General features: G+C 44.1%; 16 protein-coding genes across 25 annotated transcripts; 9 read left to right on the forward strand and 7 right to left on the reverse strand.

The window, feature by feature from the left end:
* Window positions 1-3890: 3890 nt before the first annotated feature.
* Window positions 3891-4736, forward strand: LOC306791186 (solute carrier family 22 member 13-like; the record flags this gene model as incomplete). Its single annotated transcript, XM_079287823.1, has 4 exons — window positions 3891-3907; window positions 4039-4196; window positions 4312-4420; window positions 4517-4736. The coding sequence occupies 4 exons, from the start codon at window positions 3891-3893 to the stop codon at window positions 4734-4736; spliced, it is 504 nt and encodes a 167-aa protein (XP_079143949.1).
* Window positions 4737-5218: 482 nt separating this feature from the next.
* LOC306791431 (digestive cysteine proteinase 2) lies at window positions 5219-10406 on the reverse strand. The gene is made up of 11 exons (XM_079288149.1): window positions 10253-10406; window positions 9493-9552; window positions 9308-9400; window positions 8381-8553; window positions 7746-8007; window positions 7464-7659; window positions 7159-7352; window positions 6983-7074; window positions 6532-6693; window positions 6115-6304; window positions 5219-6026 (listed from the first exon to the last, which is right to left on the reverse strand). The coding sequence occupies exons 1-11, from the start codon at window positions 10293-10295 to the stop codon at window positions 5839-5841; spliced, it is 1653 nt and encodes a 550-aa protein (XP_079144275.1). The 5' UTR covers window positions 10296-10406; the 3' UTR covers window positions 5219-5838.
* A 6410-nt stretch (window positions 10407-16816) lies between these two features.
* On the reverse strand, window positions 16817-27763 carry LOC306791003 (SH3 domain-binding protein 5-like). The gene is made up of 9 exons (XM_079287591.1): window positions 27440-27763; window positions 26869-26931; window positions 24239-24367; window positions 20134-20298; window positions 19821-19951; window positions 19503-19545; window positions 18900-19116; window positions 18415-18813; window positions 16817-18021 (listed from the first exon to the last, which is right to left on the reverse strand). The coding sequence occupies exons 1-9, from the start codon at window positions 27533-27535 to the stop codon at window positions 17849-17851; spliced, it is 1416 nt and encodes a 471-aa protein (XP_079143717.1). The 5' UTR covers window positions 27536-27763; the 3' UTR covers window positions 16817-17848.
* A 1663-nt stretch (window positions 27764-29426) lies between these two features.
* On the forward strand, window positions 29427-33566 carry mturn (maturin, neural progenitor differentiation regulator homolog (Xenopus)). The gene is made up of 3 exons (XM_079288516.1): window positions 29427-29846; window positions 32537-32659; window positions 32942-33566. The coding sequence occupies exons 1-3, from the start codon at window positions 29688-29690 to the stop codon at window positions 33047-33049; spliced, it is 390 nt and encodes a 129-aa protein (XP_079144642.1). The 5' UTR covers window positions 29427-29687; the 3' UTR covers window positions 33050-33566.
* Window positions 33567-35101: 1535 nt separating this feature from the next.
* On the forward strand, window positions 35102-40702 carry LOC306791748 (E3 ubiquitin-protein ligase znrf2-like). The gene is made up of 4 exons (XM_079288618.1): window positions 35102-35857; window positions 37252-37347; window positions 38464-38569; window positions 39804-40702. The coding sequence occupies exons 1-4, from the start codon at window positions 35530-35532 to the stop codon at window positions 39859-39861; spliced, it is 588 nt and encodes a 195-aa protein (XP_079144744.1). The 5' UTR covers window positions 35102-35529; the 3' UTR covers window positions 39862-40702.
* A 1059-nt stretch (window positions 40703-41761) lies between these two features.
* On the forward strand, window positions 41762-44587 carry txnl4a (thioredoxin-like 4A). The gene is made up of 4 exons (XM_079288594.1): window positions 41762-41876; window positions 42137-42317; window positions 43848-43951; window positions 44120-44587. Exons 2-4 carry the CDS (start codon window positions 42165-42167, stop codon window positions 44289-44291), a joined length of 429 nt encoding a protein of 142 aa, XP_079144720.1. The 5' UTR covers window positions 41762-41876; window positions 42137-42164; the 3' UTR covers window positions 44292-44587.
* A 12197-nt stretch (window positions 44588-56784) lies between these two features.
* Window positions 56785-86956, forward strand: fam49al (family with sequence similarity 49 member A, like). 4 transcript variants are annotated; one of them, XM_079287553.1, is made up of 12 exons: window positions 56785-57087; window positions 69745-69828; window positions 73682-73761; window positions 78459-78580; window positions 79472-79577; window positions 81882-82018; window positions 82125-82202; window positions 82425-82541; window positions 83394-83473; window positions 83812-83938; window positions 84970-85040; window positions 85146-86956. In XM_079287553.1, the coding sequence occupies exons 3-12, from the start codon at window positions 73692-73694 to the stop codon at window positions 85207-85209; spliced, it is 972 nt and encodes a 323-aa protein (XP_079143679.1). In that variant the 5' UTR covers window positions 56785-57087; window positions 69745-69828; window positions 73682-73691; the 3' UTR covers window positions 85210-86956. The 4 variants fall into 4 exon arrangements, with proteins under 4 accessions (XP_079143679.1, XP_079143677.1, XP_079143678.1 ...); XM_079287551.1 differs by lacking the exon at window positions 73682-73761 and adding an exon at window positions 75073-75152; XM_079287552.1 differs by lacking the exons at window positions 56785-57087; window positions 73682-73761 and adding exons at window positions 63238-63307; window positions 75073-75152.
* Window positions 86957-94956: 8000 nt separating this feature from the next.
* trit1 (tRNA isopentenyltransferase 1) lies at window positions 94957-129394 on the reverse strand (the record flags this gene model as incomplete). 3 transcript variants are annotated; one of them, XM_079287689.1, is made up of 11 exons in its annotated part: window positions 94957-97710; window positions 98454-98571; window positions 99295-99404; window positions 106408-106485; window positions 106628-106740; window positions 111211-111322; window positions 111473-111615; window positions 112661-112815; window positions 113374-113472; window positions 115678-115818; window positions 129224-129394. In XM_079287689.1, 11 exons carry the CDS (start codon window positions 129392-129394, stop codon window positions 97481-97483), a joined length of 1470 nt encoding a protein of 489 aa, XP_079143815.1. In that variant the 3' UTR covers window positions 94957-97480. The 3 variants fall into 3 exon arrangements, with proteins under 3 accessions (XP_079143815.1, XP_079143814.1, XP_079143816.1); XM_079287688.1 differs by having other exon boundaries at window positions 112661-112818; XM_079287690.1 differs by lacking the exon at window positions 129224-129394 and adding an exon at window positions 119113-119251 and having other exon boundaries at window positions 112661-112818.
* Window positions 129395-132180: 2786 nt separating this feature from the next.
* Window positions 132181-135628, reverse strand: myclb (MYCL proto-oncogene, bHLH transcription factor b). Its single transcript, XM_079287955.1, has 2 exons — window positions 134977-135628; window positions 132181-133338 (listed from the first exon to the last, which is right to left on the reverse strand). Exons 1-2 carry the CDS (start codon window positions 135620-135622, stop codon window positions 132587-132589), a joined length of 1398 nt encoding a protein of 465 aa, XP_079144081.1. The 5' UTR covers window positions 135623-135628; the 3' UTR covers window positions 132181-132586.
* Window positions 135629-159095: 23467 nt separating this feature from the next.
* Window positions 159096-172440, forward strand: mfsd2ab (MFSD2 lysolipid transporter A, lysophospholipid b). Its single transcript, XM_079288223.1, has 14 exons — window positions 159096-159255; window positions 161861-161986; window positions 162939-163063; window positions 166480-166603; window positions 166965-167043; window positions 167131-167300; window positions 167399-167489; window positions 167704-167822; window positions 168080-168163; window positions 169701-169784; window positions 169910-170022; window positions 170110-170253; window positions 170455-170631; window positions 170718-172440. The coding sequence occupies exons 1-14, from the start codon at window positions 159166-159168 to the stop codon at window positions 170770-170772; spliced, it is 1581 nt and encodes a 526-aa protein (XP_079144349.1). The 5' UTR covers window positions 159096-159165; the 3' UTR covers window positions 170773-172440.
* Window positions 172441-173184: 744 nt separating this feature from the next.
* Window positions 173185-178189, forward strand: yars1 (tyrosyl-tRNA synthetase 1). Its single transcript, XM_079288222.1, has 14 exons — window positions 173185-173266; window positions 173655-173722; window positions 173815-173961; window positions 174058-174233; window positions 174460-174589; window positions 174853-174933; window positions 175229-175321; window positions 175413-175548; window positions 175634-175719; window positions 176149-176284; window positions 176384-176490; window positions 176607-176800; window positions 176895-177036; window positions 177505-178189. Exons 2-14 carry the CDS (start codon window positions 173666-173668, stop codon window positions 177613-177615), a joined length of 1596 nt encoding a protein of 531 aa, XP_079144348.1. The 5' UTR covers window positions 173185-173266; window positions 173655-173665; the 3' UTR covers window positions 177616-178189.
* Window positions 178190-178356: 167 nt separating this feature from the next.
* On the reverse strand, window positions 178357-218480 carry nhsl3 (NHS like 3). 2 transcript variants are annotated; one of them, XM_079288220.1, is made up of 10 exons: window positions 218388-218480; window positions 217307-217708; window positions 185186-185344; window positions 184950-184993; window positions 184734-184872; window positions 183996-184103; window positions 183747-183907; window positions 183465-183662; window positions 179942-183344; window positions 178357-179494 (listed from the first exon to the last, which is right to left on the reverse strand). In XM_079288220.1, the coding sequence occupies exons 2-10, from the start codon at window positions 217536-217538 to the stop codon at window positions 179454-179456; spliced, it is 4485 nt and encodes a 1494-aa protein (XP_079144346.1). In that variant the 5' UTR covers window positions 217539-217708; window positions 218388-218480; the 3' UTR covers window positions 178357-179453. The 2 variants fall into 2 exon arrangements, with proteins under 2 accessions (XP_079144346.1, XP_079144347.1); XM_079288221.1 differs by lacking the exons at window positions 217307-217708; window positions 218388-218480 and adding an exon at window positions 206973-207246.
* Window positions 218481-228838: 10358 nt separating this feature from the next.
* On the forward strand, window positions 228839-233091 carry sync (syncoilin, intermediate filament protein). Its single transcript, XM_079287716.1, has 6 exons — window positions 228839-228959; window positions 229996-231538; window positions 231616-231830; window positions 232343-232550; window positions 232634-232758; window positions 232843-233091. Exons 2-6 carry the CDS (start codon window positions 230060-230062, stop codon window positions 232892-232894), a joined length of 2079 nt encoding a protein of 692 aa, XP_079143842.1. The 5' UTR covers window positions 228839-228959; window positions 229996-230059; the 3' UTR covers window positions 232895-233091.
* Window positions 233092-233394: 303 nt separating this feature from the next.
* rbbp4 (retinoblastoma binding protein 4) lies at window positions 233395-238101 on the reverse strand. Of its 3 annotated transcripts, none has more exons than XM_079287483.1 (12): window positions 237897-238101; window positions 237201-237348; window positions 236964-237109; window positions 236412-236585; window positions 236129-236247; window positions 235830-235990; window positions 235588-235714; window positions 235385-235462; window positions 235036-235112; window positions 234824-234881; window positions 234604-234714; window positions 233395-234265 (listed from the first exon to the last, which is right to left on the reverse strand). In XM_079287483.1, the coding sequence occupies exons 1-12, from the start codon at window positions 237910-237912 to the stop codon at window positions 234203-234205; spliced, it is 1278 nt and encodes a 425-aa protein (XP_079143609.1). In that variant the 5' UTR covers window positions 237913-238101; the 3' UTR covers window positions 233395-234202. The 3 variants fall into 3 exon arrangements, with proteins under 3 accessions (XP_079143609.1, XP_079143608.1, XP_079143607.1); XM_079287482.1 differs by having other exon boundaries at window positions 237201-237351; XM_079287481.1 differs by having other exon boundaries at window positions 237201-237366.
* Window positions 238102-238649: 548 nt separating this feature from the next.
* On the forward strand, window positions 238650-257171 carry slc66a2 (solute carrier family 66 member 2). Of its 2 annotated transcripts, XM_079287709.1 has the most exons (5): window positions 238650-239295; window positions 239847-239980; window positions 241710-241760; window positions 248806-249022; window positions 256798-257171. In XM_079287709.1, the coding sequence occupies exons 1-5, from the start codon at window positions 239093-239095 to the stop codon at window positions 257006-257008; spliced, it is 816 nt and encodes a 271-aa protein (XP_079143835.1). In that variant the 5' UTR covers window positions 238650-239092; the 3' UTR covers window positions 257009-257171. The 2 variants fall into 2 exon arrangements, with proteins under 2 accessions (XP_079143835.1, XP_079143836.1); XM_079287710.1 differs by lacking the exon at window positions 241710-241760.
* A 3757-nt stretch (window positions 257172-260928) lies between these two features.
* kcng2 (potassium voltage-gated channel, subfamily G, member 2) lies at window positions 260929-272741 on the reverse strand (the record flags this gene model as incomplete). Its single annotated transcript, XM_079287989.1, has 2 exons — window positions 260929-261926; window positions 271953-272741. 2 exons carry the CDS (start codon window positions 272739-272741, stop codon window positions 261099-261101), a joined length of 1617 nt encoding a protein of 538 aa, XP_079144115.1. The 3' UTR covers window positions 260929-261098.
* Between the last annotated feature and the right edge of the window lie 14308 nt (window positions 272742-287049).

Raw genomic sequence — 287049 nt, forward strand, 5'->3', positions numbered from 1 at the left:
GTATGTTTAAATATGCAAATGAGGGATTATCGAATGATAACTTTTGTAGATTTTAGGATAAATCTCCAGACGGAGATAGATAAAGCTATCAAATAAACACTGACATGTGTATTTTGGATGTTTTCTTTCCACTAGTCTGAAAGAAAAATAACCCCAAATCTCAAAACACACCAGTGCATGAAAAACAGCAGCAGGCGAAAGTCGGATATACACACCACACATCTGGTTCGTGAAATCCACCTGAGTGTCAGATCAAGCGGCTAGCGGTGTGGCTCACGGAGGAGAATATAAATAGAGACGAAGAACAGGCGTGTGCGTTTGAGTCTCCTCCAGGGATAGGTGGTTGCCTCCGCTTGTTAGAAGATGAAAGACGGGTGATGGACGAGTGCATCTGACATAAAAGGCTCCAATAACATTGGTGTTACAAGCACATGCACGACCGCACCAACACATGGAAGCTGCTCTTGTGCACATGCTCTGTTCTTCGTGTAGCAGCTCTACAACCTGAGGACGTCTTTCCCGTTGCACCAGTTGTACTCTTGTGTTCACTCTCTGTCATATTGTGTTTGAGAGGGTATTGTATTTGACCTTTCCATTGTGGCTGATTGCAGGTTCAAACTGCCAACATGCACATGCAAATGTGGGATTAAAGGCCATTCTAACACTCCCAGATCACAGTCCCTTTCACCAACACAAGCACATGTCAACTTGTAAAAACTCCTTCTCCTCACATCTTCAAAAAGAGATGAGCTCTAAGCAAGTAAAAGTTATTTAAAGGATCTCCATGGAGACAAATAAATCCAGATTTCGAAATAAATACTGATCTGTAGTTGGGAATCTGACCGTTACCGGAATAGCTCATTGGATGTCTTACAGTAAACAACTGTGACTGCTGTCCTGCAGTGAATGCTGCTGCTGCTGCTGCTGCTGATCATGCTGCTTGCAGCATCCCCACTAAACAGGCCAGGGTTCATGCATGCATGTGGCCCAAACAATGCTATTTGAATGCTGTCTGTCTGCGGGTGTGGCTTCATCGACATCAGAAGGTCGCGTCATCGGATGCGGATCTGTGTTTTCATAATTCGCGTCTCTACAGTAACACAATAAGCGTGGCAGAACATGATCAGCTGACCGATATGATGCATGACATCGCCATTTAAGATCGTCGGCACGGAGCTCTATAGGCTACTCACACTCAGTATAGTGACAGAAAATCCGAACGGGACTCTGGTGCAGTTGAGGAATCCTTCAGGGGGGAGATCGGCAGATATTGATGATTGTCTCTTTGGATGAGCAGGTAGAAAACGGTCCCTGTCAAACAGGCTGCGCGCTATTTCTCGGGTCCGGACTCTCTCCACAGCGCGGACAGATCTGGATGATCAAGGGCACCTTATGTTGGTTTCCAAAGTCGCTCTTGACCCGGTCCAGTCTTCCTTCCCTTCAGCCATCTCCCTCTCTCTCTCTGTCTCTCTCTCTCCCTCTCTCTCTCTCCCTCTCTCCGGAGCCTCCCTCACCACTGTGAAGCCAGCCAGGAGGAGATTAACACGACTTCTGGTCACCTCCTTCACAATAAAATCAGTATTGGTGAACGGATTTTAACCCCATACAAGGTAAAAAAGTATCTTGAGGGATCCGTACTAAATTAGAGATACATCTTTTTACAAAAGCACACATTCATAGCTGTGAGCATGTATTTCCAATGTGTAAATACTTTTATGGAGGTCACCGTGTCATAAGCAACCAAAACCGAGGAAAAGGAGCTTCAATGTCTATCCAGAATAAAATGTGATAATAATAATAATAATATTAATACAATTGTATTTGTATAGTTTATGTCAATGTGCTTTACAACAAGGTGAAGAAACAAGAGAATGAATAAAACGTGCAAAAACTGCATCATAAACCACTAAAACAAACCAGGAATGCATCAGAGTAACATGTAGAAGTCAGTATAAAACAAAGGTCGTCAAAGGCAATGCTGAACAAATACTTTTTTAAAGCTTCCATCTCTTATGGTCTCAGGCAGGAAATATAGTTTTCTTATCTATAACGTGCAATAATCTGCTACAGAGCGATTCACATGCTCAGATGTGAATGCGTGGGCTACCGATATGCTTATTACACCACAATATTTCTCCAGTCTTTTTGTTCATTTGGGAAATTAAGAAGAGACTTTTGTGCTTTTAATTTTAAAGGGAAGATTTCTGCTTTTGCTTCCCGGTACACTCTATCTGACTTGACAGTTTATCTCCCTGCTGCCGTCCAGACACCCAAACCAGCACCTAGCCCGGTCTGAATCGAGCATCAGTGACGTCACGAGCACCCACAACCGGAAAGGGACAGGCTTCCGTTTTTATAACACACGTGTAAAGTAGGAAGCCCACTTCTAAATCACCACAATAATAAATTGCATGTATTTTAGTAGTTCACAGTTTTTACTGGTTTAATGCAAGGTGGATTTTTATTATTATGCAGAAAAACATTCTTCCATCAACATACTATATGACCATTTTTATTTTTATTTTTTATGGAACTGTGACGTAAAGATTCAACTAATTCCAATGAATCTGCTGCAGTGATTTCCTCCCACTTGACCAGCGAGACTGAAGAGAGAGGATCCATCGTCTCCAGAGAACAATAGAATAACATGGCGGACTCATAAAATCTCTCCTTTTCCATCTGAAGCTGTTCAGGGTCAAGTCATTTTTATTCGTTAGTGCCTTCCTCGCTGACCTGACCTGACCTGTTGTGACCCTTATGTTGGTGTTTGCCAAGCTCTCCCGCTTGCATTGGATCCAGAATGATGCAGGGCGTCTTTTAACGGTAACAAGCAGACAAACCATATTTCCCATATCGGGCTACTGCTTCCCTTCAGTGGCATCTTTTAGAATTGATTTTATATACCAATCATTACCAGCGACAACCTTTATCTCCGCTCTTTTAAAACCATACATCCCATCCAGCACGGGGATCACGGGCCTTTGCAACTGTAGCCCTCAAACTCCCAAAACTGCCTGTGAGGCACATTGTCTGTTTTTAAATCTCATCTTAAAACACATTTGTATTCTCTGGCTTTGACTATGTGAGTTGCTGTATTTTCTATATTCTTATATATTGTCATTTTAACATGTATTTTGTGTTGTTTTTATGTTATTTTGATTGTACCTCATTTCCGTCGACTGATGTAATCTTTAAATGTTCTTTAGAAATAGACTTGGGAATCAATCGCACTACTCTGGATCGGACAATGTTGAAACTGACTGCATTATTTATTTGCAAAGTGTAATGTAAAGTGTTAGCCCAAGGAAAGGCTGTAACTCTAACATGGAATAAAACACTATGGTTCTGCTTCGTGAGATTACGGTGATCTTGTGCTACTTTGGGGTCCTATCGGGCTTTATTTTGTTGGTTTTGATAGATATGTATTCATCATCTGTGCTTGATGTTTCGTGTGATCAGTGGATTTACTGATTCAGACCTGAGCTCTATGCCACTTTAAACACAACTCTATACATTATGGTGAGTGATTTCAGGTGACATCATCTAACCTTTTAGCAACACAGTGTTGTCAGCGTTTTTATTGGCCTTTATACATCAATAATCAAGTAGAAGTATAGTGTACCAAGTCTGTTCAGTGTGTTCCATCAATTTACAGGTTTATGCACTGAGAAAATCACATAGGCCTCCTGAATGAGTTATCATATTACAATGTTTTCTTTTTTTTTAATAAGTCAGACTCACCTTTATTGGTCAAGTATCTGTGTGTAAATACAAAATAAATATATATAAAAGGCACCAATGACCATCAATAAAACAAAAATAAACAAGTTTATGTCCAAGTCAAGTGGTCGGTGAATTGTAAACAATACAAAGAAATGAATGCAGAATGGATGGACTGGATGATACAGTAAATACATGTAAAACTGTCTCTTGTAAAAAGTTCCCTGACTGACCCCAACTTTAAATATTACATTTGATGATATATCGTCAGGTCAAGTACATTTTATTTATGTAGCCCATAATAAAAATAAACTGTAGAACGAACCTCCACCTGACCCAGTTTGTGTTCGGGCTGCTTGAGGTCCCGGCTCGTTCTCTCGTCCTGCTCGTCCTGCCCTGCAGTCGCCGACTCTCCCAAAGCGGTTTTCTGGCTGTCGGAGGGCTCGCCTGTCTGCTGATGCTCGTTGTCCCTGCAGGTAGGATGGACGCCGTGTGTCTGTAGTGTTCTGACGGGACTGTTAACTTTCTCCAAACGTCATGAGCTGATACTCCGATGCATCACTTTGATCATTTGCCTCCCTCTGTCTGTAGATCATCCCAATGTCCTGACTGGTCTTGCTATGGTTGGGAAGTTTGGTATAACAGCTTCCTTTGCTGTCATCTACGTGTACACCGCTGAGATATTCCCCACGGTGCTCCGGTAAATCATGTCTATCTGGGCAGTTATTACTTCAATACACACATGATCCCAAAGTCTCTGTGGGTAATACCTACAACTTCCCTTGTGTACCTGCAGGCAAACAGGAATAGGTGTGTCCTGTATGTTTGCGAGGGTGGGCGGTGTGTTGGCTCCCGTTATGAACCTACTTCATGACCACAGCCCCTCCACTCCTCTGGTCATCTTTGGGGCCTTCCCGCTGCTGGGTGCTGTCCCGGCCCTGGCACTGCCCGAAACTGCCGACAGACCTCTCCCTGACACAGTGGAGGACGCAGAGAACTGGGACACAAGGTACTAGAACGTGACCTCAGATTGTTGTTTTTTTTTTACTTTTGAGCTCTTTGGTTCGTGTTTATCTAATGCAGCCTTGCAGCTCGGCCTCCATGACCCTGAGCAGGATATAAAATCTCAGTGTTTCAATGTAAAGACCCAGACGCCTGGATCTACCTGAGCCCTCTGTGTGTTATAATCACAGCTTTATCCGACTTTGTTGACATTGCCGGGCCGCCGTGCATGCTTTCAGTGCATGTTCGTGCGTTGTGTGGATATTATGGGATGCAACTCATCAGCATGTGAAGAAATATTTGATTCCAGCATCGTTTCTAGAAGTCTGTCGCCTTTTAATATGTTGAATTATACTCGGATGTAAAATGACTCACTGATGACTTGGATCAGTGAAATACTTTTTTACTTTTATGCTAAAGGTCTTTTATTGTAAATATAAACTTGTGATACATAAAAAAAACCAGGCGTGGATCAGAAGCACATCATGTAACATGCAATGTTACTCAGGCAAAAGGAACTTTATTCTTTCAAATCTATTATTCATATCGCAAAGTTATTTGAGAGCAGTGTGCTCTGAACGTATAAAATCCTAAAAACATGTTTTCCGACTGCATGACGCTAAACAGCATACCTCGCTGTTACACAACCGCATTTAAGTGCGTTCGATGAACAAGAATCACACGATGTCACTGAAGCCAGCAGACAGAACGCTTTCCTTTTTGATTTGTATTGCATTACAGTCATTTAGCAGACGCTTTTATCCAAAGCGACTTACAATTGCATTGATTCCATTCCAGTGCATTTGAATGCAATAAATTATAAAGTATAAGACAAAGTGGAAATATGTCACAAAATGCACCTTTGAAATGAAGGCACTGTAGCTTTGTGCCACCAGCAATGAACTTGTCAAAATCATGTTTGAAAAAGCAGACGTGTTCTGTTTGCAGTTTCCTCAGACACCATCCAACAGCAACATTTGACACATTATTAACACCAAGCAGCACAGTTTGACGTGATATCCTCACCTCAGCACATCCGACATTAGGTGTCGTTCATCCTCAGGCACTCAGATCGTGGCATGAACATTTAGTGCTACATAGAGGAAAGGGCCAAATCTATGCCAGTGTGACATACGTCGCATCGGTGGTGACGCCACAGTTGTTGTCCTTCATTGACATGAGGATGTAGCCGTCATTGCCCCAGTAGGTGGACCATGAGTTCTTCACCAACCAGTATGGCTCCCCGTTTAGTGTGCCGTATCCCACCGCAAGCACGGCATGATCCAAATCTTCAGCGGTGCTACCTGGAAAGCACACAAGAAGCATGCAGAGTTAGGGAGCGACAAAAAGGCCGTTGCTGCTGTGAAAAGTGGGCGTGGGAGGCAAACTTACCACATGCCGGTTCATAGTAGACACCGTGGCTGTAGAAAACAAATGAACGGTGAGCTGCGTCGATGCCGACGGCCGTCGGTCCGTTTTTAAAGAGCGCCAGCTTAAGGGCCTCCGCGTCTCCTGATGTCACGTTGGTGTAGCTCTGGATCTGCGCAGTGAGCTGCGATGTGTTCATGTGGCAAAATCCATTCTGATCAGAGAGGGAGGCAGAAAGTTAACACCGAACCCTGCAGTGCAGCAGGACTGGAAGCCATCTTTCTCTTGAAGGAAAGTAATCATCAAATGTTAAATATTTATATCTTTGTGGGTGCACATTTTACGGTCCCTATTTTTTACGTTACAAAATGGCAACCCTTACTGTCGAGCCCTGGCGTTACAGGTTAATCTGCTCCGACAGGTTTCATACTATTCTCTCACCATTCCCATATAGGCTCCGTAGGTTTCTGTTGTGGCGATGCCTCCGTGTTTCATGATCCACTCGTATCCTCTCCACTCCTCCCCTCCATCACAGCCGTTATTGCCGAATCCCCAGGAACAGTCTACAAGCACCTGCTGAGACAGAACCTGCAGGGATCCCGTCTGAAAGACAAGAGCCCAAAAAAAAAGAAGACATGATCACACTCAGATTAGTAACCGAATACAAATCCTCTAAAGTACAACTGCAGAAAAAAACAGGTGGTTTGGGACTGAACGGAGACGTTCATGATGAACATTTTTACACCAGCTGTTGTCTGCAGGTTGCTGGGCAGACGCTGTGAGATCGCGAAGAAGTATATTTAAAACTGGCCCCTGGGGAGCGGCTCTGTTTATGAACCTGCCGATGTTGGGGCAGTATCCTGCGGGTCACTTCCAAATACATCATTTTCACCTTTAGGAAGAGAGCGCCCTCTACTGCTCCAGTGGTGGCAAAGCTCCAGCAGGAGCCGCAGATGGCCTGGTCCTTCACCGGGGTCACGGCACCTGCAGGAGCAGAGTCCAGTTAAAAACCAGGATGTCCTGCCAGGAAGCTGCATCTTTGTTTGACTTTAAATTGCAAACACGTACCGTAAAGCCTCCAGTCAAGTGACTCGGGCACTTTCACCCCTTTGTAATTATTTACGGGGAAAGGGAGCCCTCTGTTTGGGGTCTTTCCTTGTTTCCTCCCCCTCATGGTGGCCAGCTCCGACATGGTTCGATCTGACAGCGAGTTCAGAGCCAGAGAGAAGGGCAGCCCTGCTCTGTTCTTGGAGTGGACATACCTGCAGGAAACCAGTCATCAGATACACATCTATGCTGAACTGCTGGAAAGCATACGTCCTTTAAGAAAAGCTGCAGCGACACAACTTATCAGTATTTAATGTTCCTCTCACCGGAGGTTATGAACAAAAGCGTATCCCCTTTTCTCATGCTCTCTTTCGTCGTCGTACTGACGCTGAAACTTGTCCTTGAAATGGTTGAAGATGCGCTCCGAGTGGCCTGATGCCGAGGTGTGGACGAGATCTTTCATTGGATTGGCCAACATGTGGTGCTCCACTCCTGGACCAGGAAACCCACCACAGCTCATCCCTGTAGGAGAAGAAAATAAAGAAGGTTTTTTCCCCTACCTTTATAAACTCTTCCAAAACGTCTCGCAACTACAGCGGAGCACAAACCTTCAGGCAGCGAGAAGACTTCGGGGTCCACCTGAGTGCTGAACTCTTTGTAGTCCACCAAGTATTTGTCATAATGTGAGCCCAGCAGCGTGTTGTAACCCAACATCTCATAATGGAGGGGCGTGGCAGGCTCGTCTCTGCCGTCTGCACCCCTCTCTGAACGGGTCACCCACAGTGTGTAGGTGTTCTTCTTGTAGCCCACAAGGGTCACATTCTGCCAAACTTCACACAGGGAACCTCCACAGTGCTCCATCCTCAGGAACTATGAGGCAGATCAACATTTTGACTTGTGAGCACACAGACAAAACATGTCAGAGCATATTTTCCCAACAGAAATAATCAAATGAAATGTGTATTTTTCGATATCACGCACAGTATTACTTCACATTTTAAGTTTCTATTCGGCACTGATGTTAGTATTACTTTTGCACTTTTTATTTGTACTCTTGTTTTGTTATGTTGTCATTTTTAATTCTTATTCATCGTGCATAGTCTGCAGTTACACTTGAATGGGTCACAGAATATGTTGCAACAGGTGAGAACAATGTTTCCTTCAGTGATTATTTTTCTATACTATAAAATATGACATGTTTTGATGTTGAAATACTTCACGGAGCGCTTTTACGCTCACAGACCTGGAAGCCTTGCACATCAGGCAGCGACGCCTGCGATGTGACCGCGTCGTCCTTCGTGCCGTTGACCTGGAAACACTTCATCACATTCTGCGTCGTCTCCGTGGTCTCGGGAGTGATTTTATAGGAAACGCCCCACGGCTGCTCCGCCCCCAAGTGGAAGGTCGACACCTGGCCTGTTGATGATCCATGTGAGAAGTTAAAAAACAGCATTAGTTCCTTTAATCTCAGTGTGCAATTTCATGAAGCACGCTTCTGCTTCCCCATTTTTGCATTACACGTTAAACATGCATTATTTTCAGTTGATGATTTTGTAAAATGAAACAGAGGCTGGTGGTCTGCTTAGGCTTCCTGAATTGAGTAGAGACACTGTTGTCATTTCTAAACAGAGCAAGCAAATGCTACAGACCACAGCCGGTTACATCAGAGCACCGACTGTGCAATACTGTGGCTATTCTCTGGTGAAGATGTTACTATTTTGTTCATAAGCATTTGCTTTGGTTATGATAAATACAGTTATATAAACCGTTACAACAAAATGAGATAAACACATCTTAAACTTGACACTAGATAAATGTAGGTACGTTTATAGCCACGGAAACAAGGTGTACGTAATCTGTGACAACTGAGAAATTAAACTTCTGACATTTTACTTCCTGAAGATGGCATCTGAACAAAAAGAATCGGCTTAAACACCTGACTTAAGAAGTCATGAGTATGTAACATGAGTCGACAATAAGTCTCCCGCAAAACGCTGATTCTTTTTCTTTCACTTCTTAGTTTGTGCACTGAGTGCTGAGCTTACGTTTCGCTCTGGGGACTTTGGTCTGACACAACACGTTCTCAGTTTCACATCAATAATCCAGCCGAGCGGGGAGAAATCCAGAGTCAGGTTTATTAAGAGGAATAGAGATTCCAGAGGTTTCTTACCATGGTAGTAGTCTATTCGGCTGGACTTCGCCGCTAGGTCTAACCAGGCCTCGAATGGCTCCTTGATCTCAGCGTAGGGCAGAGAGATCACTCCTGCAATACAAATGTGAAAACGGTCCTTCAATGAGGCTCAAAGCTGAGGAAAAATAGGTCCTAAATGTGTCATCTAATGTTGCACTGCTTACCTTTGACATGATAGCTGTTCCCAAAATTTAGAGGGGAAGGGACTGCTTTTCCCTCTGTTGCTGGAAACAAAAACAAAGTGTTGATAGATGCTTTACAAAAAAAACCCCGATCAGGATTGTTGTTGAACTTATCAATTTACTTCTCAATATCACGAACAAAGAGTCAAAGCAAACAGCTGCAAGACAGCTGTGATATAGTAAATACTTTATTATTCTTTCACTCTTATCATACTCCAGCATTTGTATATACATACATACATATACACATATTTGTACAATCTTACTGCCCACAATTCCTCAAAGAGTATATAGCTCTGTCACCACTGAAGGAATAACGACATAACAGAATTAAGGTCTTATGACAGAGTTATAGTTTAGTGTTCAGTATGGTGTGTTGAACGTACACCGAATCAAAGTCTAGTTTACATGTTTTTTCCGGCATCATAATCTATATTTTAGGATGCATGTAACTACCACGATAATCAAGTCAACTTAAAATTGACAGATTTTTGCAAAACAATCTCTTTATTCACGTATCGGAGACAGACGACGATATACTTTCCTTAATATCTGAATTCATGCAGACTTTAATATTCACTGACCACTGCCGTGAATACCTAATTATTATATTTAGCAACCTGACCGATAGTTTGCATGAAAAATACTTTGTAATAACGCCAAAATGCGGACGTCAGCTGTTTTCGTAGCACGTAACGTAGGAACGTAGGACACGATGAGTCTCATTGAACGTCTCTCTTACCTATGACCGCACACAAAAGAGCAGCTGCGACGCACCAACGCATAGTTTCTACTGTGGGATCACAAATACAGGAGATAAACGGTCAGACTAGAGCCAAACAGGAAACATAGGACTCTGAAAACTGGTAACATAACAAACCGCAAACACAGCTATTGACGTCGTCTCTCAACCAATCAGACGGTGGCGTGGTAGCGGATTGCCCAATCAGCAGCGAGGGGCGGGTTTATCATATGGGTTATCATGTGATGTGTGTCATATGACTAAATGAGCTGTGCAGTTACCCACAGAGGTTTGTGTAGCACGTAACGTAGCTATAGGAAATATATATATTGTATATATATATTGTATATACAACCTTCAGTAGCCTACTGTTGACATGGTCAACGTCGCTTTTATTGTTTGAAGTAGAAAGTAACGATAAATACATTTGCCACATACAGGACTTTGCAGAGCAGGAAAGAGATAATGGCTCATTACAGCCATTATCTGACAGAGATAATGGCTCCTTGGTTGTTGACTTGTCAAATTTTAAATCCGACATAACTTTTGAGCCTGATGTGTCAAGTTACTCAAACACATTCCAATAAAGGAGTCTTACAAATAAACCATAAACCACTACTACCCAAGAACACACATGGAATATATATATATATATATATATATATATATATATATATATATATATATATATATATATTTATGTATATATATAAATATATATATATTTATATATAAATATAAATATATATATATATATAAATAAATATATATATATAAATATATATATATATATATATATATATATATATATATATATATTTATATATTTATTAATACCACTATTATTTTTTTAAATAGACGACCCAATGCAGTCAAGTTACTGCTGCAGGGACTGAGGTACACAAACATGTTTAAAGTGTTTATCTTTCATTTCACTTCATGAATCTTGTGTATTCTAGACACTTGAAAAAATAATTCTGCAGGATTTAAAGGTTTTATTTCGATGACCAACATGCTATGTGGTTGGTTAAATGGTTATTTTAAAAATGAATGTTGATTTATTTCTGTGAGATTATGCCTTGCCACGCCACCTATTGGCTCAGCCCTGCTCCTGCATGTATGCGTATTTAATTAAGGAGATTGATGACACCTGATGAGACTGGGGGGGAGCAAACCGTTTACAGCTGTAAGAGTACACCGCTGAAACAGGAGTAGAAGTTTCTGTTGTTTTTGATATTCAAGTCGAAATCTTTCTTAAGAAAATACCTTTGTTGGCCACTTCATCAAGTCGAAAAACGTCGCCGGGACTAAGGAGAAACACGCAGTTTGCATTGGAAAAGAGTGACACGAGGGAGCTGACAGATTGGGCCCACTCGTGAGTAAATTCATTTCTTCTTACACACAGTCTGTGATTGCTTCGCTGTTAATCGAGTAACTTTATCGGATGTTTGATGATCAAACGGGAATCATACCTGTGGTTTAAAAAAAATGGAAAATGCCATGTGTACGTTTGAGCAGGCTGTGTGTGAATTAATTAGTTTGATCGGCAAAAAGGAAATACTGCTTTTGTATGACACGGAGCATAAACAATGTTTGCAAGACACAGCCTAAAACACACAAAAACAAACATGACTGACAGCCTTACGACTGCAAAGCACTCCACGGGGGAAAACTATATGATCAAGCTCATGCACAAGAACAATGAATAAGCTGTGCTGGTGGAAATGTTGATCATGTCAACCGAGGTTTGGACATATTTAATCAAAAACAGTCAATTATTTCAATGATGTCTTGTAAAAATACAACTACGTAGAACACTGAAAAAAGGACTTATGAAGCCTGTCCCCACTCACTCAACACCAAACTTCGACATGATTTGAATGCTTCAGAAGTCGAGTTTTTTTGTGTTATTGTGTGACTCTATTGGTGAGCAGTTCATTCATTGCTGCTACAAGGATAAAAGCCTGATGGCTATCGACAAAGCGGCAGAGGTGTTCTATGGTACTTGGTGTTAATTCTACTGTGTGATTGATCATTTATTGGGCTGTGTCGATGGGATGATTTGTTGCACGTTTGCGATTGTGAAATGGGAAAGATTGGAAAACTGGATGAACACAAATGAGGATTCAAACTTGCTGCCAAGGCTTTTGTGCCTTGCTCCAGAATGAGTGCAAGCAAAGGTTCACAAAAGGTGTGTAATAAAAGGCAAAGGATGACAATGCCCCACAACTGCGTCCTCAACTTCAGAAATGTATGACATGGTTGACACTCGGAGGAAACGAGACATCGATGTGCAATAAGAAAAATCACAGTTTCAGCACCAAGCAGCAGGGATGGGAGTCTCAAAATGAACAGCCTCGTTGGTTCAGCAGCTGTCTCTTACTTTCCGGTTTCTGACGGTGACCCTTTGCACTAGACTCATTTAAAGGGGCTTTTGAGCACAGCATTGAAGAGAAGACTGACGACCCCAAACACTGCTTAAACCTCCTCAAACTGTACACCAGGGGGCAGCCTTGAGCTTGTCAGAAGCTGTCTTCTTATGGCCCATGACAGAGGATATGTTGAAGCAAAAGCTTTGCTACAAGTACATTTTGGAAATGCATAGTAACTTGCTTCTGCCTATTTGGAAAGTGCACTTTCATGGCAGTCTTTCTGAGAGGATGTTGCAACGCCATGGGAGGAAGATCCTGAACTACAGCCTGACGGTGCAGAACCTTGATGAAGAGGGTCATAACAGCTGTCCCATTACCAGAGCATCCACTGATCCCAATGACTTAGAAGCACAAAGCCCTAAACTTTTGCTTCTTAAGGCCATGTCGTCGTTTCCATCAGGACGGTACCAAAAGGAGGGTAAATGCTCGAGGCAGGTGGCAACAAGTTCGACTTATTTTGGAAACGATGGATTAAGGAATACTTTGCTCTACTTCAGGAGCGTCCGTGTGTCATAAGTGGTGAAGTGTCAGGAGCAACGTCATTCCCGGAGATATGGTGCTCATGACTCAGTTGATTACTCAGCACCTCCCAACTCATGGCCGGAAGAATTGTGCAACCTATCCCTGACGGATACGTTGGGTGCGAAATCAAGACCAAGCCTGGGATTAAATATTTTCAGTTGACTGCACTCACACACCCCAGTTCATTATTTGGTAACTGGTTCCATTACACTTTGTGTGGAAGAAGAATAAACGGTCTAACACATCTTTGGAGTGGAACTGAACTATTTTTCCAGGTCGGCATGTAAAAACAGCAGCTGCTGAAGATGCTAGCCTGAGCTGCTGTATTAAAGGACAAACATGCACTGCAAGTTCAAGTGACACTAAAAACAAAACCGGAACAAATGGAGCTGGAAAATAAAAATTGCATCATCTGCTGCTAAAATAGTACTTCCCCCAAAGCCTTGAAATGAAGGATCAAAGGTTGATTCAACTCGAGATGGACTGAAGGCTTATTTGGAAGCCAGTAAAAAAAGAACTGACTTTTTGGATGCTGAGGTGTCACTTGTATAGTTTAAGTGAGTGTGGTGCCCAAAACACCACTTCAGAAACGTACGAGTCCACGCAGCAATCAACAAAAGTCTCATCCTTCCAGAATGCATTGCTGATCATATCAAGCAACAAAATCTAGCTGTCGCAGGAGATTACAGTATTGGATGGCGATCCCCTGGCAAACCAATCTTATATGCAGACATTTGAACACCTAATGGAGGAAAATAACATTCAATCATGACAGGCTCCACTTAATGTTCTGCAGGATTTACAGTGTGTGGTTGAATTTGATGTTCCCTCTAATTTGAGGTCAATTGCATCCAAACTTCCTGTTGTGGGAAAAATGGCCCACAGTTTTAAAAGTCATCCACACAATTAAGTTTGTAAAAATGTATGGTCTGTGTTTTGGATATTTAATAAAATGTCAACTGTGCAAGGACTGCAAAAACAGTGACATGTCAAACTTGTGAAAGGGGTCACCCATACTAAATATGGAGTATGGAAACCACAAAGCAGGAACTTCAATAAAAGCCTGATATAAAAGGAGCGTTTGTCAGCAATTCACTTGGCTCAGCATGTGAAGCTAACGGGGCCGGTAACGGATGTGCAGTATAGCGCCATCATCATAATGATCATAATGATCATAATGACAATACTCACCAGAGCATATTCACAACATGCATTATTCAAACTAGAACGTCATTGAGTTGATTTTGTTCGTTACGCTTGGAGGCATTGTGTTGTCTGTCTGTCCGGTACGACCATTCATCCCATTTTTGTGAACGCGATATCTCAGAAAAACCTCCAAGGAATTTTCTTTCAAACATAACGTGGACTTGGACTCGAGGATGAACTGACTGGATTCTGGTGTTCATTTGTCAAAGTCGCTGTGACCCCACGTATGTAACGTAAACACTTTTTTATTTTTATTTTGTAGCAAAACATTTAAGTTTGTGAAGACAACTCAATTGTGCTGCTACAATACTCACTTATTAATCTCTACTCACTGCAGTATATTTTATTTAGAAGGGGGGGGGGGGGTGTATTATATGTTTTGGTTATTCTCACCAGATTTGATGAATCTCTGCTAATGGATGAAGGATTTTGAAAGCATTTAACTTTTCAATGTTTTTAAGATAAGATGATTATCAATAATTAATAGTTGACTGTCTGTCACATATTTGCTACATAAATGTTTCAAAATAGTACTTCATGTAGAGACTACGGTTGGTTTTCATGCAATGTTTATTTTGTTGTCACTAGATTTTAATGAAACTGGACAGACCTTCATATTTCCAAAGATGAGAAGAATCTCTACTAATGGATGAAAGATTTTTGAAAACATTTCACTCAGTTTCTGAGATAAGAGGATTTTTAACGATGGAACGAAGCATGTAAGTTTGGGTAGACAACTCAAGTGTCCTGCGACAACACTCACACTTGACGGTCTCTACTCAGTTGTATATTTCAAACGTAATTATTCAAAATAGTACTTTATTTCGAGAAAACGGATTGTTTTATTTAGTATTTTTATGAATGCGTTTGCTTTATTGTCACCAGATATGAATAGAAGAATCTTAATTAATATATTTTGCAAACATTTAATTCTTATGTTTAATGTGCGATGAGATTATTGGAGCAAAGCCTGTACATTTGGGTAGACTCCTCCAATGTGCTGCTGTAATAGTCACTCTTGACCCTTCTCACTGCAGCATATTTGCAACATGCGTTGTTTTTTTAAATAGCACTACTTTAACAGAATAAGGTTGGTTATAGTTTATTTTTGGCAGGAGGTATTATGTTTTCTGCATGTCTGTACGGACGTCCGTCACACTCTTGTGAACGGGGTTTCTCAGGAAAGCCTGGAGGCAATTTCTTCAAACTTTGCACAAACGTCTACTTGGACTAGAGGATGGACTGATTTATATTTTGGAGGTCAAAGGTCACTTTGAATTCACATCTGTAAGGTAAGATGATTATTAATTATGACGCAAAGCCTGTAAGTTTAGGTAGAAACTCAAGTGTGCTGCTACAATACTTACACTTGACAATTCCTCTCAGTTGCATCTTTATAACGACCTTTTGTCAAAATAGTACTTTTATTTATAGGATCAGGTCGGTTGATGTTAGTTATTACATTTTCTTTTGGGGTTGTACTCTACTTTAATGAAACTGGTTTTTAACAAACTTATGACTTTTAATTATGAGGCAAAGCCTGTAAGTTTAGACACCTTAAGTGTGATGCGTCATGTTCACACTTGACGATCTCTACTCGGTTGCGTATTTGCGACATCACGTTTGTTTTTCCAAAATTGTACTTTCTTTAGAGATTAAGGTTAGTTTTCTGTATTTTCTTAAAATGTTTTCTTAAAATCACCAGATTTGAATGAACTCAAACGTTTAAGTTCGGAGAGAGAATCTGATTCGTTGTATTTATTTATGCCTCCTCGGTAGCTGTGGCTGCTGGCATTGTGTTTTTGGGTTGTATGTCTGTCCGTACCAACGTCCGTTCCATTTTTGTGAAGACAATATCTCAGAAATGCCTTGAGGGAATTTCTTCAAACTTGGCATAAAACATCTACTTGGACTCAAGTATGGGCTGATGGAGGTCAAAGGTCCCTTTGGATTCATGTCTGTGAGGTAAGATGATTTTCTATTATGAAGCAAAGATAGTAAGTTTGTGTAGAAACGTCAAATGTGCTGCTTCAATACTCGCACTTGATAATCTACTTGATTGAGTTTTTGCAACGTAACCTTTTTCAGAATAGTCCTTTCTTTCGGCATTAAGGTTAGTTTTCTGTATTTTTAAAAATGATTTTAACAGTTAGAATAAAATAAAATAGGTTTTATTCAGTGTTTTTTTATGCCTCTACGTGTCGGTATTATGTTTTTCGGTTCTGTCCGTCCGTACCGACGTCCGCTCCATTTTCGTAAACACTTTCTCAGGAGTGCCATGAGGGAATTTCTCCAAACTTGGCACAAACGTCTACTTGGACTCGAGGCTTTGATGATCAATAATTATATTTATAACCTTAAGTGCTAACAAACATTGTTGAAAACCGATATAAAAATAATCTGATAAATGTAGCACATATTTATTGCTTATTTTGTGTTAAACAATGACGATAGTAACCACAAACCACTGTTCATATACAAGAATACAGGAGTATAAATATAGAATATCTGTACTACAAGGTAGTATTTGAGCATTTCCCAAAAACACAACAGACACACGCACACAAATGTGCTCAATCACCACATCAGATGGTGATCTGCACTCAAAACATTCACTCACTCACAAATCCAAATGGAAGACCACTTGTGTTCAGTCCCGCCTGAAGAGTCTCTTCCGGTGTTCAGTGCTCGGAGTACTGCATGCACTCCTCGATAAGTACTCCCCCAAAACAGTCTCTGCATCCTACATTTCAACTTCACATTTAGGAGCTAAAAGCGGAGCTCAATAATCGAGGCAGAACAAGAAATGATCCAACGGTCGACATCTTGTTTTGTCCCATTTTGATCCTCCATGTTTAGATCCAGATCCAAAAAGAGGCTCACTGTTGACTTCTCCTAGTGGTGCCAACTATAGTATGTTTACATCAATACATGTATTGTGACATTAACTTTGACACATTACTTTAAAGCTGTAGACGGGTTACACCGTCATTGAGAAGTTTGACAGCCTCTACAATATGCCAAAAGAGAGACGATTTCCCATACTGCTGTACAACGCAAATTATTTTCCGGCACAAAATAGACGGAGCTGGTGAAGTCAGTTCAATGGCAACAAACAGCCTCTTTGCAACAGAAAGGAGATTCATGACAAATGCAATCTTTTGAAGAATGCCAGCACTAATGACACCAACACAGACCAATCCTCCCGTCCCTGCTCTGATTAGTTTACACCACGGGTTCACAATTTACTTAAATGATGTACTGATGTTCTAATACACTACTTATAGCACCTTCTAATACGACACCATCGGGTGTTAAGACAATATGGAGACGCAATGCCAGGTTGGTTTGAGCTTTGGGGGTGTGTAGGTTGTTCTCTCATATCCTCCTGCCCTGCTCCCAAGTCCTCTGCCACAGAGCCCAGACTGAAGTTTTATTAGACACTGAGTAACAGAATGGTAGTGGCTGAGCTGGGAGAGGATATTTCGGGGTTAATGACATGGGGATCTTGTTCATCCCCGGAGTCCCCTTCTTGTTTTGGAGCTACAGTTAAGGTTAGCTTGTTCAAACCAGCTTCTAGCGCTGCCTCCGCTCCCTCTGCTCTGTCACCTGCAACACACAGAAAAGGAGTGCATGCGCCTGTGAATAAATGTGCATGTTAAAGTCAACCAATGATCTACCAATTTACCTTTGCTGACTGAAACAGAACTTTACTGAAAACCTAACTCTTTCCAGTAAATGCCATCCGCCTCTAGCATGGTGAACAGGATGCCGTTTTTCACACAATAAAAACTGTTTTACTCCAGCTCTGTCCTTAATGCACTTGAAACATGAAATTGGTACTGATCTTCTAGTCAAACTTTTTAAAGTGTATCACAAAACTAAAGGTTGAACTTTTTTTTTTTTTTAAAGCTTTTAAAGCGACAAAACTTTTAACATAAAGGATGAAGCATCACATCAGAAGTCAACACACATGTACACACTGATGTGATGAACACGCACCTCTCTCCTGGTCGCAGTCTGGAGAAGAAGCTCCACTGCACTGGCTGCGAGGGCCCAGGAGAGGCGAGGCACGCCGAGAACCCCACACCGACTCTGGGTCATGAGGGCTGCAGGAGCTCGCTAACTCTTGTTCGCCAGGACAGGAGGAGGAGGGGACGGGGGGAGAGGAGGAGGAGGGGACGGGGGGAGAGGAGGAAGAGGGGACGGGGGGAGAGGAGGAGAGGCACGAGTAGGGTGAGGAGGGCTGAGAGCAGGGCATGTCCAGGGGGGTGGAGGCAGAGGTGGAGGGCTGGGAGGAGGAGGGGGAGGGCATGTCTCGGGAGGAGGAGGTGGAGTGAGTATCTGTGTCCTCCTCTGAGCTGCTACTGTGACTGTCTTCATCGATTGATACGGACACCACTGAAACACACACACACACACACGGATGCACCAACAAAACAAACTAAATGTTGATGAATAATGTGGTTGCATGTAGTTGCACTCACTTGACAGACCGTCTGACTCCATTTTGAAGTCGGCGATGTCCTCGTCGGGCCCATCTCCCTCCGCTCCGACGCCCTGTTCCCTGGTGCCCATGGCGAGGGAGCGTCGCTGGGCGTGGATCTCTTCAGAGATGCTCTCCAGGTTGCGTAATGCTGTGCGGTAGTCGGTCTTGGCAACCATAACTTTGGCCTGACGCTCATCCACATGGCGCTTGAGTTGCTACGAGGATTGAAACTGTTTTCTTTAGTAAACTCACCGTCTTGGTAAAACAGTTTACATATAAATATTTACATTTTGACAGTGTCCTAAGCTTAGTGAGCATGACATTTACACAGTCGTGCTTTCCTTCCTAAGTGAACACGACTAAGAGTCTACAGTCATGTAGCCCTGTGAGGCTGTACTATGGAATAGTGGTACACCGGTTTGTGTCAAGGGGGTTTCACCACTGCCCCGCCCCTTTTAGAGCAAGTCCTTAATGGGAGAAATAAAATGGTGGAGCTTGATGGAAAGTTATTACAAATGTTCTAAAAAATGTATTAACTCCAGTAATTTGAACTGTTTTGGCTCAAATTTTAAATTGTTTAAAAGCATGCAAACATACATACCTCAAGCTGTAGATAATACTTGGCTTTCAGTTCAAAATACGGCCTACAGGGGGAGAAAAAAGAAGAAACTGAGAGAGGGAGGGAGAAACCGTGCCGACTGTCACTGGAGAAACTACTGGCAGAATAACACTCCTCTGTGAGCAGTCACATTCCTTGGCTCTCACAAAGGGAGTACACCCCAACACAGCACAACCAGCAAATGAAACATCTGGCCTGCATCAGATGACATCAAATTAGCCCTGCTTTCACACACACAGCGAGGCCCAAGCAGGGGGAAAAAGAAAAGGGAACATTGCGAGCGGAGACAAAGGCACAGACCTGGATTTGTTGATGGAGCGTTTGACTTTCTTCTCCAACTGCCTCAAGTGGCTGATGCAGGAGTTGTAATTGGCCGCAGTTTTCTTGTGTTCGGCCTCACTGCGCGTTCTCTCCAGCTCTGCGTCCATTACCTGAAACAATCAAGTGTTTTTTATTAATTGTAGAAAAGAAGCAATATATGGGACATTTCAGCGTTGTCATAGTTTCACTGTCACTATCAGCAGCTTCAGTGTAAACCTCAACCCTCGTGCACAAACATGTAAGCGTGGAACTTTTTCCGTATTTTGCAGCCGTCTTGCATCATGTTTCGTACCCTCTGTGTGGCATGGTTGAGCATTTCCTGCCAGGCGGAGTCAAACTGGCGGCTGTCCTCCTCCAGCAGCCTCTCTTCGGCCAGGGCGATGGTCTCCTTGGCCGCCCGCAGGATCTCAACCGCCCGCTGGAACTCCTGAGTGGCCTTTTGGGCTTCGACCTGGGCCTTGAGATCAAAAGGAAGAATCGGGTATAGGCCCAATAACATCAAGTGTGAAAGCAAGGTAGCTACAGGTTTCCTGTTTAAAGACGGGGTTTGATGATGGATTGCGATTTCACTCGGTTATGAAGTGTGAAAAAGCTGACTGAGCTTAAATCACAGCGTTGTGACATTAATTTGACACTAATTTCTACCAGCAAGTTGGCCCAGTCTTTGTTCTCACATGGTACGAGTGCAGCAGTTGTCTTTGTGCTGCTTCCAGTGTGTGTCTGTGTGTATCTTATGACCTACATTTCCTCTGGAAGAACCACTGTTGATTCCTTATGACAGCCGTAGAGGCGAGGAGATCGCACACAGATGCACAGAAAGACGAGCGTGCCTTCATCCAATTGACAAACGGGAGCTTTGTCGTTAAGAACATCTGACACTCTGTTAGTGGGCTTTTCCTGCCCACAGTCCCAGTCAATAGGTGGATTCATCCCGTCATGCTGGACATATTTGGACCCACTCTCGCCACTCAGACAGGCGTGACTTAAAGGTCAATGTATTGGCTGAATACTAAGCAGTTACAGGAAAAAACTATTTGATTTCCTAGAATAAGAAACGATGAAGAAAACCTGGTTGTCTGGGTCATTTGTAAAGTTCATTGCGATCTTTTATCTTGTGAAAGCATTCAAACTTTGCACACATGGAAATGTGTTACAGCAGAGATTTATCTTGGACGATCGCCTTCACTTTCTGGTGAAAGTATTATATTAAAGCCATAGAAATAAACCAAAAAGAGTTTCATAAGAACTTGTTCCAAGACGAAGCAACAGTATTGAATTTAGCTGGGGCTGTAACACATGCATACACACACACATTAACATCATAATCTATACCGACCGCTACATGTTGAACATAAATCACAGATAAAAGAACACAACATCCTAGCCCTCCTACACATCTTGCAGATCCTCAGTTTAAGAAGGTGAAATGGTTTAAAGCAGGCAGGAAGGTTACAGCAGACGCGTCTAAGAACAACTCTATCTGGCATATCATTTTACATGCATCAGACATTATGCAACAGCAGGCCGTCCCCCTGCTACTCGTCCTCTGGTCCTTTTTTAAAAGCTTTATGGGGTTAGAGAACATTTTGTACAGAGCAACAGTTTAACGGGACACGTTTCCCTTCAAGCTGAAGGGAAACCACTTATTGTACGTGGTGTTCAACTCTCTGTCATTTTATACCACCCTGTAAGTCCCCTTTTTCTGTTTTAACTGATTTGTCTGTCTGCATTGACGCTATACTACAATGGTAACAACTCCAGTTTGTCTTTCTATCCTTGAGCATTTTGAATGGATTGTTGTATGCTATTGTTGCAGCTGAATGGCCATTTGTTAACGATGAAATAAAGCCGTCTATTCATGTTAAAACAAGACTATTTCTACAGTTTCAAACTGATTGAAGTCTAAATGTATTCTCTCAAAAGCAATAGATGACGGGAAAGAGAACTTGACCCAAGCTGCAATGAAACGGATCATACAAATAGTTATCGGTTGAGTTGTTTCCTCGACCTTAATTTGCTAATCGGTGCTTTATTTTAGAAAAGGTTTAGTAATTATACTCGGAGTACATTAGTTACGGATTTGACACCTTACCAAACCAAATGTATAAGAGTGGAACCACACTACTCTCCAATGGTCCGTCACAATTTGAGCTCTGTCCGCTGCTTTCTGCACACAACCAGACTACAGGTGTGAAAGCACCCTAAAACAGTAGATGTGTGACGTAAAACCAAAATATTGCGCTTAAACGTACTAAAATATAGAGTTGAGGGGGAATTGCAGTTCGGTGTGTTCGTCACTACGAGCGACACATTTCACGTTAAACGGCTTTAACAACTCCCAAAAGGTCGGCGTAGTTCTCTCAGCTGTTACAAGCTTTTTCTCACGGCCTCCCCTGGCTTTCTGTTACATGACCCCTGTGACATGACCCCCTGCCACTGTCGGCCCATGTTCATGATAAAGGCTCCAACAGTGACGTGAGCAAGCACAGATCTGCATCGTCTCACGCAAATTGTCCGAAAATCCGAAAGCGGGCGTCTTTCGTGTCTGTGTTGCTGCGATATCTCGATTGATTAGGTAACCTAGCGAGGTTTGACCAGGCCCCTTCGAGAAGGTGCAGAGAGAGGAAGGGAGGGAGTGAGTGGGGAAGATAAGTTGCTCTTTGCGCCTAATCAGTTAGTTTGACTGACCCGTCTGTCTTTGTCCCGCCGTCATTACTCATTTCCCAGGCTGAGAGAAGAGAGGGGGTGCAGGGAAAATAGACGATGATGGATATTTGATGAGCAGAAAACATGAGCAAGGAGCCTTTAACACCATCCATCAATGGCTTTTGTCAAGTTGGAGTCACCCAGAAGTCACCGTCCTTCACGGGACTTCCTGGACAGCGCAGCAGCACCCGTCCCTTCTCGTGCCGGTGTGGTGTTTACTCATAGTGTTGTCCGTAGCTAAGAGTCTCTGCCTCTGTGAGTAACGCGCATCAAAGGTGGCGGGACACAATTTTGCCGTTTATCTTTGTGGCACAGAAGCCTGCTGAGCATGGTGACGGCATGCAAATGAAAGGCATTGTTATCCGGTAATTAACTTGATCCCACGATATCTGACCGTCTGTGAGGGCAAACAATACGATGGTTCTGTTCTGAAATAACGCTGTCTCGTGTACGCATGACCTGGCCGCGCACGGGACTCCTTTTTATTTCACGTGCCGAACCCTGTCATCCTGTCTGACGCCTTTTATCTTGAAATTTAACCCATTTACAGTTTTTCTGGAGAGATGTGGAGAGAGGTGATGAAACAGGGAGGGAGGGGGGGTACAGACAGAGACAGACAGTGGTGCTGAAGACAATGCTGGGTGAAAAGGACAAAAGATGGGACACTAGAGGCAAATTCCTATACACCGCACCCTAGTTTGTTGGAATGTAGGAGTATAAACATGGGGGGTTGGGGGAGACTGGCTTATGGGTGGGGGTAGGTACAACTGTGTGTGTGTGTGTGTGTGTGTGTGTGTGTTGTGGTGAGGTCAGTGAGGCTAAGCATTTGACTCCCTTTAAAGTAGGTCATGTATTAACTATTAAATATTCATCCATAAATCATGACCAGACAATTCGGCTTTGCTATATAATCCCCCTGATCTCTCTCTCACACGCACGCACGCGCACACACACACACACACACACACACACACACACACAGACACAGGCAAAGCTAAGGAAGGCTTTGGATCTTTTCACATGAAAGCAGGTCTCATCAAAATTCAAAACCTCCCAGTAATCCCCGACTCTCACGTGTAACTGTTGACAGCAGATGCTCCTGGCAGGTAGTTTGTCATCTAGCAACAGAGATGAGCTCGGACACGCACACATAAGAAATCTATTTCAGTTAGAGAGCTCAGCTATGACACCAATGTCAGCCTTATGCTTCTGATCAACGAATCGTGAGCTTCTTCCTCATTGGCAGAGAAGTGGGGGGGGGGGGGCGGACTCTACATTTCTGGTGCTGCCCAATCAGATCAAAGCCTCAACAGGGCGGAGCAATTGAACAGCGAAGGACGTGACCCATCGGAGAGGGGGGGCCGCACTTCAACACCTACTTTGCATCTACCTGCAGCAGCGCGGCGAAGGACGCAACACAGATTGTGGAAAACATGGCAAGTCTAGCAGTTTGAGTGCAGCTCAACTTCTCTTCCACACACTGTTTGTGTGTATGTGACACGAGCTTAGGACACAGAGGTGTGACTGAGTTTAAAAATAGGTATCACGTGACTGTGCTCCCTTTAAGTAGATATAAGATGATCTCTTTAAACTTCTCATCTGTAATCCTCGTAAGCCTGCCCTCACACTCGCTGCCTGCTGACCTCAGTCCTTCCAGCTGTGTGTGTGTGTGTTTGTGTGTGTTTGTCTACCTGTCGTGCTATTTTGCGGGCTTCCCAGTACGGTTTGGAGTCGTCCACAGCTCGTCCGATCCTCTTCACCTGCTCGTCCAGCTTCACTGTTGCCTCAACCAGCACCGCGCGAAACCGCTGACGGCAGTCCTACACACACACACACACACACACACACACACACTGTATATATATTTTTCCCATATAATTTGACTATTGATCCCTTGATTTACTGACCACTCATCTTGTGGTCAATAATAGCTATAAAACTCAAAATAAAACAGCTAATTTATGAACGGATAGTCTGCTTAAGTGGATGGTATTTTTTAAACGTTTTCAGTTTTACAGGGAAAATAAGTTTGTTCACTACATTTAAGAAGGCGGCTGTGACATTCTAGAACACAAATATGAGGTAATTGTTTCCAAAATTTCACCAGAAATGCAAATAAATGTCACGGTCGCACCACATGACATTTTTAAAGCCAAATTCATCGAGATAAAGAAACGCTAAAATCACTTTAATTAAGAACTGTTATATGAATTCATCGGTACACAACATAGATATTCTTCGTTTTTGGACCCAGCCAAATTTGAAAAATTGTGAAAGAATAAGCGGTATTCTCTGCTCTGAAACCACACTCGCGTGAATACCACACAGCTGGCCGTCTCGCTGCTGTGAGCTACTTCTGTGGAACGTTATCGTGCATGCTCTATCGACGGAGCATGCCAGTTTAGCCCGGCGCTCACTTAAATGGAGATAAAATAATTCAGACGTGCAAATGTTATCGGATCAAATTGTTGATTGTGAAACGAGTTGTTTTGCTCAAAACAATCTATCCGACATTAACGGTCACAACTGAAGCGAGTAGGCTACGGTCCACAGTGACTTTGGTTCATCGAGCCGTCATCGTCTCACTACAATTCAGCACAATAATCAGAAACCTTTCACGTTTTCAGCAATTATTTCCCAGCATGTATAATGTGTTTCGAAACAAATTCCAGATTTCCCTTTCCAGACTTTAATGTTTTAAGCTTGAGCCACGGGTCGGGCTTTCCTTGCGCCGTGTGATGTCCTGCTGGCCGTCATCAATTTGGCCTGCCGCCTCCAAAGCGGCTCTTCTAATTCAAGTCATCACTAAACCTTAAGCCAAACACAAGCACATGCATTGAGACACAGTGCAGCTGTGTGTCACTTTTGGTTGTTGAGCGTACATTCTTTGGCGGTGAACTCGTGTTGTGAGATCTGTTATTGCGAAATTGGCAACGTGTGTGTGTGTGTGTGTGTGTGTGTGTGTGTGTGTGTGTGTGTGTGTGTGTGTGTGTGTGTACACTTCTTTGGCGTAAAGCCCAAGATGGCACAGCGACGGTAGACCTGTTATTCATGGCCGGCGCCTGTCATCTCCTACATGGCAGGGTTACCGAGGGTTACAGTGTGCGCCTACATGTGTTGCAATTCCCAGAGAGGGGAGTTTGAAACCTGCATCCTGTTGGAGAAACTGACGGAAGAATACAAGAGAGGGTAAAAGAGGGATGAGGAAGAGGGCGCTACAGGATGCACACTTCCTGTGACATCGTTACGTTTCCTGACTTCCTGTTCCTGCAATGAGATGGTGACACTGCGTGCAGGTGGGGAAGTTTATTCTGTACGCTATTGGTCATATGTGTATATATATTAGGGGATGTCACTCACTCGTCGTCTCGAACACAATCTTGCATCTCTGCCACGAGAGGTTTTACCTTTTATGCTGGCAGAGTATAGAGAGCCTCAAATACGAGCATGGCTTTAACCTCATCGCCTCGGCTTTTCCTGAATCCTCTGAATCTACTGTACGCCGTCCTTAATCAACTCCAGACTCAACAGGGAAACAGCCAGCCCATATATAACAACGGCACCAACATTGAGACATAAGTGTACAAATCCTGTCCTCTGTCTTTGTCTGTTGTTACATTTATTTGTGCAACTTGCTTGTGGCATTTGGACGTGAGTGAAGGTTTAATGAGAAACAGAGGCCTACTTTGAGGAAAAGAAAAACATGGCCTGCCTCTGGAATGTTTTGACTTTTGCTGAACAGTAACCTGTCTAGTAAGTGTTTAAATCCAAGCGAGCGCTGTAAAACAATAAAAGCTACTACCGTCCATCTTTCTGCTGTTCCTCGCTGCATTTTCTAGCTTTAAAAATGTGTTTTTAAAGAAAAGAACGAGAGCATTTGGTATTTAGATTGCTCCAAACGTGCCATTTAAATATTATATTTAACATTCAGATCACAGTTAGGCCTAAGAGTTCATACGCTGCAGTGTTATGAAGGAGGAGTGACGGCTGCTGCTTCAGTTTTTCCACATTTTCCCTCCGAAGCAGCTCCCACACTTGGAAAATGTCCATCTCTGCGAGACTTTCCGTGTAAACTGTTATATGCAATGACTTCACTGCCAGGAAAAGTCCTTAAAACCGAACTGGAAACAATATGAATAATCTCACAGCTCCAACAGGATTGCGCTCTCGTTTAGAGTGAGATTTTGAATCTGTAAGTGAGACTCCGTGGCTTCTCGAGGCGGGTGTTGGAGCTCAGCCATGACTGGGAGTGTTTACCCCAGCGGGGAGGGAGGCACTGATTATAATGACAGCCGTGCTGGTGGTCGGTGCTTCTTCTTACCTCCAGCTCGCTCTCCCAGCGGTTAATGTCGTCTGTGGACTGGTTCAACCTCTCCAGCTCTCCCTGTTTACAGGAAACAATGGCATTCATGGAGAGACACGGAGGGGAAAAACAGAGTGCGAGTCTAGAGGCCCAACTGTGTGACTTCAGTTTACCAGATTGCTGAGCATGCAGCCTTCAGTGTGTGGGTGTGGGTGTGGGTGTGTGTGTGTGTGTGTGGGGGGGGGGGGGGGGGGGTTTGTGTGTGTCGAGAAAGTGTTAAAGGGACAAATACTCTTCGTTCTATTTATTTAAGATTCTATTAAATTGCATGCACAGTTGACACATTCACGAAAATAACTCGTGTTGAGTGGAACAGTAGTTGTTGCATTCATATAATAAAGTGGTAATATTTCACATTTCCCTGGCTTTTACTGTGTATGTATGTGTGTGTGTATAGTCCACTGAATGTAAGGTTAACACATTTTAAAACAATATTCCACACAACCTGACTTTCACTGGGCTTCTTAATTCGGTCTCAATGTCACTTTCACTGGTGGCCACATCTGGATTACATTTTTAAAAATCCCACCTGGATTCTTGGATCCACTTCTTCCGTTTCTTCTTCTTCCTCGTTGGCACACTGCGAGTCCTCCTCACAATTATTCCCATTTTGTAAAGGATCCATTTTCAGGATATCTGGAGATTCTTCGGGGGGAGTGAAAGAAAATGTGGGTCTTCACTGCAAGCAAAAGCGCGACTCCGGGGTGCCGGACAGCAGGGACGTCCGTCCTCACGAACCTTTGCACAGAGTGCGTTGCATGCTTCGGGAGGTTGTTTTAAGGGGTCGGTGCTTTCAGAGGAGCAGAGGAGTCCGCTGTCTGCGGGGCGAGCAGCGCGTCTGACCGCTGGGACATCCGACACACGCACTGTGCGGGAGATCGCAACCTCGGGGATAGGCAGCAGCACAACTGTGAAAAAGAAAGTTATAAAGTCGCTATATGACTACTTCTGGTTTTGACTTTCAAAATAAAAGCCATTAAGCGTAGCAGCACTTTTATGTCAAAAAGTGGGCTCGACTATGATAGTCATCAATATGTTGATTCTATGTCAAACAACCCTTATCATACAATAAATAATTATCTTTAATATATTAAAGAATCGTGTTCTGTTTGTATGTAATGAAAAAGTTCATTAACAAATTACGATACATAAACTAATATGATACTTTCTCATTTAATCATAATTTAAAATAAGCTATTAACAACTTGTGACTAGTTGTTGTGTACTAGTATTAAAATATTAGTATTATTTAGATAATGATCTGTACATTTTTTTTGTACTTAATTCAACTTATATGACATGTTTTTTCCACGAATCCATCTACTGTCCTCCAAACTATGCCCTTTTATTGTGGCAGGACAGACGCTCATGTGTTCTGGTCTGATTGAGCCTTCTTGATGCGAGCTTGATTCAGCTCCAGTGTGGGATGCTGAGCTGGTTTCACTCGCCCTCTGGTGGCGAGGACTCCTGGGAGCAGCGAGGGTCAGACTGGCTGCATTCCTGTGAACACGGTGGTGTTTAGTTGAACCAGTGGTTTCCAGTATGACAACGGTGGGAAGTCATTAAAGTGTATATATATTTTTTTCAGAGTTTAGGTGAAGTGGTAGTTCTATAAATATTTCAGAATTAAAGTTAATGTATTTGGAAAAGGACTATATTAAAGCTGAATCTCGTGGTTTAATTTGTCATTCATAGCTGTTAATTAAGTGACGAAACATAAGAAGGTTTTTGGTCAAAATATAACAGCAGTATGATTTTTATTGATTTATTTATATATATATAGTTGTTTACTGTCTGAGCCGGAGAGTTAATTCTTGACCATGAAAATAGTAGTTTGACCAAACAAAAACAATTCTTAGCACGAGGTCTAAAGTCATCCACTTGGTAGACATTCACCAGAGCCTTCAGCCACATCCGGGTCTTGATCAGTCGAGAGTTGGCTCAGGTATTTACAGTTAGTGATTTTTTCTTTTCCAAGAAAAAACATAAATATTACCAACCAACTGGTTAGGTCTATACTCATCCATGGCAAGTAAAACCAAGCTGTACTTTATGAAGATATGGTTATGTATAACGTAAAATATATTTTTATATTTGGGATTTTGGGGAACTAGTCTTTCAGTGAGTTCCAGTCTAACATTATATAAATATATATATTTTTTTTTTAAACGTATAGTATCGGTATTTAGGCCTCATTTATTCGTTAATGACGATGCTGGTGTTCTCCATATACACAGTATATAGTGCATACATTTCTGTACACTATTCCTATGATCCTCCTTGAGCAGCTTCTACAGCACTAATGCATCATGTAAAGTTCCCAGGATGAAAGGCTGCAGGTTTAAAAACAACGACGCAGTCAGTGTCTGTTCGTCTGCCTGCAGTGTGAGACAGTTGGCAGCGGGCCTATGGGCGACAGCGCCTCAGACATGGACGGCTGCCCGGCTTCGCTGTTCGTCATCGCGTTTTTTCCCAGCGTCCTCCTGCGTATGCATGTATGCGACCGACGGGCTGGTTTCATAACGTGGGGAGGAAGAGAGGAATGGGGCTTTGAGAGCGGATGAGCACCAGACCCGGTCGGTTCTGTGCACCCAACAGTGTTATCTCTATTCCCGGGCCGTGCAGACGGTGCACTAGAGGAGATGCGGTAGTGGAGGCTGCTGATGCTGCTGTCCGATCAGCTGTTTTTTTTGTCTTGAGCATCATCGCCGCGACGGCCAGAGAGACCCGAGATCAAGCTCCGGAGCCAGGGGACACCGCAGACCGGATAACGGAGGATGGAGTTCAAGCATCTGGTGGAGGCGGCGGAGAAGTGGTGCTCCGGGAACCCGTTCGACCTCATATTCGCCGAGGAGGACGACGAGAGGCGGCTTGACTTTTACGCAGAGCCCGGCGTCTCATTCTACGTGCTGTGTCCCGGCGGCACCGACAGTTTCGTAAGTGAGCTTCCGCAGGGCCTTTAGCTCTCTCACGCTCGGTGTGTGTGTGTGTGTGTTCATGTAGGTGTGTCGAGGTGGGGTTGTCCTTCTTGGTCCCGGCTGACACGGGGGAGGGGAGGTGGGCCTTTGGGCGAAGAGTGGAGGGATGATGTCATTTCAGTTTGGGTGCACCCCCCCCCCACCCTCTGTCGATGGTGTTTTTTCCCTTCATCATAATCAACTGCGATAACCCTCTGAATCACATCACCAACAAATTGTCCAGGTTATAAAAACACGAGGCCTGTGAATTTCAAAATAAAAGCTCTGCACAACATCACGTTGCATTAGGAACACAAAGACGGCCTCTTATATTCAAATGAAGACCTTCATGTATTCGTTGGGACATATAAGTAGTTTACTTTTCTCTTGAAATGTAATTTTCTTTATAGCAATGAAGGCATCATTCTGTCAAAAAGCTGAAACTTAGTTTTTTTTACACCAAACTAGTGAGTAGATAATTACCTCGTTAATTCACTGACTGACTTATTTGTTTAGAGAGGTTCCTGTTCTGCAGACATATCGTAAATAATTAACAAGGGACACATTTCCATATCTTTATTTTGAAGGAATTATTGACAGTTCTCTGCTGAGATACATAATCCAAATAATCTCAGTGAAACTTTATAAAAAATGTTTGCCGAGACAAAAATAGAGTAAACAAATTGTAATATTTGATGCTGTTGTTTACATATGTTATCCATGGTCTAAAGTATGTTTCTAAGTGATATCAGAGTCCGCCTTAAAGAAACGCCAAAATCAATATGGAGGATATGAGCTCAGTGAAGGGCTGAGCAATGTGTGGAAAATCAAATATTACAATATTATTACCAAATACCTTGATATTGATAATGTGAGGATATAGGGTTGACCAGTGGTGCTTTCAAAACATATCTACACAATGAAACTTTTGATGAATAATTTTCAATAATGTGGTTATGATGATTAAGTGGGTAAAGGCAGATAACAGAACAACTTTTTACTGAATCCTTATAACCAGGAAAAGACGTCTGCCACATAACCGTATCCAAAATTTAACATATCTAATCTGATATTACAATACCGATGGAATATTAATATATTGCCCAGAGCTCAGTGTCTTCGCTGGCAGCAGCCCCACAGACCGTCTTGACACTGGCTACATCCTGGTCCAGTGTGGTGCAGTGGTGGTGTTGAGAGCCATAAAGCTGCCGAGGCCAGACCCGCCCTGCTCCCTCCTCCTGCCCAGTGACGGGGGCTCACAGGGCGGGGAGCAGATGGAGATGACCCAGGAGCCGAGGCGTCTGTTCAGTCAATAACACATGATGTCACACTGACCGTGCCACGGTCTCTCCCACTGACAGCAGAGCAGGGCTGCTTAACCATGGGGGCTCTCCACGGCGGGTGGTGGAAAATATACGACTGCTGCAACATCAAACTATCTTATTCAGAATATCATTACAGAAGAAAAAACACACACAGCAGAGGGTTAGATAAGTATATATATGCACCATGTGGTTAGTTCTCTCACCACCAACTTGATTTTCCACCTCCCTTCCTTTTTGTCTCACTTTATCTCCCTCACAACAATCACACACACACACACACACACACACACACACACACACACCTTCACACACACCTTCACAGTTCTCTGTCCAGAATAACTATCTTGTCTCTCGCTCGATCAATACTTCTACAGCTCTCTCTCTCTCTCTCTCTCTCTCTCTCTCTCTCTCTCTCTCTCTCTCTCTCTCTCTCGTGTGTGTGTCGTTGCCGTGTCCTTTCACTGGAGGGCGCTGTGACATCAGTTCCACCACAACAAGAGCACAGCTGTACATCATTGTTTTTTCCCACATCTGTAATTTCCCTCAAGGTGAGTTTTATTAGTTTTCAGTCATCCAGGTCGGGTGATGCAGCTGAACAACAGGAGCGGTCTGATTTGCTTTGTGAGATCTGCTGAAAGATGGCGCTTTTGCCAGAGGCACACCCTCACGTGAAAGTCCATCCGTCAGTGTCAAACAGGAACAACCAGAGCCGGAGGGCTCCATATAATCCCCGTCTGCAACACTGTGAAAACAATACTCCCCGGACTGATTGACGTGACTCTCACGTTACTTCTAAAACTCTCACTTGTTCCTTCCACACATTGTGAAACAGAAAAAACCTTAAATTTCCATCAAATACACTTTCATGAAGAAAGTGGTCAGTATGTAGATCCATGTTTAGTAGTTAGACAACAAACTATGTAGCAGTCTGGTCTCAAGAATTTATCTCTAATCCTTGTTTCTGATGTATTCATTAACTATTATTGTTATTTTCTGACACTTTTGGTCAATAATCAGAACCTTGCGTATGTTTAAGATTCCCTACTGTTCATGTTTTTGCTCTTGACCCAGCTTTACATATTTACTGGTCAATTCCTGCAAGTTGAAGCATCGCTGGTGGATGAAGCGCAACAATATCACATCACATCACAATATTTTATATTTTTGTTAGTTTAATTTACGGAGAGGAATAAGGTTTACGCTCTCTCCTTTCATGCACAAGCTGAATCCATTTATTTTTCTTTCAGTGACGCACACAAATTGGTTAACTCGTGCAATGTTTTCGCCAGGACTTTGACGTTTGAAATGAAGCCGACTTTCATCATCTTCTGTTTTTGTCTGCAGCACGTGTGGAGCGAGAGTGAGGACTGCCTTCCCTTCCTACAGTTGGCCCAGGACTACATCTCCTCCTGCGGGAAGAAGACCCTGCTGGAGGTGCTGGAGAAGGTCTTCACATCCTTCAGGCCTGTACGGGAACAAACTGTTTTCTTTTCAACACAAATCGCAGCACAGTGACCCCTGCTCACTGTTTCTTGGGTCCGTTACAATCCTGATACATTCTGTTCTCTCTGGTGCGGACAAAACACGTTGAGCTCCACCCAGAGTTATGACATCTTAATGTTGCCTTGCTTATCGGCAAATGTTACAAAACTAGAGCAGGATATAACGCATGATTCAAAGCTTTTTGTTTTTTTATGAATTCATTGAATACAGCCTGTGTAACTCAACCTTCTCCTTTTACCCCGTTAGCTGCTGGGTCTGCCGGACATAGAAGACGACAGTTTTGAGCATTACCACGCCGACATGGAGGGGGAACCGGGGCCCGACCACCAGCAGATGGGGGTCAGCCAGCAGTGATTCGCCTGCGGCTGTGGGGCCGAGCTGCTCAGAAGCTCTGTTGGCCTCATCGACCAATCGGACCAAACACTTAACAACACACACACATACTTACGGCCAACTCGCTAAAAATGCACCACCATGTTCTTGAATGTCTCAGTGGCTTTGCTTCCCAAAGAGTGCACTGTGTTGACCCCCCCAACCAAACAAACACACACACACACACACATTGGGGCTGGCTATGTGAGCCGTACCATGTGCAATGCAACAATCATAATCATTCCCCATCTGGTTATTTAAAGTTCCACAGCACAGCAATATTACATCAGCCTCAGCTGGCTTTGTTATGCAGAAAAACAGTCAGATGTTACCCCCCCCCCCCCCCCCCCCCCCGGAGATGAATGTGACGGATAACCTACTTCCTCAGCCTGTCTGTTGAAACAGATGATACATGAGAGCTAGTTTAAAGACAAATAGGTGAAAACTGACGGTTTGTGGCCGCGTGAGGCAACTGGAGTGTCGCAGAGAAGGAGGGAAGGAAGGAGGGAGGGAAGGAGGGAGGGAAGGAAGGAGGGAGAAGCGGCGTAACGTTTTCCACTTCACGGAGGGAACTGAGGGACGTGTAGCTGTGACGTATAGATTCAGATGGGGAAGCTCTCAAACTATCCAGTTTCAAACACACGGTTGAAATAGTCTAGTGGAGGTTACAATCAAAAGCATTTTACACCTCACGTGGAAATCAAAGTGTGCAGCTTTACAGCAGCATGGATCATGTCTTGAGGTGTGTCTCTTGATGTTTCGAGAGGCAGTGCACCTCAAAGAGTAAAGTCACTAAATGAGGTCGTTTTTAATCAATGTTACTATCATGTGACCATCAAAACAAAGGCCCATGCTGCAGCTTAAGCCCTTCCCGTTTTGGGTGTCTCATTGTCACATGACACCTCATTCTTCTGTCCCGTGGTCTTCCTGGTTGTTGGTGGTTCGCAGCTTTTCCTCCTTTCTCAGCACAATCTGATGAGATACCTTCCCAGAGCTAGAAAAAAGTTGATGTTTTGAATTTACCAGCGCATTTCATTGAATGAGTGCACACGCAAAATCCCTGAGTGAAATCACAGAGGGGAGAGAACATATTGACGGCCACCCTTTCGCCTGCCCTGTTATCTCTAATCTCACAGTGTGTTGTTCTATGTCACATCCAGTGCACTGCAATGCTTCATGCCTTCAACCACTCGATCCACCCACAAGCAAGACTGTTTCAGAAGTTTCTCTTCAGCCTGTTTACTTTGGCTTGTAAATGTTTGTCTTTTTATTGCCTATTTGAATGTTTCTCATGCGGTGTATCTTCTGTTTGTCCTCCGATGTGTGTGAAATTGTTCAATAAACCGTGTGAACTGAGCGTTCCTCGTGCGTTTGTCTTCTTTCTCTGAAATGGCCTGAAGTGTGACTGCAACACAAAGCGCCAAACATGGAGGGCTTTCCATATCTCAGACTGGTGACCTGCTGCCAGCAGCCCGCTGGTGCTGCTGGGATTGACGTCACGTTCCACTTGACGCGCCCACTCTGAAGCGCTCGACAAGAATTGAACTGCAGACAGGAAGCTATGTCTTGGCCTTCAAAGTAAAATCCCAAAAGATGTCTATTAATGAAGTTTTCCGTACAGATCAGAGAGAAATGTCTTGTTTTTTGTGTTACTGCTTTTGCAACTAGTTACTTTCCATATCAAGATACAAAATATATGAACAGTTTATGAAATATGAAATGTATTAAACCTTATATACAGTCTATGGATTAAACCACAGAAGTGTATGAGGCAGTTAAAATGAGCTTCACCTCTACCAATGACATCATTTAAGTACCGTTTGTTAATGCAACAATATAATGATTCAACAACACATGGCAAACACAGATAAATGCTGCTTTAGTCCAATTCTATATCACAGTAACTTCCAGTTTGTCAAGTTTTTTTCCACACTAAGTGGTGCGGTCGCCACTTTTACTTTGAAGGCAATGATATGTTATCCTGGTGAACTTTGGGTGGTTTGACGGAGCTGCCTCACAGAGAGGAGTGCAATCCCTGCTTTTATTTTTCTTTCCAGACGGCCACAGTTGAGCACAAAAACAAACTTGAACCAGACCAGCTGTGAGTCAACACTTGCGCAAATGTCCTCGTCTGAGGTGGAGAAACGCACTACTTTTATCTGAAGAGATTTGATCTTTTTATTTTTCCATTGTTGGAAAAGGGGAAGGGCTCTGCCAAGAAAAGAAAAAGCAACCATTTGGAAATGATGTTGTGCTTTCAGAAAGTGCGCACTTTACGCACAAGGCGCACCATGAAACTTTGAGATGTTGGATCACCTTGTCTTTGTTGTTGTTCGCGTGTTAGGCTTTATTTCCTTTGTTGGTGTCAGTTCTTCAGAACTCACTGTAACCATGTGTCGTGGCTAAATACTTTAAAGCGCGCACACACACACTCACTCACTCACAAAAAGACTCGAGACAGCATGGGGGCCAAACAGAGCAGCCCTGTATTTGATGGCAGAACTCGGGCTTATTCCAGCTCCGATCTCCCATCTGGAAACTCCAGCGGAGGGGGACGGATTGCGGGGTTTAGGTACACCAATGGACCAGATGGCCCCCGGATCCGTTACACAGGTGGAGGGCCAACCAGCTCCGGTCTCAATATACCGGCTGGCGTCAGATCAGGGTCACACGTACTCAATCAGAGCTTCGATGGCACGGATGGTGACGAGGAGAGCGAGCTGCCGCCTGAGGGCCACAGGTTGCTAATAGGGTCCCTACCGGCCCACCTGTCCCCTCATCTGCTGGGAGGTAAGATTGTTTACTAGAAACTAAAAACAGTTACTCCATAAAACATCTGGAAAGAAGTCCGTCACATTCATACCAGTAATATGTTATTGCTCTTTAATAACTGTTTTCATCTTCTGATTTCCTTATTCTAAGATGTATTGTGTGTTTGTTTGTTTTTAGTACACTGTATAGTTTCCTTATCTCACCCAAGGGGACTTTTTTTCATCTCATTTGGCGTTCCTGTAACATTTCTGGTCTTATTACTGTGTTTATGGCACCCAGTATGAGTTTAGAGTCAACATGCCAGTTCATGTTCAAGATATCACAAACTATATACCCATCACTGTCAAAGTTGCTTAGTATTTTTCCATTTGACACACGATACCTGGCATATGGTAATAGCAGTCTGATGACTGACTGAGCCTTTTGTTTCGCACTTCTGCACTTTTATTGTAGCCACAGGTGGCTCTGCAGTACTTCACTGTCTTCTTTTGCTTCTCTGTCTTGCAAAACATGGCCTGTTTTTCTCTTCGACTGAGAGGGAAGAGTGCATTATGTAGGTCAGCAGATAAGAGCTTCCTGCACATTGCCTGACGCACACGAACACACACAAACACACACACACTTCCTGAATGTGCAAGTCTAGATGTTTGTCAACTGGTCGGTTGTCTCCAGACGAGACCAAAACAAGACCTAAACTAATCGGACTGTCACGGCGCTCCAACATACATGTCATTAGAATACTGAATTTTACAGTGCTTCCTGAATCCTCATTGCTGTTGGAGTTCTTGTAAATGCTCCAATTTCCTCATATTGCATAACATGGTCAGTAAAAAAAACGGATTTTCACCTCCCTCTAATTTCCTCTAAATTCCCAGATGAGGAAATGTAATCATTAATTAAGAACCTCTTCAATAACCTTTGCACATCAGATCCATGTGATCGTTACCCTGCAGGCCTGACATTGTGTCCACAGGATTATCCTCGCTTACAAACACATGACACAACACAAACATGAGCTGCACACCAGACACGGAGATAATAACTGCCTGCGTGCATATATAATGCATTTGTTGTTATTCTCTCGCCCGAGGTGTTATAATGTTAGACAGAATGTAGCTTATCTCAGGTCAAGCAGCGCCTGGCTTATCAATATTTATGCAGCTGAGAAGATGCACAGAGGGGGGAACTACTACATGACTGTGTACATTTCATACATGCAGTGCATAAAGTTGTTTACAGCACACAGAGAGCTAGCAAGTGCACAGAGGTGAAACACCACGCAGGTCTATGTCAGATCAAACTCATGCTCAGTGTCCCACGCCCTCTGTTGTGTACATATCAATACAAAGTAATGAGGGAGAAGTTGGCACATCTCTGTCCTCATGTTCTTGACTTTGTGTTTTCCTCCGCAGGCTTCCACTGTCCTGTTTGCTCCACGTTTATGGCATCGGATGAAATAGAGAAGCACCTGCCCATGTGTTTCAGCAAAACGCGCCTCACCTACAACAGTAAGACATCAGGGGTGAAAGTGCAAGAGGGCACGGGATGCTCTTAAAGTTACAGGATTTGGTATTGGTGTTTGGCCACAGCTACCATGTTAATCTGTTATTCTCCATTACAAGTAAAGGAGTAGAAATCGAATCAAGTACATGCACTTGTTTACATTCAACCATTGCCTCTGTGCTCCCTTCCTCAGTCAGTGGTATGCCATGTTGTTTCTACAACTGGACCATGAGGATGATCATGAAATAATATACAAAGTCTTGCATTGAAAGATTCATAGATCGACAACTAACATGCTTTTTCAAGAACTGATTAGCCACAGAAATACACCTACATTATACAATGTAGCATGCTGATGTGCAGCTGCACATCTACACACCCACCTATATGTATTCGACTGTGTTAGCTTCCTGCTGGTAACACACACACACACACGGGAAAAGGCGAACACATTTTGTCGGTTGACATACAGCTGTCCCCATGTGTATGAAAACAAGAGTAAAGATCGCTCGTCTTTAACTGTTGATGCGTGCACGAAGGCCTGCGCACACACACCCGCGGCAGCATGCATATTACTGACAAATGTACAGCACATGCAGCTCACGGACTGCTCAGTGTGTGGTCGCTCATCAGAGGCATACGTATGTGTAAAACCTATACGATCACCGTGCAAATATTTTCATAAGCGCATTCTATCTTACCTCTCCTTCATTTTAAAATGAGCACATAAAAAGGTACAAAGAGTTCTAGTTACTGCTTCGCCTCAGGTATTGACACCTGTCATATCTTAATATCGGCTACAGGTAAACATGTGAAGCAAACGAAAAACGTCATCATGCCTGTTGTTGAAATATACCATCAAGCTATTGTACAAAGAGGATAGTAAAAACAAAACTATATTCCAAATAACACAACCTATTCCCACTGGAGACGGCATCATTTACTGAAGAGGGATACCGGTTGATACCAGTCAGGGCACAGATGATAACGGGTGTTCTGGTACAAAAGGTTAAACGGATGGTTGTGCAGGATTCAGTGACTGAACTGAACATCTGATGCATGGTTTGGTGTGCGAGGCCGCTCTTCCCTCAGTTTGTCTCAATCCGTATTGTCTTTCTCAGAGGACATCCTGTCCAGAGACTCTGGGGAATGTGCCGTCTGTTTAGATGAGCTGGAGCAGGGAGACACCATTGCCAGGCTGCCCTGCCTCTGTATCTATCATAAAGGGTAACTAACACACACACAAACACGCAATAACAAACAGATTGCGGTTGGAAATAGTTTGACAAATGCACAAAATGCACCGAGTGTAAACAGTCACGATTTCCAAAGGCAGCCTAAGCTTCATTTTTAGAACACACACATCAGAGTGGTACCAGTCTCTCACTCACAATGTCAGATGGTTCCAGTCATACAGATGTTACTAGAATGTCAATAGCAATGCAAGAACCATAGACTGCATGTTAAAAGTAGAACTCGTCACCGTTATGTAACCCACTGGTTTGTGGACCGGGGTTTTGGGGTCTTGAATTTAAGATTTTAGCCCTCCCCATCTTGGATTTTGACACAAGAGGGTGGAGCTAAGTACAACCGAATGTTGAATAAGACATTTTTAGGCAACCAAAGACAATCCAATTGACTTTCATGAACTGAAAGCACACTGTGAAAGAGTTAAACTTCTTCACTTTTTAGACCCGGAGGTTTCTGTCTTGCAAAAGAGCCAATTTGCAATGTCGTGCAAGGCACTGACCTATATATCTAATCATTTTGTAAGAATTACAAGAATGAGAAGACAGGTGGATGGAGAGGCAGTGAAACAAAGTGTTTATTGACAATTGTAAAGTTTATAATTATAAAAGAAGAAAAAAAACACTTGTTCATATGTGAAATATAAATAAATAATGTAAATACGGTTGTTCACTGTTTTGCTGAGAGTATCAAGAGAGGATCAGCACCACTCTCATGTCTTTATGCTGAATATGAAGCTACCACCAACATCTGGTAAGTTTAGCTCAGCAGAAAGGGGAAACAGCTCCGTTCATTCACAACAAAATCAGTAAAACAAGATATAACACGTTAGTTAGTAAGCTTTAAAGGTGCTGGTCCGCCTGTTGTGTTACCTTTTGGAGGGAGCCAGGCTATAGCTGTTTCCCCCTGTTTCCATTCTTTAGGCTAAGCTAAGCTAACCTGCCGCTCATGGTAAACCTTAAACAGAATGATATAAGTGTGGTATCAATCCCTCAGCAAGAGGCCACAAATATAATATCACTAATATCAGTTTGTGAATGAAACACACACATTGCCATCCGGGTAATTAGATCATTTATAAAATATGAGATCATTTGACCAAATAAATGGAGATTTCTATTGTGATTTTTCGAGCTAAATGTAATTCAGCTCATTTTTTCCAGCTCCTTTGATCACAGGGAGGTTCCCTGTTGTCTTCCTCTTCCTGTTTCAGGTGTATAGACGAGTGGTTTCAGGTGAATCGCTCGTGTCCGGAGCATCCCGCCGACTAGGAGCTGCAGGAGTACAGTTTCAGTCCGCTGTACATCACTGTGGTGGACTGTGCGCCCTGACCTCATCACAACACCGTCTGTTCCAGCCGAGCGTCAGCGCTCCTCAGGGATTGTAAGACATTGTTGTGAACAGAATTTTTCATATTGCCTCATGGAATAGTGATGTACTTTGGATATGTTTCTCTAGACGTCGTGGGATGCTCAAAGAACCACTGGTCGAGTAATTTTATCTCCAGAAAATATGTGAACGTTCCTTATGCCGCCCTCTGGCCTAAAGTGGGTTCACGAAACCTGGGATCTGAACTGTTCGACTGAACAGGGTGTGGTTTTATAGCAGAGGACATGTGTAACCAACATGGTGCGAGGATTACGGCTCTTTTCAGCAGAAAGAGACGGTTCAGACTTGATCAGAAGGCTGAAGGCTGATATTGTGCAATGTAAAAAAAAAAACTGCCATTCAGAGTTAGAAATGCCTTTTTTCAGCTTTAAGGGATGATTACAGTGTTGATCGTAGTTAGGATGTAGATCTTAATTTGATCGTGACATTGGCAAAATCACTCTTTTGTTAAACAATCATGTGTCCTCGACCAAATAGTCTAATGTGAAATAGTCTTTGTTAATCATTTGTCCGTTCAGAACCACAGTAATGTGATCGTGTACTTTAGTGGTGGAATCAGAGATAAAACATATCTAATAATGATTCATACTCTAAGGAGTGTCATAATATGCTGCTATGTCATAGACTGGAATGTTTTCCTATAACCTTTGAACCTTTGTTTATTCTTTCTATTCGTACTGTAAGGTTTTGCACAACAATAAATGTTTTGTCTTTGTGTCTCGATACTGCATACAAACTAGTACAAATGTTTATGTAAAGGCTCATTTATATATTTGTCTGAAATGGAAATGAGTCATCATCCTCCAATGAGATGCATTTTTCTCGTCTAAGATGGCTGGAGACAAGGAATAAGAAGAAGGGGAATGAGGAAGTAAATTTTTTTTTAAATAGATTAAGAAAAGAAAATGTATTCATACAATGGATGTATAATTAACACAGAGAGTCTGCAGTTTGCAGTCGTGAAACTTCCTAAAAGGCAAAAATAAATGGTATCATCGCTCAAAGAATTTCCACTCTTACGATCCAAAAACAAGACAGCTGATTACTTAAGTCCTATCAGCCGTAGACAGCAGTGAAGATAAGTAATGACTCGCTAGAAGTGGGCATGAATGGACATGGATAGAATTGATTTAGTGTTCTCTGTTTGTTGCAAAGTGAGCAGTGTGAGGGAATGCACATCTTAATTTGTTGTGTTGCAGAGATAACACCTCAGCAGTTCTTTGACTATATCACAGGTGTTTTTTTCTTATGGAAAATGATAAAGTCTGTGTATAGCCTTTGGAAATGTATGTTTACTTATTGCATTTTCTATCCAGACTGAAACCACACATGTTCGAGAGATGTAAAAGAAAGTTCACTTCACTAATGTTCTTTCGTTTATATGTGTTTTTTGGCAAATGTTAGGCCATTGTATTGATTGGAGAAGTGTTAGAAACTTAAGAATTCCACTTAAATAAGTCAAAAACAAGGAGTCCGTCTTTATAATAGTTATACAAATATGGTCTTGGTATTGTATATTTAGTATATTTTGATTGTTCTCTTAGAGGTTTTTTGTTTGCTTTTTTACAATCCAAAAATCTTTATTTGTCCAAAACAATCTTCAACATTATTAAAATCGTACACTACTACAATACTGTTCATCTGAAGGACTTTTCATCGATTAAGTTTTTGAAATGGCCCCCAACTTAAATGTTTTTACCACAAAAACAAACAACGCATACGCGTGACGTAATCACGTCGTGGACGCGGTGTCGCTCGGTTGATGACGTAATGCGCAAAAAACGTAACATTTACGGAAGAAGTACACAGCAGCCGCAGCAGTTAGCGGGGTTTTGTCTTGTTAGAGTCATCAAGCTACGTTTTAAATACGCATTATTTTTTCTTTTTTTTATCAAAGGTACGGTTTAGGTTATTATTCTCTTATTCATATCTAACGTGTAAAGTTCCATTGTTTCCCCTTTCAGACTTTTCCTTGGCTAACGTCATTTCAAGCTCGCTAGCTAGCTGTAAGCTAGCCGTAAGCTAGCGTTAGCTGTTGTTTACTGCACATTCCCACCAAACTATGAGCAGAAATCCCAATTTATCTGGATGTTAACTAGCTAATCGTCACTCTCACTGTCTTTTATATTTAGCTTAAATCCATTGTGTGTTTTTCAGCTTGGGATCTGACTGCTTGTGAATCAAGATGTCGTACATGCTACCACATCTCCACAATGGCTGGCAGGTGGACCAAGCCATCCTGTCTGAAGAGGACCGAGTCCTCGTGATCCGCTTCGGACACGACTGGGACCCCACGTGTATGAAGATGGACGAGGTCCTTTACAGCATCGCTGAAAAGGTTTGTATTCGTGTCTGATCCAGTCTACAATCCATGTGTGTGTTATAACATTAGCCACCCACTGCTATCTCAACTGAACTCTTTATTCCAGAAAGAGAGGTAACATAAAGTGGCAATCCTTAAGATTTAAGTGCTGGTTGATTTATAATGTTTTTAATGTAAATAATGGACGTGTGCTTGAGTTTAGCAGTCCGGTGATTAGTCCGGTTATAACATTTACTGGCGTAGAATGTACCGATAACAGAACTGTTAACTCCGGACCGTATTGATGCTCCGGGTATTTACTGCCGTCTTGTCGGTTCCCGTTTAGAACCGGGTATCGGGGGGGGGCATCCCTAGGTATCAGAGCTTAGAAATGCTTGCCGGTGATATTCAGCCGTTGGGACAATCAGGAGCAGTTTTGGGTTTTGACCTCGGCTGATGGATTTTGCAGGAAACAAAATCCTGCGAGGATCCTTTTCTGCAATGCTGTAGATTGTTTTTCTCTTGTGCAGATTTATACTGTCTGCTAAATGCATGTGAAGATTCATCACTATTTTCATCGGTGTTCACTGCTCCTGGCAGTTTATTGCTGATTTTACAGTCTGTTATGTTGGGGTGTGTTGCTCTGAGTCAGCAGTTTGTAGACATGCTGCCCAAAATCTATAAAGGCTGTTAAAAAGCTGAGGCATGGCAGTAACTTCTTAAAGATGTAAGTTATACTATTTCTGAAGCCCGTTTTTCACACTAGTGCACTAAAAGGTGAGGTAGGCAAACATGTATAGCACTAGTTCATATCTTACGTATTATTATAAACAGCTTTTACATCCAGTCTAATCCAAATGTGATTATGAAGCACATTTAAAAGCAACGACAGTTGGTTAAAGTGCTGTTCAATCAAAACATAAAACAACCAAATAAACAGACCAGTTGAACAGACAAAAGGACAATAAAATGATAAAAGCATTGAGGCAGCTCTCATTCTGAATTATACAGTTTAAAGAATGGGCAGTGTGCCTAACATGCAGAGGCAACATCGTTCCAGAGTTTGGGGTCTGCATCTTTAAAGCATCGATCTCCCCTCAGCTATAGCTGTGATCGAGACAAGCAGAAACAACTTGTCAGCGGACCTGAGTGACCTCGCTGGGACGTGTGGTTGTCAAAGGTCAGAGAGAGATAGAGGCTGGAGCCCATTTAATGATTAGTAGACAAACAGTAACAGCTTAAAATCAATCCTAAAGCGTAGAGGGAACCAGTGAAGGGAGGCCAGTGTGAGGGGGAGGGGGGGGAAATGTCCTCTTGCTTGTGTGTTGCTGTGAAGAGAGGAGCTAATAAACATGTGTCACGGGAATACAAATTCTGACGTGCGCGGTAGTGTGAGCTGGCAAAGCCGGGACTGTCATCAAGTCGTCCAAGAGAATTGTTTAGTTGAATCCAGAAACTAACCTTTCCCTGTTGTGTTGCTCTGCCTGTCATGCTGAATATTGTTCATGATGACACATTTATGTTTTACTAATTGTCTCAATATTCTTCTTACGTACGTCCCGACAGGTGAAGAATTTTGCAGTCATTTACCTGGTGGACATCACAGAAGTGCCCGACTTCAACAAGATGTACGAGTTGTACGACCCCTGCACCGTCATGTTCTTTTTCAGGTAAGACGCTCAAAGTCAGATTCTTAAAACATCAGCGCTAATGTTGCTTCCTGTGATTTAAATGAACCCGGTTGGTGTACGAGGAGCGTCTCTTATGAAGCCTCCTGTATGTCATTGTTGAGGAGTTACTGTTCAACTTCAGAACTTCATGTTGTTGTTTTTTTGCAGGAACAAACACATCATGATTGATTTGGGTACCGGTAACAACAACAAGATCAACTGGACAATGGAGGACAAGCAGGAGATGATAGACATTGTTGAAACGGTGTACCGGGGAGCCAGAAAGGGAAGAGGTCTGGTGGTGTCTCCGAAGGATTATTCTACAAAATACAGATATTGATTTCTTTATTCAATTTTTGTTGTGACATCACACACAGACTACAAATGACAAAAGCCATGGAAGATCTCTTTCAACACTTTTGTTTTTGCCAGTGAAACAGGACGATATTCTTCCGCGATCGTGTTACATTTGTTGTGTTTTTTTGTTTAGACTGATGTGTAATGCAGTTCTTTTTCAACAGCAAATTGTGTTTTCACAAACAAAAACTCATTTCTGGGAAACAGGTGCTCAAGAAACCAGACACGGAGTAGAAGTCCTCATACTTTAATGTAATAAACGTGGATATTTACATATTAGTCTATTGCTGTAGGTCCTTTCAGTTTCTCCAATCCGTCTCTTCAGTGTGACTCAGTGCATTTCCCTAAAACGTCCATCAGGTGGAGCCAGAGATGTTTGGGAGCGTCGCTGAAGACGTTACTTTAGGGCAGGGGTGTCCAAACTTTTTTCAAAGAGGGCCAAATTTGATAATGTGAAAATGCCCAAGGGCCAACAGTCCCTGCTGACATTATTTTAAACAATACAAGTAGCCTATACATACATTGTTATTTTATCATTTTATTTTCAATGACAGCAAATAGCAATGTAACCAAATGTAAGCATTCATGTCTGAACACATCTCAACAACTATTCTGCCTTTCTTTCACATCTTGAAAGTCAGATAACAAAGAACAAGCCATCTAAAAGCTAATTACATAGGAACCGATCAATATTCTCACCTCAAGACAATCTTAAATATGACTTAGTGAGGGTGATGAAAAGTTGTCTAACATTTAAATTCAACACACATGAAACAGGCTCACGAAAAAAATCAAGTTGTCTCTTCGTATCTGATGATAGCTCTTCAGTGTTACGAGCCAGGCAAACATTAGCAAACTGTCTTCTTCTCGGGGCAAATATTTTCTGCTATTTTCATAACACAGTCTTTGATAACCTCACATTCCATAAAAGGTTTGTCATGTTTAGCAATTACCACGGCCACTCCGCAGCTTACTTTGATGATGTTTTCATGTGAAAGGGACCGCTGCTGTGTGGCCAAGTTATCTTGGAGTTGCTTCACTTTTCTAGCACAGACGCTCTCTGATAGCTTGTTGTAGCATTAGCACGTTTGGTCTCGTAGTGTCTCTTTACATTATATTCCTTAAACAAGGCAACAGTCTCATGACAAATTAGGGAGACACAATTGTTTCGGTTTTCGGCGTAACTTTTTTTGCCAAGTAACTAAAAAAGTAACTTTTTTTGCAAAGTAACTAAAAAAGTAACTTTTTTTGCAAAGTAACTAAAAAAGTAACTTTTTTTGCAAAGTAACTAAAAACGTAATTTTTTTTGCAAAGTAACTAAAAAAGTAACTTTTTTTGCAAAGTAACTAAAAAAGTAACTTTTTTTGCAAAGTAACTAAAAAAGTAACTTTTTAAACCCAACCCTAACCCAACCCTAACCCTGCACCTAACCCCAACCCTAACCCTAGCCCTAACCCTAACCCCCTAACCCAACCCTAACCCTAACCTAACCCTAACCCCTAACCCTAACCAACCCTAACCCTAAAGTAACTAAAAAAGTTACTTTTTAAACCCTAACCCCCTAACCCTAACCCCCTAACCCCAACCCCAACCCTAACCCTAACCCCCTAACCCAACCCTAACCCTACCCCCCTAAACCCTAACCCTACCCCTACCCCTAACCCTAACCCGTCAACGGTTGAACTGATTAGAGAAAGTAGGAGGAACTTTCACAAACATATTACAGGAACCTCAACATTACAAAACTACAGTGTTATTGCTGCATTCAGGAAAAATAAGAATTTACAGGATCTCCTGGTAAAAGCGAAGATTAAACCCCTCTCGGATCCTAAATCCAGAGTACAGGGCCAGTATTTTAAACACCAAAACTGGTTCACGAATCGGTACACAAAAGAGGTCTTTCAGACAATGACCCGGGGCAGTCTGAAGTAAAAAAATTGTATATATCTCATTTCTTGTAAAAAGTGTGGTTTACAGTATGTGGGTGAAACAGGCAACACCATATCTATTCGTTTCATGCAACACAAACACAATATACTGAAGAGGAAAAAGATGGAGACACCTTTGGTGAAACACTTTTTATTACATGAATGGAAATCTGTTTTAACGACTGTCATTGAGTGTAACCCCAGGTGGAACATCGCCCAGAGGAAAAGGGCTGAAAGGATCTGGATTGCCAGACTGGATACAAATAAATAGGATAAAAATAGGAATTGCATGTTGAATTTGTATGATTTATTCATTCCGTTTTGACTGTGCTGGCGGGCCATAAATAATGCATTTTAAGACAGAAGGTGCGGGCCGTATAAAATCTGACCTCGGGCCGTGATTGGCCCGCGGGCCGGACTTTGGACATGCCTGATCTACAGCATACCTTCAGGGCTCTGAGGTCTCACATTTGTGTCATAGCCTGGAGTACTTTTGTAACAGTTGATACAGTTGAGTATCTTCAAAAAGTAACTAAAAAAGTAACTTTTTTCCCCAAAGTAACTAAAAAAGTAACTTTTTTCCCAAAGTAACTAAAAAAGTAACTTTTTTTGCAAAGTAACAAAAAAAGTAACTTTTTTTCCAAAGTAACAAAAAAAGTAACTTTTTTTGCAAAGTAACTAAAAAAGTAACTTTTTTTCCAAAGTAACTAAAAAAGTAACTTTTTTTCCAAAGTAACTAAAAAAGTAACTTTTTTTGCAAAGTAACTAAAAAAGTAACTTTTTTTGCAAAGTAACTAAAAAAGTAACTTTTTTTCCAAAGTAACTAAAAAAGTAACTTTTTTTGCAAAGTAACTAAAAAAGTACCCCTAACCCTAACCCTAGCCCTAACCCTAACCCTAACCCTGCTTTAGGGAATTCCTTCTTCAGGGACCATGTACACATACCACAAAGAGATAGTTAACCACAAAATCTAAAAGACATATTTCTACTCTTACCTGTAGTATCTATCAATAATCATTGTTTTGATGTGAGTTTTTGAGATATCTGCTGTAGAGATGTCTGCCTTCTCTCGAATATAATGGGACTATATGGCATCAAGCTTATAGTGCTCAAAGCACCAACAAATAATTGATTAAAAAAAATTCTGAATTCCTAAAAGCATGACGCAATCGTGTGTGTGTTTTATCATGAGTGGGTTAGTTTGAAAAGAAAGAAACACTCAAAGCAAAGTGGATCCTCACCACAGCAACTGTAAATGTATCACACTCATCCTGACTTGCAAAATCAGGATGAGCAACTTTGGCATTGATCCTTTAACTGGTAAAACACAGTCTACCGACTTTACTCGTGTTGGCAGATTTAGACAAAGTTCAGCAGTGTGGAACAGCAGCACAACAATTGTGTTTCACAGCACTGAACGGGGCTCGTGGTCCGTAACACTCAATACAGAGTAAAAGTACGAACTTAAAACAAAACAAGGTTACAAAACACTGACCGATCTCTGCCCAGACATCAGCCTTACTCAAGATCGCTTCGTTGCGATCAACCCTGTTCGGTGGAGCAACACACTCTTTTGGCGGGTTGAGCAGCGTACTTGAAGAACCTCCATGATCTTCCATCTGCAGGTTAAAGTGGAGGATCACGGGACCAGTTAATCATTTCTCTTCAGGATCCAAGTGTGTGAACACAAGGAAAAAGTCTGCTTAAAATGTTTCTAAATACAATATGACTTATGAAATGTTTGACATACAATACTGTGACTTTTTAATGACTTTTTTTTGACATACTATACTTTCACTTTTCATGAATTTCTTCGACATATTATAGAATTACTTTTTCATGACACATTTGTTTGACATACTATAATATGACTTTTTTGGTGAGAAGTGAGAGAAATATCAGTCTGTAAGTGGTTAATATTGAGCCACCTTACAACCAGACACCACACACTGCTTGGGTCCAATTTGTTGAGTGACAGATGAGGGAAAAGGGGAAAAATGCTGAGTCTCTCAGTCAGTATGGACCAAAGAAAGACCAGAATAAATAGCCTGACCTGACAAGGGGAAGACGGGGGACGGCTGAACAGCTGGCTGCCGAGAGGAGGTGAAGGAGAGAGGAGGCCGATAACTGCTGCAGCTGCTGCAAAAGCAAAATACCACACATGCTCTAGAGTAAAAACCACATAATCTCTAAAATGTAATTATTTTTGGGAACCAGAAAAGAACTCTGTTTTTATGTTGATTGCATTTATTTAATGAAAGCATAAAGATATAAAAGCTAGCGCACAGAGTGACCTCATTGTGCTAATGTGTGTACACTGGCAGGCATGAGTGTATCTACAGTTCAAAATAAAATAATTTCCTCATCGTTCTTTGTGTGGGCCATGTTGAGGACCTATAGACATCCCCTCCGGGCGTCCCATGTCCTTTCCACTTACATGAACCTACAGTCTGGTATGCTTTTGTCTTTGTCTGGCCCGTCCCTGCAGGGCCTTTGTACACCATTACTGTACCATTGGCCTCATATGGAGCGCAGGGCCAAAGGCCGCCTCCATTGGCCATTATGATTCATATTATCATGCATTGTTGTTCCCTATTACTGTCAATCAGCTCAGCCTCGGAGTAGAGGTCTGGACAACTAAGAGTTTCTGGGTAACTCCAGTCTCAACGCATATGGAGACGTGGCGGGATGAACGGTACGGTACAGTCAGTGTCTGTGTGAAGAGAGAAAGAAAAAGTGTTTTGTTTTTCATATAGACCATATGGGTAATATGCACACTCCCCCCTAAAGCTGTGGTAATCCCGGATCTGTTTTCAACTGATAGGGTTTAAATGGTTCTGCACAAAGAGGGTGCAGCAGACAGGCAGCGAGGATCATCTGGTGCCAGGGGGAAGACATGCTGGCATACCTCCATCTTCTGTCTTGCTTTCCTCCCTCCTCCTCTTCTAGTCTGTCACTTTCCATGTGGGTGCCCAGCGTGGGGGAAGGGTGAAGGGCAATCTCTGGGACACCCCACCCCCACCGCTGCAGCTTCCCCTATTGGCACTAATACAGACGCACAAACAATTGTGTTAACCCTTTCCTTTTGCCCGGTAACTGTAACTGGTCACTGCGCCTCACATCCAACTGCGCGTCACATCTCATTTTGAGCCAATGGCTTCTCACAGTCAACCTGTGACTCATCACCATGGGTAAGTCAATGTTGCCTTTTTGTCTTGTGATCCCTAAAACGAAGTTGTGGACCCCTTGTTGTATCTCTACACGTGGTTGCCAATTCAAATAGCACCAATTAAATACTTACTGCGTACAGAGGTGGAGTAAATAAGGGGAACAAATGAGACCTACAAATAAATGACAGTGCCAGTACTTTGGTTTAATTGCCCGGTATATTTAGTGTAAAGGAAAGGGACCAGCAGGCTTACGGAGGAGACACACCAAATCCAAAAACTCTCTCATTTCACAGCTAAGCAGTACATTTACTGTTGGTTTTTATTCAAAATGATAACAGTTGCTACTTTCACATTAAAAGAGCCTTTTGTGTTCATATGCATGTATAGAGTCATCCTGTCAGCAACTCTCTAACTTTGTCAATCTGTGAAATCTTTCCTGCATGTCCTTTAACCTGCTCATCCCATAAACTCCACTCTTGGGTTATATCTTCTCTTGAGATCTCTTTACATAACCGGCACTCCAGAAAGAGCTATCGAGACTCATCTCTCCCGCAACATTTTTCAATCCCTAATTCCTGCAAAGGGAACATGATGCAGCGATGTGAGGAGATAGTTGACATGTTATATATCCTGAGAGGAGACATGGTGAGCAAAAGGCTTATCTTCAAACTCCTTCTCGATCAAGATCCGATGTATCCATCTGGTCTATTTTCTTATAAGATCTGCTCAGGTGCGTGGGCTTTACTGTGGGTTTGGGTTTTGTCCCCCACGGGGGGGAATTACTCAGAGTAAATCAAATAGAGCCATCAGGTTGGTACAGATTAAGAGCAGATGTTTCCTTCTGATAACATGCTGAAGCAAACACACACAAACCTAACAACCCCTTGCCTGCCTCCTTTAGATGCTGACACACTTAGCAGCCGGGTGTTACGTTGGTTTAATTCCCTTCTCTTCCCCTCCTTGCGTCTGCTTTTTACTCCACTTGGGGACCTGTGACTAAATGGATTTGCATCTCTCTTCCAGCAAAGGGGTGTCATCCCTCCATCGGCGACAAAATGGGGGGTCCGTTTAACTAACCGGAGACAGATACCAGCGCACAGAGAGGAGGTGTGTTTATGCTGCCGCTGATGTACCGTACACACGCTGAACAAACACACACGGGTCACACGAGGCCCCTTGTTCTACGTGTTCACCTCCATTCATGGCAGGCGCTGCCATTCAGAAGCTTCAGGCCCAATTAGCACCTGCCAAGTCCTCACAGTCAGACCAGGCCTCCTGCTACACAGGAGGTGTGACGCTGAGAAATGCTCCAGCTGAGCCAACACGCACACGCACGCGCACGCACACACGCACACACGCACACACACACACACACACACACACACACACACACACACACACACACACACACACACACACACACACACACACACACACACACACACATTTATCAGTTTAAACCAACTCCTTTTGTTGCCTCTTTTCATTTATTAAAGTGAGATTAAAGGGTTAATCCACTGATTTTACGCTCGATTAGCAGTTGACTCGTCATTGGGAGTACCTCTGTGAAAACGATTGTATAATGTCTTCTGTGGCTGCGGAGGAGCTTTGACGTCAAACTGGGGATGCAGAGTTTGAAAGATGTAGACATTTACAAATGAAAAGACACTATCAAGTTGCATTATGGGAAGAGTAGGACCCATCATTAGGATTACATTGATTTTCACCATTTTATTTGTCTTTGTCCACCAACTTCATGTATGTAAAAAAACTAAACTGCCGGCGCAGCCCTTCGATATCTGAGGTCAGAATTGGCCTTTTACTAGAAACTGCACATGACAACATTTAATGGATGCAAAGCTTTTTGTTTAATTGCATTTTGTGTAACTGATCAATACTTTATTGATGGTGAGTGAAGCGGCGCTTAACCCGAATAGACTGTAAAGTGACATGTGATCACCCGATGGAATATATATTTGTACAGATATAGAATATGATTACAGGACATATGATCACTGTGATGATCGTGACGAGGACGAACAGGATGTCGGTGATTCAATGACGATGACAACAGTCATTGTTGTCAACACTGATGCTACTGAGTGTAGTGGAGATGGAGCTTCTGAGCACTGCTTCCAGCCAACAAGCTAATACATGTTTCTGTGTCAGCTGCTGTGGCTTGCTGACATGACCTTTGGGGATGACACATATCATCCACCAGCAATAAGGAAAAGACCAACATTTTAGAATGCAGGTTCTGGAGCCAACGCCTTGAGAGTTTCATGCAACAATATTAGCATTAGTGAACATGATGGCTGCATGCTGTTTATGCATTCATGTAGTTCATTTTATGAACGGTTAATGTAACAAGTGCTAAGATGTGTGGTCTGCATTAGCCATGCTTCTGTAAGTGCTCGGTGCATTGATCAGCTTTGGAGACATTATCATTACGTTGGATATACGATCATGATGGGTTTTGGAGGAAGGATTCGAAGTATCGCGGTCTAAATGCTGTTTTGCTGTTTTTGTCTTTCCAAAAATAACATTTAGAAATATACAGGAGATAAATCAACCATTTCTGATACAATTAACCTCGGTTTCAAAAGATAGTCCGTCCGTTTCTTTGTAGGTTTTTCACGCTTCAATGACATGAAATTCAGGGAGCAAAACTAGAACTTGAAAATCGATGCAACAAAATATGCTTCTGAACTCCTCCGTTGAAATCACACGATCCCCATCGCCCTCTCTCCCTGGCCATCTTCATCCCTCCTCCTCCCTCTTCACAGTAAACTAATCTCTGCTCCTCTGCCTCTACATCATCTCTTCTCTCCTCCTGCTGCTCGAGCCACCGTCCCCCTACCTGTCTGCCTGCGCTGGTATGGCCCCCTTTTTCTGCCTCTGTCAATGCATTTTGCCCTTATAAGGAGAGAGCACAGGCAGACTGTACTAACCGCGTGAGCTCAGCGGGGGTGTTGCCGGGGCAGGGACACCACAGCGATCTGTAACGGCAGGGTGAGATAGGACGAGGATGGAGGAGAGTGGACTGGGGGGTGGAGGTGTGGAGCGTCAACACTTCTATCAATGACTCTAAATAAGACGACGGAAATAGGCATAGGGGAGGAGAGGCTGCAGATTGGAGAGAGGCCGGCGAGGAGAGGCAAGTGAACGTATCTGTGAGTGAATGTCAGGTTGAGCCACTGTTACTAAGTGACAGAGCACTTCCCGGCAACATTTAACTTCCATGTCAAAAAGCAAAAGTCGGCCCACACTGATGATATACATTTACAAAGCTCTCATTTTCTCAACTCTGACGCCGCGTGTGGTGTGTCTGCATGATGCCAGCTCACCAGCTGCCCGCGCACTCATCGATATGGAGGGCGAACATTTAGCTGGTGAGAGTCATGGAGGGAGAGTGTGGGCTTCAGTACGGACGTCTGCGATGCAACGTGACGGGTCCAGGCTTCAGCTGTTCCGCCCTTTGATGAGACCAATAAGACGCCCTTTGACTCATGCAAAAATAATGATTGATTTAAGATGATTTTACAATGATTATCTTTAAAAGAGTGCTGCACAGATTCAGCATTGCGCTTCAACATTGTCAAACTCACAATGGACAGTTTGGAAAAAAAAGGCAACAGAATCAGAGATTTGTCTTTTTTACTCCAAAACCGAGCATCTACATTACCCACAATGCAACCCGCCTGCCAGCAGTTTGGTTGATGTATTATGTCAGAAGCGAAAAATGTAGCCTCGAGCCAGTAGGCTAAGGCTACATTCACACCAAATTAGGCATTGCTGCGAAAAACGCCAATCCTCCTCTTACTTTAATGTGAGCAGTGCGTTAAGACTGCAGCGGTGGGGATCGAAGGGGATGCTGGAAAAAAGCAAAGCGGCCTACGGCAAAAAGTTGAAACCGAATCGACTTTTGGAGAAACGTAACCCAATCAGACCGGAAGACGCCGACAGGAAGAAGAGAAGCATCGATGAACGCAACACGGTGGAGTGTAACGTTATGTTTCATGTGTAGTCACTCAATTCGGCCTCGTGCACCAGTTTAAAAACCGTCGTTTTGATCGGCCTCGCATCCTGTTCAGCTGTTGAAAGCAAATGGATTTTTGTAATCTGTTGATGCAGACAGACGATCACTCGTAAGACCCGACACACTCGCAGCACAGGGTCACGTAAATAGGCCTTTTAGGTGACGCACCTTGACTGTGGAGGTCAAAGATCACCGGGATGGATTGTGACTGCTGGTTTTTACATTTGTGTCTTCGGCCAAGAGGAAGTTAAAGTGAGACTATTTTCATATTTAGAGAGGAAATCACCTCTTCTTCCTCTAACAAATGAAAATCAAACATAAGAAGCAACAAAACGCAGATTTTTGTGTTGAAGTTATTCATTTCCAATGGCGCTAAAACATGACGTTTAAAATAGTTCAAATATGACGATGGATGAAATCTGCAATAAGTCTCCTCAGCTTTGATTTTCTCACCCCTGGGTGCTTTCACTGTGTCTCACCTTAATGCTACTGGTGCACTTTACTTCTCCTTATCATTGATAAAGCCAGCCTTCAGAGAGACTGAACTCATCTGGGGACAGGCTGACACACCACAGGCCGCCTCTGCCGTTCATGCAACGGCAAGCGGGATGGGACAACTGACCCAAAAAAGAATAATCCATTGTACAAATAATCCAAGGTGCTGGTTGGCAATACTGCTCAGGTATTAACATTTCAGCAAAAAAATAAAAGACTGTCTTGCACTTTCACATATTGCAGACTGGGTCCTGAAGAGACAGCTTGTCCTCTTTTTCACCTGATAATCAATACGGACAATCTAACAGCTAATATGATGTTAAAGGAGAACTCAGAGTGTGATTGTTATCAGATAAAGATCATGAAACAGAGACCTCTGTGCAACTAATCAAGTTAATGAGCGGCTCAGCAATCATTAATTCATATTTATGGCCTGTTTAAGGGACTGTGTACACGATACAGTAGGTTTCTCTGGAGGCGAACTTTCCCCAGAAGCTTATGCAAATTGACTTACTCACCATCCTCCCTCAGTATCCTTGGATACCAGCTATTTATTCATTTTGGTCTCCTTCACTGCAGATCTGCTGTCTTTCAGAGCAGGTGATGATCATGTGTCTCTGCCGGGGTCTGCGGTATCTGCTTTTCAATCTGGCACACACACACACACACACACACACACACACAAACACACACACACACACACACACAGACAAAGACACTGGTGTGAGTCTACCCTTAACAGCGTACAGAACTGAATTTCACGGTGTGGTGAGATGTGAACAGTTTATCTGTTAGAATGAGTTCAGTTGGTCAGAGGGAACCAACACAAGGCCTCACATCAAAGACGATGTTTATTCACAGACAACAGGCACAGCTCCCGGCCCTCTTTGTTGTTTCAAAGAGAACATCTGGTCCCGTGCGTTTCTGAGTCATTGGGGGGTGGCCGAGCTTGCTACAAACTGTGACACTGGAGTATTTGATTGCTTGAAAGCCTTCCAGATTCGGATGCACTGATTATAAATAAATGAACTTAGTCTCTGTTTGAGTCGAAATGCTGAAATTAGAAATGGCATCATTGTTGGTGTTGGTAAAACAAGACAGTGGGGTCACACAGTCAAAAACGCCCCGCAGACGCCTCAGGAGATCTGTTCACTCAACAGATGGGTGTTTAACGTTTGCACGTGGTTACAAGCTGCCTATGTATTTTTGTAGTTGTGAAAGTAGCAGTCAGAAGATTCACCACAAAAACAGGAAGACCCATATTTATTGTTGGTCATTAAAACCTCTGGTTTTCATTTTTGGTTTAGCAGACAGCACAGAGCCTGAATGATTAGCAAGCTTTGTTATCGCTGAACTGACTTAAGAAATGAATGTCTTTTAAGACAAACTAGTAACACTCAGCTTTTTTTCTGCTATTATTAGCTACTAGCATGCTCGATGGTCTTTCAGATGCCAACAAACAGCTTTTCTTTTGACAGACCACATCAGAGATCGGTGCACACAAACTCTGTGTGAGCCTTGAATTAAATTGTTTCAAAGTGTTCTTTTCTAATGAACTTTTCTTGTGGTTTGCAAAAAAAGTGCAAACAACAATTTTGGAGTCCGATTGCATCTTCAAGCTTGTCATCTTTAAGGCTCGTCTCCTGGTGCTCATTTGACCCAAACAACCTGTTTAAATATGAATGTAGTCTGCAGTGGGAAGAGTTCCTCAACTGGACTCCTCTCACTGTCCCCAAATACACGCCAACGTAACCTGATTGTAAAAGGGACACCAGGTCTTTGTTACAGGGCAGCATGTGGCCTTCAGCTACATGCTGCAACTGTTCCAGTCCCCCGGGTGGTCAGGACTGGTCTGGGTACAAGACCACCAGACAATAGACACTCTGCCCCCCCCCCCCCCCTCACACACACACAGACACCTACAACAATGTACGTCCATACTTGTGAGGACCCTCATTGCATTATATAGCCCCTAACCTTACCCATCCCAACTTTACACCCAAGCCTTACCTAACCCTTAACCTCAGCCTAACCTAAACTGAACCTCACAAGTCTGAAGCCTCAAACTGTCCGAAGATGAGGACGAGCCCAAATGTCCTCACACACACACACAGCAGTTACTTGACCTGTAAGTGAACGGTTCATAAATGTGAGTTAATTTATGCCCATGTTGATCTGTGCTGTTTTCTCCCACAGTAAATACAAACACCTTCACACTCTCGCTGCCTCTAACCACAAATGAAGTGAATTTCCTTCCCCTCTCTGCAGCACAGCAGAGAGCGATGCTCACCCACACAGTTTGCAAAAATACCCTGCTGCACATCCTTACTCACCATGATTCACTTTCACACCATATGGACAGAAAAAGTCACTCTGCTACTGAAACAATGTCAAACACGATACAACTCTGCACCACACACACACACACACACACACACACACACACACACACACACACACACACACACACACACACACACACACACACACACACACACACACACACACACACACACACACACACACACACACACACACACACACACACACACACACACACAGGTGGTGCCCCCTCCTCTTATTGCCAGCAGGCTATAGTGGTAGACGTTAGTCAAAGGGGGAGGGGGTGTTGTGAGGACATGCTGTGTGTGTGTGTGTGTGTGTGTGTGTGTGTGTGTGTGTGTGTGTGTGTGTGTGGTGGGGGTCTTTGTGAGTGAGCGTGGTAGGAGGAGAAGGGGAGAGGGAGGGGGACATGGTGTTCTATTTATCATCGACCAACAGCTGCTGTCTTTAGTGCAGAGAGCGAGCGAGAGGAAGAGGGAGGGCTGTGTGGCGTGAGGCAGTGCGTGTGCTCAGTGTTTAGGTGAATCCACAGCCCTCTGGCTCACAAGGATAAAGGAGTCTCTCCAAGGAAGACAGAGAAAAAGCAACGCAGGGACCTGTTTCCTCTTTTTTTCCTGCATCCTCGGTCTTCTTTCGTCTCGCTTCATTCTCTGACGAGCCACCAGCGGCCGGTGTCTGCGTCTTGTCTCCTTTTTGCCCTTCTCTTTTGTTCCCTGCATCCATCTGTGTTTCACCCTCGGTCCAGAGAGACGGAAGGAAGAGCAGAGTCCGAGGCATCATCCTCCCCTCCTGCACGCCCAGCCGGTAAGCTGAGCCAGCGCTCTCTTCCTTTTTTCTCCTCATCTCACTCCATCTATTTAGCTCTGGGCCGTACAGTCCCACCCTGCACCTAAAAGAGAGGCCGCGAGCTGGCTCTTCCTGGAGAAGGAGGCTGAGCCTGGAGGATGGATGTGGGTTAGACTCTAGACTGGGGCTGGTGGCTGACTGGTGCTTGGTTTAAGAGAGGGTGAGGGGGTTGGCTGAGGGACGGCGCTAGTGCCTGTGGGAGAGAGGACTGGATGTGGAGAACTAGCGTGGGTCAGGATCCCGAGGGAAGGGAAGAAGCTTCGAATTTGGCCCGACCGTATCAAACCCGCGGGGCTGGTCAACTGGGGCTTGTCCTCTTTCACTGCAGTGCTTATAGCCAGAGCGGCACGGTCACTGCCACAGTCACACTGACATACACACACCTCAGCAAATATAGATTTCCTGTGTATTAGCAGGACTCCATCAGGAGAATATGGCGTCTGCTTTAATGTGTGTGTATAATCAGCGATGGATGAGGGTTTGGTCACAGGAAATAATGTGACCTAGAAGCATCACAGCACATGCATCATAAACCACATTGATGCACTGGAGTGTTCTAAAAACAATGTGGGTAAATTGCATGTCAAGCATGCCTTCTCAGCTCCATTATCACACACGCATTACCGAATATCAGCATCACTACAAAATGTGTCTAATTTCATACAGTAAGGTGTTTGAGGTGTGTGTGTGTGTGTGTGCATCTCTGCAAAGAGCCTGCTAAAAACAATAGCCCCAGATTGCACTGCTGATCAGAAGAGGTGGGTTCATGCGACTAGAGAGGAAAACAGGGAGGAGGGAAGGAAGGAAAGGGAAGGAAGGAGGGAGGAAACAAACTGAATGGAGGAATGAATGAATGATGGCTAAGGCTTTTCAGGGGTGTTTTGTTCCTTCAAATGTGCCAAATGTCAGGTCGGAGGCAAAACGGTGTACATGAGGTTGTTGGACGGAGCGGGAGAGCAGAGCGGGTTCGAAGTTATATCCGGTGACTCTGCAGGTCTTCTTTGTGTGTGCGGGGGAATGTGTGAGGGAGAGCGATGCTGTGGCTGGAGAGATGGACATACAGTCGGGTGGAAAGAGAAAGCATGATGAAGAACTGTGGGTGTTAGAGTGCGGATGGGCGGGTGGAGGGGGAGAAACCGACAGGAGAGGTGTGTAATTGAAAGATCTGGTCCCTGCCTATCGCTCTGTAATCGACTGACTGGTTATAATCCGTGCGAGTCGAATTAAATGATGATTTACTGTCATGTTGACTTTGACGACACACACACACACTAATTTGGTTTAGAAGTCATGTTGTCGTACATTTCTGTACGTAGCTATACATACACTTATTCGTCCATGTGTGTGTGTGTATGTACATATCATTAGTACTGAATATCATACATTGTCTATGTCAATAAATACAGAAAATATATGCTTTATGTCTGTCATAATTTACTGTTGTTGGAAATGTGCTGACATACAGTAAGTGATATATAGGTTTCGCTGTATGAACTGTATGAACATGAATCAAAATATGCAGATTTTAACCCATTTACTTGTATGAATAAGCAGCACGGTGCACTGAAACAGCTAGTGTGTGTGTGCTGCAAGAACGCAAGTGTGTTAATCAATGTGTGTCTGTGTGTGTATCGGGTTTTTTTTTCAGGTCTAAAATGGAATGGTGGCTGCGATGGTATTTACTCTGCTGTTGCTAGGACACTCCCTTTGAACATTGTAACCGAGCCTTCTCATTGGCCTGCCGCGATGATGCAAGACTCCCTCATCCCAAATCTTTCCTGAGCGCCCATAGAAACATGCCCGTCTGCATTTCCTCCTCTCTTCTCACTCCTTCTCTGTCACTCTTTGTCTCACACCCCCTCTCTCTCTCTTTCATGTCAGTCATGCACCATCTCCCTTTATTCATCGCTCTCGCTCCGTCATTAACTCATTCATTGCTCCCTGCTCCCACTATTTATTTCCTTCCAAGCCGCTCCGTTCAGTCTTCATCAACCCGGTACATTCCGTCACTTCCTTCACCCCCATCGAGTCAAAAGATGCTCAGCGCAAAATGGTGTTGGCAGCATGTGGCGGTGCCATTCATTCTGTCCTGCTGTCCTCCAGAGGATTAGCGCTCTGTGTGTCTCACAATGTACCATTTCCTCTGTCCATATGAGGTGCAGGATCTGATTAGGTTGCCTTAGCATGTGTCAGGATTATCAGGTTTGACAAGGCGGAAGACAGGAATGGGGGTTGGGGTGTCAAGGTGGTGGATGCTCTCTTTATATTTCTCTTAATGCACGTCACCTTGTGTATTTCAAGCTTTTCTCCTCAACAATATGCACAGATAATTAATGTCGTGACTGCAATTACCCCAAGTTCACAGCTACACAACACGTCCCATGATGACATGTGTTTCACGCTCCAGATGTGTTTAATCTTATGGCTCCCGCATGTTGGGTATTTCACGTTGAGGGACTGGGAATAGAGAATGGGTGTTATGTAAGGGTGTAAGAGGATGGGTAGTGGTTGCCTTGTTTGCTGCTTCTCGCAGTATTTGTCGCCTTTAAAGCACGAGTCAACACAGCCCATCAGGTGTAATGATGTGTGCTGATCTCTCCCAGCCTTCACAGAACTAGACATGGCTGAGGTCGCATCATAATCCTCACCGGCAGTCTATGAATAAGGCACGAGTGACACGTCAATGACACGGAAATGTTTGCAGCTACTCCAAAGTGTCACGGTTCACGCCTGAAAACGTGTTTTTGTCAAAACATTTTGACACCGAAGAGACGCTGATCGGACAGCCTGAAGGAGCAGCTCGAAGAAAGCGTAGCATCAAAAGGAAAGTTAGAGGCACGAGGACATTTGTTGCTACCTGCATCGTTTGATGAAGCAGGGATGTTAATAATATCTTACAGCATTTTAAAGTTGTACTTGCGAATTTTGCCATTAAAATGTGTGATTTTTAAAACCCAAACCCTGAACATCCTTTTCATGATTCAATGGTGGATTATTGCTCTTTTTGCTGGCAACCATGTTGCTTTCAATCCTTTGATTAAAGTACAACATCATCCGTTTGTCCATGTGGCCAAACTGATTTCCTCAAAAATGCCCGACAATCCACATTTAATCCAAACACTCGTAATCTTGTTGACTGGCTGACCCGTCTGTCTTTCAAACATCTGTCACTTGAGCTCTGATCCTTGCTGTTGATGATCCTTTGTGCTTTCACTGAAGTTCAGAGGTCGGATCACACTGGAGCAGCAGAACAGGGTTGAGATAAGTTTGGAATTTGAGATGTGATCCGTCTCCACCTGGTAATCTTGTGGTTTTTAAACCAGTATTGTCAGAAATCTGGGATTACTCCCTCGGAGCAGAGATGATCCTGTTAAAAGGGGACGGGGCGGCGTGAGGGAGGGTGCAGGCTGGTTATATCTATGCAAGAAGAATATTTAGTATACTGTACAACTTTGTCAGAGAGTTGCAGACCAAAGAGAATTTGGAGATGCTGCCAGCATGTGGACACATATATATGCAGTCGTACAATATTTCTTTAAACAACAGCGCAACATTTTCGGAAATGTGCTTTTCTGCTTTCTTTGCTGAGAGTTCGATCAATACCACTCTCATGTCTGTCTGATAGATGGAAGGCTCCAGTCAGCAGCTGCTTAGCTTAACTGAGCATGAAGACTGCAGGAAACTGGGGGAAACGGCAAACCTGGCTCCGTCCAAATGGACCAAAATCCACCTGCCAGCACCTGTAAAGCTCAAAAACACTTTGTGTCTCGTCTCGTTGTGGTTTTAGAGTGGGCTTGAATGTTCTCGGCCAGGAACTGTAACTTACTGAAGTCTCTGTTGGTTGCCTGGCAACTTCAAGGTAACGACACTTTGAGTTTTGTACAGAACAAACAACAACAATATAATGTATGAACTGCATAGCTTTCGAGGTGCTGGTCGATAGGTTTCGTTAGTTTTGTATCGAGCCAGGCTTGCTGCTTCCCCTGCTTCCTGTCTTTATGCTAAGCTAAGCTAACCAGCTACCAGCTTTACAGACATGCGAGCGGCATCGCGGTATGACATGCAACGAAGGCCCAGAGCCTAAACTTAAACCTTGGCGGTTATAAGGCACGCGCTGAAAACACTCGGCTACCGAAGCGAGTGTCTAGAAACAAAAAGGACGGAAGTTGACAATAAAATACTTAAGTTTAACAAAGATTGATTTGAAGGAAAACCTTTTTTTTCTAATTAACTCAATACTTGCCTTACAAGTTTCGAAATGAGCAATTCTTTAATTTCCCACACGCCTATGAAGTAACTCAGTGAGGAAATAGATTTCGGCAGACAGTGAGATTAAATTCGCAGTGACAAGGGAGCAAAGATCTGATAACTCTTTGATCATACCACCCAACTCTCGATGCTGACTGGCACTTGTGGAGACTACTGAAAAGTCTTATTAACACCATCCTTGTTACGGGTGTCCTGCTGAAACTCCTTGAAATATATGTGACATTACATCCAGTAAGATACGGAGACAGGCCACAGTCAATGCTCTCCTGCCTCTGGGAGTCTACGTCTAACCAGACATGACTTGGCTTGTCAAACTCTCTCTTTCGATGGCAATAAAAGAGGAGATGGTGAATTTCTGGATGTAATCGGATTACTTCAGATCTGCTCTCCGAGGACTTCCTACAGTATCGTGGGCCTGTTGTCTGTTGATCAGATCAATTGCTGTCCACTAACGTCAATAAACAGCACAAACGCCCGCCCTCTGGTCATATTTAAGATCAATAACCCCAATTCAATGGGAAGGTGAAGCCAATTAAAGCCGATGGATGGCTAAAGAAAGCAGAGCGGGAAGAGAGGAAGCGAGACAGTATTGCAATTAGCGCGCAATAAGTGAAGAGGCAAAATATCTACTTAGCGATGGTATCTCAATCGAGGCTCCAGCTCTGTTCATAAATTCTGCCGGATAATATAACTGACTGTTTGGTTGCTGAGGCTTGAGATAAATACACTAAAATAAGAGTGGAACCCTTTGACTATCTCGTATTAAAAACAGAGTGCATTTAGTGTAACAGACATGATATTTGTTTGGTATCTGTTCTTCAGTTGGCCTTTGGTTAACAGCCCGAACAGCGATTCTCCAATCACAGCTCAGCAATCGTAACCAGGCACAAAGTCCACCTGGCAGAGGTATATAAAGGTGAAACCAACAAAGCATAAATGAAACCACCATAACCTCTGTGTTGCTCGACCAAGTATATCTCTCTATAAAATGAACTGATGAATACTGTCCGATCTTAAAATGATCACATTGTCCTGTTATCCTCAGGCCAACCAGCTCTACCCTGCAGTACAAAAACATGGACCACCAACTGACGAACAACCTGCTTTTGTCTACGTGTGAAATCACGAATCAATTGTTGATAAAATTACCAAAGATTTGGAGTGACAGACTCATCGTTATCATTGTAAATGTGTTGTGCAAGAACGTGAAGCTTGACAACAGAATCAAAGGAGGGGGTTGGGCTTCGTGAACGGTTAATTCTCATTTCAGTATCATCTCTGTATGTCTTTGTATGTTGATATCTTTGTGTGTGTGTGTGCTTCTCCACATGTGTGTATGCCAGATCGGCCGTGGGCACACTGAGGCGCTGGCAACCATGCTTGTGTCCAGTGTTTGATCAGGCTTGTGAGACGAGATACACAAACACTCTATATCTTTGGTTTTTTTTACCTTTCTGTGCACACAAACACACACTTGCTCACGAATTAGTTCAGCTTGAGCCAGGGCGCATTCATGTTCTCTATATATCGTTCTTTTTGCACCAAACAAAGAAAGAATCGGTATTTAACTCAAAAATAACTCACTGGACAGAAATAAACCACAATAACAGCCAAGATCTCAAACCTTCACACTGGGGATCCACCAGAACGTCACAAGTCGACTTTTCTTTTCGTTCATTCTCATCCTGTGTCATCTTTTTTTCATTTTTTTTCTCAGCGTCATCTTGAGCCCGTACGTTACATCGCAGCCAATTTCCTACATTTGAAAGCTGCTGCTGCTGCTGCTGCTATTCTGCCCCTCCCAGTGGGACCAGGAATAGTGTAACACTGCATCCTCTGCCATGCGAGACACACTGCAGCACAGTGTGATGGAGCATCGTCTCCTCCAAGGACATGCCGTCTCATCCCGGTATGTAGAGGGTGGACGACTTCGACGCACCGAGCTGGATATAGTTTCTTCACTTCATTCATTCATCATTCAGTTTTTCACTTCATTCATTCAGTCATGTGCTGCTGCGTCCCAATTCCAACGACACAAGAAGAAATAGTCCTTTCATTTTCATTCCATTATTCTCTCCGTCGTCAATTTTGTTTCTGGTCTTTCTTTAGTTTCTGTCAGCAGCTTTCGGGTGAGGTTTTTATTTTGTAAGTGACGTTTCTATCACGCCAACAGGCTTTTCAGTCAGCTGTGATATTCCTTTCTAAGAGCATTTAACTTAAAGTTTGTCACATTGTGGAACTAAGCTTGGTTGTTGTGAGTCGGTTTACAACATGTACCTGCTGCGTTGGTTTTCCTCTCATCATTTTCTCGCTCTGGAAAACGACGTCGTCGTTCTTGGTCCCACCTACAAGACTCTGATTGGATCAGTTATTCTTTTCAACCAGGGGAACAGCCATCAAAGTGCACAAAACTCAGAAAACCACCAGATGAGGAAATGAGTCAGGTCTACTTTTCTGTTTTGTGCAGGAGAAAGTAAAATGCTTTTCCAATACCACTCTGAAGATTTCCTGCTATTCCTATTATTATCTATTCCCATTGTGATATATTAGTGTACTGGCATTTTTTTCTCGTGTGTACACATTATAGACTTACTAAGAATATATCATAAATTGTCTGACAATAATCTTGGTGTCTGTAGTGAAGTAAAATATCTTGGTCATTTTTTAACAGAACACATGTCTGATGATAACGACATTTCCAGGCAATGTGGTATGATGTCTGCACAAGCAAACAGTCTCTCACGCAAGTTTGGTGTGTGTACAGATGGAGTGAAGATGTCTCTGTCCAGAGCATATTGTACTCCACTCTACACTGCACACTTGTGGTCAAACTACAAAAAAAAGAGTCTACAGAGACTTCAAGTAGCGTACAATGACGCCATGAGAATACTTTTAAAGAGACCGAGATGGAGTAGTGCCAGTGAAATGTTTGTGGCTGCACGAGTCAACACTTTCCAAACAGTTTTAAGAAATTTCATGTACAAATTCATCTGTAGACTGATCTATCTATCTATCTATATCAGAATGGGAGTTTGGTACCTTAGATACAAACAACAACATCTCCGGTCTGATCCTGACTGGGCTTCTTCGTTGCATGTCACTCCGTTCTCTCTCGTGCCATGTTGTCAGTTTGTGGCAGTACGATCAGCAACCGTCCAATGAAGGCAAAGAAAGACAAAGAAAATAATCTTTAAAAATAAAAATACAGTCGGAACACCCCAGAATGAGAGAGAAGGAATTTAGATGTCTGACTGCCACACAAACCGGTCATATAACTGTGTTAAAGAAGAGAACAACGGCTGACGTATAGGAGGGGAAGTGAACAGACAGAGAGACACTGAGCTGAGAGAGTGAAGGAGAGTTGAAGGAGAGAGGAGAATCACCACGAGGCAGCAGGTAGTTAAGTTCAAACTGCCTTCATACTGTTTTATGGAAGTCCTTGTCGCTCACTCTCTGTTTTGCACACAGACACAGATGTTTAGCTGTCTCCACAAGAGGGATCATGCGACCCTCTTGTGCATGTGTGCACCTCTGTGTCTGTCCACGGCTAATCTCGCATTCTTCTGCAGCAAACCGCCTTATATATTCTGCATGTCCAGTTATGGCTGCATGCTCAAGGACCTCTGGTGGTTGCGGGGACTCACACTTTCTCAAAACATCTTTTGTTGCCTGTTTTATACTGCCATTGACTGCCTGCTGACTCATCACCCACGACTCTTAACAGGCCCTCGGCCGATAGGGACACGAGTGATAACACAGCTGAGTGCATCACCGCTACTCTGCACCCACCGACAGAGTGCTTTAGATGGTGTTTGACTAGAACAACTACGGATAACCACACTGCTGAGCACATCGCTGCTATGTGGGCAAACAGCTTGGCGAGTTTCATTTAGTTTGGATCAAATGTCTTGTAGGACGACTACGTCGCCGCTTGTTTTTGAGTTTGAACTTTGTGTGTTTTACGACACCTTACAGCCCACTCGTGTATAGACTGGGAGTTAGCCAATTGTGGGATGTATTTATTCAATCACACGCTGCAGCACTGGTCATTGCAGACACACCTGGCGGAGATCTGCATTCTACTGAGTCTACCTTTCCAGTTCAATTTGATTCAAGTCAAACCAGTTCAGCGCAAATTAATTCAATTCAATGTGGACATACACGCACACAAACAGAAACACATACTGTACCTACAGGTCTCTGCTCTCACACACACACACACACACACACACACTGCCCTGACCCACATGAAGCAGTGTGTAAGCAGTCCGTCAGGGACAAAGAGTTTCTGGCTGTACAGACGTATATCGCTTCCCTCTTTGTTTACAGATAGCAGGGGGTCAGGGAAGGACAAGGAAAGGGGGGGGGGTGCAACCACAGCCTCAGCAATGACAGTAACACGAGGGTATGCACGCACACACATCACGAGCCCCCCTGCGAGTGTGTGTGTAGAGCCCTAAAAGCCTATAGCGCTTCCTTTGATAGCAGCTAATTGGCATCCCACATCACAAATAAGGACAACAAGAGCTGACTGTACATTCACTCATCCTCTGACAGCCAAAGCTCTGAGAGGAAACTGTTGTTAAAAATGCAACTCAAAGCTGATTTTTTTACAACTCGGCTTTTCCAAGGTTCAAAACGCCCAAGAGCCAAATTGTGGTATTCAAATATTAATGGCTGCATTAAATATAATTCATCTCTGTGGCAATGAAAAGAAAGAAAACTGAGCATTAAAATGGAATTGTACTCCCAATCCCTCGTGCTGGACCCTCTGACAAACAGGATACTGCAAATACACATAATGCATATAAACCTTCATACTATTTACATGATAGAGACATTAGAGCTCGGTTTTTATCCACCGCTGAGCAAATAAGCCTTGAAATCCATCAGTTGCTGCCTCATTTCTTTATTTCAACTGAAAGAATGATCAAACTGAAGCTTGTTCACAATGAAAACGGATTTAAGTTCCAGCCTAAACATGCGATACCCTCTCTCCCTCTCTCCCGCTGACATTTCTTTCTGTCTCTCACTCTATCCACCTCTTTCTCTTTGTCAGCCTCGCAGCACAGAATCACAATGCTCATTTGCAATCGCCCTTTCATAAGGCACTGTGCACTGCTCTGGACTCAGCTGTGTGTGTGTGTGTGAGGGAGAGAGAGAAAGAGAGAGAGAGGGGAGGGGTGAGGCTGAAGAATCGTAACATCTTCATTCCATTTTCCGCTCTTTTTTGCTATTTGGCGCTTCATCCTTTGCTCTCACGCTCAGCCAATCTCCCCTTTTATTCTCCTTTGCTCACCTCAGGGACGGCAGTATCTAATTGTGTGTGAGAGAGTGTGTGTGTGTGTGTGTGTGTGTGTGTGTCTAGGCCTGAGGCAAATTGGCTGTAGCACTCCATCGGCGGTCAATCTTTACCGTTGGTCTAGTTGGGTTTGACACTGCCACCTCCCATTAGACTCCTCATACTAGCTCTTTGTCTCCTCATCTCTTCTCTCATCTCATCTCCTCCCACAGATCTGTCCTCCAGTATGTAATCATCCATTTTCCTTCCCACCTACCACCAGCATCCGCATGATGCATACTTACATCGATATACAGTAAAGTAACACTGCGCATTCTATATTTCACATTTTGGTTTGGACTCTCAACTAAACGGGCAGATGTCTGCAGACAATGATTCTGTGATCTCTTACTTTCTCCCTTTCCTCCCCCCCAGACTCTCTCGCCATCTCTTTCTGAGATCGCGGTAAAAGCAGCTATATATTGAAAGGCTTGTCCCTCTGACTGGTCAGACTTCTCTCTCAGTGTCTGCTCACTGGAGGCTGCAGAGTAGTCGAATATTTGATTAGCGGGACACTGATTCATGACGGGCTCATTAAGTGACAGCTCCGATATCAAAGTCTTCCAGGAATCTGAACGCATTAGTTTTGACTTTAAATACTTCAAAACAAAAAAAATTGTATTCACACAGACTAAATCTGTGGAGAAAGAAGAAATCCATATGCAACTGGACAGGGCAGTGTCCACCGAATGTGTCGTAGAGATGATATGAATGAATCTTATGTTGTGGCCTTTAGAGCCACCAGATCAGCTGATCAGCTATGAGAGAGTTGGGAACGACGTGTCATCGTCTCCCATTATCAAAAACCCCAAATGAGGGGATACTGTTGGGAGGAATCAATGCTCAGTCAGCTCTACGTACCCCTGTAGCGTCGGTTTTAGACATGTCAGTGACGCCGTGTTAATATTCACTCGCTACATGCAAAGTGCGTTTTAAGAATAATTAAATTCAAACAAAACCACTCGGTTAGATTTAGGGAAAGAGTGTGGTTGACGTTATCTTGACTCACGGGACAAAATGTCAACGCTTGCCGGTGTTTTATAAAATGTGAAAATTTGAATCAAAGTTTAAACATGACTCAGGTAAACTAAATCGAATTAAAGTGTATGCAGTTGCATCTCAAAGCCTCATATAGCAAGTACAGAGACGGAAGTTGAAGTTTGTGTATAGATCCGTTTCAACAGCAGTGCTGAGAAAGCAAACAAGTGGCAGGGAGCTCCAATGGCAAATTAACGCACTCAACTAATTAACAGAATTGAAAATGGTAATCCATCAAACTGTGTAGTCAGGGCCCTGAAGCAGGAGTAAAATGATATGTCTGCTTTCAATTTGATGTGAAAAATCCATTGATATTCACGACAACAGCTGCTGGCCTTCCGTTAATGATAGCCTCTACCTTAAACAACTTCTTCTCCGTGGTTCCAAACATGAGGGAATGCACATGATGGGAGTTTTCTGAGGGGCTTTCACTTTTGACTCATTGCAGACACAGTTTTTACCAATTCACGTCAGTTTTAAAGTGCAACGGGTAGAAAACTTTAACTCTGTGCACACGCGTTAACATCAGTGTCACAGTTCAGGTCTTCACCTCTCTTGACCTCAGCATCCTGTGCAGTACTTGATCTTTGCCCTTTCACTGAGAGGAGAGGTCAATAAGCGTTAAGGTAAAAGACATGTAATTACAGGAGTGGATGGTCTGGTTTACAACCTTTTAGAGGAGGAGAGTATAGTCCATCCATCCATCCATCCGGCCATCCAATCCACCTGATTGCGAACACCGAACGGTACCCGACTGTGTTTCCATGAGAATAAGAGGCTGTGTTTCCCTGGCAACTATTCTTCAAAGGCCCGCACCTCTCTGCTGTCTGCACTCTCTCTTGATGAGATTCGATGATGCAAGAGCAGCAGCAGTTGTGTTAATAGTTACACCAGGCAGCGGGTAAGGCGGCGCTGGAGTTGTGAGAGCCGCACAATGACTGAGATAAGCTTAATGAGCTCGATCCATTATCGAACTGTAGAAAAAGGGAGAGAAAGAAACACCTTCTAGGTTCTCCGATAGACTGATGTAGCTTTTGGAAGCGAAATACTGATCATTGTGGTTTGACATCTTTTGTTTCTGACCAGGATCCACAAGTGCTTTAATGCTGGGTAGAAACTTTATAGCTCAAATTATCACCTGAATCTGCAGTTCCTCTAAGCGCTGCCGAGCTTTGAGCTCGTTTCAGCGAACTGTTTCAGTGTTCTGGTCACCAAAAGGACCAAAAAGCCATTTTGGTTTTTACTGTTTTGTTCACTCCCCTCATCAGTCAGCTGTTTTCAGTGAAAGAAGAAGCTCGAAAGAACCAGCTCTATAGCACCAAATGGCAGAAAGAGTTAGCGGCTAACTAGCTACTGTAGCGAACATAATGTAGCATTTAGCAGCTAAGAGTCAGATATTTATCACAGGAGTTAGCAGAGACCAAAACAAAGGGTGAATATTGGATTTACATTCATTGGGCGGACACAAAAACAACTTTAAATATATGCTTATGTTGCTCTATCTTCTAGATATGTAGACTAGTTACACAACAGTACGCTAACGTGTTTACTCAGTTAAGAGATTATATGTTGGTGCTATGATAACTGCTTGTTTTTGCCACCCCCAATTGGACAAAAACAGCTATTGCAGGTTTGAACTCCAGCTTGTTTAGACGTAGTAGCAGGTTAAATATGTGTCTGAAGTTTCACTGTTAAGCTAGCTAACGTTAGGTAAAATCATATTCTCACCTGAAGGCAAACTAGCACTAGCCTGATTACATAATTATTGTATAATCTTTTGTTGTTATGTTAATTTGCCCTTCATAGCCCTTTCTTTGCCCATGCTTTTCTTTGTCACGGCTGACTCAATGCTTCTTAAAACTAAAAACGTCTACATTCCTGCTTTTCTCAACACTCTAGTGCACACAATGTTGAATTTTATGTTAATTTATCTTTCTGTCTTGTCCACCTGTCCGTCTCTTTGTCAGGTGCTGATGCTGTAACCACTGTGAGGAGCTGACAAGCCCTGGTTGATGCAGTGAAGTGTTCCAGAGGGATAAACACAAGCGAAGGTAGGAATGAAAAATGAGGAGCGGAAAAATGCTGAGAGAAAAAAATAATGTAAAAAAAAGAAAGAAAAGAAGAACAGCAGCTGAAAAATAAGGACACGGCAGAGAAACACCATATGGAGGAGTCGGAGAGCGGAGGGATGGATGGACAATTTAGGAATAAGGAAACTGGTGATGGGTAGAGAGGAAAGATGAGAGCTAGACAGTCGCTGCATCAGTTGTGTACAGTACAGCTGCTGCATGGGTTTGATTCACAGGCCACTGAATACCCATCAGCCAGTGTGTGACAGAAAGAGAGATCATTGTGCTTTCCAGGCAGAGAGAAAGACACACAGATGGAGAAAGGGAGTGCAGATGGTATTGATGGTGAGTTAATAGTGGTTCGGACTTGGCAAAGACGAGCAGTGCTGTTTCTGTGCTCAGTAAATCCACACTGGTGAGGCTCCTGGGCTGTAACAGGAGGAATCTTTCAATAAGAGCTGAAAGGGAAGCTGGGAGGCCTCGCTGCAACGCTTTGGCTTCCAGTCTGGACCAGGTTTGCTTTTCAGCCGCCGTGCGGGAGCCGAGCCGTGTCTTTATTAAGACTTGAGGAGCCCCTTCGGTTTGGTTTCCCTTGGACTACAGATGAGAGCTGTGTGCTGCGCAGTTGCATAAGACGAGCACTTTGCTCCACTTTCACGCCGGCTGACTGCAAACGTTGTGTGTCGAAGAGAAATTGAAACCAGCGGCCAACAAACACACTTCCTAATTCGCAGAATGCCATGTCTTAATGCTCAGACAGTGAGCATGTGATACATCTAACGGCTTCTTTTTTTTATGTCCATTATGGACACCAGTTCAAGAGGGAAAGGTGTGTTTTTGCCGTTTCCGTTCTGCCACTTAGGTTTGTTTGCACCTTAGGGCCACCAGTGAGACTGAACGGCACCGCGACATAGACGTTGTGTGACAAGACAAGGGCAGAGGAGCCGGGAGAGTGCTGCTGAGTGGTGAAATGGAGAAGTGAGGCAGAGAGGAGAGCTGGAGGGGATATTTTTGAGGAACCCATTCTGACGTCAGAGCCGAAAAGAGAGAAGAACTTTTCTCTGTTTGTGCAAGTGTTGAAAAAAGATACCGACACACAACAAGGACGATACAGCCAGAGGGGGGAATAAAATAAGGCAGAAATGCAAATAACATATCTTATTCTCTTAATACAACTCACCCAGCAGAGTATCTTCTTCTACAAACAACTTGAAATAAAGAGCGGCATCAAGCACACGCAGACCAAATAGAGCAAACCACAAGCCTTTAAATAGATGGCTGAAAAAGAGAAGTGTGAAGTGGACGGAGATACACAGAGGCAGGGGAAGAAAGAGCGAGAGCAGAAGTTTACATCAGTCTCTACGCAGAGTGGCAACCAGTGGCACCGTGGGACCGCAGTGGTCGCTCAGAGCCGGGCTAACCTGGGATTTAACAACAGCAACGCCTTCACAAAGCAAGAGGACAAGGACCGCAGGAGGACAGGACGGGGGGAGACGAACCTAGAGATAAAAGGAAGAGGTATATCACGCGAATAACAGAGGGTAAGAAGAGAGACGGTTCGTTTCTGGATTTCCTGTTTTAAGGTTGAGTGAGTTTTTGTGTTCTGTAATTAATACAGAGACTGATTGCTGGTTGCCCACTAAAGATTGGTGCATCAGACCACCGTTGTAAGCAACTGACCCAGTGTGTGCGGCAGAGCTGGATGCTTTTTCATTTTTTATTTTTTTTTATCTTCTGCTGAGACGTGCAGACGATATCACCAGGCCAACAGTATCCTGGCAACCATCAGCCGAGCGCTGCTCTCAGGATGGGCCACATGCTGCTCCAGACTCAGTGTGTGTGTGTGTGTGTGAACGCTGTACCTCTAACACACACACACACACACACTCACCTGCTCACATGAGAGCTTTCATTGCTTCATATGAGGCTCCGATTTGAATCTCAGCCTGATTCCCTTTATTTATTTTTTCATTCTTGCCTTTGCAATCACCTCGTCAGGCTGAGGATGTGAATCGGTTATTCATATATTCATAGCGTCAGTTCAGCGTGCATCTCGGAGCAGGTGAGGAGATGGAGTGTGTTTGAGCGCGTCTGGACTGATGCTCACAGGCTAAAGCAGTGACTCAGCATCTCTCTCTCTCGCTGATTTGTAAACGTATCACAAAGTGGACGTTACTTTGGAGAATGTCAGCAGGCTGTCTCAGCGACAGGAGGGTGTAACTCCATCCCTCCGTCTGTACCTCAGTGCTGCATTGCAACACCCGTTCTTGCTGAGTTACAGTGGAAAAGGCCGGGCCTTCGAGGGACGGTGGCATCTCGTAACGCTGGCCATTAATCACTCTTGCAGAGGTGGGGGGGGGGGGGGGGGGCTCGGCTATGTGCTCACATAGCACATAAACACTGAGGATACGACAGAGGAAGTGAAACTTGGCAGCAGCTCACCTTCTGCTACCGAAGGCCCTTTATGATCGAGAAGGAAAGGGAACGAGGGGGGATGAAGGGGGGAGGCTTTCGCACTCACACGGCTGAGAGTCGTCTCTGAATATTGCATTCCACTTGGTTTTTGTGTTCTTTTTATGCGACACATGTGGCCTCTAAATCCTCTTCCTCTTTGATCCCTGAACAATCATTTTTCACAAATGTCCTCTTTAAGTAGCTGTTAGTTTGTTAAAAGCATGTTATAATTCCACACTGTCTGACAATATCACGTTTATACCCTGCGTCAGCTTGTTCCTCTTTATTGAAGCCGTCTGATGTTTACAAGTGTGACGTTAACGAGTGAGACTACGTGTTCCTTATGGCTGCAACACTCAATCAAATGGTCATAACGACATATTTGGTATCTGTAGAACGTATCTTTGACGTCCCCATTAGCAGATTACACTCTACTAAACTGTGGGTTCAAACTTGGGGTTAGATACCTTCAGTATAGATACGGCTAATCTGCTAATCTCTGTTTTGAGAATAGATACTAACGGCAATATTTAGTGGTAATGAAAATGTGTTCAAGAGGATCCTATTAATGATGCATCCTTATATATTATGACACATAGCTCTCCTTTACATGTTAGAACATATACGCTGCTTTTCATTTTTAAGTGCTGGCTCTGGCCTTTTACTTGGTACCAGAACAAAATCTAATTTTGTGGGGCGACCCACCCCAATTTTGAATAATATTTAGCTCCACAGCGCGAGTTTACACTGTCTGGCCCCCGGGGGACTGAAGAGGTTGAGAGCAGGGACAACATGGTCTTGAATTTTTAAAAAGCCCGACATATGTTGTTATGAACAAACAAGCATGTCTTCCTGTAGCTCCTGCCCGTCTGACCCAAAGTTTAATCTAATAACGCTTGCATCATCGGCTTCATAAAGTTCTGGCATCTGGCGTCTGGGTATATGAAGTATGAAGAGCTCGTCATAAAGTATCCATATAGGCTGCTGTACTTGAAGCGCATTAGGAGAAAGTAGTCTGTACATACAGGCTTTTATTAGGTTACTGTGGTGTAACTGGATTAAAACCACTGCTCAGCTCTATGACTCTCCATGAGTGACCTTAATGATTCACTCCTGGATTTCGGCCCCCCTCTAATGGAATACAGCATACGCCGCTGTGGGATGTGATCAGTGTCATTTGTAACTGGAATGTCTGACTTCGCTCTGGACATATTGCTAAGACAGAAGGATGGAGGAGGAGAGGAAGAGGCGATAATTAGAAAAGTGCAGATGGGTAAAAAAAATAAACCTGCTGTGCTCTCTCTCTTTGCATGCTGTGTATTGTCGTGCGGGTTGCCAGGTTCTGCGTACTGTATGCATTTTGTTGTTTCCTCCCGTCCAGGTCGCCAGCCATGGGGAACCTCATTAAGGTCCTTGGCAAGGATTTAGAGAACTGTCCACATTTTTTCCTGGACTTTGAAAGTAAGTGAGCGCCGGGGGCTGTGTGCACGTGTCCGTGTGCTTGAAACGTGTGTGCACACGTGTGCAGCGGAGGTGTTCAGTGGGAGGTGGCCGGGGGGTCACGGGAGGTGTATTTGGATGTGGGCTGCTGGGTTGCTGATGGTGGGATGGAGTGTTGTTGTGGGTGTGGTTTGTCATTATCAGACGCTCTCTAGTCCCACTCTGTGCTTTCCGACGCTGAAAGCTGTTCTTTCCGATGATGGTTGAAATATGTGGTGCGTAGGTATTTATAAATGGTGCTCAGGTAGGGGAGGGGTAGGCACAGGGAGGCGAACGTTTCCTCTTAAACAACACTGTTCCGAAATAAAAATATTACATCATCTGACATTTATACAGTATATCCGGATTTGACTCCACATGTAAGGGTGCATTTTCATAGACAGTGATTTGATGGGATTAGATTTAGATCAATATTATGCAACAAATTCTCTTAAACATTGAAAAAAATGAAATGGTGACACTTTCTATGATGCTCATTTCTTTAACAATGCATAATAAAACATACATGCGTCATTATAGCGCTATAATCAGAGCACTCATGAATATTATCCCGTTATAAAGCATTGTATAATGACTTCTAAGGTCAAGTATCATAATACTTTGAATAAATATATGCTACACATATAAAGTTTAAAGTAAACAACGGGCTTGTTGTGTTTCAAACTATTTTTTATTCTCTCAATTACATATTTTTGGAATATTTTGCTCAGTTCGTTTTAGAACAAATGTAATCCCACATAATGCACGATGTAAAATGAGGAATAAATTATTGGATTTTTTTGTTCTTCAATAATTTTCGTTCTTGGGATAATTTGCTCAACCGAAAAAATATATAATCCCAAATCTTTTAAGATTTGTGTCATAAAATGTGGACTGAATTTGCACATTTGAATATTTTTTTTACATTTAAATCTGCAAATGAAAATTTTGATTTAGATTGGACCTTCTCTCTTCCATGTCCCATTCACTGTAACATTTGACCTTTAAACTTAAGGATCACCATCAACACCAAATCAATGACTTTGTGCGACTCGAAGCGAGCTGTAAATAAAACCAAGAGTGGGATTAAAGAAGCTCTGTGTCCATGTTGCCATGCTTCACCCGGGACATACTTCCACCATGCCATTCCAACGACCCCCCTCTCATCCAGTCCCTCACCCCGACACCTTCACCTCTCACACACACACACACACAACTCACACATGTACACGCGCACAACCCCGACACCCGTCCCCTCATCACCCACAGACTTCTCCCCTCTCTCTGTTCCAGGGGGCTCATGGGAAACCTCCTGAAAGTGCTGGCTTGCGCCGAACTTGAGCATGGCCCAATAATTTTCCTTGACTTTGAACGTGAGACCATCCGCTTCTTATTTTTTTGAGTTATCCCTTTCTCTTCGTTGCCTTTGCTTTCTTTTCCTCATTCCATCGATCTTAGCCGGCCATTGTGTCATCGTTACATCCTGTTTTACACCTTTCTCCCTCCTCAGCTCCTCTCCTCCTCGCCCAATGGTTTATCTTTTGATTTCTGCTCCAGGGACTGGCATTTAAAAAGGCATTTGGCTTCTTTCTAAAGGGTCTTATTCACACGTGCCACATCTTATTACGCAGACAGATGCACGATGGCGTAGTGGCGCTGTTGCAAAATGACAACAATAACGCTTTGATCTCGACTACAAAGCTACAAAAACTGAGGGGAAATAAATAGTAAATGCCAATCCTGTGTGGGTTCCTGACGATAGCTAACAAAAAGTTTGTCGTCATCCCGCCACCTCCTCATCCCTTATTGTGCGACCTGTTGTATGTCTGACCTGTCTGTGCACTAAATAGTGTGCGAGTGAGAGAGTGAGACTGATAAAGAGAAACTGAAAGAGAGAGAGAAAGAGGTTGGTGAATAAAACCACCTCTATCTTCCCCCTTTTTTCAATTTATCAGTCAGTTAATTCTAAACTTTGCAGTGTGAAAAAAACCCATCTCAACAATTCATTTTTGTACTTAAAATCTTCTGTAGTTGTGCAACACAAAGCCTAAAACATTTGGTAATGAAAAAAGAAGAAGTCTACAGCCATGTTAGCAGCTCTGTGAGGCTCTACGTGTTGAGCCAGATGCTAACATGCTAGCATGCTAGCGTGCACACAGTGACTACATTTACATGCACCAAATATTCCGGCTATTGCTCTTATTCTGAAAAAGACAATATTCCTAATAAGCTGTTTACATGGCCAATAGAAAATGGTATTCCACTGGTATTGCTGTTTACGTGCAGCTGTGCATATTCGGATTAAGATATTCTCGGCTGTGTTTGACAGGAGTCGAAGCCCTAACACGTCGGTTATCACGTCAAACTAGGGAAAAGTGAAACAGCCTCCCTCTTTCATAACTTAAATCACCTTTTTGAAAAGGTTGTTGCAACATTTGTGCGTATCTAAAAACCTGTTGATGTCCAAGTCCTTCATAATGCCTAAAAGTAGGTGTGTTTCTCCTTCCGACCGGAAATGTGGGCTTGTCGTAAACAGGAACACAAAGTGCCGTAAAAACCCTTGTTGAGACGCATATTCCGAATGCGCTGTGTACATGTCCAAAGAATGCTCCTAAAACCAGAATAAAATCAGCACGTCTCACGTGTCTTAATCGGAAAATGCTCCATTTGGAATAAAGCCTTATTCAGAATATCCAAACGCAATGAGCCATATCAAATTCGGAACATTGTCAAATTTGCAATAACAGTGGAATATAAATGTGCATGTAAACGTAGCCAGTGACAAAACTAGCATGCTCATGTGTAGCAGATGTACTGCAATGTTGTTCACCATCTTAGTTTAGCGTGTTAGCATCCTTGCTAACTGGCACCGACATGTCGTTGTCGCGACTAAAAATCCAAACCAAATTTTTCAAATCAAATCTTTTGTGAACAAGATTTTAAGACCGATTGTGAGACGAAATGAATCGTTAAGATGGGGGGTGTTTTGTAGTGTATCCCGATATATTCTGCTCCTCCTCAACCACTTTCCCCCTTTAACAGCTGGCTTCCTCCTCCTCCTCCTCCTCCTCCTCCTCCTCCTTAACTGACTATGTTACAGTGGGAGAGCTCACTGCTGGCAAGAGACGTCAGCTGTCAAACAGGCTGAATTTCCCCTTCATTTGCTGTGCCTGTGATTCACTTTACTTCAAAAGCAAGTGGAATGAGTCAGATTCGGGCATGGCAGCTTTAGACGCCCCCCCCCCCCCCAGTGCCATCTGTGAGCTCTCCTCAACCCAGAGACACAGTCAACTCTGTCACACGGCTCAACGTTTGGTTTAGACTCTAATCTGAGCTCTCGTTAAACTATTTATGGCTGAATGCTAATTATTATACAGTGTTAAAACCTTTTGAAGGATCAAATCTGACGACAACAATGTGGGTAATTCCTCATTTGGAGTTTCCATCTCACACATGAAAACATGGAATCCTCCGCCATGTCCAACATCAAAAGTAACAATGAGCATATGCTCTGTCCATTTAATTGTTACTGTGGCTAGTAAACAAAATATGTTGTTTACGAGAGAAATGCACGTTAAAGAGAAGTCCTTAAATGAAATAGCTTGTGCTCGTTATGCCAGCCAGTGTGCACGCAGCATAGCAAATACTCATGATTACTATTTCTCTGCAGGGAGGCAATGCCTTCGTGGTGCAAAAAGAATCAGTGGTGCTGGGCAAACTCCCACTCTGGCTTTATACCCGAGTCACACATTAAGACGGAGTGTTGGAGGAAAAAGGAAACCAAACACGGCGGTGACTCAAGGGGCCACATCCTAAATTGTGTCCCTCAAAACACTTCACTCCTGTATGTGTGCAGCACGCCACGTGGGCAAACAAAGCAGAAGTGTGACTGGGAGGCGCCCTGCGGCATCAAACACGGAGTTTACAGCACGCACACTGCTCAGCGTGTAACAGAGACAGATAACGAGGGAACCTGCTGCTCGTTTATTTCAACATTTCTCACAATTAAACCTCAAGGTAAAAAAAAAAAGTCTCTATTTGTAGACATGAAGGGGGAAATAGAGAGTGAGAAAAAGAAGGATAAGACTATGATATTAATCTAACAGGACTATTACTCCGACCGGTATCCGGGACCGTGTAACATGAATCTCCACTGAATGAACGGCTGAAACGATTACAGTTTAGGAGTCGGACACATTGTTTACGTGGCGCTCTCACAGTTACATCCTCATCCAAATAGTTCCGCGAGGTGCAACTGACTTGTCATCTTCTGGTCCGTATTATACACACGCACCGTAATCAAACCTCACTGTGTGACAGAGCGCGGCTTCAGGTCTCTCGTTATAACTCCATGGTGGGTAAATTGGATCATTCATTTAAGTGGCAGTTTTTTTTTTACCTCAGACGGCTGCAATGTGAAATGCAGTAATGTTGCTTTTATTGTGACCACTTATTTATCTCAGGATTTGATCTGGCCTCCTAGGATATCATCTTTTCAGCTCCTCCTCCCTTCACTAATCTTCTCTCCTCAAATTGTCTCATTTTCTCTCGGCCATCTTTCCTTCCCTCTTTCCTGCCACCTCCCCTCAACGTGTTCCAACCGTGCCTTACATCACACTTTCACTTCCCACTCCCCCCCTCCTTCCCTCTTCACTTTCCTTCCTTCCTTCCCCTCACAGATGCTCAGCCCACGGAGGCAGAGACAGCCGTGTGGAACCAGGTCAGCGCTGTGCTGGAGGAGGCTCATGGGATCCTAGCCGAGCTGCAGTCCTATAATGGCGCGGGCCAGGAGATACGAGAAGTGTGTGTGTGTGTGTGTGTGTGTGTGTGTGTGTGTGTGTGTGATACACATGACATGCCAGGGTGAAATTCTGACACAAAGTGTACCATGCAGCATGCACGAGGCACAAATGTGTGAAAGTATTTCTTCAAAACAAACATTGAATGCAATATGTCGGGGTTTTTTTGGCCAATGCTCTGGTAGAAAACTAGTCTCGATGAACATGAGCTGTTGTGCTCGGATTAAGCAGCAAACCAGTTCATTCTGCAGCGGGAACGTTGCTGCTGATGGCATTGTTCTACTTATTCACAAAAGGTTTCCTCTCCTCGCTTCCTAACCTTGAGGACTTGGAGGCCTTTTTTGAAGACACTGAGGAAAGACTGAAAATAGTCCCCAACAAATGCTCCATTCACTCCTGTTTGAGAGAAATATTGCTGTTAGTGAGCCATTTTTTAGAGGTGAAACTAGATTTTTGTAAACTATTATTTCCCATTTATTTCAATGGGACACATGGGCGCTGAGTGCCACAGAAGTGGCAGAGAAACGAATATCGTGTTGATTTTAGTCTATTCGTGGGATTAGTTGACAATAGGAAACATAATGAATAATCTCTTCCTGAGGAGGAATTGTGCTCCCATTTCGTTGTCCGTCTGGTGGATAGTTTGGTTAATTATGTTGAATAATTCATTACAATAACCAAATAATACAGAGATATGTTCCATGTCAATGAAGCTAAATTAGGTTTGGTTGGCAAATGACATTTGATACTCAGTCAATTATTGACGAACTGAAATTGCCATAAAATGGAAGTATTATAAAAGTTGAAAGTGAAAATGTTTTACTGAAGTTTAATCTTTTAAATGGTTTTTGGAGAGTTTCATCTGTGCTTCTGTCTGTGTTCATCGCGTGCAGGCCATCCAGAACCCAGGCGACCTAGCGCTGCAGGAGAAGGCCTGGAACGCAGTCTGCCCCCTGGTGGCCAAACTGAAGCGCTTCTACGAGTTTTCCCTCCGACTGGGTGAGCATAATATTACGTACAGTCTATATAGGTATTTAAGGTGATGCAACACACGTTGTGACGGTCATATTGAAGGTCTGATAAGAACTGTAACCTAAATCTAAATTTAGAAAGAGTCAGCCAGTCAGAATCTAAGAAGCAAGGCCTTGACTGTGGCTCTAAAAGAGGACATTACTTCACCTTAGTGGGTGAGAGGGTTGTACGGGTAGAGACAGAGGAAGACGATTACAAGAAATGAAACAGCAGAAGAAGATGAAGGGTGCACACAGAAAGAAGAGCGTCACTCGCACTCCTACAGGCTTTAATGAGCTTTTCTTGCACTGTGGCAAAACCGTTCTTTGGTCTCCGTTTGTCACATTTTGTGACAGAAATGTGTGTGAAAAGGCCGTTTGGAGTGTCACTTAGCATTCGCAGTGCATACGAGTGCACAGGCACGCTGAAATGTTCAACAGATGGTCTCACAGATACTGAGTGGTAACGCCAGCTGTTGATTTAGTCTTTTTGACAACTACTCAACAGTTGCAGGGTTGTGAGACGCGTGACATGTATCGTACGTGACAGACAGTCGCTGTGAAACACTGTGACCCCGACACATTGTGTGCGTTTCTCTGAAGCTGAAATGAGGCAGATTAACGTTAAGGTGACGAACAGAGGGACTGTTGTTGTTCCTTACAATAGAGATGACATCACGACAGGGACAAAGCCAACATCACAGCTCAGGAGAAGAGCATTCATGAGACAATAGAAATATGAAGGTAATGGTGATATATGTCATCCCATATAAGGTGGGTTCCCTGCTGAATGCAGGGCATCAATTGTTTTCATGTTATTTTGTGTGGTGAATAATGTATGAGGTGTTTCAAGTGTCGTTCTCGTATAAGCACTGTTTGCATCCATCAAAGTGATGCTTCTATGTTTGAGGACATGAAGAGAAAAGAAAAAATCAAATTACCAGAAAATGGGGGAAGATGCTCATCTTGTTCTGTCAGTGCTGCTTCACAGCTCCACTCCATGTTGCCAATGAACCACCATTGAGGTTTTACATGCAATTTCAGTTCGGAAGCATTCCTTAACACACACACACACACACACACACACACTGATGTCCTCTCAGCCATCTCTGCAGCATCCTGACCTAGCAGCAAGGCAGCCGTTGCTTGGAAACAGTGGTACATGGTGGTCCAGCACAGAGAGAGAGAGAGAGAGAGAGAGAGAGAGAGAGAGAGAGAGAGAGAGAGAGAGAGAGAGAGGAGGAATAGAGTTGGGCTGCCTGCCTTCCAATAATAAGACTTCGATCTCGTGGACATCGTGTACTCAGCTTACCGTGAAGAGGGATAACTAATAATTAATGATAATGTATCTGCGCTAATGTATCCATGAGTAATGGTGCAACAGATATCTTGTCGCCCTCCTCATGGAGAGAACGCGATCACATATTAATGAGTAGGAGGGTTGTTTATTTCACCAAAGGGGACAAGAAGAGGTGAAGAGGTCACATGTGCAGCCAACAAACAGCTGCAGGGTCTCTCCATCCAAACCGTCAGTGTTTATACACCCTCAGGAATCAGCGGATAGGGGCCGTGTGCTCTGTGCTAACAGCAGGAGGGCCCAGGCCCTTCAGATGAAACACTTCATTGCTGTATTTATAGAAGGCCCTTGTAAATCTTTAACGCAGAGGAAGGGATGGGGCCTCGGGGGACTTTGCTTCTGAGGCATTACTACAGAGAGGTCCAGCTCTGCTGGTGTCTGATTTGTTAAGAGGCAGCAAAGCAGTGAAAGGGCTTAGGTTCAGTAGCATGTGTGACACAGGGGACGGTCACGGGCCTCTATGGAGCATCATGCAGGCTCTGTTTAGTTCGTCTTGTGTGATGACTGTTTACGCAAAAAGAGAGCTGCTGAACTGCAGAACCGCTGCAACCCGCTCCTCATCGCTGCTCGCGGCTACAGTAGCACAACACACAAAATTTATATTTTCTGGACCAAAGTGGTGGACCGATGGCTCGACAGACCAACGTCGCCATCCTTCAAGTCATGCCGACACATTTAGAATTAACCAGGCATGCTGTCCCAAAGCTTCAGGGCTCTGATGCTAAATGTCTGGTCACATTTAATGTTAAACCTCAGCCAGAAGGACCCTGTTTGAGGACCCGAGTCCTGTCTTGAAACATGAAAGACATGAAAGACAATTCCGATCAAGATCAATTAGAGAGAATTACAGCGGTCTGTACGTCAGGAGATAAAAGTCTGTGCATCAGCAGAATGTCATGATTCCAGCTTGTTTCTGATGTCGAAGTGTGTTTGCAGAGAACGCGCTGCGCAGCCTGCTGGAGGCGCTGACCAGCCCGCCGTACGCTCCCATGCAGCACCTGGAGAGGGAGCAGGCTCTGGCCAAACAGTTCGCCGAGATCCTTCATTTCACACTCAGCTTTGATGAACTAAAGGTGACGGGAGTCTTTTTTTCCCGGTTTTATTACAGCCCCTCAGAGACTGACCTTTACTGAGGTGGAAAATCAATATCATGAATCTCACTCTCCTCTCACCATGCAGATGACAAATCCAGCCATTCAGAATGACTTCAGCTACTACAGGAGGACTATCAGTAGGAACAGGCTGAACAACCAGCAGGTGAGGCCTCGGAGACGTAACATGTGTTGCACGGCTTCCCTTTCTTTCGCTCTTCAATCATTAATGACCCGAGGTGTTCCCAGAGATGTACGTGCAATACTCCTTTTCCCATTCCAGTGTCGCAGATTAGAGCCACTCTCATTTCACCGTCTGGATGACTTGATTGTTGGACTGGCTGTGACCGGTGCTGGTTAAAGATATCCCTTTTGTTTTGGCACACAGCTGGAGGCGGAGAACGAGGTCAACAACGAGATGGCGAATCGGATGTCCCTGTTCTACGCTGAAGCAACGCCAATGCTGAAGACTCTGAGTAACGCCACCACCAAGTTTGTTTCAGAGGTAACATCTTGTTCCTCAGTCAGATCTTTAGATACGTCGACGGTAACAACGCTTGGTTAAGGAGAGACGGCATTTTTCATGCACTCGTCAACTTTGGGCTTTTTTTTGCTTCCATAACGTGTCTTCTTTCAGACCAGTGGAAGGAAAACGTCCAAAATACACATTCAGGTGTATATTTTACAACTTTGTCAATTTGCGTCGGTAGATTTCTCCTAAATTCACCAAAAGTTACCATTATATAATGCCTCATTTGCATCATTAAATTAATTTCAGGAAACTTGTAATACAAAAAAATGTTTTTCTTAATGTAACACATCAACTGGGGGAAGTTTCATGTTGATATCTATTAGTTAAAATGTTTTACTCATTCAACTGTCTTCAAAATTGATGTTTTCCAAAAAATATCGTTAAAGGCCGTTTTCTCAAAATTAGTTTTTCTCACTCTGAGCCAGAAATCTCCACTTCAGTTGCTCTTACATTCACCAAACTTTACAGTTTCATTATCTTCTATATTATTAAGGTTTCCTCAGAGGGGTTTGTTCATATATCGTTCATAGCCTGATTTATACAATTATAGTGCATTGGAAGCAGTCTGTTTCCAACTTCATTGCATCTCCACGAAACTGACATTTGAGACTTTTGCAAAATCTCCAGGACATTCGGGTTTTTTTGTATTGAACTCTGCACATGTGCTCAGTCTCCCCCTTGTGGTAGAACGTTGTGTTCAATCAGCTACAGACGACAGTGTCCTTGCATTTGTTCGTGAGGGAAAGGATGAAAGTTTAATTTCCAAACATTCAAATCAACGTTGTGGTTTTCTTTTAATGCAGAGAGGCTTTTTTTCCCCTCCAGAACAAGACCTTGCCCATCGAGGACACCACGGACTGTCTGAGCACCATGGCCTGTGTGTGCCGCGTCATGCTGGAGACTCCGTGAGTACTTTCCCTTTTCGCTCCATCAATCCCGTCCCCGCTTCTCCTCTCCAAAGGTCAGAAGTCGATAGATTTTAATTCATAACGAGCCCTTTCAAAGTGAACACAAAAGAGGTCGTCTCAAGTTTGAGCCACGAATTCAACAGAGTCAGAGTGTCTTTCACGCTCCGTTTAAAATCTTTAATCTTTATTGTATTTGATGTCTTTATGCGAACAGAAAGTCATCAGCAATTTGTCTCGGCAGTCACACAGTGCTTCAGTATTCTGACCCTGACTCCATGTCCTCTCCTGTCCTCATTTCTCTTCGTGAACCTCCTCCTCCTCCTCCTCTGCCTCAGGGAGTACCGCTGTCGGTTCACCAACACAGACACCATGCTGTTCTGCATGAGGGTGATGGTGGGCGTCATCATCCTCTATGACCACGTTCACCCTGTAGGGGCCTTTGCCAAGACCTCCAAAATCGATGTGAGTACGCACACGCCGTCTGTGTTCAGAAACAGACGCACGTCTTGGTGATTTCTGCCCTGCCACACCGCGAAGCACTTCCTTTAAGATTTCTATTTGATTACGTTGGAGACTCTTCACCATTTAGCGCCTTCGTTGGGTTCGGAGAGGTACTTTTGCTAATTAACTAAACTGGGACATTTTAAAAGGAGTGTTTACGCTGCAAGTCCTTGGGAGGCAGAGACACACTTACTTCTGATAATACATCATCGCAGCGTGCTGCCAGATGAGACTTTGCCGCTAATAAAACCGGCAGTAAAAGCTGCCGAGCTCTGCCTTTAGAAGCCTGCCAAGAATTGTTTTTTAGTCGTTAAATACTGTTTAAGATACATAATCATGAGGAACTCACTTCTTCAGTGCGTGTGCACATACGTTTGGGTATCTGGAGTGCCGACCAACCCACAAACTGTGAAATGAGACAACCCAGTCAGGTTTCTGTGGGCTGTTCAGAGCAGAAAACATGTGGTTCAACAAATGTAAACATGTTCTCGCAGAAACTCAAAATACAAGTACGAACCTGAAAATGAGCATGTGTTCTCTTTAAGAAATTAAAATTTGTTCGGAAAACAAATGCATTTGTAAAGAGCATTAAAAGCCAGAAAATCAACCGAAAAACAACCCTCGCTATGAGCCTCGATGATGATCCAGTGGTCTGGGTCAATCTGAGCGGAAGATGATTCAAGAAAGAGACAAAAGGTTCTTGTAAAACACTGAATATTTTTACCTTTTCCAGAAGTAGAAATCCTTTGAATCAAACAGCCCAGGATGCAAAATCACAAAGGCCTGTGCAGACAAATAGACAATGCTTTATGTTAAACAACAAACAAGAAGGTCTAACCTTATAAAGAGATGTTTGCTCGTGTTTGATACATACTGAACATAAACACTTTTATAAAGGCGTGTTTGAGTCAGCTGCTGAAGCAGCAGCAGGACATTATATCGTTGGCTGCTGACCTTTCTCTAACACCCTGTGTTGTCTTTGTGCCGGGCAGATGAAGGGCTGCATCAAGGTGCTGAAAGAGCAGCCGTCCAACAGCGTGGAGGGACTCCTCAACGCACTGAGGTGTGTATGAACGTGTGTGTGTGTGTGTCTCTGCGACAGAGAAAGACGTGACCGACAAAAGGATCTCCAAGAACTTTCTCATTTCAACACGTCTCCCTTCTTCAGGTATACGACACGGCATCTAAATGATGACAGCACCTCCAAACAAATCAGGGCCCTGCTGCAATGAGGAGGACAGAGGGAGGAAAGAGGGAGTGCACTTGAAGGAGGAGCAAAATGAAGAAGCGGCGGCGGAAACAAACGCCAGTGGCCGATAAACCCGTTTGTTTACAACGAACAAAGGAAGAGAAACCTGATGATATTAAGAAGAGGAAAAATAATTATATATATTGTCAGCTGTCCATCATTCTGTCTCTCATTTTGTAAAGTAAGAAAAGAGAAAAAAAAGCCAGAAAATAAAATATAGATATATATTAAAAACAAGTGAAACACACGCAGCAGATGAAAAGGAAGTAGGATTAAAGAGGAAGCTATATTGCAAACATTTAAGGTCAGAACCGAAGCAAGCTGAAAATGTACCAAAAAAAAAAAAGGTTCATGTTCCAGCAGTCTGACAAGTATTTTTGCACACAAACAACGGCATCATCTCCCGTTCCCCTCAGATCTGATCCCAAACTGACTTCCTCGTGCTTCCTCTCATGCAGTTTGACCGGAGGAGGCTTTAAGCTCTTGAGGTTGCAGAGTCTCCCTCAGCTGCACTGATCTCCACCTGCAGGTGATTCATGAAGCAATGTGATGGCGGCACTCCGGAGATTTGCTTCTACCCGTTTTGTTTATTTGCTGCATCGGTGCAGCTGAAGGAAAGGAGGCAAGGAGGCGGGAAGTCTTTTTTAGGATGCTTCCATTTATTCGCCTTGATTTCTCCCTCATTGCCCATCCTCCTCACCCCTATTCTCCCCCATCCATCCATCCATCCATGGGATATGTGTTTTTTCCTTGGCACAAAACAAAATGCCATCCAATGTTGTGTGCCCTTAAGCTCAATATGTTCCAGCACAAAACATCATGAGAGTAGTCCGGCTTTACTTGAACAATGTCTCTCTCTCTCGCTCTCTCCATGGTGCTAATGTGGGCTAGATATCACAGTACTTCACAGCTTGTAAGATATCAGTTACTTCATCCCTCTTTATTTGCACGAATATGGTGAATCTCAAACTCAGAGAACTGCTTTCAGTTATGCACATTAGTGCACAAACGGGGACGAATCAGATTTTACAAACACAAAAGTCATTCCAGCAAACCACAGCACACTTACTTCTTCACGCAGTGCCAAAGCTGATTGGTTTTTTGCTTTTCTTCCATCATGAAGCCCGGCTCGAGGAGGAGGAGGGGGGTCTTTAAACATCACTGATCATTGTAAGTAAGAGGATATGAAAGAGCCAGGTCAATGACGCTCACTCAGTCAGAAGGCGGTCAAATTGACATTTTACGGGAGAGGTCAGAGCGCTCCAGTGTAAATATGTCAGCAGGCATCTGTGTGGTCAGCTTGGGTCCTCGAGGGAAAAACAGAACATACATGGAAATCTGCATCGCTAGAGTTCTGTCTTTTAGTACGAGGTTGTCAAAGAACTGAACTGTTGAACACGTGGGAAATGGAAAAATAAAAAAAATTCAAAGGGAGTAAAAAGAAGCGCTGTACTTTGGATGTCTATAGCCCTTAGTCTAATTTAATTTGATCTTATAATATATTTTCCATACAGGGGTATGTGAACAAGCATAGTCTGTATAAATATATAGATGGCATGTTGTAAAAGTTCTGACAGAAATGTGTAAATAAGGTGTTTTTATTCATTTTTAATTGTTCAGTGACGCTGAAATTGGGTGTGTTGTCTCTCAGAATTACCATGCGTTTGGCTTGGACCATCGGACTTGCCGTAGTCATGGGTTTCAGAAATTCAGCTTCATTAATGCAGATGAACCGGAGGGAGGGGAGGGACGCTTAGAGAGGGGGGGGGGGGGGGGGTTAGGGGCCGTCCATTTGCTTGTTATTTTGTACATTTTGTGCAACAATAAACTTGTCATTTATTACATTCAACAATTGATGGTGTGCGTCTGTAGAGCTCCGTCCATGACATTAGTCAATGTAACTAATGCAGATGTGCTATATGTGTCACACAGCTGGAACAAAAGTGTATTTAAAAGCTTTTCTGGGATCACCGCAGCTCAACAAGGAATCGAGCCTCATGCAGCTAAATTCTTAGATTTCTCTTCCATATAAGAAATATTAGGGAAGTACCACTCCAGATGCACTAAACATTCCGAACCATCCAAATGTGTTCTGACCCAGCTGTGCTGACTGATGAATACTTGACCACAAATTACAGGTGCGTGACAGATTGTTTTTTATTATTAATTGGAGAGAGGCCACGAGAAAAAAGGCTGAGAGAAGAACATCAGCAAGAGTGAAATCAAGGTACTGTTCAACAGAAAACGTTCAAATGTGTTTCTCCAGAGCGTTGGTGCTAAAGTTAGAGGAAAATCAAAAAGCATCGAAGAGCAGAAGTCATTCAGAAGCTGGACGCGTGCAGCAGCATCCGAGGGGATTGATTAAGACAAACGGACCGATAGTCCAATTATTATAAATACTTTAAAATATAAAGTCATCTAATTTGATTATATGACATTCAACGTGTTTTTCTTAAACGTTTTTAAATGTTTTCTTGCGCTGGAACAACAGTTTGTGGACTGTGAGAACAAGAAGACTCTTCTCATCTTGGTAAGAGTGATCTCGGCCTCAAGTCAAATCTTCTCTTACCGGAGAGAAGATTCCCAGAAATGAATGGGAACGAACAAAATAGGGAATAAACTGAAGAAATATAGATGGGGAACATTTGTATTCGTTTCCTGCATGAGGCCACTGTTTGTAAAACACAAAAGGGTATACATTTGATTTATATCTCCTAGATTTGACAAACAATGGCAGCATTGGGAAGTTGTCTCTCAATGGCCAGTAACAACCAGAATTCATCAGCAGAAACAATAAGCTGCAACAAAGAGAGAAAAAAAGTCCTTTCTAGTACTGCTACTGTAATATTGCATAGTTTCACTAATCTCTAAATAATATCCAGTTGAAACAATATAAATAGCATTCTTTGGTCAAACCGCTACATGCAAGGCACTTCAAGAAATGAAGTTGGCCATCAAACCACACACACACACACACACACACACACACACACACACACACACACACACACACACACACACACACACACACACACACACACACACACACACACACACACACACACACACACACACACACACACACACACACACACACACACACACACACACACACAGAGTGAGTGTCAGTTGTCATGTCAGTCGTCTTCGTCATAGTACAAAGTGAATGAAGCAGCCTTCCTTACGGTGTCGGGTATAAATAAAGCAACAAGCTTCAGGACGGACTTCCATCTCTCCGACAAGAGAACTTCAATGAGATTGGGGCCGGATTGAAATGAAGCATTGAATGTTTTTAACTGTATATGTACTTTAGCCATGTCCCCTATCCTACCACAAGGGGGCAGCAACAGATCAATGATGAAAGACTGTAAAACCAACCAATTAAGATAAACGCTTTATGGGGTTCCAAACAGAAGTTTACTTCGCCCTAAAAAAGACCTGACGCTTTAATGAAATAGCAACACTATGAATGATGGAATTGATCTTTTGTTCCAAATAAGCATCAATGTTTGACAATCAAACCGCTTTAAAACATCTAATTAAACACTTAAACATCATCACTACCATTCATGGCAGCTGCCTTGAGGCCCTAAGTGGGTTTTGGTAAAAGATAACTGGCTTCACACACAAATTCCATCTGTAAGGTCCGTCTGTGCTGTACAGTGTGAGCGCTGGAAGGTGTAGGGCAGGGGGCCACAGGAGAGCCTGTCAGAAGTTATATATGGAAAAGGGAGCAGCAAGCAGATACTGTACCATCCTACAGGGCCGCATACTACCACAGCCTGCACACGGAGAAAGAAGCAGCTGCAAGAAGAGACAAGCCGGCGCTAAAAGAGATTTGGAAGTAAAATTAAATTAGATAGTATGCAAATGGCGGTTTGGAAGGCAGAGCGACTCGTTTGTGTGTGTGTGTGTGTGTGTGTGTGTTACAAACCATCCACGGGTCTGGCTTTGTGCCCTAACTGTCATGTAATAAATAAGGAACCAGTGTCTCACTTAACTTCCCTGATGGCACGCGTTCAAATTCAAACCTGCGTTACTCCTGACAAATGTAAATGATTTACTGCCTTTCAGCAGACGACTCGAAGCACAACATAACAAAGTTAGATCACATACGCAGGTGATGCAATGTGTCTTTGTGGACTGAGTGACAGAAACTGAAGGGCACTGAAGTTGCTGCAGATCTTCTTTTTTTAAGGAAATTAACTTAAAATGTTCTACTTTTGAGCCAAAACCTACATGTTACAAGTGTTTTCTCTGACCTTTATTTGTGTGAGGATGGTTTAGCAGAGCACACAGGGTCATGAGAGGGGGAATCTTATTGTCCGTTAGACTCCACCAACAGTCAAGGCTATCAGATAATCCCAAAGTTTCCCCTGAAATGTTTTGTAAATTCCCCGCTCGCATTGTTGCTTTCCCTCTTTAAGTCGCGCCACTGCAGCAGGGCTGGGCCCAAACCGATCAGCTATTAACCGTTAACTGCCCTGCGGGGGGGGGGGGGGGTGACCTTATCAGCCAAACTGTGTGGTTTCTATACACACTCAACTGTGGTTTCCCTCCGTTGGCTTCCCCTCTGGCCTTTCACTGAAGCCTTTTTTTTTTCCGCTCACACACCTATCTGATGAACACACACACACACACACACACACACACACACACACACACCTGATGTATTTCATATCTGCAGAAAGTCACTCTGCTCGCCAGCCGCAATGTAAAACAGCCCGGGTGTCGTTACGGTCAACCTGCGCTGTACAACTGTGCTGAGCAGCATCTTCTGTGTGCACGCACATGTGTGTCTGCGAGTGCATTTCTGTAGCTCTATGAGGTGGAAGTGTTTTCCAATCAATCAAAATAAAGAATTATGCAGTTATTGAGTACATTTTGGCACTTTAGTTCTTTAAATTTGGTGGCGAAAGGTGCTACATTTGAAATTACGGGCATATCTATTGCCTCCAAACGGCTCTCAACATGGTCGAAAGTTGAGCCGGCAGCTAACGGAGCAAATAACGGCAACAGTGCTGACAGAGCTCTCAGCTGTAACCGCCTTGTTACTAGAATCACACTGCTTTTCTTAGCAAGACACTCTCACATGCACTCAAAAAAAAAAAAAGCCTACGCACGGCTCCGTAAACAAAGCACAGAGAAGCTCGGATTACTACACACACACAGAGAGCGGAAACTTCAGCAGATTGTTAGAGAATCAGAAGCCTTCGATCAAATATCACAAATGTTGTACATCTGCTGTCGACTGCGTAGCTCTAATGTTTCCCATGAATCATGTGGTCATACAAATATAGTTTGCAATAGAGAAACGCACAAATGGAGAGCACAGTGAGTGAATATCTGAAATATTTGACGGAGTGTGAGGCCTTCTGCTCAGCATGTCGAAGCCCACGACGTCTTCAGATAACAGAGCCCTTTGTTTGAAATGGGGTGAAGAGAATGTGGAGCGCACATGTATGTGTACGACAGCTGCTGCTGGTCTACATGCCTTCTAATGTTACATTGGCTTGCATAACACACTTAGAACATGGGCGAGCCGTGGGCAGTTAAAAGTGGACACACACACATCTGTAAAAAGCAAATGGAGCTTCAACTTTTTTAAATATTGCATCAGGTTTTTACACTTTTTAGTGAAGTATCAGTAACTTAAGTAGTTTAAATTCAGAGCATGTTCAGGTGAGCAGCAACGTGTTTTATTCTCTTTGCAGGAACTCAAAATCGATGGCGGAAGCAAAGCCAAAAGATGATTTATCATTTCGTTTCAAAGCTACTCCATGTCATCCATTTGATCTCAATGGACTTCATCCATGAATATGTTTTTAATTCTTATCTTAACTGTCGCTCACTGTTAATGTTAGTGTCACATGAAGGGTCGATCGGTCACTGAAATAAAGAAGAAATAGTTCCAGATGAAAAACGTCTCCTCACAGCAAGACGATGAAATAAAAGAATTCATGCTGTTTTGCAGGTTGAGATATTCATATTGATGTCGTCGTATTGTACAATACCATCAATTTAAATGAATGAACGGAGGGTCAATAATGGTCAGCAGGTCATTTAATGTGGTCATGAATAAAGAACATAATGTTTGCATAATAACTGCCAAAAGATAAATCAAACTGTCCTTTTGAGAAGGAGCGCAAACACACACAGCATGGCAGTGAAGGGGTTAAACGCTGCAGTAGGAGAGGCTCCGGGCCCCGCCCACTCCACACCTATTTGCATATCGGGCGGGAAGCTCTGGCTCTTTGTTGCTGCTGAGCCCAGCCACAGCCCCTCCCACAAAACGCCGCACTGGCGGGAAAAAGCTCCAGCGCTTAAGCCACTGACAATGGAGAGGCCCAGAACCACACACACACACACACACACACCCACCACACACACTTTGTCTCACATACAGTCCACTGCAGAGAGTGTATTGCACACACATGCAATAAAATGAACACACAATGCTCACACACACAACTGGCAGTTGGGCTGCATTGTTTGTCATCTATGGACTGGCACACCCATTTCTCCTTGCCAAAGTGGACACACAGACAAATTAAAGAAGAAATTGACATCAGGACTGAAGAGAGGATGTATTATGATATGAAGGCAGATGACACACACACACACACACACACACACACACACACACACAGACAATGACATTAATGTGGCCCACCAGACACAATACATCCGGGGTAAAAAGCTTTGGCTAAAATAAGCAAATTACTTACAATACGTGACGATACGGTGTGTGTGTGTGTGTGTGTGTGTGCACGCGCCCTCCTAAGTGTTGCCCTGGGAAAAGAGTTCACTGGGTTGTTGGAAAAACAGGAAGGCATGTCATGCTCTGGATTGGGAAGGGTAGAAGAAGAAGGGAAAAAAAAGTACAGAGCGGCCCCCGCATTACATAACCGGGCAGGAAATATGCAGGGGGAGAGAGAGAGAGAGAGAGAGACTATATGAAGCCATGCATACACTGCACCTATGACACTTTCCTTTGAGGCTTTTCACATCTAATCACATCTCTTCCTCTCCGCATCCTTCTGTCGCGTTTTTCGTATACAGCGACCACCCCAGTAACCAGACAGCGAGACCAAAAGAGAAGGAGGGAGCTGCATAAACTCACTGAACCCCGAGTGTCTCTATAGAGACACACACACACACACACACATAAATAAATGATGGTCTGCACTTGGCTCCGGATGCATAGGCTACATCGGATCGCATTGAAACATCACAAAAACATCGTCTCCTGGCTGCTACACACTCATCCCTCAGTGTGCAGCTCTGGCCGTGTGTGTGTGTGTGTGTGTGTGTGTGTGTGTGTGTGTAATCCATAATGCATATAAATACAAACACACAACTATTACACTTATGCCGAGTGAACCACAAACACCCACTAGTACTAGTCAGTGCATTGCAAATATCAAACATACAACAAAAAAGCAGACTCCTCTCATGTGCACACACACACACACACAGAAAAACAATGCTCTTTTATCTGATTGAGTCACACCTGATAGTGTTGTGTTTCTCACTTTGGTTACGCAACACCCAAGTTATGAATTGTCTTTGTCCTCTTAGACAGCAAAACACTGACCCTGAACAGAGGAAGCTCTCTCTCACACACACACACACACCTTTAAAAGACAATAAACGAGGAACTAATGCTGCAGAGCACGAATAACAGCACTCTGTAGTCTCTGTACTTGAGATAAAGATCAAATAAATTCATGCCCACAACAGCTGGCATCCTGATAGTTGACCTCTTGCTCGTCACAGTCTTGTTTACGGGGACAGAAGTTACACATTCTTCACCAAGTCCTTCGCGTTCCACATACTTCTACTCTGAGATTATGAAACCGTGTGGCGTCTAGTATTCTGCCAAATATTTGTCCTTCTGTATTATCTGTAAACATGTTCAGACCACATTAGCACAGCTGATATTAAACATAAATAACGTTTTTGTTCGTGGTAGTCCAGTCAACAGCGTCTTCGACCACAGCTGCTGCTCTATCTGATTAGTCTGCCTGCGTGTGTGTGTGCGTGTGTGTGTGTGTGTGTGTGCGTGTGTCTCGCCAGGGCCATATGGCAGGGAATGTTTAGTCAATGGGATTAGAGATTAGGATTACGTGGACTTCAAATTACCTAGACGCACAGTCACTGGATGACACAACTACAGCAGAGCTCTGAGGCTCTGCAAGTTCAACAGCACAGAGTCTGATTAGCATTAGTAGCATACAAACAAACAAAAAGACCCCAAAATGTTGCATTAGAGTACATTTCAGTTGAATTAATTCTTATAAATACACCATGTAGCATTGATGGATTCCTTTAAAGAATAGGTTGACACAAATTTGCTTTCTCTTCAAGAGTTTTATAAGAAAAAAATGACATCACTGATATCTGTATGTACGGTACATATAAAGCTACTTAGCTTAGCATAAAGGCTGTAAACAGAAGGAAACAGCTGGCATGGCTCCGTCCAAAGGTAACAAAATCCTCCTACCAGCACCTCCTAAAGCTCATCAATTAACACGATATATATCTCGTTTGTTTTTACAAAAAAAAGGCTAGCTGCCCTGCCCTCTCCAGTCTTTATGCTAGGCTAAGCTAACCTAGCTGTAGCTAAACATATATTGTACACAAATGAGAATAGAGCCGAGCCTCTTATCTATCTTATCTAACCCAAAATGTGAAATTATTCCTTTAATAGCATTAACGATCAAATTAGATATGAAACTAAAGCTAATTTCCATCATTAATCTGTTGATTATGTTTCCAATTTCAACATTTAGTCTTTAAAATATAACCCAAACCAAACATCTGGGGCTATGCTAGCAGCTCTGTGGGGCGATACTTGGACACAGGGGTGCTTTGAGCTAAATGCTAATGTCAGCATGCTAACAATGACAACGCTAACTTATTTTGATGGTAAACTGTTTTCCATGTTAACAATATTAGTTTATCGTGTTAGCATGTGTCTAGTTACAGTAGCATTAAACCCAAAGTTGCTGATGGGAATGCCCTTAGTTTGGCAGGTATTTGGTCACAAACTACAGTTTTGGACAAACTTATTAGTCAGACCTGATGGTGGTGCAAGAGGAAACGTTAGAGGGTCAAATCAAAGTGAACTAAATTGTCCTCTGGGCACCATGTATACAGACCACAGCTTAATGGTATTTAACGTACAGCATTATTACACTAAATCAAAACGAACAAAGCAGCTAACGTTTGACAGTTTCTCTATTTAAAAATAAAAACAAAGAAATTCCTGTGTCAGCAGTAAATCCCCCAAACATCACAACCGTTCATCCATCATGATACAAACTGGTGATGCCTCACAAATTAATGTCAAGATGATGATTACAAAAAGTGACGTCTAGTCAAAGGCATGAATTTGCAGCACACACTGGATGCAGTATGTGCAGCGAAGCCAGTACCAGAGGGCAAAAACCCCACGGCAAACACGCCTGACACAGACAAGCATCTATAGGCTGCAGCATCTGCTCCATAAGTACGCCTGTAGTTCCCCCACCGTGGGCCTCATCCATAGGACAGAGTGTGCACTGTGAACATATACAGCTCGCCGCTGTAGGGAGGACAGAGCTGAGAGAAGGGGAGAGACAGAAATGGCGTGCTAAAACTGGGTGAATTATCGCGCGGCTCGCTGACTGATGCAGCTATACCGGTACATAAAAAAAAAAATTTAAAAAAAGAAACCAACACACTCTGCTCAGCGGCCATCAAATCAAACCTTCAAGAAAGCAAACCAAAACTGCACTTCGAGAGCACTTATTTGTGAGTGTGTGAGGGAGGCCATTGTTGCAGGTTTCCCATTTCAAAGCTGGTCTGGTGTGTTGATTCTTCGTGCTCACTGTCTGGAGCTAATGAGTTCACTCAGTGCATGCGTGTGTGTCCATAGATGATCTACCGCATCCCGGCGCGTAAATCACTAATTAGCTTGGTGACCGTGGACGCTGCCCTAGTTCTCCACTTCTGCGGGTGCGCGCGGTTCAAGAGGCCTTGTGTCATTGTTTTCTTTTCTAAATGTGGAGTGATTCAGCAGTGCCTGGAGGTGCCAGGCCGGACTCGCCCGAGGCAATCGCGATAAGAACATACCACACAAAGTGATGCTGTCGAAAATGTTTTTAAAAGGGTGTATCAGATGATAGTAGCAAGGCCTCTCTCATTGTTATTCCAGAGGTGATAGAAGTACAAAAATGAATCACAGTTGGGGAAATATAACAAAGAAGGAAAGAAAAACAAACCGGAATCCAAACACAGAAAGATGAATAAAAAACAGACACCAGTTGCACGGTGACCGTTGCTATCGGTGTTACTACATACCGTATGGTAAGCCCCCAGTAAGCTGGAGGCCTGACCCAGTTTGGAAAGAGAGAATGTGGGACACACACACACACACACACACACACACACACACACACACACACACACACACACACGCACTTCCAGCTATTATATGGCTGGAAATATTTTTAGTCATGTGGATGAGGTCAAACACTGGGAGCCTGTGAACAGAAGTCGAACTGAAAGAATACATCTAAGACTCGGAGAAACTTAAAGAAAGAGATGATGGAGTGTTAGCCGGGAATGTGAAACAATTGTCTGATTCTTTGGGGGGGGAAGTGGCAGGTGAGGAGAGGGAAAGGGAGCGCCAAAAGAGGCGTCTGGCCCGATGCCAGGTATTGTGTAAGTGGTTTAGCGGCGGGGAAGGCACACCTTGGTCTGACACGCCGCTGGATAAACAAAGACCTGCAAACAGCGCTTGTGAAAACACTCTCTCGCTCCGCTCACTGCCTGAGCCGCCGCTTCAAACTACCGCCAGAGCAGCAATGAGCTCAGCTGAGCCGCTGTGACGGACACAACAGCAGAAATCAGGTGACTGGTTGTTGTCACACAGAGAGCCAGAAAAACAGAACGCCGGTCAAGCGTGGTGGCCGCACACTTTGTGCCGTGTAAGCACGCCGCTGACGCACGTGAAGGTAGAACTGCTGCCGATGTCAAATCCTGTTTTGTGAAACACACACCGTTAATCCGCCATTGGTTAAGAAACTTTAAGGTCCTTTGGCTTATTGAACCTTTTTTTTTTTAAAGTGCATGATGGTTCAAGTTAAAGACGAGACAAATAAACTTAAACCATGAAAAGCTAACAGTCAAAACACAAGGCAGCAACAGTATGAACGTTGATTTCAAAATAAACCTTTTATAATAAAAAAAGAGAGTGAGAGCCTAATTTATCCTCTTGAGCCCAGAATCTTGAAATGTCCTGACCATCAACACCTCTACCAGGTGTGGGCGATATGACCCGTTTCATGTTTTATGTATAATTATGATGGTATTACATCGGTGTTAGAAAAATAAAAGGCATACTCCACTCAAAACATTATTATTCACCCAATTGTCACTCTATGCTAATGTCAGGAAAGATATATCTTAAGAAAACGAATTATTTTTGAAAAACAGATGTTTGTTGGCTGCAAATAAAAATGAAGTCGAGACCTACATGTGTTTTGGGGGAGGAGTCGCCTGCCTCATGTACATCTAATGTGATTCATTGGGAGCTTCTTCTTTTTTCACACATTTACTGTCGTTTTAATATTTAAACGTTTTTTTCGCCGAAGCCAAACTGGGAATCACATTCCACCGAAAAGAATATAAATCTCTGAAGAAACCGAGAAAGATGACATAACCTTCTACATTTCAACCCACAGGAGGAAAGAGTCGACGCTGTTGGACCAGTACGGTAAACAAAACAAACTCACAGGGGCCGTGAGCAGCACGGCTCATCTAAAAATTCGGCATATGTCGCCGATTTCTTCTCAGCAAAAATATACAGTGCAAACGATGCAGCAGCAGCAGCCAAAACGTGTGTGTGTGTGTGTGTGTGTGTTTGTTTGTCATGGTGAAGACTGTGTTGCAAAATCCACGTCGTGGCTGATTGTCACACAGGTGACGGTGATGAAACCAGAATAACGCCCACCTCTTATATCTACTTCAAGGATCCATACTCGGAGCAACTACCAATGAAAGTTTAAAAAAATAGTCAGTCGTTTTTCAGCGTTCTTTGCTTTTCACATTCAGTGTCATTAATTCCTAGGAAGAAGAAAAGAGGAAATACAGTTCAATTCGACTCCATTGGAAGCAACAAAAGTAGCCCTAGAAAGGGCTGGAAGGGGACAGCTGTGAGTGCAGGACAGTGGTGGAAACCTGAACGTCCAGAGTCTGCGTCACTCTTAAAATGTCACAGGTACTTCCTTGTGCGATGTCCTGATGTCTTGGGACGACTCCTGAGAGGTTTTAGTGCAGCCCGGGGCAACAGGAGCACAAGAGTCCTTTGAGACGTTTTCCACAATCCCTGCAGCAGAGGCGGGAGGTGCAGCGGTAACCTGTGATTGGTCTCCGGCTGGATCAGACTTCCTCTTCTTCCTCACATGATAGTGATGCTTTTTGGACTTCAGGTGAGCTGCAAGACAGAAAATAAACAGGAGAGGCCCCCGTTAGACATGTTTGGCACGAGATGAACCTGTTCCATCTCTGTGACTCGTGATCCAAAATGACTAATATCACATCACAGAGCCGCTCCTCAGAGGAATGCTGCGTTCCAATTCACACGCAAGGCTCGCTGCGTGAAGAGACGATCCAAACGTAGATATCAGAGAGAATGAGTAAGAAAATGCTTATTTAGAAGCACAAACACAGACCATCAACACAGCACTGAAACTGATGTATTATATAACGACTATCAATACACGACAGCTGTAAGGGTTCCTGAAAACTGTACCGAGTGCAATTAATATTAATAATAATATATGCCTGCTTCAGGCGGGGAGAGCCATTGTGCTAAGGCGGGAGCGCTCGGACGGCCCTTCACCTGCAATGTGGTGACGGGAAACGGCGTCCTGCTTTTTTTTGGCCAGAGGGAAATCAAATTAATTCTGAGGAAATATGGTGATCAGACTGAAATGTATGAGTAAAACGGTAAATGCAATCACAAGCACCTATAAAAAGATAACTTAGCTCCTAGAATATATATATATATATATATATATATATATATATATATATATATATATATATATATATATATATAGTGTAAAAATATTCACAGAAAACAGCGCATATACGTATTCAGCGTATAGACTTTGATGTCTGAATACAAACTGTGATGAAACTGTTCACTGAGTGTTGTGTGTTCGACAGCCTCACCTGTCCACTCCAGGTCCCCGATGATCACTTTGTCACACAGGTCACATGCGTGGCGGCTCCGCTTGTTCCTCTGCTGCTCCCCCTCGACTCTGATTGGCTGAAGATCTGGCTCCTCCCTCTAATTGATTGTGAAAATGTTTTTATTTTTAGTTTTGTTTTAGGGTTAGACGTGCCCTGTATCATTGAGGTCTGACAAACTTATTTCAAACATTGTTGACGTGCATGTTTGCTAGCTAGCGGTCTTCTTCAACGCTGCCTTTGTTGGCGTCTGGCTGGGTTTGCTGCCACAAACAAACTGCCACAAACAATACAAACATAACAGAAACCAAATTGCAAACACCTCGCTCCTACTAGAGGTCAATAACTCCACGGGGTTCCTGTAATCGAGCGTTTATGTAATACTGTGTTCACCGATTTAGTCATAGCAACGGAGCAGGAAGGCTGGAAGAGTTGGATAAGGTGGAGTGAGGCTGAGATGGAAATGGAAGGAAAAATATTGAACGCGAAAGGAAGAAAGTGATGTAATAAAAAGAGGGAATGTTTAAAATAAAAAGTGACAGTACAGAAAAGGAAGGAGGATAAACAAGGAAGGACAGCATGTTTCAAGTAATCAAGCAAACTATGAGGTAAACAAATTAGGATGTAGGACGAAGGGAACAAATAGAGGTAAAACAGGCAAATAAAGTGGTGGAAATACAGAAGAAAGGAAAACAAAAGCAAGGGTAAATAAAATAAAAGTAACAGCAACAAACGTCAGTGAAGAAGGAAGTAGAGTAATGCCTTTCATCCCGACTGCAGATGAAGGACAGACGGATGCTGGTTCAGACTATCGAGGCCCCACCTTGCTGAGACTGTCCAGTATCTGCAGTGCAGGGTTCAGCACCGTCTCCTCCCACCTCGACACGTCCGTCACATCCAGGCCATACACCGCTGGCACGTTGTCTCCTGGTCCTAAAGGCACACACACACACACACACGCACACACACACACACAGGTCAAACACACACACACACAGTTTGCACACTTGTATTTTACAAGGCCAACATGAGCTGCCAAAAATGTTTCTTCAACGCCATCAAACCGCTCCCTACCACCGCTAAGTGTTGCGTCTTTACAATGTGTTTGAGTTGAGGTTTTCTCACAGGCAGCCAGCGTACTTCACTTTCACGCTCGTCAACAACACTGCGGCATCACTCGCATCAAACGGAGGTTGACTTGCTAATTATGTAGCTGATTATTTGACAGCTAATAAGAAACAAACATTTCATCAGAGAGGATGTCTTCAGGATGAATCCAATACAGAGAGGGAAATGTACAGTAGCAGTGATGTGCTGGAGCCGCACCCTGAAGCTCTGTCAACCTGCTGACTCACACTGGCTCGATAATGTCTCTCCCTCTCTCCTCCCACCCTGAAGCTCTTGCTCTCTCTCTCTCTCTCTCTCTTCCCCCCCCCCCTACCCCACTAACTGTTCCACCCCCGTGTTTCTATTTTGCAGCAGTCAGCCGTCTCCAGGTCAGGCCTCGGCTTTAAACAGCAGCACTCGTCCCTGCCCTGGTTGTCTGTCTCTCTGTCTGTCTCTCTGCATCAACAGCCACTGCCCTGCATTGATTGAAGACACAAGGATGCTCAGGAAATGAAAGCATGCGCAACTTGTAGAAAAAATGACTTCAAACTACTGCAACTGTGTCAACAAATATTATCCTACAAGAGTTACAAAATAATATAAAGGGAAAAGTAAATCATTTGAAGAAAACATGAATTAAAGGTCCCACATTGTGGAAAGTGAGGTTTTTTGATTATTTTGATTATTTAAAGCAAGTCTCGTTGCTATATAAATACTGTTTCAAAAAGCTTGATTTATAGAGAAATGGGTACTCCAGGTCGCCAGGACTTCTGTACGTTTGTGACGTCCCAACTATACGGTTACACTCTGTGTAGTTGACTCTCTGCGAGTACCCGGCTGCAGTTACGCTGTGAAGCTGGCGACAGCGCAGATGCAGAAGAGTGGAAACGCTGACCAATCAGAGGAGCCAATCAGAGGAGCCTGGGCTATTTGTTTCTCGAGAGGGGGCCTTAAAGAGACAGGCGCTAAAACGGAGCTCGTCAGTCAGAGGGTGAATCCAGGTATATTCAGAGAGCTTGTTTGCACTAAACAGTAAGTATGGATTTTGTCGTACACCAAAGTATTGGGGACTTAAAAATGTTGACCTGATGATCGCGCAAGTGGAAAAGCCAGGTGGTCACCAAAGTCAGTAGGATTCATCCTCTGGGGACCACGAATGTCTGTACAAATTATCTAAGAAATCCATCAAATATTTGTTGTGCCATTTAAATCGTGACCACAGCGGTGGAGCGACTCATCGACAGAGCTGCAAACATGGCTTAAAATTAAAAAAAGACACAAAGCTGAATCTAGTCAAGAGGCGGTTTTTCCTATAATATAAATGTGTTGAAGAACGCATACTGTGCAAATGAACCCCATTAACCTGTACGTCTTTTATGTCTTAATCCTTTCCACACAGAGACTGAACTGTGGAGTCGAGGGCAGCAGACGCCCAATAGACGGGAGTTACTCTGCTGGGAACCGTCTGGGACGCCAACATTACTGAGGAATACAGAGTGCTAACCGTACAACTGCTCATCTGTGCAACTTACTGCATTGACAGTGTGTGTGTGTGTGTGAACAATGAGCGTCTTCACACAGCCACGCCCGACAGCCATGAACTTAAATTTTGGCCTCGTTTTTGGCACACGCCACACTCCCTGTTGTCAAAATTTGTATATCGTTGGTTTAATGTCAGCCAAAACATGTGATGTATTTCATTCATTTTCCCTGTTGCTTTATTGAATTGCTGACAGAAGCAAAATAATCACAAATGGCAGCGTCTAAGCGCTCCTGCACCACTTTGCTTCCCAGCATGTGTTTTCTCCGTGGAACCCACTTATCCCCAAACACTGTCTGGCATGTGTGTTTATACAGTCAATTTGTTGACCGCGTGTTTTCTTAAAAACAGCACTGACTGTTAATCAAAGCCTCAGGTTTCACTGGTGTGGTTACTGTGTGTGTGTGTGTGTGTGTGTGTGTGTGTGTGTGTGTGTGTGTTTCAGAGGGGAAGTCTTTTGTGTTTGTGGCACAATAGCAGGCAGGTGGCGGCGGCGAGCGTCACCTGGCATACCTCTACCAGACGCACAGTTGGAGTCCTCTCCTTGAGGTGCCCTAATAAATACTTCACCTCGCTTGCCGCCCTCCTGTTGTCTGCTCTCTCTCTCTCTCTCCTTACTTTGTTCTTTCATCTCTTTCAACACCACTGCCCTCCCACAATTCCCTTTTGCTATCACCAACCTCCCACTGGGGCAGAGTGGTAACTAGAAGGGAGATCATGTGTGGTGGGTTGCCAGATGCTGGATGGAAACCCTTCCACCCACCTCCACCATTCTTGCTTGGGGATCTGGTGAAATTGAACCCTTCTAATCCACTCTGTGTTGAACGAGGGTTGATAAGAAATGCAGAAAGGACAAAGAGGAGGGTGGTCAACAAACACACACACAGTGAGCGTTGCCTTTCAAGCACACAAGGGAGATTGCCAACAAGAAAGAGCATCTCCTGTCGCCCGGCAGCTGCTTGCCAGAGCTGTGTGTGTGTGTGTGTGTGTGTGTTTGTGTTGAACCAGTAGTCCACCTGTTGCAACAAACGGGCCAGGAGTCATTTGCTGCGTCATCCCTGTGTTTGCTTCACTATGAAAACTCAACTACCAGCCTCTCAGCGCAGCGTCCTCCGGCCCAGCTGTGCTTCTTTGGCTGTCGTCCACACTGGAGCACAACAGCTGCCTCCGTTCGCTCAACAGCCTCCTTCCTCTTTTTTTCGTATAGTTCCTCTTCCACTTTTTGTCTCCCTTACCACCTCCATTATCTGTTGTTCCCGTTTGATATGTCAAGGATATTTTTCTGCGGATTCGGCCGAATTAATGATTTGTTTTATCCGTTGGTTTCGGTGGGCAAAGACTGAAGGAATCCCAGCATCCCATTATGGAGCTTCCTCCCCTTTACTCTACATCTATTAAAGGAATACTTCAACCATAAAATGACCATTAGTATGTGAATTACTCAACACGCGTTACCTTTTTCTTAAAAAAAGTTTGAATGAATGGAGGTAAATGGGGCTGCGTTTAACAGCGAAACTATATCGAAACATGCGTTTGCAAAATCTCACACAACTTGTGGAGTTTAATACAAGTCTAATTTATACAGTCGCATGCTCACTACTTCCCAAACACATGCATCTTCACTGAAACCGTACTATTTAAAACACCGTGGACTGTTTATATGCTGAAGATTTTAAATAGTAAGGTTTTAGCAAAGATGCGTGTGTGTGTTTGGGAAGTAGTACGACAGGATGAATGAGACTTGGATTATACTGCCCGAGTTCTGTGAGAGTTTGTAAACAGATGTTTTGACGTAGTTTTTCTGTCGTTAAATGCAGCAGCTGTTAGGCTCGTGAGATATGACGAGCGTATCGTTCAACGTGATATTGGTCCGCACGCACACGATACATTTATATTGCTGTTAGATTGCTGCTATACAAACCATTTTTCACCGCAGATGGAATGTTGTTTTTGCAAAACTAAACGCCAACAAATACGGACAGAAACTGAATTTTCCGTTTGATAACAACATGTTCATTTTGAAAATCTTTTTTCCAACAAATCCGGACTTTTGGACTCAGGACGGAGATAATTAAAGAGACGAGGTCACGGCCGCTGCGTCGCTCGCCGTTTGTGTTTGAGAGAGAGAGGGGAAGAGAAGGTGGATGCCGGTGGACGATTGTACGCAATGTTTCTGTACGTTATTAACAATTGGAATGTGAACAATATGAATAAAGTTTACACGGCCGTAGTAATTAACCATGTAACTCCAACAGGAAAGGTGTCCGCTCTCGCTGGCTAAATGAATGCAAATACAAAATTTGCCGATTATTTGGTACCAAAAGAAGAACAGATCTCCATTTTAACCCCGTGTGTCGCTCCCATCTGCTCCAGCCGTCTCTTGTCTCCCTCCAACCACCCCCCCCCCCCCCACAGGGGACGAGGTTGCATTAGTGTGTATGCGCACATGAAAGGTTCACACTTGCCAGAAAACAAGGGTGTGTAAACTCGCCTCACACCTGTTGCCCCGGCTGTATCAGATTACCTTCACTCTCCATCCACCCAGCTACCCATGTGTCGTTTCTGTCTCCCTCCCTTCATCCTTCACTCCCTCTCTCTCTCCCGGCACTGAAAGATACCTACACCCCTGTTACTTAACACTCACGAGCCCTCAGCCAAACTGCACCTGTGTATCCTGGTTACAGGCAGTGTGTGTGAGTTTGTGTGCGTGTGTGTGTGCGCGCGCATGCCTTCAAGGGAATTAAAAAAATATATATTTTAGGCGGCTGGCACCCTCCCCATAAAATGTGGCACTTATTAACATTAATATAACCTCAATTAAATTTTCTTTATGGGTAATTAAATCTACTAATTAACCATTCCCCTTTAACCACACAGACACACATGTCCTGTAAGCGTAGACCCGCATACAGATGCACTTAAAAGGCAAGACAAATGAAGCTTGATTTAATTTGCGCTGGCTGACCTGCTGCTTAAATCCCCACAGCAACCAAAGTTGAGTCCACCAAGAACCACGTATCCTGCTGAGAAGTATTTAAGACAGCGAACGCCCACCTGCACCCTCACCGACAGCCGCTGCTGAAATCTGTGAACCGTAAAACTAAGTTAAAGTTGTGCCTTCGAGGCACGCCGTCGTGTGTTCTGTATATTTACGTGCAGATTTAAGGATCGTTTCCGAGCTTCTCTGACCGACTTGTTTGCCTGACTGAGGCCCTCTGTCATGTCCAATTTGTCTTTCCCTTTGACCCACTCGTCTCTGTATGCTCGGGTTGGTCTTCGTAGCCCCCGGTGACCCTGTTGCACGAGTTTGTGTGGTCGGGGCAAATTCCCGGCAGCTCTGTAATGCTTCAAGAGATTAGCCTGCTCAGCTGAGGCCCGCTGGCGTCTGTGTGAGTGTGTGTCTGTGTCTGTGCGGGGCTCAGACGAAACAGAAAAGAGGTCAGCAGTCACAGCGAGGGAGCGAGGTGAACGCAGACAGAAAGGTGGGATGAGCGAGGAACAAACCCTTCTGAAATGGATGTCAACATGTGGAAGTGAACACAAACAAGATATTTTACAGGAAAATAGCAGCATTCTATATTTACATTTTTACTCCCCCACTCAGGTGCGGGGATTTGAAGAATAATGTCTGTTGGGGTAAAGGAGATTTTTTTTTCTCAAAAAAAACCCCTCAAATTTTGCAGAAATCATAAAAAGACGCAGACGTGTTTCCTTTGAAATAAAAGAGCATTTGATCCCTCGGTCACAGATTTGCTCCCAATTTGGAATTCAGCAGCTGGAATGCAGAGCTGACTTCTGCCTGAACGCCCACTTAAACACGGGCTGACAACAGCATTTACTTTCATCACCTCACGACCGTTGCAGGTTTTGCAAACACAGCATGACGGACATGGACACTTCCATGGTAATTTGAACGGTTTTCGAGGAGTTTCAGACTTGTCACACACTCCTGCCAGCTCTACTAACAGGAGTGATTGTTGCAAATAACAGTCGAAATGTAAAGTAGTCGCTAGCGCGGACATCCCAGCAGCTACTGCTGTGAACTGCACAGCAAAAAACTGCAATATCTACAGGTATTCCTGTTCGGGAAGCTGTCAGGAAGCCTATTCTCCTTGTCCTGATTAATGCACAGTTGTTTTTGCCAGAGTACACATTTCTTAGATCTCTACAAAAGTAAATAAAATGTATTGACTTGACAATGTTCTTGTTCTGAAAAAAAGAGCAAGACAGACGGGGACACGTTCACAGCACTTTGGGTGCTTTTTGAGGCGTGCCAGCACATATCTTATATCATCACCAGTAGTTGTGACCAGTCTTTCCTGGGACACTTGATGGGAAAGAAAGTTTCCGATTTCGAGTCGATCTCGTCGGCTGCCACCTGTCGTCTCGGGCCGGATGCTGCAGAGAACCGTCTTGCGCATTGTTCTGAATTGAGTGTCAGTGCAGACAGGTTACTGCATATGTAAAAGGTATGGGAGACATGTGATGAAGACCAGATGGTGCGTGCAGCGGGCGGTCAGAAAGAGGGGTATTGAGGTTTAGGGCCTGGCGTGGCCTAAGCCACTTGGGCCTAACAGGATTAGGAGGCTGGGTTACTGCAGGGCAGACTGCTGGTGGGACACAGAGGCCAGGTTTCCGTTTGAGACAAAGAAACACACTCGGCCTTTACATACATTTTAAAACACGTCTGACTTCAAGGGGTTGTGACCAGTGTGGGAAATCACCACCTGACAAACACTGGTGGACTTTGGCTGTGTTGGATGCATTTATCCACTCGGCAGTGCCACAACCAGCCACTATAGTTATTTTCTTCATTCAAAATCAATCCTGAAGTGATTAAAGTGGTTCATTTTAATCCACCGATGAAAAGCTTGACAAAAAATTGTGCGATGATTAACTAAAGATATACTCTTGTGATATTGCCTCCAAAAAAAATCACGGCATGTAATGGTGTTTTGCAATCCTGCTGTGCAAACAGACACATGAATATACACACACACACACACACACACACACACACACACACACACACACACACACACACACACACACACACACACACACACACACACACACACACACACACACACACACACACACACACACACACACACACACACACACACACACACACACACACAAAACTCTGTACCCTGGAACACAACACGGTGTCTGAGAGGCCTAAAGTGCATCTAATGAAGTGCATGAATCTCATCTTGTTAAAGAGAGTGCTGATTGCTAAGGAACTGTGGGCTGACACACACACACAGGTGGCTGAAGGGTACTCACGTTTAAGGAAGCGGTTACGGACCCATTTATTCTGTTTGCGGGCGAAACGTCTCGTAGCAATCTTCAAAGCTTCTATACCTGGAGAGAGTTAAAAAGGAGGTTGTCATAGATGAAGGGGAGACGGGAGAAAAATCATTGAATAGATTCTTGTGGTTGAACCAGTCAACCAACCGGTGAATCTAAATCCATCTCTCTGACTTTGATCAAGTATTTGTCTGACCTTTGTCTCGGAGCGCGTCGTTCTCCTGCTGGCTGCTGCTTTCAGGAGCGGTCAGGTAGTCATGAAACTCCTTAAAACCGATCGACTGGAAAATCCCATGTTGGTAGTTCTGACTGGAGAGGAGAGAGGAGAGAGGAGACAAGGAAATGAAACTTTATCCATCAATAAAAAAAAACGTTTCCGTCTCCAACTTGACATTTCCAGACACACGGTGGTGACTCAGTTCACCTTCTCGTCCTCTATCTCTCCTTCCGTCCCTGAACAAAGAATATCAGTCTGAGCAGATGTGAGGCCCTTCGGTGGACAAAGTGACAGGATGACATTAAAAGAAATTGGCACTGGCAGAGTGGCCCTCGGGGGCCTGGACTCAGTAGCCCCATCTCCAAAAAAAATTACGCTAAATACAACAAAACTGCATTGAGAATTACGTGTCAAACATAACCAAGTAGCCTTGTTACAACGTTAACCACGTGCTTCAAACTGTCTAAAACTGTGACCGTAATCTGGGAGGAAATACGTTTCCCCCCAAACGTAATGGAGAGTGCAGTTTAGTTGTATTAGAAGGTGATTTTGTGGGAGACAGGGCTGCAGCAACCTGACCAGAGTGACATCCGGTTGGAGCAGAAGCCAGTCAGACAGTAAAGACAGAATATTTCTGTCCACGTCAAACCACATCTCCCTGATTTGAGCATTGCTGCCTGTTCTTTTTTTGGTGCAATTGGTGTGCATGTTAATTTCAAGGAGCTGAACCATTTCTGATTTAGAGTGATTGCAAAAATAGTCGATTATTCTTTCCACTGCTATCAGACAATGTTTTTGTTCTATAGTTTTTTTCCAACGGTTGACTTGATGGATGACAGATCAAGTCTGCTCAGTGTCTGCAGAGTGTTCTGCCATGTTCCCGTAGGCCGTAATCAAAAGAATGTCACAGTTTAAAATGATAATTGAATTGCTTTTACAGTTCTACAATGATCTGCACAGTTAATGATCATTCGTAGTTCATGGGCGTGATGCACCCTTTGGCAGATGAATTGTATTCTGATAATATTCAAGTCATCACACTGAACATGTAAACTGTCAACTGCTCTTTGAACCGACTTATAGATTTACTTTCATCACATCCGTTTTAAATTCTTGCCGTCAATTATGTCTCTTCGTAGAGAGCTTTTAATGTTCTCCTAAATAATAAAAGAAAATGACCATTTTTAGTCCGCAACTTACACTTGTAACAGAAACAAGAGGAGGAAATAACAAAAATAAATCTGGCCAGACGGGCAGAGACAGAAATTTGAGAATAGCAACACAGCACAGGAAATGTGGAGTCAATGGAGGGAAAAAAAGAGAGACAGAGGAAGGGAGGGAGAGATTTGACCTTGATGTCTGGCCACAGCAGCCAGCAGCAGATGGAGACTAGAGGGTGAAGGAGAGAAAGACAGAACCAGAGGAGGGGAGGGGGGGGGGGGGGGGGGTAAAGTGCCGGGGGGATCAGATTGCTGAGAGGGCAATAGTGATGGAGGAGGAGGAGGGTGCTGGTGCAAGAGGTGGGATGGGGTGATGAAGGAAAGGAGGGACGAAAGAAGAGAATTGACGGCTTCCTTGGCTTCGTTCCAGCAATGCATCAACTCCCCCCCCCCCCCCCCGCAGCCACACCCCATCAACGTACAATATCAATATCTGCTGCTAAGACAGACCCACAGCAGTGTTCAATATCCGTTTTCAGCCATCAATAAAGACCACTTACATATTTACATGTTTAATGTCACACACTGAACAATTCTTATTCAAATAGGGCCTCTTCTGCTGCAAGTTTGGTACCGTAGTTGTATTAAATACCAGTCAAATGCTAAAGGCCGTGCATCGTGGTGATCTCCACGCACATCACCACTCACAGTGCAGGAAATGGTGATTCCAGACCACTGAAAGCACCCAGTGTGCTACTGGTAATGAGGTTACTGTTGGGGAAATGTCAGGGAGAACTTGGCAATTGTGTGAAAGACAAAATATTAACATTATCTCGAAATAGCATCTTGAACGCACAACGCACGCTGTGAGTCATTTGTTCCACCGTGACGTCCATTCAGCGAGAGGCTCTGAGGTAATTAGCGCCGATCACCAGACTCCCCTGTTGGTGCATATGTCCTATGGAGGGTGCTTATCTCTGCAATTATTAATAATCACTGGACATCCTGAAGAAATATCAGTCCCATCTGAACTAAACTCGCTACACTGTTGTCTGATTCTAAATTGGTCTGCAGGCCTTTTGGGAGACGGCAGCCAACAGAACAGAGTGACCTGTCAGAGGGGGGGGGGGGGCGGAGGAATAAATAACTGGATAGCTTGTTGACCGAGGTTCCTTTACTCTTATTGCCCCGCTTACAGACTGGATGTCTGGGTCTTTCATTTAGATGGGGACGATGAGAATGCGATATTGGACTCGTTGCACAGACACAGAGTCCTTTTAACGCTCAATAGCAATGACGACAGACAGAGACACGTTTATGGTTGACATGCACCACTTGCTATTTTATTGGCCAATTACAATTTTCTCTCTACGACCCATCACTGACAGCAAGAATCCAGACAATGCCGAAAAAGTCAGTGTAAACTGTAAAAAACTCTAAATGTTATCCTTTTACTTTGTTATCGTCATCTATAGTAGTTATTTAAACAAAAACACACAATTCAAATGATGAGGAAATAAATGATTGTGAGAAAACGTTATTTTTAGCTTTGGGTCTAAAGGACCTTCATCAGATGAAGCTATAAAAGGTCTGATGAAGGTCCCTTAGACCCAAAGCTAAAGAGGTCTGATGAAGGTCCCTTAGACCCAAAGCTAAAGAGGTCTGATGAAGGTCCCTTAGACCCAAAGTCTGATGAAGGTCCCTTAGACCTAAAGCTAAAGAGGTCTGATGAAGGTCCCTTAGACCCAAAGCTAAAGAGGTCTGATGAAGGTCCTTTAGACCCAAAGCTAAAGAGGTCTGACGAAGGTCCTTCAGACCCAAAGCTAAAGAGGTCTGATGAAGGTCCCTTAGACCCAAAGTCTGATGAAGGTCCCTTAGACCCAAAGCTAAAGAGGTCTGATGAAGGTCCCTTAGACCCAAAGTCTGATGAAGGTCCCTTAGACCTAAAGCTAAAGAGGTCTGATGAAGGTCCCTTAGACCCAAAGCTAAAGAGGTCTGATGAAGGTCCTTTAGACCCAAAGCTAAAGAGGTCTGATGAAGGTCCTTCAGACCCAAAGCTAAAGAGGTCTGATGAAGGTCCCTTAGACCCAAAGTCTGATGAAGGTCCCTTAGACCCAAAGCTAAAGAGGTCTGATGAAGGTCCTTTAGACCCAAAGCTAAAGAGGTCTGATGAAGGTCCTTTAGACCCAAAGCTAAAGAGGTCTGATGAAGGTCCTTTAGACCCAAAGCTAAAGAGGTCTGATGAAGGTCCTTTAGACCCAAAGCTAAAGAGGTCTGATGAAGGTCCTTTAGACCCAAAGCTAAAGAGGTCTGATGAAGGTCCTTTAGACCCAAAGCTAAAGAGGTCTGATGAAGGTCCTTTAGACCCAAAGCTAAAGAGGTCTGATGAAGGTCCTTTAGACCCAAAGCTAAAGAGGTCTGATGAAGGTCCTTTAGACCCAAAGCTAAAGAGGTCTGATGAAGGTCCTTTAGACCCAAAGCTAAAGAGGTCTGATGAAGGTCCTTTAGACCGAACGCTAAAGATAAAGCGTTCTCTGCATAGATTTAAGTGTGCGGGTATTTATTCTACCAGTTTGAGCTTATTTGATATTTCCAGCACCTTTTTTAAGATAAAGCCGGGTCAAGCGGTGGTTATCCTGCATAACTGCTTTCATTTAAAAAAAGTTGTAATTATGTATTATAGCCTTAGAGCTAATATTAGGACGTTAAACAGGTCATAATTCCCTCTCTATGTCTTTTATATTCCTGTGAAAACATCTCCTTCAAACAGCTGTATTTAATCAAGTTTCTCACCAAGATTACATTTGAACACATCACGATAATGTTATATTTCACCTTTGCCTAATACAGATTTCTTTTTCTGAATAGAGCTTCATAATAAAATCAACATAACCTCCGTTGACGTTAGCCGTTAGCTTCGTTATAAGCAGGGCCGCGTGGGAAGAGACTGTGTGATCGACAGACGAGTCAGTCACTGCGATCACTCCGAGCGTCACGCAAGTTGATGAACTACAATACATTGAGGGTCTGATTAAGTTAGCTGTTATACCAACGACGTAATGTGTAAACATTTAGATTGCACTTAAACCCAGCCGTGGTCATTTTCACAGGGTAGTTGGTCAGATAGTTTGGCCTTTTACACCTTTTCTTCTTCTACTCTCACAATGCGGGATAGGAGTGTAAAGTGTGTGGGGGGGGGGCACTGGGCCCTTACACCCCCTAGAAAAATCCATCTGGCTACTTGGTGTGCAGATCTTTCTGTTTTAATTCTGCTAGATATTTGATATTTGATCCAGCATCCATCGGACACTGGATTTGACAGCACCTAAAGATAATATCTCACAATCGGGTTGATTGTGTTCCTTCAGGGTTGTGGACATGTTTTCGCTGCAGATTTGTTACCTGTCGTCCTGGACTTTCTGCCGATTGTAGCGGACATGGAAGTCTCTGAGCTCCTCTACGAGTCCAGCAGACAACATCTCATCAACTCGAGCATCCAGCCGCTTGTCTAGAGCTGCAGGGGAACAGGGAGGGAGAAACAAAACACCAGCAAAATGAGACAGACACGCGTGAAAAGTTAGGTCAAGCTGCACTCAAGCTCCCGTAGCAACGTTGACATTTCTGTTGTTTTGGTAAACAGCAACAACAGTAACAGGGAAATCACCGTCCATGTCGGCGTGCAGCCAGAAGATGCAGGGGTCTGGGTATCTCAGCGGCCCCCCGAGCCCATCGCCTCCCTCCTGCCCCCTCTGCTCCTCCAGCCAGCGGCTGTGAGAGACGCCCGTCTCCTCGTGGATCTGAAGACTCCTGTGGACAACAAACACGTGAGCAGAGACGTGAAATAAAACACTGTGTGGAAACAACCAAACAAACACAAATTCCTCTGATCTCCAGTAAACTACGAGTTTACATCCCAGTCCCCGTGCGTCGGGCCTCGATGGGTAAACGGAGATCAGTTAAGTTAAACGTCCACTCATCCATTAAATCCAGTGTAAATGAAAAGTCTAGTTTGACAGCAGTCTCAATGATTAACACAGCAGCAGCAATAAATTCAAAAGGCAAGACGGGGGTATGAAACGCAGATTAAAAACAACTGGGAGTATGAATCACACCGTTGACATTCAGCGAGGGCTAAGATAACTTTCGAGACGTTAAGATTAAAATCAAGAACAGTCAGCCGTGCCTCGCTGCACTCGGAGGTTATGAAGAAAAGATGATTCCTGTCGTCTCCTGTCACCCAGGAGAACAGGGTAACCTAACCTGCTCACACAACAGACCAGAGTGCACTGGCTGCTACTCATCAAGAGTGTGTGTGTGTGTGTGTGTGTGTGTGTGTGTGTGTGTAAACAGGCTCTCGACATGTCGGTGTGGACTGGGTGGAGGCCATATGCTGTGGCTGTCAGCCTGAGACAGAGCCCCTCGAATAAAACATGAGGAAACTCAACAATATCTTGAGCTACTCCGATAAACACACTAACTGACTTCCACAAACACTATTCTATCCCAGTGGCAGAAAGAGCATTTTCCACAGAACTATGTTTCCAATGCAATGTCACTTGGACAAAGTCAAATAGCTTCAAATTGAAAGGAATAGCTCTCTCATAAACACTATGAATTGTATTTGGTATAGAAGAAGAGGACGTAGTCACCGGGACGTCAGCCATTGGTTTGTGGACTGCCGTTTTTTGGAGCCTCGAGTTCGGCATTTCGGCCGTCGCCATCTTGGTTCTTTGCAACCAGAAGCGAGTACAAACAGAACGCTGACTGAGACATTCTTATTTCATGTGGCCAACTTTTCCGACCCATGCTCGTGTTGTTTTTAGTGTAGAAGTTAGTTTACCCGCTGTATCACCTGGCTATCTTGCGTTTGTCATTGGGGTGCAACATGGCCGCCATTTTGGGGTCGACCTCTGCCAATCGTTTGTGTAACTCGGCTCCTCCCAGTTTCTCCAGCTCCAGCTTCCTGTTTGCAGCCTCATCTCCTCCGTCCACTGGCTCCTCGATCTCCTGCTGCAGCGAAACACATTATATTTAACCTCACTTTTGTTAAAAGATGAAAAGCGGCCGACGTCATCAACGTTTTTTCTCTCATGGTGATCACTTTTGCTGCTCTGTTTGATCAGGGCCTTAAACGTGTACTGTCACATCTTTAAATTAAAGGGCCAGTGTGTAGCACTGGAGATCTATTTGCATCTATTGGTGTTTTCGTTACCTTCAATTTGAGCCGTTTATACATCTACATAGGGAGCAGGTCCTCTTCACGGAGCCGGCCGCCATGTTTCTACAGTAGCCCAGAATGGACAAATCAAAACACGGCTCTGGAGAGGGCCACCGTAGATCTCCTACACACAAAGTTTCACTTCATTTCAATCTGCAACCTTACCGCCAGATGCCACCAAATCCTAAACACTGGCCCTTTAAGGTATTCAAATGGTTTTTAATACAATATCACAAAGCACCTTCCGGCAGTGGGTGAACAAAAATAAGAAATGAAAACATGAATGAGATAAACGGTGTCAGGGAGACGCGAGAGAATGAAGAGAGGTGTGTTTGAGTTGCACTCACCGCTGTGTTCAGCAGGACTCTCCACAGCAGAGACTCTATGTAATAGTTTGTTCCTCCAACAACGACCGGCAGTTTGTTTCTGCTGTGCATGTCATCAACGTTTGGAGGGCGTTAAGGAGGAAACTGATCTGGGCACATGTCATGTACACGGATCCCACGGTGGTTTCACCTGTTGCTAACACCAACAGTCTTTACATGAATGCACCACAATTAAAACCCACGTTGAAATGAGCTCCTCTATGCTGAATTGCATACAACTCCTCGAGCTATCAATTAACTGTGTCAGTTAACTGCACATTTTCAACTGCTTGTAAAAGGGATGTTAGAATCCTAATGAGACAGAAAATTGAGTCCTAATTTTCCGACCCTATTTCAGGCATCAAACCTAAAACACATAAAAAAAACAAAAACAAGATTGACATTCGAGACGAGAGAACCGGAAGTGCAGTCCGGCTTTTGGACTCATTCCTGCAGCTCTCTATGAAGAACACTGCAGCAGCAGTATTAAGATCAGCATTGACACTTCTTCTTCTTATCAGCATTTACAGTAGCTGAGTGCAGCGTGGCTGATGTGACGATACACTCTTAAAGGAGGCCGTCGGACCAATACATTGAGTCAATTACAGCTTAATCAATTAGGTGAGTCATTGGTAAGTTGAATGAAAAATAGCTCTATTGCTCTGTAGCTATTTTGATATTTGATTATGAAAGTGATTTTTGGCTCAGAGAAACTATCCTATATTTCAGAAGAAAAAGCAAAGACTTTGTTATACTATACTTTATGAATGGAACTTTGACTTCACCTGACTGGGGAAAAGGAGAAAAACAAAGAATATAAAATAGTTTGTTGTCCTCTCTGAACCCATGTGCCCTCATCCTAGCATCATATTTAACTACTGACATAGCTATTAAAGGCTTCAATTGGGTGCTTATGAATAATTTGGGATTTAAAAAGCACTAATTAAAAAAGAAACAAAACAATTATATGAAGTGAGGCTCAAATTGAGTGATAACAGTCTTTGTAATGATTCAATAAAGCACCTGTAAGAGATGACAGAAGGGACTCAGCTGGTAGGATGATTATTAACGAAGGGTTAATCATCTCATCACCCCTCTGATCTATCTGAGGCGGGAAAATCACCGTCGCACGACAGTCAACTGAATTTATTTGGGTTTTGAACAGACGTCAACATGGGCGACTGGAAGGTTTTGGTGTTCATTTTTCATAAAACAATAATTAATAATTGATGATTAATTAGTAATGAAAATGATCATTAGTTGATACTCTATGCCAGCAAAGAGTTTGGTTCACCTCCTAAATCAACACAGAATTTGAAAAGACCTTCCTGCTCACACACACACACACACACACACAGCCGGCCACACCTTAGTTCCCTTACTCTCCCCTTTCTGTCGCATCTGCTCTCATCCTGCACCTTTCCTTCTCCGTCCTCCTTCCCCGCCCACCTCCTCCACTCAGAGATAATCAAATAACTCCTCAAACAAGGTAAACGCTCATCAGCCATCATCACTCACCTCCTCTCTCTCTACACACACAGAGAGAGAGAGGGCTGCATCACTGTGCTTGCAGAGGCAATGGAGCAGGAGAGGGGGGGGGGGGGAAGACAGAGAGAGAGAGACAGAGAGAGAGAGACAGAGACAGAGACAGAGACAGAGAGAGAGAGAGAGATCGCTGACAAGCGGTGAGGAAAATTCGAGGGAGGGAAAACAGAAAGAGGGCTGCAAGATTGAGAGCAATAAAGCAGGAACAGAGGAGGGGGTTAGTTTATGTGAATGGCATGTTGAGTGAAGGATTGATAGCTGATGATGCGTCATGAGGTCCTACGTCTTTGAACTCCTCAAGCTTGTCAGCCTTCGCCAACTACCCCCCCCCTCCCACCACCACCTTCCTCTTCTCCCCCGTCCATCGTCCCTCTTTCCTGCTCTAGTTTAAAAATCCTCCACATCGCGTCTCTTTCCCACTAATCTGTATTCGTCTCTTTCCATTGCTCCCTCTTCCCACCAGCCAGCTCGCGCTGCACTGAGCCTATTCTTGGAGCTACCGCAGCCCCTCACCGCACTGGTGAGGGTGTGTGTGCGCGCACGAGAAGTGTGCGTGTGTCTTCCTAGATCTATTAATACCGCCTCTAGTTATCGCCTCCTCTCTCCACATCTGTGTGACGGCCGGTGTCTGCGGGAGGGTGTGACTGCACAAAGTGTGTGGTTCCTATACAAATATCCTCTCTCTCTCTCTCTCATATGCATTGCAATATTACATTTCACGTGTTTCCAGGCAAAGGATATTAGAGCCAGGGCTTTGTTCCTGAAGTCCACCACCGTGTAGCTGCTGACCAACGGGTCCACGAAGCTGATCATGTGATGTCTGCACTGGGCGCGCTCCTCAGCCGTCACCTTATTGGTGATGATGTCGAGGCCCTGGTACACCTGAAGGGGATGAGAAAAAAGAACCACAAAAACACCATGAAGTGAATGAGAATCATGGAAAACCAATGCTTTTATATGCAGGTTTCATTTCTATCACAAAGGAATATAGACGGATGAGCAAACTAAATGAAATTCTCAATATCAATGCACTCTTAGGACATTTTTTCATCCTCGAAAGCATGAATCCCTGGCTAACACTGAAAAATAAATAGAGTCCATAAAACAAATTGTGCAGGAGATTGAAATCCCTGCCAGCAGTAGGGTGTGTGTGTCTGTTTATCAATGTCAGAAGCTGGTTGTTATGGAGGAAGAAATGAGGAGCGCCGTTTGTCGTCCGTGTGAAATGGCTCCGGCCGTCACACCTCCTCTGTCCATTTCCATCATCACCCAGAGAGGAGGGCTCCCTCGTGGAATTTGACAGCGAGGTGTCGTATACAGTAGTCCGCCAAGATTCGCGCACACACACACACACACATTAAAAACGTGTGTGTGTGTGTGTGTGTGTATGTCTCCAGATACAGACAACTTTCTAACTTTTCCAGAGGTCTTTTTCTGTCCTTCAAAAGTATTGTTTTTTTAAGGTGAGGAAAATAATAAATACAAAGTCAGGGGGAAGAAAACGATTAAAACGATTAAAGACTGAAATTAAGAGGACTAACACAAATAAAAGACACAGGAGGAGATGTATGGCAGTGTCAGTCCATGTCAACGGATGTGTTCAAAACACTTCGATGTAATCATGCAGGTACAGCAATATTCTGACTGCTAAGACACAAAACTTATTTGTATTGATTTTGCAGTTTTACGACACCAATAACCAGGTTGTAGATGGCAAAATATCAACATCTCCTGTGACCCCGCCCTCCACACAGCATCTGTGTGTAGTGTGTGTGGCTCATAAAGTGGTGAATCAGCCTGAAGTTGCCAGGAAAACTTTGAGTCAAAAACTTCACAAACAATTTGCTCAGCAGGCTGAAACCTCTGGTTGGATTCAGTCTTGAACTGAGTAAAAGCGTAGTGAAGCAGTCTATTGTTCAGAGTAGGAAAATACAGCCTTTGATTATAAGCAGTCGCCTTTTGGCAGCTCCAAATGAACACACAAGTATCATTTGTTTTACAGCTTGAAAGAATGAAGTCAGTCTTGACCGTAACTCATTATTTCCCTTCGTGAAAATTTCCCCCACAGCGACAAGGACCGCCACGGACGGACGGACGCAGTTCAGACCCGGAGCAAAGCTGAGCCTCACTGACCCCCCCGGGAGCCAACATCAACGCCACGCTGCTGGACAACCAGGCCCCAATGATGCTGGGCCCACTGGAGGGAAGGGAGGCACGGGAGAACCAGAACCAGGGCTGAGCCGGGCCGACTGTCAGACCTCTGCAGTAAGTTGAGAGGTTTTGTAAAGGGACGCTGGTGCTCTGAAACATTACCGCCTCTGTCCACAGGGACAGAATTAAAGTTCCTCTTAGCAGCTTTAATATTAGGACTAATTAGCAGTGTTTTCAAATCAACTCATGGAGCCAACGGTAGCTAATTAGACTGACATTAATTAACTACAACTGATTTAATCTGCCAGCAACAGTTGCGGTTTTTGCCAGCTAAATCGACAGCTGCTGCTAAAGTGGAGAGAGCTGTTCTAGGCCATCTCTGTCTGAGAAGACGTAAAATTACTAAGAATTCAATCGGTAATTTTGCCACCTTTATCACTGTAAACTGCATATTTGGATGTTTGTGTTTTTATAATTTGCATCAGCTGTTTAAGTTTTAAGTTATTCATTTGGGCCAGACAGTGGCAAGACATAAGTTGGTATGAAATGTCTTTTCTAAATTTCATATTTGAGTGTAATTTCCTTTCCTGTCAGTTGTGCTGTGTTCACACGACAAGCAACAAAAGCAACAAAGCTACATTGCCGGCGAGTTGCCATTTAAGTGTTGCCCAAGCACTTCTTTGCGTAATTATGTCGTTAAATAGCACGGAGAACCGGCTAAGAGAACGCTGAAAGATGGAGCGGGACAGGGTGAAACAAAAACATACGATTGGTTCACGCGTCACCGCGTCATTGGAGAGCAGAAAGAAAAGTTAGTGTCGCCCGGAGTGTGAAAACACAGCACGAGGCAGAACGTGCGCAATCGTGAAGAAGATGAAGTATTGTATTCTGCAAGGTGAGCCCACATCCTCTTGAATACCTCCCAACTTTGTTACCGAGCACCTTCCGGTCGTCTAAATCGTATATTTCACTGTTTAACCCAACGTGCATGCGATGGGGGATCACTACAGCAGTGTGGCTTGTTGATCAGACCCTTGGTGAAAGTGTGTGCGGGTGGGTTGCGTGTACTTCACCAGTAAGGAAGGGCAGAACAACCCAGCCGGATAAATTATTCACGACGCCTCTGCACGACACCACTGTCAGCCATGGGAGGGGGGGGGGGGGGGGGGGGGGGCGCAAGGATGGATGGACAGATGAAGGAGACGGAGATCAAATGAAGGCTGGTGAGAAAAAGGCAGATAGAGATGCTCTCGGAGACAGAGAGAGGTTGGCATCTCATTCATGTGTGTGTGAGAGAGAGAGTTAGTGAGTAAGAGTCACGCGTGTCTCATTTTGAGCCACAAACCTCCCAACTTAACACACTTCCTCACATGACGACAAGAAGACAAAAGCTCTCTTTAAAAACACACACGCGCTCTTTTTTTCGTCCATCTTGACTCAAAAAGTTTCGATTCTGTGCAAACTCCATCTGCTGAAGAAGACCATGTGATGTGACAGAGAGCTATGAAACAGCTACCGAAGTACAGGAACTTTCGGGTTGAGCTTTGCAGGGACGACGGACGCAGCCGATTGGTCGACAACACACAGAGCGCCGCTGCCTCCACTTGTGTGGCGCTTCATTCATAAAACAAGGAAGAACTCTGGTACTGATCGGTTTAGGACCGTGTTAGGACGAGGGGAGAGCCTTTTTCTTTTTTTTGTTAACATTTAAAGTGAAGTCAGGCTTTGCGCTCGGCTTCCCGATTCATTTTTAAAAAGAAAGAAAGAGAGAGAGAGAGAGAGAGAGCAGTAGAAGAGAGAGAGACAGCGCAACGGTGCTGTAAAGACAGAAAAAGGTTATTTTCTGATTGTTTTACGGCGGTTAAACAAATAAATACCCATCAAACACTCAACAGATCATTTACTGTGGAGACACTTTCATTTTAGTCTTCCCACATGCATCAGTAAAACTAATAGTTCCTTGAAAAGTAGACCCGGGACTAAAATTACCAGGAACTTTTCGGTCTCCGCGCGGCTAAAACTAACCTTTTTCTTCCAACTCTCCTCCTCTCGTCTCCATCCTGTCATAAAACACTTTAGCTCCTCGATGTGCATTTATGCGTTCTTGCGCGAGAGCTTTGCAGAAACAAGATTTTGATTTTAATTTCGCTTTAACGAGGACAAGGAGACCCGAGAGTGAGAGCAGGCAGAGGAAGACCGTGGAGGGTGCATCAGAAAAATGAAAAGAGCCACTTGAGTGGAAGATATGAGGAGAAAAATGCTTTGAGGGGGGAGCTGCAAAAGAGAGGGGAAAAGAGGAAGACTTGTAGTCGAGGCGGTGGAACAACAACAAAGCTAATCGTGCTCTGGAGGAAAATAAAAGAATGAATGACTTATTGACAAAATGTGTGCCGAGTTTCAGCGGATGCTGGTCATATTTCACATCATCTAAACTAGAAAATCCACAATTTCTACGAGGATGTCGGATATTTTAACTGGAAAGAGACGAAACAATTCATCGACTGTGAAACTGTGGGGTTTTTTTTTTTTCATAAACGTTCTGATCTTATCGTGTTGTGTCATTTCATTATCAATGAAAAATACTCAAGGAAGTGTAAGGAGTGTTTTCTGAGAAGAAGAAAACTCGGTCAGCTTTTCTAATTCCACACGTCATAACTCACGGCCATAAACTTCAATGGAAAGCCAGTATAGTGTGGGTTCAGCTGTCTTCTCCTTCCTGTCTCGCTTTAAATGGACGTGAATGGATGTGACCATGTGGCCTTGTGGGTGGGTGGGTGAGAGAGCGAGCGTGTGTGTGTGTGTGTGTGTGTGAGACAATGAGCTCAGTGTTCGAGCTCTGCAGAGCCTGCAGCCGGCCTGCCTGGCCAACCTTACGCCCTGCACGAGACAGCTGTTCCTCTGCAACATAAATAAGGAGGAGGGGGAGGGGGGGGTGGCCAAATGAAAGAACGAGAGCAAGAGAGACTGCGAGGGGTGAGGAAAAAAATAAAGAGAGAAAGAGAGCGAAAACTCATGGTGACATGAAATAAAATAAGATTCAGAGAAAGCCAAAAGCAGATCAAGGGGATAAAACAGATCTTTCAGATTAGTGTTCGACCAATATTTCATGTATTTTCAAAAATGACCAGAGATTTCTCACTGAAGATGACCACAACAGACCATACAACAGACCATGTAAAAGATCTGAAACGTTATCCTGTATAATTATTTATGGGCGCCACATGCAGACACTGAGCAGACCGAGTATCGAGATGTCACTGATGCACGCACAGTTTTCTCTTCCGCTGCTCGTTCATTTTCTTGCCGAGAGTTAGCCGAGAAGATGGATACCATACATCTCATATCTGGCCGTTAGACATTAAGCTACCTCGAGCAGACGGTTAGCTTAGCTTAGCACAAAGACTGGAAGCAGGGTTTATCCCAGAAAGGGCTGAGCAACACTCGGATGAGTGGCTTTGTGACTAAAATCTGAATAGCTGGTCCACCTTAAAAGGTCAGTCCACCTTAAAAGGTCAGTCCACTTTATAAATCAATGCAACCTCTATTACCGCAAGCGGTTAGCTCCTTTATTTAGCCAATCAGGACTGTTCACAATGTAGCATTAACAAGGTGCACGTGCGAGTGTTTAACCACAGGTGTGTAGTACGAGTTTGATCACGTGCAGTAGCGATCGCACAGTATGTCGGGATCGGGTAGCGAGTGAGAAGAGTTGTTGTTGTTGTTCCTATGGTGGCCAACATGAGCTGATAAATGATAGGACGTTCGGGATATTGGATCGGTGTGCATAGGACCGCGTATTCACCGATACCAGATCCAAGCTTTGAGGCTGGATCAGAGGCGTTTACAGGTATCTGGTTAACTACAATTATTATTTATTTTGCATTAAAATGTTGAAAGGTGTGATGAAAAACAACTGCAGTCGACCAGAGAAGAAGACACTTGGTCCATATTCTGACCCCTGGACGCTTTACACATCCAAACGCCAAACTCTAAGCTGCATTGCTTTGTTTCTACCCTTCCCTCTGAATCTTTTTCTCAATTACACTCACCACAGAATACCTATCCGCCTATTTTTCTCTTTTTTTCGCCCCTTCTATCCTTCCCCCTCAAGGCACTATCCCTCAACAATTTATCCCTCCATCTTCCTCTCCCCTCTCTGTGGGGAATGGCCCAGTAATGCCAGACTAATAAATCATTCATGCCGTAGTTTCTCCCCTCCTCCTCCTGTTCCTGTTCCTCGTCCTCGTCCTCCATCCTGCCATCCTCCTCTCCCTCGCTGCTTTACTGTAGCGGCTGTGACCGCACCACCACACCCGCAGACGGAATATTAACACACACACAACAAAAATAAGAGTTAACCAGCCCTCGTTTTTGGCTCAGGCTTAGATTACTTAAAAAAGATGCATCATAAATCGGATGTGGGAGGCACAGCATCGCCTGAGTTACAATACAAACAGATACGTCAAAGCCCAGACAGGTCAGAGCCACACCAGACAGATAGAGACACACCGGGAGGAGGGAGAGAGAGAGAGATGGAGAGACATGAATATAAAGAGAGAGAGAGAGAGAGAGATGGAGGAAGAGGGATGACTGCAAACGAATTAGAGGGATGTAACACATAGCTGCACAGTATTTGAGTGTGGGATGTGTTTAATACGTAGATAAGCAGTTGGTGTTGGTGCATAACATCCTCTGGCCAATAATAAGCCTAACCTTTGAAAGAATACCCCCTCCCCTCAGCAGCGGTCAAATCAGTCGGCTACATCACCATCACATTTCCAAATTTACGACTTAAAGGCAAATCAGCCCCTTTGTACTTTTACAAGAAGACCTCCTTCACTCCGCTTTTATGGGACCGTTGTGGGTCGAGATGACACATGACAGGTTCCCTGCTGAGTCGGCCAATTTCTCACATTCAACACAAAGCCACGAGCCTTACAAATTGTCTGCCTTTGTCGCAAGATCTCCGCTGCTCATCACTCCTTTCATAAAGGCTAAAAAAGCAAGAAAAAAAGGGGTCACCGGCCACCAATGCGTCCCGCCGCCCCACCAGCTAAAGTAACGCAGCATACGTGTGCATGACCTGTTAAAGTAACGGAGCATACGTGTGCATGACCTGCTAAAGTAACGGAGCATACGTGTGCATGACCTGTTAAAGTAACGGAGCATACGTGTGCATGACCTGCTAAAGTAACGGAGCATACGTGTGCATGACCAGCTAAAGTAACGGAGCATACGTGTGCATGACCTGCTAAACTAACGGAGCATACGTGTGCATGACCTGCTAAAGTAACGGCGCACACGTGTGCATGACCTGCTAAACTAACGGAGCATACGTGTGCATGACCTGCTAAAGTAATGGAGCATACGTGTGCATGACCTGTTAAAGTAACGGCGCATACATGTGCATGACCTGCTAAAGTAACGGAGCATACGTGTGCATGACCTGCTAAAGTAACGGAGCATACGTGTGCATGACCTGCTCAAGTAACGGAGCATACGTGTGCATGACCTGTTGAAGTAACGGGAGCATACGTGTGCATGACCTGCTAAAGTAACAGAGCATACGTGTGCATGACCTGCTAAAGTAACGGAGCATACGTGTGCATGACCTGCTAAAGTAACAGAGCATACGTGTGCATGACCTGCTAAAGTAACGGAGCATACGTGTGCATGACCTGCTAAAGTAACAGAGCATACGTGTGCATGACCTGCTAAAGTAACAGAGCATACGTGTGCATGACCTGCTAAAGTAACGGAGCATACGTGTGCATGACCTGTTAAAGTAACGGCGCATACGTGTGCATGACCTGCTAAAGTAACAGAGCATACGTGTGCATGACCTGCTAAAGTAACGCGCATACGTGTGCATGACCTGCTAAAGTAACGGAGCATACGTGTGCATGACCTGCTAAAGTAACGGGAGCATACGTGTGCATGACCTGCTAAAGTAACGAAGCATACGTGTGCATGACCTGCTAAAGTAACGGGAGCATACGTGTGCATGACCTGCTAAAGTAACGGTGCATACGTGTGCATGACCTGCTAAAGTAACGGCGCATACGTGTGCATGACCTGCTAAAGTAACGGGAGCATACGTGTGCATGACCTGCTAAAGTAACGGAGCATACGTGTGCATGACCTGCTAAAGTAACGGAGCATACGTGTGCATGACCTGCTAAAGTAACGGAGCATACGTGTGCATGACCTGCTAAAGTAACAGAGCATACGTGTGCATGACCTGCTAAAGTAACGGAGCATATGTGTGCATGACCTGCTAAAGTAACGGAGCATACGTGTGCATGACCTGCTAAAGTAACAGAGCATACGTGTGCATGACCTGCTAAAGTAACAGAGCATACGTGTGCATGACCTGCTAAAGTAACGGCACATACGTGTGCATAGGGCTGGGCGATAAATCGATTTAATCGATTAATTCGAATGTGTGCTTTAAGGCGATGTGTTTTATTGAAAATCGAGAAAATCGCCCCCACCCCTTTTTCCCGTAGTAGAGTGCGCGCGCATTGTTTACAAACTAAAACAATGGCGGCCAGCAGCTTCACTGCTGCCGCCGCCACCTCACAAAAACAACCCAGCATTTTGGAGACATTCACCAACTGTACTCCGCATGAGAAGAAGAGTGCCCGGTGGAAAGCCATCACGGATGCAGTCGCGATGTATATCGCAAAAGATATGGTGCCCATATACACCGTGGAAAAGCCGGGGTTTATTCACCGTCTCAAAGCTTTGGACCCCAGGTACGTGCTACCAAGCCGTAAACATTTTTCTGACGTTGCCTTGCCTCGGCTGTACAATAGTACACGCCAAAGGATCTCTGCGGAGCTGGAGGGGATGTCATTCTACTCCGCAACAACTGACCTGTGGTCCAGCAGGTTGACCCAGACACCGATCCACTTGACTGGTGGAAGCGTCACCAACTTAACTTTCCAAGGCTAAGTACTTTAGCAAAGAAATACCTCTCTGTGCCAGCTACAAGTGCCCCCTCTGAGAGGCTTTTCAGTGTGTGGGGGGGGCATTGTTACATGCCACCGTGCATGCCTGAAGCCAGAGGTAGTAGACAGGCTTGTCTTCCTGGCAAAAAATATTTAGAAAAAACATGCACTACTGTTTAATACTGTTGGTTATGTTGTGAATGCACTTGATTTTGTTTACATGCACTTATTTACTGTGCAAAATATGTTATGTTGATGTTAGATCAGATGTTGCACTTTTGAAAATGTGAATGTTAAAGGGTCATATACATTTTATTTCATGCTGTGTTTGTATCAGTGTATTCAGTTAGAAAAGCTTACTGTAAAAAGTTACATTTGCACAGTTGTTTACAATGGAAGGCTACTATTTAATGCCATTTAATGTTATGTTTAATTTAATTTTATATTTAAATGATTCAGGCAAACAAAAGAGTGACCAAATACTTTTTGTATACTACAGGCACCTTTCTACAATGTTCAGGTTTTGTTTGCACTTTATTTTTATCAACCTACTTGGGAAAATCATCACAAAATAAAAGAAAAAATTGTTTTCAACAGCTTCTGTCATCTGCAAAAAATTTTGGGGGAAAAAAATCGATTTAAATCGTGAATCGGATTTTTTGTAAAAAAATCGGAGATTTTTTTTTTAGGCCATATCGCCCAGCCCTACGTGTGCATGACCTGTTAAATCGCCCTTTAGGACCTCGGACGGCCCTTTCGTGTGACACGCCCACGCATAACTCAAACGCACCCTCTTTTTACTCCCTGCTGTGAAACAACTCTTTTCGGGGCAACATTGTGTTGTTGGTTAACGCACTGAACAGGTGGCAGTGAGTCGGAATGAGAAATCTGTGCACAGACTTTTGTTTGGAGGGAGGAAACGTGAATAATTCAGATCTTTCATCAAGTATTCACAAAATCAAGCTGGTGGTTTTCTGTGACTTAGCCAGTTTATTCATATTCTGAGTAGACTTTGCATTACTAATGATTAGATTCATTTCCTACTTTCAGCTGCTTTCAATTCATTTTCATGTTCAATGAAAACAAACTTAACGGACGCTTGAAACTTAGAGAAACAGCTTTTAAAACCTGCCGGTGCATTCAAAGGCTCCTGAGAAACTAAAATATCTGAGACTCAAGTGCTGAAATGAATCTCATTACAAAATCTGAATATATATTCAATTTTGTCCAGATTGTGTCATTAGTGCAAGAACCAGAAGACAAGACGATGACTAGAAACATGGGCGGTCTCCAATAAGTTTGAAATGAACTCCTCGGTACGTTCCACTGATGTAATGTGCAGCAGAGCATAAACACGGCGGCGTCTGAACGACGATCGCAGCGAACTGGTCTCACGTTTCAGTCCGAGCTCTCCTCACACGAATCACCTCTGAAGTGCGCTCACTCTGTCCGCTTACCGTCTGTGTCAAATGTTCCTTATTACCAACAATGCTTTGCAAAGTGGCCGAACCCGGATGAGTAGTCTTCTCTCTCTCTCTCCCCCCCCCCTCATGAGGTGACTCGTGATTACCAACAAACGTTCATTTCTGCCCATCAAAAGCATGATTCAGACAATTTAAATCCTTCAATCTATGCATGAATCAGTGCAACTTGTGACCTAGATGTAGTATTATTATATTTATTTACATACAGTTGTCCACTATGGCTGCAGAAGTTGCATAGTCATTCATCCTAAACTTTTCCACACATATGCCCGAACTCGTTCCCGCAGTCCTACACTTATAATACTTTTTTGTCAAGTATTTAACTCGCACATTAAACAGAAGCAGACTTTACCACAGGGTTATTTCATGTAGACTTTTTATTCTTGGAATAACCAGAAAACATATAGTGATATATAAATATATACAAGTTGCCTCTATTGTGATAGAACTATTTGGACCGGCGCTCCTACTCACGCACATATTTTCCCATAATTCCAACTACTCGGGAGTGAGAAAACAGTGACTTTTTTAGCTGGAAGCCTCTGAAGGGACCCCCCCCCCCCACCGTTTACACTACTTGCCAGTGCCTCATTCACCGACAGTACAGCTGAGCTCTTGTGTGTGTGTGTGCCATAGATAGCATGTTCATTTAATGAGTGAATAATATCCCCCTGCATGTCCAATGAACTGTGGGTTGAGGGCATGGGTCAGGGGGGGGGGGGGGGGGGGGGGTGATGATAACACAATAGGAGTGTTAGGGAGTGTGGGAACCGATTCTCCACCGGGACAATAGACCACTTCCCAGTGGCCACAGCGTGCCCATTCACTATCAGCTGCAGGGCCGGCGTAGCACGGCGCTGAATAATATGCACCAGCTCAGCACAATGCTGCTTTCTCCCAAACAAGACCAGACTGTTTCCTCTCCCAAAGACAACACAGGCCAGCTCTCGCCTACACACAGCCCCATTCTCACATGAGCGGTCTCTTTCCACGTCTGTGAGCGTGTCTCTCTCTCTCTTTCTCCCTCGCTGTCACACACACCAACTGGAGGGTGGCAACAAGGCCGGGGATTGTGCTGATGGGCTGGGGCTGCCGTGCCGTAAGTAGGCCACCGTTTCTCTCCACCAGGGCTGCTGCTGCCGGTCGCTCAGATATTCTGGGCTGAAATGTTATTAGTGTAACCCAGTTTACCCAGTACCAGTTGACTGCTGGAAGAGGCACCGTCAGGGACACACACACACACACACACTCAAGGACAACGCACACCAAGAGGTGGGAAGGAGGGGGGGGGGGGGGGAGGGGGGCAAGATGGTGCTGAAACAGGAGCAAGGTGATGAGAGACGTGACCTCGATGTGATGAATTCTGCATAAAGTGGAGTTACCGTGTGTGTGTGTGTGTGTCCACTCTGGTGTGCGTGCGCCCTCCGGTTGCTGGAGCAACAGACCCTGAGAACCAAAAGAGAGAGGGGCGGGGCTAAAGGGAGAAGGCGGAGCTAAGAGGAGCAAGCCTGAGAGTGCGTTGACACACAGACAAACACACACACACCAGAGGAAGTGAGAATGTATCATCCTGTGATTTCAATAAAGCTATTTGTATCTCTAAGGTCTCACTGCTTATCATATAAAACGTATAAACAACTTCCTGTTATATATGCTTATTATATATTATTTTTCACTGCAATAAAACACAGAACCAATAAATATCTTTCCAACATATCAATGTTACAATATATATATATATATATATATATATATATATATCTCATCACTGATCTCCATTCATTTTTACTTTGCTGTGATTAGCCCAGAGCTATGCTGCTATATTACAGTATCTAAACAAAGACCTACGTATAAAAACTTAGTGTATATTTAATGATTCCGCATTTATCCACCTGGCCAAGTGCAATGTATTTAAAAGTTGCATTCAGTTATCGATCAATACACTTTGTCGGGACTACTACTGTCTATACAGTATAGTACGTTTAATTCTTATTTCTCACGCTTCTCATTGAAGTTATCTATGCTATCCATCCTTTCTATTGCTGCGGTGACATTTCAGTTTGAAGTATATTTCTCACCAAACTATCAGTAATGTTGTTTACGTGGCTCACTGCCTCACTGAACTTTAATAAAAACATGCTCCTTCTCATCAATGTGGACACCACAACGCTGCATCCTGAGATCACGTGACCACGCATGTCACCAGAAGGCCGACACATGTGGGGCTGCATCTGTTTAACATGTCTTCACATGAGACCAAGATGTGTAAGATAGGACAGAAGAGAAGACACTATTCATCATAATGTTGTCTATTGTCTGTGTATTCTGCACGACTTAAAGAAGGACTTTATTGCTGGAATGCTGTTAAGCATTCCAACTATTGTTCTTCGAATCTTTATTCAACTTCTTCTATTTCTTCCGTCGCACCTCTTCTTCTCATTCATATTTTAAGCTACAGAAACCGTTCAACTATTAAAATGTTCAGCTCTTTCACCAGAGGGGTGCTATGACTTTTCATATTTCTAACCTTTAAACTTTTTGAATTATTAAGCTTTTTATTTTCAATGGGATCTCTATGGAGAATATTTTCAAGTGGCTTCAGGCACACAGGTGTTCGCGATTGAGCCAATTAGTGATGTTGATAAACACACAGACTCACAGACACACGCGCACATACACTCCTCTCCCTCTCTCTCTCCGTGTGTCTCTCTCATACAGTCATTCAGGTCTTAGGACTCTTTAGAGGTCTTTCCCCCCCCCCAAAATTAGGCTTTTTTGTTAAAAAAATGAATGCTCTTACTAATACTGCTGCTGCTAATATAGTATTACTACTACAACTTTTGCTGTTGCTACTATTACTACTGCTATTACTGCTACCATCAAAATTATTACTACCACTACTACTATTACTTATACTACAACTGCTACTACTACTGCTATTCATGCTACTAAAAGTAGTAATACTACTACAGCTATTAGTACGACTGCTACTAGTACTACTACTACTGCTACATCTTCTACTGCCATTACTATTACTACTACTGTGATATTAAATACTACGACCAATACTACAGCTATTACTATGTCTTCTACTCCTAATTACTAATACTTCTAATAATACTTCTACTACAACTTATACTACTACTAGTAGTTATTCTAATGCTACTAATACTTCTACTAATAATACTTCTACTACAACTTATACTACTACAAACATCACCACTGATGAATTTTTTTAAGCCACAGAAACTGTTCAAATATCAAAATGTTCAGCTCTTTCAGGAGAGGTGTGATATGACTTTTCATATTTGTAATCTTTAAACTTGTTGAATCATTAAGCTTTTTGCAATTTGTTTTTGAATTGGATATCTATTTTCAGCAATGTTTTTGAGATTCATTTCAGCTTTCAAACGCATTTTCAGCAGGAAATGCATTTTCTAGTTAAATGGCGTAATGCGTTTAAACCGGACACACAGACGAGACTGCGTGTTTTTAAGAGGCAGTGTGACACGTGTCTCGGTGCCTCCAGCTGCTGTGGTGTAACGTTGGGTAACAGTTATTGCAGACCTTTTAATGTTGGTCGCATTATAGTGACACGCAGTCATTTATCTACACAGTCTGTTAGCAGTTTAGCTGATAAGCTAACAGACTAGCTAGCTATATCGTGGCTGCCATGACAAGGACTCCCGTCTCCCTTACCTGCATGGAGTCGGCGCTGATTATCTCTCCCAAAAGCCGTCTGCCGATCTCGATCGCCAACTTGGACTTCCCGGTGCCCGTAGCTCCCAAAATCACCACCAAGGACGGGACCATCGCTCTCCTAAAAAAGGCTGCACCACACTGCACGCTACCAGCAGCGGACGCCGCCATGATGCCGCTTTTCCTCGGGCGCTCGCCCAGCTGACTGCTGACGCGCATGCGCAGAGGACGCAAGCGATGAGAGGGAGGGCTCCGTTACTAGGCAACAGGCAGCCGTTACTGTGGCAACATTGATTGATGGCGAGGGGGGGGATAACGCGCTGGGCCTCTCATCTTATGAGACTGGATATATGTAAATTTAACTGATTGGTTTGCAGCTTTATTTATTAAATTATATATTTTATGTATAGATATATATATGTATATATTGTATATTTTTTATTTATTAATTTATATACATATCTTTTATTTATTTATATATATATTTATTTTATATATATATATATATATATATTTTGTTTTATTCATTTATATACATATTTTTTTAGATGTATTCATTTATATATATATATAATATATTTATTACTTTATATATATTATATATATATTATTAATTAATTTATGCATGTATTATATATATTTTATTTATTAATTTATATATAATGTATATTATTTTTTAAATTTATATATTATATATATTTATTGATTATTTCATAAGGTGACTCATCTCTACTTATAGCTGCAGGAGTGAACTACTCAGATTGTCTGAATATAAAAAGACTTTGAAGAATTACAGCATCGTTATAATTGTTTCTATGGAAACTGCCGGAGCTCTGCAGCAGTGAGCATAGATGCTTGTTGCCATGGCGAAAGATGCCAGGATCAGTTAGTTACCTTGGAGACTGCTCAGAATAAATCGCGTGTGGGGAGATGCGCGTTCAATCGTACAGGTGGTTGTAATGGACAACAAATGTGTGCAACATAATAATACCGGGTTCAAAATAAGCTTTAAATTAAATAAATATATAGCTGCAGGATAATTATTCTTGTGGCGTGAAAGAGACAAACATAAGGCAAACATGTCATTTATGGTGTCAAACCATGAATTTATTATTTTTGACTTACTCTTCATACATAGAGGCTTATGAGGTACAGAAAAAAACAAAGTGCTGAAAACAAGGCTCCAAAAATCTCCATAAACTCCCAAAGTAAGTAACAAACGTCCGCCGCTAACGTGACAGCAGCAGAGACCAGTGACCAAAACAAAAACATTTTTGCAAACCACTGCTGTGGCCGCACACTATTGAGAAATCAAAATCAGGGCTAATGGTGGTTTGTGCTGAATTCATGAGCGGAAACGTCAATTCACAAGATATAAAAGGGACATTAATGACACCGAGACGCTCTCTTCCAGTCTGTGTGGGTCTCGGGTTATGTTACAGATACAGATTATAGTGTGTGGAGTTTCCTGAGTGTTGGTAGTAAGAGCAGCGCATGCTACTCGTCGTGACCCGAGTCGTTTACAGTACTAGTTCAAAGGGCTACAGTGTTCTGTCGCATGGCTTATGGGACCAATAGGGAGCACCAGGTTTGCAACAACAAAAAGCAGTAAAGTCACTAAAGGCTACACAGCCAGAAGTGTAATCGGTAGATCCTCTTAAGTGCCCCTCCCTCCCCACCGCCCGCGCCAGATTTAAGAGAGTGCTACAGCTGTAGTGATTGGATTGAGGCATTCAGGTGCTTTTCCCACTCCAGAGAGACGAAAGCAGACCACGCACGCATAATGTTCAGCACATAACCACCAGCGAAGCCCCGACAGCTGCAATAACGAAAACAGTCATTAGCTCACACTGAAACACAACTCTGTAGGAAAATATAGTATAAAACTTTTGTCAAATCTCGACTTGTACAAATAAAATAAACCCCAGAGACAGAAGACGTAATAAACGGTAAAGAAAACAAGTATTGCCAAAAAAAAAAAAAACACATAATGTGGTGACAAAGTGTCTTAGTGTGATCAATGTTCAGTGAGTGTTTTATTTTGAGTCTTTTTTCATAATCATTTTATTAACAAAAATAGAAGCTTTGAGTTATCTTTGAAAAGCCAGCAAGCCTGGCCGCGGTTTAGGACGTAGGGCCAAACAAAGACTAGGATGAGTATAGTAGACAGCTCTGGTTTTGGTTTGGAAGGGACTGTACAGTAAGGGTACTATATACACATAACATCCAACAGGATAGTCTACGTACATTGAAAGGCTTCTACAGGCATTACATCAAATGCAAAACAATATATCAGACAGCGAGATGAAAGAAATACACTCATTGGGCTTCATCTCAAAAGCAAAAGTTGGCATTTTTGATGTCGCTTAAAAACATACTGATTTAATTTAAGCCATTCCCGAAGTTTCTTTTGGTTGATAATTTGAAGCCAACATTCACCTTTTGGCTGGTCTCCATGGCACAACAATAATAAAGAACTTTATAGTGTTTTTGCAGATAATAGGACAAAAATCTCAAACAATGCCTTTTGTGGCAACGTATTTTCAAATTTTCTCCAAACAATGCTACAAAACTGGTCGTTCCCGTGGGCGTGGTGCTGCCGTTTAAACATGCATGATGCAAGAAGGAAACACTCGAATGGGAACCTGCAGGCACACAAGTTAGGCCCTGACCTGAGCGATTCCAGAGGCGCAGAACATACTATGTCCAGTTGTAACGTCATTGTTGCATGAGTCAGTAGTCCCACTACAGCCCCCCCCCCCCATTGCATTTCCATGATCAGCGAGCAGAAGTGTGAGAAACAAGAGGAGGGATGAGAAAAGACGCTATGGAGAACACTAAAGGAGCAGAAACAAGGCACAACTCCATAATGTGTAAGCCAAGCGCTAAGGAGCAGGGGACTGTAGAGAAAATGAAATGTGAAGGAGACTATAGAGTGGGGGGGGGGGGGGGGGGGGGCTTTAGACTGAAGACAGAGGAGACATCGAGCCCCATCGCAGTGGAGGAAACGCCTGACTAGAACATGCAGCAGTTAGACAGCACAGTTGTAGCAGTTTATCAACTAGAAGTTGCCGCAGTCGCAGCGAGCCTTCCCGTAGCGAGCGTTTTTCTTTCAGCGAGGGGAAATCTAACAGTTGGGCAAATCTATATTGAGTAGCCACGGACATATTCATTTGCCCCGTACGATCAGTCCCCAGCTCGCTGTCCTGTCCGGCTTGCGGCCTTGTCAATCACTCAGAAGCTAATGTGCAAACCACAAAAAATAGAAAACAAAAACAAATCCACCCGCACTATTCCAACGTGACCAATTCAAAGTGAACATTAGTGTCTCTCCTCCTTCATGTAGTCCAGTTCTGTGAGCGCTCAGGAGCGTTTGAGCAGCGCCAGCCTCTGCAGCAGCTGCAGCTGCCTGGACTTCAGCTGCTTCCTCTCCTGAGCCTTCTGCCGCTCGCTGACGTGCAGCTGATGCAGGTACTCGGTGGCTCGCGTCAGGATCGCCACCTTCGGCGTCTTGGGGCAGTTCGCCAGGCCCGGGATCTCGTCCCGCAGCGACAGGAACCGCGAGCGCAGGTCGTTCCTCCGCTTGCGCTCGAGGAAGTTGTGCGCCTTGCGCTTGTCCGTGTCCTCGCAGTCCGAGGACTGGGGGCTGGAGAGGTGGCAGAAGGAGTGGGGCTTCGAGGGGGAGCTATGGGAGTGGGGGGTTGAGGAGGAAGAGGAGGAGGGAGGAGACGAAGGCGGCGAGGAGGAGGTAGGAGAGTAGGCGCTGAGGTCGGGCGAGGAGGACCGGGCTCCAGCAGACTTCCTGCTGTCTAAGTTCAGAGGGGCGTGGCCGGACCGGGGCTGGTGGTAGTGAGAGTTCTGGTGCAGCTGGGAGGAGGCCTCCTGCCGGACCCTCTTCCGAGGCGGCTCGACCGGCGCAGGGAGCGTGTCCGGGGAGGGGGCGGCATAGTTGTGCTGCTGCTGGTGTATAGAGATGTGGAAACGCTGCATGCCGAGGTCCAGGGGGTCCGCTCGCACCGTTATGGTCACTGGTTTGCGAGCGTTGACCAGCCGACGAGGTTTGCGTTGCTGCTTGTGCTCCACCGTCACCACATCAATCTCTTCTTCGTCATCATCTGAAAAGAGCAGGAGAGAAGCTATTAAACTACGTTTTTTTGGGGTTTTTTTTAAATGTGGTAATGACTGCAGATTGTCAGCTGAAGTTGAAAAGATGAGTCACAATAAGGAGCCACCTCCCTGGACACGCTCGCTCTGGCCTCCTGCCTCCTTGAACCAATTAAATGCTTGTGTAAAAATTAAGCCATACACCCTCATAAACCCCCCCCCCCCCCCACACACACACACACACACACACAGTGATGATTGACAGACCGAGGATGAGGGGCAGAGACGGGTGGGGAAGCCCTCAGGTGTGAAAATCGACAACCCTTCTTGTCAAAAAGAGCCGACTAATATCAGACGCTGCGCACGTTTAAAGCCACTTAGCTGCTCAGTTTACCAGAGAAGAAATGAGGCATGAGGAAAGGTCTTCATCGACTCGACCCTGGGGAGATTTTCAATACTCTTGTAAACTGAAACACACTTTTAAAGTAATTGCACCTATTCGACTGCTCAGAAAATAATAATCTCCATGTCAAATAACACAGTAAAGAGGGGACGGACGAAGGGATTTGGAGGGCGGGGCGCCGGCCTATTATGTGCAACAGCAATTACAAGACAGCAGATGTAATCTCATATTACAAGGCACACTCAAGGCCACTTGAGATTCCCTCAAGTGGCCCTACACCGGAGCTCAAAGCACACATGCATTTCCAATGATTGCGGAACGGCGTACAATGCCGCCTCGCACTCTCGTCAAAGAATTCTGCACGCCTAGCCGACCTCCTAAACGGCTAATCCCGCTCTATTCACAGCCCGGGCTGGCTCGGACCGAAATCCACCCACTGACACTATTGGCGCCGCAGCCTGTTGAGCGGAGGAATGCAGCAACAGGTTTTCCCCCTTTTGTGATATTCCACACACCGTTATGCATGGCCCGGGATCACATGGCAGCCTGCATGCCAGTCTCCATCATATGGGGTTCACCGAGTGGAAATAGAAAAAAGTGAAAAAGCTCTGGAGTCTTTGGCTAGACGTGGTGACTAAAAAACAAAATAAAAATAAAAAACAGGGTTGATGCTTTTCCCCCTCTATGTTACATAAAGTTCCAATTATAAGGAATACTCTCATTGAATGTGTGCCAAATGCGAGCAGGAGAGGATATTGTTATCATAAGTCAGACTGGAGGATCAGGGAGAGGTAGCAGCTGGTCTGCTGGAGCCCGGCCAAGCAGCAGATGTTTCAATGGGCGTGTCATGAAGCATGTGTTGCATGCACCAAGGTAACGCAATGCAGTCATCATGTGCCATTGCCAATCCTCAGCGCTAGATAATGGCCAATCAAAGAGACTTATTAACTACACGGGAGAGAGCGAAATGACGAGTAACCCTCACAAAATAAACTTCAAACAACAAAGTAGATATGCTTTTTGAAAATTGGAGGGAAATTATTAAAACACTACGAGAAAGCTCCCATACAGTGTGATTATGTTCACTTAACTACCTATCGAGTGTCTCAGACACATATTAACCTAAAAACAGGCTTTAGTTACAACCAGAAACCTCACTTCAACACAGCCGAACTATCAAAGAAAGCGTTTATTATAGCGACATGTTCCCATAAATAAAAGTACTACGTTGCATATTCTCACTGACCTGATGAGTCGGTGTGAGACTCTGAACCAGAGGACACTTCTCGCTTCTTGCAGCCACCGGTCAACGGGAAAGTGAGCACCGCAGCTGGGTCCACGCAGTCCGCCGCCAGTCCGCTGACGGCCGACGCGTCGGCGGGGGCGCACTGCGCCCTCCCCGGGGACGCGGCTGCGGACGCGGCCACGACTTTGGCGGCGGTGGCCCCCGTCGTCCCGGGACAGGGGGCGCAGCGCTCCCCTACCACTCTCTCCAGCTGCTGTCCGGCGGAGAAGCCGCTCCACATGCAGTCCTGGATGATGATCGAGCTCAGGTTCCCGAAGGAGTCATTGGCCGCGGTCAGCTTGCAGGGCAGGTCCTGCTGCTGCTGTTCGTCCTCCTGCCCCAAGAACTGAGAGACCCACTCCAGCTTGTCCCCCAGAGACGGGCACAGCAGCCCGACCCTGCCCGACCCTTCCACCGCCCGGATAGGAGACATGGGCGGGGTCGGGACCAGCTCGAATTTCTTCCATATGTCCTCGCTGGGCGCCGTGGACTTGAAGAAATCCTCGTCCGGGTCGTGGTGGTCGTCGTAGAAATAATGTTGGTAGTGGTCAAGGTGGTCCATGTCCCAGTTTTCATAACGAGGCGCGGTGTTGCTAATGCCCGGCATGGGGGCTGCAGGCAAGGGGGTGGGGGGGGGGGGGGGGGGGTGGATCACTCCCTGCTCCCTCTGTCTGCAGAGAGAGATACAGCCAACAGTGTCACAATTTAACCTACATTCTCACCGAAACGATCAGTCCGTAGACACGTTGCCCTCTGGGGGGAATGTGGCCATGCATACAGCAGCATATGGTTAAATAATGTTTTTTTTAAAGCTAAATATTGCCCTGCCCTTCAGGGAAACATCCCACTGTGGTGCAACAGTTAAACGAAATACCTGTAGCCAATCAGAGCACGGTGTGCCAATTAAGACAACAATAGTCCTTTTAAGGTCAATGGGAGCCATGGACACATTTAGGGGCTAAAATACAAATAACCCGATGCTCAGACGTGGCAAAGTTAAACTTCTCAATGTTGTTGCTGAAAAGTTTCAACAGCGTTTCATTACATAACGCTGCTTTAGTAGTAGAGAGGAGGAGCGAGTTGTTTCTGCTGACTGCGATTAAATTAGAAAGATGGAGATTAATTGGATAGACAGGTACCCGTCCTGCCTGCCCGTGATCCCGCTCCTCCGACAGCGGAGTCGTATGCAAAGTAGTTTACTGTGCTCCTTCTCGAGCTCAAACAATTCAGCTGCGCTGATCAGTTTAACTACGCAGCAGGCGCGCGCTAAATAAGAAAGGCTGCAAAAAAAAAAAAAAAAAAAAAAAACTAATTTAACCTCTATTCGCGCGCCAGCGTTGTTAAACGTCCTTGGTGAAGTTGATGTGGAATAAAAGTGAGTTTATTACCTGGTGTCGAGAGTGAGAAACCCGCCAGCGTCCTCATAGATCCACCGCGCGTAATATCAGTGTCCAAAAAAAAATTTAAATAAGCAGCGTCCACAATGATTCCTGACGTGTATTCTGCCTCAAATCTAAGCTGTTCCGGTTGGGCGTCTTCTTCCGGTTTTTAAACAGTTGTGGTGGTGGGGTAAAGAGTCCGTTTGGTCGCAGTCCCGCCGTGCAGAAGGGCTGTGCGTGCTTCGGCTGTGGTCACTTTCTTTTGCCGACTGCTGAACTAAATGGTCCGGGGGAAGGAGAGTTGGCTGTTATGCATAAAAGGCGGGTCGTAGTAGGAGAGCCACGCCCTGCGGTTTAAAGGCGCAGCACACTAAAAAAAAACCCGCGCATGGTGCTCTGCAGAGAGACACTGGTTTGATAAGATCACAAAGATTTTGCAATAATTAGCCACTTCCAACATAATAACATGTGCACACACACACACACACCTGTGTTTAATCATCACGCCGCTAAAGAAGAAAGGAAGGCATATTCTGCAGCGCGGAGAGATAAGGTGTGTGTGTGTGTGTGTGTGTGTGTGTGTGTGTGTGTGTGTGTGTGTGTGTGTGTGTGTGTGTGTGTGTGTGTGTGTGTGTGTGTGTGTGAGCGTGCATCTGTGCGGGCACTGTGATTTCATGCGGACATATGGCTGCAGTATCCGATGTCGCCCATGCATTATCACGGTCTCTGTAATCAATATCAAGCCTCTGATGTAGAGCCCCCCCCCCTCCATCCTCCCTCAGAGAGCCATTATGGAAGCAACCCTCTGTGTCTGCCACGACATTTGTGTGTATGTGTGTGTGTGCGTGTGCGTCTGTGTGTGTGTGTCACTTCGACAGCTGAACACACACGATCACAGACGCACACCAACTCTTGTTATTCTTGCCACACGAAACCCTCTCAGTTTTGCCCTTTTTTCTTCTGTTTTTTGGTGAGCTGTGAAACTATAAACTTTGGCACACTTGAGGATGGTGGTTGAGAAACATCCTTCCTATAACTGCTCCTCTAAAGCCCCCTCCCTCTCCGGCTTCGCAGACAGCGTGAAATTCTTGTCTCTCCACCTCATCTTCCCGTCAAAACTCAGACGCCTCCTCTTCTTCCTCCTCTTTCCTTCAACCCCATCTTCTGTCACTCATCCTCTATTCTTCTCTCCTCACTTTTTGCCCACTTCCCCCCCCCCAACTCTCCCAGCCCCCCTCTTGTGCTTTTATCCTCAGTCACCCCTAATCAAAAAGATCTTGACCTGACATGAAGCAGAGAGACCTCAGAGGGCTGCATCCCAGGAGAGATCCCACAAAGACACAGAACTCTTTCCCCATCTGTATCACTTTCTCTCTCTTTGGCTCCTTCCGCTCCTGATCCCTCTTTCTCTCATGCGCTTTTATCCTCGTTACATACTTTGAAATGCTTAATCTGCCTCCTCGCTTTGAATTAATCATCAAAGGTGAACGGGTGAACCGGCTCCTTCAAATGAAAAGAAAATAATGATGTAGATCAAGTGAGTTCAGCCCCCATAAGGAGCCCCTCTACTCCTTTAAATCATACAGTATGTACAAAAATGCACACACATTTCATTGATATGTAAATGTCAATATATGATTCTGGAACACGTTCTCTCCATGCAGATCCTCACATGGATGTGTGCCGCTTATCATTCCGATGGATCCTTGCATGAAAACAGTAACTTTTCATGACTTGTGAAGCATGATCAACCTCTGGTTTGTCTCCTTCCTTTTTCTTTTCTAGAATAAAACACACATGCCAGAGACGGTCTCGTAGGATTAGTGACACGTTTTCACTCATGATGAGGTACAAATGAAGTGGTATCTGCTCCCAGAGAAGCTGATGGTGTTACATTAAAGTGCTTGTGTGCAACAACGTGAAGTAAAAGTAAAACGGCAACCAACGGTGACTTAGTTCAACATTTTGGGGAATATCCTCATTCGCCTTCTTGCTGAGATTTAGAAGATTCTTACGTCTGCGCGTTAAATATAAAGCTACAGCCAGTTATCTTAGCTTAGCACAAAGACTTGAAAACAGGGGGAAACAGCTAACCTGGCTACCAGCTCCTTTAAGCAAAATAAAGTGAATGTTGCTGTTTTCCTTCCACACTTCCCAGCTGATTTTTTTTCTTTTTTTAGAACATACTGTGCATAGAATTGTGTTTCATTGTGGCGCCTCCAATCGTTACATTCGATGAGATTAAATGACGCTGCGATGATCCCGAAGGGGCAGTCGCAGCAGCAGCAAAGTGCAGTTCATGATGAATGACTTCATCGCGCAGAATATTGCAGATGATAATAAATAAATCGCAGTTATTATTCAAAGAGAGAGAAAAGTAGTGCAGCAAAGACAATGGGCTCACTTGAATAAACCTGTGTGTGAGTGTGTGTGTGTGTGTTTTGATCAGATTTACACATTGATTTGCACCAGATGTTAGTTCTCACCAGATTGTCAAAGAAAAGCAGCATATACATAGAAACATAAATGTGCAGAGGCTTGCTTTGTTCACTGTCACCTTGTAAATATAATTACAAACCTCTTCCTACAGGAACGTTAATATTTACGTAACAGGTAATCACTCAACGTGTGTAAAGAGATGATTCATTGCACTGAGGGGAAGGAACGAGAGAGGAGTGATGGGAGGGGATCGACAAGCGTCGCCCCCCTCCATCCCTCCCTCTTCCTGGGTCACCCTTCACGTCACTCCTCCAGCCGCTCCGTCTCCTCCCGACTCTGACCTTCCAGACTGCTCAATGAACACCTAGTCTGGGACCCGCCCATCAGTGTGTCTGAGGTTCACTTCATGTAATCTGGGAGGCTGGAGAGGAAAAGGGACAGCTGCTACCCACTGGATGGCGTTGACCTCCTGCTGACACACACACACACTCACACACGATAAGGAAGAGGATTGTCTTTCAGTCCAGATGCTCATTACGTGGAGCTATTGCACACTGAGCTGCACACACACACACTCTGTCTGTCTGTGGAACCCTCTACCTCGTCCCGTGTTTGTTTTTGAAAGGTTCAATTCACCCTAAATACAAAACAAACAGAACTTTCTGCTGGACGGACTTCCCGCTCTCCGACGGGAAACAGGAACCGTTTACGTAACTTTTTGTGTTTTTTGTATCAGCATCTTTCGGACACCGAAACCTATGGAGAAAAAACTCCCAAGCTTATTCTCTCAATTGTATTACATTATAATCAAATGAACACGTCGACCGTCTAACCTTAAAGTTACTGTGAGGAACTTTTAATTGGCGATGAAACAGCCTCAATACTGATGCCTCTATATGACCTACATAAGTAAACAAGACCATCAGGGAGAATGTTGGCTCCTTATATAGTTATTCTTAATGCTTGTCATCTGTGCCACCAGGTAGAGGGAAGGGGGGCCACGGGGGAACCAGGACTGAGCAGAGCGGAGTGTTGGAGTTCTGCTGAAGTAGATTGAGACGTTTTTTAAAGGGACTCTGGGGCTTCGGGAACACTGTCACTCTTGTCCGCACGGACCGCCAAAATCAACAGGAAATAAAAGTTCCTCGCAGTAGCTTTAACCATCTGACACCAATGCCGATAGCCTGAAACATCTCATGGGGGTTCTGCAAATACGGGGTGTCATCTGGATGGCCAGTCAGCTCCTGTCCGCAGCAGGCTACAGCCATGGCTCTGTCATGGCCACAGCTGTGCAAAAAAAAAACAACTGCTTTGTGTAATCAAACGAGAAATTGATTTGAATGAAACGGCAAACACGGCTAATGATTATCAGTTATAGAAAAGGCATCAAAGTGGCAGGAAATCCATTCAGCCTGTCACGGATACTACACTGAGAGCTGAGTGAGCATTCCTCATAGCCTTTCACATGTGAAGAACACACCGTCTCTGTTATGCTTAGACAGGTCAATTAAGTCTCTAACATGTGTGTGTGTGTGTGTGTGTGTGTGTGTGTGTGTGTGTGTGTGTGTGTGTGTGTGTGTGTGTGTGTGTGTGTGTGTGTGTGTGTGTGTCTATGAGCAGGCCAACCCAAATTACACATACGCCAACAGCAGTGATTGACAAGCTGATGTTACTCAGTTGATTCTCTTCTTTCTTCAGTGACTTTCATTGCATTCTGAGTAGAAATCAATTCGGGAGGAACAGGCTGTCAGCACAGACTGTACCCTGGAGAGAGAGAGCGAGAGAGAGAGAGAGAGAGAGAGAGAGAGAGAGGTAAAGAGAGAGAGAGAGGTAAAGAGAGAGGGAGAGGTAAAGAGAGAGGGTGTGCGTGTGAAAAAGAGAGGGGTATATATGTGTGTCAAAAAGCAAGGGAATAAGAAGTGTCTGCGGGAGAAGGAGGGGAAGTGGAGGGGAAAGACGCTGTGCAAAATAATGAACAAGAAGAGTGGGGGGTGTGAAGAATGTTAGACAACTGGGGAAGGGAGGGAGAAGGTATTATATAGGGAGTGAGGGGGGAAAGAGGGACAGAGACAGAAGGGTGAGAGAAAAAAAGAAACAGCATGATGGAGATTTAGGGAGGCGAAGAGATAGCAGCTCGCAAGAACAGACTTGAAGAAAACGGTACAATTACATAACCAATATTTGGCAGGGCAGCGTTATTGAGCATTCTTCAAGCATTGCACACACTGACAGATACACACACACAAAACCTCACACACACGCTCAGTCGACACAGAGTGCAGATAATCCCACGTGCATACAAACCGACGTAAATAAATACAAGCAAATAGTCCGCTCACATTCTGCCTGATGAACCGCCGGCTGTTTTGCATTCAGGTTACATAACGGAAATGCAAAAATGTCTGGGAGTGTATGCTCTTCTACTCCATACCAGCAGGCAGGACAGCTGTTTTAAAGAAGGTAGGACGTTTATAGGTTTAATTCTCATTTACTCAATACCTCGTTTTCTGGAAATGTTATGTTGAACTGCAGGAGAAGAGTTGATCATCGGGACTGCAGGCATCCTGTAATAATGCAATGCCAAATATAAAAGGTGGGTTGAACACACGTGGCCTCCAGCTGGAGACGGTGAAAAGCATTCGTTAATGTGTGTGTGATGGAAATGGACTGTCCATGTCTGCCTGTACCAGCAGCCAAATTATACGGTGAAGAAACAACAATTCAAGGTGCGTGAACTTGTGTTTCGGCCAACATGGGAGCAGTAAAAACAGGCCGTAAACACAACGTCGACACATTGTCCCCTCATGAAGGTGTTACCTATACATTGGTTGATTGTTTGAGTGCCCTGAACCATATGGTGCCATGATAAGACACCAGTGACTCTTTCCTGCCAGTACAACTTTAAATCACACTCACATCACTCTTGCTGACTCTTGCAAATATTTAGGAATCTGGCGTGACAATAAACCTGTCCTTCAATATTCATGTTTAACATTTGACGCCAGAATTAAACAATCAAACCAGGCTTCTTGTATGAAATGAAAGGATGTCTGTCAACTATCGTGCAGTCGACCTTCATGTCTGTTCTCAACTATGGAGATGTTCTGCGTGGTGCCCCATCAACACTCCAGCTGTTCATCACATTTCATACTCGTCAGTGTTCTCTGTATCACACGGTGGGATGGAGCTCCTTACAGTCAAGAAGAACTCACGGTCTTCATTTGTAAAGATCTCTACTGTTGAAGCTTAAAACTACCTTACCTCACAACCAGCAACTAAACTTAACCTCGGATGTGCCTCGTGCAACACTAATGCTGCAGAGAACTGCTAACTGCCCTCAGTTTACGTTCCAACTCAGATTTAAAGGCGAGACACGACATTACTTTTCATGCTCTGGTCAATTTTGAGATTTTGTCTCCAGACGAGTGGAAAGAAAACCTTTAATCTTCACTTCGGTGTTTATTTTACTACTTTGTCTTAATTCACCAAAAGTTATCTAATCATATATAATTATATAATGCCTCATTTTCACATTTAAACATAACATTTAAGAAAACTGGTGTTAATGTGTCATCAGCTGGGGAGGTTTCATATATCTTTCAGTTCTTTTTTTCACCTGATGTTCCGAATTATTATTATTTTAAAATTATTTTCTTTCAAGGCTGTTTTCTCTGAGCCAGAAATCTCCACTTCAGCAGAACTTACAGACACCAAGTTTCGTCTATATTCTGAAGGTTTTCATCGTGGGGTTTGTTAATCACATGTCATTTAGATCCAAAGTATTCGTGTTAATATAAGCAATCAACTAGGAAGTTTCCCGATGATATCTATTAGTTTAAATAGTTTTTTAGGATTCTTTTAATTGCTTTTAATTGCTATTTCTAGTTGTGTTGTTTCTGTTTTTTGCTGATTGCGTTCTGGTGACTCTTCCCAGACTTAATGAAAACAATGTGCACATTTACACATCCCGCAGACATAGTGTTATTTTGAATCCATGAATCAAATGGTAAAGTGATGAAAAATAATATTTACCCACCACTACATCCATAATCACATTAAAACCAAACACAGCATCTCTGTGTCCCTGTGCAGCTTCTGATCCCTTGCCTGAATCCAGCACCCACTGTGTTCCCTCTGCAGCGGACCAGAGCATCCTGTTCAGCAGTGAGACATCTAGTGGTGACAACCAACGCTCTGAGTCCCGAGCGTTTGACTCGCCGGAGAGCAAAGTGGCACCTGAAGCTGTAAACACGCAGAGACGGCAGGCCTTTTCTGTTCTGTTCACGCATTCAAATTCTCAGTGTGTTGTCAAGTGTTTTGCACATAATGTTCTCAATGGGCATAGCAACAGGGCAAATAGTTCTCAAGGCAGCAAAATATAAAATGTAACATTTCTGCACGTACATTGCTAATTTATCCAGGAATGTACAGACAAAAAAAGTACAAAAATGTAGCCACATCCTTGAATCTGCTCTCTGCCTCGTGACGAGAAAGAGCTTGGCTTGGCTTTGGAACACAGTGAAGATGTAGCCTTGACGAGCTGATACAGAACGGTCTATGTGTGTGTGTGTGTGTGTGTGTGTGTGTGTGTGTCTGTGTGTTCAGACAACAGCATCTTGGCGCTTTGATGCAGAGCAGATGTCAAAACAACAGCTGGCATCAAGAGGAACCCTCTGAAATCAAATGAGCGCCACAGATTGCCCGAGTCAAAGCCGGTGTCTCCACTGATCCGCATGCATGGACCCACAGTTGTGCAGGTGACACATTTAAAGCTGTCGTCAATAATCGCCTGGACAATGGGTCAAATGTCAACATGCGAAAGGGGTCGCTCGCAGAGTTTAAGCAGTCAACGAGCTCTTCGTAGCATGTTAGCATCTTCAAGCTTCCCTGTTTCGGTTTGTCTCATCGCTTTAGGCGGGTTTGTTTCAGCTGCAGCAAACACCTTTCCGCAGAGAAAGGGTCTCTGATGAAGTCGTTGTTTGCATAAATACCTGCTTAGCACCAAACAACAGACGACGAGGTGAACGTAGAGAGCCAGATATTTCTCTTAGGAGAATGTGAACACAGACAAGTTCAAATGAATAATGTTCCTCAGTCTGCTGGATTTAAAGCAGCTGTTTTTGGGGATAGCCGGTACGAAAGTAACAGATGAGGAAAGTAATGCAGGTATTTTCTTTGAGTCCATAGTCTGACATGTCTAACTGTGTCAGAACGTACAGAACGCAACACTGAAGAAACAAGGGGAATTCTGTTGATACGTCATGCTGTCAGGGTGTTTTAACCAGAAAACTGTTTTGGATCACAGAAAGTAAATTCACTCTTTTTTTTCTGTTTTTGTTTTTTTATGACAAGCTGTGTTTATTGTTTCATGTGTTTCAAATGAGCATTGACAGTTTATTCAGTCCTGTAATGCTGAAGTTTGCCACATCAACGTTTTTCAGTATAAAAGCATGACATATTTACATAATATGTTTGCCATCACATATTACCAAAGACATTTTCAGACATGTTGAATTAAAACAAAAAAGATAAATACAAAATTCAAGTTGATACGTGTTACTTTCATCTCAATTGAAGGAGTCCAAAGTAACAACGCGCAACGTCCGTGAAATTATACTGAAGTCGTTCCACATTTGAACAAAATAACAAGCGGTGTTGTATGTCTTCTTGTGTGTAACGTTATATTTGTAAATTCCGTTTCCCTGAAAAGTGTTACTTTCGTAGCGGCTCTCGCATACAGATGGTGAACAGGCTCAGCTTTTGTTGGTAAAACACGATGCAGGATTCAATTATGACTCATCTGTGGCATCTCAATCTGTCTTAGTCAGCTTGTACGTTCTCATTCAGGTAAATATAAATAAATACTTTTGGTATAAAAACTTCACTCTTTCAAGGACAGGTGAGGGTCCTGAATACTGGTCCTGGACTGGTCTTGTAGCCTGGAGGCAAGAGAGGCAGGGATGTGTGGTAACCTACAGATGGGCGCCCAGACACAGATGGGCACACACACACGCGCACACACACACACACACACACACACACACACACACACACACACACACACACACACACACACACACACACACACACACACACACACACACACACACAAAGAGCACTGCAAGAAGATCAAAAGAGGGAGTGTGGCTTTGGCTCGTCAGCGGTGAAGACTGATGGACGGCGGCATCTGTGTTGGTTGGAGAAAGGAGGAAGCTGAGAGAGGAAGAGGAGGTCTGCACCGTAAATTGCAATAAGTTGATTTTACTTCAAAAACAACGAGTCAGGAAAACCGATTGCCTCAGGATTTTCGAGAGAAGTAGATTACTCTTTTGTGGTTGTTAAAGCTGAATAAAACTGTGTTTAGGCAACTCAGGTTACAGCAGTTAACTTGAGTAAAGTCAAAATCATGAATTAGGTTGACTTTAAAATGTTGGTGCAGACAACTTAAAGATCTGAGTTATGTTAAGTAAGCAGTACTCGTGAAAGAATCCTATCTTTACAAGTCCAAGTGTTCAGGAAACCTGAACATTGTCAACAAGCTGAACTACAAAGGTGAAAGCTGTTGAAACAAATAGAGAGAACATTTATGAAGGAGAACTGAAAGAGGTTATCTGATCGGTAAAAGAAGAAAAACAAATAGATTTTTGAGTTTTGGTGCTATTTTCAGACATATTGTCAAACCTCAGACTTTGTACTGAAAATGCTCGACGTGCTGCCAAAATTATGATGTAAACAATTGAAATGAAAATGCATTTTGTTGCAATACAGATTATTGTTCACTGTGATGAACAAACACTATTGTTGGTCAACAATATCGGAGGAGGATAAGTGGAGATGAAAGGAACCGGGAGACAACACCTCGCCTCATAATTATTCCTAATTGAGATTAATTGCCTTTTGAAGAGCGAGGGTAATTCCTATTGGCCCTGTGGGTGTGATCTCCCACACAAGGATGATTCAAAACAAAACAAGGCTGTCGGCGCGGATCGCATCAGTTGTTGCATTGTCTCACATGTGCCCACTTTATTTAAGTACAAGGGTACATTAGTCTCAGTGCCGCTTAGCAACTAAATACTGGAAGCGTGAGTGACCAGCATTAGGTAAACCACCACCAAAAATCTTATAGTTTTGTTTTTTTATTGTTTTGGTTCACTTGCAACAGCAACGGAGAGAGTTGTGTAAGTTATAAGACGAGGACGGAGTGTACGGTAATGAAAATAGTTTACCAAATTTGTCAAACCCCAGCAGAAAAAAGAAGTCAGTGCGGAAGTGTCGTAAACTGAGGGGAGCCGTGTTATATTTTACTCTGTAAATTGCTGCTGCTACAAACGAATTTCCCCCTGGGGATAAATAAAGTTTACATCTATCTGTCTATCTATCTAAGTCAATGAGAAAATGACTCTACTTCTCACTTGATTATTAATGAACATTGTCAACATAGGTTTTTGGTCTTAATCGCTAGTTTCAAGTCTTCTTCAATACAGCATGATGTTTATTTCGTAAATGATGGTCCCATTTAGAGTCAAATAGACAATAAAGCAGGGCATGCTCTAGGGCGGGGCTACCTTGTGATTGACAAGTCGCTATACCACGGCTACTAAGATGTAGCATTGTGTTTCCCTCCCCAGCTCCACAAGCTATATAAATATGGTCACCTCCGGCTCCAAAAAACAAGATGGCGACGGACGGAAATCCTGAACTAGAGTCTTCAAAACGTCAGTCGACAAAACCAATGATGTCACGATGTCCACTTCACAGTCTATGCTCTATCATGACGTCATCGGGGTTGTTTTCTCGTGCTCTGGTTTTCATCACTTCCTCTTCTTCACTGGTGTCACAAACATTATACATGCATACTTATATACATAGTCGGACTCTTGACTACAACGTGGTCACATTTGATGGACAGGGAGGACCCAGAAGGATTGTGGGAGTTCCTCATCATTGTCCAGCATTTGCTGGTGAAGACCACATATTCATTGGGTGTCTCTGGGTCCTTCACCTCGCTACAAAGGCTTTGCTTCTCTCCCGTCGCCCCTCACAAACTCCTCACACCCCCCCCCCTCACCCTCCCCCGCAACCACAAAAAACACCCAGCGATTGTCTCCCACCGGCCCTGCTGAGGAAGATACAATGGTTAACTCTGACAATAACTCCTGCAGCTCCTCCTCAAATGTAACCAAACTGAGGCAGCCACTATGTGCATCAATGTGTGTGTGTGTGTGTGTGTGTGTGTGTGCTCTGTGGAGCATATGGCCTTCTGACATCGCAGGCAGAAGGTCACAGTCTAAAGGAATTCAAGTCACTCTGGGAATCTTTCTGCCGCCGTTCTTCTTTAACAAACTTAGTTACAACGCACTCATGCTTGAAAGTGCAGGCGCACACACACACACACACACACACTTTAAAAAACATAAAAACATATTTGCTACAATGCCTTAGATCCAGGTTTTTGTCATTAAATTCGATTCATGAGCTATTTTGGTTGGAAACACCCTGTGACGCTGATAATGGTCTTCTTAATCTTTATACAGAATATCTACATTCACCTGTACAGCGTGGAGCTGATATATTGTATCCCTGACATTTATTTGTCTTTACTTTGACTTTTACATGTCATTATATTTTGGAGCACTGAAATGTTGCGTATGTGTGGATCAATCAGTGATGATAATGTAGAAGTAATAATATGACACTATGACTTGTACTTTTTACTTTTCTATTTCAGTAAATATTGCTGATCATACTTTTGTACTCATGAAATTGGGATTACAGGGAATGCAATTCACAATTTTTGTTTTTGTTTTTACATTGTGGTATTTCTACTTTACAGCAGTGAGTAAACAAGGGATCTAAATACCTGGTCTACCTTTGATACTATATAGCTTGAGGACACCACCATATAACTTAGATCTCTAAAGAGGAGCATCATGTTTCCCTTTTGAAGAAAAGATGAAAACTTTCCTGACATTCTCATTGTTTTTTAAACAGAGACATTTTGCTCTATGTTGCCTTTAGTTCTCGTCTCTTTTTATTCACCATATGTAAATGTTTCAGCACGATTTTCAAAATAAATGGAGGGAAACATCATCTCTTGTCTTCTGCACTGTACAATAAAAACCCCACACCGAACCATGTTTTGTGGTATGTATTGAACTACGAATTTTGCATAGCATTACACCCCTTGATACGCTCGCACACACACACACACACACACACACACACACACACACACACACACACACACACACACACACACACACACACACACACACACACACACACACACACACACACAGACAATCAGACTGGCCAGATGTAATCAGGGGCAGATATCAATGAGGAGCATCTTGTTACATCTTAGCTGTGGGGATGGAGGCACACTACCCCTATTGTAATGCTACTACCTTGGGGGGAAGGGATGGGGGGTCAAAGGTGGGGGTGGGATGAAGACAGTTAAATGCAAATGTTTCTGTTATCTTGGCCCATTGTATGTCTAAGAGAACAAAAAGCAGCAGTTGAAGAGATGACAAAGGAGATAAAGAAGATCGAAGGAACGAGCAGACATTTAGACCAAAAACGGGGGTTAGATACGGTGGTGGTGCTGAGCAAAGGGATGGTGTAGGGAAGAGGGGGGTTGAAGTGATCAGACCCGAGGGAAAGCCTCTGACGGTGGGCCGTGGTCTCTCAGGTGGAGGCCTCTTGCCTCGGGGGCCCTGGCTAGTGACAGATGTCTCTCTCTCTCTGAAGAAATAGCAACAATTCACCACTAATCAGCAGATGATACTGTAACAGCAGGGGGGGGGGGTTGAAAAGACAAGTAAGGGAGAAGAAGAAGGGGGGGGGGGGAAAGGAGTGCTTGTGAATTTACTTTCCCTGAAAATATGTGATGCAGGACTCTTTCTATTCTCTCCTGTATCTGTGCGCATGTTTGCACGTGGCATTATTTAATGCAACATTGCATCTATTCACTCCACTCTCCCTCTTCCAAGATACAGTGACCGTGATGAGAACGTGTCGCTGGCATGAATACATGCTGACGATTACAATCTCTCCTGTTTGTGCGTGCGTGTGTTTGTGTGTGTGTGTGTCCCAACCATGGCTGTAAATCCATCTGTGCTAAGGCTGGTATTATCCGACCGGTGTCTGGGTGTATATCTCCCATGCTGACACGTTCTTCAAGGGGGGGAAAGCAGCACCCATGGGCGGGTAGTGCTGCGATGGCAATTTGCGGGCACTTGTCTGGTGTATTTTTCTGCATGCATGTGCACGTGTTTGCGATTTTTGCTGTATGTGTTTGTGCATGTCCATGTGCATGTGTTTGCGCCAGTGTCTGACTGCGGTGATGTAGTATCCTCCGGGGACGCTCGTCCTCAGATCAGGCTTGCAAATCTTTGTGATTGATCAGTCTTCTGCCCCCTCCCCATCCCCATCCCCATTCCAATCCGATTCCCACCTCGCCCTCTCCTCCCACCCCGAGGGCCCGCTGGTGATTAATCACTCAGCCAGTCAGACAGGTAGAGTGTGGCATCATCATCCAATACTCGGCTTAAAGGGGCACACTGAGAATTGGTGGTCAGCTAAGTGATGACAACAGAAAAGAAAGAAAAAAAAATCACCCAGTGTGTCCACCAGCAGTCCCTGAAGGAATGATATTCATTTACATTCACTTTGTGATGCGGCAGACAGAAGGTCTGCACTGGAAATGACTCCATTGCTCAGAAAAAATGAGTTAATTCATTCAGCACTACAAGCATTTTGTGAGAATTCTTCATATCGTCCCTTTCCAACCTAAAAAAGAACAGATGCAGTTCAAGGATCAGGAAAAATGTGGCCCTGAACACTGTGTGCACATCCCAAGGCCCTTTGAAAGGAGGAGGTGGGGGAGCCTTCTTTTTTTGTTACTGATTTGTAGCCACTGCTCTTGATTGTGTTGTAATTGCTTTGTGTGTATAAAACACGTGTGTCTTCAGTAGAGGTCAGGGTCCCATGTTTCATGTCATTCCACATGAGAGAAAGTATCTGGACAAAAACATTGACTGCTTGTGTAATCGGAAGAAGAAACATTTCCCAGAATATCTGCAGCACACATGAATGATCCCACCATAGAGGGAACATTGACTTTTACTGCTCCCTGCTGGGCGAGTTGTTTTCCTGCACACAAGATCAATTATTCCCATCCTCTCGGCCAACATCTCGATTAAAGGGGGCACATCATGAAAAACTGTTTAGTACCTGTGCACATACATTCAGGTATCTGGAGTGATTATCAAGCCACAAACGCTTCAGTTTTTCATGGGCCGCCATCAGAAAACACGTGATTCAAACAAGCCATTCAGATGCCATTCAGGCGCCACTGTCCATGTCACATACAGGCTCATTACAATATACCACCGAGCATCTGAGTACCTCCACCCACAGCTTGAGAAAATTAAAAAGGGACTTTTCCTGGGGGGTGGGGGGCTTAAAGAGACAAGCACTAAAAAAGAGACCGTATGAGAAAAATAATGCTTTTACATAAAGCATGTAAACATGTTACAGAAGAAAACCCAAAATACATACCTGAAATGAGCATAACATGTCCCCTTTAAGTATCATTGTGTTTTTTGGTAAGTTTCCCTTTTGAAAACACTTCACACACTCCTCTTTACCAACATGCAGCTCAGCACAACAATTAAAGGTGTTAAATTAAACATGAAAAACATTAATATAGCAGCAAACAACTATTTGCTTTTTAAAGACAAAGTGGAGTAATGTCTACCTGAGCAGAGAATTAAGAGCTTGAGAGCTTCTCCTTGCTTTGAAGCCATAGGCCGGCTGCACGTGCTTTTAGTGCATGTCAGTGCATGTGAGCGTGTCCCACTAGCTCATGGCCGCTGCTCTGCACTGCTCTAATACTAATAAAATACTAAATAAATACTAATAATAGTTTTGAGATGACAAGGGGCCTCCGGTTCCGCCACAGGGAAACACTGTAAACTCAGTTGGCGTGTTTTGACATAGTTTGTACTGTTAGCGCTGTTAGCGCTGTTAGCTGCGAGCCGCCGGCTCAGCTAACCTGTTAAGAGGCGTTGAGAGGGATTAGAAATCTCCCATTTAGCACCTTTATTGTCACATTTATGCGACCAAAACACTTCGGACGCCTCTCAGGATCAACTCGTGTCATAAATTTGGCAGCATTTTCCAACAAAAAATAAACACTGTTTGTGCACACAATTGGATATTTTATATAATATAAATAATTCTAGAAGGCCACCTCTTAATAGCACTGATTGTGCTACTTTATGGTAAATATGTCAAAGAAATGAATCAGAAATGCTGCAAAATGCTTCAATGCTTTATTATACAGTAAGATTCCCGTTATGCAATCCAAAACAAAACCAGGACAGCAACATCTCAACACAGAGATATCTTTTGCTTGTCCCGTTTCCTCATCTCAGCAACACGGATACTGTAATTCTACAAATATTCCAGAAGGCGGCAGCAGAGTTACAAAAATAAACGCTCAGAGACCAAAGGGATAGAGAAAGAGTAACTTCATAGTCACTCTATGTACATATAGCTCTATAATTGGTGGTTATCTTGTTAATGTGGTGTATAGTTGTTGACTTCTGCAGGGCATCACTTCCACCTCACCAGATCATTGCCAAAGAACAAGAAGAAGAACTTGTTAGAGAGCTACACCTTGGTACTCATGTTGATAAGAAATAGAGTCAATATGCAGGACGGGGCGACAAAGGCTGTATCTTCTGCAGAGGTTTAATGTTTCTAATATTGACAGGCCCCTAAAGGTGCTCGTCTACGGAGCCAGTAATCAGTTCTTACCTTCACACTGATTGCTGTGAAAAGAATTTCCTCTTGTGGGACGATAACGACCTTGTACTGAACTGAATATCCAGCCGATTTCAAACAGTAGCTGACAGCTTTAGGGAGGTGCTACGAGCGCTAACATTCGGAAGAGTCCTGCTCATTATGAAATTGCCCTTGTTGCCACCATATTGTCCTTGGAGTCATTCCACATTTAGGGTGCTGCCCCAGCCCTCCAGGACATACAAAAGTCGCAAATCAAACCACTCTGGAGAAGTTGACCATTGTTGACAGTTTACTATACAATCATATCGACTTTGTGAACCTTTTTTATCATCCCACAACCGATAGGCCACACTTCAAAGATGCTCTCTTCAGAGATACTACTTGAGAGGTCAGAGAGAGCAGGAAACATTAACGAGGAACCTCTCTGGAGAGGTAATAAAGATAATGGATAATGATGTTAGATGATGGTCTACTAAGGAACCCAGGAGTGTGTTTGTTGTGTCTATATTGAGAGAAATGTACACACTGACATGAATAATAGAGACACAGCAGGAACAGCAGAGATGACGCACACACACAGAGAGTTTTTACAAGTCAACAGGCAGTCAGTGAACTTGCGGACTACACTTCCCTTTGACTGTCCTTGTCTATTTTCTCCCAAGGGACAGAGGCAGACATGTCAGGGGGCTGGTGCACTCACACACTCACACACACACACACACACACACACACTCGTGCACACGTCACTGTTTCCATTCTAAACATAAATACACCTCCTGCGAGCACAACCATAAACAGTCAGCTGCATGGAGTCCATTATGACTCCCCAGCTGCTCCTCCCGTCTACACGTGCGGAGTCACATGATGAGTTTGATACCAACGCGACATCCGATGGATAACTGGAAACAGGCCAAGCTTCTGTGTTTTGCGTGACACCGACTGATGAAACAGGTGTTTATTTACTTTTTTTGTTTTTCAAAATGACCTTCGGCAGCCTGAGGTGACTGCCGGCGAAATCGTTACACGGTCATACCACAGTGACCTCCCACTGGGCACCGAGCACACGATCCACTCCGGAGAACAGGGCAGTCAAAGCATAACACAGAGCTTATCTGAAATGTCATTAACATGCTGTGGGGCATGTTTATCAAGTCGGTGTTTATAGATGCCGTAAAGGCGTCTTTTTATCGCCCGTGCTGACCGTAGAAAGGTAAAGTGATAATTGACGCTGGAATTCTGACACCTGGACTTTGGCTTATGCTTTTTATCATGCGTCCAACTAAGTACCAACTGCTTGTTAAAAAAAAGGATAATGTACACAGATAAAAGTACAACAGCGTGTGTGCACGTGTATCATAGTTGCCCTTTACTCTACTTCTTGTTTCCACATTACCTGCTGCTGTCTACGTGGTTCATACACGCTGTTCCTCATTTAAGAACATACAGTACTTTATTGATCTGGCCCTGATCTCTTTTAACTCTGCAGACAGTTTCGCGAATTCACGGCTAATCGTGATCGTCGGCAAGTTAAAGAGATGAAACATGACAGTCTTGATTTATCCTTCTCAACATTCATGCTTTCAGCATCAACTGTAGGTGCCGATGTCCAAACAGAAAGGCTAACAGTTTGTGTTCCGAGCTGAAATAGTTGAAATGTTGGCTGATCTGTTGATTTGAGGGCAAGCGAATTACACAAATGTGAGAATGCATCTTTAAAGGAAGAGTTTGATATTTTGGGAAATACACGCAGTCTTGCAGAGAGTTAGATGAGATGATTGACACCACTTTGTCTGTTCGGTAAAGCTACAGTAAGCAAGCCAGTTAGCTTAGCTTAGCACAAACACTAAAAAGAGTCGTGATAAAGGTAATAAAATCTCACTTCCAGCACTTCAGAAGTGAGTAATAAAGCTATTTTGGACTAAGTAGCCAGCCTCCATATAGTTGTACAGTATAATGTAGGCGCAACATGATTGGGTGATGCCTTTATTTGTGGCGCAAAGATCAGAAAACGGGACCTCGCTGGAGGGGAAAGTAGTCGCACACTCGTAGCCCACGATGAGAGAGATATTTAATCATTCACCAACGTTTCGACATGACCGTCTTCTTCAGGTTAAAGAGGGACACAAACAGCTCCACGGGCATTAAACAGGGATAAGACACAGGTGTGTTCAGTCACGGGGAGGCGTGTCCTCAATAATAATAATTCGGGCAGTTTGCATTTAAAGCTGCAACGATTTATCAATAAAGAATGCGTTGCCCCAACAGTGAAAAAAATGCCTCTTTTCCAGCTCCTTTATTTATTGTATTCACAACTACAAAGTTTCTCCAAAACACACATTTAGTTTATTAGCATGACATCATTTTAGTGCTGGGAGCTGAAGTCGAAAGCTGTTTGAGCCAACTAATGTGTGAATGCACCTAGCACAGTCTTTCTGACACAACTACACGCCTGACGCCTCTACGACCTGAGACACAGAAGCAGACAGACTGCTAACAAAACACAGTGACATCAGTCTGGGTGAAACATCTGTCTGTCCACCCTGATAACAGCCAGGTTCATAGTTCTGTCACTCTGAGCCACGTGCTCATGAAACATGAACTTTGAAGCAGTCACCCCAGCTGCCACAAAAGGGTAAAAGCTGGCGCGAATTTGCATTTTCGCACCTTCCTCTCTGTGGCTTTTTATTGGTGGGAGAGCAACATGCCGACCTCCAGTTTCCACTCAAGAAGAAAAAGGGCCCTTTGCTAAAAAGCACAGCATGTTCTGTGGCTGCGGAGCCCTGTCGCCTGCTGCAGTTTATTGTTGGAAATGACTGAGTGGTGACCTCCGGTGCTGAGCAATGAAGCCAATGTGGAAGTGCCAAAATCTGCAGTTCCTCTAAAGGCCACTTGAGGGCTCCACCAAAATGCAAAGTACATCACAGCAGAAATAAACACGCTTACGTCCTGGTACAAATATGGTTTTCATCTCTATTGCTAATATCTCCATTCATGACAACTGTACAGGGGGCACATATTTATATAACTTACCTGTTTAAATGATATCGCGGCTTAAAGTTAGGAATAATTAGGGGGTGGCCACTTTCAGTGACAGGTGGTAGAGTTTAGGCCACATTGATCCTGACCGACGAAGTCACCCACGCTTGAGCTTTTCAGACCTATGTGTCATGTAATAACATGATGTGACAATTCAAAAATAAGAGAGTGAAAGAAAGAATGAAGCATGGTGGGAATGTCTTTCACGCTCTGACAGCAGGTACACTATAAGTCCTCAGGGATTCTCTAAACATAGCATGGTGTGGTGCTACTTTAAAAAAAAAAGTAATTATAAAGAATAATTGACCTGGTTTAAATACAATGGTTTAGAAAGGGCCGTTCCCTTCTTCATATGGAGTTTATCGTAAAGTACTGAGATAGGAGGAAAACTCAAGCAGAAATACAAAACAATGCAAGATCAAATGAATCTTGTGCTGCGAGCAAATTACATGAATTGGCTTTCTGCACATATTGAGGGAAATAGAAGTGTTTCCTTCACTTCGCCTGTGACCTGTACTTCAGTGTGAAGGAAGGACTGGACTTCTGTTTGCCTTGTCTGAGTTAAGAAATAGCTGCATCTTAACCCCCCCCCATGCATCAGATTACCCCGAATAGAAGTGCTAATGTAGCTGCAAGTAGCGTTGCATCAACACAAACTCACACGCATATGAATAGTTGGGTGTTGGCAAAGTGAAAGGCTGCAGCTTTTCATGCAAGTCACAGCAGGGAGCCTAATTAAAGAAGAATCTCGTCCGTTTTTGTTACTCTTTTATGTTCTGGAGGGTTAACTATGATCACAGCAAGAGTGCTGCAGGGTTAGCGCATTTTTGTGTATCACACAAAAGCATCACACTCCCTCGAGAAAAAGCCAGTGGGATGCCTCCATTGGATTTGGGGTTATTGCAGAAAAATAAGTTCGGTGGCAAACACACGTTCATGATACGTACACGTTTTGTTCAGCGAGATCATATTCACAAATGAACGCCACTTTTATAACTTTTATAACTTTTATAACTTTTAAAACGCGAACGCGGTCTCATTCATTTCTATGGAAGCCATGTAGACTACATTTAATGGTTCAGAGGTCTCACACATAAACCTATGGGTCTGAATGCAGCTTTTATTTTTTCTGTCTTTTTCTATTCAATTAAAAAGGTATGTCGTCTCACAGGGATAACGCTTATTGTTCAAACGTATTCAACACACACTGACCCGGACAGCTGCGTCCGAGCTAACTGAAAGCCACCTCATGGGAAAATACCTGAACTTCTGGACACAAAGCACGTGACAGCTCCCCCCTTCACCAACAACTTCCCTCTGTGTCCCGTGTGTGTGTGTGTGTGTGTGTCCCGTGTGTGTGTGTGTGTGTTCACTGCTCTCCCTCCTGAGTTTCCGTCCCACCTATGAACCTGCTGCCTGGTTGACGTGACGCACACAGAGCTCGACCTATCCGACTGGCCTCTGCATTCGGCGCATTGCTCTCAAATACACATTCATGAGGCTGTACTCACACACGTATACATGCGCACACAATAAAGGTATCCCCTTGTACACCGTACAGTCGTCACACGAGCCACTGTGGTGCCTATCACCAAGTAGCTGTGGCTTGAACGGCACAAAGGACACACGCACGTGCACTCAAACACACACACACACACACACACACAAGCATACACAATCTCGTGCCAAACAACCTGTAATTGTTGTGCCCCATGCCTATAGGTCAAGCTCTCTCAGTGACATTGTGCCCCTGCTTGTACTTATTTTGCACCCACAGCAGGCCAAACCCAAAACATTATTTCAGCAATTTAAACGGCTCTCACAAGTTACGCCCGGGTCACAGCAGCTCCTTTGGGGATGCTCGCCAAAGCATCTCTGGGGCTTTTTTTCAGCAGCCGAGCTAAAAGAAAATGGGGACAGGTAAGGGGAACCATGGGAAAGTAGCCTGTTGGATCAGGGTTAAGTCTCTGTGGATGCAGCGTGCAGTGTGCAGTCTTTGTCTTTGTACCTTACAGAGTTTTGGTTCTCAGTGAGGACAAGTCCCCTTTGCTTCGGATGAGCCTTGGGAAGATAAGCACCTCCGTTAACCGCTGTCCCTCTGCGTGTATTTGCTTTCAAGCAATAAGAGGCTTGACCCCGGCTAAGATTCTCAAACAAATGCTTACGATACGAACAAATGTACGATGAATGATGCCCGTTCTTCTCTTTTTAATGGCGGCATTGTTGTTGTATAGTCACACACAGACCATGGATGTATTAAGAGAACTGGATACACCCTGTTCAGCTTGGTTTAGGGTTGCGTTCATGTTGCTCTGCTGAAGCCCCCTACATCCGAGAAAAAGGGACTGCAGTTGTTTCCCCAATCACAAAAATCAAGTGATTCAGGATAACTGTAATATCTGTAAACTGCAATATCACCATCGAAATGCCGCAAACCTTCCATCCTCCCTGTGTGAAATTAGCCTGACAGACAGACAGTATTGCCAATGGCATGAAGTAATATTTCAACATGCACGCTTTGCAACAGAGCGGCAACTCTTTTGCACTCAAAGGCATTACAACTAACCTAAATGATGTAGAAATGATCTCAAAATGTGAGCAGATAACTGTGAGAGTGGAGAAATTCAAACAGCAATAAGGGACATTTTAAAATCAGCCGGACATAATGTCTTATCTAACCTGCGGCATGTTGACACACAATGATTTGCCGACAGACTCACGCCATGTTTGGTGGTTGAGGTTCAACTATCTGAACATTGGCAATGCAGCTATAGAGTTTCACTCTTAGAGGCATGAATGCATCTGGTGTGAAGAAACAAATATTGACACAGTCGGAGATAAAGCTGCATTGTAAATGCATGTTTGATCGAGGGGAGGTGGACAGTGTGTGCGCTCTTAACTGTGTGAGGCCTGTCGAAGTGTGTGTGTGTGTGTGTGTGTGTGTGTGTGTGTGTGTGTGTAGGTGTGTGTGTGTGTGTGTGAGATGGTGGAAAGACTGTGCAGGCATAGCCATGAGTAAACATGGCAAACAAATCTTTAAATCTCCTGCATTCCAGTGCCGGACACAAAGATGAGCGTTCAAACTGGTGGCGGTGTGTGTTTACTGCATACTGCATGTATGCTCAGCTATAATGGGAACATATGCATGCACAGCCAGTCGTCAGAGCAGAAGGCGCTTTGCAAATAAAGACCTGAGAGAAAGAGAGAGAGAGAGAGTTTGAGGAACCCCCCTTCAGGCAGCGAGCAGCCACCCTCCAGTTAGCCACATGAGTAAAGTTGCTGTTTGTTCTGCCACACATGAGGAATCTTGGGTGTGCTTCCATTAAGCAGCCCGGCTATATGGAGTGTCCATATGAAAAGATGCTAAAACGGTCACTTTGAACCGTCTTCATTGACGGTAAGCACAGAGGAAGGTGGTCACTTTGAGCTGACAGCAGTATGCAGGACTGACCGGAGATAGCAGTTACACGCACACACACACACACACACACACACACACACACACACACACACACACACACACACACACACACACACACACACACATGCGCACACACACAAACACACGCATACTGTGGAGCGACTTCATTGGAAGCATATAATAAAAAGAGTGCGTGCATGTAAATTACATTGAATAACATTTGAATACATTTTGGGACCATGTTTGTATGAATGAAACGTATCCCTGAAGCAGAGTTAAGACCAGGAAGGAACTAACTTTTTTGATTGTGGGTTAAATACAGAGAAATATAGTCACGGCCCAAACAATAGTTGGCCTACATCTGTAGTTTTCAAACAATTTCGGAGAAAGAAAATCAACTAAACAAGAAAACCCCATGTGCCATAGAAAAATGTATAGTTGAATTATTAAAATGTACAACAACAATTACTGCACAGCACTTCAAAAGAGTTAAATGTTTAACATTAGTCATTCATTGATGCAAAACGTGTTTCTGTATCTGCAGCTCTTAAATAAATAAAATCTAATAAAATGCCTTAAAAATAAAACAACTGTTTAGTTATTTATTCAGTTAATCCTTCATTTATGATTATAAAAACATGATGTATCAATGCTGTTTAAACTTAATAATCAGTACATTAAGGACACGACTCAGTTGAGTAACAGGTTGTATGACTATTTGAACAGGGGGCCCTTATGTTTGTATATAGATATGCAAACATGTGACATTTTCACACGACATCAAACGCCGATAAGGCAAACATTTAATACTGAGAAATTCAGATGATACGTCTTGGGTGAGTTGGATTCCTTATCATTGCACGAGGCACGCCTTGAGAGGGGCGGGGTTTAAATGTGGGGTGGAATGGCAAGGGGGCGGGGGCGGGGAGCTCTACAAATTACTACTACACCCTTTCTGCCTCCGCATCTTCTTAGTTTCCACAGATTGTAGAACCACTGCGAACCCACCTGTTTGATAGTTCTACGTTTAGTTTGCCTCTCAACAGAACCAGCTCCTCTGCTATGGCTAAAGGAGAGGGAGGAGAACAATACTCCAACCCCAGTTTATTGAATAAACCAGTCAGCTCGGATGGACTCACGCTCGCCAGGAAGGTACGTTTCATTCATTCATTTATTTAAAAAAATGACCAACGCTTTCTTATTTAACACACTAGACGGCACGACACCACGCAGTAAACGAAGAAGACGCTGTTTTTTGAATGAATGCAGCACACCCGGTGAAGCGACGTCGCGATCGGACTGAATCACTTAACCTTACTTGTTACTAGGCGCGCGCGCGTCGCCGGTTGAGATATTTCTACACAACAGTTGGACTTAATATCATCTCATATGTGACTCGTTGAGTTATTGAGTGAATTAAATGATTGATAGTGATTACAAATGTGAAAGAATATGATTACTTTTCAGTGAATTAATCAGTCAGTTATGAGCGAACCATCCCCCCCCCCCCCCTCCTCTGAATATTTCAAATCGTTTAAATCATATTGCTGAACGGGAGCTTTTGACGGTTAAATATAGCAGATTTACCGTTAGCCAAGTCATAATTTTAGTTTCTAGACGCTGTAATGAGATGTTTAGCTGCACATGTAACCACAGCCACATAGAGCTACATTTAAATCCCTAAAATACGACCGTTAACGTTGCTATTCTATCTTAACGGCTAGTCTATCATAACTGTTTCCTTTTTAAAAAATAATTCGTTTTACTTTAGCGGACGTTGGCTGACGTGAAATTAGCCTACTGGAAGTTTCTCATTTGCATCATTGGTCTTCCTAATTAATTAAAATGAATCTCGTGAAAAATTGCAGTCACACTGGAAATGTCTCTCTCGCTCCTCTAAAAAGGAAACGCTGTAAGGGTGTTGAGTATCAATAGAAGGTATCTAAGATACTGCCTCCATATTAGTTTATGTAGGTGTGTTTTAGTGCTGCGTTCAGGACACGTGTTTGAATATAAGTGGAAATTGGAGTTGTTACGTGTCTTTCTGTTTCAGCTATCACGTGAAACAACAGTGTAGTAGCAAAATGCATCTGCACGTTATGAAAACAGCGTCTAAGCTATTTTCACCAAAGACTTCTTGACATACATTCGTATTTTGAGTGCATTTGTAGGGGGGCGATATCCATATCTCCGACAGCTTTGAATGCAGCAGGGATCACCGTAACAAGGCGACGTGTCAGACCCAGAGGAGGCAGGCTGAGGATGAATCCTATATCTATTAATCAAGACTTTTTATACATCTCGTGCAACATTTATCAAAAACTGTTCCTCTAAAAAGCCACAAGTTTGAGGATGTTCACTTGACTGTGGTTTGCAAGTGAGCAGTGATAACATCTTTACTGGTAGCACTGATGGCACGAGTAGTAGCTTGTTGAGACATCCTCATTAGATAAGCTGTGTGAGGCAGATTGGATTTTTTGTGTGCAAAAGACATGAAGAGACGCATCCTCTCTCTACTGTAACTGGGGTCATTAGTACATATACAAAAGAACATTAGTACACCGTCAATCAAACCTCCACCCAAGTTACATGACCCAGCAGGCACTAAATCACCAAGGTGGTCCAATCGGTGTAATAGCAGCCTTTGTGTAGGTTTGAATAATTGGCTGGATACAAGAACTCATACACAACATAGCAGCATGATGTTTTTTTTGTCACCCTAACAAAGGCTGGGTTGGGTGTATCAACAAGGCAAGAGGCTGGTTCATTGAGTAGTTTGCAGCCATAGTGATGTTGTGGTTGTGATCTTAGATGAGGTGTTTCTCATGCACAGTGAGAAGAACACTGAAAATGTGTCTGCCGTTCAAGGTTATATCTTGTTTATATCTCACTCACCACCTGCAATGAAACATGCCTTTTTACCAGCCGAAAACAAGCAAATGCTACCTTTTGATTGGTCAGCGGCGAGGGTGTGTTTTCATCCCTCTGTGGGCGGGAGTAGTCAGAGCTCTGGTCAAACTGGCAGCCAATCCGTTGGCGTATTAAGCCAGTTCAGGCTGCTGCCAAGGTGCTTTTCGACCTCTTTCTGGTCTGTGTTGACACCATGGTGTTGTCATGCCCTGGCTGGTACTAACCTGCATAGAGTTGTGTTGCTGCTGGAGGAGTTGTTTTAGTGTCTGTCTGCTGAGGACATTATTACATCTACAGTGGAGAAAACAAGGAAGAATTGAGCACTTGTTGGAAAGGGTTTTTCTTGTTTCCCCGGTGGCTGTCCCTGACTTTTGCGAAACACGCTACGTGATGATTAGCTTCTTGCCAGCTTGAGACTCTCTAGCGATTTAAGCTATTCAGGCCACATTCCTCATGAGGCACCGAAAAAAACACGTTTTAATCGGACTAGTGCGCAAAAAGGCGCCGCTGAATAATCAGAGATTCAGTTTTGTTCAGACAGAAATTGAGAGTTACCTGAGGATGAAACTGTGCGCCAACTCTGCACAATTGACCCCTTCTATAATTACAAGGGCTTGGCTCTGTCAAAGCCTGGAAAGGTTTGTAAGGCAGCTGCAAATACTTAGCCTTTAGGACACTTTCTCCAAAAGTAGGTTAATGTTGAATGAGTCATTGTCTTCTTAGCAGATATTCAGATCTAAGATCTGCTACATTATCTACACTTAAAATGTCCCAATCCTGGCTCCACTTTTAGCATTTATGTAGCCGCTTTTATTACTTGATTAACTGTTGTTTCCTTTTTCCCCAGCATGAAAATGGGAACAGATTATCAGTCTGCAACAAGATCTGCTATGCCATCGGCGGAGCCCCCTACCAGATCACAGGGTGTGCCCTGGGATTCTTTCTGCAGATCTATCTGCTGGATGTAGCGCAGGTGAGTTGGTTTTTAGGCTATTTCAAATCTCCATGATCACGCCTGTCCAAGACATTTAGTGTCTCTTTCATAACACAGACTTATAGAATATATCTCGCCCCCCCACCTGCTGCCCTTACAGGACCACCACACCGGTGACGGGAACATACTGTTCTTCCTATACCCGATGCCAGTATGTGCGGTGGCATTTACTGACTTTAGAACAAGCGAGTTGTACACGATCCCCTCCTGTGCCCTCACACCACCTCTCTCACAAAGGGCACATTGTGACCGCCAAAGCTCCCCAACAAAGGAGCGATTATCCTGGAGAAAAATTAAGGGGTGGAAAAAGTTGTTTCCATATATTGACTTCCATGATGTGGCTCCACTGTATCAGAAGACTTACAGGGGCTTCAGGGGAGGGGCGGCGGTAGCGCGATGGGGAAGGAGCTCGCTTTAATGGGCTCTGGCACTAATCTCATGGATAGCATGTGGGTCAACTGCTTCCCAGGGTTTCGCTTTGTCAGGCTACCAAGATTGTAGATTAAGAGTGTGATGGGTGACACAGCGTGGGGCTGATTGTACAGTCGAGGAGTCGAGCATTCAATCCCGCCTTCAGGCTCGTCTCCTCCACGCTAAATGAACAGCAGCCAGGCGGCACCTTCACTATGCTAAGTGGTGCCTTCTGACACTAAAATGAAAAGCACTACTTACTGTAATGTCACGTTGTAAAGCGTCACTGCTGACTCCTCCATCTTCAGCTTAGCAGTTTAACCACCACATGCCATGTATAGTTGACATTTAGTCATTCTATTGTTGATGGAATACTCGTATAACGCCTGGAATGATGTTTGAATGGCTACCTGAAAAGCAGGTTTGAGCATCAACAAATTCCCCATTGAAATTGAGATTTGTGTCCTTTTTTTAAATGTCACAGTTGCGCTAATATTTGTGTATTCTCCCCTTTTTGCAGCTGGATCCCTTCTATGCCTCCATTATTTTGTTTGGGGGCCGAGCGTGGGACGCCGTAACGGACCCGACGGTGGGCTTCCTGGTGTCCCGGAGCCCGTGGACGCGTTTCGGACGCATGCTGCCCTGGTAAGTGGAAATCCCGCTATACAGTCTGATACGGTTGGATGTTATTCGTTGTTAGGGTTTTAGCAGATCATTTTCTCCAGTGCACCCTCCTCCAGCTGTAGTGTTTGAGTCTCTCTCAGGCTGTTTCCATTAGCTTGTTGATAAAGCCCAGTTATGTGTCACTGAAGCAATTTTCACACATTTACTGGAAGTGGGGGGGGGGGGGGGGGCTGTCGCTGTCAGTCTCGGTGTGTCACAGTTGCGAGTGGAAGTTTTCCAAACATAGACTGTACATGTGTCAGTGTTTGGGGGCGGGGCTTTGTGAGGAGCTCACCAGCGTCATCTCCCGAGAGGTTACTTTGGGTCATGCTGATGCAGTGACGGCCGCTTCCTCATTGTTCACACGTGTGTCCATTCAAACTCTCACTCTCACTCACACACGGATGTACACACAGACTATGAAATAATCTGCTTTAGTTGAAATGGTTAAGGCTGGGCCACTGCGGTCACAATGCGAAGACTGTTAAGACTTTCAAAACAAATGCATTCGATCCCTACCGGCGCTAGTCTTAGACGTTTCCCACAGCATGGCCTTTGGTGTGGCTTTGACAAATATAACTCCTGCCTGCTACTGAGTTTGCTCTTAAGCCACACAAACCGTCTTTTGACCAGTACACTTTGACTTCTTTATGTGAAATCCCTCTTATAAAGAGAAAAAAGAATGTGCCGGTGTGTCGCAGCCAGTCTGAGGGAGTGGGAGGCCCGCGGGGATTTTTCACAGAACGATTTCCGACTCTTTTTCAGCTGCCACATCCCCTCCCCCGCATCCCTGAGCAGCCTACGCGATGGCTTCAATTCATACGAGTTATTCATGGATGATTGTTAAAACACTGCAGAGCCGATGTGACTGGTACAATTCACACGGTTGCATAAGATGAAGTACAGTGTGGCGTGGCAGCTGCTGGTCACAGGAGGGGCTGCCAGTCTCCTGTCAACACAGACGATAAGTTTGAACATGCAGTACCTCCATAGTGGGACCAGGTGACGAGGTAAATGTCAGAGGGTGTAGGCAGCTTCATAATGAGCACCACAGGGAGGTAAGTGGGACTCCACCGATGTACTCCCTTGCCGACTTGATTAAAAACATAATCTCCCTAGTTGGTTCTGAAATGTGTGCACCCTTGTTTAATGAAGGGCACATTTGGGAGATGAACCCGGTCATGAAGGCCTCCCTCCTCGGTGGCCTGTGTTAATGTTCCCCTGAGAACACCTGCATGATTTCATTTAGATTACCAAAGGAAGAAGCATCGAACGTTGGGTAACAGTTTCCCAGAAGAGTCTGAAACGTTCCTCTTTCGTGATGACATGACGCTTTGTTGGCAGGTGTGCAACAATATGTTGAAATGGCTTCTTGTTCTGCAAGTTCAGATGGAGGGTTTCTAGCCGAACGATCCTCCTAATGTCCACATGTAGCCACTGTGAACATTATATTTAGACTTCTACATGTTGGTAGTCTTTTCTTTTGATGGACTTAATTGAACTAATGTGCGAGAGGGTTAAGGGTCAGTATAGTTATTGTAATTTTTAACATCTAGATGCTGATGTTTGAATCTCAAAGGGGGGTCATGCTTTGTGCTTATTGTGCAAAGTGAGATTCATTTGTTGTGGGAGTGGGTGGGTGGGGTTTGTATGAGGAATGATTGAGGAATGATTGGCACGGTCCATCACGTCGTATAAAAGAGATGGGTGTGGTGGTGAGCCCACAGGAAAGCTTGTGGAACGGTTGCTGTGTCTCTTAAAAGCACCGTGTAGGAAGTGGGGGAGGGGACAGACGAGGCCGTCTGGTCCCTCATTGGTCCAGCCCACAACACACCACACGCGTGAGCCAATGAGGCCCCGGCTGCGAATGGCCCGGCAGGGTTTTTAAAAGACTGGCTGAGGAATTTCAGGAGTTTACTCCAGTTCAAGTTGTGAAGCAGAAGGAGTCGCACTATTGGTGACAGTCTGCAGGTTTCCTGCTGTAAATAAAAACGTATAAATGGATTACTTTGGACGTTGGCTGTTAGGTATCCTGAGGTTGCATTGCTAGTCATACTGACTGCCTGTCTTCCTTAATATGAATATATTTAAGTCTGCTAAAGATTGGGATGTCGATGTTTCCCCTTACCAGTGATTTTGTGAGGTTTTCCCACATTAATTTCACATAAAGCATGATTTATTATTTAAACTTTACCAAGATTTCTGAAGTTATTTGTTGGAGCATAAAACATGAATTAAGAACTCTAATATCAGCTTGGTTTCCAACTTTTATTACAGCTAATCACCCACCCAGACAGATGATTGCTGCCCAAGTAATTCATTCATTTATTGTTGTCGGCCCATTTAAAAACAGTTAATAAGCGCCAGACTAATCTGTCACCTGCTGGGATAAAATCCTCGTCTCGCTGAAAGGAATATTTCAGAGGACATTTGAATACGATTCCAGGAAGGATCTCATACGGTGTCACTGCAATTCTGCCGGCAAACACGGTGCAAGTCCTGGCTAATCCTCGTAACACGGTGTTGAGAACAGCCTTCACTGGATGGGACGTGAAAGTCTCTATTTTATAACAAACAAAACAGAAGCACAGGCTTAGTGTTTTCTTCACACCGCCGCTTGTTTCATCCGTGTTGCAGCATGTCTGAGTCAAGTCGAGCCTCTGGTGGTGTGCGTTTGTGGCATTTGACACAGAGGTAATACGCTTTAAAAGAAATGCATTCCTAAATGCATCGTCATATCCAGATAAAGCATCGGACCACTACTGCACACGCCCACAGCGGCTTCACTCGGGTGTACAGTTAATCACATCACATGGGCTGCAGAGTCAGCTGAGCGCTGCGGCCTCTGACATCACTCTCTCCAGAGTTCACGCTGTGTCTAAACGGGCTTCGGGGGATTAGTTAAGCCATTGAGGAGGGGGCGAACTAATCAAAAAGATATCTCTATCTATCTATCTATCTATCTCTAACTGTGGCTATATATATATATTTACTCCAGTTCAAGTTGTGAAGCAGAACGAGTCGCACTATTTTTGCAACCTCATGTTGCAAATTGATGGGATGTTGGACATGTGAGGAGGAGCTTTGAACACGCAGCTTTGCCTCATTGAACCATTTTCATGTAACAGAAGGACACCAGTGAGTGTTACGTACTCTCATAACCCCGGTTTAGACACAAGCTCAACCTGTTCCATGCTGGTGAACGCCAGGAACACCATCTCTAAACATCAATCGGTGCTGAGCTGAGGAGAACATTTGGCACAAATTGAATAAAGGCCACACTCGCATGGCCACAGTTAGTTACATAACGTCCCCTCTCTTCAGTAAGGATTGTTGTAGGGTCACGTTTTCATCCACTGATGTTGTTGTCTCCTCTTGTTCCTCTCGTCTCCATGAAGGATCGTGCTCTCAACCCCCCTGGCCGTGATTGCCTATTTCCTCATCTGGTTCGTTCCTCCCTTTGAGGACGGCAAAGTCATCTGGTACCTTGTCTTCTACTGCATCTTCCAGACCCTTCAAACCGTGAGTACCACTCTCCAGCCCACGCCTCACTGACTCTTTATTATGAAATGAAAGGTTATTAGTGGTCAATATGAAGTAACCTGAATTGTTGATCATTGCAAAGTGTTGCAGTCTTTCCAAAATATATAAATAGCCATAACATTCCTCTAATTGCACAATAAATCTGAAAGTATTCCTTAAAGGAATAGTTTGACAGTTTGTTTGCAGAGAGTCTCAGAGTTTAACTTTCCAGCCCAATGTGAAGAGACAGCTTTCCCAAAACGTTGCACCGTTACTCGTCGTTACTTCTCTGCACGACCAACAAAGAGAGTCTGCTCGTCATTTTGTCTCACCTTGTTGCTCTTTTTCTTTGCAAAAACAGTGCTTCCATGTGCCATACTCTGCCCTCACCATGTTCATCAGCTCAGAGCAGAAAGAGAGAGACTCGGCCACCGCGTACAGTGAGTATTACAGCCGCACGTGCACCTTTTTGATTAGTTCGCCCCCTCCTCAATGGCTAAAACGTCCCCCGTGTTTCCTCCCATCAGGGATGACGGTGGAGGTTATGGGCACTGTTCTGGGCACAGCTATCCAGGGCCAGATCGTGGGTATGGCGAACGCTCCCTGCCTCCCAGGACCCGGCGACATCGACCTGAGCAACTCCTCTCTGTCGCTCGGACTCAATGCATCGGGGCCGGTCATTTCCCTGGATGACACGGTAAACAGGCTGAGCTGTTGATCAGAGGTTTAACGGTTAAGGGCCGATTACAAGAATGGTGTTTGCTAACCGGTTCTTCTCTTGTTCCCTCTTTACAGAAAGTGGCCTACATGATTGCCTCTGGTGTCATCTGCATTATCTATGTCCTCTGTGCTATTGTTGTCTTCTTCGGCGTGAGGGAGCGAAAAGGTAAGACGTTAATCTCTCCCGGCAAACCGGCTCCGTCCAGTCGTTTAGTTTCCACATCTTGTCTTTCATTCAAAGTAGTGAATCAGAGGTTAGGCTTTTGAATGGGAGGCTTTCATGACCAGTGATGGGACAAACAACAAGAGTTGAAAATGTTTTCTACTGATTGTAATTTAGCGTCTTTGCTCATTCTTTCCGATTGTTTTCCTCTCTCCAGAGTCTTGTCGTCCCAGGTCGCAGCCCATGGGTTTCTTCCAGGGGATTAAGCTGGTGATGGGACACGGACCGTATGCCAAACTGGTCATGGTCTTCCTCTTCACCTCGCTCGGTTTCATGGTGCGTACAGAGACACGCGCACCATTTTACTATGACCCCTCAGTAGGTGTATATAGCCTACTGTATGTCAATACACTGTTAGGTTTTGGGTTGCTGAGTCCAACTGGCTCTTCGTAACACGCTGGTATGTGCTCCCGGACAGAGTTAACGTGGCGCCTGCAATGTTGGCCAAGATGTGTGTGTGTGTGTGTTTATTTATTTGTGTGTGTTTAGGCAGTAGGATTTGATCGAGTAAATCTCTGTGCTTTGTCCCGCAGCTCCTGGAGGGAAACTTTGCCCTATTCTGCAGCTCGACACTGGGCTTCAGAAACGACTTCCAGAATATACTGCTGGTCATCATGGTGAGTACACCCACACACACACACACACACACACACACACACACACACACACACACACACACACACACACAGGTGGCACTTTCAGGCGCCCTGTTGCCAAAGCAATAGCCGCACATTTCCCCCAGCGCACGAAACCTCGAGCAGCCCCGTTTGTGTGGGAGAAGTTAAGCGGTTAGCTTCAGACAAAAGCTTCCCTCCCAGGGTGAACACATAAATTGTTTCTTCAATCACAAGGCTGGTCTGTACTGTGTCAGAAAGCGGAGTCTCCTGGCTGCCAATTGTCCTCTGTGACTGCCCGGCCTGAATGCCATCCCATTCCCACAGGCCGTAGTGGAGCCACATCTGATCTCTTGTTTTATCTCTCTTCTCCTGAAGAAACGGTTTCTCATATCACGTATTAAACCCAATTAATCCGTCGATGTGCTTTCTGTAGCGTGCACATCACAACTGCTCCGCGTAGTGAGCGTGAGCAGCTTACTCAGCTTTGATCCTGTGCTTTATGGAAAGGATTATGCAGGCAAGGCACTGACCTTTTTGTTAAAGTACATTTATTTAGTGAAATTACTTAATTTTTTTTTAGCGGCTTCAACAGTGTGAGCTTTGACAGGAGCCGCTCCTTAATCAGCAGTAAGTGATCCTAATCCTCCTCTTCAGTAATTTGGTGAGGTGCGAGATGAACCCTGGAAGCTCGGCTCAGATCTTATTGGTACAAAGATGGACTCAACAAATCTATGTCGATGGTATTATATAAGGACTTGTAACTCAAACTGGATGACATTGACACGGTCAAATGTTATGAAACGTTGTGCGAGAGCAACGGGAATTTCCATAATTGCGACAAACAAAAAGAGCCTTGTATGTACTTATTTTCATAATGTGAGGTCAGTTGTGTAAAACGTGCTTAATGAGGAAGGTTTGAGAAGACATTAACTGATAATTATGTTTTGATTCCTGGGGAGAAGCCTGATGAGGCTCACAGAGGAGAGAGGTCGCTGCACGTGCAAGGAACTGGCTTTGAAGATGAAGTTCAGACTCTGTTCAAGTGTTCAAATACTGCTGATGCAACAAAACAAAACAAAAAACCCTGCTGCGAAACATTTCCTCATAGTGGGACGCCACAGAGCCAACGCCATTTTCTCACACATGATTGTGCAGCGGGACTGCACCGACGTGTGGGCGGTTTTATCTCTTAGCTTACCGTGAGAGAAGGTGGATACTGTTGTATCGCCGTTATCTTTACCTCAGTCAAACAAGGAGGGGTCAGAGGTCAAACCGATCCACGCTAACCCCTGTAGAGTCATGGGACGACCCCTGTGGAGGTTTTGCATCACATTGAGCTCAATTTTGTTTTGGGAAGAGCGGTAGAAACCGTGTTGTTTTTCTTCTGTGGCCCAGAGGGTCTTCCAGAGGGTCTTCCCTGGTTTAACCTGAACCAGACGGCCTTTTGTGGACTTTAATGCAACTTCTGTGAGTTTTGTCTGGAGGGTCGAAACAAAATCTTGTTAACCGGACCTTGAATGTTTTTCTCCCCCCTCAGCTGTCCGCTACTCTGGCCATCCCCTTCTGGCAGTGGTTCCTGACTCGCTTTGGGAAAAAGACGGCGGTCTGCGCCGGCAGCTTGGTAAGGCCCACAATCCCACTTCTGAGTCGCACGAAGCCTGTCGGATTGACAGCAGTTAAATGATGTTCTAGCAGCTCTAGTGTGTGTGTTCAATGCGTGGTCTAATGCGTTTGTGTCCTGTCCAGTCTGTGATTCCCTTCATGATCCTGGTGGTGTGTATGAAGAGCAATCTGATCGTCACCTACATCGTCTCCTTTGCTGCCGGCATCGGAGTGGCTGCAGCCTTCCTGCTGCCCTGGTAAGATCCCCGCTGACTCCATGTTTTTTCTTCTCAGGAATACAGTGATAATAGAGACTTTTGTGACTCTAACTCTTTGTTTTTCAGGTCCATGCTGCCAGACGTCGTCGACGATTTCCAAGTGCAGAACCCCGACTCCACCGGCCACGAAGCTCTCTTCTATTCCTTCTACGTCTTCTTCACCAAGTTCGCCTCTGGAGTCTCCCTCGGCATCTCCACTCTGAGTTTAGAGTAAGTTGTCGCTGAAACACGCACAACCTATATTGTGAATCATTCTAAACGGTTTTAGGTGATTCATCAGGTTTTTATGCACACCACATGACTGACTCTTTGATCAGTGATTTGGTGTGAATTTTCTCTTCATGGATCACCAATATTAACGCTCTGCGATGCATGAAAATGTTTTTTTTTAATTGTTTCTTCTTTTTTCAGTTTTGCAGGCTACATCAGCAGAGGCTGCTCTCAACCAGAGGAAGTGGATATAACCTTGAAAGTGCTGGTCTCCGCCGCACCCATAGCCCTCATCCTAATCGGCCTCATCATATTGTACTCGTATCCGATCACAGAGGAGAAGAGGCAAGGCAACCGCAAACTGCTACAGGAACAAAGGTAAGGCTGTGGATTGAAATGCCTCTTTGTTGTGTTTGTTTGTCAGTGAAGCAAATCTCCAACTGAAGACTGTCTTTAATTTTCAGGGACAACGAGGCAGATTCAGAATCGGACTCGACAGAACTGGCATTGATGATCTAGCGCGTGTCGGTGACCTGCGGACCAATGAGGCGATCGACTGGCTTTTTGCACTGGCCGGGACCAACTGACCCTGGGCCTGCCGGATCGTACAGACACTGCCTCGTTTAATCACGCTGCTGCTGTTCCACGTCTACAAGACTTGAGTGACTCAAAGCGTCATCGCCGGTTCAGCCACGCTGAGGCCTTTCCAAAAAACATTTTACATTTTCCCAGCTTGAAATTCATTCTCCTCTTGTTCCGTCAGATCTCAAAAGCTTTTTTCGTGTGTAACATGCTACTTTTGAGCACTGTGGAAACAAACTTTTTTGGGGGGGGGGGTTGGCCTTGTCCTCAGTTGAAATTGCACAAAACCATAAAGTGAGCATGTTTTGTCAGTGCTGCAGTTATTGGTGCTACACTTTATATCCTCGTACAGAACCACATGGAGCATTAACGACCGTGAGCACTGCGCTAAAGACAACTTTATAGTTTATAGAGATGTGAGAAACTTGTGATAAAGCCTTAATATTCAGAACTGACTAAAGGATACGTGTGTCACAGTTGCTGCTGTTCAAAAATACACACCACGGTGTTTAAATGTGTTTTTGTAATCTTACAAATAATCCTTCGAGTCAGCCAGTTTGTTTGCATCTCATTCCTATCCAACTGACTGTTTTCTTTTAAGAAGCCGTCATAATGTGATGTTTGACCATCCTAAGAACTTTAGTTCAACCACCATAGTACTGAAACCACTACACTAGTAAAAGCAGTTCGCTTGCGATTACCGGTACAGTTCTTGCATTATCTTTATTTATAGGACGGCGACTGAAGACGGGAAAAGCTTTTATTTTTGTAAACGCTTTCATTTTCCTTAATACTTAGCAAACCGGTGACGACAGTCGTTACTGATTGAGTTATGTCATTATTTAAATATTTATTAGGTTTTTTTTGAATTTGTGCTGGAAGGTGGCGCTTCTTGCAGTATTTAAATATATTTAATGCCGCTGAGGTTCCAACTGAATTAGAAGATTAAAAATGAGGAAAATGTGTTTGGAGTCAAATTTTAAAACACTCATTCAAAAAGGGAAGCGCACAATCGCGAAAGAAGAACACGATGGGCAAGTGAACGTGTGTGTTTTGAATGTTTTCTCTTTGTGTATTTGTGTTTAATGAAGGAACAACCAGGATGCTTTGTGATCATCTCAGTCCCCATCGTTAAAGTGTGGCGTGACATCGTTCATATCCATTGATATGGAAATGTGTACATGCTGTGTCATGTGAATACTGTACATCTTTGACATGTTTCTGACAACTGGGTTGCCGATTCCGTTTTTCTCAAGAGATTCCTCATAGCTCTACAACACGGTGCCATTTTTCACCCACCGTGTCTGTAATAATTGTACAGACTGTAAATCTCCCTGTTTTATTCTGCCACCGGTTTGTCCGTTGTGGATCTGTCGGTAAATGTCCCTCGTGACTCTTGAGGTTGTGGCCAACGTGTGACACGCAGAAGCCTTGTGTACATGCCTCCTGTGCATATGTATATATTGTATGTAAACCTGTAAATATCTTTGATATTTGTGGCTGTGAAATGGACCTATGAACACTGTATTGTACTGTAGTTATTTAAGGGAAAAAATGTTGAGTGAAAAAAAAGATATTGTTAATAAATACTAATTGATAAGTGTACTGAACAAGTTAACATTTACTGTACTTGACGCACAAAAACCACGAGATTTGTAATGTCTGTTCTCGTATATCACACATGCATCATGTGGATAATTAGCCATGACCCAATGCCTACTGAAGAGATAATTATATCATTATTCTAGTGGCTTATATCTTCAAAACATCCAAAACTGTCGTCAAAGGTGTCTGGAGCAGGTTGTGAGAGCAAAACATAAAATCAAATTGAAGACTCATGAATGGGGCTAGCGTGGAAAAATAATGAAGAAATAAATGCTCTATCAATCAAAGTTGGCGTGATGTGGAGAAACTATTAGCTTATAGCACTGCAGTTGGACTTTTACAGCAGCTCCAGGTCCATTTACACATTGGACATTATTCGTGGTCCACTACTGCCATCTGTTGTCTGAGCTTTGTTCCAATTTTATGAATTAGCCGATTGCTTGAAGTTACAGTAAGTGTGAAAAATCTAACGTTAAATATTACTTTTTACTTTTAGCAGCTATGTCGATATAGACACATCCCATCCAAATAAATTAACAAAAAGGGAAGAATTTTAAAAGAAAATAATTAAATCATGACTCAATATAAACAATGAAATTGAATAATATTCAATTAACTAACTAAACAATAGTGCAAAGATTTGTTTTTTAACCAACAACAAACAAACAGTTTAACTGTTATAGGCGTGTGAAGGTAATCATGAACTCTGCTCTCGATTGCTTTCCCCTGGAGTTCACTGTGAGTCGATAGCAGAGTTGACGCTGATGCAACACACTGACAGGTCCGTACTCACCCACGTCTCATTGTAAGAAGCCGGGTTTTTAAGGTGAGTCAGCAGGTTGTACAGTATTGCTTTATAATAAACTGATATTGCTTTCAGATGTAAAACAAATGTAGTTCCCATAACGGTTGTAGTTTTAACCGAAAGCTCGGTAACGTTAGCTGCGCATGGTTTTGTTGCTAACTAGCCGACCAAGTCAATGTAATGTCTACGTTATCTTTCTCCGTGGCTAACTTACCCGGATGGATAATTCTGCATATGGGAACAGCTGTTAATTTTTTCACATAATGTCAACATTTTTTAATGAATTCTCACAATGTCATCTCTTTGGCTAAAAGCAACATGAAGCTGATTTAACAGAGTTTAAACTCGGAGATGCTCTCAGCTGCTGCCATTGATTCATATACTGTGCTTAATCTCCCATCTTCCTCAGAAGACTGCACCATGACAGACCAGCTGAGTCTGGATGAGAAGTTTCACCTCATAACTAGGAACCTCCAGGTGAGGCATACACAAACTAAAAAATACACTGAACACCCCCCTTCCCTCCCAGTAGCCTGCTGTCTTTAATCTCTTTAATGTGTGTGTTGCAGGAGGTCCTCGGAGAGGAGAAGCTGAAGCAGGTTCTTCAGGAGAGGGAGCTGAAGGTGTACTGGGGCACAGCGACCACCGGAAAACCCCACGTCGCTTACTTTGTCCCCATGTGCAAGATCGCAGACTTCCTCAAGGCCGGCTGTGAGGTGGGGTGGATCTCATTCAGCGTCTTGTCTGTTAAAGACTCAGATGGAATCTGCACTTCCTTCTGCTTACACATGTTTCTTCTTCTTTCCCCTCAGGTCACGATTCTCTTCGCAGACCTGCATGCCTTCCTAGACAACATGAAGGCCCCCTGGGAGCTGCTGGAGCTCAGGGTGAAGTACTACGAGCAGGTCATCAAGGCCATGCTGGAGAGCATCGGTGTGCCGCTGGATAAGCTCAAGTTCGTCAAAGGAACTGACTTCCAGCTCAGCAGGTCAGTTGTGCTGCTGACGGTCCTGGAGACGTTCTTAATGTGTTTCAAGGATGGAGGGTTTTATTTGTTGTCATTACGCAACACAGGGTTTCACAACAACATGCGGTTGTTGCCCATTAGCTACACTGCGCTGCGTCTACATACGCCGCCGTTATTTAGCTTTAAAACTTTGTACCCACGGCCATAAGCTCATATTTTACGTGTGTTTTTTGTTCACGTTTGTCAGAGAGTACACTCTGGATGTGTACCGTCTGTCCTCCATGGTGACGGAGCATGACGCTAAGAAGGCCGGAGCTGAGGTGGTCAAACAGGTGGAGCATCCCATGCTGAGCGGTCTACTCTACCCGGGTCTGCAGGTAACAACACTGTTCTAGATGCAGCAGTAGCTGCTGCTAAGGAGTGATATAACAATACACTGCTTCTCTTTGTATACCACCAAGTGATCAAATAACTAGTTATTACAGGAACCACAGCTCAATATCCACATATTGTGATATAAATATTCCAAATATCAGCTTGCGGATGCGATCACGAGTGCACTCTGTGTTGTTTTTCATCAACATGTTCCATGCTGTTGTGATTGATTGGATCAGTAAATGTGATTTGTCTTCGCTCTCAGGCTCTGGATGAGGAGTACTTGAAGGTGGACGCCCAGTTTGGAGGAGTTGACCAGAGGAAGATTTTCACTCTGGCAGAGAAGGTACCATCTGCCTCCATCTTTGCACATCATATCAACCCGTCACCCTCTCTCCTGCCTACATGACTGACCTCTAACCTCTTCACATTCAATTTCCACTCTTGTGGAACTTGTTTAGTTTAGCAGTAGCTGTGAGGTTATAGGACGTATTTAAAAAGCTAATTTATTTATTCCAGGTGCTAATAAATCGATGATGAAGATCATTTATAGAAGTGATGAGCTATAAATGACCAGCAGAGTGATCCCATGAAGCAGCTTTCGGAATAACATCTCTTTAAAATGTCTCTTCTGTCTCCAGTACTTGCCTTCTCTTGGCTACGCTAAGCGCTCCCATCTGATGAACCCGATGGTGCCCGGACTGACGGGAGCCAAGATGAGCTCCTCAGAGGAAGTACGTCGCCGTTAAAAAGAATACAGGTGAAGATTTGTATGAACGTTCTCTTCTAAAGCCTGTGATCGTTCCATCATCTCTTCCGGTTCAGGAGTCAAAGATCGATCTGCTGGACTCTGCTGGAGACGTGAAGAAGAAGCTGAAGAAGGCTTTCTGTGAGCCCGGCAACATCCAGAACAACGGAGTCCTCTCCTTCGTCAAATACGTCGTCTTCCCGCTACGCGGAGGTAGGAAACTGTTCTCCGTCTGTTGTCCCCGACTTTTCCTCCACTCGGGTAAAATGAGTTGGTAATCGGGATCATCGTGTTTCAGAGTTCCGCATCAAAAGAGACCCAAAGTTTGGTGGAGACAAAATCTACACCGTGTTTGAAGAGGTGGAGAAGGACTTTGCTGAGGAGGTAAAGTCCGGATTATCTGATGCCAAGTGATGGAGGACACGAAACCACTGCTATCAATACTTTTTTATAATTATAAGCAGCTTATGCTGATGTACTTTCATGTTGCTTTTCTGTGAATAACTTAATCACATGCATGTTAAAACAGGACAAATAACAAAAATATATTTATTGTTGTTAATTGAATGTGCAAACTACCTTCAACCATCATTCACAAGCATGCTCCTCTCAACAGCAGTGAGAAGCAAAGAGTACACACATTTTTACTCTCTAATGAAACACAAATGGGTGTAGGAGAGAGAAACCGATTCCGTATCAGCCCACCTGTAGCATAGACACACTGGTTTATTTGAAGTATGAAAGAATTAAAGTATATCTTTGCTAATATTCTTCTCTGCTCTGATCTAATTGTTGGCGATCTGACTCTGGTAGTCGGTCCATCCGGGAGACCTGAAGGCCTCGGTGGAGGTGGCACTAAACCAACTGCTGGAGCCAATCAGAAAGAAGTTTGAGTCGCCCGAGCTCCGCAAACTCACCAACACCGCCTACCCCGACCCCTCAAAGACGAGTCAGTATTTTACCCAGCATCCCCTCTGTCTTCCTTCTCACATCCTTTTAATCCAAACGCATGAATTGGGACGACAACAACTTTTGTGTGTGTGATCAGAAGGAGCAGGAAAGGGTGCCAAGGCAGCAGGAGGAGGAGGAGAGGATGAGGAGCTGGCCCCCTCCAGAGTGGACATCAGGGTGGGCAAGATCATCAGTGTGGAGAAGGTAGGACGTCACTGGATGGCCGATCAACTGATCAATACGGCATTTGTGGAGAGGATCCATCTTACAGCCCTCTTTCTCCGTGGTCTCACGGGTTTCTTTGTTTTCCACACATGCAGCATCCAGACGCTGACTCGCTGTACCTGGAGAAGATTGACGTGGGAGAGCCGGAGCCGAGAACGGTGGTCAGCGGTCTGGTGGCGTATGTTTCCCAGGAGGACCTGCAGGACCGATTGGTGCTGGTGTTGTGCAACCTGAAACCCCAGAAGATGCGAGGGATCGAGTCTCAAGCCATGCTGCTGTGTGCCTCTGTGTGAGTGTTGTTTCTGTTGTTACACAAACACACGCTTGGCTTCTTTGGTTTTATGTTGTTTATAATTCTTCCCCTCTGATTGGTTGGTTTCCAGTGAAGGGGAGCCCAGGAGGGTGGAGCCTCTGGACCCCCCAGAGGGGTCGTCGCCAGGAGAACGGGTGTTTGTCGAGGGATATGAGACGGCCAAACCAGACGACAGACTCAACCCAAAGAAGAAGGTGTGGGAGAAAGTGCAGGTATGTTTCAGTCAGATTGTACTGGCACTGTAATAATCAGGGTTCAGGTGCATCCTGGGAAATAGTTGACCAATTTTCCAGTCACGATAAACACATGGGAACGTTACATTATCCTGTAACTGCTAACTGTGGTGGTTTTATTATTAAATTATTCTATGATCTATTTGTAATTTCCAAGCAAGTAAGTTATGATTTCTTCGAGAAGTTGTAGCCAGAGCACATCTTTTAAATCAGACTTCCAAAGAGTGGAACATATTAGTTTGTGTCACAGCAGCGAGATGATCAGTGAAAATCTCCTGGAAAATGAGTCTGAACCTTATGATTCTTCTCCAAAATCCAGTTTCTTTCAAATGTGGACCAATGTATTGTAGTTATTATATTTCCATAATGGCACATCAGAATAAAGTGTCATCTGCAGAGGATTGACTGTATATAATAATAATTGTGTTATTGTTTCTGTCTCCTCAGGCCGACCTGAAGATATCAGATGCGTGTGTGGCTCAGTGGAAAGACAAGCAGCTGATGACTAAACTCGGACAGATCACATGTAAGACACTCAAAGGAGGCAACATCAGCTAGACGCAGCACATTTCACAACTCAAGCTGCTCCCGCCGGCCACGCCGCAACAACAATACTTTTATCAGCTTAACAGTCACACTTCTCCTGGAGGATTGTGGGACATCGACCTCAAAAGTCTCGGATGCTTCGGACGGGATGTGAAAAATTCTGTTACCTTCTTTTGACTATATTAGAACATGAAAGTGTACAACGCTATGATTCATCACGGTTTCTTTTTTTTTTTTTTACCTGGTTTTGTATGTTGTTCACACACTTAAATATACAAATTCAAGAGTTTCTGCTGACGAGACATTCTGTTACTCAAGATATTGACGGGTTGGGGTTACTTAATCAAATGCCGGTACTTATAATGAATCTCAGGTGTTTAAAAAGGGACTTTTCTGGGTTGGAATTGCCTTCTTTGTAAACATCAGATCCACAAAAACCGGATGAATATAAAATGTTTTATGGGTTTCAGACATGAGATGCATATTTAGAAAATCAATATACTATAAGACATAGGATGGTTGCGTTGGGGGAAGTGTACATAAATCAATTGACTGCCATATAATCAAATGGTGCATCAGCTCTATTATGGAATAAACGCTGGCTGAAAGCGGTGGTGTGCAGAGATTGAATGGGTTTGTGTCGGATGAGAGACTTATGTTGAAGTCTGTCTGCACCACATCTAGAAACAAAGCAGGGAAACACATTTTTAATACACTTAGATTTTTTTATTTATAGAAGTAATAACTGTACATAATTCTTTATAATCATCGAGACAGACGTACATTTTTTGACCCGTTACGAAGAGTCGGTATAATTCACTCACCAATGATTTTGCTGGGGGAAAGCATTTTTGTGCAAAGAGCGATGAGCTGGATTTGCCACCGAAAAGGTTTGGGCTTAAAAGTTTAAGACGCGGAACATTTAATAAAAAAACGCTGACCTCATAATTAAGTCTACTCCAGTGTATCAATCATCCAAGGCCAATTGCATCCATTGCCCTATAAGAGTGGTTTGTCAGATGAAATAGATTCTTAAATATTTCATATTTGGTAGGAAAAGGTGACTGACAGTGCTACAAGTGGAAACAACCACACATAAATGAATAGGATGCGTGTGTTGCTGTTGTGCTAAAAGATTTCTCAGTCACGAAACCCAGGAAGGGATTGTGCAGATTGTGTGAAAGCATTTAGCAGTCGCTGTAATCGGATGCTTTTCTGCGTTAGGTCTCAATGGTTTATCCTCCTCTCATTCTTGTGAGTGCAGCATCCATTTTACTGACATACTACTCCAGATATATCTATCCACACAGTGAAAAGCAGGACTGAAACTTGAGTGTAGCTTTGTGTTTTTACTTCGATCTTTAAAATGTTGTCACGTAGCGGATGCCATTTTTCTGACAACTTCTTAATTGTGTATTATATTACAAAAGGGGAAAAAAACTAACAGACAGTAGAACTCTGTACAGAAATGCTTTATCAAGACAAATCCTTTCCTCTGAGCTGCAGTGACCACTACCTATTTCAGCCTCTGGGAGGCGATCTATGAAGCCACATATTTACAGTTCAGCCAATGTACACCATTTCATCCTGAGGGGCCTTAATGAGAGATAAACTATACCTTAGAAAAATACTCCAGAATAAAGCTATCATAAGAAATTGGGAGCGACACTTTTTCTTTTTTGCATAAATATGTAGGAAGGCCATTACAGGCTAAGGCTTTTGGAGAAGACTTAACACACACGACACTCTTGATAGTTGAGTTAAACGTCTCTCAGTAATGTCAGGCCTTGTTGAGAGTTGTCCTTTTACTTGTAGTCTTTGCTTGATCCTCTGGATGGTCTGACGCTCTTTCAAAACAGTGTTTCAATTGTGTCCGCCGTCACTCTCGTAGCTGAAGGGGGAAGACAAGAGGAGGTTAGACATGATGGCATCGACATAATACAGTTAAAGGAACACACTTGATGAGTATTCGGCCCTAATCTAATTCAGTCACAGAGACACGATCACGAGCTTCAGGGTTATGTCTGATTGAAGTGCACGCTTGCACATTTGACTGCAGAGACCTGAAGGCAAGCTAGCAGCATTGTGTTTTTGTGTGGAAGGTGACTTCTTGTTTGTATGGAGAGAAAATATGCTGTTTAACACTATGTGAAACTGCTCAGCTGTTCAAGATCATGAGAGGTAATGAGAGAGGTAATGAGAGAGAGAGAGAGAGTAGCTATTGATTCATGCTAGCACCAAATCAGCCTCAATGACTACACACTCAGCAGAAGGCAGTCTTTTGTGACTTTAGCAGATTACAGAAAACCATGGTTAGGAATAATGAGGCTGCTCTTACTCGTCGTCTCAGGAAGTGTTATTCCACCGGTGTGTTGCACTCCTCCTGTCGCTCCGTTTCCTTCGACGCTGAAGTCCATCTTTGATGAACAAGCAGGAAGATTCTGTGACGGACTGTTGGCTGGTTTCTTTGCTACTGGTGGAGGAACTTTGTCCAACTTCACACCACCATTGGAGAAAGAGGTGCTCTTTGATTGGTCAGACACCTGCAGGAGCTCTGCCGCCAAGCTTTGCTTCAGACTTGCCTGAGCTTCAGGGGAGGAGGCGGCGGTGGTCTCGAAAACGACCTTTTTTGTGCTCCTAGAGAAGATAAAGCTGGCGGTAGAGGCTGGGGATTTCAGGGACAGAGCCACATGTTCACCGACAGAGCTGTAAGTGGAGGATCTCACACCCAGTCGGGATGGAAGACCATCTCTAGAAGACATGGCTGCAGTTTTCATACGTACGGCTTCCTGTAGGCGCATGGAAGGGGTGTGTAGCACCACAGAGGATGTCTTTACTGCCTGAGGGGAAGATTTTAGTGACAGAGACTTGCGGATGGGCTTCTGTGGAACGTTTTGAGATCCTGGGATTAAGACTGAGCAATTCTCCTGAACTGAATCTACCTGGTTTGTTGACTTGTCCTCCGATGGAGCCTTCACCTGATCTTCAGTCATGTTGACTGATCTGAGGCGAACCATCTGAAGCAGGGAGGGGGTGACTAGCGGTATGTTAGCATCCTCTTTAGGAATGGGTCCACTCTTGTGGCGGGAAAGCAGCTCCTTGCTCCTGGCGTCTCGGTTTGGTACACTAGGCTGCCTTCTGAAATTCATCCCGTGGGTGAAGTTCTCTGCTGGTAAAGTTGGTGCTACTGGGACAGCAATGTGAGGTTGGGCACTGACGGGAGGCTCGGACGGAGCGACGCGCTTCAGGGAACTGCAGGGAGGAACTAAAACAGGGACTAATACTGGGTTCTCTACTCTTGTAATGGGTGGAAAAGGGGGTGCCACCACTGGGGGAGATGGGACACTCTCTGAAACAGATGCAAAGTTTGTAACGGGTCTGCACAAAGTCTCTCCAGCTGTGTTGGCTTTTGAAACTTGCACAACAACCTCTGGTTTGGTGTCAGTTACTGTTTGAGATGTCCCAGCTTCAGTCGAATCCTCAGTTGACTCTCCCACTTCATCTGTGGGTCTTTTTGAGACATCCAGCTCTGTGATGCAACTGTCCATGACATTTGGCACACTGTCTGTCAGTAAGGGTGGAGGAGGTGGAGGAAAGTCCACCTCATCTCCTCCGTCAAAGACTGAGTCCCCTTCCATAGGAGGCGGAGGAGGTGGCCAGCAAGACTCGACAGCAGGGATCTCCTCCAGTACCCTCTGCAATTCATCTGGTGGCGTGGACACTGACGAAGGAGGTGTCCTTCTTGACGGAGGAGGTGTAGGGTGGTATGCTGGGGGAGGGGTAGGTGGTGGTGAGGCCTTGCTAATTTTGGGGACCTCTACAGAAAGCGTCTGCATGGATGTGACCTCACTTCTGTCCATCACATCATCACTCTTATCAACTAAAATTGTGACCCCATGCTGTGGGGAGGTTGTGTGGTCCTCAACATGTAAACAAACATCTGTTGGGGCACTGCTACTCATTTTCTTTTGCCGTCTGTCCAGTGAGTGTTCTGTTGACACCTCTCTGTTCAGTACGGTCATGGGTTTCTTCATGACAGGAGGAGGATCTTTCTTTGGACTCTTAGGGTCCTTCACTGCAGGGCTACTACTCTGCTCTTGTTTCTGAACGTCTATATTTGCTTCCATCCTTTCTTCTTCTGTACTCAGACTTTCCTTAGTCTGCATCTCATTGTGAACTCCTTCAGGACCTGTTTCTATCAAAGTATCAGGGTTTGCTTTGCTCTCTGACAATTGTAAGACAGATTTGTCTACACTTGATTGTTTTTCCTCTAAAACGTGCATCTCCATGATGGCTTCGGTCTGGGTACCCGTCTGTTTAAATGTGCTGTCTTGTGTCTGTGCTGGTGGCTGGGTTACTTTGCTTACATTAGGGCAAGGACCACACAGGAGCTGAAAGGTGCATCTGTTGTGAATCCATGTCTCCGGTGGAGGAGGACATGGTGCTTTGACTTTGGGAGGTGGTGGGATGTTCAACAGCTCTCCGATTTCAACTCCCAAAGTCGAATAATCGTGATCCGGAGTGAAGTCTTGTGCAGCAACAGTGGGTGGAGATCCCTGTGGGGGCAGACTGGGGCTACATGTGGAAACATCTGGATGGACAGGCTCAGACGTACCAGACGACAGAGAGGTAAGCGAGGAGGAGGGAGAAGCTGCTGACGACGAGGCCCGAGACACTGATCTCTCTGGTTTGACAGGTTTCTTCTTCTGTTTGTCGGGGGAGGTTGGGGAGATCCCTTTTGGGGAGAGTGTCGGAGTGCCACTCTGACTCGAGTAGCCACTGGAAGGGGACATGGTCCGTTCAAATTTCTCCTCTTCCGAGGACGTTTTCTGTGGGGAATAGCTACTGGATTCTGGCTGAGGCTTTGTTGCTACTCCTGCCTCAGTGAAAGAGGCTTGTGTGGTGCTCAAGGGACTGGAGGAAACATCTGGACAGCTGGACCCAGTGGAGTTTGACACAAGGGTTGAGATCTTACTGGTGTCTGCAATAACTGATTTCATCTCATCCTTTGCTACAATACTTTCTGTGGCATTTGCCCCATCTCCAGACACAGAGTCATTGAGATCTACCAGAACCTTGGGGTTGCTCCTGATCTTATTACTATGCAGAGAGTTTGTTCTCCGTGGAGGAGCCGGGGGTTGCTTGGTCTTCATAACCGACAGACGAGAGAAATTCAGTTTGGTCTTTTCATCGTCCCCAGCAGCCATTGACCCTGAAACAGACTTAGATCCTTGACCTGTTACAACATTTTCCCTTTTAGTGCTGAAGCTGCTAATAATGCTAACTGAGCTATGGAGACTGACGAGATCTTGGTCCCTGCTAGACTTCTCTGTCTGGCTTTCCTGCCCATTCAGACTCACTCTCCGTGAGTTACCGCTTCTCGTGCTACCCTTGGAGGATACTGAGGAGTAGTTTGACATAATGGTCTTTGAAGACTGTGACTCGCTCCAGTTCGACCCCAAGGCCGACGAGGGCATCAGTGTGGAGTCGTCGTGGGAATTGTCAGTTTGGGAGCCATCACTGTCTGATCTTCTGGACAACAAAGGACTGACTGATAAGTCCCCGGATGCAAGGCTGCTTCTGCTGACAGTGCGGACATTACCGCCTTGGTTCACACTGCTGCCACGCGTCCGGCTGCTGCTGCGGTCGATCTTGATGACTTCAATCGAGACTGGCAAGACCGCATTAGGGATGATCGTAGACATGTAGGTGGCCTGAGGAGACATGGACATCACGGGACCCTAGAACCAAACAGAGAAATGTGAATTTCACAGCTGAATTTCACAAATGGTCAACAAAGAATCTGGTAAAATACAGGAGATTGAATCTTAAAGCCATATCCAAACTGATTTAATTCTTACCTGGGGTTCCTGGAGGAATCTATACATCGATGAAGGACATAAGGAGGAGGAATTGGTCATGCCAGGTACTGCAAGGGACTTGGGTCTCATGGCTGAGGTGGGGCAGAGGTAGGAGCCAAAGCCCTGGTGGTTGAAGGGCTGCTCGTCTTGGTACATTTCCTGGAGGTGCTGCCTCATCAGCTGTTCCTCTCTGGATGCCTGTTTAGGAGTGGAGAGAAGACCATTATTAAGTGATAAAAACCTGTAATGTATGTTATATAGCTATTGTGAAGAACCCTTTACCTCCAGCTCTGAAAGGTGCACCCTCGCTCCCTCCTTATTCGCTACTGGAGTCCCTCCATCAACTGTTGGAATGATAACTACACCTGATTGGCTGTTACTGAGCTTTCCGTCGTTTGTATTGGTAGAAACAAGCTGCTGGAAGGTTGAGCTTCTGTGCAATGCTGCGAAGAGGTCAGATCACTGTCAGTAACAAGTTTACCACCAAGGAAACATTATGACTACTGGTTTAGTATGCTGGTGTAGACATACCAAGCTCCTTCTGGACCTGGTTGGGAATACCCATGATGGTGGTCCTCCGGCTCCTCTTCCTGCTCTTATCTAGTCTTTTAACTGGATTCAGAGGCTTGAATGTTGAACCTGAGCAACAGAGAAAAATCACTGTTGACTGAATGAGGAAGGTTATTTTTTCAATGAAAAATCTGTATTTGCCACAGGAGAAGAAATTGGTGAAATAATGCACGATAAAGCATTGAAACTCAGTAGTATAATATAACATAGTATATTGGCGAAATGGCTTCTCCAGAGGATTTTAGAAAGGATGTTTGACGTATGGAACAGAATACCAATCACACTTTCTACGCACACACACACACACACACACACACACACACACACACACACACACACACACACACAGAATGACATACTCTGCCTTCCAGCTATGAAATGCAAAGGCAGCCCGAGTGCTGTGAACTTCGCTTAGAACTTTTGAGAAACTGAAAATAAGCCTCAGTTGTGTGCCCATGTGTTGCTTTTCCTTTGATTTCACACCATCAACTGCAGAGGCACCAAGCAGCTGAGAATGAGACGTGCATGCTAAATAAGTACACGCTCATGATTTGCCATAAAGCAGCAAACCCAGGAACAAAGCGCAACCTGCTTACCGCACACACACACTGTGTTTAGCTCTTGTTTTACTGAGATAAACAAGACGTGGATGCTGCCTTTCACAGTCTCTCTAAACACAAACACACAGCTATGGTTTACCTTGGCGGGTGAGCGCAGGCCTGGTCGACACAGCAGAGGTCACTGTGGTATCAGAACCCCCGGCGGTGGATCTGGACACCGGATAGCCACCTCCGTCTTTGGAGCTGATATCCTGCTCCGGTCGCAGAGTGTCTGTAGACTGCACACACACACACTTTTAGTTTGGTGGCATTTTTTGTGTGTAGGACATGAATGACACACTTTTGGGACACTTACAGCAACGCTCTCATCGTCAGGTAAGTTCACTCCGTTCGTGTGTTCTGTGTGAACAAAATAGACGAGGATGAGACACAGAATCTCAATACGCTCAAACTCTAACCATAGTCTATGCAATCATTGTGGGTAAACTTTATTTAGATGAGTTTTTATTTATTGTACATTAGTATAAAACACAAATAAATGCCAGTAAGTATGAATTTATATGTTTTCATGTTCATAGCGCTGCGTCTGACCTTCCTGCTGTAGTATCTTGAGCCCTTCCTGGGCCTCAGTGTGCAGGTCCTCCAGGTACTGCGGCCTGCTGCCCTCAATGAAAACATTCTCCTGGTAGTGCTGGGAGGTCCTGTAGTGGACAGTCAACCTCTTCTGGTCTTCATTCCTTTTCGGGCCAGCTGTTGGGATGGTGGAGAAAGAAAGGGTTTAGGTTAAACGGAGAAGAAGACAAACGTAATTGGCTCTTAGGATGATCAACAATTTGCGCTTTGAGTTAAATTATATTGATTTCACTGGTAATAGGCTGGAATGTCATTCAACAGCAGCTCTATTACACTTCTTTCTAATTATTCTGTATCTGTCATTTTGCTGAATGTTTTGCTCTTTGAACCAAAAATGACACACTCTACTCTGAAGCACACGCGCTCTTTCTACAAGCCTTTTAAACCATCTTTCCAGCGGCACTTCCTCGTCCTCTTAAGAGACAAACATCAACACGCATACACGCACACTCAGCACGTGTCCATTTGCTAAGACATTTATCAGCTTTACGGTGAATCCTCTGCACCTCCACCTGCCGCGAGCCTGCGTTTATCTGTGCACCTTCGACGCATCGCACTCTTCAAATCTCCTCAGCCGAGCAGTTTGGTGGGCAGACGTCCCCCATTGACCAGGCTCTCAGCAGTAACCTGGCTAATCTCCTGCAGTATCTCTCTTCAAGCCAATGGAGGAGTAGATTATCCGGATTGTCCGCATTGTAAAGATGCCACCGGACCCCCTCAGGTGGGCTGTTCTCAATGTCAAAGGAAATTAAGATTTGAAAATAAAAATAAAGATGTAGTTGGACAGCAGTCAATACAGCCAAAGTTAGCAGGGAGCAAAGACCCAGCCATCTGAAGTTCAGTGATACTAAACTTCAGTGTTCAAGAGACGGAGATTGCCTGGAGTGTGTGCACGCAAACAGAGATGGAAGCCCTCTGGTCTTAAATGTTGTTGCACTATTGGCTAACAAATTCATCTTTGATGTGACCAAAGACAGTTGGACTTTTGTGGTTTGTGGTTTGCCTGTGAGGCGCTATTTCATTCTAGAGGACATCGCTTCAAGTAGGCAAGGGAAGCTAAATGAGGTTAAATTAAAGAAAGGTCTAAAAGAATGATGGAATTTGTTTGTTATTGTTCTTATTTTTGGTATGCGTGTTTGTTTGCTTTTAGCTGTGCGGGCTGTGTGAGTTATATAAGTTGTATATTGTCTGTTGTTAGCTCATCAAAGGTCAACCCGAGGTGTCTGCTTTCACTCCTTTGTCACTCTCAACAACACTGTGGCTCTCAGTGTTTGTGTGTACCTCTGTCCTCGGGCGTTCACACAGGCGAGGCAGCCCAGACACAATGCCCTCCCCTGTGTGTGTGTGTGTGTGTGTGTCTGTGGGGAATCTCAGGTCATTGTGGACCTTCTGACGCAATCCAAGAAACGGAGATCAAGTTCATCACCAAACGGTCGCCAAAAAAAGTCAGTTAAGCCCCTTATCTCATCGGAGAGAACCCCCCCAGACTGCCTTCAACTCTAATTATTGCATGCCAGTGTTTCTGTGTTTGTGTGTGTGAGACAGAGAGACAATGAGCAGTGCACAAAATCAGCAACTTTCATCACTAAAACAAAAATGCTACCAAACCACCACCTCATAACCTCAACCATGCAACACAAACTTTTCAGGTTGTATCAAGAATTGGAAAAAAAGGTCCGCTGAACCCCAGAAACCTCAATCAAAGCAAAGTTAAAGAGTATTACTGTCGTGTAAACTAGCGCAGCCTAAAGTCAAAGCTCCATCCTGCCAAATTCCTCCACGTGAGTCAGCACTCACCCTTCTTCTTGAAGACCGACAGCAGAGTGTGGATGCTCTTCCTCAAGTAAACCACCATGTCTACACGAGTGCCATAGCAGATACAGAAATCAAAACATTGCGGCAAAGCAAAGTCCAACAAGTCCTCTTTCTGTCTGGTGAGAAAACAAAAAAAAGGATCCAGATGCTCTGAACTCTGAGGATTAACGCCGGGATAGGGGTGAAGCGCTGAAATTAAAAAATGAGTAAATTCTTGAGAGTGAGCGTAGATGGGCGGAGCGAGAAGCCCTCTCCTCCTTCTGCAGAGTGTCTGAGTGACTTGGGAAGGACAAGTACACAATAAGATCTGCTTCTAGCCAAGCAGCCTGTCCGCCTTATCCCTGAGTCTGATACTCTCCTCCCTTCCCCCTGCTCTCTCTCTCTCTCTCTCTCTCTCTCTCTCTCTCTCTCTCTAAATGAAGAACCCCCCCACCACCACCACCACCAGCACAACGGCTGTCAAAGTTTGGCTTTCAGGAGGCATCCACCCCCACTTCCCTCAATACAGACAGACACGTGTGATCGTGAATGCAGAGAGTCTGGATAATAAAACTATATCAGAAAAAAGGGACAATTTGACCTTTCAGACTTATCTTGAGTCCCCCTGAGGGATTCTGACCCACAGGTTGGAAACCACTCTTTTAAGGGTTTACATGAAGTTTGAACAATGGAAATTACACAGTATATACGTATATTGATAGGAAACTACCTTGATAATTGCTGTAAAATGTAATAATCTCGTGTTTCCCAAACTTTTTTGACCCAATTCACAGCAGGCCTCATCTATAAATCGAGAGCGAATTTGTGTGTAAATATAGTTCCTCACCATTTTTACTTCCATCATCTTATATTATCTTAAATAGGTAAATAGGCCATTTCCAAGAGGTAAACACTTACCACAACTTTGTTTCATGTGTTGACGTTATAAATACGCTATAAATGAGACCAAATAAATGCATTTAAGCGGAGTTCACAGGCTGTTTTTTCCTCTGTCATCAGTAAAACAAACAGAACGTACGCCAGCCATATTATTTAAGAATTCATTTCATAAGAAGGCTACAACTATTAGAACAATACGAACATCTAAGCTCTCTCATGTGGCTGAAAGGCGCACTGCTGATGGAGGACTATGGAAGAAATTCTGCAAATTAATTTAGCGACCCACCGGTGGGTCCCGAACCTTTGTAAGAGAAATTACATTCTCCAGCTTCTGTCATAATAATGTGTTATTATAGGCAAGTGTGCAGCACTGGAGGCTTTCCTCCTCGTGTTTACTATTATGCAGTTCAAATTATGACTATAATTAAAGCTAAAACGACATCGTAATCACTGATATATTTCAGGGTTATGTACTTCTATTTGTCATCGTCCTTTCCCTAATGAAAGTCTTCAGCACCGTGCATACGTCTGACACTCTGTCTCATTATCTGAGGGTCACAGGACTCTACATTTGACAGTAGAGGTTGTGTCCTCACAGTAAAAAGCTAAACAACTATTTCAATGCACTTTCTTCACTGCATCACTTTCTCCAGTGCCCCCGTCTCCGCCAATCTCTCCTCCTCCACATCTCTCTCTCTCTCTTGCTGTCTGCCCCCCTTGCCTCGTAGCCACAGAGGTCTAGTTTGAGTTAAAAATAGCTGACACATCATCGCTGCTCTCACGGCGTTGTGTGCGCGCCTACTGATGTTTCCTGACAAACTGCAGAGGGTATGAAATACAACACGGCTGTGGAAAAGAAAAAGCACAACTAAAACGGCTGATTCTGTGCCAAATATACAACCGGTGCCGAGTTCCACAGGTCATCTCCCCTCTGGAGCAGCAGCAATTGATCCACTGGCCCTCTGAATGGATGTTTGTTCACAATAAAGTGGCACAGCAGGGGGCGACAGCTGGCCCGGACCAGCTGGAGGGACACGCTGGAGGGTGCTAACTCAATCACCTTCATCTAAACACCCGCCGGCCCTCCTGGCCCTGGAAAAACAGGTGGGGAAGCACAGAGTGAAGAAATCTCCACCCCGGTGTCCCGGGTCAGACTGCCCAGACTGGGGTGCTGGCGGTGGCTCAGCCTCTGGGTTGAGTCGGGGCTCGAATAAGCCGAGGCCTTCGGGAGAGCAGCTTTAGTCATGGGAGTCATGCCAGAGGATTAACTCTGCCAGTGGCTTAACCTGTCCGTCTCTTCACCGTACACACTGGCATTTTATTTTCTATAAGCATTTCTCATCGCAGTCTTTTTGCTGAAAAATGTCTCTTTCATTTGACTTTTTCACTCCTTTTTTTTTACTTCACACCAAAGCTTGTCATGTGGTCCGGATAATATCACTCTGCCGACTTAGTGATACTTGTAAGAAATTTGAGTAAAAAACTGTAGTTAGTAGATATAATAAAAGTGTTTAATAATTCATAATTAATAATTCATAGTTAGTCATAATCATAAGGGTTTTGAGAATGCATAATTAAGATAAACATAAGCATGAAACTTCTGCCAAGTGCAGAAGTATAACTTTTATTTTGAAGGATTATTATAGAAGGGTTTAAAACGTAACTGACAGTCATTGAATGTGATGATGAACTCAGAGCCAGACAGTAGAATACACTCCTGGAGGATAGCCAATAGGAATCGGGATAAACGGAGGAGGAGGTGTTTCGAACAGATGTGGGAGGTTTAATTTAAGCCTTTTTCCTCTCTCGTGTCATGGCTCTCGGAGGACGGACGTGTTTTTCACCTGAGAAGCTGAGTTGAGGTTTTTTGCAAATGGGGTTTTATTGTTTTAATATTTCATAGGAGTATGTACTCCAATGTGTAACTGTAATCGTGCTTACATCAGTGGAATTAAATTCCTTATAATTGTAAACCAGTTTTGGTAGCGTTATTGATGCAGCGTGTCGACGGCACAAAGCCGGCCACATGGCTGGCTCCGGCCTCCCCTTTGTTATGAGGTAAAAATACTACCGTAACAAATTTGGCACCCCAGATGGGACGGTCTTGCCGGCCTCGCTGTGTGTGCTGACGGCGGCGGTAGTCAAGCAGACAATCCTGGGCCCACAATATCGGTCGGCAGAGCCGTTTCATGAAATCTGTGAGTTAGCTATTAGGATCTTAGGGGAATCTCTGCTTGGCTAAGCGCTGCTAACGGCTAACGCTACGTTGCCGGTGGGTACGTTCCAACGAGGGAGGCCATGTCCACTGAGGTAAGTACGATTTACTGTCTGAAGTATGATGAACTTAAGGGATTAGTCAAGAGTATAAGGATCCTAAGAATTAATTAAAGACGGACAGCGCTGTGTATGTAAGTAAATCACCACATTGGAATCAAGCAAGCTGTGGTACGGGCGATACTGCTTTGCTCATGCTGGGAGCCTCCTTCGGCCCAACATAAGTATTGTTAGGCCTGCAGATAGCTAGTTTAAAGCAGTTATGTAGCGAGGCGAACTGAGATGTTGTGGGCTTTGAGGGGCTTAGGTGTGCAAACCTTTGTGGGCTTAGTCCACAAATGTCGGGTCACGTCGCATAAGTTGCTTAGTGAGCTAGGCTAGCGGGAGTTAGCTTCTGAGGCCGCAGGCACCGGGAAAGACACTCTTGCTAGCTTTGGCTGTGAATATAATTAGTGGATCGTGTGGTTGATTCAGAGACGTAGAATAAGGGCTTTGGTGAAACTAGACAGACTGGGTGAGTGGTTTGTGGCGTTGGAAGTGAATAACTCGCGTTTCATATACGTAACAGTGAGCTCAGGTCCGGCGGAGCTAAAGCCCGTTAACCGGAGGTTTAAGGGTTAATAATAACAATAATACGTGTGACTAGTCTGTGTTTTAGCAGCGTGGAAATACGTTTAAAATGATGACTAAATAAGTCCAATAATACGTGTGACTAGTCTGTGTTTTAGCAGCGTGGAAATACGTTTAAAATGATTGATATTGCATGACCGCGCTGTGGGGAGCTAACGCTAGCTACGTGTAGCTCCGGCGTTGCGGTACGATGTATGTAAAATAAGTGCTTATAAAATAAAATAACGGCTGGATTGAGAGAGGAGACAGAAGGCGTATGAGTGGAATTAAAGTGTGGGATTTTGGTGATACTTGTGTGTGCGTACGCTTTATCAGAAGCTCCGTTTTTTCGTTAGCATTGCGGATAGCATATCTGTAAAAAAGCCGGTTTCATGACAACTTCCGGTTTGGCGCAGAACAACTTCCGGTCCGGCGCAGACGGCAAGGCAAGTTTATTTGTATAGCACAGCTCAAAGTGCTGCACATAAAACCATTAAAAGCATCTAAACATAAGGCAAAAGAAAAGAAAAGGAGATTTAAAAACAATTAAACAGAAGAAGGAGTAACTGCTAGTTAATGATAATAATAATATTAAACCTAGTGTTTTGAATCTGTCATTACATTAGTACTAAAAGAGACTGACATCTGGTGACTTAGAGAGACAATCACAGCATAGTTTTATGCCACCCAGTGGCTTCCTAGATAAATTACACAAAACAGTCTTAGAAATTCATTGTCTATGACCTTTGTGCTTACATCCTGACTTTAGTTTTAATTAAGCAGTATAACTTTAGTTGTTGACTTTGGTTTTAATTCAGCATTTTAACAAAGATTAATGGTTTCAGTTGTTCTTCAATTCTTGAACTTAATTGTGATTCATTCTTGTGCAGACCAGAGTGTAAGTGCAGTTCAACAGTTTGACTTGCCTTGGTATTTCTGATTGAATATCTTGAACACAGTTATTGATTTTAAAGTTGAATTTAATATTTAATTGATTAATTATTCATTGTTTTTTAATTTAATTTTACTTCCAATTTTAAACCTTTCGAATTCTGATTTGGAACTGGATTGTGATTGTGATTCTGATTTAGATGTTGAGTTTGATTTCGGAATTCCAGCTTCAATTTTGGATTCGAGATTCCTTCACATATCCAGTATTGACTAATTTTGGTACATTTACTATTTTACATAGTTCCTAAGAATCAATTTTGACACGGACGGCGCAACATATTTGAGAGATCGTTGACCTCTCTTACACTACAGACGTATGCTAACATTTACTGCTGAACTTTTGGCAGTTCTGTGTTTGTTTCAGTCAAGGTGCGTGGTTGAGCGGATCCCAGTTTTGGAGTCAGCGGCCACACGCCATACAGCACAGAGGGTGAGTTGACTTTGATTCAGGTGATGACAAGCATGCACATTTAATACACACATTTGAATACTCCTAGGCTGCATAATGTTTACATTAAAGAAGCAGAGTAAGGAAGTAGGAGCACTGGTAAGAAGACTAAAATGTGAAGTAACAGAAGTAGAACGCATTAGAAAAGATTTGCAACAGCAGATAGAGGAAAGACGAGCAGAAAGTAAAGAAGACGAGGATATAAAGAGCATGCAGCGGCGACTGCTGAAACTTCAAATAGCAGAGGTCGACAGAGAATTAAATAGAAAAGTTCAGGCCAAGAAACAGATGATAGCAGCAGAAGCCCAGCAGCAACAAAATCTAGCAGTACCAGCCCCCACGGTGGTGTACAATCAGCCCCCACCACGATGCAGAAGTGGTGCATCCAACAGAGGGAGAGGTAACGATAAAGGGGGGCGTGGGGGTCTTGTAAGTAAAGGAGTGTGCTACGTATGTGGGAGAGAAGGTCATTGGGTAAGAGATTGCCCACATAAAAGGAGAGGAAGACAGATCAGTGCAGCACCACAACATGCTCCGTTCCCACCACAACATCAGCAGCACCTACGACCAGGTCCAGCTGGACCTCCTCCCATGAGACATCAACAGATGCCCATGCTGTCACCAGGACCATGGGGAGGTTCAGGGTATAGCCAAGATACATAGATGGTTGCCATGTGATCCCTTACAGCAGAGATATCGAGGTGAAGGGGAGATATGGTAAGGTGTCAAACATTTTTTGCAGATCCACATTTAGAATAGTTTTCAGTAAAGGTGCGACTCACAATTTTTGAGATTTAATAACGTCATGATAAACCACAACTAGACTTGCTAACTCTAGAAATTGAGAAATATACGGGAGCTCGAACTAACATGAGCAGAGTGTTGTTTCCTCAGGTGACAAACGCAGAAGCAGCAGCTGACGAAAGGAAGCAGGCTGATGTGTCACCAGGCAGTCTGGTGTGGATAAAAGTCCACAAACGCAAGTGGAGTGAACCAAGGTGGACCGGTCCATGGGAGGTAGTATTGGCAACCTCACATGACACCACCTCACTCACTGTGCAGCAGCGAAGGTAACGAGTAAGACACTCGCAGAGACAGGATTGAACATCAGACAGGAAAATTTGAAGCCAAAGACACCTCAAAAGAGGGGTTTAGACAGTACTGAAGATGACGTTTTCCCCACAGTTTAAGCGAGGGCGTCCATTAGGAGACTCTAGGGTCAGTGGGTTATGGAAGTCTCTAATTACTTTCTTCCTGATTTCAGTAGCTTCCCTCTTAGTATGTGGAATTAACCACAGACAGGAACCAGATCACATGCATGACTACATCAGGATTCGACATTTAGCCTCAGTAGCTAATCAAACCGATCTTAGACCACGTAGAGAGGCTTCTCTGACGACACTCACCTATGAAAATGTAACTCTCACTCTTATGTTCAAAGAAGGTACAACATCAACGGTCCAGTTCGACTTCTGTGAAGAAGTTTCCAGTCCCAAGTATGAACACGCCTGCGGGTGGATGACCAAAACCGTGTGCATCATAACTGACGAGTGTGGGCCTGCCACACATAAGTATGGGAAGCTGTTATCATATTATGCCTGTGATGTGTACAAAGGGGGTGGGTAGATGTAATCCTTAAGACTTACCTAAATTGACTGACTGAGGACTTTACGTAATACAGGGAAAGGCTACTGATAGTCCTGCCCCACAAGGGCTCATTAGGATTATTGTTAAGCCTGTAAAAAGACCAGGTTCGACATACGACTGACGCAGAGAATGAGGTAAGGGGTGGAAACCGGAATGGCAGATGGGAATTTATGGTGGGTACAATATACGGCTTCAAGCCAGTAGTACAGATTGTATTGTGTGTGTAGGATCTAGACCCCTAGCAACACCAGTTCCTTCAAGATTCAGACTCCTAAGTCCTGAATTAGTTGTATTTTGACTCTGTTTACTGATGACACTTTGCCCCTCCATCACACTTGTCAGGGGCTGCACTGGGATTACCCACCTGTATAATATAATACCCCACCTCTGTTCAAGGTTACAGAGGGTCCATTTGATTGTATAGCCTCAGATACAGCTATGGGGCCCAATGTAGGCAGTATTATTGAAGCAAATTGTATTGTCATTCTATATCCTGCCTGTCACTGATGCAACTTATGGAGAACTCATCTCTCCACGCCCACATGCTAACAGAAGATCCAAAAGAGATGCCGGCGGCCCGAAGGGGGCCTTTGATGACCAAGTGTACATAAGATGTCATAAGACTGCCAAGGGGGGTGTCTAATGACTTTCAAGCCAGAAATCAAATAGCAGCAGATTTAGAATCTGTTTTCTCTCAGAGGGTGATGATTAATAAAAATGTCGATTGGATCAACTACATTTACTATAACCAACAGCGTTTAGTAAACTTCACCAGTGACGCCATATCAGGACTGCATGCACAGCTGGCGAAGACTAGTTTAATGACCTTGCAGAACAGAATGGCATTAGAGATGATTTAGCAGAGAAAAGTGGCGTGTGCCAGATGTTTGGGTCTGCGTGCTGCACTTTCATTCCAAATAACACAGCTCCTGATGGATCGGTGACCAGGGCTCTGGAGGGACTGACAGCACTCAGCCAAGAGCTAGCAGACAACTCTGGTGTCACGAATCCATTCACCGACTGGTTGGGAAGTATGCTTAGCCAGTGAAAACATACATTTTTGGCAATCGTAATTATTCTGTGTGCTGTCATCATAGACCGCCTAGTTGTCTGTGGATGGGGGTTCCCGTGCATCCGTGGACCTCTACAGGGGTTTATTGTTTCACCGATGAGCCAGACACCAGTCCAGGGCAACCAGTTATGTGACGAGGATGAGGGAGAATTGGAGCTTCTGATGGCCACAGTCTAGATGAGGCCACCAGCGGTGCCATAGCGGAACTTCACAAGCGGTTCCTGACCATCCTCTCGGAGATCCTGAAGGACCTGATAAAGGCCCAGATGGACTTCTAACACATCCGGTGAGATATTGGAAATTTGGGAAATAGACTGATTGTTCTGGATGAGTAATTTGAGATTTTATTTTTAATTAATGGGTTATAATGGGATTTTAGGGTGTAAAGATTAAGAAATGTAATTTTGACAGGTGTAAAAGAACAGTCAAGGCTTCTCAGTATGTGTTCTCTAGCCTACAGGCTGTATCCTGATCCTGCCAGCCCCAAGACATGGAAGGCAGTGATTTTCAACGCAGTCGATCTTTTCCTTTGTTACGGATTCTATCTTTCCCTTTTTAAATTTTCCTTTTTGTCTTCCTTTTACGGACTCAATTTTTCCCTTTTTTACGGATTAAATTTTCCTTTTTCGTCTTCCTTCTACGGACTCAATTTTGAAACGAACTGAACAGAAATACTTGAAATGATATCTGTGTGCATGAATTGTTTGCCTCTGTTTAGATAGATAGGAAGCCTCTCCCTGGATTGAGTAGGGGGGAGGTCTCCAGGGACATTTGAAAAACTAACTACATTCGAGTAGCTAACTCACAGTGAACTGTGAGTTAGGGGGGAATTGTAAGAAATTTGAGTAAAAAACTGTAGTTAGTAGATATAATAAAAGTGTTTAATAATTCATAATTAATAATTCATAGTTAGTCATAATCATAAGGGTTTTGAGAATGCATAATTAAGATAAACATAAGCATGAAACTTCTGCCAAGTGCAGAAGTATAACTTTTATTTTGAAGGATTATTATAGAAGGGTTTAAAACGTAACTGACAGTCATTGAATGTGATGATGAACTCAGAGCCAGACAGTAGAATACACTCCTGGAGGATAGCCAATAGGAATCGGGATAAACGGAGGAGGAGGTGTTTCGAACAGATGTGGGAGGTTTAATTTAAGCCTTTTTCCTCTCTCGTGTCATGGCTCTCGGAGGACGGACGTGTTTTTCACCTGAGAAGCTGAGTTGAGGTTTTTTGCAAATGGGGTTTTATTGTTTTAATATTTCATAGGAGTATGTACTCCAATGTGTAACTGTAATCGTGCTTACATCAGTGGAATTAAATTCCTTATAATTGTAAACCAGTTTTGGTAGCGTTATTGATGCAGCGTGTCGACGGCACAAAGCCGGCCACATGGCTGGCTCCGGCCTCCCCTTTGTTATGAGGTAAAAATACTACCGTAACATACTCATTAGCTTCTAATCCATATTAATTTGTGCAAGACAGTTTACCAATATGGGACATGGGGGAGCTGAGGAGCATTAGACAAAAAAACCCACTTCGTTTCTCAGTGATGTGGTCCTTTAAGTTCCAAACAGACCCTCGTCCTTCCACACCCAGGCCCCTCAATGCAGACCTTTACCAAGTGCCAATTTTGGGAATCTCTGGCCCAGCCTGTGTACCCCCCCCCCGCCCTGTTGTTCACCTAGACCCCTCATATCAATATTCATTCGAGGGCCTAAAGAGACACCATCTGGTCTTGGGGGAAGAGGGCAGAGAGGAGCTTCAGATGCCTTTGATTCAGCGCACACACCATTCCACCGCAGAAGCTCAACAGCAATGTGAAAGTGACATTATGCTAACTTCATGCTAATGTGCATTGTCCAATTGTTTGTAGAAAAACTACAACCATCAAATACAACTGTCTGTGTCTTTTTTTAGGGCTACTCAGAACAACCCTGTCCCTGTGAAACACTGAAGATAACATTATAAATCAACCGAGCCAGACTGTTGGACGTGTTCGCAGTTGGAGGACAATCAGAGTTCAGGCGGACAACAAAACCGGATTGTTAAAATGTCAAAGGGCAGAAGACGGACATTTAAAGTAACGGTAATGACTTCACATTCTCTTTTTCTGATTTATATCTTGTGTTGCCTGAATCGGACTGAATTTAAACTATATGTGTATGTTGAGCTGAATAAGAAAATGACAAGTAAATATTTAGATTTGATTCATTCATTAAATCATTTATTCAGCAGAACATTTTCTGGTTCCAGCTTATTAAATGAATGAATGATGATGATGAAACTGAATACAATGACACAAGGTTTTACACAAGACTTTAAAGACACAACACAGGTAAAAATGAAGATATTGCTCTTAGTGCAGGTGTTCGGAACACCTGCAGAGCCCGGATGGCTTCACACAAAGTCACAGCTGTGGAACACAAAAGGTGCTTGGGACTCTTCCTCTGCGACTTTCTTCTTGGTTCTGGGAGATTTTACGCAAACACTGGAAATTATCTGCAGAAATTCCCGTAACCTGAGCACAACGTCTTTAACAAAATCCAAAACTGAGCGTAAATGTGTGCGGCTGGCCGATGACCAGAAAAAAACAATGGTCATCTTTTTTTATTTTTATTTTTTAAGGCAAAATAATTACCTAAACAGCTGCATGGCAAAATGACTCAAACGGGAGTACATGTTGGGGAGTATTTTCAGCTACGGATGAATACACATTTGGTGCTCTGAGTATTTACAGGACCATGACGGTGCAAGAAAACCTCCCCCCACAAAATGATGTGAAATATTCCCTTTCATGTAAAACATTTTCTTTTTCTCAAGCGTTACATTCACTCAAATATCCATCCAAGTTCAAAGTGTTGTCTGTAAATGTCTCCCCATTTATTACGTTTTCAGTTGCCTTTGCAGAAGTTCGTTGCCACGTTTTGATCAGGTCATGGGTGCTCGCTGCGATTGTTTGGCCACAGATCAGTTGATATTTGATGGCCTTGAAAGATGAGAGAACTTTCCCAACAACCTGTAGCAAGACTGCTGCCACCGAGAGTTCTCCCAGCACAAACACAGACTGCTACCAACTGACAACACACTTTTAAAACAGGTATGACTCTTGGCGCGTGCGCTTCCTGGTTGCCCGGCTTTTCTGGTCCATAAAGTTTGGTGTGCGTGTGAGAGAGTCATCTGAAGTCCAGCACCCTACTGCATTTAAAGGGAGAGTAAGATTAGACAACGAGCACCAGCTGTGCCAATCAGCTCACCTGTCGCTGCTCTCGTGAGCCGCCACACACACTGCTACTCTGCCATTGGTCAAGCTACGGCGGGCCTGAGGTTGCCTACGGCTGCTTTGGATAGAGGTGATAAAAATGCCAGAGTATAGGAAGAAAGGGTTAAAATGTGACCAGCAATAAACCTCGCTCCAACACACACACACGCACACACACAGGTGTCATTATTCAGCTCGTTGCTGCTCCCCTCATTTGTATTCTATGGCTGTTGTGGTGGACTTGAGTTATGAGCGGTGTAGTATAAACCAGGGAGAGAGAGGCAGGCTGACCCCCATCCGCCATGCACATCTCTAGTGGAACATTTCATGTTTCATGTATCCTATTAAGATAACAATTGGCACAGAATGAAATATGAACTGTGGGATTAGACTCATTTGTTACTGTAACTATCTGATGAGAGCTAACGGACGTAGAGGGAGCAAAACAAAACACACAAACTGTAAAACCTGCACAACGGGACTCTGGAGCGGTGGAGACAAATTGCCAGAGACACGAGGAAGGAGACGGAGGGAAAGTCTGAGGAAATAGGAGGAGGAGGCAAGGGTACAGTGGGGAGGAAGGACATAAATCAAAGTACAGTAACTGTCACGACTCGTGAACCAACGCATTTCTGATCTCCTCTGGGCGAGTCAGAGGAAGTGAGATACAGAGGTGAACATGAAAGGAAGAGAGTGGGTTGAATAGAAATGGTTAAGGAGGACGAAGAGGGCAAAGGGGGGGGAAAGAGAGAAAAACGAATAACCTAACCCCGATGTCTCGTTTCTTCAGCACAGATCAACTCTCTATTTCTTAATCCAGGTTGCACACCTGCGCCGAGGTGACTGATTCCACTTCAGGAAACACAAACACGGAGCTAAACTAAGATGCTGGAGCAGTCATGCTTAAAAATAGCAACTCTTTTTTTTTGTGGTAGCCTAATTATCCCTCTCTTGCTCTCCCACCTGTTCTTTCTCTCTCTACCCGATAAGGGGATTGTGGGTATTTTCCCTCATGGAGCTGTTTTTTTGCTTCCTGACGTTCCAACTTAAAAGCATTTTTCGAGCCAAACTGAGAGCTCTGCAAACACCGATACAGATACGGACGCCTCACAGCGGAGACACAGTTGATCCACTGTTCCCTTCATTCGTCTACAGTCTTAACACAAGATAATAAAGCTATTTGTTGCCAATTGGTGTGGGAGTGAGCATATAGAGGAGTCCTAGGGATGACCCTGGAAAATTAGAGGGTTTGGAGAGACACAAAAGCTTCCATGAGAGAAGACAGAGTCCAGAGACAGAGTCTTAATTTATGTTGCATGTTTCCAGATGCCAATAACTTAACATGAAGCCGACTGAAGAGAAGCCAAAACTCCATCTCTACATTAGTAATCAGTAAAGGAAAACCACTCAGGCAACAGCTAGAGAGAGAACAAAAAGGCTGCAGGTTATTCGAGGTTCTTCCTAATGGCGGATGGACTCATTGAGCGTGATTGATGAGTTAATGAGACCGATGACTTCCTCGCAGACTCCTCTCCGAGCAGGACGGGACAAGTCCGACTCCTTTGTTGGACCTGAAGTCCATCCTCAAGAGAAGTCTGAGGACTCGATCTGCTGTTTTGAATGGAAGCAAACTTTAAAAACAGTCTTAGCAACAACAAAAAAGAGCATATTATAAAAAACGTCTTGCCATGTATCGTCTTATAGTTAAGTTTGACATTTTGGTACATTTTCTTATTTGCTTTCTGGCGGAAAGTGAGATGAGAAGATTGATTCCGCTGTCGTATCTGTCAATAAATATGAAGCGAAAGCCGGCAGCTCGATCGGCTTATAGTTCAGCACAAAGAGGGAGGGAGCTAGCACTTTGGACAGCAAAGGTAACAATATGTCCACCAACCAGAACACGTAAAGCTCGCTAATGAACACACTATATCTGGTTTGTATAATTCCTACAAAAATCAAAGAGTAAAAACAACGAGTTGTGGTGATGTCATCCCCTGCTTCCAGTCTTTATGCTAAGCTAGGCTAACGGGATCCTGGCTGTAGCCAAATATTTGCCGTAGTGGCATCAATCTTGTCGTCAGACTTTCTGTTAAGTCAGTATTTATACTCGAAACCATTTGATATGTTTGGAAGAATCGAATTACCTCGCTGGCAGACCAATGGTTTAAATTCGGAAAAACAAAGATATTAAGAGAATGAAGAGTTTTATTTTTGTGCTTTAAAAAAAAAAATGGCACTAAACTAAAACGTGACCTGAACTTTTCGACAGTTTTAGTGTATGTGACTTCATCCATGTCCCTGTTTCCGGTTGTGATGACCCTTGTGGTGTCACCTGGTTTGCCGGGAGAGTCACCTGTCTGTGCTCTCGCTGCAGGTGATCGTTAGAGCGACGGGAGACACCTGAGGGTGATCCCAGGTCATTTCAGTCTGGAGGCAGCTGGTAGCCTTTTCTCTGGCTGACTTTCTGTTCTGCTTCTTTCCTGTTTGGTTTGGTTACGTTGTTAGTTTCTTGCTTTGCATTTATGCACATTTTCAACATATGCACCCACATCTTCCACTCATGCACAGCACCCACTGATATCCACACCCTATACTTGAATTACTTAAAGTACAATCTCCTTTATTTTGCCGTGACACCTATCATTAAAGCTACTGGTTTTAAAAGTCAGTGGTTTCACGGATTTCCTTATCTATCCTGTTATAAAAAAAATCTAGCACCGACACTTGACTCAGATGGATGGACGTCACAGACCAAGACCCGTAAGGCCTTTAAAACGTCCACTGAGATGAAGACGTCTTATTTTACAGTTAAAATAAATAGTTCGGCATCGAGCAGCTTCTCAAACTCCCCACTTCCTTAACCTTTTCTCAGTTGCTGCAATGATACAATATCCAAATGTCACAGTCTGGTTTATCTCATTAGTGAATCAGAATGTCTGCGTCATTTCCATCATTTTATGTCCTCATGCTCTTCTGGAAGTGAGAGATATTGTGAAGATTTACAGACGAGGAATATTTCTGTGAGACAACCATCCTTTTTTTTCTGTACATGGACTCAGTCTATGATAATTCAGTCACAAATGTGTGTGTGTGTGTGTGTGTGTGTGTGTGTGTGTGTGTGTGTGTGCCTCCTGCCCACAGACAACAACATCTCATTCTGCCAATTGTGAGCCTTCACTAAAGTCCCAGAAACACTCTCCTCCTCATCACTCTCTCTCAGTGAAATCCCGTTATGCACGGCCAATGAACTAAGCTTCCCTTTGGTAAACAAGTCGAAACCAGTTGGACTGAATCAGTCGGCGTGTTTGAGTAAACCTGCTGCCAAATGTTGAAGAGCACAAAGTGGCCTCCGCCGTCTGCTTGGAACATAATCAGCTCCTCAGTAGTACCGAGTCCTGACCCCAATAAGATTACAGAACCTGAGTTGTTGAGGTTAATTATGGCCGTTGTATTACACTGATTGACATGCCATGTACAGTAAATAGTAGATAGATACTATTCATACATTCATTATTTTACTACCTTCACTCCCCAAAGCTCAGGCCACGTGTCTTCATACAGCGGTTTGTATGATATCTTACGATGTCATTTTTTTGTGCGTTTTCCTAGGAAAGTCCAGCAACGTGTCAATTTCTGCTCAGTCTTTTCAAAATAAACTTCAGTCTTCACAGGAAACAACTTAGTTATTTTGAGGAAAAGATTGTAGTTTGGGTCAAAATAACCACATAAGTGGGGTCACTTAAGTACGACAGTTACGTGACAAATAAATGAACCCCATCCGCCTCTTTTTCCATCCTCCCTCTGTGGGTTTTTGCTGTCTTTAAACGTCCTCGTTCATCATCACATAGATTACATACATATTTTTTCGCAGGTTTATTAATGATTCTGTACAACTACAGGTTTTTGAATTATCTTCAATGGTGGTTATGGTAGTTACTAGCTAGTTGTCATTTCAATGTGTGACGAGACAAACACTTCCAGGGTGTTGTGGGAAGGGGATTGTACTTAAATTCATCAGTGTCAGTCATCAATGGAAAGGTTGTGCTGAACCAAGTCTCACTCTGCCCAATGCCATGTCACGCACAGTAATGTGCGTGTGCATGTGTGTGTGTGTGTGTGTGTGTGTGCTGTTTGATGGTATCGTCTGATGCTTTAATTCAATTTAGGTGGCGATGCAGGAAGCCACTGGAGAGAAATCCAAACACTGAGTCCTACAGCAGAGAGATCTCTCTGATCCACTGAAGCTGTGGAGGTTCGGAGCAGCAACATGGCGAACACATGTTACTCAAACACGACGTCCAATGACACAACTGAAACAGAACTACAGAAATGTAACTTTTCCTGTCACCTGATCTTCGTGTATGTCCACACAGGTCAACATTAGTATTTGTTTCGTGGCAGGTTTATGTTTCACTGTTGTTTTTGAGGTGAAAAATCAACTTAATTTCATTTTTAGAGCCATTTTCGCTGAGCTTTCGCACCTCGAATAAAGGCATCAACCAATCAAATTCTGCAGAATTGACATTTTCAAAGCGTATACAAAAAATGTACAACAACAGAGAGGCTCCATAGTCAAGAGCCAAGTCGGCAAACTTTATTACTCATTTCAATCTTGACAAAGGCAGACCAGATGCACTCCTTCCACACCTTTCACAATAAAAGCCCTAGACATATACACTGTGTAACCTTTAACCAGAGGGAACTCAATTTCACTCAGAACATTTTGCTTCAAGGAAATTAAAATAGCTTTCAGTAGCTTTGACTATACAACACGTGAGCTCAGACAGACTGCCGGACGCTGCTCTGGGTCAATAGGCTCCCGGTAGTCGGTCCTCTACCTTCACTAATCTATTTGAACCTTCTTTTTAAAAAGTGCTGCAACTTTCGTAAATTCCCATCGCTGCATTCGCATCAATAGTTTTCATGCGAAATATTCGCAGGTGAGTATTTTGCATTTCCTGTCGTTTATTTGTCAAGCTCCCTGTGTGTAAAGGCTTCTAAGCGGCTAAATCCTCCACTATGTTCACCAGCTAGTCACCAACAGTGTTTGTTTGGGGCTGAGCTCCAGAAAACAGCTGTAATGGAAAATGAATGGTGTAATGTATGCAGCATACAATATTTTTTAATGAGCCAAGCACTGCTCCAAACCAGGGCTGGAATAACAGGATTTCTTTCCCATTGGAAGCTTAAGTAAAATGTTGGTCAAATCTCCGCAAAGCAACTTGGGAATACTCCTAACGTACACTTACACTTTTTGTGCATGCATGAGACTTGCAAACGGGTTGTGGATCCTTTTGAGGGATTTATTCTTGCTTAAAAGTGCTCTGGATATCCAATGGCTAAAGAATTCCCACACTACATATCGGACCAGAGTACGCAGACGAACCACAATTACATGCTGCCAAAAAAACAAAAGTCCTTTCACTTAGAGGAAAAAAACAAAAGTTCCGACAGCTAAAGGGCATGAGAGGACAGGGTAGAGGACGAAGTTAACGAGTTCCATTCATCTCCAAAGAGAGGCGACACGTTGGTGCAACAGGCCAGAACAAGATGTTACAGATGAAAAACTGATGGTGAGAATTACAAACCGACCAAACACCATTTTACTGATGCAGAAAAGACGGTCTAAAGCACAGAGTCTGGAAAAGTAAGGAGACAGAGGTTGGTTAAAGGAAAACTCCATCATCCTTCCTGTTGTTTTGTCTCCTGCGGTAGCAAACGCAGCTTCAGAAAGAGCATGAAAAGAAAGCAAAAAGAGGGGGGACGGAGGTCACGTCTGCCATCGAGTCGCTGCTAGTGAGAGCGGCGAGATTCAAGGAGAGAAACGGTAACAAAAACATAAGATATCGGGGCTGGAAGACGAAGCGTAGGAAGGGAAAGATAGCAGAGACCAAGAGTCATCTTCTCTTCATCCAACTGTGTGTTGCCACGGCTCTCTGCAGGGAGTCCACGGCTTTGACAGAAGCACACAGTAAATGGGATCTTCAAAGGAGGACCAAGAAGAGAGACTCAGCCCAGCTTACAGAAATCAAAAGGCTTAGGCGAGCCTTACCCAGCGGGATAATGGCATGTGGAATATCACAAGCCGCACAAGACAGTCGTAATGAAAATGGCAGGGAAAAATCTGCTGGCAGCCTTGTTCTCGAATTATACACAGCAACGCGTTCCTCTTTTCTTCTCCACCCTTTATATCCTCCAGACGAGAGTCGCCTCCCTCTCCCTCCCTCATGCTGGCACCGCTTTTCACGTTACTTCACCTCTCAGTCCTTCACTGTCCCTAAAGTCAGTTTATTCCCCAGTTGTATTACAGTCAGAGTTCAAATCGGACGTGCAAATATCTCCCGTTTTGGAATGAAGAGAAATAAGCAGCCAACGATCCAAGGCCAGGAAGATAACAGCCGAGAGGAAGCAGAGAGGAGTGTGAAGGAGTGAGGTGAAGGATAAAAGGCAGAGGAGGTGTGCGAGTTTAAAAACATGTCCTAATATTTCAGTTTCAAGTGTACAGCGATAGTAGTTCATCCGATGGATCATTCATCTCATCTTAGTGCAGAAACAAACTCCATCCTGTGATGAAAGCCAGCTGAGGTTCTCCCTGCAGCGTGGATAGTTATGAGAAGGTAATATGAAACATCTGGAGGCCCGTCAGTGACGTCACATGAGTTCAAAAGAAGCTCAAAAGGGCCCGAGAATGAAAGGATGTGAGTGTGTTTGTGTGTGTGTGTGTGTGTGTGTGTGTGTGTGTGTCGCTGCCTCTGGCCACCTGTGGATGCAGTAAAGTGAGCTCATAGTGAGCTGATCCACTGCAGCTACTGTCCTCGCGCTCACATCACCAGATGAAAAGGCATCTTTGTGACTTAGGAGCTCAGCTGGCAGCATCTCAACCCTGCACACCACATTGTGTCTTTGAGCGGTTTGTGAGCTCATATAAAAAAAGGTTCTGAAGCCTCTAGTTTCATCTTCGTGGTCAACAATTGTTTTGAGAAACAACTCACACGGTGGATGAATCTGTCAGTCGATCGGCAGAAAATGAATGTGTAACTATTTTTGATCAACGGATGTTGATCTCACACGATTTGAGGTTTAAGGACTAAAAGCTCAGAACTCTTGTTGACGTTATAATCGTTTCAAAACATGGTTTTCAATGAAAATGAGAATAATTGCGTAAAACGTATCGCTCCATCTAATATCGCGAATCCTATCGCACTTGCAATACCGCAACATCTTTCCAAATCATCCATCCCTTTGTGACATCCAGTCTGTTACGTGTTAAACAACATAAACAACCTCTCAGGTGTTGTGAAGGACACAGGCAGGGTGTCTGGTTTGGAACTTGACCAAAGCCACACACATGACACATATTTGGGGAGCACACGGTGAGGATCCAGCCACTGAGTTCATCCCCTGCATGTTTCATTGGCCCGGCTGAAGCTGCATTACTGCGGCACACAGACAGAGACCATGTACTGGTTGCTTAAAATCCATTAGCTCTGAGTCAACAACCTTGAGGAGTATTGCATCAATGCAGCTGCAGAGAAAACACTCTTCTCTTCTTCCTCTTGCTCAATCGGCCGTCATTTTTTGGGGGCCATTGTGCAACAAAAAGCAGCTGCAACAACCTAAAAAAAACAGGAATCGAGCCTCATTTCAAGAGGTTGTGTGTTTGTGAGCCGTACGGGTGCTCATGCACGAGGAGATGGGCATGGAATGCAGGAATGCATTCACACCCCAACTTTCTGAATAAACTCCCCGTGAATGCGGCGGTGAATTCAGGGGAACAGAAGACGGCGGTCACACACGGCGACGTAGACATCGACCACCCGGACAGAAAACCAATTCAAGATGTGTTTGTGTACAAGCACATTCGTTATCTAGAGTCTTTTTTTGTACACACACACACACAAAACCAATGTCAGCCATGTTGGTGAAACAAAAAAATCTGGCTAAAATATCAATTGTCTACTTCTTTCATCTGAAAGTCTGACTGCAATAGAAAAATGTCAAGAATTGATTAGTCTTGGTCGAATTGTTATTGCTGTTTGGTTCCAGCTAATGTTGGTCATATTTCATGCTGTCTTATGACACAAGCAGATAGATGCATTTGGTAATATTCTAATGCAACAACTCCAACTAATGGCCATACAACCACGACCGCCGACTGACGACAGAGGCAACACCCGTCTTTGGAAGGTTTGTGGTGGACAAATTGCTGTGTCAGCATAGTTCACTATTTTGTCAACAATAATGAAGGAGACAGAAGAGAGACGGTGGTGGAAGGATGTGAGGAACACAGGTAGACTAAATATAGTCCGAGGAGAAACAGAAGACGTCAGCAGCAGCTTTGCGAAAGACAAAATCTCTGTGACAGAGCATTATCTGACAATCGGTGTCTGCTTGTGTTAAACCTGTTTTGTCTGGGTTTTTTGTTGCTTCAGGGACTGTTAACAGAGACAATGATCAGCCTGGGAAAATAGCTCCCACCCGAAAAAAAAAAGGCAAATTCAGTCTGTGTCCCTTTAAAATCCTCTGTTACTACTCTGCACACTTGTGCAATAAGCAGGAAGCCTAAGCTGACTAAGGTGAAGTCAGCATGAATACTGTCACTCTGCACCCAAAGAGCCTTCTGTAGGAACCACCTCACGAGCACATGACCGCACACACGCACACAACTGCACAAGTGGCGCTTCTCAAAGTGGCCACATTCAAAACAAGTCTGGCTTTTACAACTAGGGGAACAAGATTCAATGAATATTCATGACAAGTGATATGTATCCATTCCAGACGTACCTGTTTTCAGTTTGTCTCTATGTCCAAACAACCAGAAGCCTTTAGGTCTTTCCTTGCTCCAGTTTTTCTCCTTCTGAACCTTCTTCTTCTTCTTCTGGACGCTGTTTCCCATTTTCGGGGCAGTCCTGCAGCCCCTAAAGGGGGTCTATCATCTCGTCTCCCTGTAACGCTACATCTGTGTTCCTTCTCTTGAGGCTCTCCAGCATGAAAACACACCCTGAATCAAAGTCAGCAACGCACTCCTGAACCCGATGATTCAGTCCTCCCGACACGCGCACACGGACACACACACACACACACTCACACACACACACTCACACACACTGTAGTAAATGTGTGCTAAAGACCCACTGACACCATTCCTATAAAACAAACAGCACACACGCACACAGACACACACACACAGAACCAGCAGGCAAAAACACAACACAAACACTCAGCCCTATTCTCCGTGCTGACACACTTCCAGTCCCGAACATCCAGCTGCTGAAGCAACGGCAGCATCCAATACTGACAAGCTCACTACCAAGTGTGTGTGTGTGTGTGTGTGTGTGCGCATGTGTGTGTGTGAGAGTGCCCCTCCCACTCTCTGTGAATGCTCAGCTCCCGAGCTGAGCATTCACACAACTGATCATTTCCAGCGTAGAGGAGTGAAAACACACACTTATCTTCTCAACAGCAGAGATCATTCAATGATTGATAATGCTCCGCTCAGGTTGAGTACCCTCCTCCTAACGTCCTCTTTTAGCAAACGGTTATTACAAACCATTATAAGCACAGCTGACAGATCCTGTCAGCACCACGTGGTGAAGGAGAAAACACAGATTCCTCTACGACAGTACACACACACACACACACAGATACAGACACAGAAAGCTGCATATCAGGGACGTTTATGTAAGAATGAGTGAGAGAATCAGAGTATATAAATACTGATATAAAGGCACGAGTGGAAGCTAAAAACAGCAGAGGGATGCTCAATAATTCAAGTGATCTTCACAGGTGCAGCTCTCCTGTCTGGCACCTCTTAAAATTCCTCACAACACACACATAGATAAAATAAAGTAGAAAGAGCAGGGTATGCGCCAGTCAACCGGTCAGACAGACCAAAGCTTGTATTGAGATGAGAACATTCCTGCGATGCTTAGAGGAAACGTACAGATGCCGAGGCAGAAGGGTGAGTAACAGCAACAGGAATGATGGGGGATTCCAGAGAAGCAATGTTACTTTAAATTGAACAGAGCACTGATATAACTCAGCAAACAGGATGATTCAACGACACAGACTGAGGCCACATTGAGCAAAACCCCCCTCAATGTTTACGGTAAGTCGTCATCTTCCTCTTTCCTTCTGCCTCCTCCCATTTCCCCTCTGAAAGGAGGAACATCTAACACCTCTGAACACCACGGTAACTTGTGTCCCACGATGACGATGCCACGACCCGTGGCGTCACCCAAAATGCCGGTGATACCGCTCCCAGAGATTGTGGATCGATGGCGGACATCCAGAATGAGGTCAGAGAGAGAGAGAGAGAGAGAGAGAGAGAGAGAGAGAGAGAGAGAGAGAGAGAGAGAGAGAGAGAGAGAGAGAGAGAGAGACAGGCATACTGAAGGAGAGAAATGACATGAACACCGTCAGCATGTAACAGGCTGCTCAACATCACGTGAAACTGAGCTTCCCTGTTGGAACAAAATGGAGGAAGAGGGGAGGGAGAGTGGTGATGATGAAGAGCAAGAAAGTGTAACCACACACTCCTCATCGTGGTCAACCCGATCACGTTTGTAGCCTCCATCCCCCACGGCCTCTGGTGTGTAGGGCTCTGCTTGAAGATAAAAAAAGAAGCCTTCAATAAAGAGAAGATTTACTGACTGGGGGAGTTACGAGGAAGAGGAGATGTGCTGGACTACAGAGAACTGAGCTCTTGTTTTTCTCTAGAACAGGAATCGATGTCTGAAGAGCAGGAGGAGCACGAGAGAGAGAGAGAGAGAGATGATAATGATATCGCCTCTGCTTCCCATTGCAGAGTGTAAAATGATCTGCAATAAGAGAGACAGAGCTGCTGCCTCTTAATGCAGCCACACCAGAACCACACCCAGGACATTTGTGCTGCTGGAGGACTCCGAGCGCACCGTCTCAACTGTCATAGAGCGGCGATGAGAGTGCACTTAAGATAGTGTGTGTGTGTGTGTGTGTGTGTGTGTGTGTGTGTGTGTGTGTGTGCGCGTTCCCCTACTAGCTGCAATACAGCGTTGCCAAACATGCCCTAGATACATTTAAATGGGAGTGTGATCAAAGTGTGTGTCATCGTCGGGAGGGATTCTAGGATTCGACAGCTACGGGCGCACGGGGGGGAGTCGGTCTGTGCGTTTACGAGTGTGCACGTCTACACATTAAAGGACATTCGTGTAGAGCAGGGCTCTCAAACTCATTTCCACTCCGGCCACATCAGCATCATGGTCGCCCACAAAGGGCCGGTTGTAAATGTCACCACTCGTAACATATTGTTAAATAACTCTGCATTCACAGTTTAAAGTAGTCTTCAATGTGCTCACAATACATTTCCATGTTAAATGTACAGTAACCAGCCAAAGAGCTGCTTCTAACTGTTTAAGTATCTCATCATTTTACTTTCTATTTCATCATTTTAACTTTCAATCTCATTTTTTTGACTTTCAATCTCATCTTTTTGACTTTCAATCTCATAATTTTAATTTTCAATCTCATTTTTTTGACTTTCAATCTCAATTTTTTGACTTTCTATCTCATAAATTTGACTTTCTATCTCAGAATTATGACTTGCTATCATAGTTATGACTTTCTATCTAATAACTTCGACTTACTATCTCATAATTTCGACTATGGGGATATTTTTATTATTATTCGTCTAGCTTAAAAAAAAAAGAAAACGTTTTTTACTTTTTTTTTTACTTTTTTTTTTTTTTGCTGGCGGATTCGCGGGCCACATAAAATGACGTGGCGGGCCGTTTGAGACCCCTGGTGTAGAGGAATGCCGTTGTCAGGGAATAGGGGTGAGGGGGGGGGGGTTGTCAGGGTGGATGTTTCAATCAATGCTTCTGTGTACTTTTACGAGAGTGCCCGAGGCCAGTGGCCTGTGAATTTGGACATTTGTTTTAAAAAAGTTACAAAACACTCGTTGTAATATAGATTGACCTCTACGACATTGGTGACTGATCTGTTTTACACGTCGAATGCATCGGCCAACATCAGCCCAGCACTCCCATCTTGTGGCACGGCCCTGATGTCACAATACAAAAGCCCTCAGGGCACAAAGTAACCCGAACCCTAAGCACTCAGAACCATGTCCGGCTGCAGAGCTGCAGCAGCAACAGTTCAGTTTCAGACGTGGAGTTTAAGCCCAACCTGCTCCACCTAGAGATGCTGACGTGTGCCACCTACAGGCAAGGAAAGTAACGGGTGGATCAGAGGCAGGTGGGTTTCATTGTTGTTGCTGTTGTTTGTGTTTAAATGTGTGTTCGAGGTATGAAATCGCAAAATAAAAAGAGCTCTGTTAACTGCAGCATATACAGTACAAAGTAGAAAGTTCTCACTGCTCTTAATTTCACTGGTTAGACAGAAGAAGAGAGAGAGAGAGAGAGAGAGAGAGAGAGAGAGAGAGAGAGAGAGAGAGAGTGTTTCCTATCCCAGGGTGCAAATTGTAAAGTGACAACAATGTCTAAAGTTAAAAGTCACGTTTCATCCGCCTTGCTCTCAGAAAACTTGCTGCAAACTGCACAATTTTCACCCACATCCTCGAACGTCACCCAACATGTTTCCAGGATAATTGAAGCGTTCGCTTAAACTTCAACTCATGAACTTTGTCTTTACCCGACACCATTTTCTCGCGAGGGCCCGATCGGCTACTGTGCATGTGCAACTCTAAACAGAGACGGCTCACTCCTTAGCTACTTCAGCTCCAGAAAAAATGTGTTTCGTCTTTTTATTGCCACTTGCTTGAGTATATTGTTGCTCTGTATACCAGCCAGACGTGGCATTTTACTTGCTAAGCGGCCAATCGTATCCAAATACAATTAGAACCCAAATATATTAAGAAATATATTAACTAGACCTTTTTCTCCAAGCAATTTGCAAATATCCTTCATGAGAAGATCTTTGCCCCACCCTTCTGTTTTAGATAACAGGTGATACATGTTAATGTAAAGTCTCTGTAATACTCATTGCCTTCAGGTAGAGCCAATGTTAAATTTGCAGCAGTAGCGACTCTCTTTGTCTGTATAGATAACATCTGCAGGTCTAATTTACTGCTGTGACTTTCCTTTCGGTGGCATGGGATGTGTCAGAACTTGACTAACATGACTGAACTCAAGCACTCAAGCAGATTCTTCTCTTGTGGAGAATCTGCAGCTTAAATATGAATATGTGACGTAAAGTCACAAGAGGCCAGTCGGGTGATAAATCATTGTTTTATCATTGCACCTTAAAACCGAAACAAACATATCAGCGATAAGATAAAGTCAGCGGTCGGTGTTGCATGATGATGTACCCAGCACATGAGAACATACAGTAGAAGGTCCCGAATCTCACTTCACTGGAGATCGACTGAATTCCTCAGGTGCTTTGTCATCGTCTGGTCTATTCTTCTCTTCACAGATAAAAGTCAGAAAGAGAGAGCGTGCAGCTGGATCAGGTAAACAGCGTTCAACAGGTGTATCTATTACAGCAAGTTACGTAACAGGAGCCCCCCCCCCCCACACACACACACACACACACACACAGAAACAGTCTTAAGGGTAAATCAGTTGTATATCCCCGTGTATACAGACTCCCACTCCCTCAGTCCCACGCTGATGTCTTCCAGCTGCTCCTCCGCCACATCAAACACACGCCATGTCCTATGAAACAACCCATTAGCTCTTATTACATCAACAATACCTCTGGAAAAAAACTTTGAATGTTGATCACAAGTCATTTTAGTAACCACCCCCCCCCCCCCCTTCATGTACATGTGACGTGCCTGTGTTATGCATGTGTTTTTTCCAAAAGTAGCATATGTGGATGATGTTCTGAAGAGATATGGCTCAATTTAAATGTGTTTTGCTCTGTGTGGGTGCGTGAATGGGCTGTATCATCATGAGGGTTTCAAACTCAATGTGATTAACACACACAGTGAGGGAGGGGAGGGGGGGGGGGGTTGTGATGTGACCTCAATTCTTATCACGCTTTCTCATTTTCTCCATCCTCTTCTGCAACACTCGAGTTTACTGTGCATCCCGACATTAAACGTGTCCTGAGAGACGATTAATGTTTCACTCCGAGCAGCACAGCCGCCTCACAATGCCGTTACCTAGGAGAGGTCTACCTCACCGTGCGCGGCTTTCAGTCTATACGCTGATGGATGAGGCTTGGAGGTATCTGCTTACCCAGGTAAAATTACTTCGCTTATCCAAGTGTGTGTGTGTGTGTGTGTGTGTGTGTGAGCAGTGAATGATGTTCGCAGGGGAACATTGTGTGGTGGCATTAAACTTTCACACTCCTCCCTCTCTGCTGCATGCCTTTCTTTTTGCCCTCCGCCCGCTGCCTTCATCCTGTGGAGCTGTATTGAAGTAGCCCTGAGTTGTGGCCTGTAATAGAGCTAAGCCTGTATACAACGTGTAATGAGATGTTTGCTCTTCAATTACTCTGCCAGGTCTGTAATCTACATTATAGTTTGTGAATCTACACACCCTGACTGTGTTTTGTGATGTGGCAGCCACACACACACACACACACCCATGTAGATTGATACAAATCAAGCAACGAATGGGATCTATCACGACCACATTTACAAGACCCACATTTGTAAATGCACACACACACACACACACACACACACACACACACACACACACACACACACACGGCTTCACACGTGTTGAAAACAATGACTACACACACCACTCGGACGAACGCGTGGAATCCCAGAGATTGTGCAGAATGACCTCATCGCTAAAACAGCCAGCAGCCAAAGATGGGCAGCGCTGGACAAAGCAGGTAGTTGCGGGGGCTCTGTACGCCCTTGTGTGTATGTGTGTGTGTGTGTGTGTGTGTGTGTGTGTGTGTGTGTGGAGGTGATGTAATGAGCGCCGGCACTGGGTTGGCGCCGCCCTAAGCCGAGCAATATGCTGCTAACACACAAACACAGAGGTACCCTCTGATACAGGGTAGCACTCGGTCACACCCCCTCACTCAGCGCTGTGGATGTCCACACACACACACACACACACACACACAAGTTTAAACACACGCTGATTGCACAATAATAAGCAGGGGAGACCTACACACCCGCAGAATAGAGGGTATAAAAAACAGTAATATACAGTAATGAAAAGGCAAAGAGACTGAAAAATCAGAGAGAAAGAGAAATATGTGTGTGTGGGGGGGGGGGGGGGGGGAGTGAGAAGTCGCTCTAATTAAAAAAGCATTGAGAGAGTGTTCCCTAAGAGTCTTCTCAAGGCTGAATGAGGCTTTGTGATTTCTTGTAATCTCTCCTCCCCATCGCATAACTATCGGTCCAATCTGGCATCCATGCTGCCACTCACACGCACACGTGCACGCTAAAAAACATTGACACACACACACACACACACACGCCACTCTGATGCACGGCTCTCAGGAATTCAGCACATGAAAGAGTGTTATTTCTTTCATAAGAGAGGAATCTCTGTAAAATATTGCCGGCAGTCAGCGCCTGGACTGCAGAGCTCTGGATCGCAGATCTGAGCCAGTCTTGCAGAGATGACACAGCCAATGTAAAGCCACCAACAAAGACATACTATAGTCAGAGCGACATGTCATTGCAACAGACACAAGAAGGCGTAGTGAGGGTAGAGTCCTCTGACTCTACCCTCACTACGCCTTCTTGTGTCTGTCTCTTTTCACTACTCTGTCATCGTTTGAAGCATCATGTCAAATGTCTGTTCGCTACAACAAAAACACATCTTACGTTCAGATCTCACTGACCTTTGATTGCTGTGTCTAAAAATGTTTTCCTTCTTATGCATTTAATATTTGATTCACTTGGGAATCATCATGAATTCGTATCGCTGGATCTGTACCAACAGGTATTATGTTTGCAAGTGCTTTAGTAAACTACATTAGCTAGCAAACACATAGCTAACATTAGCCCGCTAACAGCTAACTTGTCCAGTCATCATTTTAGAGATCACTATATCTGGCTCTATTATGGCCATAAAAAAATTGTTAAATGCAAATTTTCTTCCCTTGGGTAGTGTACCTGCCCTGGAGAATGTTTGAAAATGATTTTATACACAAATCTTTACAAAAGATTCTGTTTATGTCGAGGGCTTTTTTGGTGAAAGGTAAGAACGGAGGGTTGAAAGCAGTGATAAAGTTTGCCATCCTTGTTCAGACCATTCGGACCTGGTGGTAACCTCCGGTTCTGACAAAAGCAGCCAATGCAGAAGTTCCTCAAACTTGCATTCTCTCTAAAGGCCATCAGGTTACAAAGAGAAGTCTATGAGAAAATGACTCTACCTCTCTCTTGATTTATTACCTCAGTAAACATTGTCAACATGAGTTTATGGTCTCAATCGCTATAGTTCCAAGTCTTCTTCAATACAGCATGATAAAAATAGACTATAAAGAAGGGTATGAATTAGGGTGGAGTGTGCAGTCCAAATATGGTCACTTCTGTTGGCCAAAATCCAAGATGGCAACGGCCAAAATGTCGAACTCTAGGCTTCAAAATTGCAGACCACAAACTAACGGGCGACGTCACAACGACTACGTCCACTTCTTATACAGTTCAGACCACGGAGCCTCTGTCTTGTTGTACAATATAGTGTACGTTTTGAATAAGTCTTTTCCACACAATGTGATTGGTTGATGCCAAACACACATAACATGTTGGAAAATGTTCGAAACACAAATATTGACCCTGATGTGTAAAGGCCTTTACAAGTATTGTAAACTCATGTGGGTCTGTGAACCAAACCAGTACATCTATAATGTGTGTGAGCACATATACTGTAAGAGTCTGTGTGACAGATGTCTTTGAACAGATTCGTGCTTTGTCTTGTCAGGTTGGTAAAGTCGCTCAGCGGGTTCAGGGAGAATGAACAGAACAGTGTGTCTGTCAAGGTCTTCTAGCGAAGAGGAAAATAAAGATGCAAATCACCAATTATATACCGGTGGGAAAACAGGCGTGCCCTAATCTCTCTATGAGAGACAAAGAGCCAAAGAGATCAAGACAATCTAAATCAATTTGTTCACACACACACACACACACACACACACACACACACACACACACACACACACACACACACACACACACACACACACACACACACACACACACACACACACACACACTCACACACACACTCACACACACACACACACAGGTGGGACAGAAAGAACAAGTTGTTCATGCTGGTGAAATGGGGAACAGATCTTTCTGTCAAACAGCTACAGACCCTATCGTGCATGTTGACGGCAAGTTAACTTTGACAAGATCAAAAAGCAAAAACCTCAGTTGCACTATTTAATCTGCAACTCTTGGCTGGTTGGGCGTTTATGATTGTCTGCGATGTATTTCTTGGACGAGCTTGACAGCGGTCATCTTTAGTCTAAAAGACAGAAAATGACTGAGACAGAATGTCCCCAAAAAATATGGTTCCCACACATTCTCACTCAGCTTTTGACCACATCCTCTGCTGGGGAATTATTAGCCGTACTACTAGTTAATCTTTGGTTTCAAATAGAGTCACTGCCTGTTACCCATCCGGTATTCATAGCTCTCTGCAGACCCGAACGAAACCACACTGTATGGCATAATAAGGGATCAGGGAAGTTCTTTTGAGGCGGAACGAGCACAAAAACCACAAAAGAACAAACAAGGTCTGACAGACTGTGAATCTGGATTTCCAAGCGTTGTTGGATAGTTACTACAGCAACACACACACACACACACACACACACACACACACACACGCACACACACGTGCACACAATGACAGAAGAGCGAGGGATGGCTTTGGAGGTGGAAGAAAAACAGGAAATGGGGTAATCGCTGTACTGCCGACCAAGCAAACGCATCAGTAAACATAAAGGGGATTCGACCCTGTGTCAGTCCGAGTGTGTGTGTGTGTGTGTGTGTGTGTGTGCGTGTTACTTCTGCCAATTTATAAATGTACAGACTGATGTCCTCACGAGAACAAATCCCTTTTTACCTTTCCATCTTCATCTAAAAGTCAACACATTTCCCTCAAACATCATGGCCGTAAACATCACGTAAACATAAACATCACGGCAGACAAAACAAGACAGAACGACACAGTGGTGCTGCCAAACAAGCAAACCGTGGATTCCAAACTCTGTTCCTCACCGAAACTGAACCTTGACAAGTCATTTCCATCCTGACAGAGACTTCTATGCAGCTCTTATAAGAGACAGAAACTTCATTGACGTTAGGATGATATTCTGGAGATGATCCTTTCTTAATCTGGTGTGTGACAAAGAAACAACAACCTCTTGCAAACAACTTTTAAAACAGTGCTACGCTAACTGATGCATCAACACTCACAATAATGTCTTCTGGGCATACGGCAGCTACGTTGTTCTTTATACTGTAGACAGTCTATGATCTATACACAGATTTATACAGATTTTCGACCGGTCTCTGTACAATGAGGTGCTATCGTGGAGCTCTTTTCTATTTTTTTCCTCCACGTCTGATTCAACAAGGTCAGGACGTCAGTGACAACAGGAGGAGAAGCTCAACGCGGATAGGCTCTCTGCTGCACAGCCTCACGGGTCAGCATTCATTTGCAGTTGTTTTTCTGGCCACCAGGACATGTTAGCTCTTTTTTGCTTGTCTCCACCAACTCATGTGGGAAATACCTGCTTTTCAGCACATGCTCAACTATGTTCACCAGCTAGTTGCTAACTTTGTCTGTCAGCTGTTTGGTGCTGGATACGTTGTGGGTTTAACCTGATTAAAATGGTCAGAAAATTAGGTTCATGAGAGCGGTGAGTTTGAACCGAAACAGTAGAATTGTGCACCATGAAACCAAAACAATGGACGATGTAGAGCTTTTTACAAACTGCAGAGTCGAGTGATTCTCTGTGGGTTCTTCAGTACGAGCAACAGCTTTCAATATTCATTTGATCCTTTGGTAAAGTAAAAATATTTTTCTTCATAAATATAGACTGAAAAACAAAGAAAAGGAACTTTCTTTCTTCTGTCTAATGTCTTTCGTTCTTATGTCTTGTGTTTTGTCACTCTGTACAAAGGCATCAGCTGAACAACCTAAAATAAAAAAAGGTTCCATATAAAGTCTTGACACGCTCACCTTTTGCAGGGTCATGGTTCTGAAGTCCCAGTTTGGCATCCGTGACACCAACAGCTGTTCGGTTAAGCCCATTGTTAAGGTTCTTCTTCCTCCTGCTCCCCTTTAACCAGCTGAAGGCCTGTCCCAGGGAGCTACCCGGCTTCTTCTGCCCACGCTGAACCCTCGCCTCCCGGGCTAAGATCTCAGTGATGTCCCTGGGCACCAGGTCTCCTGTAGACCTCCTCCGGGACATCCTGGAGGTTGGTCCTGGGAGCTACGGACCGGTGCCTCCACCCGGATCAGCGTGTCCTCTTTCGTGAACAAGTCACAGGATCTGAAACCTCCGTCCAGGGTTTGATGAACCCCTCTGACCCTCTTTGGCCTCACTCAGTGTCTGTCTCTGTTTTTCCTGTCTGTCACCATCTGGGACAACAATGAGATCAGCAGGATGAGAGAGAGAGAGAGAGAGAAAATGAAACCCGGTGGGAGGTCAGAGTGACAAGCAAGAACAAGATGGAAAAAAGAGCAGATTCATTTGTGTTATTACAAAATGAAAAGATAAAAAGTAGACAGAGGATTAATCGGGAATATATACCAGCCTAACTGTTAACAATGTAATGTTAGAGCATTCCCTAATTGCCCTATGAAAGTTTCCCCTCCACTAGTCCGCCCCCACTCCCTCTTTTTCTATTCTCTCATTTTTGTGAAGTGGAAAAAGCACCAGGGAGGCGAGCTGAACCTCTGCAGAGTCTAAGTGTGTGTGTACGTGTGTATGTGTGTACGTGTGTGTGTGTGTGTGTGTGTGTGTGTGTGCATGCATGTGTGACATGTGGTTCACATCAGCAGAAAGGTGTACTGTTATGGGCGAGTTGGAGAAGAGAAAGAAGTTCAATTCAATAAAACCAGCAGTGGAAAAAATACTTGCATACTGTTTTACACCATGAAGAAGAGTGAGGCCAAAGAGGGTCATGGTTTGTTGAAGACAAAACAAAACTAGATGAAACGTGCACTTCATCTGCTTCTACTGCGTCACATTAGCACACAATTCAAACTATTTGCTGTAAAAAACAGTCAGAACAAGACATAACTGTATGAAACTTACTCAGCGAGCGTGCAGTCCTCTCCTCCGCTCCCCTCTTTTCTCTCAGCCTGAGAACAGTTTTGCGGAGCATGAGTGTGTGTGTGTGTGTGTGTGTGTGTTCAGCAGAGTGAATTAAGCTCCATGCTCTCTGAGTCCCTCCCTCTGTATGAGAGCCAGCCTCTCCTCCCACCTCTCACAGTGTTGTTTGGAGTCAGCCACACCATTCCAGCCCGAGTTGTGTCTCCTCGCGTTCCAAGCAGCTGATCTTTTTAACATGTTCACCTTCAGTATTGAGACACTTCACTTATGCTGCACGGGATCAGGTGCGGTCATCCCAGGCCCCCTCACGAGGAAAACCATTCGGCCAATAAGCATCACGGCATCTCAGGAAGAAAAACACACACCTTGGACCAGTGTGTCCACAGAGAGATGGATCACTATAAGAGCCAAAATACATGACAGAAAAGATGCTGAAAAGACAGGCAAAATATCTTAAAAAGGAAATCTCATGACAAAGTTCCAGGGGAAACCACTCAGCGGTCCAGTGTTGGAAGATGGCCTGTCAAAGGTGAAGAAGGTTCAGCAGGTTTTTGTTTTCTCCTGCAGATAAGAGGGAGTGGCTGTTTCTTGTCACAGCCAGGTGGAAACACGATACCCCTTGTTAAACATGACACACACACACACACACACATACTATCGGACAGACAGGTGAGGCGAGTCTCAAGGGGCCAGTTACCTTTTAAACCTTGTCCGGTTGTAGCCAACCTCAACATAACAAGCTCCACCCCTGAAGTCTGAAGTGGGTTTCAAATTGCTCTGCGCTGGAGACGAGACTGACATCACTCTGTGTGTGGGTGGGTGGGTGGGGGGAGACACTTATCAGAAGTGGTGAGCATATTTGTGTGTGTGTGTGTGTGCGTGTGTGTGTGTGTCGCGGGACTGGCTCATCTGGTTTGAATGTGGAGGAGAACCACTGATGTAATGAAGGCGAGTTGGAGGAGGAGGTGTCACAGCCTCAGGAGAACAAACTGAAACCCGCCTGTGAATTCAGTCTATCATATGATTCATATACTTAGGGTATATAATCCATCTATGTCAATGGAAGAAAGCAGTATCTCTGTGTAATATTGTACTGCTAGTAATCCAGTAATACAGGAAACCGCATATATAGTGATGCCGGTTGCAGTGAGCAACAATCAAAAGGCCTGAGAGGGAATGCCGTTTAAATAATTCACTTACAGTCATCAAGTTAACTTACAATGTTCATTTGGGGAATTTTTATATAACATATGGAGAAACTATGGCAGTTGTATTCTTTTTTTAACTTGACTTCCATCATACTGTATTTAATGTGTACGTTTGTTTTCAAACTATCATTTCAGCACCGATACAATCCAGATTTCCATTTGTGTCGCGACTCAGTTGACATTATCGTAACAAAAGGTACATTTTTCATTGAATACGTGATGAATATTACCAAACAGATTCACAGGGTCTGCTTCCTCCACCATCAGCGCAGCTATAGTGGGTCACTGTCTTCTTTTAGCTCCTGTGATGAGGCAGCTAAATGACCTGTCCCGTTGAGATTCCTGGGCTAATTCTGGCACACGATCTAAGGATATCACTGTCAGTATGGTTCGCATGTGCTGCAACTTTAATGGCCTTCATTCCACAAGTAGATCACATGCTCTCGGTGCCTCTCGCTATATCACGTGAGCAAACATTATGGAGAACTGCAGCATCTCCTTCAGCCGAGACTCACAGATGCTGCTGCAGATTCCCTTTAAGGAAACATAACTGAGAGTTTGTTGTTTCTTCCAAAAAAAAGCCTCTGACCTGTTGCACAGTTTTAGTCAATGTCTTTTCTGTGAGGGTCGGTGAATCCATGCTGTGTGTGTGTGTGTACTGGTGTGTTGGGAGGGGTCGAAATGAGTCACAGCTCAGTTCACTCACGCCTAACAGATTGAAATGTTTTAACGTTTCCGTGGAGATACAGTCGAAAACAGCCGCCCTCTGTACGTGTGCGAGGGAGCTGCAGAGCGTCTGTAGTGAAAAGAGAAAAATCATGAACCGGCAGAACTCTGTGAGCCTACTGGGGAGCGTATCACCAATCCTCCCCTTCTCTCTTTTGCTGCTTCTTTTCTTGTCTTCCATCTTTACTTTTCTAGCTCTACTGTCTGTTTGTTAACACGCACACTCACTTTCCATTCCTTACTCCTGCTCGAAACCCCCCCCCCCCCCCCCCATAAGATTAAACTGAATCATGAAAATGATAATGCTTTTTGTTTGTAACACAAAGAATTTAAGAAAGTTGTGGAACACGTTATAAGGCAATAGGACGAATGCATCCAGCATATTTCTGTGTCGCTGCAACAAACTTAATTATACATCATGGAAGAACACAGATGTCCAGGAGTTCTGTTTACTCGTGAACACAAGATCACAGAGACATACTGATTGTAAGTCACTTTGGATGAAAAAGCTGAACAAATGTAGTGTAACATACAGGATCTTGTTATGTATGTATAATGGTGATGCAGGAAATATATCCACAAAACAAGTTCAAACAGTCTGAAGACAAGTCCTTTGGTGCCTCACAAGTAGAGATGACAATATGGATCACATCTCATATCCCAAATATTGACATTTTGTATCACCAAACTGTAACTGGTCGTTAAATGATGTCGCAAAAGTAAGAAAGAACATGTGAATAATAATGTCATGTCAGCACTAAACACTCCCATCTTGTAATTACTAAACAGTGTAACATATTATCTGCACCAATGTAACGGTGTGTCAGAACACAGCTGATATCGAGAGGCTAAGTCCCACCCCGAGGCTGTTATTCCTGTATTTCAGGTTGTGTTGGACCTTGTGAACAATGTTACAAATCAGTGACAACGACTGCTTTAGCTTGACCACCATGGGACCCTATTTCAGAAAAGATATGTATGAGAGACACATATTTAGTCATAAAACTTTCTAATTAGAAAGACTGGACACCCAAAAGTTGCGTAAGTGACTGGAGGAGTACGGCACTTTGCTCAAGGACATTTGAGGCCTTGAGACCGACCAATCACACGGTACACAGACGGCACCAACGCTGTAATAACAGCTGCATGACCCTCGTGTATGTGTGTGTGATTGTGTTAGATGTGACTGAAAGGAGGCTGCAGGCAGGAAATCCATACTGCCGGTTGGGATAAGCCCAGCTCTCTCGGACCCGCATTATCATTCCCGACCTGCCTTTGTCCGGCCACAGACACATTCTTTCTGCACCGACCGCTTCTCTCTGTCCATTCCTTCAACAGCAGCATATTGCTGGACCTACATTAAAATACATTAAAAAAAAACACCAAACAGGTCTGAACTGCACATCTCTGTTTTGTTGCATTACCTTCATAACAAGTGTGCATGTTTGTGCTCTATAGTGCATCCTCAAATGCATTTCTGAGAACCGAAGCGCAATCGAAGCGCCAAAAAAAAAAGAACAAAACTCTCCAAAGTTGCATTCCACAGACCACTATTCATAACGTCAAGGATGGGAGGGGTAAAAAGAGAGGTGACAGAAAGCAAAATGAGGACGGGGAGAGAATCGAGGCGTGTAATAATAGTTTCAGAGAGAAGAGGGAGAGGTTCCAGGTTGATACTGTGAAACACACAGAGGGGACTCCTCTGTGCAACAGAGACAGCTTTGTCTCACCAGCCCGCGACTAGAATAGATGCTACAGTCTCTGTTGGCAGTAAGTTCTGGTTGAAAAAGGAGAGAGGAATGCACAAAAGTACGAACCAAAGTAGTTCAAGAGAGTAAAAGCGCAAAGAAATAGAAAAAAAGGAGACGGTAAAAAACAATTCTCCGACCCCGCTGAACTCCAGGTTTCCCTGTCCAGACATGTCGTTGCCCCCGGTGGTGGGGACAGCCACTCACTGCCCCGACCACATTCCACTGACCTGCCTTCAATGGAGGCAGAGAAAGAGGCTGTACGGGAGGGTGGCGTCCATCTAGTTTCCTTCGTGAGAAGAGGGAGAAAGTAAATATCGTTGAGTCACGTCTCTAGAGAGTGTGACATGAGGAGGACAGGAAAGAGAACATATGGGTTGAACTTGCTGAAAGTGAAGCAGTAAAAGTTGGCTGTTTTGCTGTTTTACGGGGCCTTTAGGGAACATTATTGTCCGAGAGCCAGACGACAAGGGTCAGTTTATTACTAGCTGTTAGCTCAACCCTAAAACTAAGCCATGTCCTTGAAAGGTTACCACACTCTGTCATTGCAAAGCGAAGGCTTGTTTAACAAATACATTTCCATGTCAGGCCGAACAAATGACTCAAATCCCAAAACAACGCAGCGTACTTTGTCATATTGTAAACTCTGTCCGCCGCTGTCACTCATGACTTCTTCTTGAAGCTGCCTCTAAACGTACATTTGTATCGGCTGTGATGTAATGGAGGAATTGAACCGTAGTGTCGACCCTAGATCAGCGTTTTCGATCTGCCTGATGCTATCTAGGGAAGAGGAAATGGGTGGGCTCTCCGTGTGTGTGTGTGTGTGTGTGTAACCCGGTCATAGATCAGTTTAGTGACCCTTAAGCCGTCCATCATATTTTATTAGCCAATCAGCGTTTGCTTCAGCCCGGACAAGTTGAAGCTGGCCCGTTGATGGTTCTTGCTTTCAGTTGACCGTTTCTGGACACACATGCACAGACGTAAACGAAAGGAACAATAAATGTGGTAAATGGTCCATGACCAGCGACATGGATCTTGTGTTTTTACGAGAAGATTCAGTGTCAAAACCGAGTCAGAGCAAACACACAAAGCCCCGCGTTAAAGTGTCAGCACAGTGGATAGTAAAGTACTTCCCAGAATCCAGGAGCCGTCAGAGCCAAAACACGCTGGCTGCGTGCGGAGCCATCTGGCCGGCAATTCATACGCACATGAAGACACACACTCAGACTTGTTCACACAATTTACTCAGACAAAAAACACGCAGAAATATTCAGGCCGAGATACTTTTGCGTAAGAACAACCTTGTTTTCTTGGACTACAGTGTGCAATTGTTTACTTTTTCTTTGTATCCACTCTTCCCTTGTTATCGTGTTTTGCTGTCTTAATGGATTTAACTCTATAGCCAGTGTTGGACAGTAAAGGTTGTTTTACTCCACATAACATCCAGCACATGAATCTCTTTCTAGTCCTGTGCTTACACAACTATTTAACACTGTTTATGTAACTACACGAAACACAAGTGAACAAAACCACGCTCTCGACTGCAAAAAGCAACATTTGCATTATGTTTGCTTCAAGTTCCATATCAATCCTTTTATGGAATAAGTAAGAAAACATTGAACATGTTATGGTAAAGAGTGAACTGCTCCTTTTAAAACGTGACATGAAGTATTTTTTGCAGCAGGAATTCCTGAGAGGGTGTGGTTGCTGCTGGGTTTGTTTGGGACTGGACAAAAACAGGCCGCAAGTTTCCATCCATCCATCCAATCATCTCTCGTTCTCTCTTTCTTCCTTTGTCTCTCCCTCGCTACATTCGCAGAGGAACCATCAGCCTGTTTTCAATCTCTCCAGGGGGGCTCGTTTAAATGAGGCACTGACGTCACGGCCAGGAAACCTGAGGTGACCCCTGTCGACTCTTTATTAAAATAACAGGATTGGCGCTCGCACAGCATCTAATTAAGAGTGCTGGAAAACAGAGTCTCTGGTGAAAGCATTTCTGAAAACAACGGGGATTCAGAACACATTTCTACAGTCCCACTCTACGGCTTTTGGCATTTGTTAACTTTATAAAAGTCATACAACTTATTCTATTGTAGGAAGCAATGTTAATATTTACTGAAGCAGCCTCAAGCTAACATTTACGTCCCATTAAGCGTCTTAAATGTACACATCTGCACATACACGCACACCAGCCAATGACTCATAGCACGTAACAGCAGTAACGATACATCTCAGCTTTACATGTTTGGGTTTTTGAGCGAGCTTCAGGTGAACAGAATGTCGTCTGGGAGCCTTTGTGACAGATGGTTGTGCTTAAAGTGGCACCAGCAAGCGCTAGGAGAGCGTCTACTGGCGGGAGATGAGTAAGACCAGAGGAATGCTACTGGAACCAAGTGAGATCCACGTATACGAACGTTGAAACAAGACCACGAGTCTACGGCCACGCTAGCAGCTCCGGGAGGCTGTCCTTACCGTAAGCACAGTGCTTTGAGCTCAATGCTAATGCTAACATGTGTTAACATGACAACGTGTGGTGAAGTCGTTAGCACAAACATAAAAATACAGCTGAGGCTGATGGGAGTGCCGACTGTTTGGCAGGTGTTTGGTCAGCAGTGGACTGTTTTACACAGGTGTTATTGATCAGATGAATTATGGTCCCGTTCCATTTAGTGTGTAACAGTCATTCCAGTGAGCCAGCATGCACAATACCAGGACCCTGGTCCACCTAAATGGAACAGGGCCCTAATTAGTTCTGTCAATTACAGCTGTGTTTATCCTGCAATGGCAGCGGAAAAGTCAGATGGTACATCGTAGATAGAAACATTTAAATGTCAGCGTATTCAATTAGTTGGTCTGTTTTTATTAAATCAGCTTGCTTTGATAAAAATAATGCACAAAGAGCCTGTTCAACACATAAACAGACACGAATACACTGACGTAAAACCGAGACTCTGCGGTTAAAGATTTACAGATCAAGATCGAATGTTTCCTAATTGTTTTAATTGTTCACGCTGTAGATGAAGTCTGTCGCCCGTGACCCAACCCGCAGTGTGATCATCACCGGCTGAGCGAGTGAGCTCACTTCTGTCAGCTTATCTCATCTCTCGTCTGCAGTGAACTGGTTGTGACTGTGTAACAGTTGAAAGGTGATTCACTGAACCATAAACAATTGCCAGAAAAGGTTGACGCAACACAAAAAAGAAATACCTGGGCGCTGTCCCAACACTGTGAAACTCCCCGACGATGACAACATTTTGATTGAAAAGGGAAGTTGTTTTAAAAGCGTTTTTGGTGAGGTAAGAAAAAGCAAATCAAAGCGTAGTGGGAACAAGCCGAAGCTGCTCTGTGTCTTTCTTAAGGACAAGCGTGTCTGACATCTTTAAATGGAGGACATTCTTAACCCCGGACAGTGGAAAAACACAGTGAAGAAGGACAAGGGGCCCCTTAAAGTAAGTGATCCCTTAAGACCACGAAAGAGCCAACATGGTACAAACACTGGGTGGCTGACGACAGTAAGAAGATGGCGGCTGACAATTATGGAGCGGAGGCACTCTCTTTAAAATAAACACCCGATAAGGTCGCCGTCATTAAAACACACTTAGCCATAGTGAGACAATGCTTTGTGGTGCCCGACATGACAGACGGCAGGGAGCAGCAAAGGGAGAGAGCAGAAGTCAGAGTTTGGCATCAGTTCAAAAGCCCAGACCAGCTGAGAGAATGTGCCTGGGGAAATTGAAGCAATGTTCTCTCCTTCCACAATAAATAGTTGTTACGGTGCCCATGAGCAAGGCATTTGTCTCTCTCACTCCATCATCTCACTTTCACACTGTCTTCTACCGCTGAGATAAGACATGATGCCAGAAAATGACATCCACTCGTCCTCTGACTTCCTCTGAAGACAAAGTTGACCGACACTGATTTAGTGCGCTGACTCACTTTCTGTACAGCGAATAGAGCAGCAGTCCAAGAGCGTCGCCAGTATTATGAGCCTTTGAACACGTATCGGTGCATCGACACTCACGGAGTTCTTCTGTCATGTCATGAATAAATGCTGATGCAACTTAAAACTTCACTGAATGTTTTGGGGGTGGTCACAGACGCATTGTTTACGTCTTGACGCGTTTTCTTTTGGCACTTTTGAATGTTTCAGATTTTGTCGTATTGCTCCTTTTAATGTTTTTTAGTACAGCTTACCGTCTGCAATTTAATGCATCTGTGAGAAACATGTGGGCGCAACTATTTTGGCTGTACGTGCAGGCTGGTGGGTCATATCTTAGGTCATGCGCAACCATATTTTTTTTGTCTGGAAAAAATACACTGAAAAAACTGTGACCGTCTGATGAAATCATGTTCTGATTGAAACACATGTTGAGCTTCTGCACAAGTGTAACTGCAATGGTTAGTTTCGCTGTCAGATCTGCGCTATTTTCTATTTTATTCTGCTCATATTTAGCACCAATGTTTTTAACTTTAATCACACAAGGAAATCATCTCAAATCCCTGAGCACCAAATGTGGTGACACCACCAACATTGAATGAAACCATGAAACAGAATGGAACCACCCATAAAGACGCTTTCAGATGAAACGCACGTTTGCCTTTCCGCAAACTGCTTTCGGAGCAAACAAGAGACCAAATGCACATTTTGTTTTGAGTGAGATATGCACTCTGAAGATGCACTTAATGTTAACACACAAGTGTTGGAATATACATTAAAACAGATCAAGGAACAGATTTTAGTGAATAATATGTTGCATACTTTCCTGAACAGCAGTACAACTTTGAGCCAAGAGATATCGTGCTGCCGGCCCCTAAATGGCAAATAAAACAAAACCTTTCATGAGTTCAGCTTTTGTTTGTGAGACAGATTAAAGGATGGAAAGAGAAGAAGAACAGGAGGAAGGGGAGGACACACCGACAGGATGTTCTGGTGAGTTCGGGCAGTCCTGCAGACAGAAACAGAGCATATGGCCTCTCTCAGCGGGACATGCAGCCCTCAACCACAACGCCCCCTTACAGATTTGTTTCCCCCCCTTGTCTGACTCCACACCCACACACACTGATGATCTCTCCATCCTCTGCGAAGGGAAATGAGAGAAAAGAGAAATGATGATGATTTTGTGTGGAGGTCAAGTGAAGAAAAGTCTCAAAGTCTCTCCAAGTCCCAGTGGCCTCAGTGGTAGTGTGCATCAGTTGAAACAGCAAATCCCTCGACAGAACTTAATGTGAATCACCATCTCGCTCCCAAAGCCGAGACTCGCCAACACACAGAGTCACAGCGGCCAACAGTGTGAATTAGATCATTACAGCTTTCCTTGAGCACGAGTGACTCGATCTTGTCATGCGAGCGCTGAATCTCAAAGGAATCATCATTATTTGATAGGATGTTAACGACGAATAAAAGTATATTGAGTAAAAAAAAAAGGATCTTGTAAATACTCTGAAGTGGGATTTGTGGTGAATTAATCTGAGAGCTTTTTGTTCATTACAGTACGGACAGGCGTCCATCGTTCGCTTTCTCTATGTCTCTTTGTAAAGCAGGAATCAGCACTTCAATAACATAGTTGAGAAAATAAGAAGACAGACAAAAAGATCCACCTCAGGAAAGTAACATTGTTTAATGTCTGTAGTGTAAAGACGAGAGAAAGACTGGATTGAGAGGTTGAAACTGTTTAACTAAACTGCTTGTTCAAACTCAACATTTCCTTTTATGTTATCCTAATAAGACGAGTCAAAATTAAACTATGAGGCCATCTAGTGGTGTCTGACTGTTCTATGTGTTCTTCTAAATTGAGAGATACTCAAAAATAGTGCGTAACGAAAGGTAGGAAATATGAAAATGAAGGCAAAAAAACAAATATAACCCATAAAAGGGATGTCAAATGAAGGAAAAATACCCAAAAAACATGCAGTATTTGCAGCTCAATTGACAGGTCACATGAGAAGTCTTTCCACTGCTCTGTCTTTTACAGGCCTGTCTCACCCCCTCTGCCCTCTCTCAGACTACAGAACACCACCTGTGCTCCATTGTCGGGGTCACAAGTTTAGACGAAAACCAATCCTCCCCGTGGGAAGCGGCCCGAAGAGTGAGGGGTGCTATTTAAAGACGCCTCGATAGTGAGGAGGGGGGGGGGAATCTGGAGCCATGTTCTCTTTCGTGATATAAACACACACACACACACACACACACACACATACATACACGTACACACACCATAAACCCTTCACACACACACCTGTCTACAGCCATAATAAACACATCCAGCTGTATCTGGCATTGTCTCATGCGGACCTTCCCAAAATAATAAAAACATTCATCCAGTGAATTTTCAAATTTTCTCACGCAGTTTTAACTTCAGTTTAATCTGTAAACACTGTGGTTTTTATTTAAATACGACAGATTACTTTTTGTGTCGTAAGATGTCACTTGATTAGGGAAAAAGCAAGTTCTCTGAGAATAAAAACGACTCTCAGGGAGGATGTTGCGAAGTCTTTTTGTATCTTCCAACAAATGTAAAATCAGACAAGCAGGTTATAAACTACATTTGGCAACCATGTTCAGTATAATTCTTAGAGGTCCATTTTGGCAAATCCTTTATGTCTCTGGGGTAGAAGCAGCCGGCCGCGGCTCCTCTTTCTGCAGATCCAGTGTTTATTAATATATGAAAACAGAATCGAGGTAGTCATGGTCACACATAGATAGAGAGAGAGAGAGAGAGAGAGAGAGAGAGTGAGAGAGGGAGAGAGAGAAGGCTGGGTCAACTGTCTAAGTTTATCTGCACACACTTCTCCCGCTCACTCTTTGCTTTGTAGCTGGAGCCATCCTGAGGATAACGCATGAGGGCAGAAGAACCGACCACAGACGTATATAAGTGAGTGCGATTCAATATTTCACGTTTGTGTATTTGATCAAATTTGAATGGAAACCGCTGAAGACAATCCAAACACTAACCATGCATGCCGCTCCCAAGAGTCGACTTCCAAATAACTAACTCGCTCACTCATTTTGCAATAAAAAAGAAGCTAAAGGCGAATCAGGAAGGTCAGAAGAAAGTCATTTTTGTAATGTTTAAAAGAAGAAGAAAGCCAGCGTTCAGAATGCTGTCTTTGTGTGGTGGAGGTCTGAAGGAATGTGACTTGTGCCCAAGCCTGGCCTTGCAGCAGGACAGCTGGTGAGTGTCATGTCTCCCCCGGAGCTTTAGTCAGCCATGCATAACGTACAACACTATCCAGTCCTGTTGATTTTAGCACTCAACATTATTTTTTCATGATCTGACCTAATTTAACACAAACGATAGAGCTTGGCGAGGAAACGGCAGCTATGAAATATAATGTCACACTTGTCTTCCTTGCCCTTTCAACATTACTGGTCGCTGTCGATGACAGTATTGGGTCAATTTCATCAATTTATTCTCTGGGGGTCTCTGGACAGTCTTGGCTAACACCTCATAGGATGACATTACAGCTACATTATTCACCAGGGGGAGAGTGCATGTGCCCATCCATCAGCACGACGACATGTTCGGATAATCTGCTCTAATCTCTTCACAATGCCACTTCAGACGACAGCCTTTTGTACGTGTTTATCTTAGAAGAGTTGCGGTGTTCTGCATGAGTGGGCTTGTTTGAGGTGTGGTCTGATCATTGCCAAACGCTCGGTCGGTCTCTGTGGCATCTAAGCCCTGCCGGACAGCTGCTTGTAGCATATCTGCCCCCTTTGCCCAGCTATACATGTGCTAATGACGTCTGCATGCCTCACACGGGCGTGGGGGCAAAATATTAACCCAGCTCCTCTGTCGACATTTCATCAGCGCAGGGCAGAGTATTTGTGACATGCAACGCACCTGCCAACGACTACGGCCACCATGTTGAATAGGCTATCTCACGTATTCATGTGCTTTTGTCAAGGGATGAGCCGGTCGTAAAAGGAGACTTCTACAGCGGAGGTGGATACAAGCGTTAGGCTGAACCAATGGAGGACGACAGCGTCTCATCTGGGTTCGAGCCTCTCTGCATCAAAGAGGAGGATGTGGATCCGGACAGAACCCTCGCGACGCGATCTGGACTCGCCTTCAAGGGAACGCAGCTGAATCAATCGGTTTTAATTCAGCCATACTTACAGGAGATGGATGAGCTCCTGAAAGGCTGCGAGGAGCTGATTGGCGTCCCTTTCGGCTCTCGCTTCTCAGCGAGTCACAATGAAACGAGCTCGACTGAATCGACTCGTAGCCACAGCAAAGAGGAAGACACATCGGAGAGCTATGGAGAAACAAGCGTTTCTCCCCAAGCGTATCTTTCCACAAGCTACATGGACACGCACATGGATGGGGCTGAAACTGAAGACCAGCTGGCACGAGCCCAGTCACAAATCTTCGACACCATCGGTAGCAGGTGTGGAGTAACCTCAGTAGCTTCTCGCCAAAAGGAGATGCCCCTCACTTCGGCGGGAAACCAACTGAGTGACACCATGGTGGAGTACGAGGGTCAGCTCCTGGGGATGCTGGCCATGCTGGAGAGCTCTATGGAAGAGTCTCGGATGGACTATGAGCCCCACGGCTGCACTCCAGATGCAAGCCAGGAGTACGTACACATCAGTAAGTATCCTCGTCTTAATAGGGGTGCAGCACTGGTGCCAGATGGGCAAGGGAACCCAATGACGTTGGAGACCCAGCCAATGCAATTGGAGTCCTGGGCTGGTGAGCATGCAGGGGGAGAGAAAGCCTCCGAGGAGAGCAGACATGAGGAAACAGTGGCTTCAGCAACAAATGGAGGCCTGCAGAGTAATTTCTCGATGACAACACTGGAATGGCAAGACCATGGGGTTCTTGATCCTCTGTTCGGGTTTTCAGGGCCATCGATGCCATTAGATAGCACAGAAAATGATCCGATGTGCTGTGAGGTGACAAAGACGGGATATGTTTCGACAAAGGAAGACACGTGCGCGAAGGGAGACGTAACTGGGATTGAAGTAGACGACGCCGAAGAGCTCAAGATGGACACCATTGATCTGGGATCTGGCATGAATGATTTAGGCGCGCTAGGGTGTCAGATGGAGGCGTGCATAGAGGAGGTACAGCGGTTGGAGAGGAGGAGGAAGGAGTTGCTGACGGAGGTGCTGGAGTTGAGAGGGACTAAAGACAGAGGGGAGCCAGCGGGGAGCAATGAAGAGGAAGAGGAGCAACTTGACAGCAAAGTGGTAGAGCTGATGAATGCATTTACGAGGGAGGAAGAGGGGAGAAGAGAGGAGAGGAAGAAAGAGATTCAGGGCTTAAGGGAGGAGAGAGCGGAGGAGGAGAGGATGCTGTGGAAGGTGAACCTGGAGAGACAGGGGCTGCACGAGGAGCTCAGAAGGCTGAAGAGGAGGCTGTTCGCCGTGGCCAGGGACTGTGCTCACAACCAGGCCGCCCTGAACACCCAGCGCCGCGAGGTGGAGCTGCTGAGCAGAGAGGAGGTAAGAAACACCTCAAGAAACATTGTTGTCTGTGCATTTCAGAGGAAACCTCGATCATAGAAATCCCTGTCCTCCAGGAGAAGCTGCAGTCGCTGGTGCTCCAGCTGACAGAAGAGGGCTCCCGGCTCAGGGCGGCTCAGCAGCAACAGCTCTTAGACCTACAAGCAGCGCTTCAGGCCCAGACCTCCAGTCAGACCTCCAGCACCCAGGATGAGCTGACCGAGTGCAGGAGGCACTCCTGTGGAGACGTCCAGCAGTATCTGCAGGGTGGGCTGAAAGCGCTGGAGGACAGGTGCTGTCTCTGTCGAATACTGATTCTTGCAAAAGATTTTAAAGTTGTTCGAGTGTTTATTTGGGCCTGATCACGATTCTCATCCTTTTTGTTTTGTTTTTTACACATTAAGACCACAGTGCATCAAGTCATCGTGTCTTTAGCTTCTGTACTGTGAGGTTTAGATGGTCCAGTCACTCCTCTTTCCCGTAAAAAAACCCGCTCGCTCGCCTGCAGGCAAAACTCAAGCCGGTAGTTTTTGCTCACCGCGATCCAAACACACATCTCGTTCTATCACTCTCCATATTCCTCTGTTAGCTACAACCACTCACAGGCAGTGAGCGGTTTTGTGCAGGATGAGTCAAACAGTTAAGAACAGAGATTTGATGTAAGAGATAAATGTACAACTGGACAATTGAACACAGGAACACCGGAAACATGTTTTTAATTTCACTGGCTCTTTAAACACAGACCTTTAGTGTCTGATTAAATGTATGTTTCCTCATTAAACTGTAAATGGATCTCTTGGCCAGGTATGAACCCATCTTGCTCACACTGCTGAAGAGAAGGGAGGCAACAGCCGGAGCACTGCTGAAAGCTAAAGAGCAGGCCCAGGAGCTGAGGGCCCAGCTGAGACCCCTAAAGGAGGAGATCCAAAGGCTGACCCTCCAGAGGGCGTGTCTGGAGGAGAAACTCAAAATAATTCACTTTCAACGGAGAGAGGACATGGGGCAGTATAAGGTGAGCAAGGTGGAGTCTTAGGAAGTAGAAGAGATGTCCCTTGACCTGATACACAAAGCACTAAAGCTGTGGCATTGTTACAGGAGACAGTGTCCTTCCTGGAGGACAGAAGCAGAGAGCTGAAGACAGAGTTAAAGATCCAGAAGAGACAAACCAAAGAGATAGAGGAGCTGAGAGACAGCCTACACAAACAACTACTCCTCTTCAGGTAAGACTTGTTCATCTCTTCTTCTCAATCAGACTTCAGAAATCCTCGAGGGGAAAAGTTCTAATTCAACCGTGTTTCTTACAGGGCTGCCATCGAGGAGCACAACGAGTCTGACGACGATGAGGCGGAAACATGATCGAACGTTCTTGATTTAAAAAAAAGAAGAAAACTGAGTTCTGTGATATTTATTTTTTTATCTGCAACAAAGTAAACTCCACTTTTCAATGAATGCACTTTACACACATTGAGACGCTGTTGTCTATTTTTTAGAGCAGTCGCTGCAGCTGGTAGAAAGGTTTGTGTTATGAATAAAGGCTTTTGTGATCGCTGTAATCCGAGTGCGACTGACGAGTTAATGTCTCCGCGTGACGAGCCGAGAGGTTCATGTGCTTATAAGGACAACACGGCTGATGGAACAAACAGTGGCACACGGAGTAATGAGAGTACGCCAAAGGCACCAAGTCATCACACCGGACACGTGAAAAGGTTCATGAGGCACGACCGACTCTTTCACTAAGAGGATTATTTTTAGGGTTGTTTAAAAATACTCCAACGCTTCGCAAGGCGTTGATTTATTCATGAAACATGCAAGTACCACATTCATATTGAGGAATGTCAAACAAGCGGAGGCCAAAGACCAATGAAACATTTTATTAAGAATGCACTCACTGTACAATTACAAAATATTGAACATAGAAAAAGTTCAACCACTAATCTATATCACGACAAATGATTAATGTAGGACCAAGATGAGGGAAGGTGGGACCACAAAGGGACATTTAAAACTTTATTTTTTTTATGCGTTTTTTGTAATTTCATTGAGGAGCAGATGGTGTGAAAATCTGAACAATTCGGTGAGTGAAGCAGGGAGATAATGAGACGTCTTTAGGACCGTAAGCTAGCCTGAGAACAAACTATCAGAGTAACTGTCACTACGCTGTGCATCTAGTCAAAAAGCTGGACTGCATTTCACTTAAAACATGATTTATCCTGCAACATTTCCAACATGTGCAGAGGAAGCTGTTCACACTCGAACAGCTCGACATTATGAATCATCACGTGTTGTTGTGATCACCATCTCAGGTTCTAAAGGAAAAAAAAGCATTTCATTTATTTTTGAAAATGTATTCGCTAAAACATGTCCATGTACGAGAGCCAATTTGATTACAAAAATATATATTTTATACGTAGTGCGGGAAAAAATCATGAGTGAGATTCTTCAGGAAATAAGTTACTCAGTTAAAGGAGAGCTCTTCACTGTGAGTATTCAAACACACGGCTGACATGATTATTCTCTTTCTTGTATTTACAGTGATTTACAGCGAACGGTGTCCCACGGGAAAAGTAGAGAAAGGAAGGTGGGAGGAAGTAGCTGCACGGAAGGAAGTACAGGAGATCGCAGATTGTGATGAGGTTGTTGGTTGAGACGCACGGCAGGAAAGAGTTACGCCGTGGCCTCGGGGTCCGTCGAACCCTCGGGGTCTTCATCGTTGTAGATGTTCTCGGCCTAAAGAAAGAGAATCGGCGTCAATCATTCAGCCGCATACTGTCAGGTTCATATGGAATGATGAGTCGGAGGCACTTTGTGAGTCTGTGACAACAAGAGAAAGATAAACTGTGAAGCTTTCAAAGAGCCAAATGTTCCAAAGACAAGACTACGCCGTGTTTCACTGCTGGGTTTTCTGACATCTATCACAGTAGAGTGTTGATGTTTTAGTGCATAAAAGAAAGTATTACATAGTGATGGAGTGAGGGAAAACACTTCCCTCTGAAAAGGAATCACATTTCATGCCTGTCAGTCTGTCGCTAACCTGCGTTCATAAATTGCCACCTCAGCAGTCTTACCATTTGCCAGACTTGCATAATGTTGTCTTCAGACACCGAGCAGATGACCCAGGGCTCGTTGGGATTCCAGGAGAAGTCAGAGATCTTAGCGGTGTGGCCTCCATGGATAAACTAGAAGATAGAAGAAAAGACGCCATTTTTGTTATTGCGACACAGGCTGATGTTCCCACTAATAGAGAATCTCAACTTCCAAAGCTCAGCAGGCTTCAATGAGACCCACCAGAAGCTCGGGTGGGCCGTCCTCTGCATCTTCTGGTGACTGCTCCTCTCCGATTTTACTACAAAAAAAGGAGAAAAAAAGAGTTGTATGACTGACCCAACGTGTCCACACCGGCTAGAACGGCAGAGGATCATCTGTGGCAACAACAATGGAGCCTGAACGCAACACGGTTAAATTCAGAGGCCAGTGGGAGAAGATGTTGAGTTGCTTACCTGAGGTCCCAGACGTTGAGGCGGCGGTCTGTTCCGCTGGACGCCAGTATGGTCTCATTATGAGGTGACCACTGAACCTGGAACAGACAGAGGAGTCAAGCCAGGTACAACACTGAAACTCTCCTCACAAAGACTTTACCAGCGACATTCATCCCGGTGTCCAGCGTTTGCTCGGCGAGTGTTGATTGTTCGGATGTATAATAACTTTACCGGCTTGTCAACTCAACTTAAAATTGCTTCATTGTGATCCAAATGAACCAACCGCTTTTCAACTGATGATACAGATTTGCACCCGAGACATCCTGCTGTCCTTGTTTCAATAAAACATCATGAGTGATAGGTATCATACCTGGAAGATCTCATCCTTGTGTGACTCGAAGGAATGCAGCTTCAGTTTCAAGTTTCTTAAGTCCCAAAGAGCCACAGTCTGAAGCGAGAGAGAGAGATATTACACATACCTGCCCGATTTTATTACTAAACAGCGACAATATAATCAGTATTCATTTCGTCAAAGTAGGACGAGGATTGAGATGTGGTGAAAGATTCCATTACCTTGTCTGCAGAGCCGGATGCGAGGATGAACTCGCTGTACGGGTTGAATGACAAACAGTTGACCTCTGCCGTGTGAGCGTCTACTGCGTGGCTGGGTTTAGACGTGTTGTTCGAACGAGTGTCCCAACTGAGGGAGGGGGGGGGGGGGGGGGGGGGTAATGACAAAACGTTCATGGACTGTGACGACTTAAGATCACAAAACTTTTTAAACTATTTCATCTGCTCGTCATCGAGCGTCTTACATCATGAGCTTCTGGTCGTCGGCTACGGATCCAAAGAGCGACTCGTGAAGCAAGTGCCAGGAGACGTCTTCCACCACGGCGGTGTGGCCGGTGAAGATGGTCTTTGCCTCGACTATCTTCCCCTCCTTCGGCACGGCACTTATGTCCCACAGACAGATTGTCTGCAGATTAGAAAAGACGAGAGATAAAAACCCATTCATATTTCAGACACCATATCTGAACACGCTACAATTCCATGAGATGCAGCGTGAGTTTATTGTTAGATTGAATACAGCAATGAAATCAGACATTTCACTCACATGGTCGTCTGACGCACTGAGGAGAGAGCCGGACAGATTTGGATTCCAGGAGAGACCGTAGCCTTCCTTCTGGTGGCCTCTGAGACGCAGATCGGGGTGACACTCTCCCGAGGCATCTACTGTCAACGAAAATATGGCACAACGTCCATTTCATTCACCGCAAGAAACCAAGCCGGTACGCAGTAATGATGATGATGTTAAACAAAATACAACTAGCCTACTTAACCTTCAAAGGAACAAACATTAAGCAGTGTCTTGCCTGCGCTGTGTGTGTTGTATCTACCTGGCTTGGAGGGGTGCTTGGTGTAGTCAAACACCAGCACTTCTGAGGTGGGGGTCTTGGTGGCGATGATGCAGGGGTTCTGGGGCATGTAGCGAGCACGGTTCACCTCTCCTTCGTGGTTGATCTTGATTTCTATCTCGATCTTGCCACTCACTGAGCCGAAGCCTCCGAACTCTGCAGGGAAATACGAGGAAATGTGTTTAAAGAGACACAAAAACAGACGTTTGTGGCTACGGACAACTAATTTCGGAGCAGGCTGTTTAAGAAGGTGCAATTCACCCGTGCATACAATGCAATAACCGGTGGTCACTCATACCAAAAGGAATCTATCTTACATGACATGCAACAATCAAATGTTACGCTTGCTGAGGTGTATATGTGCAGTGCCTGATAAAAACTCCTTTTTCTCTAAAAGGCTTCAGAGTGTAACTATCATTTCATTCAGTATTATCATACCACATCAACCTGGTTACACAATTAGTCATCTGTATGTTAGCTGCCTCCTTAAAGCACATTGGGGCCTACTATAAACATATGGGACAGGTCTCCCACCTCCTTTTTCGCTGTCATAATGTGAGGCTTCAAACTGGGCGTCATCATTGGGCAGCTGAACGCTGGCGATGACCAGGTGGTTCTGCTCATCGGATGTGTGAGTGCCCAACACCAGACGGTGCACGCTGTAATCCTTCCCCTCTGGCCTGGTAAGGAAGAAAAGAAAATGTGCTTTATCATAAATGTCATTCACACTTGAGTGCTTGTTGGTATGTGTGTGAAAATGACTGTGTGTACCTAGAGACGTCAGGCAGCCACTGGGCGGTGAGGCTGGGCCACTCTAGAGCGTGGGTCATCACCAAGTCATACAGGAAGGGAGTGTTCTTCTTCCAGATCTTGTACTCCTCGTTTATCACCCTCTCCTCCACCGCATCATCAAATGCTCCTGCTGAGAGAGGACACACTGTGTAATACATGAGTACTGACACTGTTGTGGAGGAATCATTCATCAGACATTTACAACACCAGTTTAGGTTAATATTAAGGAAACTGACAGTGTACCTCAGTGATCATCAAAACATTAAAGATAATTAAATGGCACTTAGATGTTCACGATTGTCTCTGCAGATGACAAACACGACTCAAAGCCTAACTATTGCTCAACATGTACAGGTATGAGAGTACAGAAACACATCCCCGTTCGCTTAACATGCTAACATCATTATGCTCTCGTTAGTGTTAACATACGTCACTTATTGTTGCAGCCCCAATTGCAGTTAGGGGGTAACGTCACAGAGTAAACAACAACTGGTGAGAAAACAAGAACTGCGAGCTGAAATCGAGGTTGTTACAGCGTACAAAAAAATGCACCCGGCTTTTGTTATTGTAGTCTACGGCAGCTACGGTAGCTGCTAACCAAGCTAGCCAGGTAGCTAACGCTAGCAAAGATATGTCAGATCAACACTGACCACGTTAAAAAGCCTTTAGCCTCACCTTCCTTGTCCGCCATTGCAGATATCAGTCGCTGGTAGTCCACAGAGAATTGAGGCTAATAATTGAGATGCGGAGCCCAAATACCCTTATCTCAGATACTCCTCTCGTGCGCCAGCAGACCCCTGGTGCTGTTAAAAGGCACACAGTGAAAGACGCTAAGCTAACAGCTAGCTAGGTTGTGAGAGACGTGGGGTGCATTCGCGCGCTCTGTCTGAAGAGGACGGGCCACAGATCCGTCCTCCCACAAGTCATTGCGCAGCAGCTGCTGTGCTCGTGCTGACCAGCAGATGGCAGCGTGATGCTTCTTCTTCTTCTTCTTCTTCTTCTTCTTCTTCTTCTTCTTCTTCTTCTTCTTTTATTTTGGTTTATTGGCGGTTGGCAAACAATGAATTGAAGCATTACCGCCACCAACTGGTATGGAGTGTGAATCAGGATATCTAGTATTTATAGTTTAGTATAAAAATATATATATATAGATATTTATATATATACATATATATATATATATATATATAATTTTATTTCTGTATTTTTTTTTATTTGTTTGTTTTGGTTTGGGGGAAAGATTGTCGGTCTATTGGTTGATCCAGACTCCGGAGCAGAAGGTGGCGGTAATGCACCAATAAGATGGAAGCCAATCGCAATGAAACCAGAAGAAGAAGAAAAGAAAGACCGCAATAAGCACCAAAGAAGAAGAAACACATAGATGAGCCAGACAGTGAAGAAACTAGTCACAATTTGGGGCACTAGCACAAAAGGAATACCTTTTTTTTTTACAAGTTTATTGCCTATTCCAATAGCATTTTATACAACATCAGGAACCGTTGGAGTTTCTTCTTCTTGAGTTTGGTGCAGCATTATGTCAAACAACGACAGCTAGCATCAACAGTAGTGTTGAGAAATGTGACGTAATGAGCAGCTGAACGGCCGTCTGCTCCACTGCAACAAACCACCGCTGCCTTTAGTGAGCGTCGTTCTGTCGGTACAGCAGCATATTGACGTCCCCACTGTTTGGACTATTCTCAGATATGACTGTACCGTCTGTGTGATCCGTGTCAGGACTATGCACGAACAACACGGATGTTACAAGTCACTACAAGGAACCAAAGGGAGGATAAACACCGCGTAACAGTCTCCATCGAGCCAGACACGGCCAGCTGACATCACTGTACAACTTATCCGTGAGCAGCTGAACAATGGAGGATGAGGTGTTTGACCAGATTGTGTCCGTGTTTCACGACCTGGTGGCGTGGATCGCAGCTGGTGCCATGGTGTTCGGTGGGGTGGTGCCCTACGTGCCCCAGTACAGAGACATCCGCCGGACCCAGAACGCAGAGGGCTTCTCCACGTACGTGTGCCTGGTCCTCCTAGTGGCTAACATCCTACGGATACTCTTCAGGTAACACCTCCTCCTGTCTGTTCACTCACAACAAGACCAGCTTCTGTACTTGCTTATAATGCAAAAGTATAACCAATACTTTATGGAACAATAGTTAAGATGCTTCAAGAATAAATTCTTCAAGAGATGCTGGATACAAATTATGACCAACAGATGCTCCACTTACACAAGTTACCACCTAATAATAGGTGGATTGGATGCATGCTGGATTAAATTATGGTTTCTAATAATCTTAAATTGATAGGTGCATTATATTTAAATAAACTGGAGTACTAACCAGGTACAGGCAATAGCACATGAGTCCCTGACTAAACCAAAACATCAAACTACTGAGCAGTTCACTCTAAACTGTCTTACGTGGCAGGTATTTAAGAGTGAAAAAGACCCTTCTGGGATTATTTCCTGTATGATATATTCCCAGAGGTTATTAACATTGTACAAGCTTCTGCTGAAGTTCCATAAAAGTAGTAAAATCAAGCATGTGTAGTTGTGTTCCATGCCTGCTACATGTTAGTGCGTTCACACATTTTTCCTTTTCTTCGCTCCATCAGATTTGGCCGCTACTTCGAGACCCTGCTGCTGTGGCAGAGCATCATCATGATCGCCACCATGCTCATCATGCTGAACCTGTGCACCAGCGTCCGCACGGCCACTGAACTCAACACCAAGAGGCGCTCCTTCATAGGTCAGAAACCCTCCGCGGGGGCCTCTTTACAGCGCAGATAAAGCTCGCTTATCCGAGTTTACTTTGGCGAAATGGCGAGTGTGTGGGAGTCTGTGAGAGGATGTGTGATAGAGCTGAGATTGTGTGTGAGAGTATAAACATATCCCAGAGTGAGTGTGCGTATAGGCAGGTGCACATGCACCTGCCTACGCACAGAGTGTTTGCCAGAAATGTAAATACGTGTGAATGATTGTACATTGAGAGTGTTTGAGAAAGGTGTTCACAGGTCTCGCGTGAGTGACCACAGGGCCACTCCTTCAAATGCTATGTTTGTTTGTTGAATAATCCAGTTAAACCTGCTTCAACACTTGTCGTAGACTACGAGTGAACTTTGCCACGTGTAGGATGTGTTTGTTAGGAGATGTTCGAAAACTAATTCCCCAAAGCCAGCCTTCTAAACGAAGAAAAACCGACTTCAAACTGCATCTTAATTCCCTTAAAATTTTCAATTAATAGACGATCTAAAAACATTGACAGATGCCGCATATTATATTTCGTTGAAAATCGGATCATTATGTTCCTATAAGAAGCAATTGAGCTACAGAGAAATACACCATAGTGTCCCCAGTTCAAAGCCCACGGCCATGTGCAACAGAGTTTAGTGAAAAGGTATTTAATACCCTGTGTTGACACTTTGGATCCTGTTTTTATTTATGTACATTCGTTTGCTTACAAACAGACATGGAGCAGCCCTTTGTGGGTTTCTAAGTCATGTGTTTCAAGCCTGCATCACATGTCGTGTGCGGTGGTCCTGCTCCAGGATTGGATGCTTCAGCTCCGCTTCCTGTCCTCGTGGCAGTCTGCCGATATGGGAGGGGGAGACACTTGGAGAATGAGCGCTAATGTCCGTTAGGCTCAGTGTCAGATGACAAAAACAAACATTAAATGAATCCAGTACAGAAAGCAGTTAGTCGTCTCCATTCAAAAAGGAAAAAGCCTGTAGCTGTAGGCCGGTCAGCCATCTTGGCAAACCAGTGTGAGTCAAGAAAGAAATACTTCACAGTTGAGTTTTTTTTTTTCTTCTATGTGTTGTTGCATTCTGTGCAAACCAGTCATGATGGAATTCATTTTTGTTGGTGGAAAAAAGACTTTGCTGTGAAAGCTCCAGGAATGGTGAATCATTTTGAGAAATAGGCGACAAGTAACTGCTTTCTTTGCCGTGAATTAGTTGAGACGACTATGGGAACAAAATCTGCCAACCTGCTACAAAGTTCACTAATTATCACGTTGTATATTAACACTCAAAAAATGAAGCTAATCCGGACTCTGCGTGTGTGTGTTTTGAATAAACTGACAGTAGCTTGGCCAACAAAAGCTTTTGTTCTCCAACTGAGCTCCGCCCACTTCAAACTATTAAAACGAGCACTGACGAACCCACAAATACATAAATCTCTCAACAGAGCGTTTCAACTTTGACAGAGACCTGCGTCTTCATGTAGGACCTCATCACTTGAAGTAAGAAGCCGATAAATGAATGTTTTCACAGCCTTCAAGGTGCAGAGAGATGTCCTTTTATGGTCTTCTGATCAGTTATATCATTGTAATAATCAGTGATACAACTAATCTGTTTCGTGGTATCACTAATTACTCACCATGACCTGAAATGTGTGACGCTTCACCTCTGAAGAAAATCAAGCTCTTTTTCTTTCCCTGTTTATTATTATTTTTTCTTTATTTTTTCCGCCTGTAGCGACAGACAATAAGGACGAGGAGATCAGAATCCTTAAGAGGCTCTTTCTGGGTATGTACAGCACTTACCGTGACTGCCATGAAACATCAGTTGTAGTTCATCTGCCTCTCCCATCTCTGTGTGTCGTTGCATGATGACTAACGCCGTCAACACATGAGCCCATTTCACCCGCATGTCGTCCTGCTGTTCTGTTTGATTCACGGAGCTCACTGGCCGCCCGCTGAAGCCGCCGCCTGTGATGCTTTCACTGTATGTTACACCTCACAGTCACACCCTCGGTACGGATGAAGCATCAGCTTTTATTGAAAACACCTGTGTGAAAGTGATGTTTGTGCATGTTTTCTTTCGTGCTTGAATCTGTCATTCATATGAAATGACAGATTAGGACTAAATCAAAAGCTCATGTGTTCTGACTCTCACATTAGTTCCAGAAGACTAACCTGCTGCACCGATATTCAGAAGCTTTTTACTGACATCTTGTAGTTTTTCTAACTTAATGCTTCTGTTTTTTGCAGTTGGATATGGTTGTTATTACACAAATGTGTTTAATGGCCCTTAAACCGGTGCATGCTTATTTTATCGTGCCCTTAAATGTGAATGTAAAGCATCTTGTTCATGGCTGATTTATGCAAATTGATGTCTTCTAACAGGCTTTTTAAATTGTTCCCTGAACTACACTTGGTTTCAGCGCAATGCCCCTTTTTATTATTATGGATAAGTCAGTGAATCGGTTCGGTGGGCTGAAAAGCTGCTGGTCTTCTGTGTCTGTTTTTTTCCGTTCGTCTATCTTTTTAAAAAACTCTAGACATCTTGTATTATCAAGCTTATTGAGACGATAATACGGTTTGTCCAACTAATAAGTATTACCTGCTTATCCACGCCTGATGTATATTATTCCTCTAAGCCATAGACTTCCATTGTTGTCCAAAAGCAACACTAGGTGACATGTTCCTTCATTACCAGGAACACAAACACTAATTTGTTTTCAGTCCACCGTCCTGCAGCTGGAAATACTCACTGGAGCACAAGATACGTATTAATCCACCGCTGAAAATAGTCCCCAACAGATGTACCCCTCAGTCCTGATTGAGTAACGTTGGCTGAAAACTACAGTGCCCAGCTGTTTTTAGGAAACGGATTTAAAAAAAACATATATTTGCAACATTTTTAAAGATTTAAATCTTCAGTAGTCTGAATGGCTCAGCAGACAGGTTTTACAAACTTGTAAAGTATATTATTTCCACTGTAAGAACTCTAGAACGATCAGTGTTTATAGTGGTTGTATTGTAGTACTATGGTTGTATTGTAGTACTATGTATGTATGCGCTGTATAATTAGGACACAGTACTAGTGAAGAATGGGCTGTTATTCCTGGTATGAACACTAGATGGCAGTCGAATACAATACTTGTATGATGAGAAGTATATTACAAATTGTCCTCTGGGGACTGAATGATGGCACAATAGAAGGTTCTGTATTGAAGTGCTGTTTGTACCTTTTAGTTGGATGTTTTGTTGAATAGTTTCAGACATTGTGGCTTTCTGTGGTTCGGTCTGTTTGCTTGTTTCTGGCCTCAGAGGAGCAGCAGGATATTTCCCTCACTGCCCGGCTCCTCTTTGCACGGATTGAATCTGATCTCTGCGGCGCCGCTGTGAACGGCCCCTTCGATCCGTGAACTCTGCCAAGCATCATTACAATCGACAGAACGCCGTGTTCTCCGATGTCTGCGCCGCTCGTGGACGAACGCACGTTGTCGTCTGCTATTGATGGAAGCATGGAAACACCCGATGCAGGGGGAGGAAGAAATGAAGAAGGGAAGCGGAGTTAGACACGCGGCATCACTTAAGAGGCCCGGAGCAACCGTGGTCGGTGCTTTAGGACGGATATCGGATAAAATGATGGAGAACCAGCAGTATAACATGTAGCACCAGACTGGTGTCGGTGTGCAGACGTCAGGTGGAACAGCTTCACATTGTAGCTCTCTGCAGTGACTCACCAGAGTGTTCTTTAGTCAGCAGGGCACATTCTCAACCTGTGTTCCGCTAGTTCCCTTTTTATGTTCTCGTAGCAGCACCGCATCATTATCACACCAGGCACTTTCATCAAACAGCTGGACGTTGACGCACAGTGTGGCTGACTTGTAATGGAACTTCCTCTATGCCCAAATAAGGCTGTATTACTACCGACATGGCCGTCTGAGAACACTTTATGTAGAGGCGTTTTACGTCGTGTGTAATTTGGTAGCTGATGGTTCAGTAAGTGATCGAGGTTCTAAAGAACACCCATGGTGCCTCAGCCACACACCTGGCCACGTCTGTGTTGTACAGTAGGCCTTATGTTTTATTTTGTCAGACGGGAGAAATCCTGGTGTAATAGCAGCTCAGAGTGATTTAAACAGAAGACCGCCTGCTGGAATCCTTTAAGGAGATTAAAAGATCAGATCATTTGTCTGTGACGGGACCAGAAACGCTGGTGATCACTCAGGTGGAGGTAAAAGGGTTTTGGAAGATGAAACAGTTGTAGAAAAAGTTCAGACGGGTGACAGCGGGGTACGTTTCACTTGTCTAATGTGTGCCAGAGTCAAACTTTACTTTTAGTTATTTTTAAAGAGCTGACAGAGGAAACCCTGATTGAATTAGTTGAGCAGCATTTGAATGAATTTGTGAACCATCAGACGGGGCTCTGCTCCAGGATTCTAAATCCTCTGTGCAAACGTTGGGGCGTCTGCGGTTTCAGACTCCTGGGTAGCTCGCCTGTTTGTGCTTTGTGTCAACACCGCATCCTCATTCACTCCCAGCTGGCTTCTGATCTATCAGCTGTCTGTGAGTGGAAATCTTTGAATTCATTCCAGTCAGCACATCTAGGTAGCCTGACCCACGGCGGTCTGTCAGCTTAGAATAAATCACTCCATCCTGTAGGTGCAGTTATCGCCTCACAAAGGATACGTAGAGGCCCAATTTTTAGCCTCTTTCATAGACGAGACCTCGCATTTAGTCTAGGTGGTGGTGCAGAACAGTTGCTGTGCTGTGGCTTGGCAGTGAAAGCCCATTAGTCATTGTGAAAAAGCTCCCCTGTCTGAATTTCAGAAAATAAGGCTCGTCAAAATCCGAGGTTCAATTTCCCGGGCTGTTAAAATCTAAAGTCCTTCATAATAATGTTCCTGCTGCTCCAACGGGTGCTTTTTGAGTGACAGCAAGCCATTATTTCAACTGCCCCGATAGACTTTTTTTCTTTCTTCCTTCCAGGGCCTAACTGAAGCTGGCAGGAAACAGTCGGTAAACAAAGCGATTTGAAAATTCAGAGCCTGACCCGCATCTTCCTACACGCGTACCACAACTCTGTGGGACTTCAAAACCGAGCTGTGCACAAGACGTTTGGCCACCATAGGGAGTCTATTGTATGCAGCTCCGGTCTGTTCCCACACAGTGATACCGGGGGAGGGAGGGGGAGGAGGAGGAGGAGGAATGGCTGAGGTTGGTGGTCAGCGTGGAATAGTGTGACACTCTGATCTGCCTCCAAGATGTTGTTTTTACATCCGCTGCCGCTCAGAATGAGAGGCAGATTTGCATGCATCTTTAAAGTGTGCACACGCAGGATTAAGAGATGGTGACCGCACAGCACCGGCATGAAGGAGTGTAATCACTAAAACATGAGCCGGAAGAGGAGGACTGCACAAATAATTTAAAAGCATGTCACAATGTTGCCTCTTTTTTTTTTTTTGCTTGTAAGAAAAAGGTGTTCTGTACTTTGCGGAATCCCTGACCACAAAATTAAGTTGCAAGATGGAGAAAACATTTTTTAAATTTCACCACAGAGGAAATGTAGTCCTCCTCCACTATCCACTACCCTGCGTCACCCTGCGTCACTCTCTGGCAGCTTGTGTCACCGACTGACATACATATACATGTAAGCAGAGGAAGAGTGAAGATATTTTCAAACATGTATTTTTGGATTGGACATTTTATGGGTTTTAATTTTTATATATACATATACTTTTAAATGATAATAAAACGGATGATTTATTTTCATTATTTTAGCCGATTGTTGTAAATGACTATAAAAGTAATAATTTGGAAAGTGTATTATGTTCCATTTTGTTGCAAAATCATACATAAATAAAATGAATGAGAAACAAAAAAGTACAACGTACTTACTCTAAGGATGCATACAGAGAACAGGGGGCTCCGGTGACTCAACTAAAATCATAAAACTGATTTATGGAAGCTGATCTGTCGTAACAACAACGGGTGTTCTCAGGAAATGTCAGGAAATGTGGCTCCGCCCCCTCAGCTCCACAGCTTCTTGACGGTTGCCGAACTATGCTCGCCTGCCACAGCTGAATCTTTCCGCTGAACTGACACAGACTGACGCTGACTGACGCTGAGTGCCAGAGACTGACGCTGAGTGCCAGAGACTGACGCTGAGTGACGCAGACTGACGCTGAGTGACGCAGAGGTGCCAGTGCCACAAGAAGGATCTCGGCCCTGCACGTATTTTTTAGTTTTTTTCCCCCGTTATACTATCCCATCTCGAGCCCAGTTGTTTTCATCGCTTGGAGCCGGGTATGCCTTTAGCAGCCTGGTTGGTGTTGAACGCTGCTCTATCGGCCCTGATATCGTCCCTCTGTGTTTGGCCGTTATCATGCAGCAGCAGCCTGGCGCTAGTCGGCCCAGATTCACAGTCCTCTACTGCCAGCAGGGCTCCACCGCCACGGCTACAACACCTACAGAATAAACAGATGTACAGTAACGCATAGCAGCGCTCAAAGGACAGTCATGTTGATTAAATCCATGCCCTGTTATAGCTTCTAAGAAGCGTTTGCTTGCTGCTGCATTGCGCTGCCGTGCTACATAGTTTAAGGTTTTGCATTGAGTGTGCCGTTGGTAGACAGAAGGCCGTGACCTGATCTGAATTGCTCTTTGGAGGTTTATTCGGTTACATTTACAGGATTTGTTGAACTCTCCTGTCATACGGGAACGATTGGATAGTGCAAAGAAATACCATCTAAATGTCACAATCGCTCAGTTAATTCTCTAATGAAACAATATTTCATTAAATCTGAAACTGAAATGTCATACAGGCTTGTATGCTTTCACTTTTGATTTGATCAAGTCTTGATAAATTGCAGGTTTTATGGTATTTGTTTTTGAAGTTATTCCAAACGATGCTCCTGCATTTTATTTATTTATCTTTATCTACTGTACAGGCCCTTCTCCAGAGGCCTATACAGTACAGTGCTTAGATGTGCCTCTTAGATAAAGAGAAACCTCATTTAAACGTGATTAAACAAATCGGCTCTATTGCATTTTGAGGATTGTAGAAATCTCATTAATGTTGCAGCAGAGAAGAAACCGCTTTCGCTCTTAGCCGTGATTAGATTTTCGTGATAAAACTCTTTCGGAGTCCTCTGCTCACACATTAAGCCAGCAGCTACTCGGGCACTTGTTCGTATCATTTGTACCAGAAAGATATGTTGAAGGGGCTTTTGTTTTTTGGCAGAGACGAAATTAGAGGAAGAGATGTGAGCTGTAGTTGAAGTAGTACCCGAGGTGATCGACGCTTTGTGGCCTCTGGATGGTATCGTGGTTGGATCAGTATTTGCTGTGTTGCTTATTACAGGAAGCCGGTGTTGTTGTGCTCAGAATCACTATCCAATCATTTCCTTGGAGAAAGAACACACGAGAGGTGTTGGGGCAGAGAGCTTTAATCATTAATCAGTGTCCAGATTCCCACCCAGCCCATTTCTACCGCGTGGAAACCACCATCACCCTTTTCTCACACAGCCTCCTCCATCAAGACCCTGAAGTTAAAGGCGTCTGTACTGCAAGAAGCTGAATGAAGTCCAACTCGTGTGCGGTTCAGACGGCCTATTTGTGGCAGTGACATATAGTTGAAGGGGATTGTGGGAGGTGTGTGAACATTCGCAGCTCAAGTGTGAAGTTAGTTTAAAATGTTCACAGTAATAGTTTTTCTTCTTCCTTTTGTTAACTAGATCCAGCTTTAAAAAAAAAAAAGGATTTGTAGATAATTAATTTGTCGAGTGCTGGAGGAATGAGGAGAAAAGAAAAATGTGATTACTTGCAAGTACAAAAGAGTATAGAAGTGTCTCACAGCTTACTAACCAACCGGAAATTTAATCCACAATTTGTGTGTCATGAGTGTTTCAAACACTATCAAACACTATCTCCAATACCAACATGAATAAAGTCATTCCTGAAAGGAATTTACTTCATTACCACAGTCTCTAAGAACTCCAATGATTCACCATCACACCTCACAGAAGGTCAGATTTGAAGCATTAGAGGGTGAGATATTCTGACTTCTTGTCCCCAGACTGGATCGTACATTTCACATGATGCTGCCAAACGCATGCATTACACAACTCATATTTACCAGGCGGCAACCTCCGGGTCTGAAAAGTGAAGCCAATGCAGAAGTGCTTTAAACCTGCATTCTTTCTCATGGCCAACAGGGGGCGACTCCTCTACTTGCAAAAATATATCTTGTTGTATTTTAGTGCATGAGCCGATGACCACTGGATTTTTGACACCATGTTTCTGTCTCGGAGCTTTAACCCTTTAACAGTGCGTTTTCAGTTCATTACAGTGAATTGTAACCGCTTTGGTTCCCTTAAAATGTCTCAGTCAGCGTTCGGTGGTCGCTTCTTCCTGCAGAAAAACTAAATGGTGAACTCGAGGCTGCAAAGCAACAATCCACAAACCAATGGGTGAAGACGTCCGCTTCTTATATACAGTCTATGATATTTACTCAAAATCATTGCCGTGTTGCTTGTTTTTTGGGACAACACTTCTGTATTTTTGGATGTAGTGAATGTAGCATCCTCTCGGGGCCACGAGCTACACTTTCGACTTTTAGTTTGTTTTCCCCCCAAAAGTCCCCCTAGAATGAAACTCTTCAAAGGTTCTTTTTATAACGGCTTTACTTTATTTTTCACAGGATCTGTGCACATCAATTCACGTCTCTGTTATTCTGCCAGTATTGGCCAGCTGGTTGAGAACTGCACTCCCTTGAGGAGGTAGTCGTTATCCATAATATCCATTTCTGTTGTGTCATTTGTGATTTACCTGTATTTTAGACTTCGACTGGAGCGACTTCTGGTTGTGGAGTCGCTTCTTGGACTACATGCAGTGCGTGCTGGCCTTCACGCTGATGGCGGCCTACATCACCTACCTCTTCCTGGACTCGGCGCTGTTCGTGGAGACCCTGGGCTTCCTGGCCGTCTTCACCGAAGCAATGCTGGGCACCCCGCAGCTCTACTGCAATTATCAGAACAAGTCCACAGAGGGCATGAGGTACGGACTCAATACTGATTAGAAAAGTCAATACTTCCGAGCTCAACGGATACTAACTGGGCAGGGAAGTGAATGTTATATTTCTCACATCTATGAATGATGAAAAAGCATAAATTACAAGCACATGAAACATGTCTCCTCTTTGCCTCTCACGATTGTCAACTCATGTCGGAGAGCTCAAAACAGAGCTCAGTGTAAAAACACACTTTGACTGCTGAAAAGTCTTTCTGGGCTGAGAGTATAATTTACCAGTCAAGATTTAAATCAAAACAAAGCGCGTCGCGTCCTCGATTAATGATAATGTCTCTTTGTCCTGAAGAGTGCTGTTTTATTTATGAGTGCCGCTTCAGTCCGAGGCTGTGTTGTACTGGAAGCGCACGCTCGTGACCAATGCCTCCAGATTATGTTGTCTCACGTACCATCATTAACACCGACACATGCTTATTAAGTATTTCTGGCACCTGTCGAACAAGAAGCGAGGACGGGGCTCCTGACAGCTATTTATTATGCTGACATGACAATTAACCCTCTGAAAATCTATATGATAATGAGGTATTCGGTCTTGCCCTTATCTACGGCTAATGTATCATTTTAGCTCATTAATGTTGATTTGCATCAAATCCCGGCGGTGTAATTAGGGGGTGTTGACGTAGAATCGATTTTTGAAAGCATATACAGTTTGTAGCCAAGCTCTAAAAACTGCTTCTCAAAATAGTTGTCACAGGATTGTACGGAGATCTTGGGGACAAGAGGCTCTGCTCCTCCTCTCAGCACGTTCTCTCTGATCAGCTTCCCTGCTTGACATTTGTTCACCTCTCTGATGAGGCGGTCAGCTCCAGGTGAGTCTCTTCTCCCACACCTGATCCCAATGCTCTCCTGAGGGAGTGGGTGGAGCCCAGTCGATGAAAAAAGCTAAGAGACATGAATGGATCAACAGAGAACCCAACATGCAGGGTCAAAGAAATATCTTGAAGACAAATGTTGAAGTTGAAGCAGTGCATTCTGGTCTATTCAGCTGCCGTAGAAGCAGAAATTGGTGTGCATGTCACTTCCACCATCGATTTCTTCCCGTCTGATTGTTGAAGCTCGTAGAAAAAAAGCACTTCAATTCTGAAGTCCTTTCAACAAAAGCTAGTAATTGCTATTGATGTTTTAGAAAGAGCCCAACAATGTTCTGCTGTCAAGCCCAAGCGTAGGAAGTGTCCTGTCGTCTATATTTGACCAGTAACCCATGAGGATAAAAACAACAAAACCCTACAATGGATGCAGAAAAACAAGACTCATTGCCCAATAGCGGTTTCCCGTCATGTTTATTAACTCCTAAACACTTTTGGTGTTTTTATTCAATGTGAAAAAGTCTTTAAAACTACAGCGAACACTCCTTTAGCAGCCATTTTGTCTGAAATACAACAGAAGAGCAGCTGGTGTATCTGTTTACGGTGCAGCCCAACAAACTCCCGTTGTTTCGAGAAAGTGCTCCGTCAACAATAATGGAAATGGTGCAAGTGGTTTTCCACACAAAGCAGGAACTAGTTACATGTTCCTTCTAGTTCTGTTACTCTCTTGCTAAAGTTAAAGCTGATCCTCTGTAAAAGGAGTTACCGGTAATCAAAAAGTAGAGGATAGCTTAAGACTCGTGTGATCCAAACTTTTCCAATAACTCCAGAGCGTTGCTCAGTCCAAAAGTCAAAATGTATTGAAAAAATATAGCTGTAATAATTTCCATGTTTTATACCATGTTGTTATTGAAATGTTAGCGTTTAGCATATCAAAAATAAAATTTCGCCGAGGCCAAAAACTGAGACTTTTGGTATAGCTCTAAAATTAGTATGTAGAAGATCTCTTAATATGAAGCAGGATGTTTTAATGAGCAGCAACTGAACAGCTCTGATACGATGTAAAGAGAGTGAGCAGTTAACAGTGAGGTGGATATCGGTGAGATAAAAGTAGGCTTGATTACACGCATGCATCCGTTCCTCCTGAATCCATCGTGCAGCATGGGAACGGCGGACTCCGCCACAACTATTAGAAATTGTGATGTGGAGAAGAAATCATAGAATGTAAATGCATTCAATGGCTATTACAGAACAAATGCAGACCATAAGTAGCATTAAAAATAAATATTTTCCAGTGATAAACAACTAATAAAGGTACAGCAGTATGTTTTACCTAATGTGATATAGACATTTTCATTTCATGCGCTATGTGGGGTTTTAAGGCCAAAAATAAATATATTATTTTGTATTTTGCGAATAGTAACTTGTGAAATGTAGCCAAATTCATTCTAAAATAGCCCGGAGGTATATGACCCATGGAGTCTCTGCTCGTCTGTTATTTTGTCCTAACCTGCAACATGTTGTGCCAGCCAGCAGCCGGTGCAGTAAAAGCTGTCGCAGGACGTCGTCGTTTCTAGTTCTGTTTACTGTTTGTGTTCTCTCGTCCCTCTGTTCACAACCTGTTGAGGCTGGAAGGCTGTTGCTAGGTTACTTTACCTCCTCACTCCGTTCAAGGTTTCTGTGTGTGTGTGTGTGTGTGTGTCTGCAGGAAGAGCAAGCTAAAACCTCGAAAGTGTGGCTGTCTTGCTTTCGAAGTGCAATTTTTAAAAGCAAAAGAAAAGGGTTTTAACGTCGGTGTGGGGTCAGGTTTGTGTTCGTGGTGTTGGAACGTTTACAGTGAGCGCTGGGGATTTAATGAACGTGTGTTTGTGAGGACGAAGAAGCACAAACAGACGGGAGAAGTAAAGCAGAGTGCTCTTTACCGTGAGTGCGTGGAACAAAAAACACAACAATAAGTGTACGTTCGAAATCGCATAAGGTACTGCATACTACAGTCTGTGTGTACTGCACGCTGACTCCTAAGTAATGACTTAGAGCGCTATTACCAGCAGACTGTTCTCACTGAAGTAAACTCTTCACTGCATCGCATCAATCAGGACGTCACCGGTCCGAGTTACAGTGGAAAGAAAATTGTTTAACACAAATGTGAACATTACCAATTTAATATTTTATGGGAAATAAAAATGAGTAAATATTTCAGTGTTAAGTATGTTTTCTGACACCATCTCACCAGACGATGATATGACGACGTAAAAGACATTCAAATAAATGCAACACTGTATGCACTGTTCAACAACAACATATTGTGGTATAAATGAAATATACCTTTTGTGTAAATGACACCGTTATCAATACGACCGATAGCTTCTTTCACACTGATAACAGTTAAAGAAAATGTCGTGAATGTACTCCTCCGGTCTCAGCTTGTGTGTGTAATCTCTTTGGCTCCGAATAACCTTTTTTTTGTTTATTCTCTCCTTCCACCAGTTGTCAAAATTTCCCCCATATTTGAACTGAAAAACAGCGACCTTCTTCTTTGTGCCTTTTTAAAAAGCGAGCCAGCTTTTTAGTTTTGCGCACTGCCCGAGGGCCCTGCAGACGCTGGTTATCACACTGCACTCTGATGCAGTTATCAAACCCAAACAGCTCACTTACACTCACGGGCAGCACAGACCTCTCGTTTTACAGCTCATCCAAACCTCTTGAGAAATGGAGAAAAGGCCACAGTGGAAGAAGGGTCATGATCCATTGAATTGATGACACAAACATCCAACAGAGAAGGCAAACTAAGTGTCCCTGCTGCTGGCTGTGATATCACCAATCTCTGATTTCTAGTTCTATCGTTATCTTCTTTTCAGTGTCAATCGACATACTTTAGAAATTGTGTTTTGAACGAGTTGAAATTGGACTTGGAACCGAGTGAAACTACCTCAGCCAGTGCTACTGTAAATGCTCGAAGACAGATATTTTATGGGGGACGTTAGGCCACGTGAAAGGTGTTTGTGCGTGGGGGATGACAGGGTTTTGTGTTAAAAGTTGTCCGGCCGCAACTATTATTAGACGGTCCCCAGACTGGAGAGCCAGAGGTTGGTGCTGGTACTGAACAGCATGCCATAAAGCAAAACAAAGAAACACTCGCAGACAAACATAAAGCATGGAGATGGGACATGTAGACAGCCAAGTGCCGCCTTAAAAGGCTTGTGGTGTTGAGCTGCATCCCAGTATGCTAGATAAGAGTGCCAGAGCCTTATTTAGCGGGCTGCTGTCCACACACACACACACACACACACACACACAGCCACGTGCTGGGATAGAGTTGTATTGACGACCGATGCTGCTGGGCCATCGCCCCTGTGGCTGAACGCATGTCGCTGCTGTGTGCAGTGAAGGCGATGGCAGTGAAGTCTTTTATCAGGGAAACGTCTCCCTGCGTTTTGTATGCAACGCGTTTGTCTCGCAAAATGAACTGCACATAATTCATTAACTGCAAGAGACGATAGAAACGATGTAGGCGAGGACCACAAAGCCATTATCATTAATGTGTCTTCTCTCGTAAAACAAATAAAGTTAGTTGTTATAGGAAACTCAATTCAAGTGCAACTAATGTGCCTCGTCCACAAAATGATAATGCTCTCACAGCGCAGACGCCTGAACAAGTCAGAGCGAATGCACAGCGAGCATCAAACCTCAGCAAATATTTGCACGGCGAGATGTTGTTTTCATTCAACATCCCCAGTGCTGTGTGAAATGATAGACCATCAGGGTAACCCTTCACCATCCACTTCCACACTTCCTCCTTTTTCGTCTTTACTGGACATTAAGTGTCTTTCCATCCATCTGTTCGAGCTGTATTTTTAATTGTCCACGTAAAGGACGACAGTGAAAAAGCAAAAAATGTTCCAATCCAAATATTACAATATTTACACTTGGCTGAGGTGGGAATGTTTTATCGATAAAAGCAAAATGTGACGAAGTTCAATAGAATCACACTTAATGACACAATAAATCATAACATACATGAAGCATATGACTCACTCAAGCGAGAAAATAGCAGCAGATGAAAACGTGTTTGAGGAGCGATAAGGAGGCTGTAACGTTCCTCAAATGAATACATGAAACAAACAGAAATGCCATATTTCCACATCTTGTAAGCCCCTCCTCCTCTGCGATGCTTTAATACCACCTGACTGGAGACGTGGTGCCATAAACTGTTTATCTTGATGAACCTACGCCTAGTTTTCCCAAAACTGTAGTGGACTGGCGTTTTCTTTTTCCAATTTGGTGGAAATGGATTTAAAACGTGCGCTACGTTTGGATGAAACCGTGTCTGTAGAGAGATCATCGTTTACAAAAAACGGGGGGGGGGAAGAGTGGGGACGGAGGAACTCTTTCCACAGAGCTAACAAGATCCTACTGAGAAAGAAGAGTGCGAGGACAGTACGCAGGGGGGGGGTGAGGCAAACAGGTATGGAGAGGCGAAGGAGCTGGTGGGAAGATGAATGGACAAGGAGAAAGAGAGAAGTGCTGTTGAGAGTGGGCTTATGAAAAAAAAAAAATGAAAAAAAGTGTGTGAAAAATGGAAGCTAGAGGGGACATTCAGAGATGCTGCAGGGAAAGAGCCGGCAAGAAAGGAGTATGAGGAAAACAGCAAGGTTTGCACAAATTGGCCTTATAAATGAAAAGGGCTAAGGTGAAGCTGGATGCATGAATAATGCAAGAGATCTTTGCAAAGCTTTGCCCCGACAATGGCTGAGTTAGGGTTAGGCTCAGCTCAGCAGGGGGGGAGAGAGACACTAGATTACCTCTCGTCCGTCTTGTTACATCAGTTAAGAGGCTTACAGAAAGGCAGGGAATCTGCAAACGCAGAGACTCATCCTGTTTCCTTTACCGTCATACCTTCATGTTTCACCTGCTGCAGGAATCAAAGCGTTGTTCTCTGACTTGTTTATTTCAGGGGTCGGGACATGTGATAGAAATTCAGTTATGACTTTACGGACGATACTAGACCCCGTCATAGATTCACGGTTATCTTTGTTAAACACAGCGCCACAAAATAAATATTTGTGTGTTGCAGCGTTATGGTTTCCCCAGACCAGAAGTAGGACAGGGCTGTCTGCATACTTTAGCCCATGTAGTTATTCTAGGATTTCTACCTACACGCCTGTGCAATAGAGATTGAGATTGTGAGAGATAGAGATTTTAGGAGCAAACTGCTTTCAAAGATGACATAAAAACATCTCAACATGTCTTCCCAGCACAGTTATCACAGGTAACTGTTGGTAGAAGGTAGAATGAGTTTTCTCAGAGTAAAGTGAACCCAAAGAGATGTCGCTGAATATTTACTACCTCTGCTAACCATCATGCATTGTATTATCTTGCATGGCTAATAAAACCGGGGATAAAACACACTCTCTACATTTAAGAAGCAAGAAAAACCTCCTACAAAGCTTTTTCAAATCGTGCTGGCCAACCAACCTGACCCGCCTGAGTGAACAGATTTCAGATGTCTCAGCCTGCGTCGGTATTGTTGTAGGCAGGTTGCTTTAGGAAGCACATCTGAAGACTCCTGTATGTGTGCGCAGGGGCACATTGTAGAGACGGTGCTGGCTCAGTGCTTTTCACTTGCCAGCATTGCCTCCACGTATCCCTGCCTCAGGCAAAGTTCATGAAGAAAGTACAGAGCTCTGCAGAAGTGGAGATGTGTGTTGATGTTGTTATAAACTGGTGTGGAAAACACCCGTCACCATTTAAGGACTTTTAGGGCCGATGTACCTTCATTCCCCCAGTGCAGTTGTGTGTTGTCTATTTTTGGAGAGTCTGACATGTATAGAAAGTTTTGTGTTTGGACCCCGGAGGGGTAGTTTATTTTACCCTCATTAAACTTCCTTTTCTACCTCATTAGTTGAGTTCACGTTGTTTCTCAGTGCCAGCGAGAGGACCAAGCTTACGCTTCAAGGAACTCTGCCGTCTCAAACCACACGGGCATTTTTCTCATTTAACTCATTCCATGGATTGTCTCATGAGCACACTGTGAACAGTCTGCTCGTTGTGTACCGGAAACGCTCTTATGAGTTTGATTGAGAAACGTGCCACAGGACGTCGAGTTCATGAGAAAATTTGCGCCCTGAGAAGATTCATTTTCAATTTCCCATGGTTGTTATTGTGGCAAATTTAGCTTTTCTCGTCTTGGCTGAACTGTTAGTGCTGTCCCCTGCTGTCACCTTTTCCTGTTCTCATTATTAACATGTGCTGTTGCCAACAGCCAAATTGAATTTGGACAGCATAAATGTGTTTTACGTCTATTTAAGATGCATTAAAGAGAAGATGTCTGAATCAACAAACTAGAGGCTTATAAAACACAGTACACACAGTAACTGACCAATTGTTTTATTTAGCGTAACGGGACTCTGCATGCTAGCTACCTAGCCAGCTAACTAGCGAGGCTAGGTTGTTAGCTTGAGAAGTCTCGGTGTTAGCGGCAGCAGCTAGCGTTAGCGGGATAGTTCAGAGCTTTGATTCTATAAATGCTCGTCAGAGAAAGGTACACAGCTCTGTGTGGAGCCGAAAGAGTCTTTGTCTGTGGTCGCGCTAGCCAACAGCGTATCTTCACATTTTTGTAGCTCTAGCTAACAGGAGTTGGATGGATAAATGTGGTAGCAATTGTTGAGCTTGCTAGCTTAAGAGAGGCTTCAGTGATTGGCTGAACTGTGACTTTTGAGAACACTGTCGAGAAAAAACGACAATCTGGAATAAAATCTGACATGAATTTAAAGTGTCGCAACAATGCCATAATATAATAAAAATAATTAGAAACATGATTGACATGTTTGAAGAAGGAACTCCAACTGTTATTGAGGACGTGATTGACTGAGTGCTATTGATTTTTAATGAAGCTGTACTGAAACATTCATCATCCCGTTTCTTACTCTTTCCTTCCAGTATCAAGATGGTGCTGATGTGGACCAGCGGCGACACCTTTAAAACCGGCTACTTCCTGCTCACCCAGGCTCCTGTGCAGTTCTGGACGTGTGGCCTGCTGCAGGTCTTAGTGGACTTCACCATCCTGTTCCAGGTTTACTACTACAGCCGCTACCCACAGAAGCCAGTGTCCCACACTGTCTCCCACACCACCAGTGCCAAAGCCCTCTGATAGCCGCTGCAAGCTCTCAGAGGACGCCAAAACACCCAAAAACACCAGTGAGGAGGCATTTTAAGAGGAGCTGTGGACGTGTATAAACATACACGAGTACCAAAGCGCCTTGAGATGACACAGGCTACACACCCTCACCCTCTAGGATACATCAAGACACATACACACCCATAAATAAGGCATGAACATACACACTTGAGCAGTGTTGGTGTCTGCAGCGATACCCGAAGGACACTTGTCCCAAACAAACTCAACCTTTTTTCCTTTTATGTATCCCACCGACTTCTTCGCAATGCGACGCTATGCTAGTGTCGTGGAAGGCAGACTTGTGACAGAATATATCCTGGAGTCGACCTGTGCATGTGGAGAATGTTATGCACATAAATGAATACATAAAGTGCAGATGTATGCGCTGAAATCTGTGCTCAAGGGAACGCGGACCAGCTTTTGTCGTCCTCCACATCAGCTGGTGATTGATGCGTGGACCCTCTGCCTTAAATCGCACACATTCAAACATGGCTCGCTGCATTTACCAGCAACATACATGTTCGAATCAATCAAATTGATCTCAATACACAAAGTTACTGAATGTACAGAATGGTATTTGTTATTTAGTTGTTATTTTTCCAACACAGTGGAGAAATGCTGGTCAGTCTACCGCTTGTTGGACACGTTTTTTTTGCCGTGTGCTGTGACGCACGGGCTCATTCTTCTGTGTTAACAGAGGAATCAAATTGTAAGAAACTAGAGGCAGTCCCGAGAAAAATCCCAAAGGCTTTGAAGATGCATTGTATTGGCTTTTTAAACACAAACAGATGATCGGACACATTTAGCGGCCTTGATGGTAACGGAGCGATGAGATAATCGAGCTTTGTAGAAGTCTGCTGTATGAAGCCAGTGTAGCTGGAAGGACAAAGGTGTTCAGTGTTTGGAAGCATCACGACCAGTGTTCAGGCTGCGCACAGTAGGCTGTTAAAAGGTCAACGCCAAGTTTTTTTTACACTGAAGCTGCTAATGACATTTGTATGTCTTATATTTTGATCGTTTTCACTCCACAAACGCCAAAGTAGTTGATGTGCTTTTAGACGGAACGCAAAGAGAATTTAAGACGGAGCACGAGTTACCCTCCGTTGAAAATGTGTTAATTTGAGCTACATCTGGTTTAATCAGTGAGTTTATGAACTTCATTAAAAGGTACAGGGACGAGAGGAGAAAGACGAGTAAATGACAGGAGGAACTGGAGGTTTGTTTTTTATTGGGTGGAGGGTTACGGTCACGGTCTGAATGTAGATGCAGCACTAGCGTCCATCACTCCTATCTGTAAGAATGACATTATACAAAGTTAATTACTGAGATGAGGGAAAGCAGCGACATCTCCACTAAGATCAGACGAGCTCCGAAAGAATTCTGTTGAATACAGTGGTTATTATTGCCAATAGAAGTTACAGCCAAATTATCCTTTTAGTTCACTTTTTTTATAGATTGATACTTCTGAATATGTTCTGCAACATTGTATCTTCACTTCCCATCATTGTCTGAAGTTTATTATTTATGTTGCAAATCCAATAACGTCCCTCCTCATGACTCCACGGTGCTGCTGCTTTGGAGCAGGTTGTACTCATCATCATTTTGTCTCAAGAAATGAATTTCCTGTTCAGAAGGAAAGGCCGCCGCATAACACGGTGAGTGTGTTGTTGTTGTTGTTGTTGTTGTTTTCTAGTCTCTCTGGGGACGGGTGAAATGCCAAACCAGGAGGTGTCACGACTGTCAGCCCTTCAGTGAACTGTGTACCAGAGCAGACCTCATTCTGTCCTAAAAAATATGGAGAGAGTGTGCACTTTTTTTTGTGTTTGACACCTGTTTAGTCACCCCGTTTATTTAGTTACTCTTATTTTTTTATAAATCTTGAAATGCCAGTGTAAGATAATGTACGCTCGCTGTTTATTCAGGCAGTGGTGGGTTCAACGTGATCAAAAGACTCACTTTATTTACGCTTTCATTCCTTGTGTCTGATTTTACTTTCTTTTTTTATCACTTTGTGTTTTGTACCATTTGATCCATTCACTTTCACATGAGAGGCATTTGCTCATATACACTGCCACGTCGTCGTATCTGTGAAACCAACACCTAGTTCTGTTACTGTACCAAAAATATAAGTACCTGTATGTTCAGTTTTTATGCCATTTTTACTATGTTACATTTGTGTTTAATTTGTCTTTTGAAGTGCCAGTTGTCCATCTCAATAACTCGTAACATCCATCAACACTTGTTTGAACACCAAGTTGAGAATCCAACGTGGCATTGACGCACAATAAAGAGGACGTGGAGAGATTCGCGAGTCATGTTTTGTTTGTGTCGGGCCTGCAGACATCGACCGTTGCCCCAATCAGCGATGCAGCTCTGGCAGACATCAAGTGTCGGAGGAAGAATACGTAAGCCAAGCAGTGGAGGTCCGTCTTTGGGCATATAGGCCATCTAAATAGTAAGCACTTAAATTGTAACGCGCGGGGCTCTCACATCAAGCTCTCCACTGCAGATAATAGATGTGCCAGCCGAGAAGGAGTAAAAAAAGTGGATCCAGATTTATCTTTTACTGTGCCATTAACCACGACCGGCTCTTCTACTGTAGATGTGGCTTACATAACATGTGCATCGGTTTTACATTGTTGTTGATGAAAGATGTTTGACTGTTTATTTGCGAAACAAAATCATGATAATGAAATGGACCAAACACAATAATAATGTCTTATCTACAATACTGTATGTAGAGAAAACACTTCCAGAACATGTTGAAGGAAAGTCCTACATTATTATTAGAATCACCAATAATCTGAAATATAATTTAGACATAAGCATTTGGAGTCCGTTGTCCGTCGGTGGATGTCAGTCAGCCCCGTTGAAGAGAATCACACATATGATGACACATATTTGTAAGTGTGCTTCTCGAGCCGGTTTCATTCTCACTCAAGCATTTACTTTAATATTGTGTCGACTGGTCACTTTACCTCAAAATGTGTTAAGATGTCTGGCACCAACATCTGTCTCTCCAAAGGATACAGTAGCTCCAGCTCGTGCTGTTAGTATCTGGGATACTAATCACTCATAATGTCCCAAAAATGAGCAGTCATTTGAATTTTGGGTGGTTTTAACTGTAATGAAACGTATACAAACCTTCCAGATTCGTGTAGAGGTTTGGGCAAAAAAGACCAAAAAACTACGATCAATAGGAGATACCTCTGTGGAAATATGAGTGGCCATACCAGATTTCACGGCAATTTGCACGGCATTGCAGTTGCTCCTGACCAAAGAGTTGCACAAACAGATATGCGTATATATCATTTTTAACAAGGCAACTAAAACTTTGCTGAAACCTTGATAAAAGCGAAGCCTGTTTCCTGAAACGGCTTCCTATTCTTTTAAAGCTCCAGCATAAGAACCAGATACTTTTCACACGAGTGCATGCAGAGCCCTTTGACGAATAAATTGTCTATGTCACGTCATAGATGAATAAGCTCTGCTTCATTGCAAATAAATGCGCTGACATCATCATGTGCATGTGTGTACCTAATATATAACAAAGTTATTTGGTTTGGCAAAATGCAATATGGAGATAGTGTTGCACATCAATAATAAACGACATGTCTCACAACTCAGCAAATACCTTTATTTCAGACAATCCTCTCAAATGCAGCTACACGAGGAACATTATTTATAAGTCTGAGGTCTGAAAAACAACTTTTCGTGTCGGTTTGCTCACTCGTCTCAAGTCTGACTCGCAGCCAGAGAGAATCCTGTCTGTCACTTTTTTCTCATTCGACTGGTTCTTTAATGATGTACTTGAACTATCGAAGTTCTAAGTCAAATTTGTGGAGGAAAAAAAAAGACCTCTGCAGCTCCTCCGCAAAACTTTAGAAACTCAGATACGCTCTGGTGCAGAAGCGGCTTCCCACGATCAAAGCAGAGACCTCGATCTCCAGAGAAGAAGATCTCCTCCCTGCTCACAGTCCTGCAGCTTGTCAACTTGGAAGTCCCCGCGCCGGCTGCCACGGCCTCCCAGACTGCCACTTGAACACGGACAGACAGAGCAGCTCTAAGTCGTCATGGCCGCTTTAATCTCAGCAGCCCTGCGAGCAGCCATGGACTTCCTCCGATGCATGGATGAGGCCGCGGCCCCTGTGATGGCGTGGTAGCTGTCCGTCTCCTGAGAGTCTTCGCTGTTCTGGGACTTGGTGCTGTCCTGCGAGTCCGACTTCTGCCTCAGCGCCCGGATCTGCTCCTCCTTCAGCTCCAAGTAGGAGCGGGAGAAGGTGTGAAAGATGGACGTGACGGGGAAAGCCATGAGGAGGATGCCGCTCAGGATGCTGCTGAGGGCCACCACCTGGCCGGGGATGCTTCTGGGCACCATGTCGCCGTAGCCGACCGTGGTCATGGAGATGACGGCCCACCAGTAGCTGCCAGGGATGCTCGTGAACTCCTGCTTGGCGCCCAGCTCGCTCTCAGCAAGGAACACCAGTGGGGAGAAAAGCGCCATGGCAACGCAAAGGAAAAGCAGCAACAGGCCAAACTCACGCGTACACCTCCTCACCGTCAGCCCGAGCGTCTGCAAGCCTAAGGAATGGCGAGCCAACCTCATCACGTAGAAGATCCGTAGAGCTCGCAGGACGCGGAGAACCAACCCCACCTTCTCCAGGTAGTTGTTCCCCGAGCCCGCAGGCTTCTCTCCCACCGACAGAGAGTCCACAATGAGGGTGACGTAGTAGGGAAGGATGGCCACCACGTCGATGACGTTGAGAGGCGTTCGCAGGAACATGCACTTGCTCTGCGTCTGAATGAAGCGCAGCGTGAACTCCAGGGAGAACCAGGCAACGCACACCGTCTCCAGCACAAAGATGTTGTAGCACCTCTGGGAGCACTCGCCCTACGGAGAGAAGAAGAAGATAAAAAGCAGACAAAGACAGACATTAATTAAGGGTTGTGTTACATTACAAAACAGCAACAACACCCCCCCCCGGTGTGTCAGATAAATACCGTAGTGCTTCAGATAAGGTGCAGTGTCAGCAATTAAGACTGTTTCAAAGCCTGCTATTTGGTTCGCGGGGTTGTCGTTGACAGAGGAGGCTGATGCGTTTGATCTCGCAACAAAAGGTGACGCTGAACAAAAACACAAAAGGGAAGGTGCTGAGAGATTCATGAAGTGTGAAACAAAAGGCTTTGATTATCTCATTTCGTGAACCCTCGCTGACTCACACGTCAAACCCGAGAGGTCAAGAGGTGAACGCTGTCGATGTGCGGACATCAAGTAATTAACTGTCTCAGTCACGGTGCCTTCTGAAAGCTGCCGCAGCTGAAATGTTCTCTCTTTTAATGGTAATCTATTTTATTCTACTGCTGAAATAGGGTTCATACATATTTTAAAATATAATTATTCGAGATTACTTGGTTAGTCACCCCTGGAGGACACTGAAAGAAAAAGTGAGTGCTTTTCATTTTTGTCAGCATTTAATTAAATGTTATTAATTACAAACAATATACTTTGCTTTATTAGGATCAGTTAATCGTGTGTGGATTCATTAGAATGTGAGAATGTTTGAAGACATACAGAATATATTTTTAAATTCTTTCCTCTTTGAAATGTCGCGTAACGCTGAGAAATAGATCTCTGAAGAATCGTGAATCCTCTCAGACTCAGTTCCCTGTTGTGTTTCGTGGCTCAGATGTTCATGACTTTGATGTTGTGCAGAAACACATGATGACAGCGAGCCAACAGTGATACAACAACAACAACACACACTGTGGTTGTGGAGATTTTCTCCAGGTGAGAATGTGCGCAAGCGGGAATATACAAGCAGAACATTTCCCTTCGTCTTTGCTCAGTCAACAGCTCTGCTGCCGTGGACGCGTCATTCCAACTGACTGGCCTCAAAGAAAGGAAGTCCTCCTCAGCGATTCAGCCTCGTGCATTTTTCAGTATAGACTTAGTTTTGCATATAGCATGCTTTTTTTTTTGCCCTAGAGAGCTAAAACTTGCTAAACCCATTCAGGACCACGTATATGACGGATCGGCACAGCTGGAGTTGCAGCTTTTCACACAGCAGCAGCAGCAATTAACTGCTGTACGGATCTGGAGAAGCAGCCATCGTGATCAACAGTGGGATGGATTTGCCGACCGATTCATGCGTTATGTTCTTCAGCGCTGCGGTGGCAGAGTAAAAACTCAACGCCTTTCCACTGACAGTTGGCTGAGCACAGCAGTACAACAGGTTCTATCAAACCTCCACAGTGTGGATGTGAAAGTGCAATTAGATGCCAGTCGGCATTACTCACTAGTTTATGGTTATAAATCATCGAATCTAAGAAGAAACATAAAATTGCAGTTTTAACTGAGAAAACAGATGAAGTGTAGCTACAGTATGGACAGCTCAGGTCAGTTACACAGCCGGCTTACTGAGGAGTAAAAGCAGAGGATGAGAGAATTTGAAATGTTCTGTTAGTCAGAGTCACGTCACAAAGTCTCTATTGGCAGCCGTCCACAGCCAACATTAAAATGAATAGGGAGTTGTTTCTCTTCCTCGGCACAGCGCCGTATAGTTCCCTGGCCAGCTGCTAACAAGCCGATATATATTCTCATTTTGAAATGTGAAATGATAAAATAACTGTGAGGTTAAGAGCACAGATTATCAGCTTCTCTTTGAGGGGATTTGAAGCGGAATTGGACCAGAAATTTAAAAGAAAATGTTATATTCTCCCATTTCAGAATGCCAAAACCACTTGGATAGATGATAGAGGAAACAGTACTTTGCTGATTATTACTGTGTTCAGTAAAAGAGCCTCTCCATTAAGTTTCATATCGTCAGTTGCATGTTCGGTTTCTCTCTCTAACTCATTATCCGCTTTACGGGTCATCAATCCACCTCTGAGTCCTCATGCAAAGTGTTTTCCTGAACACCAGTTTTTTGTATCTGCGGCGACATTAAAGCTCTGCAGCACATGGCAATGTTGAAGCTCTGGAGGCGCCGCAGAGAAATTCAAATCTGAGCTGAAATCCACCCTCTAACCACATGCTGTCATTCCACATCCAAAATAATACGGGTCTGAAGCCAAGACAAATAAATGTGCTCCTGTCCAAATCCTTAAGGAGCTCATTCGTTTGTCACATGGTACCCAGTGTGTTTCACACCTCTGTCTTTCTGCTCTTCTGCGTCCACAAGGGAGTCTGTCTGTATTCGTTTTAATGACACTGTCCCTTTCCTTGTGTTTGACCAGCATATTTGTATTGTTCTCTGTCGGAGGTTTTTCTGGCTGAGTGCATCTTGCACTCCCTCCCTCCCGCCTGCCCGTTCTCCACACAGAGAAGCCTCTGATGTAGGCAGAAGCGCGGAGGATCAAAATGAAAAGCACACAATTATCCCTCTCAGCGATCAGGGGATTCTGACCCTGTCAGCGCTGAAGACAAGCATGCAAACCAAACAATGAGGGAGGCGACGGCGGCCCACCTCTGATTCCCCGCAGACATGTTTGAGCGGGCTCACAGACAGGGGTACTTCAAGCGCCGGGCTGGTTCTGTCCTCGGCACGCCCATGCGTTTAATGGATGTATTTATTCACCTCACTGGGCTCCACTGAGTGTCTTGTGTGTTTGCTCTCTGCCGGTCAGATTGAGTTTCAACGCTTCCCCGCTCTCTTCCAGAAACCATCTTAATAAGCTTCTTCAAAAAGAAGGCATCTTATTTCAGAACAATAACGGGATTGTGTGTGACTCCCAAGTGCTATTTCCATAATCCATGAGAAGAGATGGCAGATTTAAGATTGTATGGACAACAAACAAAAGTCCAGGTTTCACTTTTAGCAACAAAAAAAAAAGCTGCATGTCATGTTGTGTGCAGTCATACATATTGAAATAACTTGAAACCAGTAAAATACAGGATGAAAAGGGCTCCACTACCAACAGCTGGTGCTGCCTTGTCTCATGTGCTTTACAAGAAGACACCCAACTCATCCATGTGTGGATCTGTAGCTCATGTGAATACGTGACAGCAGGACACGAGCATCATTGCAAAAGTGCAGATTAAAGCCAAAATACGAACCCTAAATGGTTAAGTTATTGATACACTTTACAAGGGTTCGGTGTCTTACAGTTTTAGACATTAATAGAATTTTTGTGAGAAATTGTACAGCCACACTAGTCCCTCTCATCTACTGCATGGGAGACCGATCCAGGTAGTAAACCAGAATCAGTTGGTGCTCATCCTCGAAGCCTTCTCCGTTGTAAAAGTGAAAAACATGGTTTTGAAACCCCTCAGATAGCATTTCATCTTTGTGTGCAGCTTTGTAATGCGCAGACAACCAACTGGCTTCCCTGAGCTCTTCAATGGAAAGCATTCGGGACCGTCTACCACGCAGGAGATGAGAGGCTCAGCAGTGCTTCGGGATAAATGACAACAATGACAATGTTAATTTAAAGTGTGAGCATTTGCTAATTAGCGCTGAACACAAATTACAGCTGAGGCGTTTGTGACAATATTTCAATGTCTGTCTGGCAGTCCATTCAACATCTGTCGAGATATTTTACTTTGGACCAAAGTAGCGGAACCATGGACAGCGTTCCCCGTCGGAACGTTACCGTGAGTGTGACTATTTTTTATATAATGTCTGAATATGCAAGGCAGACGTTTTATTTCCACAGGCAGGATTCATTTATGTCATTTATTGACTGGCTGCAGTTTCGGGGAATTGGAAACTTACTACATCTGTAAGGTTTCAGAAAAGAAAGGGCTGGACCCAAATGCAGGGAAACGGAGGGTTGGATAATTGTGGGTTTAATTGGAACAAAAAAGTATTCAACACAAACGCATGTGAATCACAAGTCCATGAAAAATAAAACAGCCAAAGAAACGGGGAACACGGCAACGTGGAGCAGACACTAAACATAACGGGAGGACATGGCAGGCAGCCGAAAGACGGACCAGGTTACACCAAAGACGACCGAACACTGAGCCGAGGGACACACGGGGTTTAAATACACACAGGGGTGATTACACACAGCAGGTTTCAATTAAGGGCGGGGCAGCCGATCACGAGAGGAACAGACGGGGGCAGGAAGTGAAGCAGACTGAGGAGGTGCAGCTGATTGAACGCAGCAGTGTCTAATGAGGGGAAGGGCCGGCCCTCACCGGGGTAAGACGGACAAAGGCAGGAAATACACAGAACATCTCAATAAAATAGAATCAACAACCAATTCAAAACATAAATCGTGACAATATGTCCCTGAAAAAGACTGACGGCCTCCTGCCACTCACACAGTGCATGCTGGGATAGGCTTCTGCACCCTCCCCCCCCCACAGTTAACGATGTATTCAATAACCATTAGTACTAAGAGTAAGTAACAGCGTCATCACAGGGCCTCATGCCTGCCTACTGCACGCCAAAACACTGTCAGTCAAGTATACTTTTCTGTCCTCGTCTTAATTCTGCTCCCACAACCTTAAAATAGTTTTCATTCAGTGTAAAATCTGTCACATTGAACGCTGTGTTTGCGATTACTGCCTGCGAAAGAGGAGCCAGCGAGTCAGGAGAGCAGGCTGCTTCAGGGTGAGATCTGAGCAGATAGAAGCTCACTCGAGCCATTTTACACAAATTATAACAAATAAGATTGACGTTCCCGCTAAGTGCATAGCTTTGCGACCTGCTGTGTGTCTGATCATTTCTCAAAATGGTCAAATAATATTATCTGATTTCCCCCAGAGCGCTTTGGTGAATTTCCTCCAGTAAGTCTCTGTGTGTGTGTGTGTGTGTGTGTGTGTGTGTGTGTGTGTGTGTGTGTGTGTGTGTGTGTGTGTGTGTGTGTGTGGGTGTGATTAGGATGCAGAATTATGATTAGCAGGCAAAGTATTCTGCTCTAACCCAGATTCAATAATTACATATCAGCATGATTACTTTCTCTGGAACTTTTTAAAGACTCTACTGAACATCGTCTTTGGCAAGAAGAAGAAGTCGAATCCACCACCGCCATGGAGTCTGATCAAAATGTTTCATCATTTCAGAAACGTATTTATTTTTCGATCGTCTGAAAACGATAACTCACACACACACACACACACACACACACACACACACACACACACACACACACACACACACACACACAGCCTCCTGTTCTGTTTCTGTAAAAGCTAATAATACTCATTTTACACACCTGTAACGACCTGCTCTGATAATTATTATCGTCATTATAGTTTCATCTGGTCCAACCTAATCTATAACACATCAATAAGTATGGCTGTTGCCTGACAGATGTGTCTCTCACTCTCTCTCCACTCCCCGAAAACACACGTTTACAACAAACAGTAACTGATGGACTGAAGTCAGCAGACAGCGAGTGAATGAGTGAAAGTGGTTTTAACGTTTTAAAGTTGACAACAACATTTATGAGCAAGGCTAATGCAGCTTAAATGGGCTGAAAGTTATGCCATAGATATATACACATACACATACATACATATATATATATATATATATATATATATATATATATATATATATATGCATTAACATGACATGAAAGCTCAGTCTCCTGGGACTTTGATTAGATTTGGATTTTAGAACTGTTCCCTCAAACTTCCCGGAGCATCATCAGTCAATATCCCTCACAGCCACACAGCAAAGTGCTTCCTCTGCGGTTACACTGGGAGAAATATGAAAATATTTATTTTACATATCGGGTAAGACAGTGTTTCGGGTCAATGGCAGACAGACTGTACGCTTGCTGTAAATGTTGACTAATGCAAATGCTTCTCTGGTAACAGGAGAAGTGTTTTCTGATGAAGTCAAAGCTGTTGCCTCCTCGTGCGCTGAGAGGCTGTTCAGCTGCTGCGCTTGCAGCTCCGCAGGGACGAGCAATTAGCAAGCTGAACTAAACCGGAGCGCTTTCCTGTTGCAACCAAAGGGCTGGAGAAATACATCACATTATTCAACCTCTTTTACTCTGTTTTTGTAGATTCTCGGTTAATCCTGATAAGTTGATGGTGACTGAGGCTATTTTAATTGGCATTGCCTTCTCATCGTCAATTGAAGTACTCTATGAATATTAACAGCTTAAAGAACTATTTTCTCTTGTTTAAAAATGTCCCCGCAAATATGTTGGTACTCATCCAATCTCTGTCCATCACCTTTCACATTTCTTTACTGACAGTCGAGGTTTTGCTGAAGTCCTACAGCATAAAACACGGCTATGTTCCCATGGGGACTCACAGTGATTACAAATCACTTCCCGGTGATGGTTTCTGGCTGAGGTGAGGGTGTGCTGTTCAAGGGGCTGGGATTTACATCAGAATGGAGTGAATAAGGGCTGAGCGGAGTCACCGAGAGGTTAGATCCACAGCCGGGGCTCTCGCAGGAGATAAACAGGACAAGAACGCAGTTTTCAAAGACGCTTCTGTGAACAGAGTAAGCAATTCTGAGGGAAGAAATCGACAAAACACTTGAGATGTTTCATCTCCTATTCATCCAGAGAGTGCAAAGAGCGGCCATGAAATGCGAAATGCAATCTAGCTTCTTGTTTTTTTATACTGTGTGTGTGTGTGTGTGTGTGTGTGTGTGTGTGTGTGTGTGTGTGTGTGTGTGTGTGTGTGTGTGTGTGTGTGTGTGTGTGTGTGTGTGTGTGTGTGTTAGAGAAAGAGAGGGGTAGAGAAAGGCCTCTTAGTCACCAAATGCTTTTTTCTAAGAGCTACATTAGATTAGAAGGCCTGGCTAAGTGCTTTTCATTGCAGGAGGATCCTTACAACGTTTTTTTCAGCCCGAACTCTCGCCTACGGCTCAAGTGACCAAGTGCATGAAGACGGACGCTTCCTGGGTTTGGGTTGCATTGCCCTCCCGCTTCACAGAGCAATTTCATTTTAGGCTGGAATCCACGACTGAGAGCTTCGTAACGTGACTTCATTTCCTGGCAAGTAAAAATGTTAAGATGCTTTCAGCGTCAGGGGCAGCTGTTTGCTCACTGTTTGGGGTTTCTGGCGGAAACCTCCGTCACTGAAAAGGGAAACTAACGCAGAAGAGCCTTAAACTTGCATTCTTTCTCGTGGCCATCAGGGGGCGACTCCTGTATTTAAGTCTCAGAGAAAATGACTCTACTTCTCTCTTGCTTCACGTGAGTTTCATTTCGTGAGTTATGATCCCCATTTACAATGAAATGGACCATAAAGCAACGTTTTCAGTTCACGAAAGATAATCCTAACATGTTAGAAATGTCTTGAGAGTATTCGTATTAGTAGGTTTAATCAGGTGTAGCAGGCAGTGTATTCAACATGGGAGTGCTGCTCCCTTCATACTGCTGAACCCTGGAGCCATAGCTGAGGTCTCAAAAACAACATTAGAAATACATTATTATAACCTAGATATGGGTATCTAAGGGAAATGATCATTTCATTAGTTTCATTACTATGGGGAGGATCTGTGCAGACGTAAATGGTTGGCTATCAAAGCTAATGGATATCGGGAAGTTCCGTAATGGGGAAGGATGAGTGGGCGGACTCCAGTGAAAGAGATGTGGTTATTAGCAAAAGCAATTCACCAATTTGAGCTGAATGCAAGGGTTGAGCTGCTTCAATTTCAGAGCAAGGCCGAATTCTTCTCATAACATGGTAATAAAGGAGAAGAGACGCTCCACAGCCTTAAATCTGTCCCCTCGGTACAAACCACGACTGCTGGGAACAAAACAGGGGAAACGGAGGGCGCGAACACACTTTTATTGTTCTTCTCAAACCATTGTGAGACGGTTTGCTTTGCCTCTGTTTGTGTGTAGGATTCCTTTGTGTGCACACGGAACAATTACCACCGAGCCAGAAGCGCACTCACAGCACTTGTAGGACAAAGTTTGTCTCCTCGTAATAAAATTGGTATTTTGGAGGGAGTGGCGCTTTGTTTTTATTTACCGTCTCTGGTGTTCATGGCGGTTAAGAAGATGCAAATAAGTGGCAGATTGTGGTTTGCCTCCCTTCATGGTCTTATCCTAGGTTTGCCAAGAATGACACAGCCACCTCATTATACTGATGATGAACCCTTGCGTTTTGGGGTTTGCCCACTTAGTTTGGGTTCTCACTTCTAATGAACCACCACCACCGAATGTTCTGTTGGAGGAGGTGTGACGCTCACTCTGTCAGGCACTCCTGGGTGCTTAATTGGTGCCACGATGACACCTTTTCAGCTGTCCAGAGAGTTTGAAGCATATAATCACTCCCGTTGCTCTTCTGATTCAGATCATTAAAGCTGCGGTTTCATACAGGCACATAATGACAGATGACACTGAATTGGAGATAGAATGAGACGATGTCGAAGCTGGTTTTGTTTTCCTGATTGATTTTCCCTTTGAAGCTCATGCACTTCAAAGATGTATCTTTGACAGAGGGAGAAGCGGCGGGGCTCTTCTTTAATCACACACTGGTCTGCTGATGTCGTTCAGGGGTTAAATTAGTGCGACACAAAGACGCTCTGGAGCCAGATCTCCATGAAAAGGCTCGGGGGGGGGGGAGGCATCGTAGGCTTTAATACGCTTTGTTGTGCTCCACTTGTCACAGACTGCGACAGCATGTGTAGTAAGTGGGTACAAAAGCCCGAGGTGGCAATATTTCTCTTCCATGGAGATGAAAGCTGAATGCAGCAACAAGTGGATGTGCTCCGCTCTCACTTTCAGACCTAATTAGAGACTTTAGGTTTCGAGGATCATTATTTTATTGAGACCTTCTCGAGCTTTGGAATATTATTGGCCATGTTTGTTTTTATTTTGAGCAGATCTTTGGACTGTAACATCAAAGATGCTTTCTAAAATGCCATGCAACATCTACATACCAGTTAAAAAAGCATCCGCATCGATGAAGCTTCACAGTGAACACGGCACTCAATAAAAAATGTCATTTATTTCCATTTAAAGCTCCCGATTTGTTTCCTGGACAGCTGGCCTGGATATGGTTTGGGTAAACAAGCCTTTAACTGTATGGATTAACACTGCATGGCTGTAATTTGCATAATCATCATGTTATATAACAACAATGAGCTTATTTAACATTCATTTCATCTCATTTCGAATTCATTTTTTTATCAGCAGGTCGAGTAAAATCAACTGCATGGGGAGAATATCTGTGGGATACTGCAAACACTGAACTGAAATCCAAAACCAGAACAGACGATTCATTTGAAGATATGTAAATATACATACAGCCGTTGCCGTGAAGGCATTTCTGCTGCAGGAGCAGTGAGGGAAGCGACGCAATAATCTGGTGTTAAGTGAATGGAGCTTCTGTGTCCCTGAGCTTTCGCCTCTGTCTCTGTCACAAAGACTTACAATGAAGCCCAGGAAGACTCTGTATGTGGGCTGCTGCATCAACGTAATCTCTATTCTACTGTAGCAGCTGTGAAGCGCTCACATCCCCAAGGCTGCGAGGAATAAAGAGGAATCCTCAGTGCGAGCTTCCTTAAGTTCATAGCTGTGTGTGTGTGTGTGTGTGTGTGTGTGTGTGTGTGTGTGTGTGTGTGTGTGTGTGTGTGTGTGTGTGCGGTGTTTGTTCATCATGAAAATCTGTTCAGCATGTGATGGCTTCAGCATTTGTACAGCTGTTAGACGGTTATTTGACTCTGTGGGAAACCCAATATTTGATATCACATTGCTGTTTGTTTTTTACTTTCAAAATTTGATACTGTCCTCAAAAATAAAACGAATTGGGAGATGCCTCTCTTTTGAATGGTGCCGAAGTGATTTGGATGCTGAGTGCTGCAGCTTCTGCCGAGCTGAATCATTCCAGTCCAATAATTGTCAGGACTTCATTCCAGAAACGAAATATGGGGAAGCAGATACGAGTTTGGACTTTTGGGATAACTTTAAATGGATTTGTGGGTAAGAAGGGCAAGGCAAAAGGTCATTTCAGAAGTTGATTGTTGAAGAGACGGAGTGAACTCACCCTCTCCTCCTCCTCTCTGAGGTCTGGCATGGTGCTGACACACAGCGTCACTGCGGTGATGGCGACAAATATCACAGACAGACAGGCGAAGATCTTCCCCGGCAGGCCGGATTGGGGGTTCTCCACCATGTCCCTCAGTCTGAGCATGCAGCCCCCCGTCTGGACCTCTTCCTGCGGCCCTGCTCCGGGAGGCTGCGGGCTCTCCTCGCAGGACTGCGGCGAGGTGAGCTCGGCCTCCTCCTCCTCCAACCTCTGCAGCTCCTTGTACTCCTCCTGCCTGAGCCGCAGCTTCCTGAGGCAGCACCAGTCCAGGTTGTTCTCCTCCACCCCCCAGTACAGCAGCTCCTCCTGGAAGGACAGAGCGCACATCTCCCTGAGCAGCCGCAGCTTCCCCGCCGCCAAGAAAGAGACGATTGTGCGGAAAGCCGACGGGCTTCGGTCGAAGAAGTACTCGTTGCGGCTGCCGTCGTAGTCGTCGCACAAGTCCATGATCTCGGCCTCGTTGCTGCAGCTGCGCAGCTTGCCCAGTCTTGTCAGGGGGAACTCCTCCAGCGTGGACCAGGGGATGCGGTACTTGATCCCCCCCACGTTGATGATGGCCGCCCCGTCGGTGAGGCCGATCTCGTCCCCGTCCTGTTGGCGGGGCTGAGGCTGCAGCAGCAGCTGGGCTCGCTTGTAGAACAAGCCCTTTTTGCTTTCCACCTCCCGCGTGTTCTCCACAGGCTTGAAGTGGAAGGGGGTGAACTGGTGATCATTGCTTCCCGCCAGGAAGGCCACCTCCTGGTACATCACTGCCACTTTGCTGGGGGAGCCTGTCCTGCACAACCAGATGGGACGGGGGCTTCACAGGGTTGGTGAGGTGACAGGGAGCTTGTCACCCATTCAGCAACACAGCATGTCTCTGTAGGGCAAAACAGACGAGTCAACAATTACATGTATTTCGTGTATTTACACACTTTTTGTGTCATAAGATGTGGTCCTACAACGTGTACAAACTATTTTGAACACGAGTAGTTTCGTATCTTCAGGATATGAGAGGAAACCCAGTCAAACCAATTAAGAAGATGTAGTCCTAACAAAGGGAAGATATATCAGTAAACTCTATGAAAGTGATCCACAGAGTCCTACTTTTCTTGTTGGACTGTAAATAGAACACAGAAATAATGTTGCAGACAACCCACGAGTCAAAACACTCTTCTCTGGACTCGCAATGAAAGATCAGATCAAAGCAACTAGATGCCAAGTTGCTGCCTGAACCCAACGCTGAGAAATTAACAACGTTGTTTTTCTTTTTCGGAGAGCGACTCAGCAAAGTGCTTCTGACAGGAGCAGTTTATTGAGCATGACACTGCACCCAGGGGTGGCTTCAAGGAGCACAAAAAGAAAGTCATATAGGAGGAGCGCCACAGAGAGGCGACATGTCAAACACGGCTTATTGAATCATGGGAATTGTATCTTTATAAATGCAGGATGACGGCACTAGCGTTTCACTTTCTCGCTGAGAGTTCGACAAGAAGATCTAAACTCCAGCCAGTAGATGGTTAGCTTAGCTTAGCATAAGACTGGACACAGAGGGAAAACGCGAGCCTGGCTCTGTCCAAAGGTGACATAACACACCTACCAGATCGACGAAAGCTAACGAACACCTTATATCCTGCTTGTTAAATCCATAAAAAAACTAAAGTATTTAAAACGACAAGTTGCTTCTCAGTCTATTTAATTTGATGGCTTTCAAGCAGTAACCAGTATTTCTCAAGAAACATTAGTTTGTCCTTTACTAATCTTGCATTCCTTGAGATCTGTATTTGTCTTTAAAATTAAATCAGTGAAAATCAAATACAAGCCAAGCTTTGACGCACAAATGTTTTTCTAATTTGTTAACCAGGCCACTAATGCAACACTTTACTTATTAAGTGGGATTTTGAGTAAAAAAAAGTTCCATTCCAATAGCATCCCTCTCATCCTCATTAGGCAGAGTGAGTGAAGCATATTCATGTTTCCTTTCATCCTCTACACACAACATGTTGTTGCCAGAGAGCTGTGAGCCCGAACGCTCTGTGCTGGTGTTTCAGACGCTCTGAGACAAAACTGTCAACAAACAAAAAACATTCCTTCAACAATGCTTTCAAGAAACACTTCCAAGGTGGATTTATCTCTTTCTTTTTTGTCAGGAATAGTACGTAAACAAAATGTGGCGTGCTTTTAAACTCTGCTTTGTTCTTTCGCCCACCTGTTGCTCACGCAAATGTTATTTAAATGCATAAATCTGCAATTCGTGCATCACTGACACATCAGCCTTCCCACATCCACTCAGTCTTCATCATCGTAAAAGGCCTGAAGCAGAAGTCTTCTTGTGGGACACAGAGACCCTGAAGGACTCTGAACCATCGCCTGACCTGCTCCTGATTGGTCCTCCTCAGAGCGTCTTCTTGTCAGTGACAAGCCTGCGCTCAAACGTACGAGGACAACTCAGTGTCTCGCTTGCAGGAGCAGCGCAGCAATCGGCGGAGAGAAAGCGATTTCACAGCCTAGAATGACGCAAAACGTCTCCCTCCGACTGCAATCATCATGGAAAGAGTGCTTCTCACAACATAATCGCATGCGTAAGAGTCTGAGGGGCAGAGATGAAGAGCACCTTTTAGAGTCTGAGTCACAGGAAGTGATGGTTATGTGGACCAGCTGGGGTTTGTGTCATGAAAAAAAGATGCTTCACAATAAGAAATGGCATAAATGGGCTAAATGGGTTGATCCAAGTCGACAAGTCTTTCTATACCCTTCTTGATATTTACTTGAACTCTTAAAGGGACGGTTCACCCCATCATCAAAAACACATATTTTCCCTCTTACCTTGAATGCTATTCATCAAGCTTGTTTGGGTGTGAGTTGCCTATAGTGTTGGAGGTATCGGCCACTGAGCAATCTACCGTCCCAGCAGTGTCTTTTTCCAGAAATCCTGACCCGGTTACTGAAGATAGTCCACAGACCTTGTTGTGAGCAGATTCGTGTGGGAACTGTGGTTGAAAGAAAATAGTTCCTGCATGACCCTGCACACAGAAGGCCGACATCTCTGCGGCCGACATCTTCAGAACGAGGCAACTCGCACCAAAACAATCTAGAATTGCTGACTTGTTTGTGTTGAACATATCTTCTTATTAAGAACTGCCCTAACAACTTGTGGGAACTTCCTGAAATGTAATTGGCTCCGTACAAAGGAACCACTGGCTTCCTTCCCCAGTTTTTCTGGGAAAAGTTGTCCCACTCACTTTTCGGCCCATCCAACACGCAATATGTGCCTCCGCAACTGCTGGAGACTTCAGAACTCAACAGCCAGTCTCTCCCACTGTACATACTGCTGTTCAGAACCTCCAGAAGTAGATTGAAACCTGGCGCTTTGGAGCCTGACAGTCAGTGTCAATCAGTTGATTGAAAGCGCTGGATTTAACAAAGTGTGAGACAGGGAGGAGGAGATAATGGGCTGAATAAATTGCTGGAAGGGAAAGGATCTATTTGATGGTGAGCCTGAAAGCGGAGAGAATGTGATGTCTGGAAGCACAGTTGCAACAAACACATGAAGAATGTTGCACATCTGCAGTCTCTCTCCTCTTTTCTCTATTTCACAGTCTTATTATGTGTCTTATACAGCGGTGTCTTTCTATCTTGAGCAGCTTCCCCCATCAGCTCACCTCCAGCCACAGAGCAGGAGGGCTAATTAGAGAGATGAGCTGCTGAAGTGTTTGGTCGCAGGGCGAAAATGAGGTTTGAAAAAAAAAAAAAAAACACAGCGATACAGAACAGACTGCATGTTCTACGTAATCTGTTCTCATTAGTTTGTCCTCTCTTGTTTCAAGGGCCGACCGGTGCAGTGCTTTGGCCCCGATTCACTGCGAAGGAGAGCGTTCGTCTCCACATACCAACAGGTTGATAATGATCCCGGCACAAGGACGGGGCATGTTTATATTGGACGATCCATACAAGAAAGGGAGAGGGGACATTTCCATAAGAATAATTTAAAAGCCTCTAATTATGGGCAAACTCATCCACTTAAATACCGACAGGTAAATGCAGTTATCCATGGACGACGCTTTGGAAAGGGATACGTTTTTGTCTGACGAGGAAGCAGCACAACGGGACTGCTCTCCTACAAATTTAAAGAGGAACAATGTTGGGAGTAAAACACAAACATGTGATGACAGGAGCACATTTAACATGTGAGGAGAAATCCCTTCAATGTCAGGGAGCTGGCTATAAGCCTGCCCGTTGTAGGAAACGTGTAATAATATACCAGGAGGAGATGAATGAAGTACCAGGAGGAGATGAATGAAGTACGAGGAGGAGATGAATTAAGTACGAGGAGGACCATTCAACCGTATCAAGCACATGTTCGGGTTATTATACCATGAGGACATTATGGAAGCAGTAATTGAGAATAATTAGCCCCTTTGGCCCCTTCACAACCCCCTGAAGGGAAACCAGTGGGATGTTACAGTGACATGGAAGAAGTTTGTCACATGTATGAAAACAGGCTGCTTCTGTTATAACAGACATGTGATCAACGTCTGATGGGTCGAGTGTTCTCCTCTGTGTGGCTCCAACGTCATTTGACAATTTCGACCCATTTGTGGGATTGTTAAAAACAAAAAAACAACCACGAATGTCAAAAAAAAAGAAGTAAATCCTAAATGCCAGACTTACCCAGTGTGTAGTTGAGCGCGTGTCCATGTGTTTCAGCGCACGTTCGCAGCCCTCAATGTGCAGCATGCCTTTAAGTTTTCCACGCAGATGTTCTGGGACATTGTAGTCGCTACAATTCACGCTGCGCTCGATTTTTCCACGGACTTTTTGCGGCTTCTTAAAAAGTCGCCATTCAAACGTCCAGAATAGATCCGCGGAGATCCCACAACACCGATTCGGTCCGCGGGAGACGCCAAAGAGGTAGACAGACGCGTTACTCCACATCAACAAACAGTCCGTCAGTCCGCTGCGCTCTCCATCGGAGACGACGGGGCAGATGTTGCAGAGCAGACTGTGTGTGTGAGCGTGTGCGTGTATGTGTGTGGCTCGCGGCAGCTGTGTGTGGTGCGTCCGGAGCTGCGCGCTCCGCGGTGCGCTGCGCTCAACTGTCAAACTGCGTCTCTGGGAAACCACGCATGCTGCAAGTCCAACCCGACAGCGTCAGGGCCGAGGGGGAGTGTTTGCTGTGGATTTCATCTCACTGTTATTACACAAGTATGGACTCTAATTACCTTTTTTCTTCTTCTTGTGAATCTATATCCTCATTTTATTCACTCACCTGGCACCGAATTCTGCTTTTAAAAAAGATTTCTGGTAAATTTACCTGTGACATATATGATTGCTATTTTATTTAGATATAATCTACATTTTATTTCTGGAATACTTTGCTCATTACATTTGCTCGTATTTTCCCAAGCAGGAAAAAAGATCACGAGTGGACACAAAGTCAGAGTCAGACGCAGCTCGTGCAGTAGGTGTGGCTTTGCTGGAAGCCTGTCTTACTGGCTCGAGCTTCTCTGTCATTTCTGTCAACACGACGTCAGCTAAACTCAAAATGAGAGACGGCAGAGAGACAATGATCTGGAGTCTGATTGATGCCACAGTAAACAGTGGTGATGGCCGTGCACGCATCCATTTGCAGGATATCTGCTCGACTAAATGCCATCTAACAGCTCAGGGCGAACAGCTTCAAATGTGGTGACATAAGAAATGGCTCCGGCCAGATGTTTTCAAAAGAATCAAGGACAGGTGGTTGTTTTCATGGGCTGCATGTTGTTTGTGCAGGAACAACATGACTTGGTGTTAAGTTGTCCTTGGACAAAACACTCAACAATAGCCAGACCCAGAGGTGCTGCTCAGTTTAACCTCTGACCTCTTTTTAATGGAGCGGGAAAACTCGCACAGCTCGCGAAAAAAAGAAAGCCTTTAGATGTCCCCTCGAGGAGTGCAACATCATATTTAATTTAACCGTTCTGCGGTCAGGCAGCTATTTTAGGTTTTCATCCGTGACGTGTAACGCTTGCGTCAGCTCGTCATGAAAGAAAAACAAAAATGAGTTCACAGCGAGAGAGATAACCACGAGTTCCACTGATACAGCTATCAGCCGCTCTCCACCAGCGCCTGACATTGATGAATTACAATGCTCCGAATATGCTGCATCAGCCATGTGGGTACATCTTCAACTTTGACTTCACCCCCCCCCCCCCCCCCCCCCCCCCCCCCCCCTACCTCTGCACAAAGATGAAGTGACTGGTAACGTGTTTTTATTTCAGGGCCATATTGGTACAAAGCTGTCATGTTCCAAATGAAGTATTCAACGATGTGAAACCAGATATTGTTTTTCATACAACATAACTGTGAATGTTTCTGCTGATTCGGTCAATTTTGCATTTGCATGTGTGGCACTTTGTACTACCACTTGGATTGGCAAAAGCTGGACGTTTCAACCATTAATACATTACTTTTAGCTATTTGACCGATTTCATCATCGATCCACAGCTTTCAGCCATCTATTCTGACCATTCATACACGATCTTTAGCTTATCATATCAACATGTTGGCTGTCGATTTGAACCATTTATTCATTATTTGTAGTTACTTTATCAATTTAAAGCTATGTGAATCATTATGTGTTCATTTAGGCCATTTATGTAAAGCACTCTTTTTATAACACCTGTTAGCGATCTATTTCAATTTGTGTTACTTGAACTGTTTATTAACTTTAGCTTTAGCATAGCTTTGTCACTTGCCACACATTTCGTCCTAACACACAGTGCTACGGTGTTACTGATGAACCTCTCGATAGATATATTCCAATCAGGTTGTAATTTCAACTTTTTTTCAGGCCAGTTGAGCTACTGATTGTTGAGCTACTCTACAATCTGTTCACGTATTCCCCGGCAACTGCAGAAGTACCTCATGGGGGGAATATGCTGCTAATTAAAACTCTTGTTGCCTGAGTTGTTGAAAGCAGGTTACAGGTTATTCTTTTTTAATATCAATGCTTTCCTGACAGGGTCGATGAAATCTATCGTTCTTTGTCAAGGTTTTGGCCCCCGGAGGGGAAATCGATCCGTCTTCTCTTCACAGTTGTCTTTGAAGGGCACCGCTTCTCTACCCGAGCGAACACACGCAGCCTCCTGGCACAATGCACATTGTGTATCAGCCAGTACAAGGCTTTGGCCTCGTGATTATGCCCTGCTGTCGTAATGAGATGCTCACCCTGCGGACGATCTCGTTGTGATCCGAGGCCGACAGAGAGGGCTTCAACATTAATGACACAAGCTGTTGATGAGTATCTACCCGCCGGTCCGCCGGGGCTCCGCTCACAGCTTCTTGATATCAGGCAGAGCGGAGACCTTCGGGTGAAGGGAAAAATAATCAAAGTCTTCAGAGGGACATGTCCTTATCAGCATATTATCAGCACATCTGCTGTTGTGTAGAAGCTCACAGGCCATCTGCTTTGAAAATGCCCAACAGACAAATTTGGTTCAATCAAATTGTGGCGTAAGTCACAAGTTGTGTGTGTTCGTGTCGACTGAAATCATTAAATGCATCAGGTGCATTAAAACAAAGAGGACGCTCGTGTCTGTCTGTTCAATCTTGGCTGGATTCAAGTTTATTTAAATTCTGTCCAGTGAATAATTATTGATACATATTCGTTACTGTTGTACTCCAAGTTTTAGTTGCATAGATCTGAAGTATCTTCAAATTTCTTTGCTGTTGTCGCCAAAAACATGTCTTCAAATACATGTGTTTTATGCTACATGAATGGATGATGTGGCATACAAAATGTAAATAAGAAATAAATTCATATGTATATTAAAGTATGTTGCACTAGGCTCCAATCATTGGGATTAATTGGAAACCTGGAAGAAATGATTGGAAACCTAAAGGTTGAATCACGCTTTTCTTTATGATTCGGTTGCACCAGTGTTAAACAGTGTTTTAGGAAATCAGGTTCATTTAACATTTCATCACTCTACCAAGTATTAAAAACCAGAGCCCATTTCCAACAACATCAACTTTGCAGACTCCTCGTGCATGTTTCCACTGCCACACACACCAATGAACACATTTGGACGGTACAATACAGCACAGAGACGACACAGCGATCTCATCACAAATAGACATGCAGATATCATTTGTCAAACATAATGAAATAGAGTGATTCCATTCTGAACTCCACGGCGAGAAAAGTGGTCACTGGAGAAAAAGCTGATGGGGATCTGAGCTGAAGTAAAACTGTAAAATAAATGCTTACACGGAGAGGATGAAAAGCCACATGTCACCTCTGAATGGCATTTAATCCGTCATCAGCCTCGCAGACATTTACCGTTCCTGCTGCATTTTCCTTCAAGTGAAAAGATGAATTCCTCCTCCTGACGCTTGAAAGTGATCATTATGAGATAATGAGTCATAATGGTGAAATAAAAAAAGAGGCTATTTAGAGTTGAATACATTACATAAATGCATTTCAACCTGAGCACTTTTCCCCTTTTTATAGAATGTATTCTTAAATGTCATTCTACTTTAAACAGGAGGCGGGCTCAGGAAGCATCAATCAAGGCCAGACCTTAAACGGCCGCACAGAGAGAAAGGTGCTGAATCCTGCTCTGCAGCTGTACGTGGTGATTAATATGCTCTTATTTGTCATTTAAAGCTGCACTCATCAATATTCCTACAGTAACGATGGATCAAATGACTGTGTAGTGTGAAAGAGGTGGCTCATAGTGATAAAGCCCACAGAGAATTATCACCCAACTCTGCAGTTCCTCTCGTTTTACGGCCTTTTAGCGTCTTTTAGCTCATTGTTTTGGTTATATACCTCCCAGCTTTATGAACCAATCTACAGAGAGACAAAGCTAGCGATAGCTGCCAACAACTAGCTCAACAGCCTGCTGTGAAAGCAGACGGTCTGTTTCTTTAGACTGATTTTAAATATACGGGCTATTTACTCAAAGAAATACCCTCAAGCTGTATTTTATTTAAAGGGATGAAAAGCAGAGCAGCCAGGTGCCTTCATCCTGTAATGCAAATAGCATCCTGAATGAATGAATGAATTAGAGCACTGCAGGGTCCTCTTCATGGTCCCAACTTTTTCTTTTTAAATAATGCATTCAAGCAGGCTGTTCTCATCCAGCACTCCACGAGCACTGAAAAGACAGTAACGTAGTCCAGCTCACAGTAACCTCCGTGGTGTCGATTGTTTCATCTGGTGTTGCAGAGGTGAGGTTGTTGCAGAAAGTAAATGATGCTCGAATCTCCCGGCGAGCTTTTCCTCGTGGTATCCCATCCCATCAGAGAACAGGTCTGTCTCTTCCCCTCTCTGCCTTCATCACCCCCGTACTCCGATCTCTCCACTGGCTTCCTGTAGCATCTCGGATACACTTTAACATTCTCACCATCACTGACAGAGCACTTCACGGTCAGGCTCCGGCTGATGTAGCTGATCTACTTCGCCCCTATTCACCCGCCCGCACTCTCAGGTCAAACGCTCTAGGTCTTCTGTCCCACGCACACGATTTAAGAGCCGAGGTGACCGAGCCTTTGAGGCCGTGGCCCCGAGGCTCTGGAATGCTCTGCCTGCAACTCTGCGCTTCGCAGATACTGTGGATACTTTTAAAAGCCAGCTCAAAACCCACCTGTTTAGGCTGGCGTTTGTGTAAAAACCCATGTCCTAGACCTGCTCTTAAAATATGTTTTACATTTTTATTTTATTTTATTTTTTATTTTATTCTTTAATTTAAAAATTTTCTCTGTGTAGATAATTTATGGACCCTAGGGTCACATTGTGTTTTTTATGCTTTTAAATGTCTGCTCTGTTAAGCACTTTGTGATACTGCTGTCTGTGAAAAGCGCTATATAAATACAATTCATTCATTCATTCATTCATTCATTCATTCATTCATTCATTGGCCCCATCAGGGGGCCAAGTGCTCTGCTGGTGTTGTGCAATGAAGACAGGGGAGAGGGACAGAGGGAAGAAATTCCCACACAAACCGCCATCCTACAGTACCGCGACATGCTTCCTCCTTCTTCTATGTCATCATCACGTCTTTTCAAAGCCTGGTTCTGAAGTGACAGAGGATAAAACAATCTCTCCGTCCACCACAGACAGAAGCGCAGAGATGGAACTTCTTAATGATGCCTGGATGTGGCGTTGGTGTACAGACACGTGACTGCTTTGATTTGCGGAGAAAAGAAGGAATTGGAAGTTGACTCAAGACTGATTTCTTTTGATTTGGAGAGAGACGGTCAGGAGAAGGAAGCGCAACAAACAACAAACAGGGCAACACTGCCTTATCAGCTGTCCTGTACCGGCGCATCTTCAGCCTGCAACAGTCCCACAAGTCAAAGATGAAAAAAAAGGGAAGTGCATGCTGAATCTGATATCCCTCGTCAAACAGCGAGCAGACGGAGGGGGAGCCCTGCCAGCACCAGAGAGCAGCCTCAGCAGCAGCCGGATCTCGACATGAACCTCTGACCTCTGACAACCTGCACTGCTGTGTTGATCGCACACAGACTGGCTCACACACAACAAAAACAGCTGATTTTCATTTTTCTTGAAACTAAAATGGGTTGTACCAGGAGCACTGACATCTTGAGACAAGATAAAATGAGGGAGATTGCTGAACCAGCAAGAAGAAAATTCTTCAAACAAGCTGATTTGTTTTGCAAAGAAGGAGCATAATTTCCCCCTGTTAGCAGATGATCTGTACTTTTGTAAAGAAACAAAGATTTTGGGAAATAACTTGAAATTGGATTTTCTTCAAAAATATATCTTCACCAGTGTGCTTTAATGGAGCATTCGTCCGGGCAGAGTCAGTGCTAATTGGCTTCAGCTGTAACATTCATGTGTCGCCATCAGTGGCAAATTCATCAGCTGCTTAGAAACCAGCCGACCAGTAACAGCTGATCCCAATCATATAATGTCGGTATGGCAACCTTTATAAGCTGACACTTCTCTACTGCTGCTCCGGTGATACCTTTATGCCTTCAGCCTTCATGCTGCTGCAGCTCCACCGGTCACCTCCACATCATATGCGAAGCTTTTGTTGTTGTTGATTCAACTAAGACTGATGTTCATGTGTTTGTTTTTGTTAAAGGCGACTCAGTTCTTGAACATAATGCTTGTTGTTGTTGTGATTCTTTGAGAGCTGCCTCAGAGAGCAGAGCCTTTTCCACCAAATATATTATGAATTAAAGCTCGTTTCTGTGAAGCACAAGACTCAAATAGCACTGAACTACAAGGAACTTCTCATTTTGTGTTGATTTTGGCGGTCCAAAGTGTTTTGAGCACCAGAGATTTGTGGTTTTGAGTGAAATGCCTCGCCAGCTATTGGACGGATTACCATGAAATTTGCTGCAGAAATTCAAGGCAAACAGAGAATGAATTGTAATGACTTTGACAGCAGACTTATGACCAAATACCAGCCTCACATGGCCTCACTGTTTAGTGCTCGTTGGTGAATGTCAACATGTACGTGAAACTAAACTGTACGTGCTGAAGTTCTGCCTCACAGTCACTTTGGCGTGTAGACTCAAAGCACTCATTTTTTACTACTTTTTGCAACCTGAGAAGTCGTCCTCTGATTGGCCAGTAGGAAGAATAAAAGTTTAAGACATTTTCGCATCGTCTTCACTTTTCAGAACCAGAGATTGCGACCGTTCGGCATTCAAATTACTCTGAAGACAATAGCGGAGTTTGATTTAATTATTATTATTATAATATTATTATTATTATTTAATCTCAAACTCACTTGGAGGGTCCCCCCCCCCCTCCCAGCCTTTCACAGCAATTGTGTTCGATGCCCTTCACCGCTGCCACACACAATCAGCAGCCAGCCACAGAGAGGCGTGCGGGCGGATTGCTGCTGCCTGACACACGTGTTACTCCTGTCACAGCTGCAGGAGACATCTCATAAATGGGGTGGACTGTGTCTGTGGGTGTCAGTGGATGTCTGTCTTGTCACACAACCCCCTCTTACCTTCACCACCACCTGCCCCCACCTCCCCTCGCCATCCGTCTCCACCCTGCTCACTGTCTGATCAGACGACGCCATGCAGGTTTCACCAGAAACTCTTCAGCTCACATTCCAGCAGGTTTTGGCCATAAAAAATAATTTACTCATCTGTTATCTTCATCAAAATTTGAGCTGTATTTAACATTCAGAACATTAATATCGTAGCAAACAATTATTTTCTATGTAAAGGTAAAGTGGACTAAAGTCTACATGAGCAGAGAATGAAGTCACACTCCCTGTGTGTGTGTGTGTGTGTGTGTGTGTGTGTGTGTGTGTGTGTGTGTTGTAATCAAAGCTTCTCCTTGATTTGTTGACAGAGCCGGGCCGTCCGTGCGTGCTTTTAGTGCATGTTAGTGCGTGTGAGCGTGCCCCACTGGTTAGCTAATGGTCACTACTCGAAGAATATGGTAAAGATTATACTTGCTTAACATCAGCATGTTAGCGTTTAGCTCAAAGCAGCAAATCCTCAAAGAGCCAGCATGCTGAAGATTCTTCGTCTTGCTGTTCAATACCTTGTTCAGGGTTGATGTCATGTAGAATGAATCTGAGGCTCCAGTGCTGAGCAATAGTTCAAATATAAAATGTCTGTTCTTGTGTGCACGAACGGCAGAAATACTTCTTCTCAAATGTTCTTTCCCTTCCTACTTCACTTGACGAATCGTAAAAGGCTAAAACAGGCCAGTAAAGCATCTTATTACCATCAAGGTGTAGAGAACTATGTAATGAACACGTGGTCAACCAGGCCGTTTGCTTCAGTTGCATTTAAGAGTCATAAAATGCCCTTTTTACAGCAAACCAATAACCCCTGCAGACATGAAGGCAATCAGGGCTGAGCACCGAGCATGACTTGGGTTGCTGGAGTTATAATAACCTGGTGAAGAAAAGCTGCTTTCTGATGAATTAAACCTGCTGCACGCTTTGCTATCTACGGCTGAGACTCGAGAGGACTCGCTGTGGCTTCCACTGGAGCCCGGGGCCACATGGCTTTATGAGGACTGTAAATCAAAGTGGTGCTGAAATGTAATTTTTTCCTTTTTTTTTTTTTTACTAAGTCACAGTTTGTTATTGCAGAACTGCCGGGCTGGATTGTCCTGTGGTGTACCTGCTGCTCATTTTGGTGAGAAAATAATGGATAAAATATCAACTTGTCTTTCTATCGCTAAAAGAGCCGATGATATAATTCCCAGCGTTATCAAGGTCGGCATCAGCTGCTGTGTGAAATCATAATTAGCTATATATATATATATATATATATATATATATATATATATATATATATATATATATATATATATACGTATATATATATATATATATATATATATATACGTATATATATGTATATATATATATTTCACATCTAACCTGTTTTGCAAAACTGATATGCGGTGACATCCTCTAAAGAAATACAAATGCTGATTTACATGACAAACTGTTAATAATCCACCCAATTATGACCGTATTTCATATTTTAAGACTTATTACTTGACAAATTGACATGCACATTTGGGTATTTTTGCTCTATAGGAAGCTCAGTCAAGCTTTGTTTCTTTGCAAAGCTCCCGTGGTGTTTTTTTGAAAATCCCTGTTCCATAAAAAGTGCATAATGCCACACGGAGCCGTGGAGAAATCTGCCAGCTACAATAAAAGACATATAAAAGTCTTGATGTTTTCAAAAAAAGAAGCACAAAAGATCAACAGTAACTACACGGCACTGGACAAAAATACCGTGAGCGCTGTGTTTCTGGAGGAGCGGAAATTAGCTGAGGTGTGGGATTGTGATTCATATTTTCAGATATATGGAGAACCGTGTCATTATCATTTGATGCAATCCAGCAGTGACTTCCCTTTTCATGACACTAATTTACAGTGAAAGATTCAAAGCAACAGGAATAGTTAGGAAAACCCTTCATTGCTGTCTTGCAGAGAGTTAGGTATGAGGAGATTGATACCACTCTTATGTAAAAAGTAATGAAAATGCTGACTTCAGGCTCCCTGTCGAAGGAGAACAATAGGACACGATATCCAGCAGGACGTGGTTGACAGTACAATGGAAGCCGGCACACAATGCTGACCTGGAACCAGTTATCCGCTCCACATTTCTTAGATTTACATATTTTATTAAAATAGTGCCCCTCATTCATTTCTGGAACTTATTAAAAACTAACTTCATCAGTAACTTCATTGAGCTTTTTTTTTAAAGTTTGCAATCTTTGCCTTGAAGTGACGTTGCTTGTAAAAAGAACACATCTGTTCTTCTGAACATGCCCTCAAGCAGTCAAATGACACGTCTGACTCGATTCATCATGTTTCATTATGCAGCTCTCAGCTCATGCTGTTATCTGTCTTGCTAACTTACACGACTAATTAGCGTGCTCGTGGACCTCGTGTCAGGACTTTCCAGTGAAGCCGTGCCAGAGATTTAGGGTTAGGGTTGCATGATAAACATGTGTATCATGCAGGGTAGATACAGCGATAGAACAACCGAAGATGATAACCGAAGATGGGATTTACTGTAGCGTCGGTATATTTTAAAAGAAAATGAATGATGCTCTGATCCCGAGTGTTTGAGCAAGTTTACGCCATTTCTTTTCATGACACGTCACGCTTATTTAACAGAGGGAAGCAATAACTGCGGCGGGGTCCTGTAATAGCTTGACAAAGTCGAGGTAATCAGTCCTTTTCATGAACTTATTTATGGGAGCTCTCACCGAATCACAGCCACCCGCACCCCCCTCTGCTGCCCTACATACTGTACTCTAGCAGCTGCTGCATGTCTGCACTCTGCTAATCAAAGGGAGGAAAGGTTTGGACAACCTTTGATCAGAGCCCCCGTAGTTTTCTTCACCTTTGAGATGCACTCGCATGACACAAGATGCAGAAATCCACCATAAATCACAGGGTTACATCGAGTGGAAACGGTGGTAAAAACAATGTAAAATATCTCAAATGCCTGGCTGAGGTGTAAAAGTTGGTGTATTCATAACAACTGAATGTGAAACGGTTCAATGGAGACGGTAACCTTCCTCAAATTGATATACGAAACAAACAAAACAAAA

Source organism: Melanostigma gelatinosum, assembly GCF_949748355.1.
Source record: "Melanostigma gelatinosum genome assembly, chromosome: 17".
NCBI lineage: Eukaryota > Metazoa > Chordata > Actinopteri > Perciformes > Zoarcidae > Melanostigma > Melanostigma gelatinosum.

Excerpts from the sequence above, each read along its gene's own strand:
- LOC306791431 (XM_079288149.1), bottom strand. The coding sequence starts at position 10,295 with ATGCGTTGGTGCGTCGCAGCTGCTCTTTTGTGTGCGGTCATAG. Across the intron at positions 7,075-7,158 it reads ACTTGACTGGAGGCTTTACG|GTGCCGTGACCCCGGTGAAG; the intron begins GTACGTGTTTGC and ends CTGCTCCTGCAG. Across the intron at positions 6,694-6,982 it reads AGGGCGCTCTCTTCCTAAAG|ACGGGATCCCTGCAGGTTCT; the intron begins GTGAAAATGATG and ends CTTGTCTTTCAG.
- LOC306791003 (XM_079287591.1), bottom strand. The coding sequence starts at position 27,535 with ATGGATCCTTTACAAAATGGGAATAATTGTGAGGAGGACTCGCAGTGT. Across the intron at positions 24,368-26,868 it reads GCTGGGAGAGCGAGCTGGAG|GACTGCCGTCAGCGGTTTCG; the intron begins GTAAGAAGAAGC and ends GTGTGTGTGTAG. Across the intron at positions 19,952-20,133 it reads TCAACCATGCCACACAGAGG|GTAATGGACGCAGAGCTGGA; the intron begins GTACGAAACATG and ends TGATTGTTTCAG.
- mturn (XM_079288516.1), top strand. The coding sequence starts at position 29,688 with ATGGAGTTCAAGCATCTGGTGGAGGCGGCGGAGAAGTGGTGCTCCGGG. Across the intron at positions 29,847-32,536 it reads CCGGCGGCACCGACAGTTTC|CACGTGTGGAGCGAGAGTGA; the intron begins GTAAGTGAGCTT and ends TTTTGTCTGCAG. Across the intron at positions 32,660-32,941 it reads TCTTCACATCCTTCAGGCCT|CTGCTGGGTCTGCCGGACAT; the intron begins GTACGGGAACAA and ends TTACCCCGTTAG.
- LOC306791748 (XM_079288618.1), top strand. The coding sequence starts at position 35,530 with ATGGGGGCCAAACAGAGCAGCCCTGTATTTGATGGCAGAACTCGGGCT. Across the intron at positions 35,858-37,251 it reads GTCCCCTCATCTGCTGGGAG|GCTTCCACTGTCCTGTTTGC; the intron begins GTAAGATTGTTT and ends TTTCCTCCGCAG. Across the intron at positions 38,570-39,803 it reads CTCTGTATCTATCATAAAGG|GTGTATAGACGAGTGGTTTC; the intron begins GTAACTAACACA and ends TTCCTGTTTCAG.
- txnl4a (XM_079288594.1), top strand. The coding sequence starts at position 42,165 with ATGTCGTACATGCTACCACATCTCCACAATGGCTGGCAGGTGGACCAA. Across the intron at positions 42,318-43,847 it reads TTTACAGCATCGCTGAAAAG|GTGAAGAATTTTGCAGTCAT; the intron begins GTTTGTATTCGT and ends ACGTCCCGACAG. Across the intron at positions 43,952-44,119 it reads ACCGTCATGTTCTTTTTCAG|GAACAAACACATCATGATTG; the intron begins GTAAGACGCTCA and ends GTTTTTTTGCAG.
- fam49al (XM_079287551.1), top strand. The coding sequence starts at position 75,080 with ATGGGAAACCTCCTGAAAGTGCTGGCTTGCGCCGAACTTGAGCATGGC. Across the intron at positions 82,019-82,124 it reads TCAGCTTTGATGAACTAAAG|ATGACAAATCCAGCCATTCA; the intron begins GTGACGGGAGTC and ends CTCACCATGCAG. Across the intron at positions 85,041-85,145 it reads GGACTCCTCAACGCACTGAG|GTATACGACACGGCATCTAA; the intron begins GTGTGTATGAAC and ends TCCCTTCTTCAG.
- myclb (XM_079287955.1), bottom strand. The coding sequence starts at position 135,622 with ATGCCGGGCATTAGCAACACCGCGCCTCGTTATGAAAACTGGGACATG. Across the intron at positions 133,339-134,976 it reads GTCTCACACCGACTCATCAG|ATGATGACGAAGAAGAGATT; the intron begins GTCAGTGAGAAT and ends TGCTCTTTTCAG.
- mfsd2ab (XM_079288223.1), top strand. The coding sequence starts at position 159,166 with ATGGCTAAAGGAGAGGGAGGAGAACAATACTCCAACCCCAGTTTATTG. Across the intron at positions 167,044-167,130 it reads AGACTCGGCCACCGCGTACA|GGATGACGGTGGAGGTTATG; the intron begins GTGAGTATTACA and ends TCCTCCCATCAG. Across the intron at positions 168,164-169,700 it reads ATATACTGCTGGTCATCATG|CTGTCCGCTACTCTGGCCAT; the intron begins GTGAGTACACCC and ends CTCCCCCCTCAG.
- yars1 (XM_079288222.1), top strand. The coding sequence starts at position 173,666 with ATGACAGACCAGCTGAGTCTGGATGAGAAGTTTCACCTCATAACTAGG. Across the intron at positions 174,590-174,852 it reads TACTCTACCCGGGTCTGCAG|GCTCTGGATGAGGAGTACTT; the intron begins GTAACAACACTG and ends CTTCGCTCTCAG. Across the intron at positions 176,491-176,606 it reads AGATCATCAGTGTGGAGAAG|CATCCAGACGCTGACTCGCT; the intron begins GTAGGACGTCAC and ends CCACACATGCAG.
- nhsl3 (XM_079288220.1), bottom strand. The coding sequence starts at position 217,538 with ATGTCCCGGAGGAGGTCTACAGGAGACCTGGTGCCCAGGGACATCACT. Across the intron at positions 184,104-184,733 it reads GCCTGCGCTCACCCGCCAAG|GTTCAACATTCAAGCCTCTG; the intron begins GTAAACCATAGC and ends TCTGTTGCTCAG. Across the intron at positions 183,345-183,464 it reads GATTCCTCCAGGAACCCCAG|GGTCCCGTGATGTCCATGTC; the intron begins GTAAGAATTAAA and ends GTTTGGTTCTAG.
- sync (XM_079287716.1), top strand. The coding sequence starts at position 230,060 with ATGGAGGACGACAGCGTCTCATCTGGGTTCGAGCCTCTCTGCATCAAA. Across the intron at positions 231,539-231,615 it reads AGCTGCTGAGCAGAGAGGAG|GAGAAGCTGCAGTCGCTGGT; the intron begins GTAAGAAACACC and ends CCTGTCCTCCAG. Across the intron at positions 232,551-232,633 it reads AGGACATGGGGCAGTATAAG|GAGACAGTGTCCTTCCTGGA; the intron begins GTGAGCAAGGTG and ends GCATTGTTACAG.
- rbbp4 (XM_079287481.1), bottom strand. Across the intron at positions 237,110-237,200 it reads TGGCTGCCTGACGTCTCTAG|GCCAGAGGGGAAGGATTACA; the intron begins GTACACACAGTC and ends CTTCCTTACCAG. Across the intron at positions 235,715-235,829 it reads GACGACCAGAAGCTCATGAT|TTGGGACACTCGTTCGAACA; the intron begins GTAAGACGCTCG and ends CCCCTCCCTCAG.
- slc66a2 (XM_079287709.1), top strand. The coding sequence starts at position 239,093 with ATGGAGGATGAGGTGTTTGACCAGATTGTGTCCGTGTTTCACGACCTG. Across the intron at positions 239,296-239,846 it reads ATCCTACGGATACTCTTCAG|ATTTGGCCGCTACTTCGAGA; the intron begins GTAACACCTCCT and ends TCGCTCCATCAG. Across the intron at positions 241,761-248,805 it reads CCTTAAGAGGCTCTTTCTGG|ACTTCGACTGGAGCGACTTC; the intron begins GTATGTACAGCA and ends CCTGTATTTTAG.